Source organism: Misgurnus anguillicaudatus, chromosome 10 (assembly GCF_027580225.2).
Source record: "Misgurnus anguillicaudatus chromosome 10, ASM2758022v2, whole genome shotgun sequence".
NCBI lineage: Eukaryota > Metazoa > Chordata > Actinopteri > Cypriniformes > Cobitidae > Misgurnus > Misgurnus anguillicaudatus.
In genome coordinates this window covers 27749659-28038016 of record NC_073346.2, presented here as the reverse complement: position 1 = coordinate 28038016, position 288358 = coordinate 27749659, and the positions used below count along the sequence as shown (strand labels likewise).

General features: G+C 37.1%; 13 protein-coding genes across 45 annotated transcripts in view; 4 read left to right on the top strand and 9 right to left on the bottom strand.

Annotated features, from left to right (window-relative positions):
- phactr4b (phosphatase and actin regulator 4b) overlaps positions 1 to 16576 on the top strand; it is a 52209-nt gene extending 35633 nt beyond the window's left edge. For 7 of the 8 annotated variants that reach the window (XM_073872298.1, XM_073872301.1, XM_073872299.1 and 4 more), the window contains 11 exons: positions 307 to 750; positions 3796 to 4194; positions 8778 to 8909; positions 10553 to 11063; positions 11145 to 11434; positions 11820 to 12000; positions 12170 to 12225; positions 12575 to 12641; positions 14743 to 14875; positions 15040 to 15116; positions 15221 to 16576. In XM_073872298.1, the coding sequence (XP_073728399.1) occupies positions 307 to 750; positions 3796 to 4194; positions 8778 to 8909; positions 10553 to 11063; positions 11145 to 11434; positions 11820 to 12000; positions 12170 to 12225; positions 12575 to 12641; positions 14743 to 14875; positions 15040 to 15116; positions 15221 to 15236 (2306 nt within the window). In that variant the 3' untranslated portion in view covers positions 15237 to 16576. The remainder of the gene's footprint in view (positions 1 to 306; positions 751 to 3795; positions 4195 to 8777; positions 8910 to 10552; positions 11064 to 11144; positions 11435 to 11819; positions 12001 to 12169; positions 12226 to 12574; positions 12642 to 14742; positions 14876 to 15039; positions 15117 to 15220) is intronic. The other variant, XM_073872303.1, reaches the window with a different exon arrangement.
- A 3026-nt stretch (positions 16577 to 19602) lies between these two features.
- Positions 19603 to 31774, top strand: rcc1 (regulator of chromosome condensation 1). 3 transcript variants are annotated; one of them, XR_008645839.2, is made up of 11 exons: positions 19603 to 19758; positions 20605 to 20714; positions 22360 to 22553; positions 22654 to 22833; positions 28401 to 28497; positions 28583 to 28705; positions 28966 to 29112; positions 29197 to 29316; positions 29501 to 29653; positions 30842 to 31447; positions 31626 to 31774. XR_008645839.2 is itself a non-coding variant. In XM_055211262.2 (10 exons), exons 2-10 carry the CDS (start codon positions 20636 to 20638, stop codon positions 31015 to 31017), a joined length of 1263 nt encoding a protein of 420 aa, XP_055067237.2. In that variant the 5' UTR covers positions 19603 to 19758; positions 20605 to 20635; the 3' UTR covers positions 31018 to 31621. The 3 variants fall into 3 exon arrangements, 2 of the variants coding, with proteins under 2 accessions (XP_055067237.2, XP_055067236.2); XM_055211262.2 differs by lacking the exon at positions 31626 to 31774 and having other exon boundaries at positions 22366 to 22553; positions 30842 to 31621; XM_055211261.2 differs by lacking the exon at positions 31626 to 31774 and having other exon boundaries at positions 30842 to 31621.
- Positions 31775 to 41154: 9380 nt separating this feature from the next.
- Positions 41155 to 49304, bottom strand: oprd1b (opioid receptor, delta 1b). The gene is made up of 3 exons (XM_055211886.2): positions 48798 to 49304; positions 44456 to 44811; positions 41155 to 42677 (listed from the first exon to the last, which is right to left on the bottom strand). Exons 1-3 carry the CDS (start codon positions 49022 to 49024, stop codon positions 42148 to 42150), a joined length of 1113 nt encoding a protein of 370 aa, XP_055067861.1. The 5' UTR covers positions 49025 to 49304; the 3' UTR covers positions 41155 to 42147.
- A 14792-nt stretch (positions 49305 to 64096) lies between these two features.
- On the bottom strand, positions 64097 to 78399 carry tcea3 (transcription elongation factor A (SII), 3). Of its 19 annotated transcripts, XM_055210549.2 has the most exons (23): positions 78158 to 78399; positions 77201 to 77263; positions 76396 to 76501; positions 75969 to 76068; positions 75633 to 75791; positions 75452 to 75547; positions 74930 to 75019; positions 72875 to 72958; positions 72625 to 72732; positions 72083 to 72196; positions 71800 to 71889; positions 71540 to 71644; positions 71411 to 71461; positions 71060 to 71119; positions 70823 to 70888; positions 70634 to 70705; positions 68814 to 68873; positions 68397 to 68557; positions 68194 to 68249; positions 67910 to 68065; positions 67535 to 67681; positions 64914 to 64985; positions 64097 to 64817 (listed from the first exon to the last, which is right to left on the bottom strand). In XM_055210549.2, the coding sequence occupies exons 1-23, from the start codon at positions 78224 to 78226 to the stop codon at positions 64809 to 64811; spliced, it is 2094 nt and encodes a 697-aa protein (XP_055066524.2). In that variant the 5' UTR covers positions 78227 to 78399; the 3' UTR covers positions 64097 to 64808. The 19 variants fall into 19 exon arrangements, with proteins under 19 accessions (XP_055066524.2, XP_055066526.2, XP_073728391.1 ...); XM_055210551.2 differs by lacking the exon at positions 68814 to 68873; XM_073872290.1 differs by lacking the exon at positions 71060 to 71119.
- Positions 78400 to 85510: 7111 nt separating this feature from the next.
- Positions 85511 to 157974, bottom strand: zdhhc18a (zDHHC palmitoyltransferase 18a). Of its 4 annotated transcripts, none has more exons than XM_073872286.1 (10): positions 157108 to 157974; positions 156733 to 156892; positions 156442 to 156592; positions 156114 to 156251; positions 151387 to 151438; positions 149426 to 149528; positions 149164 to 149273; positions 145838 to 145940; positions 143167 to 143213; positions 85511 to 85568 (listed from the first exon to the last, which is right to left on the bottom strand). In XM_073872286.1, the coding sequence occupies exons 1-10, from the start codon at positions 157344 to 157346 to the stop codon at positions 85526 to 85528; spliced, it is 1146 nt and encodes a 381-aa protein (XP_073728387.1). In that variant the 5' UTR covers positions 157347 to 157974; the 3' UTR covers positions 85511 to 85525. The 4 variants fall into 4 exon arrangements, with proteins under 4 accessions (XP_073728387.1, XP_073728388.1, XP_073728386.1 ...); XM_073872287.1 differs by lacking the exon at positions 85511 to 85568 and adding an exon at positions 141015 to 142207 and having other exon boundaries at positions 157108 to 157972; XM_073872288.1 differs by lacking the exons at positions 85511 to 85568; positions 143167 to 143213 and adding exons at positions 144271 to 144411; positions 145117 to 145187 and having other exon boundaries at positions 157108 to 157964.
- tent5ba (terminal nucleotidyltransferase 5ba) lies at positions 109825 to 118810 on the bottom strand. Its single transcript, XM_055210548.2, has 2 exons — positions 118415 to 118810; positions 109825 to 111490 (listed from the first exon to the last, which is right to left on the bottom strand). The coding sequence occupies exons 1-2, from the start codon at positions 118568 to 118570 to the stop codon at positions 110465 to 110467; spliced, it is 1182 nt and encodes a 393-aa protein (XP_055066523.1). The 5' UTR covers positions 118571 to 118810; the 3' UTR covers positions 109825 to 110464.
- Positions 157975 to 158711: 737 nt separating the features above from the next.
- pigv (phosphatidylinositol glycan anchor biosynthesis, class V) lies at positions 158712 to 161192 on the bottom strand. Of its 2 annotated transcripts, none has more exons than XM_055210541.2 (3): positions 160556 to 161192; positions 159145 to 160299; positions 158712 to 159056 (listed from the first exon to the last, which is right to left on the bottom strand). In XM_055210541.2, exons 1-3 carry the CDS (start codon positions 160643 to 160645, stop codon positions 158751 to 158753), a joined length of 1551 nt encoding a protein of 516 aa, XP_055066516.2. In that variant the 5' UTR covers positions 160646 to 161192; the 3' UTR covers positions 158712 to 158750. The 2 variants fall into 2 exon arrangements, with proteins under 2 accessions (XP_055066516.2, XP_055066517.2); XM_055210542.2 differs by having other exon boundaries at positions 161085 to 161137.
- An 845-nt stretch (positions 161193 to 162037) lies between these two features.
- Positions 162038 to 185241, bottom strand: arid1aa (AT-rich interaction domain 1Aa). Of its 2 annotated transcripts, none has more exons than XM_055210540.2 (20): positions 183827 to 185241; positions 177985 to 178182; positions 177108 to 177701; positions 176366 to 176476; positions 171817 to 172012; positions 170337 to 170426; positions 170055 to 170225; positions 168957 to 169281; positions 168703 to 168851; positions 168452 to 168555; positions 168149 to 168358; positions 167840 to 168044; positions 167470 to 167602; positions 167223 to 167383; positions 166886 to 167027; positions 166680 to 166802; positions 166484 to 166580; positions 165531 to 166362; positions 165291 to 165421; positions 162038 to 165207 (listed from the first exon to the last, which is right to left on the bottom strand). In XM_055210540.2, exons 1-20 carry the CDS (start codon positions 184730 to 184732, stop codon positions 163303 to 163305), a joined length of 6783 nt encoding a protein of 2260 aa, XP_055066515.2. In that variant the 5' UTR covers positions 184733 to 185241; the 3' UTR covers positions 162038 to 163302. The 2 variants fall into 2 exon arrangements, with proteins under 2 accessions (XP_055066515.2, XP_055066514.2); XM_055210539.2 differs by having other exon boundaries at positions 167223 to 167389; positions 183827 to 185240.
- Positions 185242 to 189863: 4622 nt separating this feature from the next.
- Positions 189864 to 191915, bottom strand: gpn2 (GPN-loop GTPase 2). Its single transcript, XM_055211890.2, has 6 exons — positions 191821 to 191915; positions 191061 to 191521; positions 190830 to 190986; positions 190565 to 190725; positions 190244 to 190374; positions 189864 to 189974 (listed from the first exon to the last, which is right to left on the bottom strand). The coding sequence occupies exons 2-6, from the start codon at positions 191475 to 191477 to the stop codon at positions 189902 to 189904; spliced, it is 939 nt and encodes a 312-aa protein (XP_055067865.2). The 5' UTR covers positions 191478 to 191521; positions 191821 to 191915; the 3' UTR covers positions 189864 to 189901.
- Positions 191916 to 192339: 424 nt separating this feature from the next.
- On the bottom strand, positions 192340 to 195019 carry snip1 (Smad nuclear interacting protein). The gene is made up of 4 exons (XM_055210537.2): positions 194719 to 195019; positions 194418 to 194547; positions 193332 to 193885; positions 192340 to 193192 (listed from the first exon to the last, which is right to left on the bottom strand). Exons 1-4 carry the CDS (start codon positions 194877 to 194879, stop codon positions 192931 to 192933), a joined length of 1107 nt encoding a protein of 368 aa, XP_055066512.1. The 5' UTR covers positions 194880 to 195019; the 3' UTR covers positions 192340 to 192930.
- Positions 195020 to 195785: 766 nt separating this feature from the next.
- Positions 195786 to 198111, top strand: dnali1 (dynein, axonemal, light intermediate chain 1). The gene is made up of 6 exons (XM_055210538.2): positions 195786 to 195998; positions 196275 to 196405; positions 196503 to 196672; positions 196750 to 196928; positions 197750 to 197914; positions 197995 to 198111. The coding sequence occupies exons 1-6, from the start codon at positions 195918 to 195920 to the stop codon at positions 198034 to 198036; spliced, it is 768 nt and encodes a 255-aa protein (XP_055066513.1). The 5' UTR covers positions 195786 to 195917; the 3' UTR covers positions 198037 to 198111.
- Positions 198109 to 209944, bottom strand: gnl2 (G protein nucleolar 2). Its single transcript, XM_055210536.2, has 16 exons — positions 209759 to 209944; positions 209112 to 209196; positions 208890 to 208984; positions 208606 to 208745; positions 203800 to 203984; positions 203512 to 203578; positions 203259 to 203417; positions 203005 to 203118; positions 201892 to 202020; positions 200659 to 200763; positions 200410 to 200568; positions 200002 to 200109; positions 199162 to 199622; positions 198962 to 199032; positions 198662 to 198741; positions 198109 to 198561 (listed from the first exon to the last, which is right to left on the bottom strand). Exons 1-16 carry the CDS (start codon positions 209820 to 209822, stop codon positions 198427 to 198429), a joined length of 2157 nt encoding a protein of 718 aa, XP_055066511.2. The 5' UTR covers positions 209823 to 209944; the 3' UTR covers positions 198109 to 198426.
- Positions 209945 to 268596: 58652 nt separating this feature from the next.
- The window catches only part of rspo1 (R-spondin 1), a 24660-nt gene continuing 4898 nt past the window's right edge, over positions 268597 to 288358 (top strand). Inside the window, exons 1-4 of the mRNA XM_073872284.1 lie at positions 268597 to 269188; positions 275376 to 275567; positions 278536 to 278679; positions 281955 to 282164. Of these exons, the coding sequence (XP_073728385.1) occupies positions 269092 to 269188; positions 275376 to 275567; positions 278536 to 278679; positions 281955 to 282164 (643 nt within the window). The 5' untranslated portion in view covers positions 268597 to 269091. The remainder of the gene's footprint in view (positions 269189 to 275375; positions 275568 to 278535; positions 278680 to 281954; positions 282165 to 288358) is intronic.

Below are 288358 nucleotides of genomic sequence, written 5' to 3'. Positions count from 1 at the left end.
ACCCAGCAGCAAAAAGTTTTGAAAGTCATACCAGCTGCTTTGAAGGCCTATTTATATTAGAGTTGCCCTTGTAACCTCAATGAGATGTTTGAGGTGAAACAACCTTTATCAGAGCCACAGGCTTGTGTTGATCATTGTTTCTTCCTAACCTCATTTAAAAGGATTTCACAAGTCTGCACAACAATGCACACATTAGCAATGTGAACAGGTGTTAGGCTTTTATGTATTGTATCACAGTTTTGACCAATCACCATCTTGACTGCAGCGATTTCTAATGTAATTTTTGTAAACTTTATATTTTTACAGAAGCAGTTGAGGCTCATAGCCATAAGATGCCCTATGTGAAGAATGGTCACACTTTGCCTGTAGGAGGAGGTGGGGTTAGTGGAGGTCTGGAGCAAGTTCATTCACCCTCGGAATCAGAATTTAGGGTCAATCCTGTCTGGCTGCCACAACCTGATGACAGGAGGGGCCGTTCCCCTTCTGATGGGGATCATCGTGGGGCTTTGGGACCACGGGTCTCCAATCAAGACGAAAATAGGGAAGGCAGGAGAAGCGGCTGGGCTTCGGGGACAGAGGACTGGAAATCGAATATGGCTTGGCAAGGAGGACGATTACACCCTGATATGGATAAAAGACCGGGGCTAATGAAAGCCCCATCTGAGGATGGGCGCAGGACTCGCCCCGATTCGGACTGGAAGCCGACACTTCCCCGGCATTCATCAGTTGAGGATGGAAGAGGGCGGCGAGGTGTGTAGTTTCTTTGTTTCTCTGTTTATGGCTCTGTTTATTAATGCCGCTTTTCCATTGCATAGTACCCCACGGTTTGGTTTGGATCGGCTTACTTTTGGGGGCTTTTTCACTGGGTACTCAATACTTTTTTAGTACCACCTCGGTTGGGGTTCCAAGCGAACTGAGCTGATACTAAAACGTGACGTGAAAACACTGTAGATCACTGATTGATCGGCGAAAGTCGTGACGAGCATTATGCTAAATGCAAGATTAGCTTTACCTTCATGCTAGCCTGCGCTGGCTCGAGCTAACCTGTCGTCATCTGTGCTTTGTTGTAAGTTCCCAAACTCCCTTTTAGCGATGAAAAGCATCCACATGTTGAGAATCAGGAACACCCTACTTGCGGTTTGTGGCGGCACATTCGTGATACTAACGTTGCATGCACAGCATTTTGCAACTTAAATCAGGCGCAGCGCATCGACTGACGGCACGGGTGTTTGTACAAAAACTGTCATGTGAGACAGAGGTAGTGATAAACGTGATGTGCAAACATTTATTGGTGGTGTTCAATTTTGATTTTGTGGCAGACTGAGAAATAAATGAATTTATGGGAAACACTGCATTCCATTGACGCTCTCACGTGTATGATTTCACAGCAGTAGGCTGCGCAAATATAACGACATGCCTATAATCCCTCCCACTCTGAAGTGTTACTAAATTCGATGGAAATGCTAACCAAGCCAAAATTAAGTGACCTGACCCGAACTAAATTGTGGGGTACTATGCAATGGAAAAACGCCATAATATCTTCATAAGTGGTCAGGTGAGACACATTACTGTTTACACCTGGTAGTAACCTCCTAAATGCAACTCAAGAGACATTTTGGGTCACTCTTCCTGTCTTTTTGCCATACTTTTGTCATTTTCTGTTCTGTTGGACCATATGGAGACAGTGTGCCTGTGTTCCCATGGGTCCTGCTCCAGCTAAGGTTCTTATTTAGGAAGTGAGCACAGCTAAGCTGAATTCTCTTGCTCTTTTCTAATTAATAAACCGCTGTCACCTCAATCCTCCTCAAAGTGAACATTATCATTTAGTCCCAAACCCTTCCTTCGGAGACCGATTTGTCCTTCCACTAGGACTGATCTGATTTAGATTATTCAGGCTCTATTTCAATATACTCCCCTGCATTTTATAACAAGATGAGCAAATGAATATTTTTTTAGAGTCTTTTACTCATAGATCCACTTTATCTGTCTCTCTCTTCCACCTGGAATTAATATACTTACCAGAAATACCACTGAATTTAAAACATAAGCATTGAGGATTTTGTGGGAATGGAGCAGCTGATGGACAGATTAAAGAAAGCTTTCCGACGTACTAGACTTTTACTTCATCAGACGGCTAAGATGGATCCTTTAAACCGTCTGCTGAACAATCAGATTTCTTTACTCATTTGAATGCATAACACATATTCACAGCAGTCAGATCAAAAATTTAATCTATGATAAAATCTTGATTTTAGTGGACCAGAACTGATATGAAAAGCAATGGTTGTGATAAAATTGTACTAAATCTTATATATGGTCACTGTGGACAGTAAAAAAGAAGTATAGTTTGTTTTTATGTATATGTGAATGTACGTGCACAGTACAAAGCCAGTGTATTTGACTCCTACGTGTACATAGACTTTCGACTCATGCACATTGCGACAAAATGCAATGCCTGTCCTGGCCTATATACATTATCTTGACCATTCTCTCCTGACCTACGTGTACAAAGTATGAGCGGTTACCAAATCCGGCGGTGTGCACGCACTATTCTGATGATGAAATTTGCACATTTGCATACACTATGTGGACGCTAGCATATGCGTTTAAACTGAACTATACTTCTAGCTTAAAGGGATAGTTCACCAAAAAATAAAAAATTCTTTAATTTTTTGATCTAAATCTGTATGAATTTATTTTTCTGATCAACACAAAAGAAGATTATTTTGATAAATGATGGTAGTCACACAGTTGACAGTATCCATTGACTTCCATAGTAGGAAAAACAAATACAATGGAAGTCAATGGTTACAAATTGTGTCCTTACTATCGTTTATCAAAATATCATCTTATGCTGCGTTTACACCAGCCGTGGTAGAGGCGTCAATGTGAAGACACGTTGACGCGCGTCTGGATGTCTCGCGTCGCGAATGAGGCATTTATCGCGGGAGTGTATACGGGATTCCGCCTCATTTGCGTGTCTCGTTTGCGCAAATGGCGCGAATTGAGCGTCTGCCATTGTAGGCGCGAATGGTGCTTTTTGTGCATTTTGCGTTTGACACGAATTTGCGGCTGACGCCCGAGGTGAAAAATTTGAGACAGGAATAAAAAGGACCTCGCTTGGAAGAGTGTCAGTGGGGACGTTGGGCAACCTGGTAAGTTGTAAATACACATTTCACTTTTGAGTCACGTGGCGTTTATCGACCCGTGGCATCCCCGCCGTTTTTAAACTATTAAACAGACAACCGCATAGAACTTGCCCCTCCCACAAGAAGCAGATTTCGCCTCTGACGCGCCTCAAATGCTTGCTTTTTCCACGCGTCTACTTCGCTCTAGATTGGCAAATGCATTTAAAATGTTCAAGCGGCAAACTAGACGCAGTAGACGCAATTTTGACACCTTAAATGCGGCTGGTGTGAACGCAGCAGCATACCTTATACAGGTTTAGAATAACATAAGGATGCGAAAATAATGACAGAATTTTTGGGTGAACTATCCCTTTAGGGAATCCTGGAAGTCGAGATCAATTTTGGAAGCACCTGTTATGTTATGGACATGTACATCAAATACTTCTAAGATACTACTTTTCTCAGAGATTAGACTTGCAATTTATATTATGTTATTGCTAATATGTATTATTACTATTAATAACAGTAGACTTTTTTTACTTTTATTATCATTATACCATTATGTCTTTCTATGTCATGCTCTTACACCATATTTTAGCGGTGTGTTTTTTTACACGTTAAAAAGACTTTGCCATATAATTGAATATATATATTTTTCCCTATATAGAGTCTGACAGCAACCAGTATGTTCCTAACTCTGAGGCTCAAAGGGACACGCTCCGGGAGCCCCTGCCTCCCAAACAATCCGTAATGCCCCCAAAGTGGCTGTTGACCTCCCCCCAGGAACCCGGTGTCAACAGCTTGCCTCGCACCCCTGTCCACAACCACGCTGCTGCTTTCTCCTCTTCCTCAGCCTCCTCCAACTCGTCCTCCTCCTCGGCTGTCAGCACAACCGGAAAAACTCTACGAAATGTCTCTTCGGCTGGCGTCAGCACGCAGGGTGTCGTTCCCCTCACCACCTCCTCAGCGCCGTCCTCTATGAGCAACGCCCCGGTTCAACCTCCCAAACATCCCCCTCTCCCTCCACCCAAGCCAATCAACCGTACCAACAACCCTGGCATGTTAGGTAAGTGATCACAAACATGTCATGCGGGATATAATATGACCTCTATAAAAGTCAATGTAGTTACCAGAAACCATTCATCCACGTCCTCGTGCCAGCTCTAATGTAGAAGCCTTGTGGTTAATCATAGAGTCGCAGGCATTTACACAAGAACAGCCCAAATATACAGACCACACTAACCATCTGTTTACATACAGGAGGATTTTTAAAGGTGAAGCGTGTCATTTTTGACAAGCAGAACTGCAAAAAGCATAGTTTCCGAGAAAGTGTCGGACATTCCATCATTATTTACTGAAAACAGATGTTAACATTGTGTGTAAATGGGGTCATTGTGTCTATAACAGTTTTTTTTAGTCACTGAGGCAACACTGATCTTTTACACCTCCTCGTATTATTCATATCTAGACAAGCCATTGAGTATGTCAGTCATTTTTCTGAACTGCAGTGCTTTATGCGTGTTGTTTTTTATTTATTAGAACTGTACCTCGTTTTAATCATTGTCTTGTACAGCAGAAAGCAGGCAGTAGCTCTATTGCATGATAAAAGTAGATATATCGTACAAATATCAGTTTCGTTCTATTTGTCTTGAGCCCTTTCACACACAGATTACGGAAAATACATGGGAAATTAATCCGGGATTTGTCCGGCGATCGTTTTATTTTGGTTTATTCACAATGCCAATGATTTTCCGGAATCTGTGCGTGCCGATAACGTCTGAACCGGGTGTGCCTCATAAGTCTTGAAAAGTGAAGCCTCTGGCTCTTTGATCACCCACTGGTGGGTGGCTGCAGTACAAGTCATAAACCCCGCCCTCTTCATTCAAAGGAATGGGACTCTGCTCTAAATAAATAAATTATTTACACTTCCAATAAAAGTTTCCGAAAGATGGTTTTGGTCCTTTCAAGTAGTTGTTATCACACTGATATATGTTCAAGTGTTCATTTTTGTGATCATTTTAATTTTAGCTAGTAGTTTGATGCTATAGAAATGGGGCGTGTCGTTATGATTGGCGTGGTTGAATTGGTCGTGCGAGCGTTTTGGCGGAAGTTTGATACCGCGGCTCTGCCTCTGGCTCCACGGACGATTCCTTCTGCGCATGCCTTGGCTCCAAACTGACGGTTTTACGTAACATGGCGGCGCCATGGTCGGACATTTTGGGCTTCAATGTATTACAATGGAGGGAGGCGACGTCGCGTCGTCCATCTTTTTTACAGTCTATGGTCTGAACGGTAACGTCTTGTTGCGATGACACGTGCGGCACTACAGCACACCCCTTACTACATTGTTTCTGCCTTTTGTTCTCACAGGACGCATTCCGTAAATGTTACAGCAATGTTACTAAGTCCCCTTTACGGGAGCACTGTCTACTCTCGTCTTTAGGAAAAAAACAGTTTTATTTTCCACAAGGTATTTGTTCCAGAGATCAGTTTAGTCGTTAGCCAGACCAGTAAACAAGCAGAGACTGGAAGTTAAAGGTCCTGTTCTTCCTGTGTTTTTGAAGCTTTGATTGTGTTTACGGTGCCCAATATAACTTGTGTTCATGATTCATGTGTTAAAAAAATTCAGTATTTTGCACACAATTTACTTATCTGTATATCACTGTTTTCACTGTCCTAAAAACAGGCTGATGTCTTCCTTGTTCTGTAAAGTCCCTCCTTCAGAAATACGTAACGAGTTCTGATTGTGTAGCTGGTTTAGTGTGTTGTGATTGGACCGCAGCTTAGCTTAGCTGGCGACTGGTGTATTCCTGTGGGTGGAGATTAGTCAAAAACTCTTAATATTGACGTAATTTTTCCGGAAGTAAAGGGCTGTAGTCCAAACCGTCCGTTCTCTGTAGTCTTTGGAAAGTGAATTGTGTTAAAGAAAATATATCGCTTGGCATTGAACTTTGAGCTTTATAATTTTGCAGGCATTATTTAACAACCTCACACAACCAACTAAACCTCAGGTCAGACGCGTCGACATGCATGCATCCGAAAAAAAACGTCTATATACAACACAGTTTTCCTGTATTTTTAATCTATTAACTTGCTGAATTTGTCAGCTCCTCAGTTCCTACAACCTTATGGGATAGAAAAGTGTCCATTTGTGCATATTTTAAAGGGGTGGTTCAATGGTATTTCTAGCATTCTGACTTATTAACACTGTATAAGAGTTGTTTCCTCATGCTAAACATGCGTGTTACAGAGTGTGTGTTATTTCTGTGCCGAATGCACTTCGCCAGGGTTCGTACAAGTTTCGGAAAGTTTTTTCCAAATACGGGTCCAGCTGACGTTTCAGGGGTTTCTATACGTATCACTTATTTTTATGGGCAGTTCCCCCGGAAAACCCCACCCACCCGTCAATCAGCGGGAGACGCTAGAACTTACAAACATCACATTACGCGACAGCTTTAATTTCAACAATGGTATGAATGAAGAAGTGTGTTTTGTGGATGTAAGGAGAAGAAAGACAGCCTTATGGAAACAATGGATATAGTTTATTATCAGGGGTAGCAGCGGAGTTTTGCGTGTGTGTTTGATGCGCTGGATTTCATTGAAAAGTCTCAACCGGGTCATGAGTTGCATGCAGTAAGTAAGACCTTGTGTTATGTTGGAAATAGGCGCGTGCATATTATATAAATGAGACAAACATTTAGTGAATCACAAGTTAAACAGTGTTGTATAGTGTAGCATGACTCGTACTCGCTCCTCCCGCGGTAGTAACTCCTCCTTAATTTTTAATACGTTATCGGAAAGATTCGGTAAAGCTAATCTTTCTTTTATAAATCTGATTAAACTAAAGACTATTCAGAGATATAAAGGATGTAATACTACTCTGGTATTCCAGATTAACATCAGAAATGCAGAAACAGCGTGTGTAATGTGAGCTTTAAAATCATGGGGGAAATTTCTGACATCCTCTTTTTGCACACTGAGGTTTCGGACAATACTGTACAGTTCACATGCTTTTAGCATATACTCTAGTATAGAAGTAGGCGATTCCAGACAAATGGCTTGATTTTAGATTTTTTTTAAAGGTTGGAGGTAAACTCTGGAGTACAGTGGCACTTCAGGAACCCTATACAACATGTTTATTTCATGCTGTTGCTAATCATGGATGATTGTTGAGTCAGCTGCCCACATAACATCTCAAAACACCTCTGTAACAAGAGGCGATGTCACAGCTATTGACTTGTTGCTGAAATCTTATCACTTAGAAATGGAATAGAGGTGATTTATTGAGATTGCATGTGACAGTTCACGCTTAATATTTATCACTTTAGGCAGCGGCATGTTTTGCCCAATCATCGCTGAGGGTAAACAAAAGTTCACTTTTTATACTTGTGCGTTGTACTTCTGGAGCAAAAGCTATCCTTCCACCAGTAGCTCCCGGTTATGTAAATGCGTTAACACCTATGGAATAATGGTTAAGTGGGTCATTAACTTTAGTCATAAAGTAGAATATAATTTATTCATCATAGAATATCTAGATGTTGTGTCTGCTTAACACGATATTAAATATGTGTTCCGAGTTTGTTGTGTTATTAACCACTCAAATTTAAAGAGCACCTATTTCATTGCTAAAAAACAACATTATTTTGTGAATTTGATATAATACATTGTGGTCGCGTGGTTTATGGTTAAAAAACATATTATTTTCCACATACTATACATTTTTGTAGCTCCAGATTTCACTCTCTTTCTGAAATGCACGGATTTGAAAATCTCTGTCCTGATTGGCCAGCTAATCTGTATGTTGTGATTGGCCTGTGTCATGCCATACTCACGTCATCGTTTACTTTGGAAATATGTACCTTTTGCATATCGTTAACATGTATTAATACACATGTACACACCAAAGGAACGTGAATCGGACAATAGGTGCTCTTTAAATGCTAAAAACACGACAAGTAAATAAAATAAGTTATCAAAATTTTGGAAAAATAAGCTGGATTATCTGCTCTGAAACGTTGGGGTAAACACTGAAACCACGCCCACTCGTGGGAATCCTGCCAGCTCGGGATTAAGCAGTTGATTCGCTTATGCTAATGTACTCTAGTGCTATAGTGTTATGGGCGTGGCTATGTTCGGAGGCTTCGGGGCATCATCGAGCCATTATTTCAGGCCCGCCCCCAAAAAATCTTCAACTCTGAAATGGTGAAGAACTGCTTAACGATCCGACTCTACAATTCAGTACTACATAGTTCACAGTCCGTGTATCAACAATAAGGTTTAAATTGATTTTACATGGACTTTAACATTAAATGTCATCATATCTTTGCATTCAAATGCCAAATTGGTCAGGTAAAGCTGAATTGATCCTGCAACAATCATGCTTACATCAGCATTCTCAAGTTATGTGTGGAGTCTGTTTTTAAGATGTGGTTGTGTATATATCTCAGCCAAATGTGGATCTGGATGTATCTAGAGCTTTATCTGCTTCTATAGTACATCCATGTAAAAACTCGTTGTGTGCAGTTTCTTCATTGCGCACATCCATGTGACATTTACAGTCATTTAGAGGAATAAGTCGTCTGTGCTTTGTAAAAGTATTGTTCTTGTGAGGTTTGACGTCCAGGAGCTGTGTTTTTTGTCCCCCGTCAGCCTCCACCCTGCAGGGGGGTGATGGCAGCGAGTTCCCTCTATACTGGTCCTGTTGGAAGCGTGAAGGCGACTATGACGTCTACCTGTCACTGCCTGTATACCTCTGCCGGCGGGCAGGAGGCATGCGCACAGGTAAACGTCAAGGCCAGGCCTGTCGCCAAGGCTGCCGGTGTCTTTTACGTCCATCGCCTGCCACTCTTTGTGCCCGCCTCATCTTCCTCACCTCCAGTGTAGCATGTCTTTAGCATCGCCTGAGAGTGTGACCTAATGCGGCCTTGCTTGCTTTATTTCTTGTCTGTTCTCTACCTTTTCTTCCTAAATTTCTCAAATGCACCCTCGCTGCATGTTTCTGGCACTGAAGCTGTCGCAGTTAGCACATTGGCACACTATTAACAGGTGCTTAAACCGCTAACTCACCCCCTGTGAAATTCAGCTGATCGTAGTCACCGCTGAAGGAAATGCCCTATCGTGCCAAAGCAGATGTTGCACAACAATAGATGTTTTGTATAAGCCAACAGTTGCTCAACAGACAGCTGTGAGATCAGGGGGGAAATAAATCCAATCCACCCCATTAGGTGCAGAATGGCTACAGCTTTAGGGAAAACTCATGCATTTGATTTGTAAAGCGCCAACCAATCTCTTTACCTAAAGGTAGCGCAACAGGGCTTAGCATGTTTAAACATGCAATTTGCTTCTTTAGCTTTATTTATGCTGCTTGTACATAATGTTTGGCTGCTTTACCTCATTAAACGTACATTATCTTCATGGCAGATCTGTGTAGAGATCATGTGATACGGTCTTCTAAATGCATTAATTTAGCAGTCACATGACTTTTTGTCAATAAACTTGTTGCTTGCTTTTAGTGTTTTTTTTATAGTTTGAGCTAGTTGATGTTTAGTAACACGTTACGTATCTTGAGACTTAATTATTTTAAATGTGACCTTCTGTATTAAAAGGTATAGATCACCCTAAATAAAAATGTATGTTGCAAAAGGAGGTGTTGTTAATGACTGACAATCTTTTTAAGTGAACTTTCCCTTATATTGGTACTAAGTAATAATAATATATAAATCTGTAAAATCTATGCACGAAACAAAATTTGTTTGGAAAAACAAAAAAAGTTACATACTTGTACAATAATAACACATTAGTTACTTAATACTTTAAAGGGGACATATCATGAAAATCAGACTTTTTCCATGTTTAAGTGCTATAATTGGGTCCCGTTGCTTGTATCAACCTAGAAAATTTTAAAAAGATCAACCCAGTAACTTAGTTTTTGTAAACCATTCTCTGCAAGCATGTGAAAAAATATGTCATTAAAATCTGGCTCCCCTTGTGATGTCAGAAGGGAATAATACCGCCCCTTAATCTGCACTATCCAACTACAGCCATGTTATATAGTGCAGAGATCAGCTCATTTGCATTTAACAGGACACACCCATTTTTGCTCACACCTACAAAGTGGCAATTTTAACATGCTATAATAAATTATCTATATATAGTATATTGAGCTAGAACTTTACATATGTACCGTGGGGACACCAAATAATTTTTTTTACATCTTAAAAAAGTCTTGTGAAATGTCCCCTTTAATATTAGTACTAATTTGTTAGTTTTATTAGCATTTCATGTTTCCAAACAAATTCAATTTTCATTTATAGCTTCGTAAATATTTTATAATGTATAGATTTAAATGTTTTAAATGTACACACAAACATTTTTTTTTTAGAATAACTTACCCTTATCATGTTTTAATGCATAATATTTTATAGCTGAACTATCACAAGGAGGTACCAGCCTATTACCAGTCAAGCCCTCGCCCCCCATGCCCCCGAAGAGAACAACACCCGTCACCAAACGCAATGCAGAGGACTCTCCCCTCACCATCTCCTCTCTTCCCTCCATTCTGTCCGAGGACATGAGGGCCAACATCCCTGGGGGCTACCAGCTGCCTCCACCTCCCCCTTCCCCACCCCTCCCCACGCACATCCCCCCTTCCCCTCCACGGGCACACACCCATCATCTTCTCCACCAGCACTCTTACCCGTACCCCCTACCACAACCTCTACCCGTCCACTTTGACCCCCCAAGCCCACCGGAGGAACCACCTGTTCGCCAAGCCCCTGTTCCCTTGCACATCATGATCCAGAGGGCGCTGAGCAGCCCGGGACCCGCCCTCCCACACCCAGACAGTTCCCAGCGAGCCCACTCGTTGTTGTTCGAGACGCCACCGGAGTACCAGGGCAGCAGGCCACTGCCAGTCACCATTCAGCCTCTCAAACTGTAAGTGTAATTTGATTGGCTTTGAGACATCATAGACGAGTCTTATATGTGTCGAAATTAACCGTATTTTAATCTGCTCAGCGATGATGATGACTATTCAGATGATGATGATGATGAAGAGGAGGAGGATGATGAAGATGAACGTTCTCGTGATCACCTGCCATCTCCGCAGTCACAACCAGAACTCGAGCCACGTAGCCGCAGGTGTCTGGTGGGGGATCCGAGCGTCAGCATCATCCCTGAAGGAAACACTAGCAGCGAGGAAGAGGATGATGAGGAAGATCATCAACCAGGGGAGAGCGACTCGGACGGGCCAGTGCTCTACAAGGATGATGAGTCAGATGAAGATGATGAAGATGACAGTCCACCAAGTATGTCAAATGCTATTTTCCAACAATAGTAGACCACGCTTGTCACCTGTTTTTTTACTTCCGTCAAGTAGACTCACCCATAGTGAATCTCATTGGTCCAAAAAAACAATCCTACGCCAAAGTATGTTTTGATTGGCTGTGATTGATTCTCGTTGATTGTGTCATTTGTGCTTTAGGAATAGCTCTCCTAAAGCTCAGCTTATATGAAATGTTATTCGATCCATTATTCACACATAAAATACATTTGTGTATGTGCATTTACAGTAGGCTTTCTCCCCGCCTGTGTTTATATCATGATATCATGATATAAAATTGTACGATCGGACATCTGCTCGTGTAATCGAGAGCCAGAGCTCATGAATTCATTTGTATGTGCTCACCGCAGGTGCCCTGGCCAGCAGGGTAAAGAGGAAGGACACATTGGCACTGAAGTTGAGCAGTCGGCCCTGTGCTCCAGACAGACAGGCTCCGGAGAGGCAGGCCAGAGGGGAGCACACGAGTCTGTCGTGGCAGAGCAAAGAACAGTGGGAGGCCATCCGCACACAGATTGGTACCGCACTCACACGGTAATGACCCTTACAGCCATACGCACTTAATCCCAAATAAACAGATGCTATAAGAACTCAGCATGTAGGCCTTTTAACATATGATAGTAGACTGAATTTGAATTTAAAATCGATGTTATATCACATTTACAATCTTATAATGATAATAAATTTGTATTTTTTTCTGTAGACGACTGAGCCAAAGACCCACTGCTGAGGAGTTGGAACAGAGGAACATTCTCCAACGTAAATTGCCTAATTTTAGTGATTTTATTGTGATTTGATTTTCCCTCCCGGTCCGCTCTTGGTTCTCGCTTCATTTGTTTCACTATTATTTCTCTGTTACTTATTTATTCTTGTTCATTGACTCGTTCCCTCTGTGTATTAATGAATATGAAACGCGTATTTCATCTGTAGGCTACTGGTTAACTTGCCAGAAGGGATCAATGATAATTTTACTCACTAATATAAGCTTGTGTTATTCCAGCTATACAAATGGGATATAAATCCAGACTGCTTTGTCCATTTTTATTGCATTTCATTTTAAAATTTGCATTTGAATCAGCCTAATTGCTGTTATTTATGATGTTTCTAGCTAAAAATGAAGCAGACAGACAAGCAGAAGTCAGAGAGATCAAGCGCAGACTCACCAGAAAGCTGAGATTTAAGTTTACATTTCAATGGATTGCCAGTACAGGGTTCCTACAGGGTTTGAAAAAAGTATGGAATTTGATTTGAGTAATTTCCAGGTCTGAAAAGAATGGGAAAGTAAAGCAAAATATGGAAAACTATTTAAGTTTCCAGACTATTGTCCTTATTTGTTTTTCTAAATATAAAATTAAGAATTTCTAAATGTGTATAATAAATAAATATATATAATATATACAATCATTTTTTTCATGGCGTTTGGATCAGTCTGCCAGCACTGCCAAAAGATCGTTTTTACACTTGATCTTATTAGTTTAAAATGACATGAGGGTAAGTAAATGATAGAAATTTGATTTTTGGGTAAATTAATAACTCTTTAAAAAATGTACTGATTTTCATCAATTGACTGATTTAGCATTTTGTTTGTTAAGGTCACCAAAGGCAATATTTCAATATAGAATTTCTAAATATTTTATTTATAATTATCCTATTGTTTATACAGTCTTTTCAAGTTTGCTTTACCTAACAGCCAATTAAGCATTGTCATTTGACTTTAGCTTTATTTTCAGATTTTCTGATTAATTGTACATAAACATCCATTCTGTTTCTGTAGAGGTTAACAGTTATTTAAATTAACCAAATTACAAATATGAGTAACATAACACTGTTTTGGCATTGCAGTTTTAATAAAATGCTGGGCTTTGAACTTGACTGGATTAGGTGGTAATTGACTTGTACAAGCAACAGTAGCTACAATTTTTTTTTTAATTTACAATTTAACATGATAGCCTACATAGAGGTTTTGACTCAGAGTGTAACATACTTGTTGGTGCCGATAGCATTCCATGTAGCGTCGCCATGTAGTGCTGTTGTGCTTCGGGAGTCCTGTCCCATCCCGCTCACTTCCTGTCTAGCTACTTTCCTATCCTAATAAAAGGCAAAAACACCAATACTAAATGTTTATAATGTTTCATTCTTGTTAGCATTTAAATTTTAAAAAATTTATCAGAATAAGTTAAATATGGTCGGAAAAATCTGTAGGGAAGTCTGGAATTTGGAGTCTGGAAAAGTATGGAATTTTGAAATGAAAATTGTGTAGGAACCCTGAATTGTTAAAAGGATAGTTTACTTAAAAAATTTAATTCTGTCATCATTTACTCACTCTCGTGTTGTTTCAAACCTGTATACATTTCTTTGTTCTCATGAACACAAATGAAGATATTTTGAGGAATGTTCATAATAAACCGGTTTATGGGCCCCATTCACATTCATATTATTATTTTTTCCTACTATGAAAGTGAATGGGGCCCACAAATAGTTTGGTTACAAACATTCCTCAAAATATCTTCCTTTGTGTTCATCAGAACAAAGAATTCCATACAACAACATGAGAGTGAGTAAATGATGACATTTTTGGGTGAACTATCCCTTTAAGGTTAATTTTAAAAGAAATGTGAAGATTATTCCTAACTGTAGTTAGAGGAACAATATGTAATTTTCACCACTAGAGGTCGCTATACAAAACATGAAGGAGCATGGATTGATGGGAGATGTAGTTTTTACCTCCACTGCTGATTGTAAATCGGTTCAATGGACTCAAAAAAATCATGTTCGTGGATGATGTAATGAACTGGTTTTATAACCGTTATGTAATATGTAATCCAACAAAGTGGCTTGATAGAATCAACAATAGAGTGGTGTGCTAGATACTACAATAATTCTTACACATGCGACACTGTGCAGATCAAAAAGCGTGTGACATCTTGTGATAGTACTGCTTTTGGATCCCTCTCGTGATAGTATAATGTCATACGCTAATCGGTCTGCAGAGCGCTCCATGAAATCAAACACATCTATGATTTCTTTCGCAGTAAAGCAGAAACCTAGGATAATGTGTACATGACGGCATTGGAAGTCAAATTCTCTCATTTCAAATATTGTTGAAAACATTTGGGATAATATTAGTATACATATTTAATATGTAAGTTTTAGTTTTTTAATGCAGACATCTTGCATATTGTGCCTTTAAATCTAACGTGGCAAGAAAAAGCTCCATACTGTATAGCATTTCTCACTTTACAAATGGTCTGTCTTTGTTGTTATCCCTCAGCTGAGTCAACGGCCAACCGTGGCTGAACTGCAGGCCCGAAAAATCTTGCGTTTTCATGAGTATGTGGAGGTCACAAGCGCCCAGGACTATGACCGTCGTGCTGATAAGCCATGGACCAAACTTACTCCTGCAGACAAGGTAAAACTGCAAAACTACATGTTTGACTTCATTTACAAAGATCGTATTTTGTATTTGGTATAAATTTTTACAAATAATGTATTAGTACAATAGTTGGTAGTACAGTAGAATTAACACCTTTTCATCTGATGTTCTATTTAAACCAACTATAAACTGTATTTTAGGCTGCTATTCGTAAAGAGCTCAATGAGTTTAAGAGCTCTGAAATGGAAGTGCATGAGGACAGCAGAATTTACACAAGGTAAATTTGTTACTTACAGATAAAAATGATTATTTTTCTCATACCATTTCTCGTAGCAAAGCATCTATTTGTTTTGTCTTGATTTTGTACTTTATCGTTACTAGATTCCATCGTCCTTAATGTCAGATTTGAACTGGAAAATGAAGCACTTAAATGCCGGTGGAACTTGGGGAAGAACCATTCTGATGAGGAGCGCTTCCTTACGGATTGCTTTTAATATTACTGAATGTACTCGGATGCACTTGGTGCATTCAAATAAGATCAACAAAATGCAACTGCTTCCTAGTTCTCTACCCACCGACTATACATTCAGGTTGGGAGGAAGGACCTCTGGGGGACAGATGCTGTATTTCCCCTAGACTTTGGGGGACCCACGTGCCAATACAGAGAGACGATGAAGGACTCATAGAGGATGCGTGAAGTGTTACCTGTGCCAATGGTAGACGTTACTCTGCTCTCATTGGCTGATACGTCACTTTTTTTTGTCTGTTCTCTGAACGACTCTTTTGTGCTGTTACTTCATAGGACAAATTTTAATTCCTTTCAGGGAAGTGTAACAAAGTTAAAAATAATAGTAATAATAATGATGTGACAATAATAAATACAGTAATACTACAGTAAGTGTTAGTTACTGAGCTTAGCAGGAAGCGTGGACAGCAGAACTGCAAGTCTGGACGTTATTGTGTATTTGTATATGTTTGTATAGGCTGCTGTTATTTTCTCCTAGACTGAAGTTTTCAAAAAAATGTTTAATGTTAGAAACTTTAAGGTTTTATTTTAATTTTATGGCCGTCTATATTCAAGACATAGTTGCAGATTTTCCACATACTTTTTGTTCCTCAAATATATGAGCTGTTATATAAACATTGCATATCACACTATTGATCTACAGTAAAACTGCAATGTATGGTCATGTACACATTTCTTTTAAGTAAATATGAGGTCAAGCCATTTCAATTTGAAAGTGCCCAAATCGTGTTTATTTCTACATAAGAAGGATTTTCTGAATATTTATTCTAAACATTTTAGGGAAGAATTTAGAGCGGGCATGCACTGACATCGCTTTTCTTACGTGTGGCTGACAGGGTTGTTACTGCGGCAGGAACTCCTTTAATTTTTGCAATTTTAGTATTGTTTTTGGCCAGTAGGATATTAGAAATTGCTCTGCTGTACAGATCCATTCTGTAGATGAAACTGACTCTTTGTGTATATCTTGTCTTCCTTTTATTTTGAAAAGTATTTTAAATATATTGAAACTCATATAGGTTACTATTTTTTTAAGCACAAAATTATTAGTGTATTATTCAACACTACAACGATGGGAGCAGAATGTACCTGTTCCGTGTTAATGTAGTGTTGTCTGTTCATGCTTTTTAATTATATGTGAACTTTTAGAAAATGACAGTAAATTTGCTTTTTAGATGTAAACACCTAAATCTAAATTAAAATGCTTACCAATATTTTGTCAAGGTTCTGCTTGAATTTTTGTTTACAAATGCATTATGACATTTACAGTATTACTGATTCAGATAAAAAAATAATATAATAATAAGAAATGTATAAATTGTATATAAAGTACTGTGCAAAAGTCTTAGGCCACCATGCTACCATTAGATTTGTTGTTTTTGCAATTGTATAGTGATCATATATAATTATTTCTCGGTTTATTTATTAGAATACAACCAGAAAATGCAGGAAATGTGATAAAAACTGTATAAAAATGTAAACTGATGTGTCAAGTATTTAGGGTAAACTCCCCTTCCACTTGAGCAATAGCAGGAAACTGCAGGATCTCTTAAAGGTGCAGTGTGTAAATTTTAGCGACATCTAGTGGTGAGGTTCCAAGTTGCAACCAAAACCTCAGTTCACAGCTCACCCCTTGCTTTTGAAATGCATAGAGAAGCTACGATAGCCACCACCAGACAAACATGTCATGATTGGAGACAATGTAATAAAAAAGTTTGTCCATTAAGAGCTTCTGTAGAAACATGGTGGCACAAAATGACGACTTCCATGTAAGGGGACCCTCTGTGTATGTAGATAAAAACGTCTCATTCTAAAGTAATAAAAACATAACGGTTCATTATGAAAGGTCTTTATACATCCCTGATAATATAGTTTTGTATATTATTTTGCATTTCTGTCAAGAGATCCTTCTAAAAATTACACACTGCACTTTTAAACCTAAATGAAATTAAATCCTAAATTTCAGAAAAAAAGCTCAAGATGTGTTTTGTGCCAAGAGAGGTCACACTAAATACTGACTGATTCCTGAAGAAGACATTTAAAGTTCTTCATAAAATTGTTTTGTTTTTAATTTTGTGTACATATTTCCTGTATTTTCTGTTTGTATCTTAAAAAGAGTGAAAAATAAATATGGATGGACATTAAAACTTTGCTAAAACAAGTAAGCTGGTGAAGGTGGCCTAAGACTTTTGCACAGTACTGTATATAAAATAATCAAGCAAACTCATCAAGCTAATCTTTAAAACATTATAGTTGCTTTGCTATCATCAAAAATGTCTTTACACCAAATAACTGGATAAAGTTATTGGATTTTTAATGGGATGCTAATAACAAAATTAGAACTATAGATAGTATGAAGGAATTACAGAAGTTAGCACAAAAATGTATATGACATGAGGAGTTGTTCTGCAGATGCTTTAATCCAAAATGAATTACGAATTCACAAAAAAGACATTTAATCTGAGTTATACTTTCAATTTAGTCTGTTTTTAAGTGACTTTGCATAAAGTGTCAGCTAAATACCACGAGTACATCTTTAAACATATATAGTATGTGCCTTACTTTTGTCAACAAAATGATAACAACATATTGGGGCGGTTTTGCGGACAGGACTTATCCTAGTCCCAGACTAACATGCATGTTTGAGGTGCCTTAATTTAAAAACCCCTTGCACTGACATATCTTCAGATTGTTTTGTCTCAAGATGCACACCAGAAATGTTTTTGTAAGGTTTGTAAAAACTACTTAATATAACCAAGTCCTGGATTAATCTAAACCCTGTCCAGGAAACCACCTCATTATTTCTTTTATTTAAAAATATATTTTATTTATGCATTACTTAATAATGAAGAAAAAGCAGACAATAAGAGCACAGAATAGGAAATTCTTGATTAAAAATCATTTAGGGGTAGATCTCAAGAAGCTGCAGTTAATTAAAGGTTTAAAGTACTGTTTTACCAAATCTAAGCAAATTGTGACTACATTAAAGATGCTGAAATAGTCTTATGTGTTGTAAATAATTCCCATATTTACATTTGTGTTATTTCATAGTTTTGATGAGTAGCTAGATTTAATACTGTTGTTTAAAAAATGTGTAAAAAAAATAATATGGAACCTGAACTATAAACAATAGTCCAGGTCTATCAGTTTCTAGCAACTCAAGCCACAATCCCCCTGGTGCCCCCACACTTCTTTATTAATGTGTATTTATTCACAAGATGAGGCACCACACAGGAGTATAGAGATATAAGTTAAGGCTGTATAATATATGTGGATAGGGATTATATCCTTCTTTTGACTATGAGGAATTCAGATGCTTTTTTATTATTATTTAGGAACAAATACTTATACATGGCACTCAAATTTGTTATACAGTACAAAAAAAAGCAAGGCGCACAAATTTTAGAAAATAAATTACATAAATAAAAAGTACTACAGAAACAAAAGGGGGTCAATCATTTTCTAGAATGTCAAAGTCTTTTATCAGTCCAGCAAATTTACAAGCCTGTTTGCTTTTCATATAATATAAAGAAGGAAGGTAGCTTTCAAGAAATTATTTTTTTAACACAAGTAGGGTTTGATTTTGGTACATTTGTGAATAAAGAATTTACCTAAAATTAACATTGTGTTAACAAAAAATTCAGCTCTACTGTCAGTTAACAACATTCCAAATATATGGTCTCTAGAAAAAGCAGGCAGTGACTGTATTTTGGTTTCCAGCCAGAAGGACATGTTTTCCCAAAAAATATTTGAATGAATACAGTAAAAGAAAAGATGGTCAGTTGTCTCTAAATCACTTTGGCAAAAAGTACAAATATTATGGTCAAAATTAAATCTCGGTCTTAAGAATTCACCTGAAGGGGGGCACCGTTACATATTTTAAAGTGAATTTCCTTTGCTTTAGGAACTACTGGGAACTTTATATGTTGAACTCGTAATTTCTGTACAATAAACAACTTATAAACCTGTAATACATTATTACGGTAAAAATTCCCAGTATACAATTTTGAATTAAAAGAAGATCGAATGAGTTTATTGGAAATCATTGCAATTAGATAATGACTATCAAAAAAAAGAGATGGGAGTTCACATGTGTTATCTAGCTCTACGCCGAAAGAGTTTCGCACCAAACAAATAAAATTCCTTGGAATAGAGGAATTCAGACGCCGGAAGAGCTCAATCCTCACTCATATCCGGTTGATTAAAGGTGCACTTCTTATAGTATACGGTAGGTGGCGGTAATACTCCTAAAGAATGAATGGACATATAAAGCATAAGAAGAAGAAGAAGGGCAGAGACACGCGTGCGTTACACTGCATACAGGAGTTAAGGGTGTTCACTAACCTTTCCGACAACTAAAACACGCGTTGGTTATATGTTAAGCTGTTTACTCACGGTAAGTTATTAAATAAAACCGTTTGTATATACGTACAATGAGTTGATTGCAAGTAATTACGTGTAAACGTAGACCTTTAGAAATGTTTGCAGTTGCTTTCGTCATTTACTGCTAAATATCGCATTAAAATTGTGTTTGTGTATGTGCGAACTGTTTCCGGTAGTTTTCCAAATACATAATCATCAAATTTAATGGTAAATGGTGACGTTGTGTAGCATTTTACTCCATTGTGTCATTTGGTAAGGTTAGAGCTCTAAAACTTTAAGCGGGTTCTTGAAGACTTTGACCTCGGAATAAAGCATGGCTGCATACGATCTGATCTCATTTTTTTTATATGCAAGTTACAGAGTAAATGGGCACATCTGTTGTGACTGTAAGCTTATGTTTGGGAGATAAATCGCCATCAAACATTTGCTGCTGTCAGTCATTGGCCGTAAGTCAGCGCCAGAAAACAGCGGCGGTGTCTCGGATACAGTATGCTGCCTACGTAGAGCACAATTTTGAGCCGCATCCGGGATTTTCAGTCAGCGCGCGTAAAGTGCATTTGGTGTCCAAAGATGTTGTCTGGGTAGGCAGCTCTCTAGGGTTTGAAACACAGCCGATATTTTTATCAGATCAATTATAAGTCGCGCTGTATATCAGAGTTATTTTCTGATTATCCTAAACGTCTGTTTCATTGCGACTTTATTGGAGATTTTAACGTCATTCAAAGACTAATAGTGACTCGTGAAACCAAATATAAGTAATTTAGGCCTATTGTAAGGTTAGGCCTTAAATGCAGTTTAGATTGAGTGATTCGATTAGTAAAACAACTGTTTAGTTGTTTGATAACACTACTTTATTCAGATTGTAGATTTGCCAAGATTTTGGAGTCACCATGCCACCCAAGAAAACTGTGAAGAGAGCAGTTACAGTTCCAGAGCCAGAGGACTCTATTGCTGACAAAAAACGAAAAAGTAAGTCATCTATTCTCAGTTGTGCTTTTTTAAGCATATGGCTTATTTATATCAAAAACATGACATCATGGTGAGTTAATATTACTTTAACAAATATGGACATCTTAAGGCCTGTTCAAATAAAGAAATATAGTGATTGCTATAATCTTTCAAAAATTCACGCCACGTAGAAAGCTTTTACATGATGAACAATAAAATAATGATCAATCAAAATCCATTTAAATTTAAAGGCGGGTTGCATGATTTTTAAAAACACTTTGGAAAAGGGAGTCGGGGAGAGTACCAAAAAAACACTTGTAGCATAGCCGGCTGTCTCAGAAGTTGTGATAACGACACCGCTCTTCGTGATTGGTCACGATGACAACGATCACGTGAGTTTAATCCAACCTTCAGTTCCACTAATAAACATTATAAATGAATGTTTTTATAACCGGTAAAATACGTTAATATGCATAAATGTTATATTGTGTCGTGAAATAAAATAAAAATGAAAATATCAAACTCTATTGGTATTGTAATAATATAGGCTTGTTTCCTGTGATTTTCTGGCATACAGTATAAACGGCAGTTAAAATATTAGATATAAAATGTTTCTGGTTGCAACTTTTTATTAAAAGGTTTGTTTTTAACAAATTCACCATCTAATTCAAATCATTCGCAAAAAAAGGAAATACAGCGCATGAGTCACTGCGGCAAGCAGCAGGTGTCCGGCTTGACGGCTCCGTCTAAAGTTCCTCCCTCGACTGCAAGCGGCAAACCTCGGCGATCGGTTTGCACAGCGCCGGGTGATCTTGAACACACCTAATGGCTTTCAGAGATCATGCACCATGCCTTTAAAGGGCTTAAAGGTCCACTGTGTAGAGTTGTAGCTTCATCTAGTTGTGAGATTGTGAATTGAAACCAACGGCTCAGTCCAAGCTCATTCGTTTTTTTCGAACCGCATAGAGAAGCTACGGTACCTGCCACAGGACAAACATGTCAGTCGAACTGTGCGTTCACACCACCACCGGCGAGAGCTGCACATTGGCCGGAAGTCATTTATTTTCAATCAGCTCAACTTTATGATAATGAGCCATGACGTGGTTCGGCGGCAACCAATCGGAAGGCTTTCTATAGCGACGTTGGCAGGGCGGCCAGAGCTTTTTTTGACGCTCTCTCGCCGGCGTGAACGTACAGTAAGACGGGTGTGGAATCCTGGTCCTGGAGGGCTACTGTCCTGCAGAGTTTAATTCCCCATCCCTGGTCTAAGACAATATAGTAACAAAATGCATTTTAAAGAAGAGTTTGTCCATTTAATGCTACTGTAGAAACATATTGGTGCGAAATGGCAACTTCCATGTAAAGGGACCTGCAGTGTATGTAGATAAAAACGGCTCAGTCTAAGGTAATAAAACAATACAGTTCATTTTGTAAGGTCTTCATACACCACTGATAATATAGATATGTGTATTATATTGCATGTCTGATCCTTCTAAAAGTTACACAATGCACCTTTAAAATGTAAAACTGCAGCATGCCAGCTTAGATTAACATAATGTTATCATTTCGTTGGTGTGGATGCTAATATAGTTATTGTTTGTGTTAACAAGCCTTTTAAGCAAGCAAAAGTTTTTCTTCAATATTTATCTGATGTTAATGCTTCTAGTTGTAGTTTCTCACAGCAGTCATGGCCAGGAGAAGGGTCTGGTTCTTGTTCTTGGCCAGGGTGATGTTGGACAGCTCGGTCTGGGAGAGGATGTGCTTGAGAGGAAGAAGCCGGCGCTGGTAACTCTTCCTGAGGGAATCATACAGGCAGAGGCTGGAGGCATGCACACCGTTTGTCTCAGCGACAAAGGAAATGTAAGCAGAGCACATATAACATACAAACAAATCACACTGTATGTCTCAAGCTGTAAAATCTAAGAAAAAGTCTTTTATAACTTTTGTTATTCTTGCATAGATTTATACGTTCGGCTGTAATGATGAGGGTGCGCTGGGCCGCGACACATCAGAGGAAGGATCAGAGACGGTGCCGGGAAAGGTGGACCTTGGAGAGAAAGTTGTGCAGGTTTCCGCAGGTGACAGCCACACTGCTGCTCTCACAGAAGAGGGAACCGTCTACGTCTGGGGCTCTTTTAGAGTAAGTGTGAATCATTATATTTACTTTTGTCACTTTTATGCAAAGTGACTTACAAGGTATGCATTTTAAAGGAACATGCCGACTTTTTGGGACTTTAGCTTATTCACCGTATCCCCCAGAGTTAGATAAGTCCATAAATTCCCTATCCATCTTGTAACTCTGTCTGACGCACCTACCGCTAGCCTAGCTTAGCACAAAGACTAAAAGTTAATGGCTCCAGCTAGCATGCTGCTCCCAATAAGTGACAAAATAACGCTAACATTTTCCTATGTATATGTTGTAATTTGTATAGTCATAGTGTGTAAAAATAACAAGATCATATGAGACACAGCCATCTTTTAACTGTATTCATACTGGTCTCGTACACACTGCAAACTTTCTGGGGTGACAACCGCATTTAAATGCAGGAGTGAATCCCCTAAATGTTCGTTACGTGTCTGTACGGAACAAGACTCACTCCCGAAAATGCGATGATTGACACAGAGATAACCATAGCAACGCTCTGCCGTCTTGCGTGCTTGCCACTCACAGCTTTTACCAAAATAATTTAACAGCGTTATGTTTTGCAATAAACCTCCATCTTGGCATTGTGTATTGTACGCTTTTGTGAGGCTGCTCCACAGCATGCTGTCTAGTAGTGTTGCCAGGTCCTCGTCTTTTTTGTATGTACATACCGTTTTGGCACGTAACCGTTTATGGCTTTTGGCTCAGGAAGCGATCAAGTTTTGGGTGTTATTAAAGTGTGAAGATGCTGGTCCAAATATTTTGATCTTTGAGGTAAAGCATTTGGGTTTATTATTGGATTTTTCTTTTTTAATGCAAAATCTAGCAACACTAGGCAGCAAACGTTTGTGCCTCTGTCATTTTCTGCTCCACGCATACAGAAGAATTTTTCTCCTTCTAGGCATGTATTTTTTCAGAAGAGAGACCTGTCATGATGCATGATGCACGTTTAAACACTTTATTAACTACTAGTGGTTCAGTTCTGCATTTGGCGGGAGTTAATACAGAACAGGATTAAGCATTAAAAGTTGAAGTGACAACCGAATTAATATGCAGTATGTACGGGACCACTGGGAACTATGTTTTCAAAAGGCGAAGCACTGCTACTTGTGCGGAGCGATTAGCACAACATTTGCGTGACTTCTCTGCTCCTCACCACGGTGCTTCTCAGGTGCTCTAAGCAAATTATTTGTACACGCTGTGACTATACAAAGCGTAACATATAAATAGGAAATAATTGTTGGTGTTATTTTGTCACTTATTGGGAGCATTATGCTAGCTTGAGCCATTTACTTCCAGTCTTTGTGCTAAGCTAGGTTAGCAATGGGTGAGTCAGACAGAGTTACGGCATGCATGGAGATGAAAAAGGTATGTATGGATTTATCTAACTCTGGGGATACGGTGAATGAGCTAAAATCCCCCAAAAGTTGGCGTGTTCCTTTAATATTATGTGTGTTCCCTGAGATTGAACTGACAACTTTTTGTGCTGCTAATGCAATGCTCTACCACTTAGCTATAGGATTGTAATGGGATTGCGCAGGGGTAGCAACTTAGTTGGTGGCAATGGGAAATTGCATTGCAACCAACAAAGGTGCTAACTTAGTTAGCAACGATGCTTTTAGGAAACGCACCTCTGATCAGTTGTTAACTCATAATGCAAAAAGTCGCTATTAAAGGGGCAGTTTACACTTGGTATTAGGGTTGGGCGATGTCCCCATAAATTGGCAGTTGACGATGGTTACGTAAACCATCGCGATGGACGATGATATCGTTAGGTGGGGGTATTTTATTTTTTCGTTATTATTCGTTATTATATAATTATTATTCGTTATTTCACTTTATTACTTCCACTTAAGAAGAGTTGTGCACTTTTTATTTTAATATATATTTTACATAAATACTATTCTGTACTTAAAATCTATAATTTTGTTATTTTACTATCCCAACTAATGTCTCTTTCCTATAGGTTGCACATCAGGGTAAAAAGTAGATTTAATCCACTGAAGAAGAGTTGTGCACTTTTAAGCACTTTTTAATCTCTTTACATAAATATTTTTTTCTATTTAAAAGCTATAATTTCGTTATTTTACTAACCCAACGACTCCGCGCTTTCCAAATTTTGCACGTAAATATCTGTGCATATGTGCCACCAGTACTCCGTCAGAGAGCGGGTCTTCAGCACCGCGGGGAGCAGCCAGCACTTCAATCCGCAGCTTATTAAAACTAGACAAAGTGAACAGGGCCAGACACATCGAAATTTAAACATGGTCTGTGTATGTAAATCCCGCGTTTCGGTCGCAGTGTTGTTCCCGTTTTCTTGTTCTTGACGTTCGCTGAATTCTGGGTTTATATCCTAATCTGCCGCTTCAGTGCAGTATAGCCTCAATGTAACAATGAGCACGATCTCCCGAGACACTACAATAGGCTACTAATAAATGATTAATATGGGCTGTTTTCTTGTACAAAATTAATTATTTTAAGATAAATGTACAACATGTAAAAAGACAAGATTCTAGCAATGTCAAGATTAGGGATGGGCATTTTCCAGTAACTTACTATTACTTTTAATATTTTATTTTTCGAATATTTAAGCTCTTAAAGAAGGAATATTCGTTTATTTAAATTATGTTAATTAAGACATGCGTGTTTTGTATTTTTCATTTTGTCATAATTTCACAGAAGGCTTATAATTTAGAAAAAGAAATATCCACAACAAGCTAAACTTATATTCTGTATGTATATATATATGTATGTATTTTTAAGTTGAAAACATTGTATATATATATATATATGTTATTTTTTTTAAAATTCTTCTTAAAAAATATCCTACAGAAAAAAATGCGTTAAAACTTAATGCGGAGCGAAGTCTAGTCAAATCCTTAGTTTCAAGTCGGTCGTTAGTATTAATTCATTACTGTTTGATCTAACATACATTATAGGGATGGGCAATATAAACGATATGCAATATAAACGATAGAAAATTGGCATACGATAGAGATTTTAAATCTATTGCACTATCGCGATAATGCGTGTTGATGACACAATGTACCCGCGAACTTAAGAGCCACGAGCTGCAGCCGAATAAACATGGATGAAAGCGTCAGTGAAACAGAGGAACTCGTGAAAAAGAACGATGCAACATCTATTTTTTGGATTTAAGCCATAAGTTACATAAGTTAACTGCTGCTCCACACGCGAAATTGGCATTATGGTAATATACAATAATATATATGCTGTAGAGTGTGTCAGGCAAAAGTTCCAGCTAAGAGAGGTAACAAGACTAATCTGGCCATAACAGTTTACTTTTACTTACATTTTAGCAGTTTGGCTTTTGAAAGGGTCTATATAACCTGTTCTGAAACGTGTCTATTGAAAGTATTATATCGCAATACATATCGCTATCGCAAGAGGCTGCAATGTATAACGCAATATGGATTTAAGGCCATATCGCCCATCCCTAATACATTATATTATACAAAATATTATACACTAACCCCAAATCTAAGCGAAGTTTGAGGACTTGCGAAGTTTAAAGTTTGAGGACTTGACAAAGTAGGCTATCATCATTTAAACAGACTCAAAACACCAAGAGCCCGGAGCAAATGAAAAAACACATCTACATAACCGACTGCTCAGTCGCCATATAAATATCTTCTCAGTTTAGTTTACCATGTATTTTTGAATAAAGAAAACCGTATTTATCCTACCTGCTTCGGTGAAAGCCCGTTCTTCTGACTAGATACAATAATGCCGGTGCTGCGGAGAAAACTCTTCCTGATGGTGGTTATCCGATAAAAACAACAGACGGTTTTAACAAGATTGAATATCTGTATTTAACATTATTTTACAAATACCTTACGCGACTCGATACCTTATTGTTGACTGTGCAAAGTTACTAACGTTAGCTTAATTCAACAACATTTCACAAAGACGGTGCTTTGCTTTAAACTGCCATGTGCAGTTATCCGGTTCATTTTCAAAAGAGCACCGCATATAATAAATGTTCTCCGTTTCATTTCGTTCTCCGTGTCGGTCTCCTTATTAACAAAATAAAGTAGACTTTATAACAGAAAGCTTACAAATCTCTCATGATGTGTTGATTCGGGCGGCGGAGAAGCACGTTTGAGCCCTCACGTAAGCCAGTGGCCAAATACGGCGCGGCGCGGACAAACCCGGAGATAAAAGGAAAAACGTAAATTCGTCTGCAATCTGCATTGCCAAACAATCAGAAATACATACAAATTAATGTTCATGTATATTTTACATTTAAGTCTGTAAAAGACAGTATAGATGAAGTGAAAAAAGCATTAAATAAGTTGTTACCCTTTGGTGGCACATTAAAAACAAACATTCGAATAGCATTTTTTAAATTCGAATTATTATTGCCATTGGAATATTCGAATATCCGTGCCCATCCCTAGTCAAGATCAAATGCCTGACAGGATATTTTCACAGACTAACACACGTCTCGGGCATAGACTACAGTATTTAAAATAGCATATATGCATTAGTTATATTTTCTATTTAATTTATAGAGCAATTCACGCAAAGATATTAGGTTAACTATAGTCTATATAGAAGAGAGTAAGTGTATGTCGACTCGCAGCGGAGTGGGGAGGGGGCGTGGCATCACGATGGTGTCTCTCCATCGTGATGTCAGTCAACCATCACGATGGACGATGATATCGTCTATCGGCACAACCCTACTTGGTATTAAGATGTGTTTTCATCGATCGGATCACAAGTGCACAAGATAGACGCATTATGTTTACACCTGGTATTTAAATCTGTCTCTTTTGTCCACTTTCGACCGCTTCTGTCCTGAATACAGTGAAGGGGTGGTCTGTGAGACGGTGGGCGAGTCTCTCTGCTGTCATTCAAATGCGAGCCGGAGTAATTATGAGTTTATATGGACGGGAACTAATATGTCGGAGTCCACTGCTTGTTTAGCAAGTAAACATTCTGCACAGTGTTTTGTATGTGTATATGTTAGAGCTTTCTCTGAATTTTCAGCGAAATTAATGAAATAGCATCGCGCAACTTTCACATGCTTTCAAAACTAAACTACGGAGATCACCCGCAGTAGTTTTATCAATGAAATGCTAAAAATAGCGCTGTTCTCTGCGAGTTTGCCCCAGAAGTCAGAAAAGACGTAAAACTAGTACCTCAGATTAGATAAATGGGCGGAGAGAAGGTGGTCGCGTGTGGCTGTTTGAACACATTCAACCACATGTGCGTTTAAACTACAAAAGCAATCTGATCGAAAGGGTTTTCGACTACCTCTGAATGTGGTTGAACGTGGAAGAGCTCAAACCGTTTTGAACACGTTTACTGGCATTAACGTCGTCCACCGGTGATCCGATCGATGAAAACGCATGTTAATGCCAAGTGTAAACAGCCTCAAAGAGTTTGTCTAAACAAGGTAGCCAATATTGGGTGTGTCTACTTCTGACTATAAAAGCTAAATTGAATGTACCAAGAATTTTTTTGCTGCCTGTTTGAACCAATGTTTCTTATGCTATAGCTAAGCGGATGAGCTGGTTAACCTATGTGATCTGTTATAGGATAATAATGGTGTCATTGGACTTCTGGAACCCATGAAAAAATGCACATTGCCTGTCAAAGTCCCTTTGGACAAGCCTGTGGTTAAAATCGCTTCAGGTGGGTCAAAGAAATTCATGTCATGCTTGTGGTTTAGTAGACATTGTTTGTAAATATTTTAATAATGGTGTTTTGGATTGATTAGGAAATGATCATTTGGCGATGCTGACTTTGAATGGAGAGCTGTACACCTCAGGATGTGGAGAACAAGGACAGTTGGGCCGAGTAGCTGAGCACTTTGCTAACAGGGGAGGTCGGAAGGGATTGAGTATGTATCACCACCATGTTAATCAGTTTGTACTTGCATATGAAGAAATTAACATGGTACATTTACTAGGGTTGTAACCTTTTATTTATTTTTGTTACCAACGTTTATAGAAGTCTGTGTTTTGTATAGACCAATATTTTTTTGACATCCCTCAAATCTTTTTTGCTTATGAATAGAAATCTAGTATTTAAAGCCCATATTTTGTTTTAAAATGAGTATTTGTAATGTGTATATATTTTTTATATATGTTTTTCCCTCAGTGAGGCTTCTTGAGCCACAAATGGTTATCACGAGGCCACGGGGCAAGATTGTCTTTACGGATGTCTTTTGTGGAGCATACTTTACCTTTGCTGTGTCTAAAGAGGGTCATGTCTATGGATTTGGCCTGTCAAATTATCACCAGCTCGGTAAACTTGGTCACTTATTTGCGTAGACATTTATATGCTTGCTGTTCTTTTTTCTTAGTGTTTCGTCGTTGTTGTTTTCCACAGGCACTAAAAGCACAAACACTTGCTTTGTCCCTGTCAAACTCACTGCCTTCAAAAACTCCACCACCTCTTGGGTGGGTCTCTCTGGGGGACAACACCACACTCTGTGTGTTAGTTCTGAAGGTAATAAATCTAAGAAGCAAAATGGAGAATACTGAAGGGTTACCTCAAAAATAAAAAATTAAAGATCATTCACTCGCTCCTGAATGATGTCTTTGGTTCTAATTGACAATGTATTTTTGGGTGCACTGTAGGTGTCTTACCTTTGCAGGGATACTGAATGTGGTGCTAATGTCTTTATTTACAGGACAAGTGTACAGTCTTGGCCGGGCAGAGTACGGCCGTCTGGGCCTGGGGAAGGATGCCACAGAGAAAAGTGAGCCCACACCGGTCACTGGGATCAGCGATGCTCAGGTGGTTGCCTGTGGTGCCTCCGTAAGCTTCGCTGTCACAAAACAAGGTATAAATACACATTCTGCCTATACATTTTTCAAAAGCACTTATCTGCAATGTTTGCTGGGTTAATGGCTAGCATGGGTTAGCATGTTAATTACGTATATCCATAAATACATATATGGTTAAGCTTCTTTTATTGAAATAGTAGTCAAGTTGAAAATAAACATGCGCACGTAAAGTAGACACTATGGATGTTCATATTGACTGGTTAACCACTAACCGAAGGTAAGAATTTAGTTTCCTGGGCATTTTGCTATTATTGCGCTTTTCCATCGCATAGTACCCCACGGTTTGGTTTGGGTCAGGTCGGGTCAGCTCACCTCACTTGGTTAGCTTTTCCATCGAGTTTAGTAACACTTTGGAGTGGGAGAGATTATAGGCGTGTTATTATATTTGCACTGCCTACTGCTGTGACATCATACAAGTGAGAGCGTCGGTGTACATTTCCATACATTTATTAATTTCTCAGTCCGCCACAAAATTAAAATTGACCCGTGTTTGCACGTCGCGTTTATCGCTACCTTTGTTTCACTTGACAGTTTCTGTACAAACACCTGTGGCGTCAGTCGACATGCTTTGCTGAGCCTCATTTAAGTTGCATTTAAGCATATATGTGGACATGCGCGTCGCTAATGTGTCGCCACAGATTGTTATGGTGTTCCTGATTCTCAACCTGTGGATGTTTTTCATCGCTAAAATAGAGTTTGGGAACTTAGCAGAGCACAGATGACAACATGTTTGCTCGAGTGCAAGCTAGCACCTAAGGTAAATCTTTTACATTATAGCAATGCCGCTGGTAGTGACGATTCTCTCAGACCAATCAGTGATCTACTGTGTTTTCGCGTCACGTTTTGGTATCAGCTCGGGTCGCTTGGAACTCCGACCGAGGTGGTTCTAAAAGAGTATCGGGTATTACGTACTGCACCCAGTGGAAACAAAAGTAAGCTGACCCAAACCGTGGGGTACTATGCAATGGAAAAGCGCCATTAGATTCGTTTAAAGGGTCTGAGTTTTGTTCCTTAAAAGAGCAAGTGTGAAAACTACTGTTGCTTGCTGTCACAAATTCATGTTAACCCCTTTTGCATTAAGTAAATGAAATTATTCAAAATGTTTTGCCAGTCAAAAGTGGTTTATTTGGTATTAATTCTGCAAACTGACTTCAAGCACACTAACATCGACATCTGTTTGTCAGGCTCTGTGTTTGCCTGGGGTATGGGCACCAACATGCAGTTGGGTACAGGAGAAGAGGACGATGAGTGGACCCCTGTGGAAATGACTGGCAAACAACTGGAGAACCGTGTAGTCTTATCCGTGTCCAGTGGGGGGCAGCACACAGTCTTGTTGGTGAAAGACAAACAGGAAAGCTGATGTTTATCTCCTTGACTAGAAAAGCTGAGCCAAACTACTGTATCAGTGGTATCTATAACCTATAGCTTGATCAGGAACTGGGGAGTCTGGGGTTTGTAATACTTCCAATGCTGAGCTAAGCCAGCTAATGAGGGAGGATGGTTGGTTATAAAGAGGGTAGGATGAAAATCATCTAATTAAACCTTTTATTCCACCTAATGGGGAACCCAAACATTCACTGTCTATGGTCTGGTAGATCATGATGAAACGGGAGACCATTTTTATGGACTTTGCTTTGCTTTATTTTCTTAATTCATTTTTAACAAGGATCTTTAGTATGCTTCCTGGAGACTGCCTGTTGTTGAGTGTTGTATGCATGTATAAAATGTTTTTTAGATGAGTTCCTAATACTGTTTTTTTTAAATTCCACATTTTGGTCTAAGCAATAAAGGTTACAAAAGCAGGTGTGATCTACAACACACACAATTTTTGGGAAAACACATTTAGTATTGCTGTATTTTTGTGGCGTTAAACTATTTCTTAAAATCTTAAATTGAAAAATGATTGTATCCCTGCATTGCTGGTCCTGTGGACAACTAATAAAAAACCTCGAGTCTTTTCCGAATCAGACTTATTCTTACCATTATTTTAATGGTTTCTATACCTGAACCTTTTTTGATTTGTCTTCTGTTATTGTGTATTTCTATAGATTTTTCTTACTCTACAACTTTTAGTGGAAATCTTCCTTTTTTTGCTATTAAAAGTTATTTCGTTTACAGTCTGACTCTACAGTTTGTTGACATGAGCATGAAAAAATCTTCAACACTTAATTTATGTAATTTGAATCAATCTATAACCTTTCATTTAAAGTTTCCTTAAACTAGAAATTTGAACTAATAAATCTAACATCACTTTAAAATAATACAGCATTTTAATTAAAAACATATCTTTGGTAGTTGTTCCCCTTAATATATAACTTGCGCAGTATATGACTTGTATAGCAAATCCATTAGGTGGCAGTGCTGGTATATTAAGTATTTCCAATGCTCTTGTATAGCTCTGTGGTAAGCCATTGCATGTTCATAGCACAGAAGTCATGGAGTTCAAACCAGATGTACAGCTTGCTTCAAATGTACAGCTTGTTCAAATCCTTTATAATTTCCTATAAATCCAAGCTGTTTTTCTCCATGTGATCAAAGTAAACTGGGGGTCTCATGCTGCAAAAAAGTTTTATTCATCTCCAAGTCTACCAACTAGATTTCATATATGGACCTGACCAACATTTAAGTGCTCATTGGTGTGCTGATTTAAACAGATCATGATTGCTGTATAAAATCAAGTATGTGTCAAATTTCTACCTCCAAAAGTATTTGTAAATTGTTAAATTCGCCATGAAACTAAAATAAAAGTGGTCATTTGTTTTGTTGTAATGTGGTAATTTTTACAAGTGACTTATCTGTGCGCTTCATTATTTAAAAAAAAATGAATGTGCCCTCATAATCTTTATGTGACCCTGAACGGGAACAGTTAGAGTCAGAAACGGAGATGGCAGACCAGAGCTTGACATTTTTGCGATCATAAAAGCGCCTGAAAGAGATCAAGCCTCAGCCAAGTAAGAAAAAGTAACTTGAAAGTAATGTAAGCATTACTTTCCATGAAAAGTAACTAAGTAACGCAATTCATTTTTGGGGGAGTAACTTAATATTGTAATGCATTACTTTTAAAAAATAAATTTCCCCAACACTGAAGACAACAACCCAACTTAAAACGATCCAATCAGATCTCGATGGACAAAATTTAAATCCAGCCCTGCCTTATTCCATTTCAGAAGCCGGTTTCACTCGGATATACATCACCACGATGAAAATTAGGCGATCGAAAATTCAGTTTCATGGCGCCTTTAATGTTAATTGCAAATGTAAAAAAAAAAAATCTGTTCCAGGTTAATAAAATCGTCACTCTCGAAACCCGTTTTATGCTGCCTTTATGCTGCGTGCTATCTTAATGATCATAAGTAGGCCTGTAAGTTTTTAATGTAAAAATTGCACATAACGACCTCTTTAAAATTGGTGGATGGGAGAAGGATTTCTGCTTTGGCAGGTATGATTTATTAGTTTTATCAGAAACAGCGTCCTTGTCTTGTCGTTCATATTCCACCTGTTTTACAGACAAGGCCTAAGGCTAGTCCTAGATTAAAACACAGCTGTCTCAAACAAAAACCTGCAAAAACAGATTTTAAAATATGCCAGTGCCATTGATTTGTCTCAAGATACACACCAGTAACAATCTTTTTCTAAGGCATGTTTATAAATGATGGTTAAACTAGTTTAACTTTAAATTTAACTAAGGCTTTAGCTAAGCTTTGTGTGTGAAACTAGGCCATTGTGTTAAAATTACATTTTCCAAAGGCCAAGGATGGATTACTGCCCGGGCCAACAGGGCGAGTGTCCAGAGGCCCTTGACTACCATGAGCCTTGGGCTTCAAGCTTGCGTCATCCAGTTTGGTACAGAAAACCCAACGACGATGAAGAAAATTTTTTATTTATGTTTAATATATGGGTCCTTTACCCTTTACAAGGCCTGTTAGACAAGGCTGTTTGTCTTTGAGGGCTCCCGGGCACTCCTGTTACTACTGCACCCAACAAAAATGCTTAGTATCCTTAAGTACTGACCATATATTTTAAATATAACAATATTTGAAATGTATAAAAGTTAGGCTAGTTTTTTTATTTTATTTCATTTCATTTTTCCTTTTTGTGGTGGAGCTAGTGAACATTGTACAAATTTGTAAGTGCAAAATTGTACCATTTTACAGAGCCACTATTTGGGCCCAGATGACGGGTTTTAACGCCAGCCCGACGTTGGGTTTTGGCATCAGTCAGACGTTGGGTTTTGACGTCAGACCGATGTTGAAAGATAGTGAAAGTTTTGACAGGGCAAGTACAAATTTGAACCACTTTACAGACCCACTATTGGAGCCCAGATGAAGGGTTTTGACGTCAGCCCGATGTTGGGTTTTGGCGTCAGTCAGACGTTGGGTTTTGACGTCAGATTGATGTTGAAAGCTAGTGAAAATGTTTAACATGGCAAGTACAAATTTGAACCACTTTACAGAGCCACTATTGGGGCCCAGATGGCGGGTTTTGACGTCAGCCCGATGTTGGGTTTTGGCGTCAGTCAGACGTTGGGTTTTGACGTCAGATTGATGTTGAAAGCTAGTGAAAATTTTTAACATGGCAAGTACAAATTTTAACCACTTTACAGAGCCACTATTGGGGCCCAGATGTCGGGTTTTGACGTCAGCCCAATGTTGGGTTTTGGCGTCAGTCAGACGTTGGGTTTTGACGTCAGCCCGATGTTGGGTTTTGACTTCAGTCAGACGTTGGATTTTGACATCAGCCCGATGTTGGGTTTTGACGTCAGCCCGATGTTGGGTTTTGGCGTCAGTCAGATGTTGGGTTTTGACGTCAGCCCGATGTTGGGTTTTGACGTCAGCCCGATGTTGGGTTTTGGCGTCAGTCAGACGTTGGGTTTTGACGTCAGCCCGATGTTGGGTTTTGACGTCAGCCCGATGTTGGGTTTTGGCGTCAGTCAGAAGTTGGGTTTTGACGTCAGTCCGATGTTTGGTTTTGACGTCAGCCCGATGTTGGGTTTTGGCGTCAGTCAGACGTTGGGTTTTGACGTCAGACCGATGTTGAAAGCTAGTGAAAATTTTGACAGGGCAAGTACAAATTTGTCCTGCCTCACAAAGATTAATTAATATTTACAGTGCTACTATTGGGGCCCATTTTTATAATCTCACCCAACGTGTTGTTTTGACGTTAGTCCACAGTTAAGCTTTGACTTCCACCTGACATTGTGTTTTGAAGGCAACCCGAAGTTGGGTTATGTCCTTAACCACTTTTTATTTCTAATCGTAAACCGAACATCTGCTCGGACATAAGGCCTTGACGTCAGGCAGCTGTGTTTTGACGCCAAACCGATTTTCATTTACAACCGAAACGGAACGTCTGCCAGATGTTACAGCCTAACGTTTGGCCGCTTTGGCCTTTTTCACCTCTTCCTTTGAAATACAGACATTTCTGGTCATCCACATTCTTTTCAAACTGAAACACAAAGATTTTTTATTAGAACAAAATCTGGATATTCCACAACTGACAATTCACTGAAAATAATAAATACAGATTTGCAGTGCTAACATTGAGGCTCATCATCTTCATGATCTTGCCTATCTACAACACCACGAGCTGGCCTTGGGTTTTAGTGACAATAACATTTTGGAATTTGGTGCTTTGTATATATCGCAACTGTCCAAAACTTGTAGATTGTGTTCATATCATCATTTTTTTTCTGTTGAGAGGTAATTTATCCATGGCTTACACCAGACGGAAAATTGACCGGCTTGTGCTGCCTCTCTGGAGAGCCCATGTGTAAACTTGGTCACGTCAACAACAATTGTGGGAAACAATCAATTGATTAGGCCAATTAGCCCATGTGTCAGACTGACTATTTGCATAATAACTGTTTACACTTTAAGGAGTTTAACAGCCAATGAGACAAAAGAGTGATTCGTTTATAACAGAATATTGATTTATGTGAACTATTGATCCATTTTTAAGTTGACCGCCACCATAAATTTCTACTAAATGGTAGGATATACGAAATATAATCTGATGCTTATGTAATTCATACCATGTCCTAAATTCTAGAAGTACTTGAAACTGAAAATGGTTTGTTCGCTGTTGATAAAAATTTGCAGATCAAAGCGCCACTTCAGAGTGCATGAAGGGGAAATGGTATTGTGCTCTTGGGCGATCTTTATGCTACAGCCCACGGTGAGTCACGCTGAGAGACTTTGAGGGATATTTCAGTTAAAAAGCTCTCCAAGGCTCATTTTCTCTGCAAGCTTTGAAATGCTAACAGCCTCTTGTGCAAGCACTTAATTGACCACTGTCTTTTAGTGTTGTCATCAATGTTTTTTGATGCCCGGTGTGAAACAGCTTGTGGTAACTTCATTGGGAAGTGGGCACTTGCTTCTTGTGAGAACTATCATTTTTTAATGCTAGGAAATATTAAATATGTGTCTCTTACTGTAGCTCGGTTGCAGAGCATTGCGTTAGCAACTCAAAGTTTATGGGTTCGATACCCAGGGAACACATGCTGATAAAAAATGTATGGCTTGAATGCAATGCAAGTGGCTTTGGATTAAAGAATATAGGCAAATGCATAAATATAAGTGTTTGACGTGCATCGTTTTAATATAACTAAATGTGGTTAGAAGAAGCAAAACTCATTTTCTGTTTAAGAAGGTCAAGAAAATCATTTAATTTGTACCATTGGCAATAGTAAGTGGTGTCACTATTTCTAATAGTGATGTTTTTCTAATCTTTCAAGTGGGAACATGTTTTAACATTTTGTGAAATGTACATCAAATGTTTCAAATTTTTGCATGTTTGTCTTTAACCCACCAGAATTTGTTGTATAGCAGGTCAGCTTGTTGGGTAAACAGCCTCATGTTACCATGGAAACTAAAAAGGAGCAAACCTTAAAGGGAGATACTGGCTATGTGTGTATGCTTTTCAACATACTTGCCTTTCATTATAAGGTGTTTGTTTTAAAGGACTCACACTTTTGTTGAAAATAATTATTTTTCCAGAAGAAATGGGTAAATGTCAATGCAGGCTATGAGATTTACTTCAGTATTATAACTCGAGTGTAAAATCAGCATAACTTTATATATGCTAATCAAAATGCCTTTTATTTCCAAGAAATACATGAAAAACCACTTAATTTGACCTGTAATTTCGGATCTAATCCAAATAATGATTTTGCATTGTAAATTATTTTGAATTAAACATTCTGCCAATTGCATTAATGTAAATAATGCTATTTTACCATTTTTCACAGTTATTGTTATCCACTAAGCATTTAACTTGCTGAGCGGTTCACTCTGATTTAACTCTGCTATCTCACAGCATGTTAATAGCAAGTCGTATGCTATTGATACGGCTGTGTCATATATTGATTCCCTAATCAAACTAGCTGGCAATCGGGTCTCTTGCCATTGTGCTGTGATGCATCTTTCCACCCACTCTAACAGCCATGTAACAGCAGTGCTCCCTGATCCAATGTTTATGCCATTATATAAGAGACATTCCAAACCATCATGAGGAACCAAAACACATTTACTGACCATAATGATGTTGCTTGATGTGCAGGCAATTTGTATGATTGTGTCTATTGGCATATTTAGTGCAAAGAAACAGTGAGCGTTTTATTAACTATTATTTCTGTTTGTTTTCCATTTTGCCAAATAAAACCTTAATTTATTAAACTACATAGGAAACATGTGCTAGTTCCTAATACTTCTGCAGCAATACAGACACTTTGGGGTGGTCTCCCAGACAGGACTTATCCTAGTCCAGGGCCCTCATTTAAAAAGTATGCACAGATTTGATCGTAAAATTTGCATACGCAAAAATCCACAACAAAATCCATATTATGTCGTTGACGTGGAAAAGTGTTTTGCGCCACATTGCAGGTTTTTGAAAATATAAGCTATTCTTGCTGCTCAAAAAGCATTTAAAGTTATAGGACCACATATTAAAAAGCCGCACCTCGACCAGGAAGAGCTTAATAATTTTAGATCAATCTCAAATCTCCCTTTACTTTCTAAAATATTAGAAAAAGTAGTAGAAAGCCAACTATGCACATTCTTAGTCAATAATCATACGTATGAAAAGTTCCAATCAGGATTCAAGCCCCACTGTAGCACAGAGACAGCACTTAATATATGATCGATCTCAATTCTTATATTACTAGACCTTAGTGCAGCCTTTGACACAATAGATCACACAATTTTACTCAATAGACTAGAAAACTATGTTGGCATCAGTGGTCAGGCCTGGTTTAGATTATATTAAACCAACCGCTATCACTTTGTTTATGTAAATGAGGAAAAGTCATGTCACTCTCCGGTTAAATATGGCGTACCACAGGGATCAGTTCTGGACCCTATTCTGTTCTCTATCCCTGTATATGTTGCCTCTAGGAGACATTATCAGGAAACAAACTTTACATCTCCTCACATCCTAATGAAACCCACCAGTTTTCTAAGCTAACAGACTGTATTAGTGATATCAGTGACTGGACGGCAAATAACTTCCTTATGCAATACTCCAATAAGACAGCGATACTTATTATTGAACCGAATCACTACAAACAAATCGTGTCAGATTACAAGTTGCCCATAGACAGTCAATCTTCCACAGTCAAGAACCTAGGTGTGATGTTCGATAGCGATCTATTTTTCGATAGTCATATCTCCAACGTCTGCGGCACAGCATTCTTGCATCTTAGAAAAATCACAAAAATACGCCATATGTTGTCTGCATCAGATGCAGAGAAGCTTATTCATGCTTTTATGACCTCAAGAAGAGACTATTGTAACTCGTTACTCAGGGGATGTCAGGTAAACAAGCTTCAGCTGGTTCAAAACGCCGCTGCAAGAGTACTTACTCGATCTAAGAAATATGATAACATAAGCCCAATTTTGGCATCTTTGCACCGCCTTAAATGGCCTACCACTTTCCCATCTTTGAGAACTACTATACAATCCATCGAGTACACTGCGGTCGCAAAATTCTGATCATTATATCCGTAGAATGTCAAAAGTGTCTAAAGGTGGTCGATCCTTTTCCTACTTAGCCCCTAAGCTCTGGAATGATTTACCAAACAATGTTCGAGAATCAGACAGTTGATCAATTCAAATCTAAACTAAAGACATATCTTTTTAACACATCATTCACATAACTAATCCTGTAAATATACTTATGCCGGAATAGTTAGCTTGTCCGAAACAAAGCATTCACATAATTCGTCTGGATAATATACACATGCCACAATAGTTAGCTTGTCTGGAACCGAGCAGATATTCAACCACTACACTGTATGACACTTGCATTACATGCGAACGGCTCATATGCTAATAGGATTTTGTTTCTCTTTCCCTGTCTCGTTCTCGAACCCGAGGAGACTGAGACTAACAGGCCCAGTTCTTGCTGCCGTGAAGGTCATCACACCACCGATCTACTGGCCTTCCTTCAACGTGACATGCCCAGCCGCCCCCGTTTAATCTACCTATATATATATATATACACACACACACACACATATATATATATATATCAGCTATGTCTGGCTCTCTCTACAGGGTTTTATTCTTCATAGGACGTTTTTTTCTCCTATGAGTTTTTTTCAACCCCTCGTGAGTCATCTGACATTGGCTTAACTTAGAACTCACTTCTATTTGTTACATTATTACTACTCTTGCTAGTACGGTTTAACATTAGCCAGTGTACTCTGCTTCTATGTTGTCCACCAAATTTTCTGTTTTCTCCTGCTTTTATTGATGTAAAGCTGCTTTGAAACAATTAAACAATTATGAAAGGCACTATATAAAATTGAATTGAATTAAACATTGACAGGTGCTTTTATATATGTCAATGACATTAATTAGGCATTGTTTAAATGCACAGATTTTAAACTATTTAGCTGCGCACAATTTCAAGATAATTTTGGATTTATAGATTTCACTTTCAATACCCATCTTTTTTGTGCGCACGTTCAATTTATGAATCACAAGTATGAACTTTTACCGTTTATTTTTTGGGCCAATTTTGCCTTTATTGGATAGATAGTAATTAAGGAGACAACAGGAAAGTATAGGGTGAAGAGAGGGGTATGGGATTGGTAAAGGACCTCAGACGCCAGAAGTGCGTCTGCACCATGTGTCGGACCATTGTTCACTACACCATCGGCCCTGACACACACGTATGCACTTTTGATTGAGAGATGGTTGTAAGATAAAATTTAGGACATTTTCTACACAGCATTTTATAAATTGACTAAAATGCATGTTTAAGCATTTTATAAAAAAAAAACTTTTATAAAAAGTTTTCCAGTCTTCAACTGTCCAATTTTGGTGAGCTTGTGCAAATTGTAGCCTCTTTTTCCTATTTGTAGTGGAGATGAGTGGTACCCGGTGGTGTCTTCTGCTGTTGTAGCCCATCCGCCTCAAGGTTATGGCTTCACAAATGCTTTGCTGCATACCTCGGTTGTAACAAGTGGTTATTTCAGTTAAAGTTGCTCTTCTATCAGCTTGAATCAGTCGGCCCATTCTCCTCTGACCTCTAGCATCAACAAGGCATTTTCAATCACAAGACTGCCAAATACTGGATGTTTTCCCTTTTAACACCATTCTTTGTAAACCCTAGAAATGGGCAGATTGTGAAATACTCAGACCGGCTCGTCCGGCACCAACAACCATGCCACGCTCAAAATTGCTTAAATCACCTTTCTTTCCCATTCTGACATTCAATTTGGAGTTCAGGAGATTGTCATGACCAGGACCACACCCCTAAATGCATTGAACAGGTGTTCCTAATAATCCTTTAGGTGAGTGTATATAATTTTAAAGTGGTAGGCACAACCTGAATGTATATTGTGAAATTCTAAAAAATCTGTATTAGTCAGTGTCCTTGAAGCCATTATACAATAGCTTTTTGTGCCTGTTCTAGTGTTATAACTGTGTGCAGCGCTTGACAACAAGCACACTTACCTGCTGTTTTATAACAGGGGTATATAGGTTGAATATAACTGAAAAGGATCATGACATACTTGAGTTAAAGAACCTACAGTCTAATAATATAGTATATGTCTATTTCCAACAGTCTTTTCAAAGCATTCCCGTTTCATAATTGAACTAGTTTTATGCTTCAAACTGTGTCAGAAACTTTACTTAGTAAACTCCCTTTGGCAATATACAAACAGATGATGAATTCAGTCAAAAAACTGTTATTCTGCAATACTATTTTAATAAGTTTAGCTTTCACAATATAGACATTGACAGTTCAGATCATTTGCAATAACTGACTTGCAACTATAAAAAATAGCTCAATATGGAATATCTAACAGTTGCTGAAAAATACATCATACCGTTGTCACTGCAAAACAATACTCACTGTCGCTAACACAACTGCACAACTGTCTCGGCTGGAGAAAGTATGCAATAATCAAGAAGATGAGGCTAAACCTTTTTACAGCAAAACTGACATTTAGAACCAAACTTCAATATACAAAATTATTTGTTAAATGTCACTTTAATTATGAGATTTAAAAAAGCCAATAGATTGGTTCCATTTACAGATAATGTCAACGAAAGGCTAGAACTATTAGACAAAACACGTATAATAATTGAGTGAAAACCAAGTAATACTGTATGTACAAACCTCCCGGTGTTAAAATGTCTAACCATTTTCAGAAACCACACTGCTTTTCCACAGAAACCACAATGTGTATTTACTCTGGTCTTAAAAATCCATCACCACTAAAATGACGTATCATAATTATGTTACAATTCTTGTAACAGTTTTACCAGCCGTCCTAAGGGGTTTAACCCTGTAATCCCAATAATAGCCATATGCACATAAATTCATTTGAATTCTGAATGCAAATTGGTCCATACGCTTTGCGTTTCACAGCCATGCATTTCTCCTTGGGTTTAATGAAATCCTGTTGTTACAGAAAGAAAAACCTCTGTGCATTTTGCTGAATGTTCTGTGAAATGGCATGCTTGTCTCTTGAAATGAAAATATCCATCTTGCAGATTATTTTAATGTTTAGAAAACTCAATTTGTGCAGTCAGTCTTATAAGCCCAAATACAATCATGTTACATGTTTCCATATTTCCAATGAAAATGGAATTCACTTTCCACTTAAAAATCTGATTATGAGAATCCACTTTGATGGCTTAAACCACTAATGAATGCAGACTTCCTGTTGACCACGTAAAGCCGCATCTTTGATGTCCATCCAATGAATGTTTACAATCTTAATGGCCCAAACGTATCTCATTTCCTCAAATAGGAAATCATTTTGGAGCCATCCACTGATTTTTCCATTTGGTTAAATAGAGATTTAAAAGAATAACAACGATCCAAAAAAGACCAATTGCCTTCGATGTACGCTTGCTGTCGAGTTGTATCAACCTCTGGTGGTTTCCGGCAGAGCTTAGAACTCAGTGGTGGAAATCTGAGTGACCTCAGTCTGTGTCCTTTCTTGTATACTCGAAGGCATTTGGTCCAGGCCTAGTCAGGTGGGCCGCTTCATTGACTCTGTCCTGGCGCACACGGAGATGGGCTCTCTTGTGACGCTGCGTGCTCTGGAAAAGCTGCTCTGTTCCATGCGTGAACGAAAGGGGAGGCAGAAATCCCGGAAGCACCTTTTGAAGTTTTCATCTAAGAAGGCGTACAGGATGGGGTTGAGGCTGCTGTTCATGTAGCCCAGAGCGATGCAAAGATGCCAGCAGGCAAGCACAAACAGATTCTTCTGGTTAATCTCCACCACAGTCTTGACGATGATGAAGAGGTGAATGGGGGTCCAGCAAACGATGAAGGCTGCCACCACCACCAATACCATGCGGGTGATGCGGCGAAGGTTCCTGTCTTTCTCTTTAGAGCCTGAGAGCAAACGCACGCTCTTTAGACGAATGATCATCAGCCCGTAGCAGACGGTGATGACCAAGACGGGAATCACAAAGGCGAAAATGAAGACGCAGATCTTGGTCACAGTGTCCCAATACCAATCTGGGTCTGGGAATTTCAGCATGCAAAAGGTTTTTCCTGTGGTGAATACAGAGGTCAAGAGATTAACTAGAATTTTTGAAATAAAAATCTGATAAAAATATTGCTTTTCACCATTTGCATAATGCATTAACATAAAAAAACATCTATTTGTGGTCTTTAAGAAACTATAGACATATAGGAAAAACTTATTTGATTTTTCCTATAAAAAACTTTTGGGTGATTCTCACAAAATCCAGATTAAGAATGTGTCCAGCATCAGAATTTTAAAAAAGCCCTTAGCCAATTTTATTTTGCACATATAAGATAAAGGTCTGAACGTACTATAACTATAATTTTTAGAGGATTTAAAAAATATTTCCTATAGAATTATTTACAATTTTTAGATTATCATTATCAAACCTTATCATTACCGCAACATGATATTTCATTAAAGGAATAGTCTACTCATTTTCAATATTAAAATATGTTATTACCGTAACTAAGAATTGTTGATACATCTCTCTATCATCTGTGTGCATGCACGTAAGCGCTGGAGCGCGCTGCGACGCTTCGATAGCATTTAGCTTAGCCCCATTCATTCAATTGTACCATTTAGAGATAAAGTTAGAAGTGACCAAACACATCAACGTTTTTCCTATTTAAGACGAGTAGTTATACGAGCAAGTTTGGTGGTACAAAATAAAACGTAGCGCTTTTCTAAGCGGATTTAAAAGAGGAACTATATTTTATGGCGTAATAGCACTTTTGGGAGTCTTAAATAGGAAAAACGTTGATGTGTTTGGTCACTTCTAACTTTATCTCTAAATGGTACAATTGAATGAATGGGGCTAAGCTAAATGCTATCGAAGTGTCGCAGCGCGCTCCAGCGCTTACGTGCACGCACACAGATGATAGAGGGATGTATCAACAGTTCTTAGTTAAGGTAATAACATATTTTAATATTGAAAATGAGTAGACTATTCCTTTAAGTATATGCATTTACAAACTCATGTTTTGGTAATGAGAACTAAAAAGTTGTCTAGGTACTATGACAAACAAAATTTCAACTTTTATCTGGAGAGAAAAAAGTAACTTTTTACCTGGTAGCCATTTTGAGTGTCACAGTCAATTATGTCCCTTCCAACAATTTTTTTAATGTTAGTTCCTTGAAGGCTTAAACAAAGATTGAAAATTGTTGCGGAGGATGAGAAAATTGTCTTCCCTACTGAAAAATCCAGCTAAGACCAGCATAAGCTGGTGAGCTGGTTTTAGCTGGTCTCCAGCTTGGTTTTAGCTGGTTTTGCTGGTGTAGCAAGCTGGTCTAGCTGTGTTTTGGTCACATTTTAAGCTGGTCTAGCTGGACTTAGCTGGTCAGGCTGGAATACCAGCTGGCCCACCAGCATGACCAGCTTTGTCAGGCTGGGAGGACCAGCGTAAACCACCTTAAACCAGCTACCAGCTTACGCTGGTCTTAGCTGGATTTTTCAGTATGGTTGTGTTTATAGTATAACATGCACTGAAGCTTTTTATTTGTTCGATTTTTTAATTATAAATATTTTAATGTCAAAGAACCCAAATCCAGTCATGGACACATTGCGGTAATGAAAATTTTCCTCTTAAATGTGGAAAAAACAACAAAATTGGTTTGTATGATGTCATTTGAAATCATTTGCAAAATTGTACATAAAGAGATGTTTGTAACGTTATGCTTCTTATTTTGATAGTCTTACTTTGCATTTACTTTTTTAATCAAAATGTTTCATGACACCTCATAAGTCTTAATTTCGTGAGAATCACCCTTTTGTGTTAACCATGATTTTTTAACTTATCCCCACCTGTGTCAGTCTTTTTAGTGCCAGCCATGACCATTACTGGGATGCCAATAGCTGAGGACAGAATCCACACGCAAATGTTGATGATCTTTGCCTTGACTGGCGTACGAAAATCCAGAGCTTTCACTGGATGGCACACGGCGATATAACGGTCCACGCTCATCATCGTCAGCGTGAAAATACTGGTAAACATATTGTAGTAGTCGATAGCGATAACCACCTTACACAAGAGCTCCCCAAATGGCCAAGTACTCATTAAATATTTGGCACTCTGGAAGGGTAGCGTGCTGGTGGCCAAAGCGTCAGCCAAAGCAAGATTAAAGATGTAAATGTTGGTGGCTGTCTTCATCTTTGTGTACCTGTTGAAGAAAAGTAAGAGTTAGTCAGCATGCTTTCTTCTTTTAAATGTCAGCACCTGGGTTTGCAAGAAAGATATGAGCCACATGAATGCCGATGCAGATGAATGGGTTGTTTTGTAAGTGATTTGAAGCTGTTCTGGGATTTGGCCTTTTGATTATGAAGATCTCATACGATTGTTAAAGATCATGATCCACTTCATAAAGTGCAAAAAGAAGCATGTGTGGATTGAATAGACACGGGCACACTGTAAAAAACTAATATTTCATAATCAAAATGGTTAATCTGTTTAAATTCAAGACATATGTGAGCTTCGATATGAACGTATATATTCATTTTTATTACTATTTTCTGCCACAGCATCACCCTTAAACATCTCCAATACATTTTCTTTTGGTCAAATACGTGTACTTCACATGCCATGCAATGGGTTTTTCTTTGGCTACACGTAGGCTGATATTTCTTCAGCGGTTTACAGAGCCAGTAACAGATTTGTGTGATTTCTCAAGAAACCCATTTCGGTGATATCCAACAGGTAATAGGGAAATTTTATACATGGTATTTAAAAGTGCTTTTGACATAGACTTTCAAATGAAATCCAGTTAGTACTGTCTCATTGCAATTCCATCCTTTCGCATCGGCACGCTCTCTCATTATATTAAGATGCCTCAAGTGTCTCTCTGTGCTATCTTACAATAATCAGCTCATAATTTTCTGGGAGCACTCTCTGTTTTTCAAACCAGAAGTGAGCTGATAAGGCATTAAAGGATACAACAATGCAACCATAGTAACTAAAGAGATCATGGTACACCAATACTAAAGGCTTACGCTGTAATCCATTGATTATCATCTCAAAGCTTTAGTGATTTGTCTGGTGCCCACACGCCTTGAGGACTTGACATTTGAAGTCGCACCGAGTTGAAGAGAGTAAATTTCATATCCATTAGTGACACTGCAGTTTATTGTTCACTTTGTACAGTGTGGTGTGAGGAAGTAAACAATTATTATAAATCCCATTAGTTCTTAATATACTGTGTGCATAAGATGTTTTGTTGTGTGTAGTGTACATGTCTCACATTTGCATTTATAATTTTATACTAAAGAAATCATGAGGAACTCTTGGGTCATGTAAATTTTGCACTCCTGCCAGCCATTTTTCATGGCAGATTTTCATCAGGGAATATTTTGATGAAAAAATGCCTTTGAGAAATAAAATGGAGTTTCCAGGTATCATAAATGAGTGGCTCTAATTTGCTTTTAAATGGCTTGTGTTTACTAGAATAAAACCCATAAAAATACTTGATTTTTTTAACCTTGCCAATCCTTTATGAGGACCCATGTGTACAATTATCTATAAATGAAACGTTGGCGAAACTATTAATGATTTCTTCTTATTTCTAAGTATTTCTGCCTGCACAATATAAAGACTTACAGAAGTAGAAGTGTAAAAATACCCAAATGTGGAATAGCGTAATGAAAAGTCAAACCAGACATCACGTCTTTGATGAGCTCATTCATTCTTCTCCTCTTAGCTTTCACTCCTGAAGATTCATTACATAGTTTAAAAGGTGCCATGAATGGAGCAGAAAATGTAATCAAGCTGAATGAATCGAACTTAACTCTAAAGGAAACAAGGTTTATTTTTATATCAGTGGATTTAGGATTGCGTAAATACCTGTGAAATTGTATCTAACAGTCTTTTGATAGAATGGTTAACTTAACAACCAAGACCAAAACACACCAGCTGTCAACCTGCTATATAAAATTGTTGTTGAAAAGATATGTTAACCCTTGTGCATTGTTCAAATTCACTACCCTTTTGTGTTGAACTTGTTAGTGGACAAAAAAGGCCACTAAATTAAACGGCTGTAAAAATGTAAAAAAAAAGTAATTTTTTTGCATAAATCTGTTAATCAACCCTTAATCAAAACGAATGTTTTATATTTTTTTACAAATGTTTACAAAAATTCCATGATTTAAACACTTAAATTGCCAAGTTCTATTACATTTTATAAATAATAAGTTTTTGTTTTACATTTACTATTTAAGTACATTAACGTATACTTTTACTCAAGTAAAATTTTAATGTAATTAGGTATTAAATAAATTTTAATATGCAATATTAAAGAATACACAGTATGATTCTATGCTTTAGAATGTAGCGAAGTAAAGTTATTTCCAATACAAACACCCTAATAAAGCACAGATCCTTGAAAAATTTAACTAATGTAACTAAGTATTGTCCACTGTTATCAAGTCCAACTAAATTCAATTTAAGCTGATAATAGTCCGTTTTACTGGCATTTTTGCAGCAGCCGCTATGAAAACCAGCCATTTTGATGAAAGTTTGCCACTCAACAGTGCGAGTTCCGGCGTGGTCACGTGGAAAAGTGACGTCAATGCATACCCTCTATATAAAAATTGATTGTGGACTAGAATTTTTTCACCTTTTCCACATGTCAAAGATTAGTAAAAACATTGGCTTTAATGCATTTTTAGTTTTTGTGCAGCATCAGATTAAATTTTTTTCTCCCTCATTTATTTGTGTTTGTGGTTTGTGGCCACATTGACTTCCATTATAACAACATTTTTTGATTGCAGAGCCATGACACCTTATTATCATGCATTCTTGATTGTTGGTGGTTTTTCCTGCAAATTTTTACTGTTGATCACCATGTGGCACCATTAACCCCTTAGTAGGCCTGTGCAAAAACAGAGCTTAATTTCTGGTTTGTACATTGAGTTATATGAAGTATAAATCCAGTTCATAATCACATTTTATATTGAAAATCAGTAATTCTGTGTGTATTTTTCCCAAATCAGTGACACCACTTATGAACTTGGCAATTAAAGAGTTAAAATCATGGACTTTTTTGTAAACATTTGGTAGTTTTAATCAGTACTGAGATTCATTAACAGATTCATTCAAACACGAAAGGATAGTACATTTGCCCATGAAATATTGAGTTAAGCATTTTCTTAAAATATGTATAATTTTTGTCAACAAAAATCATTCCACTGCTAAAACACATAGAAAGTTGTGGCCAAATCAAGACTAAAAAACTAAACAAAAAATGGCCAATTTTTTCCCCAAAAACACATAAGTGTAAAGTATGGTTAGTATGGTTGTTGTGTGCAATACAGCAAAATAACAATCAAATAATAATAAAGTATAAAACTAGTGGTCTTAATTATATGGGCATACACTTTAAATATGATTTCTATACTTAAATATTCTTGTTCTTTATTAAATCATGACATCACATTGCAATTTTGCATTTGGCGGCCACAACTTGAAGTGCATTTAATCTTTACATCAATATTTGTGCTCCCTGAGATCAAACCCATGACCTTTTCGCTGATGACGCAATGCTTTGTCTAAGCTACAGGAAACTAGTCTTTCTAAATCATCTCACAATTTTGGAATGCGATCAGATTGTAACAGGTGCTTTTTGAGGTGGTTCACCCAAAGGTTAAAAATCTGTCATCATTTAACTTAATCATTTTGTGTGCCACAATGAAAGGCTTGGAACAACATACATGCAACTAAATGAAATTTTTATTTTTGGATAAACTATCATTTAAAAATGTGTGTTCATCCTCGAAACAAACAAACCAGCAGCTGTCTCACAGTTACACTGGCACATCAGTGGGTGACACTTTGTTTGTGCTGTATGTTGAGTGAAAGGTTGTCACTCTCAGTTAAACTCACTCATCTTCATCCTCTGCTTATATCTGCCTTTCATCTTCCACAACTTGATTTACAATATAAAATTGACAGATTTGTGAATTAACTAGCATTTATAAGTTAAAGGCTATTGCCTGACTTATAATGTCAACAACAGATTTTCAGGCAGTTTGACTGTTTTTAGTTCTCTTCGGGCTCCACTGCATTGTGCAAATATCACTAGAGAGTACACAAATTAACTTTGCTGAATATTGCAGCTAAAGTGCACATGTATTAAAACACTCTTTAAAACATGCTTACCGGACCACACCGTACATAACCAGCACGTTTCCGAACAGCCCCAGAACGCAGATAACAGAGTAAAGCGCGGTGATGCTGACAGCGATTGCGAGCGCAGCGCTGCCTCTACCCGGCATCTGCTCAGTGCCTTGGCTGAGGTTGGATAGAAGACCCGCTGGTTCCTCCATGAAGCTTGTGTTGGTCACAATCAAAGGGAAATCGCTGGCGGTAATGTTTGTAAACTCCATTTTGCGCCTCCTGTTTAATGTCAACGAGACTGTATATCTGTGATCTTAGTTTCAGTGTGTTTGCTATGAAAGCGGCACAACAGAACGGGTCTAGTCACGAAACCGTTGGTGAAGAGCGCGCGCTTCTTTTCTCGGGAGCGCACTCGAGTTCCGACTGCGCGCGCTGTTGTGCTGTCACGTACTTTCTCTGAAGTCAAATCCTAGTGGGATACATGGCAATATACTGCGCCCACAAAGGCGCACTGACTGGAATGTGTGCTAGATACATTCTGTAATTGATATTCCTGCATTTCAGTTGTTGTTTTTTAAACCGTCATTAAACCCTTAGATAGTGAGCAATTGGGAGATTTTTATTTAAATGTATTTTTCTGTCTGTTGTTGTCATGTCTGTCTGTCTCTTTGTGTCCATCTATTCATCAATCCATCTAATTACCTAGATTTGCCTAGCTATCACTAGGGTGGTACCCTTTCAAAAAGTACACCTTTGGAAATATTAGTGGCTCATAGAGGTATATAAGTAGGCATACCTACCATATCTTAACCTAAATTGTACACAGGGGCATTTGGTACCATTTTTTGATTATTTATCTGTATATGTCTATCATCTATCAGTCCATCCATTTGTCTATTTATGGCTACACACACCTAAAGGATTATTAGGAACACCATACTAATACTGTGTTTGACCCCCTTTCGCCTTCAGAACTTCCTTAATTCTACGTGGCATTGATTCAACAAGGTGCTGAAAGCATTCTTTAGAAATGTTGGCCCATATTGATAGGGTAGCATCTTGCAGTTGATGGAGATTTGTGGGATGCACATCCAGGGCACGAAGCTCCCGTTCCACCACATCCCAAAGATGCTCTATTGGGTTGAAATGGACTTTGGGGGCCATTTTAGTACAGTGAACTCATTGTCATGTTCAAGAAGCTAATTTGAAATTATTTGAGCTTTGTGACATGGTGCATTATCCTGCTGGAAGTAGCCATCTGAGGATGGGTACATGGTGGTCATAAAGGGATGGACATGGTCAGAAACAATGCTCAGGTAGGCCGTGGCATTTAAATAAATAAAATTGAATTTAAACAATGCCCAATTGGCACTAAGGGGCCTAAAGTGTGCCAAAAAAAAAACATCCCCCACACCATTACACCACCACCAGCCTGCACAGTGGTAGCAAGGCATGATGGATCCATGTTCTCATTCTGTTTACGTCAAATTCTGACTCTACCATCTGAATGTCTCAACAGAAATCGAGACTCATCAGACCAGGCAACATTTTTCCAGTCTTCAACTTTCCAATTTTGGTGAGCTTGTGCAAATTGTAGCCTCTTTTTCCTTTTTGTAGTGGAGATGAGTGGTACCCAGTGGGGTCTTCTGCTGTTGTTGCCCATCCGCCTCAAGATTGTGCGTGTTGTGGCTACACAAATGCTTTGCTGCATACCTCGGTTGTAACGAGTGGTTATTTCAGTCAAAGTTGCTCTTCTTTCAACTTGAATCAGTCGGCCCATTCTCCTCTGACCTCTAGCATCAACAAGGCATTTTCGCCCACAGGACTGCCGCATACTGTATTTTTTTCCCTTTTCACACCATTCTTTGTAATCCCTAGAAATGGTTGTGCATAAAAATCCCAGTAACTGAGCAGATTGTGAAATACTCACACCCGTCTGGCGACAACAACCATACCACGCTCAAAATAGCTTAAATCCCCTTTCTTTCCCATTCTGACATACAGTTTGGAGTTCAGGAGATTGTCTTGACCAGGACCACACCCCTAAATGCATTGAAGCAACTGCCATGTGATTGGTTGATTAGATAATTGCATTAATGAGAAATTGAACAGGTGTTCCTAATAATCCTTTAGGTGAGTGTATGTTCATCTGTCAGTCATCTATCTGTTCATCTGTCCATTCATCCATTAGTGCTGCCTCACGAAACAAAAACTTTTATTCTGCAAACGATTAGTCGCGACTAATCGTGAGGCAGCACTATCATCCATACATTCATTCGTTTATTTATTTGACTGTCACAGCATAAAAATACAAAATACATGTACATTATATTATGTCTATGATTTCTGTCTGTGTCTTGGTGTTCATCTATCCGTATGTCTGTCAGTAACAAGCTTTGTTAGTTATTTATACGTAACCAATTACAGACTACACTAATTATTTTGTGATTCACATAACTACTGTTAGCTCATTTCATTAACACCCAATTAATACTGCAATCATAATAGATGCAGAATATAAGGGATTTATAATGCCATTATCCTGCTGTCAGCAGATGAGTAACATCAGTTTGTAACAGTTATAATTGTGTGCTTTACAAGATGAATAAAGACTTTGACATGAAAATGCCCCATTAGCAGCAGGTCAGGTTCAATATCATGCTGGCATATTGAAATCCACAAGGAAATCAATAAAATTAATTAAGAATGAATCTTTAGGCTTATACCAGGCATGCTATTTCAGTGTTTGGCTGGTGTTTTGAGGTCTTTTTGACCTTAGTGAAGCAACAGAAACTGTGATTTTGTTAAGCAACCCCCTTTGGCATCATTTCCTGATAAAACTTGTGACCATCTGGATGCTTTGTGTTTAAATCAAAGAAACAAGCTGTTACTGCATGTTGTTTGGGTGTTTGTGAAGATACAGAGTTCATGACCTCGATCAATCTTCTTAAATTTTAAAATAATATATTTTAAACTTCTTGTGACTACCTGCAGTATCCTTAAACTATTTCTCCACTGAGGTCCCATTAGCGATGCAAGTTGCAGTTAAATTTTGGACCATAAACAATACCCCTCCGGGATATATTTTCAACACTCAACTCATTTTAATAACGTCAGATAGATCGAATGATCAGTTTAATGTGGAACTGAAGACATTATTTGCTTTTCATTGGCCTCTAATAGCAAAACAGTGCAACAAAACCCAAATCCCTGACAAAACATCCCTGGTGGCCCTAACAGCGCTTGATATTAAAGTTAAAAGCTTTGTATTTATTTAGGAAACTGTATTATTTTTCTAGAGACTGATAGAAAAATAGATAAACCAAACTTTTTATTTTACCCAGAAGTGACATTTTTAAAGGTGCTAGAACTAAATGTACTGCAAGACTCGTGATGGCTTTGGAACTGTAGAGTGCTACTCTGAAAAACAGCATTTGTGAATACCACACACAGTTCTTTTAAATGATAACCAGCAGCAGACACATAATGCACACTTCAGTTCACATCACTGGGGTGAACTCTTAACAGTAAAAACTAGAAAAATCTCTCTATGTCATTTATATGAAGCTTAGTCAGTTACTACAGCCAGCTGTTTAGATTTCAACTTGATTTTTTTGTCTAAAGGCCACATTAAATCTCTGTTGGTACCCAGCTGTCATTTCACTGTGTTTAGACCCGATATAGTCCGGCTATGAGTAACCCACTTCTAGCCAAAATAAACCTGAATTTGGTCAAGCGTTTGGTTTAATTTATTTATTTAATTTATTGTTTGGTTATGGTTAGACGCCTGTTAACTTTTCATTGACAGACCAAAGGTTGCCTTATTTTTGCCTTAATGTCTGGGCTGTGCTTGGACGGCTATTAGACATTTTTTCAAAAAGCAAAATTACCATTCATTTATTTAGGTACACATTTTAGACATTTATACTTATAAGGGTGGTTTCCTGGACAAGGTTAAAATTAATCTAGGACTAGGCTCTTGTTGTATTAGGATATTTAAGTAGTTTTTACAAACAATCCTTACAAAAAACAATTTTGGTGTGCATCTTGAGACAAAACAATGGCCCTGATATTTGTCAGTACATGGTGTTTTAAAATTAAAGGACAAGTTCGGTATTTTACACTTAAAGCCCTGTTTTCAGATTGTTTATGATAAAATAGAACGTTTTGACTGAAATTTCGACACATGCGGCTGCCCCGAGAATTTTCGGGTGTTTGTTGTATCACCTCCCACCTCTACAATAGCTGCACAGGTGCACCGGAACAATCCCTCCCAAAATGCACCAAACTCTCGCCCACAAAGACGTGAAACCCACCGAGTGGTCAGGGGTGTTAACTGATATGCTTACACAAAAATCGCTGCAAAAGATGCTTCCCAACAGGTGTTTTACCATTCGTTGTAAACTTATGGACCTATTTTTCCAAACGCCTCACACCTGTATATTCTTCCGCTGAGAGCTTGAATAATAGACACTCCAGCCCAGTTGGTGGCGATAATCCACCTTTGCCAATTGCAAGAAAACAAACAACATTCCCGGCGGCGGAGTAATACCGTACCTCACAGCACATCTAATACAAGTCAATGCAGTTGGACAAAACTTCGATAAAACCTGTTGGAAAGCGTCTTTTGCAGCGATTTTTGTGTGAGCATATCAGTGAACACCCCTGACCGCTCTGTGAGTTTCACGTCTTTGTAAAGGAAAGTTTAATGCATTTTAGGAAGGATTGTTCCAGTACACCTATAAAGCCATTATAGAGGTGGGAGGTGATACAAAGAAACACCCGAAAATTCTCGGGCCAGCATCATATGTCCAAATTTCAGTCAAAACCATTCTATTTCATCATAAACAATCTAAAAACAGGGCTTTAAGTGTAAAATACCGAACTTGTCTTTTAAGGCAACTCAAACATGCATCTTAGTCTGGTACCAGAATACGTCCTGTCCCGGAAACCGCCCCATAGATTGGATCAATCTATCTTTTTCTATCAATCTTTTATGGAAAACTGCACATTGATGTGTTTTTCATGTGATTTTACAGTGGATGTGTAAATTTGCAGTATATTTCGGTAATTTTACCATTTTTAAACTGTATTTCAAAAAAACGTGGAAAATATATCAAATAAAACGTTAAAATTCTGTCAAATAAAAAACATTTTTAGATAAAAAAATTATATCATCATTACATGTTTAAAGGGGCCATTGCATGAAAATCTGACTTTCAATGTTTAGGTGCTATAATTGGGTCCCCAGTGCTTCTATCAACCTAGAAAATGTGAAAAAGATCAACACAGTAACTTAGTTTTGCTAAACCATTCTCTACAAGCACATGAAAAAATAGGTTGTTGAAGTTTGGCTCTTCTTATGATGTCATAAAGAGCTCTTATTATAATAATACTGCCCCTTAATCTGCACTATCCAACCACAGCACTGCCATTTATTGCAGAGAGAAAGAGAGAGAGAGAAAATAATTGACAGCACAATTGAGTTTCAATTGCAACAAACCACCATCACTGTCAGTGTTTGCATTTCATCAAGTTCATTTGCATTTTAAAGAACACATTTTGGTATTTTGAGCTAAAACTTCACATATGTGCTCTAGGGACACCAAATATTTATTTGACATCTTAAAAAAGTCTTGTGACATGGCTCCTTTAAACTATCACAATCTAAATAAAGAGTGACATAAACAAATATCAGCATAATAAACAAACATCAGCATAATTCCTATAAAGCAGTATTTTTTGTGAAGTGAGAACATATTTTATCCTAACACACAGTTATTATGTTAGATATAAAATTCCTTTCGCAAAATGTATAAATCAATCATTTCCATCACTGTCAAGACTGAATGGATGATGACTAAATCATGTGCATGTTCACTGCTGGAAATTGTACACTATTAAATACACCAGTGAAAAGTCTGGTTAAAATGAGTATTTCTATTAGTCCAGGGGGTCAAAGTTTTATGAAACGACTGAAATTATATTTGACCTCTCTGGCATCACAATATGCGCCTTATGATCATAATGGATGCCAGGCCGTGAATTTCAGAGCGACTGCCAGCTTTGTTCCGAGCTGAGGCTATTTTCTTTAATGCCCCCCCGAAGGTCAAGCACATACGGACACCATTATAGTCGGCCAGCAGATATTTAAACGTTGTGAGCATCTGTTCTTACAGATGGCTCTTTATATTTGCCTTGATGAGAACGATTGAACCATTAACTTTAACAGATAAGTCCAAGTTACAACTGCCACAACAGCCCAGATTACAAAATATGATAGAAAACACCAGTACAGCTGATGTAACTGCAATAACATTTACAGTACCTGCATATTTTTCAGAGACAACAGGCTTGGTCGGACCACTAAGACTGATAAAGCCTTTTCAGATCCAAGAGACATATGCACCTATTAGACCATCTAATGGTAAGATTCTGCCAAACTGTGTTGGTGTAAATAATTTACTTGGTGTAAATAAACTCACTATATACTAAAACAAACATATGATTAAATAGTGGCAAACTTAAAGGAAAACAACACAGCTTTTCAATATTTTACTATGTTCTAACCTCAATTTAAATTAATTAATACATACCTATCTTATATCAATGCGTGCACTTAATCTTTGCAAAGTGCGTCATAAATGGGTTAGCATTTAGCCTAGCCCCATTCATTCCTTAGGATCCAAACAGGGATGAATTTAGAAGCCACCAAACACTTCCATTATTTCCCTATTTAAAGACTGTTACATGAGTAGTATGGTGGCACAAAATAAAACGTGGCGATTTTTAAGCGTATAAAAAATGAGGGCTATATTGTATGGCGGAAGAGCACTTAGTTTGCAGCACTTCGACCTCTGGCACAGTAATATCATCACTCCTGACTACTACCCCTCTCGCTCAAACTCAGGGAGAGGGGTAGTGATGATGTTACTGCGCACCGAGGTCGAAGTGCTGCAAACTTTGTGCCACTATACACTATACTTTGTATACACTATACTCATGTAACAGTCTTTAAATAGGGAAATCACGGAAGTGTTTGTGGCTTCTAAATTCATCCCTGTTTGGATCCTAAGGAATGAATGGGGCTAGCTAAATGCTAACACATTCACAAAGCCCTGTGCAAAAATTAAGTGCACGTATTGAAAAATGATAGATATGTATTAATTTGTTTAAGTTGAGGTAAGAACATAGTAAAATATTGAAAAACGGTGGTGTTTTCCTTTAAATGCAACTTTTTAAGGTTTATATGTTAAAATTGTATCTAAAATCCAATATAAACATTAAAATAAAAATTGTGTTTTCCTCTGAACGGTAACTTAATTTAAATGTGTAGTTGTGACACTTGAAGACTTGCCAAGATATAAAATCAATACATTAAATAAAAGTCTTGACTGTGGAATGAAGAATAATTTATAGCCTTCATAATAAATTGCTCAGGTATTCCATTACTAGATTTAGTTCTGAGGGAAATGCTTAATGCTTATATTGTTCTTAACATGGGAATACATTTGTAATACATATCTGTATTACCTGTAAACAAATCTGTAATACATTTGCAGATACGTATATCTATCACTGGTTTAATGCTAAGTGAGTTTAAAAGGCTGTATAATTTGTTTTCTGATTAATCATTCAGACCTCATTAAAGCCATTTACATGAGAAGTGCAGATATTACTTTTTAAAGGGACACTACACTTTTTTTGAAAATATTTTCCAGCTCCCCTTGAGTTAAACATTTGAGTTTTATCGTTTTGGAATCCATTCAGCTGATCTCCGGCTCTGGCAATACAACTTTAAGCCGAAAATAGTCCCCAGTTATTGAAAGTTACCAAGGGGACTATTTTCGGGCACTGCGTAATATCATTGCGCCTGTTGCAGCCATGTTAAGGCAGCAATGTCCTTGATTATTACGCCAGAATGAGAGTATAGTTCCTAGCCATATTGGCCTAAAAAATCACAACTTTTAATTTTCAGTCGGAAAAATTAAATAATTAACTCTAGGGGAGCTGGAAAATGAGCCTATTTTCAAAAAAAGTGGAGTGTCCCTTTAAGTTTTAAGTCTCATAATAAAGACCATGGAATTAATATAAATCATTAATATTAAAAAGATGAATGAACATCTATTCATTCATCCATTAATCTAGAAATATCTATCTATCTATCTATCTATCTATCTATCTATCTATCTATCTATCTACATCATTAATAATACGCAGATGAAGTAAAATAGTCATTCATTCATCCATCTATCGATGTAGAAATATAGATATTCATTAACGTGTAGTTGGTTAGATTATATAACACTCACATGTTTTGTGTTGAGATTTAGGTCTGTCCAGGTAAGTGTGCGTGACAAGACTGCTGTTTATATTAATTATCATTACTGTGCAAGACGGAAGAAGCCACAGATGCCATTAGCATCTAATCAGTCTTTCTGGCTCTTGGCATAAGTAGAACTGATGAATTCAGACCAGTGGGAAATCTATAGTGATATATCTAATTTCTATGTATTATTAACGTAAATACACGTTAAAAGGACATTTAAGCATTTTTTTTAATTACTTTTTGAAACCAAAGCCAACCAAATTAAAGTGCCTGCCCAACTGAGTGACTAAGTGGTTACGTAGTTTTTTCTGTCTTCCAAGAATAACATCTTTGAAAGAGTGTCTGTTGTAAACATTCTTTTCACAATTGCTGCTTACAAGGCCACAATGCATCTCATAAATATGCGTGCCAACTCCACGTTTTGTTCTTCTATTTTTAGTGGTTTAATTGGCTTTGGGGGCATAAACTGAATTTCCTTGGTGTTGACGTATAAGCTGTGGTAGAGTGTGATGGCTGTGTTTTGTTTGTTTTTGGTTGGTTCATTACAATGATGAGGAAACACAAGGAAAGATTTTATTGCTGTTGCTTCGTTAAACCTGTGCCAGAAAATGATGCATTACTGTAATATGTATGACGCTTTAAGAATATATGTGGTTATATAAGCCTGTTTATCCTAGTACAGTTACAGTACAGTATGTTAATAGGGAGACATTACTAATTGGTCGTCGATGATGCTTTACTAATGAGTCTGCGAGGGACAGAAAGGTTGGGAAACCCTGGATTAGATCATGGATGACTGGTGCATTAGATTGATGAGATCCAGCCTTCTGCCCACATATTGGCACAGCTTTTTTGGCAGCCATCAACACTTTGAGACTGAGAAATCTGTCTATCACCTTTCACTTCAAACCAGATTTGACCATCAAGACTCCCACAGTAGGGGTGAGATATATTGTTGTAGGAATATACTCATTTAAACGTGCTTCACAAAACATTTATATTTAAGCAATACTGGAAGGAAAAAATTAGCATAGCTCAAATACTGTTTATAAATTAATTTAAATTATTTAAAATTATGAATGGCAATGGTTTCTTTAGAATATATAAGCATGCAACATGTAAACAGTAAATAAAAAAACATTGTTATGCAACAAACATAATGATCAGCTATGGGGATGGGAACTCATTTTATAAATATTTATGAAATGTAAATGTCTTATTCAAGCAGTTGAGCACAATTTAGAATCCATACACACGGCCGCACACTGTCACGAGAACAGTTCATAAGAGCTTCAAGGACAAAAACCCTGCGTTTACCACAACACTCTTGTAATAACATTAATTGTCAGCTAGATTTCCAGATTTACTAAAGTAGAAAGTTTATATTGACGATATAGACGTCTGTGAGTTGTGTTTTGTTAAACCACTGAGCAATACAAAGAAAATGACTTGGTAACACTTTAAAATTAAGTTATATTTGTTAACAATTAATGCATTAGCTAACATGAATACTTCTACAGCATTTATTAATCTTGGTTCATGTTAGCATTTACTAATACATTTTTAAGCGTAACTGTTAATATTTATTAACGCACCATGAACTAATATAAATATCTGTATGGACATTAACTAACATTGACAAAGATTAATACATGTTAAAAACTATGTTTCATGTTAGTTAATGCATTTAATTATGTTTACTAAATCAACCTTATTTTAAAGTGTTACCAATAACATTGTCTATCGAAGCAAGCTGTAGTACTGAAATACTGGAAGTGTGGAAAAGAAAAATAACAGTGCAGATCAACAGGTGCCCACAGCTACAAATTGTCAAAAAAAAAATTTCAAACACAAGTGAAATTCATTTGAAATGGTCACAGCAGGAAAACATCTGAGTTTGTTTACTATCTATCTTCATACTGACCATTGCAACAATGTGATGTCTTATGTCTTTGTTTCATCTAGCAATATGCTTTTCAGAAAACTTCGATTTCCTCTTAGATTTAATTTTTTTAGACGTTCTTATTCAAAGGGAAATGGGGAAAAATCGTGACCAACATCAGCCTAGTGCTTCACTTTGTCTTATTTGTGCTTGTCTGCAATACTATGCCTACCTTTTAGTCGTACTACCATACGTATCCTTTCACATGTGATCAAAGAAACTCTGCAGATGCATCTTGAAGCTGTTGTAATGTGTTTTATGTAATAAAAGTTTAGAGATGAATAAGAGTGAGCCAATTATATGCCTGGAAACTCATTGTGGTTAACATGATCATCAAGATCTAGATGGTTGGTAATATCACGCCACATTTCCTTCAATTGTTTGGAGGAAATACTTGCCTGATTATTATAAATAGCACCTTGTAATTCAATGTTAGCGTCCTAAAACAGAAGTGTATTAATAATTAAAGAGCACCTATTTCATTAAAACAATGTTATTTTGTGTATTTGGTATAATACAATGTGTTCGCATGGTTTATGGTTAAAAAGACATTATTTTTCACATACTGTACATTTTTGTAGCTCCAGATTTCACTCTCTTCCTGAAACGCATTGGTTTGAAAAGCTCTGTGTCCTTGACAAGTTCGGTATTTTACACTTAAAGCCCTGTTTTCAGATTGTTTATGATGAAATAGAACGGTTTTGACTGAAATTTCGACATATGCGGCTTGCTCCGAGAATTTTCGGGTGTTTGTTGTTTCACCTCCCACCTCCACAATGGGTCGACAGGTGCACTGGAACAATCCCTCCCAAAATGCACCAAACTCTCGCCTACAAAGAAACTCACCGAGTGGTCAGGGGTGTTCACTGAAAAATCCCTGCAAAAGATGCTTTCCAACAGGTGTTGTAGCATTCGTTGTAAACTTGTGGACCTATTTTTCTAAACGCCTCACACCTGTATATTCTTCCGCTGAGAGCTTGAATAATAGACACTCCAACCCAGGTGGTGGCGCTAATCCGCCATTGCCAATTGCAAGAATACAAACAAAGTTCCCGGCGGGGAGTAATACCGTAACTCTCAGCACATCTAATACAAGTCAATGGAGTTGGACAAAAACTACTATAAAACCTGTTGGAAAGCATCTTTTGCAGCGATTTTTGTGTGAGCATATCAGTGAACACCCCTGACCACTCAGTGAGTTTCACGTCTTTGTAAACAAAAGTTTAATGCAGTTTAGGAAGGATTGTTCCTGTGCACCTATACACCCATTATAGACGGTTTCATCGGATGCACGTGATACACGTCTGGATCCGAACTTTACTTCCGGTTTCGTTTTTTTAATGGTCTGACTAGTTGCTAAACTGATCTCTTGAACAAATGACTCGTCGAAAATAACAAATGTTTTGGTTTCCTAATCTGTGTGTTGTTTTTTTGCTTGTTATATAAATAAACTACGTTTAAAGAACTTTGTTGTTATTTATTCTTAGCGGAGTTTACCGGAAGTTACATGCGGACTGCGACAGCGCTTGTTTATGTTGTTACTGCTGAAACGGTCTATAGAGGTGGGAGGTGATACAAGAAACACCCGAAAATTCTTGGGCCAGCATCATATGTCGAAATTTCAGTCAAAACCGTTCTATTTCATCATAAATAATCTGAAAAACGGGCTTTTATTGTAAAATACCGAACTTGTCCTTTAACCGGCTTTTTCACGGTTTTGTCCATGTGGCAATGTCTCCGCGTGTGAAAGATAAACGTCACACATGGAAGCGCAAAGTAACGCATAAAAGTCTCCGCTCGACTAAAGCAGTTGGCTGAGAAACTGCAAAAATAAAAGCTCATGCAACATTTACAGGTTCTGCAGACACCAGAATTAATACAACAGTATAGCTTAAAAGTGCAGTGTGTACATTTTAGCGGCATCTAGTGGTGAGGTTGCGAATTGCAACCAATGGCTTAGTCCACTGCTCACCCCTCGCTTTTGAAACACATAGAGAAGCTATGGTAGCCGACACCAGACAAATATGTCATCGTCGGAGACAACTTCGTATAAAAATGTGTCCGTTAAGGGCTTCTCCAGAAAAATGGCGGCCCAAAATGGCGACTTCCATGTAAGGGGACCCTCAGTTTATGTAGATAAAAAGGTCTCGTTCTAAGGTAATAAACACATAACGGTTCATTATGAAAGGTCTTTATACACCCCTGATAATATAGTTTTGTATATTATTTTGCATTTCTGTCAAGAGATAATTCTAAAAATGACACACTGCACCTTTAAGACAGATATCCTGTAGGCTTTTTGAACGACTATTATGTACTATAGGCGGTGACGTCACTACCTGCGAGAAACCTGACAAATCTCCAAGTCCCATGTAAATGCACTTGTCTGCATAGCCGGTTTATTGATTTGCATGTTTGCTTTAATAAGCAGATTTTTGCTAGTTATCTTATTCTTGCTTATTCTGTGCATGTTAACGCACTCACTGTAATGCTAACAGGAGTTAACTTACAGGCTGTGAGTCCGAAGCGGGAAGAATTATGATAATGTCGCTCTTGTCTACATCACCAATTCCAGGAAGAAAACTGTTGCCTACAATCTGTGTGTTCATTGTAGTCCAAGAAAAGAGATTTACGTTGGAGAGGTATGCACCTAGGCTACACACCAAAGGAAATGTAAAATTGTGAATCGGACCTCTTTAAAAAAATATATAAAAAATACTGGTTTGTACTTTACTTGTACTTTGCTGTTACCAGTTTCTTACGCGACTCATGGCTAGACACAGTACAGTACATATCAAACTCTAACAGCTTATTCCAATGATTTATAAAAGGGAAGTGATTTTGAATAGCCAGAATGTATTTATTCGCGAACTCGGATGCTTATCTGGGAACCATTTGCATAGAGAAGACTCAGGTAATCAGGTTTTAATATTTTATCAGGATGAGTGGGTAGTAAGAGCAATCTTTTAAAGTCACGATGGCTAAAGTCTAATGGAACACATTAGATGTTTGATAGAATGAGTCTCGGCCCTTTGATATCTTAAAAAAAAATGATCCAAGAGGTCCTAATGGATTCTCTCAGTAAAATGTAGTTGTCATGGGAACAGCTGACTCGCTTCATCCTCAGCGAGAGAGCAAGAGCTCTACACCTCTGATTGGTGCCATGTGCTGAAGGGATTTTTGGTGATTTTCATATAGGATTATTTCAATGCACACAATTGTAGAGCTGCTTATTTTTTAGGGATTATTTAGTCACAAATAGGATCCTGATATGGATATCTGCTAACAGCGACAAATTAACATAATCGCTGACCACGCAGTTCTTCAGCTGATTTGAAAGCAGTTTAGTTATGGGAAAAACATGTGCGGGGGTAAAAAAAAATCAATTTTCTTCCCATGCTCTCTGCCTGCTGATTTCCACACCGCCTGACGGTGAAATGTCAATTTGTTCCTACTTTTATTCTACACCTTGATTTTATTTAGTATTCAGGGTTTTTTACCTACCGGTTCCTACACCCATGGCTCTCTATGTTCAGCAAAGCTATAATATAGCTTCACTCGAGCTCAAAGCGTCGAAATGACTGAAGAGCTCTCGTACCTGCAGGGCATCCAATTATCTGCTGAAGCCTGGGAGAAATAACTTTCGCTTTCTGCAAAGCTGCACACACGAAGCAAGCACAGTTACCCCGCTGTCTCGATAGCATTTCCTTTCTCCCACAGGAAATGCTGTTAGCAGCCGAGCATCCATTTACAACCTTTATTTCTGTTCTCTTCTAATGAGTGGGCACCCTGGTAAACTGAGTAATGAAACATGAGTGAAGAAGATTCGGCACTAATAGGGATAATTTCGCTCTAGATTCATACTCCTCTTGATTTAAACATAGCGTATTGAGAATAGCAGAGAGCGGGGTACTTATTAAACCCAAATATAGTGACTGGGGCGTCATTAGCCGTTCTCGGATTGCGTCAGTAGGAAATGCCCTGAATAATGAGACGTGGGGTGGACTTTGACATAGCGATAAAACATTTCCCACAAGCGTCACTGAGGAAGACAGTCTTCATTTCCGTGAGAGTCAAAGGATAGATAAAATGCGTTTCTATTATAAAATGATAATGAGTGGTTTTAATTAGGCATTAATTGACTTACAAGTGTTTTGAACAGCCCAGCTGTTTTTGTTTTAGGAACAATTTGAATCCTAAATGCATGCTGTTAACTTGTTTTTAATTTATATATGCTAACTTAATCAAGAAGTCAATTTAACGGGGTAAATCTAGCAGTTTCATACCCCGGTGTTTCCTTTTCAATTTAGTGGGGATTTTATAGCACCCAGTACGAGTGGAGCTGTCCGTGGTGCTGCATCAACAGTGATGTTGGCTCTGATGTTCAAAAGCTGAGCCAAGACCTAAGATGATCAATATTGCAGAACAGTTCTGCATCCCGAAGCAATATTGCCTCTTGAAACAGTATTTCAATGGCCAGTCATCTTTCTTTGGGAGCTGATTATTTGTCAATGAGAAGTCAACACACCCTTTCCTCATGTATGTAAGGCAAATGAAAATGAATTACAAAAAGCCCCCAAAATTGCACTTTAATAATTTATGGACAGTCTTAAGATTTTAGATTTTATTTATATTATGTTGCATATATTTGTATATATTTATCATTATTTTTTAGTGAACTTTTTTAGTTTTCTTTGTCTTTTTGTCCTAATGTATGATTATTTCTTCTTTTGTTGGGTGAGGGAGCACCCTAAATTTCGTTGTACCTCAGTGCAATGACAATAAAGGCTATTCTATTCTATTCTATTGTAAAATACCAAAAACCCATATGTATGCATCTGTATAGACCCAACTAAAGCTATTGTCTGTGATTTACACAGAAATAATCTAAAGAACATTTTGTGAAATTATCACCTTGATATCTTTAATAATATTGACTGAGTGAGGTCATGTCAAAGATTAAAATCAATAAGTGAAATAAAATTTTGATGCTCCCAAACTCATAGATTATGAGACTTTAACCTGGATTTTACAAATAAGGTCACACATAATGAAAAAAATCAGTCAGTGTCACATTTCTTATTTTATTTGTACCAAGTCTTTGCAGTATTTCTCTACACAGCAATTGGGGGTTGTTTCCCAGACAGGGCTTATTCTAAAATGCATGTTTGAGCTGCCTTAATTTAAAAACATGTTTTTTTTATTTTAAAAATGTCATTGTTTTGCCTCAAGATGCACACCAGTATTGTTATTTGTAAGGTTTGTTTGTAAAAACAACTTAAATGTCCTAATTTAATTAAGGGCTAGTCGTGGATTCATCTCTAAACCCTGTCCGGGAAATCGCCCCATAATGTATCATCGTAATTAAAAAAAATTATTTGCTTTCACTATTGAGCTGCTACATCTGTCAGAGAACGATTGGAAATTCTGTTTCGTTTTAACATCTGACCCCTAGATTTTAAAAATCTGTGCAACAGACTGACTAATCAGTTTGATTAATTAAAATAAAATAAAAAAATGAAATGTAAAATATACTCTGGCATTTCATAAAATTGTATAAAAAGTGTTGAATTTACATTTTTAAGGAAATTAATCATTATTTTAATTATTAATATATAGCACCTTTGCTACGTGTTATACCTCTGTAAAAATTAAAGAACGAATTTACATATAATAAATTTAGGGCCTGGTAGAATGAAATATATTATTTTCTCTTACAGATGAAAAAAATAAAAGATGAGGAATCCATTATCGTCACTGACGTTTGGGTTCTGGTCAAACGTTAGCAGAACTAGAAAAAAATTCAAAGATATTGCGTTACTTGCATTGTATTAAATAAACCCAATATATAAAATCATAATGAACTAATAAATAGTTTTTTTCTGACCTTCCAGCGATTACCACATTCATTGCACAATACAAATGTGGTCATTGGTTCATCAGCACTTCGGGTCTGCACCTGTTGAAGCCCAAAATATTCTTTAGTATATTATCCCCCGGTTTCATAAACAAGGCTTAAGGCTAGTCCTAGACTAAAACACATGCTTGTGCTGTCTCAACTGAATATAACTTGCACTGACAGATCTTAAAATATGCCAGTGCTATTGATTTGTCTCAAGATACACACCACAGTAACATCTTTTTCTAAGGAATGTTTATAAAAGATCTTTACTCTTTCCCTGCCAGCATTTAAAAAAAAGTTGCCAGCCAGTGCCAGCATTTCAAAAGTTTAATGCCTTCCAGAAAACATTCTTCTTTAAATATATAAACATACAATACATAAATAAAAGTTTCATCCTACATTATTTGTTCTCTTTTTTCACCTCTCAAATATGAGTAGGTTTCTTCAAAAAGAACAAATTTTGAGCAAAAAGCTGAGATTGTGTTTTTGTGAAGGACTTTTGAAAGAGATCAGATTCAGATCGATGATCAAAACATACACAGAGTTTTTGTTAGTTTGTTGGGTAAGAGCGCCACCTGGTGGATAATAACGGAAATATGGATTGTGGGAAAAACTTGTCATTGGCAGGGAAAGAGTTAATTTGACAAAGGACTAGTCCTGGTTTTAGGTAAACCTCGACTGTAAAACCAGGCCTTAATGTCACTTTAAACTAATAAATATGCATAAAGTTCAGTTGGTCGAAAATGTATTTGATGCACTAACTAATAGGGGTGTAACAATACATCGATATGGATCGATACATCAATTTTATTTCTAACGATCTGATGCATCGATCCCACACGTAAAAAAAACTCTCCACATCCTCATTCCTCAATGTAACGTCCATCTATCCATTTCCACCAAAGCAAACATTTGTTTTTTTTCATCTGCTAGTGCCAGCAAGTGAATGCAATACAGCAACAAAATGGTTGTAGCAGCGAAAACACAACAAAAGAGACAAAAGACAAGCGTGTGATTAGCACTGCAGGTGATTGTCCATGCAAAACGCAGTGTCCTTTTCTCCTAAACATGTTGATCAGTTGATTTTTTATAAAGAAAAATCTCTCAAAAGAGACCACTTCAGAACTTGTTTGACTGTTAGATCTGATGTTGTGTGACAGATCAAATGCTTAAGTTTAACAGCTTTAGTTTTTATATGAATTTATTTTTCAATTTAATTTAATTTTTTCTAAAACTACCTCAGTGATTGTCACTTTTGTACATTTTGCCACAAAATACTCATTATTTATTTTTCTTTATTTATAAAAGTGTATTTTGTTAGTTTGTTGTTGTAAATGTTTCAATTGGCACAGGATTGTGCCATTTTCAAAGAGTGTAATTAAATGTTCATGTTATTTATTTTGGTTGCATTTGTAAGTAAAAATGTAACTGCTTAACCAGGCACATAATATAAAAATATCAATAAATTAATTGAATCGGAACGAATCCTAATCGCATCGAAGAAGCGTTTGATGTATCGGCAAAAATTGCATCGCTGGCGGCGAAAATCTATTCGAACCGTAATGAACTGGGCTGGGTTTCCCAAAAACATTGTAAGGCAAAATAGATCGTAAAAGTGATTGTACGAATCATCTTAGAATTACGGGCCATTTCCCAAAAGCTTCGTAACTTAAGTAGCACTTGAAAATCATCGTAGATCTACGAGTGCTCTGGAGCGATCGTTAATTCAGAAGTGCATTGTAAGACAACAGAATTACAAGGTCACCTGCAGGACAACCAGAAAATTGCACTCCTGCAATGACGATAATGTAATGTTTTAAATGTATATTTATTTATTGGGTTCTTCTTTGTTTATTTGTATAAATTACTTTAATATAAATTCAAATGAGAAATCAAATTTAAATGACTGAACAAAGAAGGAAAACGTATTTGGTACATTTTTTGTAAAAGTTGGTACTAGCAAACTGATAAATGGTTCCTACCAATTGCTGCTATAATTCATCTACAGTAAAAAAAAAAATGTTTTGAAGGGAAATGGCATTTGATTAAAGAAACCAAATAAAGATTTACGGTACAATGCAATAATCCCTAATAATAAATAAACATAGATAATAAAAAACAAATAATAATAATAATCTAAACTATAATATAAAATGCAGAAGGCATTTCGCAGTGGGATGAGTCCTAACTAAATACGGAAAAGAATATTTCATTATGCACAAATTATTAAAACATTTATAAAGTCATTGAACAATAATGAAAAATATTATAAAAAAATATAAGTGCACATCGGCTGAAGATCATTAGCCTAAACAAGCTTCTGCTACAAACGGATAGCGACTCGTAAGTAGAGTCCAATTTACACCCCTACTAACTAAAGGTTTTTCAAAGGCTCGCCAAAAGATACAAACGGAAAAGGCTATAACTAACAGTACTAGTATTAAAGCCATAGCTTGTCCAAAAATAAAATTTACCCCCCTCAAGTAATCCGAGATACATAAGTCCAATATCTTTCAGACAAACACATTTTTAGTTAATTTAGAAAATGTCCTAGCTCTTTCAAGTTTTATAACGATTGAAAATGGGGTACACGTTTACTGACGCACCTGGTTGTAGGTGCAGTTTTTCTTCCTGCACTTGCCACATTGCAGCAGGTCAGTGGTGGTTCCACCAGTCTTGGCCATCTGATGTTCACGAATGGCCTCCTGGGTCAACACGTTCCTCAACTGCTTCAGTTCATCACTGGCCATCTCCTACGACAGCAAGAATATAGTGTTACATACAGAAAAAATGCTTTCTGGCCAGCAGGCAGCTGTTTTGCTAACACTAAGGCCAATTTTTAAACTTTTATAATAGTACAATCAAAGACAAAGTACTGCATGAATACACTGTCGAGAAAGCTTTAGCTAAACAACACACCCATCTTTTGAATTACCTATGTGTGCAAGTTTAAAAATGTTGAAAACTACACACTGTCCTACCTCAGCAGACATGGTGGCTATGCGTCTCAAATCGATGGCGCCAGCCAAGACGTTTTTACGCAGATTGGGATTCTTGGGATCCTTTAGGTTGCTTATGCGGCTGCGGATTCTGTTTTTGTATTTCATATCTGCAGCTTTTATCTCCTGGTAGACATGTAGGAGAGGAAAGCTAAGGAAATCTCAACTTCAAACAATATTTTGAAAAGGACACTTAGGCACGTAGGCTGGAAACCACTAAGAATGACAATGCACCTTTAGAAAAAATTTTTTTTTGAAAGGATATGATCCTCGATTTCTGCTGCCATGGTTTCGCAGTTTGCACCATAGTCTTTGTAGTCATCTGAGAAGAAAGGACAGAATCATTTTCTGTAATATACTGTTAGCATTGTGCTGGCGTTGACAGCATCATTACAATATACTGTACTGTACATTCACTATGTCTAGTGTACGCGTGGGTGTCAAGTGTCAAGTCGTTTTTTTTGCATACCATCTGTACGCAGAGCGGCAGCCAGCATTTCAATGCATTTGTCCCTGATGGAATCCCCAGTCTGTAGACGAGGTGACAGAGGACCTCCACTTGAACTGAACGATGGGGACAGGGGGCTTGTGGGTGTCGTTGGTGTCTTCGGGGTCTCTGGTTTACTCTTGCTGTATAGGAAAAAGTAAGCAAAAGTCCTTATTTCACCACCTAACTTTCATTTGTCCACTGGGTAGGGTTACAAATCCACCTTTGTGCTACAGCTTATTACAACATAGATTAAAGCAGGCAGAAATTTATGCATTTTGATACTTTCCAACACCACAGAGCTTAATGATGCCATTGGCAAAAACACCCTTAGGAGAAACAAAACCATATGGTGTTTTGGTACCAGCGTAATGAGTCTACAGTAAATATAGTTCCTGCCTTTCACCAGATTTCTTGGCCTGAGGTGAACTGCCAGACTTCGAGCTAGTTGAGTCTCTCCTAGAGGAATAAAAGATTTGAGTTTATAGCAAACGTTTTATGATGAAAACTACATTAATGTAAATGTCTGAGTGAAAGGATTAAAAGGTTTGGGGGTAGACATATGTGACCCAGTCTGTGATTTACTGTTTTCTACATAAAATCATCCTACATAATGTAAAGAACGTTCTGTGATACTATAGGGGAGAGCGGGGCACAAACTAATGCTTTTTGGCTTTAGCTCTATCATTAAATTTTTTTTAAGTTGGATTGATACATTTTTAACAAAATCAACATACACATCTCTGCTACAAATGAACACTTTAAGTTTGTTTGTGGGACCTACCGTTATCGTACAATTACACAAAAAGTGACAGAAGTGCAAATGTTACAACTTACCCCATAGGTGGGGTTTGTTGTAGCACCTGCTAGAAAATGTTGTTTAAACACAAATAATTAAATACAATTCTGTTTATATACTAAAGGTAAATAGTGTTTATATATCTGCCTATAAAAGATAGATAACCACACATTCATCCATCAATGATCATTCATCTAACCATTACTGTATTATGCATCAATGCATATAAGTAGATTTTTTGGAAAGGGCCACACAATTAAGACAAAAAATCATAATGGTCAGTTATTTCCCATGTTATTGTATTGACAGTTATCATTTTGATGAATAGTATTTACATTGTTTTCATTTCATTATCATTGTATACTGGAGGCTTAGTTGTAACGCTGTGTTACAATTAACCCCGCTGTGTAAAAAAATTTTCAATCCCAGCAATCAGTTACTAGGAGCTGCTGACATGTTTCAAATTGGTGTTATGTTTTATGTAACATGACGTGATTAAAATAATATATGATTGGATTTGGTGACTTACACATCCAATTCAGAAAAAAAAAGAAATTTACTTTTACGCCTCCAAAACCCCATTTTTCAATTTCTTATCCAAAACGCATCAAAACTTTTCACAAATTTACAAGACCAAAAGCGCAGATTGCTCGGCCCTGTATAAATATGTAAAGTAGGTGCGTTAAACATTTGATTCTTACCGTTTTGGAATCCATTCAGCTGATCTCCGGGTTTGGCGCTACCACTTTTAACATAGCTTAGCACAATCTATTGAATCTGATTAGACCATTAGCATTGCGCTAAAGATAACCAGGGAGTTTCTGTATTTTTCTATTTAAAACTTTACTCTTTTGTAGTTACATTGTGTACTAAGACAGACAGAAACTTAAAAGCTGTGATTTTCTAGGCAGATATGGCTAGGAATTATAATGAATGAGAATGAGAGTATAGTTCCTAGCCATATCTGCCTAGAAACTGGCAGACTTTTAATTTGCACGATGCTAATGGTCTAATCAGATTCAATGGATTGTGCTAAGCTATGCTAAAAGTGCTAGCACCAGACACGGAAACCAGCTGAATTGATTCCAAAATGGTAAGAATCAAATGTTTAACTCTAGGGGAGCTGGAAAATGAGCATATTTTCAAAAAAAAGTGGAGTGTCCCTTTAAACAACTGATGTTTCTATACACAGAGCTCAAATTCATTGCGTTTTACTGTTGATGACAGGATATATCAGCCATCACTATCGGCTGTATCACTATCAATAGTGTGAAAAATTGCTTTTATCACCGATACCGATTATCTCTAACTGAAATGAAAATGTAATGCTCTTAATTTCATATTACTTGAATTATGAGACTTCAATCTGAATTTCACAGACAGGGTCACATACAGTATATTATATTACTATAGTCAGTACCTCTCTAATTTAGGTTCACTGAATTGGCGTTTCAAAAGATGATGGTTTGACTTGGAGTCAGTCGAGTCCTTACTGCAGTAAAAGAGCCAAACATGTCAAACCTTCATAAAAGGTCTGTTCATCAGTAGTGTTAAGGGTAAAAATAAATAGAAATCACACTGCGCATTTTTATTTAGCACTAAAACAGACCTGTCTCTCCGTCCATCCAAGCTGAGTTTCCTGGCAGGCTGCTTATAGGAATCTGTTGATTCTTTCCTAGAAATGAAAACAGAAAAAAAGATAAAAAGCATCCATTTGTATAGATTTAATGGATGCGAGGAAAGCATGAGCTTTGCACCACCATCCTCAAAAGACAAAACAAAAATAATCCAATAAGCTGTTGCTGCCCTCTGTCTTCCTTCAATTGCAAAACACATCTATCCTAACCTCTCAATCTTGATCTTCACAGATGGCCTTTTGAGAGGTTTACTGTCTCTTGGGTCTTTTCTGTAAGAGAAGCATCGTCGCAGCATTACGGGATGCAAACATTTGTCATCTTCACCGCAGGGCACGAAGACAGTCATTTGCCAAAAGTAATTAAGCTACGTTTATGCCTTGATACGTTCACCCCAAGCAATTTACAAGTTAATCAATCCATGCATACCCTAGGAATCAAACCCACACGCTAAAATGAGGAACAATCATAGTAGCATTATGTTAATTCACAACACTGCACTTTTTTAGTTTTATGTAAGCACTATGCAACGATTGCAACCAAGTATTTCTCATGCGTCACACCTGTCTTTATCGTGCTCAGAGGGCCGCTGCTTCAACTCTGATGCGTCTTTTCTATGGTGAAACATTATGTAATTAAGGAACAACAATGCACAGACACATTAATATCGACATGTTTTCTAGTTCCCTAACCTGTCTCTCTCTTTGTCTTTCTTCATGTCTAAAGTGGGGCGTTTTGCAGCAGGATGAAGATGCAGAGGAACTGGAGGGAGAGGAGCGTTAGGATCCGTCTCTTTTCTAAGCAAAGAAAGCCACGAGTTAAGTATGAGCAGAAACTCCTACCGAATAAATTAGTTTTTTTTTTTTTGGAGCATCTCACAAATGTGGCTCAGTGTGCTGCCAAGCTCAGGTACAAAATAACAGGTTTGTTTAGTATTACACCGAGCCCTGACCTCTCTTTCTTCGTCTCTTGTTTCTGAGGGGGATGAAGATGAAATGGTAAGGGAGGAAGAGGGCCATTCGGATCAGGAGCTTTGTTCGTCCTAGGCAATAAATATGCAATGTGGTATTACATAGAGAACAAAGCCACACGCTATACTCTCATGGTCAAGCTGGTTCTAGTTACAAATTCATTTTCCAACAACAAAACACTTTACATAACAATCTCCACTCTCTATTATAATATATTACATTGTGTACAAAAAACATTTAGCTGCTAACTGACAACACTCTAACCTTTCTTTGGGTGATTCTACTGATGGACGTTTGAGAGGAAGAGGAGGAGGAGGAGAATGCTGAGATGCAGAATGATGAAGAGCAGATGAAGGAAAAGTTTCAAGTGCATCTTTCCTGTAAATATAAATATGCATTGGTGACCGATGGTGCTGCTAAATATTTACTATCATTGCTAAAGGAATCTTTGTCTTTTGCATGTCCTAAATGTTGTAATTGAACTGTTTACATGGCTGTCTGGTACATGCGATTAATTATTAATGTTGTAATATTGTTGAAGTGTGTCTTAGATTGATTGTTTTCTACATAATCTATTTTTTTAGCAGAAGCCTTGAGATAATCTATACATGAGATAAATAATTCAAACTCAATCAATATTTCATGCCCGTTTTTCCTTAAACTGTAATAAGCAGGATGATGGACAGCCAGCCAATCATTACCACAGTACAAACCCTTTGTATCTTAATCACCCTGTCTGGGTTTTTTGTGATTACTGGTTGGCTGTATGTTATCTTTGACACTTTCTCATTAGTGTATTCCCTGACCTCTCTTTCTTCACCTCTGATGAACGCTTAGGGATGGGAATAGGAGGAGGATGAGGAGGTTGAAGATGAGGAGGATGCGGATGGTGAAGAGGATTAGGAGCATCTCTCCTGTACAAAGAAAACGTCTCATTGATCATGAAGTGGGTTGATAATTTGATAATGAGAGATGATGGAGAGATCAACTGCTAATTCAAACGATGTTGCTGATATGAAAGCAGGCATGCATGCGATGCTGTTGCAGTAATCTAACCTCTCTTTCTTTCCATCTGTGATGGGACGTTTGGGAAGATGAGATTGAAGAGAACGAGAATGTAAAGAGCCCACTGGGTCTTTTCTGTACAGGAAATGCAAAGATTCACAAGCAGCATTTATTACTCCAGATCTACAGTACATTCCAATGGTTACTGGCATGGTACCATTTAAAAAGGTCCTAATATGTACCATTTAGCTACAGATTTGGTACCGTTATGTACCTTTGAGGTACTAATATGCACCCTTTAGGTTTAAAGGTGTACTTTGTAAAAGGGTACTGGCCTAGTGACAGCTTTTGTACCTATTTTTGAGAGTGTATCTGATATGAAAGATAATCAACATAAAAAATTTTTAGCAAAACTTGAATTTTTGCACTAAAAATTATTGGTTGGATTTTGAAAAACAGGCCTTTAATACCTATATAGAAAAACATCTGAATGAGCAGGGCTATTCCTTTGCTGAGAAACTAGCAACACCTACTGGTTAAAGGAATAGTTTACTGAAAAATGAAAATTCTGTCATTATTTACTGACTTTTTTAAGATGTCAAATAAATCTTTGGTGTCCCCAGAGTATGTATGTGAAGTTCTAGCTAAAATACCATATAGATAATTTATTATAGCATGTTAAAATTGCCACTTTGTAGGTGTGAATGAAAATGTGCCGTTTTTGGGTGTGTCCCTTTAACTCTTTCCCCGCCATTGACGAGTTAACTCGTCAATTAAGAGAAAACGCTTCCCTGCCAATGATGATGAGTATTTCCGGCTTTCCACAATACCTCTATTATCCACCCACCAGGTGGCTTCTGCAACTTATAAAACCTGGAAGTATCGCCCTAGGGCAAACAGCTGTATGTCCGTGTAAGTTTTGAGGATCGCTCTGAGTCTGACCTCTATCAAAAGTCCTTCACAAAAATGGAATTATCTCAGCTTTTTGCTCAAAATTTTGTGTTTTTGAAGAAGCTTACCCATATTTGAGAGGTGATAAAAAGAAAACAAATGAAGGTAGGATGAAACAGAGGGTCTGGTCTTTCATATGATATATTGTATGTTTATATATTTTGAGAAGAACATTTTCTGGAAGGCATTAAACTTTAGTGAAAATCGTAAAATATGCTGGCGCTGGTTGGCAACTTTTTAAAAAACGCTGGCGGGGAAAGAGTTAAATGCAAATGAGCTGATCTCTGAACTAAATGGCAGTATTGTGGTTGGATAGTGCAGATTAAGGGGCAGTATTATCCCCTTCTGACATCACAAGGGGAGCCAAATGTCAATTACCTATTTTTTTACATGCTTGCAGAGAATGGTTAACCAAAGCAAATTTACTGGGTTATTCTTTTTCCCATTTTTTAGGATGATACATGTACTGGGGATCCACATATAGCACTTAAACAAGGAAAAGTCAGATTTTCATGATATGTCCCCTTTAAGTTGTTGTAAGCCTACATTTCTTTGTTCTGCTAAACACAGATAATGATACTAAAAAAATATATGAAGCACCTTTTACTTCCATCATATTATTTTTTCAGTTATAGAAGTCATTTGTGCCACAAATCTGCTTGGTTACAAACATTCTTATATATAATAAACCTTTACATAAACATATTTTCCTTTGTGTTCAGCAGAACAAATACATTTAAAGTTTAAAGTTTAGAACAACCTGAGGGTGAGTAAATGATGGCAGAATGTTCATTTTTCGATGAATTTTAAGACTTAAATAGTCTTGTGGGCATTGGTGAAAAATGAAGGTCATTTTGGAGGTGGATCAGGTTATTAAATAGATTTTTTTCACCGGAAAATTAAAAATTGCTGTTTATTTACTCACCCCTGGGTCATCGGACATGTCTGTTAGATTTTTTCTTCAACTTTTTATTTTTGGGGGAACTATCCCTATAAATGTAAACAATTTTTTTGTTCTTTTGCAATAATGTGCATTTATGAATCATGAATAATTTATGAACCAAATTTTAAAAATTAAATGTGATTTCATGTTGACGTTAACCAATCAGCAAAACGTTTATGTCCAAGCATACAAAATGACAAACAGGCTCTGACCTCTCTTTCTTTACATCTGTGGATGAGCGTCTTAGAGGAGGGTGAAAATTGAGAGAAGCAGGAGGGAAAAAATCAACAGGAGCGTCTTTCCTAAACAAAAGTGAAAGTTTAACAAGTTGTATGCCAGCATACAGGAACCACACTGACAATAAAGGTTACTTAAAGATAACCATGCTAAACAGACAAACTTTGACTCCTTGTTCTAGCTGATCACATGAGATAAACCAGCATTTATTATATGCCACGGTTATGACTGGAGAGCTTTCATGCATAAAGTAATATTTAATTGTATTTAAAAATTACTAAGTAAACCTATAAAGAGAGCAATAACCAACTGAGTGTAAAACCAAGCATGCAAACATCACCTGTTAATGTAAAATTTCAGAAGAAACAAACAACCATATTGAAACACTTAGACATTCAACCTAATAATATGGTTGCATGATTTCTTGTGTGATGCAAGCGCCTCTTCCTGACCACATTCACTTCAAAACAGCAGATGACTCAAGCACAAACCCTAACCTCTCCCTCTTCACTTCCACAGCTGGAGGACACTTAGGGGGCAGAGTCGAATGCGTCAGCGGGGACGGGACAAGATCACTGTTCAATGCCTCTTTCCTAAACAAAATGCAAAAAGCTCCTCAATCTCTGGCACTGTTTTGAAGGGTTGAAGTACAAGGTATCCAGCGGAGAGGCATCTCACCTCTCACGCTCTGTTTTATTGTTTAAAGACTGTTTGTCTTTTTTGTGGATGTTATTCTGTCGATCTTTCCTAAGCTGGGCATCTTGTTTCTCTCCTCTGTGCTTGTCTTCGAGTTTCTGGTTTAAGTCTGTTTTAATTTCGGTTGTTGACCTTCGTGGACTGACGAGATAAACAGGTTATACCCCATGATGGAAAGCACAAGCCTTTGCTTACTTTGGCTTCTGTGTATTTTATTGTTTGTATAATAGTCCTTAGTCTTATCTGTTTCCAGAAGCTTTAAATTGCACTTTACAAAATGTCTGAAATGGAAGACCTCCATGTCATCAATAAACATACCTTATCTCTCTCTCAGGAGAAGTCCTGTTGGGTGACCCTGGCTTGGGCGGATGATTACCATTGTTCACCTCATTTGGTTTTTCAGACTTTTGAGCTGATTCTGATATAAAATAAAGGGAAAAAACTGAATCAGGTTTTCCTCATCCTACAGTATGTATGTTTTATAACCTAATGCTATCCTTATAAGCACTTTCATGTATTCAAATTAGACAGCTGCTGGTCTTGACAGGTACAGTACATCATTTATGTTTAAAACAGATTTTCTTTAATCTTTTGACAGCATAGAAAAGCTAAACCTTAATTTCAAAGGCACACTGTTTTGTATTAAATATTTATATGCACATAACACAATATGTGCAATATGAAGCATTTTAAATAAGATTTGGTCTAAATTTGATCTGGTACAAAAACAAACAACTGCTCCCACCTAAAAGTTTCTTCCAGTTTTTTATAAGAATCTTTGCCAAGTTGATAACATCTTCATCTGTGCAATGTTTTCTTATTCCATTCACAGACATCCCAATTCTTGTATCCTGTAAACAAGTAAACATCTTTAAAGTTAGCTCAACAAATGCCAGAGATATAAAATATAATAATCGTATGAACTTATGTACTTACACCAACAGATAATTAAATAATTTGGAACTGTTGTATTATATTTTAGAAATAATTTTTTGCATTTTAAACTGCTTTTCAAGCTTGATTAAATTGCATTAAACTGTAATGTTGAATACATTCTACAATTGTACAGACAATTATATTTATAAATCATTTGGAAATACTAATGTACAACTTTCCTAATGTACAATTTTCATGCATTTTATAAATTTCCTGTTTTCTATCATGTCTTTTTGACTTATTTCTTTTATTTTTTTACGTCTCTACTGTACTATTTGTTCTAATATGTATTTTCTGTAAATCTGTAATAATTCAAATTGTGAAACACACTATAGTAATAAATCCAAAGTGAATTGAAGCAATTTTAAACATTTATATAATGCTTAAAGAGGCATTTAGCTCTGAAAAGCTGTTTTCAATTACATTTAAGTGCACAGTACATTTATTCATTTATCAGATGCTATTATCTACTTACAAACAAGTGACTTGCAAATAAGGGGGAATGGTTTGTCTTGCAATGCTGCATTTCATTGTGCCATCCAACCTTGAAATGTGGTTGTTTTGCAGCTATGGGATCAATAAAGTAAGTCTATAAATTGATATAGCAGACATACCTGAAGTAGCTTCAGTGTCATGTTGAAACTTTTCAGTTCCCTCAGAAGATCCAGAGCCCCATCCTAAACAGACAGCAGGGATACATAGAATAATATACACAAATATGAAACATAATTTGACAACATGTTAAGTTATTTCATTGGAAAAATTAAGTTTTTACTTGAAAAATGTTTTTGAAATGCATGGTTCTGCAGCCAATATGATTGCAGAACAGATGGGAACTCAATTAAAACTTTTTAAAAAGCATTTTAGGATGATGAAATGCTAAAAGTACATTTATGCAGATTATAGGCAAATGTGACTACACTAAAGATGTCAAAATATAAAAAAGTTTTAGATTTTTTTTAGTTACAAAATAATTCTCATAGTTACATTCATGTGTGTTATTATTTCATAATTTTGATGAATTTATTATTATTCTAAAATGTGCAAAAAATATAAATAAAAGGAATCAATAATCCTACACTTTTGTGGTGAACATTGTAATGCATGAATAAACGAAGTTCTGTGCACATGCGCGTAGGAAAAAAACAGACACGCCTCCACGACCTTGTGCCATTTACTACGAGGAAACGCATACGAGCTTTTATAATATTATTCAAAATCTGTAATGCATAAACATGCCTGCAAACCCTCAATTTATTATATCGCTCGTTTGTTCTTCCTATCTGCCAAATATAAAATACTTTTAAGTGTAAATGTGCGCAACGTTCAGCCTAACACCTGTCCTGTCACATATGCTTCTCTGCAGTCCTACCTTACACATACTATCACTTTCACAACATTAAAGTGCGCGCTGCTGCACGCCTGTAACTGAACGTATATTTAACCTGCCATAAATGCACACAAGTAAAACAAACCTCTCAAAACGTCACAAACAAGCAACACGTGTAAAATTTGCACTGAAAACAAACAAACATACAAACAAACAGTGTAAAACTTTGCGTCAATCTCACCATGTTATTTCTAGACACCATCTTGTCCAGCTTTTTAGCGATCCGCAACAGATCCTGCTCTCGCGACATCGTGTAATCATTAATTACAATGTAAGAACAAATGAGATTATGTTTATAACAAGTTTATTTCATGTATTGTTTAATACGATATCGAAATGTACGAAGTTTTGTTCCCACGCATAAGTTGTACGTGCACGGTCAGTTGAGTCGAGGGGGCGGGGCCTTCAAAACAGTCGGAGCTGTCAATCAAAACCTTCTAGATTTATAACACTGCCTAAATATAGATGTTAACACAGGACGATGAAGGTTCGGGGTGAATTTTAGCAGGATTAAGATTAACGGAGCACCTAATGTATTATGTGTCAATTTACACTGGTTACAAATGTAGCACATTAGCATATACAAATAATAATTCATGTTTTAAAATGTTTAATATTTAATGCAACTTTTCAAGTTAGGCTACTACTCATAAACAAGTCAAAACAGATCGTTGTGTGAGGAAAAGTTTTAGATTGCACATTTAAAACTTGAGCAGCAGATGTCAGCACTGTGTCAGGTATGCTTTACCATTGCATCTGTTGTGGGAAAGCACAATTCACTCTTTTGAGTTGTAATTTCTGTATTCATTTTAATACAGTTTTTCTCAATTGCTTTGGCTCAATTCTCAAATGAAAATTTTATTTTCCAAAACAATAAGATCAGATCTCTAAACAATTAGCTTATTGTTCACATCAGATTGTAATTTCTTATTGATTTGAGCAAATTGCAAATGCTTTGGCACATGTGTGCAAACAATAAGTACAATCGTCTGCAGTTTGCCCAACAACTAATTGCATATGGCTTGTTGATCAAAACTGATGAGTCAATTCTCACTTAAACTGTCAAACTCTTCACAACTTCTCAATCATTTGTCATTGTGTACGCCATCACATTCAAAACGATCCATTCACTTATCAAAAACTACTAAACATGCATGTACATTCCATAAATATCTGACATTGATATTGTTTGTAATGTCTGCTTCATTGGAGATTTTTTCCCTGGTGCATGGCAATGGAAAACATAAGATGTGATGTGGATCTTTGGCCTGACCAACAAGAGCGACAGGATGTCCAACAAGAGCGACAGGATGTTCAACAAGAATAATTAGTTTTTCATTGAGGTTATTTTGTAGTTATTTTCTATTATATTTTTTTGTAACATAGGAAATATGAAATGTACAGCAATTGGACAAGCAAGATTTCAGTTTAAATGTAATACACATACAAAAATAAATGGAGTGAATAAATAGAAATGTTCATTTACTTTTATTCTATGTACTGTTGACTCTTCTCAATTATTACGATTTTTACGAAACCTTATTTTCTATGGTGGACTTTCATGGTGAAAAAACAACTAAACATTTTGACCAGTGTTGCTCACACGATGACAAAAATACTTTATATTTTGGTGCCCTTGGCCAAATTACTGACAAGATAACTAGGTTTTGAAGCATGAATAAAATGTTTTGGGTGTGTAACTTCATTTTGCAGACATGCAATTAAGTTCTGAAGTTCCAGCAAACAGTTGTGACATTTGCACTCACAGTTTAGAGAATAATAAGACTGTTGCGAAAAATGTGCCAAAGCAATTGAGAAAAACTGTAAAAATGGTTTGCGACTAGTCACTACTTCAAAAACTAACTTTCTCGAATGCTCAGGTGTAAACTGTGACTAACTACAGAATGTAAACTGACCTGCCATGGTATGAAAGGTGTAACCCATGGTATGATCATTGCAAGTGGAGAGACTTTAAAACAAGGCCAGCTATGCTTAAAGGAACATCTTTGGATTATTTATAACCTAATGTTATGACCTCCTTGTGTAAAATTGAACTGAAAGCATGCTTACTGTAATACACTACAATGGATGTCCACCTTTTCGGTTCCCCTTTACAAACTTAGTTAGGGACCAGTCAAAATCCCTTTAATGGTAAATGACAGAATGCCACAAATGTTTGTCATACATATTTAGTTTAAATAAACGTGAATTTTCGAAAGCTTTATTTGGCTTTATATTTGGTCAGACAGCATAGAGTGAGGTCTTGCTGTGACAGCATAGTGTGAGGTCTTGCTGTGGCCAAATGTTCAAACCATGTTCAAAAACCTATAAAATGACGCTTTTGAAGCCATACTGGATGACCTCAGATGACACTTAAGGGTGAGGTGTAAAGCCATTTCATGCATTTGGACGTATTAACACTGTTTAAGAGTTGGATTCCTTATGCTAAACAAAAAGCAGTTGGACTTATCCTTAGCCAGGGTTCGCTCAAGTTTTGTTAAGTTGTGTTTTGTTTCACATAAAGTAATAATCTTGCTTTATGTTTATGGGCAATTTCAGTGCAGGAAGTACAGTGGAAGTCCTTATATGGGCACTTTAACCGGAATAGCACCAACCAATAGCTGACACGAAAGCTATAGTCACCAAAGAAGTGTGTTTTTGTGGGAAGTTAAAGCTTGTTCAGCTTCCCAAAGAACCGAGCCTTGAAACAATGGATAAAGTTTGTTTATCTGGAGTAACAGTGGAGTTGTGCGTGTGTGTTTGTTTAACGCTGGATTTTGTTGAAATAGGTTCATCCCAACGGGGTCATGAGTCGCAGGCGGTAAGTAAAACTGCATTAAATGTCTGTGTTTTGTTGGCAATTGACCGGCAAGTGTGTATAATATAAACGACACTAACATTAAGTGAATCATAAGTTATTCAGAGATAGTGGGATAATGTTTTGTTTGTGTTGCTTGCTCTTCACTCACTCCACCCGCGGTACACCTCCAGGATCTGGTTTATTCGGAAAGAATCAGTACAACTGATTGGTCTTTTATAAATCTATAGGTACTCAAGATAGCTTGTGTGTATGTGCTAAACTGTAAATTTGTACACAAATATTTATAATAGCATTCTACACTTCATACATCACTTCCTCTTGTTGTAAGCACGTTCTTCTCGTCTTCTTGTGCCGGCTTCACCCTAAATACCCTCTGTTCTCAAGTTCCTATGGTTGCATAAATTATATAAAATTATCAACATACATTTAAAATGTGCTGAATTACAGCAGATTTCTGGGAAAGCAATCTATCATTACCCTCTGCGAGCACCCCACATCAGTGAGCGACTAAAACCAGTTCTCAACAGTGGCAGACAGACAGCAAGTCAAACTTGCCTAGAAGGTTTGGTGTCCAAACCACAAGGAAAAAGGGAAGAGGAGAAAAAAAATGAAGAGTCTTGAAAAATGGGTTTCCTTTTGATGACCTCCCGCTTCAATTTTATGACAAAATAATGAGTCCACCAGCTACCAAAGTACCCACCTACAGTGTCTTCTCAGGCAGTTTGTGGTGTCTTTACCAATTATAGACACAAGACGCCGGACTACGGCAATTATGGAGAGTCTGAGATGACATCAGACCAGAAAATGAATGATTTCACCGTGCCTCAGTTTTTTTAGGCGCAGAGAGTCTCTGTAATAACATGCAAAGATTCAAGGCTGGATTGCCATGGCATGCACACCAGCCTCTGGTTAAGGGTGTATTTATAAAAGCTCAGCTATAGAACGTTCCTCTTTTTTCCTCTTGGTTCACTTGGATAGTTTTGACAATGTCTGTGTGGCCACTTTTTCAAAAGGAACCGAGGATATTGGGCACTCATGCCATGAGAAGAACAAGCTCTTTGTGTCCGGTCAAAACCACAAAGGTGCGTTGGTCCTGATAACTCACAACAGACACCTATAATTATATGATTTACACCAATGCTGCAATCAATGCTGTAAAACTCAGAATTTAATTCTAACAGATATCGTCGTGCCAGGTCTAAAAAGGAACATAGTATTATGACATGACACTTGCAATTGACTAGACTAGCCTGTGTGATACCACAAACACTTAACTCTATAACAGGGTGGTTATAGAGAGAAGTGTGTTAGTGTGTAAATCCCCTCTTACTCTCATTTCCTTTCTAGCTGTCATTAATCCATTTATTAGAACATTCAAATCCCCTTACAAAGGTTACACTTTTCCTGCTATACCAAATTTAAACTAGTTTCACTTATTTTTTGTTTTTATCTTTTAGATCTGTAGGAGTAGATTAACATTACGGTTCAGTGTCTCGCATATTTGTGTTAAAGGGGACATTTCACAAGACTTTTTTAAGATGTCAAATAAGTCTTTGTTGTCCCCAGAGTACGTATGTGAAGTTCTAGCTCAAAATACCATATAGATAATTTATTATAGCATGTTAAAATTGCCACTTTGTAAGTGTGAGTAAAAATGTGGCATTTTGGGTGTGTCGTTTAAAATGCAAATGAGCTGATTTCTGCACTGAATGGCAGTGCCGTGGTTGGATAGTGCAGATTAAGGGGCGGTATTATCCTCTTCTGACATCACAAGGGGAGCCAAATTTTAATGAGCTATTTTTCACATGCTTGCAGAGAATGGTTTAACAAAACTTAAGTTACTGGGTTGTTCTTTTTCACATTTTCTAGGTTGATAGAAGCACTGGGGACCCATAGCAATTAAACCTGAATTACAAAAGCACAATGAGTATACTTTCATAAATTATAAATGTATTTTCTTGGTTTCAATACTAACTTAATGAGACACTGGTCCCCGAAAATAGTCCTCTTAGTAACTTTCAATAGCAGGGGACTATTTTCGGGCGCTGCGTAATATCACTACGCCTGCTGCAGCCATGTTACAGCAGCAAAGTCCTTGATTATTATGCCAGAATGAGAGTATAGTTCCTAGCCATATCTGCCAAATTGCAACTTTTAATTTTCCGTCGGTTTACACAATGTAATTACAGAAGTGTCAAGTTTTAAATAGGAAAAATATTGAAACTCTTTGGTTATTTTTTTGCGCAATGCTGAGAGCAGCGGAGAGCAGCTGAATGGATTCCAAAAAGGTAAAAATCAAATGTTTAACTTTAGAGGGGCTGGAAAATGGGCATATTTTCAAAAAAGTGGTGTGTCCATTTAAAATTAAAGCAACAACAAATACTTTAGTTTTTGATACACAGTAAATTTTAAAAACTAGAAATCTGTACACATTGTTTCACCCCATTGTTGGATAAAATATGGACAAACTCAAACACTGGGCTAAATTAACGCATAAATATCCACATCTGAGCTATACATCAATTAAACCAACCTAGCACACACAAAAATGCAGGGGCAGTACCCTTTAAAAATGTCCTACTATACATAACATACCATTTAGGTACAGATATTTAAATACATTTGGTACCAGAATGTACTTTTAAGGTAATATATGCACTCTTTGGTACCAATATGTACCATGTACTATTAGGGTGGCCATTCGTGCCAGTTCCGCCGGACACGTCCCGAACATGTTTTCGGGTTCGTTCTCCGGAAGTCACGTTGGTCGACCACATACGTCATCAAGGTTTAATATTTCGGGTTTAATTTCAGAAAAGCAACCGCTACATATCAAGGTACGAATGAAACTACAATGATTGTATGTCTTAAAAGAAATAAATCGTAACTTTCTAATGTATTTTAACTGAAATGTGAGAACCTCGATGACGTATGCGGTCGAGCAACGCGACATCCGGAGAACGAACCCGAAAACATGTTCGGGACGTGTCCGGCGGAACTGGCACAAATGGCCACCCTATGTACTAATTTGAACTCTTTAGGCCCAAAAGTGTACTTTCTGAAAGGTAACCGCCCCAGTGACAGCTAGAGACCATTTTTCGAAACAAAAAAAAAAATCTGACAGTGTAGGTAAATAAAAACCCAGCGGCTGTTTATGTCCGTATTTTTCGCATTCATGGATTCAACAACCCATTGTTTTAAACTAGAGAGTACTTAACAAGTGTCAGTTTTATCATGCATTCCTATTCATTTTAGACGAACAAATACAGTTTCAAATCTCCAAATCAGGTTTGGGCCAGTGAGATTAGCTCACCAAACAGTTTAAAGTCCTTGTAAAGTCCTTATATTAAATGTGCCATGAGTTTGTCACACCACAAACTTGCCGGGTGGCACAAGTGCGTCATCGAGCCAACATTTTAAACCTGGCTAAAAAATCCTGAAATGCTGAAAAACTGTTTAACGATCGTACTCTGCAATTCAGTATTACATAGTTTACAGTCTTTGTGCCGTGTTTTAGCAATAGATTCATAATGTGTTTAGAAACGATTTTCAAGATTGACTTTACAGGGACTTTAATGACCAATAGTTCACAGAAATCTGTCAGCTCAGCCTTTTTCGACAGAGACGTTAAAGCTCTGTCTGTCTCTCTCTCTGCGTTTACATCAGCATATTTGGGAATGGAAGATAAACACAGACCCCTAATGCAAGTGGTGAGTTTTCCACTAACCAAAAAGAAGTCATTCCTTAATCTTTGATGTATGGGTTTGTTTAGACCAGTGCGACCCGCCATTCAAAAACCATAGCAACGCACGAGACTAAATGTGCCACTAGGAACCAGACGCAGTTTTTAGGAATACTGAGTGTTTTAATCTCCATATGAAATCACAGTGATCAACCACACACACTTCACTAACTTAACTCATTGTCAAAATCAGATTAGCTCACTTTAGCTGCCCCTTTCCTCTAAGCCTAAGCACTAATCTATTATCATGAGACACATCCTCCCATAGACTTAATTTTCTGTTTAATAGCTTCTTGTTTAACATTACTTAATACCTGGACGCTTGGTTTGGAGAGTTTGGGGGAGATCCATGGTGATTGGCAAACGCTTGTTGTAAACAGCTTTTAGAGGCTTACTGTTAGGGAGTACAAAATACTTGTCAGAGTATAAACATGGTACCTACCACATACCATGCTAGACGTTACTGAAATAAACTCTTATTAAAGACTATATAAATGTCAAACATACCATCGAAAAGAACAAAACCAGTTGCAAATAATAATGATGACAGTGACCCAGGAATAACATCCTAACTGCTTTCAACATTTCTTTATTGTCTACAGAGGATTTATAGATACCTCATGATTCATGCAGAAGCAGGGGTCTCCCATCCAAAATCTCTAATGGAAAATCCTCGTAACAGCTCTACAGTCGATCCCCAGTCAGAAGGAAAAAGGCAGTTTAAAAGGGGGGTACGGGGTGATGTCACTAGGGAGAGGACCAAAATGGGTGATGTCATGAGAGTTGAACAGACATTTGGCAGGGTAGCTAGCATAGCCCACCAGGGAGACGCGGCCTATGTTGACCTCAGCTCTTTAAAGAAGGTTTTGTGTGCTTCCTCCTTCAGCGGCCCAGGAGGTCAGGGTTTGAGAAAGACAAGGTCACGTGACTCACCTCCATGGTCAATTTGCGGAGGGTGTTTTCCAAATCAGACCACGCAGAGACCACTAATCACAGAAGCAGAAAACTCTTTTGTTGAATGAGTGTTCCCTATGAGACAAAAAAATAATACCATGTTAATAGTTTAGTTCATTTGTCATCCTGACAGCACTGTAATAAAGATTTGTGATGAAAATGCTATAAACTATCAACAAGGTTTGGGTTCAAAACTAAGAGCATCAAAAAATCAAAGAGTGAACAAAGTAACATAAGAAACTGACTGTAATAAATTGATTCATATTTTGACAGGCTGATGGTTTAAAGTCTTGATTTTAAAAGGGATGTTTTTGAAGCACACCTGATGAGTAATAACTTGGCTATTGTAGCAGTTAAATCTGGTAAATTAGTTTTGGGATAAAAGACCAACATCGCTCAATGGATGCCACAGGGCTGAAGTTGGAACCAGTAGGCTAATTTACTGTAATAAATGGAAATTTTCTTAAAGGGTTTCTGGAACATGGTTTTAAGTTAGACACAGTGTAGTTGTCACGCATATACCATATGCAGGAACATGGAGCACAGTCATGGCATACACAAACAATACATAGACAAGAACCAACAAACAGTGAGGCGAATGGCAGAGTATATTTTGGGTGCACCCCAATTCGGGGGCTGTGTCCTTCGAATGCTGTATTTGAAGGCCTATGACGTCACCGGGCCGCAAAGAAGCCTGTCCTAATTCAAAGGCTCCGTCACATGCAGCCGCCAAATGTTGCCTTCGTTTCCCCTGAAACCAAGGATTCATTGATGGATCCTTCACAGCCTTGGCTATCCCAAGAGTCAATGCGCGCCTGTGACGTCTGGGTATTTTGATATAAACATTCAGGACTGTAGTTAAAACCTGTTAATTGGCACTGTCCCGTGAGCGGGATATTTTTCATGTAAATGTTAATCTATCACGACAAACTATATATTGTTGGGAAGGTCTAAGAATGTAGTTTTCGTGTTTCAAAACTTTTTAGCGGTAATAATAATGCAGTGACTGTAGTTTATTAATTTGTGATGAGTATGCAGCAAACCTCACAGCAAACCAACACAAACCTATTTTATTATAATATTTTTTTATGTATAAAATAATACTATATTTCATGTTTTTTATTTATTACAATAAATTTAAACTATAACAATTTTTTCTTATTTCATATTTTTACCTCCAGACACTTCCGTAAAAAACCTTAAAGTGTCTTCTTTAAAATAAAACCAAAATCAGGCTTCTAGACAAAAAACAGTGTTATATTAATTTAAAGGGGTACATTACATTCCCCCCCACACTCAAAAAGGGCTGTGCCAGGTAAAGGGTTAAACAAAAGTGTATATTTTGGCAATTAAAGGGCATTGTCACTATTTTATTCTTATAAATTATGTTTTAGTGTGAAATGTAAATTAATATTGTTGCTGCTATATTGTGCGTTTTGCGTTTTACTTTTGTATATTTCTAAGGCTGGTAAATTTTAGGCAGTTTTAATCTGCATCAATGTATCATATTTTCTAAAATAAAATACCTGGCTCCATATTTATTTTCAAATGTCTAAACGGTCTCCATTAATTTATATATATGTACACTAGATGTCGCAGTTCATTGGACTGAATGCGTCACATAGAGCCGCCATCTTGAACCAGGGGAGCCCCGCTTCAGCGTCATTGTAGGCAATGGTGTAACGAAAATAAAATCACCATAAATCGTCATGAATGTGATTTTCTTGGTTTTCTTTTGGTATTTTGGGACAGACTCGAGCGTCATGCCGGAAATAAGAAGAGAAGTTGCCCATCAGTGTGAACTCCTCCCATCCATCGTCTGATTGCTCTTTCGCAAGGACTTCTGGGTTGGTAAAGTGCGCGAAGCCTGCTACAGTGCGGCCTCCACCGAAGACCGCATCAAGGGTGCAAAGGGGGCGCTGATGAGCACACTTTGAAGCGTAAAAATGACAGATGGGACATCCTATGGACTCGCAGACTTTGCGAGCACGCACAATTTAAGACCACGAGACTGAATGTCCACATGAAGTGCACCATTTGGGACAGAGCCATAGTGTACAGGTGATGACAATGATGAATGATGGCTGACGGGGTGTAAAGGATTATGGGAACTGAAGTCTGGAAAGTAAGGGCAGATAATAGGGATTGTGACAGTAATAATCTAATAATAAAAACAGATAATGACCATGATGTTTACTTTCATAAATGGAATACTTAAATAAATGGAAGGAGTGAGACAGGTCTATAGTTGTCTGTGAGACAGGGATTGAGTGTGGCTTTTTAAGCAGTGGCATGACCAGTGCCTGTTTAAACGTGAATGGAAATGTACCGGTGACCATGGAGGTGTTGATGATACGTGTGAGTGTCGGTGCGAGTGTGTCCGAAATGGCCTGTAAGAGATGGGTGGAAATTGGGTCGAGATGACAGGTGGTGAGGTTGGTGGAGAGAAGTTTAGAAACTTCAGTGTTGGTCAGCTGAGAGAAAGAGGAGAAACGAATGTGAGGTGTAGTGTGCTCTGATGTTAGTGGTTTGGAAAATTGGTTGCTGATGGAAGACATTTTGTTAGTGAAAAAGTTAACAAAGTCATCAGTTGAAAATGAGGAAGTGGGTGGAGCGGTAGGGGGCAAAGCAGAGAATTAAAAGTTTTACAGTTTTTTTCGATTGCTAAACGACAGTGGGCACAACTGGAGCTACATGTGCAAAACTCTAACTACAGTCTGCAATACCAAAAGTCACCTGAGCTAAACTGTACATATCACCTGCAAAACTCACTTCAAGCAACACAACTCTAAACACATGCCTCAAAACAGCTCAGTGCAGCCAAACACAATACACAACCCTCAATGAGATAACACACACTGTCACTCACAACACACTGAGAGGAAAAACACTAACATCAAACACCAATACACAAAATACAAACTTTTTATCTTTACAGATTGAACAATTTCAGTGACTTCATACAAAGTAGTTTTCTTCAAAGAATTATTTATTTGTTGATTGATTTATCACATGATTTATTGAAATTTTTAGAACAGAACAATTCTTTAAGGTAAATGAAAATTAGCAGTTTGCTTCAATAGTCTGTAGTCATTTGTGGAATTACAGTAATGAGAAAAAAAGGTAGAAATTAAAAGTACATACTGTAATTCAAACAAATAAATGAGGGGCTAATCCTGCCTCGCTATAGCATCAGGCCACTACCTGCCACCCTGCCCCCTCGCTCGAACTGATTTTGCCAAGTGGTTGATGTCCTCAGGGCAACATTATGTTGACCCTGGAACAACATTTCAATCAACCAATCAGATTTCAGAAATAAGATTATAGTTTGTTTTACGTAAATTTAAGCTTACAACCAAGATTAGCTGTTTCTAGACCATTGTTTTTTACTTATCATGTCCCTCTGATTTTAGGGTTTGGTTATGGTTAGGGTTGGGGTTTGGGGTAGGTTTAGGTTTTATTTAGAAAAATGTTGTCCTTGGGTCAACACAATATGTTGCCCTGAGGACATCAACCACTTGGCAAAATCAGGAGAGCCCTTCTGCTTCCACAAACCCGTCATTTCCAAAATTTGTCTTTCTGAGCTATACCCATCATAATTTTATATATATATATATATGAAATTGGAATTTATATTTATATGAAATTACAATCAGCAATGTTTGAAAGGAAATCAATTCTGTTTTGAATGTGTGGCTCACAGTTTTGACAGCAGTGTGTTAGCATTTGAACAAAGTGCTGTAAATACACAGTGTTGTGCAGGTTGTGGTTAAAGTCATGGGATAAGTGTGTAGAGTTTTGAAAACTGTGTTTAACCAATGAAAAACGATCTAGAGTTTGGTCCACATGAACTGCTGCTGTGCTGACTGTAGTTAGAGTTTTGCACATGTGACTCCAGTTGTGCCCACTGTCGTTTAGCAATCGAAAAAAACTGTAAATAGCTGCTTAGTGTTGGGAGCGTTACTTTTCTTTGCGGTGAAGTATGATGTCTTATCGGTGGTGGCACTAACTGAAAAAGAGGACAGAAGTGACTGGTAGTAACAGAGGTTAACTTCATTCATATACACGTATCAGGGTTCCCACGGGTCCTTGAAATCCTTGAAAGTTTGTGAATCTGGAGGAAAAAATTCAAGGCCCTGGGAAGTTTTTGAAAATATACATACATAGAGACAGGTCATTGGAAGTGCCTGAATCTATTTTATGCCAGAAGTTTTCTGGAAAAAATCCATATTATTCCCTGCGTAGTGTAGGATAATATCATAAAAATTCTAGACTTTTTAAGCACACATGCTAAACTGTTTGCTTTAAATGCTTATATCTTCTGTATGCCAATGTTGATTAATACCAAAATGCTTTTGTGTTGTGTTTGACACATGAAAACGTCTCGGGTTACGTATGTAACTGTTGTTCCCTGAGAAGGGAACGAGACGCTGCGTCTCCCTTGCCATACTTCCTGCTTCCCTGTAACGCCGTCTTGGGCAATATTTCAGATAGCGATATAATTCCTGGCTCCTGCGTCACCCTGTCTTTGTCGTTAAGCCTCACCATTGGTTGAATTTGATATACACATTCAGACGCACTTGGAGGCATCCCCAGTGTCACTGCAGTGATGCAGCACGAGTTCCCTTGAAACGGAACTGTAACAATGTATCTTAAAAGGTAAAGGGGATCGCACACCGGCCGCGCAGCTCAGCGCCGCGCAGCGCCGCGCCGTTCTAAAAAAATCAAACACATTGTTTTCTATGAGTAAACGCACACCGGCGCCGCCACGTGGCGCCTGTCCGCGTCACCCAGCTGTGACTCAAGGGGATTGCACACCGGCCGCCCAGCTCAGCTTTATGATTCATTAACGATTAACATTGGCTACTAACGTATATTTTACATTTTGAAGTAGACGCTATCTGACGAAGCTTGCTCTATTTAATGTGCACTTCCGGTTACAATACCTCCGAGTTGTCCTAGGCGCGACACTGAGCTGCGCGGCCGGTGTGTGATCCCCTTCAGGAAGTTGCTCAAATCCCTGTCGCGCCACACAGCGCCACTCACATAGTTTAACATTAAATAAATCATATTTGTCCCAAATCATTAACGATTAACATTGGCTGCTAACATATTTGTCATTTTGCAGTAGACGCTATCTGATGAAGCTCGCGCTATTTAATGTGCACTTCCGGTTTACGATACCTCCGAGTTGTTCTAGAAGCGACTCGACGTGGCGCGACGCTGAGCTGCACGGCCGGTGTGCGACCCCCTTAACACAATTTAACCTTACTCTCACTTGAAATGTGTCCCCCAATTTAGTCCTTGATTTTGAGGGTATTGGGCCTGGACAGTCCTTGAAAGGTCCTTGAATTTAAAGTTAACTAAGGTGTGGGAACCCTGACGTATATGCCTATTTAATTTACCTTAATTTCTAACTAAATGCTTGATGTAAAACATCATCTCTGTAATGTGGAACACAGTATGGGCTTAATAAGAAAAAAGAGAAAGTAAACACACAGTAACAGAGGGTGATTAGAGATGCAGGGATGCGGAAGGAAAGGAAGATGAATCTGATCCGATCAAATTACCCTGGCAAGCCTATGAGCTGAGGAATCTAGGGTGCTGTGTTGCATCATCACTTTGAGTCTGTTGGATAACAGCAAGCTGTCTAAATATTACTTGGTGGGTTTATCCGCTCTCAACAACATGCAGCTTTCACAGAGCATCTGCAATGTGTGAAACTCTACTAGCTTACTGCTTACTTTGCATTACCATTTTTAAAAGTATACAAATAATATGCATTATGCAAATATTTGTTATGCATTTGGCACATGCTTTTATTAAGTGCAATGCATACCATCTATACATTTTTTAACCAGTGTGTGTCCACAGTGTGCTCTACAAGCTGAGCTAAATGATTCATTTTTATTCGAACATAATTATGCTTTATTAAGATCAGCAAAATAATTAATCATTAAAAATACATATTTTAATCTAGTCTTGTGAAAATCCCTTAAGTAGGCAGGTCAAAGAATGTGATTAAAAATCACGGCTGATATTATTTCTACTACATTCATCACACTTAAAATTGAATGTCAGGTTGAGCACATTGCATTGAGGGATACACACTGTCAGAAGTGATATATGTACCTCTGCTGTTACTGTTTTTTTTTTAATATGTTCCATTAGCTATACATATACGTATACATTTGGTACCAATATTTATCTCTGAGGTACTTATATAAACTCTATAGGTCCAAAGCTATATACTTTTTGGAGGGGTGACAGCTGGGTACTTTGCCTATTTTTTGACAGCAGTGCAGTATTATTCAATATACATTCTGATTTATATATTAAAATGAGCTCATATGCTCAGTCATTACCTTCTGCTAAACTATATATCTGTCACATAGCAAAGCTTCAATGGTGCTCTCCATCAGCAGCCAACTAATAAAAATATCAGACTCTCTTTACTGCTATCCGATAAAAGATTTATCCAACTTCTAAAGGATTTCTCATGTGCACCCACATATCAAAAAGCCACACATCGCTGTGTCTGGTCTCCACACATGCATCTGTTTGCAATGCCAAAATCCTTTGGACTAGCGGTTCACACTGCTTTTTTTGCACCTGTAAATGTGCTGTAATGTATCTCCTCAATACCTTCCCTTGATGTTTTCTTTGGCCCCAGGCACCTCAATATTGGAAATTGCTACTGTGTGTATGTACAGGTCACACTTGTGTGCCATGAAACCATATTTCAGATAGCAAAAGAGAAGACCTGTCTAAGAGCATTTGGATATGGCTCACAGTGACAGTACCGCTTTTCTGCTTCTCTCATTCATGCTACTACATCCAGCCTCAGGCATGGAAAATCCTGACAGCAGCCAGAGAAAATATTCCAGCAGACAAACTCAACTATTTGCCGAAGCATAAATTTCAGTCAGTGTGCCGGGAGGAAAAGCAGAGAAGTTGTAAAAAGTACATTGTAATTAAGATATGACCGGGTCAAAGACATAATTTACTGGATGCCCTGGTATGTAAAAACGTTTTATCAGGTGCGAATAGTTCAGAGCACCTCCTCTTTAAAGATATCGACAAACAGCAGGATAAACTCAAAAAATGACTCTTTTGAAGTCATTGTACTGTTTATGCGAGTTTCTTGCCAAGAGTTGGTTGATACATACTGTATCTTGAGTTTGTAATCACGCTGAACAGCTAAATATCCAAACAGTCAGTGGCACACGATCAAAAGCCTTTTCATCTTTATCTAAACCTAACAAATATGAGACGGTTTAAAAATGCGAGACCTCAAATAAAGAAAATCTGGAGTACTCACATTTAGGTTTTTTATAGGTAGTGCACTTGTTGTCATAAACTTCATTTAATTATATTGATCACAAATTTGTGTTTTTCTTAAGGAGTAGAATATCTATTAACAACAGACCTTTTGTTGTCCCACCAAGTAGCCCCTCATTGTAAGCCGAGACCCTTTATTCAATACGAAACCTGTTTTTCTCATCACAGGCAGGCTGTCGACCATTATGACCGTGCCTTCTGTTTATACAGAAAATTATTAAAAGGGGGCTGACAGCAATCAGCACCAAATTTGTTAATACGCATTTGGCCGTATTTTAAGCGTATTTTGGCACAAGTATAAAACTAAGATTACTGTACGCTTCACGAAAATGTCAAACATTTAGGCTTGCATGTGACAGGGAAGATTAGTGTGCAAGATATGGTTTCAAAGGAGGAACTATTTACCTCAAAGTTATCCTAAAATATCTACCCCACCCACCTACGCGTGTCAGTCACCAATTCTCTTTGGTTTTCTCTAGTTTCCTTCACACATAGAGCTTTTGTGTGTCTCATACAGGATCTGAGCATGGACACGGGAAGTTCAAACCAACCGGGGGATTGTGGGTGGACATGATGTCACAGTAGAGTTAGTGTGGATGATGCAGACGGACAGAGGAGTGAATGAGTACACAGAAAGATGGATTATGATCCGAACGTTGACTCGGAGATAACAGTTGATTTCGGCCGAAATATAATACACTTACCACTGTTAACTGTGGATGAGGTGTCAAGACTTTTAAGGGTGATATGGTTCATGTAGGGGTCATTAAATAATAAAATAAACATGCTTTATATTTGATTGTTTTGATCAGTGCAAGCTTTGAATGACTCAGTCTGTATAAACACAAATCTCTAAGTCTGTCCTTTATTTATCAATGTATAATCTGTTGACTTACTATTGGTAGTCTCTGAATATTGATATTGAAGAAACACAGTTTTTTTCTATTGCAATATTGAAAAAGTTACACACTTTAGCAGCAAAAATTAACTAAAGTTTAGTTTCGCGTGCCCATGTGAAACTATCGCGTGCTCACGTGAGACTTTCGCGTGCGCACATTAAACTATCACGTGCGCACGTGAAACTTTTGCTTTCACATGCTCACGCGATAGTTTAACGTGAGCACATGAAACAATTTTCTATTGCAATATTGAAAAAGTTACACACTTTAGCAGAATAATACGGTGCCCCAAAGGGGACATGGAGCAAAAATGTAATAAAGTTTAGCTTCGTTTGCGCACATGAAAATATCAAGTGCGCACGTGAAACTTTCGCACACGAAACAATTTTTCTATTGCAATATTGAAAAAGTTACACACTTTAGCAGAATAATATGGAGCCCCAAAGGGGACATGGAGCAAAAATTTAATAAAGTTTAGCTTCGTTTGCGCACATGAAACTTGCAAACGTGGAACTTTCGCTTTCACGTGCGCATGCGATAGTTTCACGTGAGCACGCAAAACTAAACTTTAAAAAAATTCTTCACATTAAGGTTTTGCGTGAGCACATGAAAATTTCACGTGAGCACATGAAACGTACCGGTACTAAACGTTCAATTTTTTTACTCCAATGTCACCTTAGGGGCTCGGTAGTACTACGCTTGATGAAGTTCACAGAATTTATTTGTGCTATTCATTTTAAAAATCCTCAAAAGTAATGTGTGATGACAGTGCTCAAACAGTAACTCCTCATAAGTTGTTATCACATACCTCAGGATGGAAATATTCTGCAATAGTGACCTTGGGAATTTAGCTCAGATTTCAGCCAAACAAAACATCATCCAAACAAAACATAAATTAAAGAAAAACTGACTTTTATATTAAAACAAAAAGATAAGTACAGCATTGCATGGAATGTTGCAACCAGACCATGCACAAAAAAACTTAGCAAAGAACCATAAAAATATACACATATTATTTCTCATGGAAAGAAAACATACATTATGGCCATCCATTTAACTTAACCTATATTTTACTCATAAGTAAGTTTAAATGAAATCTCTTTGCACCTCTATGTGCAGTATTGTGCTACGGACACTGGAGGATAAATAAACATCGTAGTTTGTTTAGCGAGAGTCCACAGTCATGCTAAAAAATAGTTTGTGTGCTCAATAACAGCCCTCGATACCACAAAGTAGAAACTTTGAAAGCAGTGGAACTGCAGGAACGATTCGGATGCCATTGGGGTGCTTGTATATTTTTTCAACCCCAATCTAAGACGCTACTTCCCAGCAAACCTCTTTGGCAGCTTCTGAGAATCAAGGAAACGGGATCTCCACAGAGTTCCTCTGAAGCCAACTCCAAATCACAGCCCACTTACTGAGGCTTTGCCTTTAATGAGTGATGTCTTTTGGTAATTACTGTATGTGCTTTAGGTCATCCAGCTACACAAAAATGACCCAGAAAAACAAAAACAAGCATAATTTACTCTAACTTACACTGTAAACATGTTATGGATGCATAAAAAAGTCTGACATTTTGATAAAGTTAGAGTCATTTCTCTATATCAAACTCACTTTAGAGAAGTCATTGCACTCAGCGGTCATGTTTGCTTTTTCATTCATACAATATCTACTTGAACGAGCTAAGACATATCTTAAAAAACAACATATTTATTATAGTGGTTCTCAATTCTGGTCCTGGGACACCACAGCTCTGCACATTTTGTATGTCTCTCTTATCTGACAGACTCAATTCAATACAATGAGATCTTTGCTAATGATGATTTGAATCAGCTGTGTTAAATAAGAAAGACATACAAAATGTGTGGGGCTGCAGGAACAGAATTGAGAACCACTAAACCTGGCATCAACTGTACCATAACCTTTGTTTTGGGGGCTCAAATAACACCTTATTTCGAGGTTGTTTCAGCGAATGCATATGCACACAGGTAAGCAAGCACCTCATGTGATTCTGTCTTTATTGAATGATGATTGGTTCTTATAAATGGAAGGCTGGACATCTGTCACCAGAAAGGCCATATTCAGTGTTGCATTTTCCACTATTCATAGTAAAAGCAGTGATCAATCTTGTCATATCCAATATCTCTGCCACAAGCTGATCTCACAGAATGTCGTGTTGTAGTCACAAAAAAATGTATTAATTTATTTGTGTCCATTGCGCGAAATTCATATTTTTTACATGCCTTGAGGACGAATGTTTTTTCATGTCACTCACATACATTTTTATAAATAGTTTTTTGTGTCCGTTGCACGACTTTCTTTTTCATTTTATGTGTTGTTTTCTCATTGTTTTTACTTTTTTTCTTACCATTGTCGGTTGGGGTTAGAATCAATCACTTTCTATGGGCTATGGTTTCAGCCATTCATTGAAGCTTGCATTCTCACCGTATTTTTTCAAAATGTCTGAGAGTCGCAAGAGAAAAAGTGTTTGTAAAGAAGAGAAAGGCCTCTGAAGAAAGAAACAAGACCAGAGTGTTTTTGTGAGAATATTTCACACAGGTTGGGCTTCCCACTGTCGCGAAGTTTCTACTCGACAGGTAAAGTTTGGCATGCTATTTGGAGAAATCCATTTAGTTAATTTAATTTATATTTTTACAAATATAATTACAACTTATTTGTGTGTTATTTTATGAAATCCTGCTGAAGTAACCGTTTTATAAAAGCAATAACCCCCGCGAAGCAGTGGGTTACCAGTGCATTTTATAACAGCAAAGGGGCATTGTTAGGCACGACGCGAAGCGGAGCTATAAAATACACTGGTAACCCAATACTTATTGGGGCTTATTGCTTTAGTAAGCTATGATTAGCGATGCTAGCCCTGGCACAAATCACGAACCGCGCAGACACGGTAAACATCTCAATGTATGAGCCATGTCGGCAGACACTTGTAAACAGAGCGTGTATGAGAAGAACTAGGCTTGTGTCTGCTCTCTCGTGCACACGTTAATAGGCATTCCCTATCGGGAACAGGTAGTGTTGCGCATATGCATTTTTTTTTTAAAAAGTGAAGGGGCAGTTCTTTTCAAAAATTCCGGAAATTCTTCCGCTATACCTTTAATCAAATTTTTCTTGATTATAACACAACTTTCCGTGAGATCATGTTGCTCTGACAACACTCTTTACACAGTCTCTTTATCAGAGAATAGCCAGTCTTTAACAATTGATGATTGGCTCTTTTAATGGGAAGGTGGGACGTTTGCTAGAGCGGTCATATTGAGCATTATATTTGTCCCCATTCATAGTAAAGGTAATGCAACATATTGCATGCATTTATACACTAGTCAACATTTGAAGTGCATCAAAACCTTTCATAAAATGTTATACATGAATTTTAAACAATACCCATTTTTGTCATAGGACAACTTCAATTAACTTTTTTGATCCACTTCAAATGTTGACTAGTGTATATTATCTTTGTTGCATATACTTACAAAATATTTTGCTCTGATTACTAAAGCAAAGACATCTTTCATAATAGCCCAAAAGCAGAATGCAAATATAATTTAGGACAATGAGCAAACTATGAATGAAGTAATGTACTACAGACAGTGCACTGAAAGGCGTATGGAGTTACTTTCCAACGAACAGAATAAACTGAAAGGAAAAAGAAGGAGAGAAAGAAACATGAAGAAATGGTCAGCAATATAACTATAACAAACCCAAAAGAAAGTTTAAAACCGTCTTGACAAACAAAGCGAAACGTGCAAGTGAAACGCTGAATGATTTTTCTATTTCTGATTGATTTAGAATGACATTTATTTTGATTCCGAGGTTTGCACGTAAGCCTCAGAGTTCGAGCGTTCCCATAAAATGGTTTTATTGTGAAAAGGGCGGATGTTGTTGAATTATGTGTGCTTTGAAACAATTTAATGTGGGCTTACAGCGTTGCTATTTATAGAAGGCGAGCTTTGGAGTGCGTTCCCGAGGTTGTGTTTATTTTGTTTCGCAGGAAGGGTAGAAACATTCTCCACCAGAAGTTTCATAAAGTCTTTCGCCTAAAATCAGCCGAAAGAAACCTAAGACAATGGGACTCTGTTGCAGAGACAGTGGGATGCTCTGTGACCTTGACCGTGATCTCCGCTCCCCGTGCTGGGAACAGAGAACGTCTGAGATCATAGCCCCACAGATAGCCTCGCATGTCCCTCAACACACCACAGGCTTCGATCCGCAGCCCGCGATAACATCCGAGGCTAATTCCTCCCGCAGACTTCACATGAGAACCACGTGTGGGGCGCGACGACTACCAACGGAGCATCTCTCAAACCAAACGCCCCACCTGAGAACATCTGGCCTTGGGTTGAACAGCACACGGCGTTCATCTGGCCTTGAGAAGCTGGGAGTGGAAAGAGTGAGTATTCTCATACTGTAAATACGGACGGTCTCAGAGAGCTCGGTGTTTGCTCAAAGCATCATCTGCAGTGGTGTATACTAACTCAGCTGTCTGGATTCTGTCGAGCTACATTTTCCAGAGCTAAAGATGACTGCAACTAATGCAATGCACCAAATACCAGCTCTTACTGTTATATTGACCCATGCTATGTGTCACCATCCTTCTATAATCTTTTCCAAAAGGAGAGAGACACCAAAACTCTTGCTGTTATGACAGCGAGCTCATTCAGTCTAAATAGATGCGTTCTGTTTATATTAAGCTCTGTTTCTCAGGATGTTAACCTGGATGGCAAATAACCGGTTGGTTTTATCCTCTAAGAAGAGGTGTTTGTAGCTGCCAAGTGCTTGAAGGCTGCCCATGAATGCCATAAAGTGTTAAAAATACAACAGTGGACCTTTCACACAAAATGTGTGTTCATGCAAATTAGTAAACACAAAAACATTTACATTCACGCATTTGGCCTAAAGGGACTCTTAGTGCATTCAATCTATACATATTTTATTGGTGCATCAAACTCACAATCTTTGGTTGCTAACACAATGCTTTGCTTTACAGGAACGAAGAATTCAGACGTTTCCTGCTGGAGTGAATTCAACAGACTTATTTGTACTAAGTTACACTAACAAATAAAGTTAAATGCTTCCTGTGGAACTGAATTCAAAACTCTACATATACTTGATTGTAAAACTATGCTTTTTTGTTGCACATGCAGAATGAATGAGCACTGGCCCTTGGCTCCTAACGGCCCATTTTCTGCCAGCACGTTCCTGACTGCATGGTGTCCGCTCAGGCCTACAGTAGCATCTAAGCCAGGCCTGTGTTTGGTTTGGGAGTGCGGAAGTGCGGTGGGGCAGTAGAGTTCGGTCTGGGCGACACTTCCCTCCCCCGTGCAAAAACTCCGAAGGCCTGTGGCCCAGACACTACTGCCATTCAGCTGCCCCGCGTGCTGGGGATAAAGTTGGGATTGTTTGTCAGCGCGCTGCAATGCGAGGAATGTAGAGCTCCTATTCCCCTCTGGGAAAGGCACATCGTTGGGTGGACATTCTGTCCTTTTCTCTCTCTCTCTCTCCGTTTTCTAAATCTCACTCAGTCACCAATTTTCCTAAGGAACGATTCGTTTACCAGTCCAGCAGTAGTCTCAATCGTAGCGGTTGTGACTGAAGTGGAATAACAGATCGGATCTCCCTGGTGAGCTATTCTGAGTCCTAGCAACACTGAGCTTAGAGGCCCACAACCCCCTTCGCATGAGGATTCCATATCCACAGTCCAGCCCGCTGGCATTTCCTCACACACTCCATCATTCCCTGTGACATCACGCTCCTGTCACACGCTCGCTCAATTTCCTCCTTGTATAAACTTCATAACGCCACCAACATTACGAAGCCCAGACAAGGCCTGTAGTCCTTAATGAATATGTTCCTGAAGTCAGTGAAAGGCCTCTGCTGAGATTTTAAAGCTTCCTTTGATGTTTATTCCTCCACAAATGAGCCCACAGATCTGAAGTGAGAGGCTAATGTGGGGAGAACTTTCTCTTTAACTTCTTTAAGGACCATGCAGCCAGAGATGGTGCCTGTTAGTCCCGTGATCAAGAGCGGTAGTTGCATGTGTTAGCCTTTAACTGCCACAGAATGAGGTCACTTTATGACAGTCGTTGGCACTGCCAGAACGGTTTAATTAAAAACACCTACTGTTGTCTGACGACATCTGGTCTTCTGGACAGCTGTGCGCTCACATGATTTTAGTAAGCTACCACTGGCACAATCTCTCTGTCAAGTATTCGAGGATTGCAGGACATAACATTTACATTCAAGCATTTAGTGGACGCTTATCCACTATCCTTATCCGAAGCAACTTACAAAAGTGAGGATAAACAATAGAGCGATTCATCTTAGATTAAACCAGGTGTTTACTTTAGTTTAGGTCATGGCTGTTTCACTTTTTTTTGGAGAATAATTTGAGGATTTTGCTATTTGTCGTCTCTTAGGTCGGTTTTCTACATTTCTGGGTTTTGAGGTTAGCAATGCTATCACTCTTTAAATTAAAAAGATTTAAAATAGCAATAAAGGTGTTACGACAATTCTTCATAGCGATGCCACACTGTAAAAAGTTGGTGCATCTTCAATAATGTTAACTTAAACTTAAAAAACGTTAACTTAAACTTTTCACCCAAAGTTAAACTAAAGTGAATTTTTAAGTAGAACAAACATAAAAATAGGAGGTTACCAATTGAAGTAATTTTTTGTTTTTAGTTTATCCAACTTTTCATTTTTTACAGAGCAATTTTTTTTTACCTTTATATAAAAAACTTTCTCCACTAGAATTAGTGGTGGCCGGTGACTTCTTTTCTGAGGGGCGCAAATTCAGTAATATGTTTGGAGTGTCATGTGTGTGGTTCATCATGTTAAAATATGTATTTGGTGCGTCATGTGCACCCTGCTGAGGAAACAGTGGAACCATTACAGAAAATTCTAATGATTTTATTGGTTTTATTGGGAATTTTATTGGTTCTAATGGAATATGGTCCAAAATAAACTACAGTGTGTTGGTTTTTGTTGGTCTCTAATGGTATGTATTGGTTCTATGTATTGGTTCTATGGAATATGGCCCATAACATACTACAGTGTAGTGGTTTAAATGGTAAAAGCTAATGGTTCCTATTGGTATTTTAATGGAAACCATTAGAGTTTTCTGTAATGGTTTTGTTGTTTTTTTCAACAGGGCACCTATGTGCATCATGCGTCATGTCAAAATATGTGCCTGTGGCACATGCATCAAAGAGTTTATGACCGTGGCGGCTCGTGACTGCTCTTCCGAGGGGCAGTGTCATGTGTGTTGCTGTTGTTTTCAAAATATGTGTTTATTGCGTCATGTGAACCATGTGCATCACGTGTTTTGTCAAAATAAGTGTCTGCTGCACACGCATCAAAACCGTTTATGATAAAAGAGACGCTCACGTTCACAAAATACACGCAAGACCCTCCCTTAACACTAAACTCTGATTTCGCATGAGATTATGCGAGTATCTGGCAAACTCAAGCATCTCTTTTATCATTAACCGTTTGGACGCGTCTGCAGCAGGCACATAGTTTGACAAGACACGTGATGCACACAGGTTCACACGACATGCCGAACACATAAATTGAAATTACGAACCACCCACATGGCGGGCTACATACATGTTGTGATAAACTTCGCATCGTGCGCCCTTGAAGAAAAACATCATCGACCGCCACTGGTTTATAATATAAGAAACGCACGCACATATTCACAAAATACTCACTTAACACTAAAATCACATGAGATTAAGCGAGAATTGGCAAACGTGAGCATCTCTTTTATCATAAACCCCTTCTAAGCATCTGTAGCAGGCACGTATTTTGACATGACGCGTGATGCACATAGGTTCTCATGATTCGTCGAATGCATTTTTGCCATGAAGAGCCACAAAGTGCCCTTGAAAAAGCATAGGTTAAACCAACCCCAAAAATTTTTGAGTGTATAGTGCAAACTTGCCAAATTTGGATGGGAACACAAATGATAAGATAACCTAGAAAAAGTATGACACTCATAAATAGGCTGTGCAAGTGTAAAATTGCTTAATTGGAAAAGAAACACATCTAAAATAAAATTAAATTGCTTTTCAGAATCATTATTTAACGTAAAGTAAAATCTAACATAAAAAGTTTTATATTACTTATTTACATATTTATAACAGTATGCTTTCATTTTAAAAAGACGAGCCACAAACAGAGCGATGGGAAATTGTGTCAGTGTGTGTCCAAAATGTTCGAGCCGCTGACGTAGAGTCTATATTTATTTGTCCCGGAGGTTTCTTCAGTGAGCTTGCTATGATCTAATAGCAGTGGCTCAGCAGATAGACTCGCTGTGCTGACTGTGAGAGTTTTAGAAGTTGTTGGGCAGCTCTGCCGGAGGCTTCATCGCCTGTGCTTTACGACCCGAGTCAAGCCCTGCCAGACCAAATCTGCTGGAGCGAGTAAATAGTCTATCGAGAGCTTTCCTCCCTCATCGATTTACTCTTACACTTTCATTACGCAGACCACAAATGCAAAAACACACATGCAGATCACCAGACCCCCTGTGAACGTTAAATCTTACAAAACATATACTTAATAAAATATACATTTGACAAAATGTATCCAAGTCATACCGTACTGTACATCAAAGTGAGATTTAACTGCTGTAATAAGTCCTATAAGAATGAATAAGAAACACTCAAAATTGTACATTTGTAAGACACAAACCTATAGACATTTGAACTATCAATGACAAAAACAGTGGGTTCTGAATAAGGGATAGTTCACCCAAAAAATAAATATTTTGTCATCATTTACTCGCCCTAAACCTGTAGGAGTTTTTTATTGTGATGAACACAGGGGAGGATGTTTTGGTGGATGATGGTAGGCACACGGTTGACGGTACCCATTGAATTCCATATTTGTTTATCCTACTATGGAAGTCAGTGGTTACGGTCGGCTGTGTGCGCATCATCATTTGTCAACAGTATTTTCTTTTGTGTTCATCAGAAGATGGAAATTCATACGGGTTTAGAACAACATGAGGATGAGAAAATTATGACATCATTTTCATTTTGGGTGAACTACCCATTTAAAGGGGACATATCATGAAAATATGACTTTTTCCATGTTTAAGTGCTATAATTGTGCCTCTATTAACTGTAAAATGTAAAAAAAAGATCAACCCAGTAACTTTGGTACACCATTATCTGCAAGCATGTGAAAAATAGCTAATTGAAATTTGGCTCTCCTTGTGATGTCAGAAGGGGATAATACCGCCCCTTAATCTGCAATATCCAACCACGGCACTGCCATTTAGTGCAGAGATCAACTCATTTGCATTTAAAAGGACATACTCAAAAATGGCACATTTTTGCTCACACCTACAAAGTGGCAATTTTAACATTGAGCTAGAACCTCACATACGTACTCTGGGGACACCAAAGATTTATTTGACATCTTTAAAGAGTCTTGTGAAATGACCGCTTTAAAATAGAAAAGCTACATTTTGTAGCTCTTAGGAACAAGCAGGGTATTCCTAAACTGGAGTCTAAAAGCACATTATAATAAGTGACCTACTATCTGTACATATATCTTCAAGTTACAACTTCATTGCATTCCTTATAACAATATGACACCAATATTTGGTTTCTGTCTATTGAAATGAGGCTCGCCCTGTTTGTTTTCCCATGGTTCCCTCTGGCCTGATTAAAATGAGGCACCATGTGATAACTTTCCCTTTATTCCTTTAGGCCGTAGTGCATGTGTTACACAATTCAGTCACAGCGCCTAAGGTTTCTCTGACACTTTTTCATTATAGGAGTGATGCAGACCTAAAAGCATTGAGGAAATACTTGTAATGAATAGTTTTTCCTACAACTGACCTCCTACAGCCATTGTTCTGAATGTTTCAGTCATGTTTTCATTTGAATTCCTCATTTGAGGATGGTTCTGGTGCTTGGCACTTTGGGTCTCGTTTCTGGTTTGTTTTGGATGAACTACAGTGATGGACACTGAAATTTTGACAATGGGTTGTGTCTTAACTTTTTGACTCGTTTAGAAGCGTCTCTTGACTGCTTCAGAATGGAAGTCAATGACCATGCACAAACATGTCATTAAACAACACTTAACGTTCATTTTCAAAACTGTGCCACTCACCGAGTGGTTCGTGGTGTTCGTTGATGATTAAAAACAAGTTGTGTAGCGAAATACAGTTTCTGTTGTGTTTTATTTGGCATTTTGTAAGACTCAAATATATACGCGGTTGTGAGGTATCTGAAAAAATAGATCCACTATAGCAAATAACACGGATTGAAATCATATATTGCGCCGATATATTTGTTTTTAATCATTAACGAACACCACAAACCACTCGGTGAGTAGCAAAGTTTTGAAAATGAACGTTAAGTGTTGTTTTAATGACATTTTGTGCATGGCCATTGACTTCCATTCTGAAGCAGTCAAGAGACGCTTCTAAACGAGTCAAAAAGTCAAGACACAACCCACCGTCAAAACTACAGTGTCCATCACTGTAGTTCATCCAAAACAAACCAGAAACGAGACCCAAAGTGTTAAATACCGGAATTATCCTTTAAGGAGGTTAAGCTTTATTTGTGTCGTACACCATCAACATCATCCATGTCAGACTGTTATCCAAGATATAATACTGTATAAATGCCTCATTAAATGACATTAAGTCATTGTATGTGTGTGTCACAAGCCTTTAAAATCAACATTTTATTTTCAGCTCTTACAAAAATGAACACATAAACCTATAATGAGCTGCGCTGTCAAAATAAAGATCTACAATATTATGAATAGGCCTGACTGTGTTTAATTGAAATTAAATTCAAAGTAATGTCCATCTAATTCCAATGTCACAGCCTGTCACGTTGATGAACACCATTAGTATAATTATCCAAATATTAAGCATTGCACTTGTCTAGCTTTGCGCTGTCTGTCCAGTATTCTTGCTCTAAGTGATTCATCAATGAAGACAGGGATCGCCATTGTTCCAGAGGAAACAAGACAGACCAGTATGATTCATGGATGATATTGGCATGGAGAGGAGCGAAATATTTCCCAGACCTACCAAAATATTAAACATCATATTTATATTTCCATGAAAGTTTTTCCTTTTATACACAAGGCACACACTTTTGTGCAATTACAAATTTCTCTGTGTGGAATAAACGGCTCCTTAGCCAAAGTCCTGGAGAATAACATTGCACAGACACCACATCGCCATTTTGTACAATGAAATTATATTGTCGTATGAGCACATTTTGCAAGCTACTATATTGAGTTACCAGTTTTAGGTTCCGCATACATATTGCGAACACGGCTCTATTATTTTTTTAATATTATTTAAGTTAAATGTAAAACACTGGTTTTGTTTGATGCAGTTATATGTCTATGTTTTGGTAACTTAATAAAACTTTTCAGATAAACAAAGGAGATTACAGCCAGGTGTAAATGACATCACAGACTCAATAAATGTCATATCTTGTCGTTTCTTGTTCAAACCAACACGTCTCGCTGAATTAAAAAGCATTACCTCATCCTAAGTAAAGCCACTGGTAAGTTTTAGCAATGACACTGTTTGCATTGGGAAGGACATTGAGCACTGTTTACCAACAGCTGTGTTTCATTAGAGTTTGTAGAGTTCCTAAAGTTTATTTATATTATCTGTAATGTTTTATAAAGACAAACACAAGGGAATGAGTGGAATATTATTCCCTAATTATTTCTCCTTAGACACTACACTACAGAGCAGGCCAAAAACTGGTGAAAGCTGGTTTAATTTCTCTCTGCTGACATTGTACTATGAAATATTATTTTCATTCAACACGTGTTTATGACCTTAGTGGAGAAATACTAAACACAGAGCCTTTAGACTAAATCAAAGTTCTAGGAAAATGACTTACTGGAGGATTTATGTTGTCAGGACAGCATTTACACTTTAAACTTTTAGTCAGAGAGATGAAATACTGAGCCAATTACACCGTGTTACTGTTGCTCAACTGATAAAGCCTGGTGCTAGCAACACAGAGGTCATGGATTCAGTTTCCTCGGAAAGCATGAACAGTAAGCTGCTTGAAATAAAAGTAAGTCACCAAACCCACAGGTGGGACCATTCAAGCGGAGGTCAGATCGCAGTTTTCAATGACCCCAGTTTCACAACCGCACCTTTTCGAAACTAAAAGTATTGTCTTATCATCCAGACGTGAAACTTTACAGAGTCGGAAACTTTAAAACATGTTTTCATGAAATGAAAGTAAGATTTTAATTTCACTGCTGTAACGAGTTAAACAGGTTCTTAAAGCTAAACATATTCACGTTGTGCATGTACACTTCATTAATTTGCGCGAAAGGAAAATGTATTTGTTGTTCAACAAGCCTTAAATGGACGTGTTTAAAACAACACAATCTTGTTTTTTGAGGAAACACACTAAATGCGTTGTCCCAAACAAGACACATATCTGTGTTATGATTGGAACAATACATTTTGTGTCGTTTTTATTTATTTTAGCACAAAATGACACATAGGGGTGGTTTCCCAGACAGGGACTAGCTTAAGCCAGGACTAGGTCTTAGTTTAATTAGGAAATATAACTAGTTTTAACAAACATGCTTTACTGAAAACATTACTTGTGTGCATTTTGAAGCAAAATAAAGGGAACTTATGTATTTTAAGATATGTTAGTGCAAGTTGTTTTTTTTTAGTTTGGAGAGCTCTTACATTTATTTTAGTCTAGGACTAGTCTAATCCCTGTCCGGGAAACCACCCCATAATGTGTTAAAATGACACATAGGTTTAACAGACAAAGCTTAGCTAAAGCCAGAACTAGGTCTTAGTTAAATAAAGATGTTTAGCCATTGTTTATAAACATGGCTTAGAAAGATACTGGTGTGCATCTTGAGACAAATCAATGGCACTGGCATATTTTAAGATATCTGTCATTGCAAGTAATTCTCAGTTAAGACAGCTCAAACATGTGTTTTAATCTAGAAGCCTTAAGCCTTGTCTGTGAAACCAACAGGTGATTCTCGCGAAATTAGACTTTTGAGGTGTCATGAAACATTTTGATAAAAAAGATAAATGCTATCAAAATAAGAAGCATACAGTTACTCTTCATGTACTATTTTGCACATGATTTCAAATGACATCATACAAACCAATTTTGTTGTTTTTTTCCAGATTTAAGGGGAAAGTTTTCATTACCGCAACGTATCCATGACTGGATTTGAGTTATTTGACATGGAAAATTTAATTAAAAAATCTAAAAAATTGCATGTTATCTATAAACATTTACAGTAAAGAAAACATATTTGTTCAGACAATAATAAGGAATATAAATGTGTCCAATACCAATTTTCTCATCCTCCGCAACAATTTTCAATCATTGTTTAAGCCCTCAACGAACTAAAATTTCAAAAAAAATGTTGGAAGGGACATAATTGACTGTGACACTCAATATGGCTACCAGGTAAGCAGTTCTTATTTTTCTCTCCATAAAAGAGTTAAAATTTTGTTTGTAATAGTACCTAGACAACTTTTTAGTTCTCATTACCGAAACATAAGTTTGTAAAATGCATATTTTTAATGTAATATCATGTTGCGGTAATGATAATTTTTGATAATGATAATCTAAAAAATTTTAATAATTCTTCAAGAAATATTTTTAATAATTTTAAATTTTAAATAATGCTTATACTGAGTATTGTAAAAATGGCTTTAAGGGCTTCTAAATTCTTATAAATTTGGATTAATGTGATAAAAAACATAACACAAAATTAACACATCCTTTTTTAGAGTGTTCCAATGACATGGTGCCAAAATACTCAAACCAATGAATCTGAAGTAAATACAAACAGGGACATGTTTATTAGTGAAACACCTGCTCTAATGTTTATGTTCATCGGTCAAACCTAAAAAAACTTCAGAAAAGTGTATTTTCTGCAAAAATTAATATGCAGGACCTATGGACCTTTTGCGAGTAGACGTCACAGTTACGTCACTGCAAGATGTGCATGCAATGTGATGGCAAAATCACAGTGGAAATGAATTAGACACGAGTGAAACGAGGCAAAATAACTCACTAGAAAATGTCTTGTTGTGCTGTTGAATGTCAGAATAGGAGTGGCAAAAAAAGATGGCCTTCATTTTTATAGAATACTGTTGTTGAAGACACCATTTGAAGATAAACGTGTTTATGGTTGCAATAAGCCCTTAAACGGACAGAGTGGAGTAATGAAATCATCTGGAAATCTTTTAATAATTAGAATAGAAAATAATTAGAGAAGATATCAGGTGTTCTGTCGAAGTCTGTTCCCTCTATGTGTTTCTTACAACGATTTCATCACGTTACGTTTATAATTTATTTTGAAAAAAAAAAAAGAAAACAGAAAAATGATGAAATATTTAATAAATGGTATTATATGGAATACATGATAGTATTGCTTTTATATGTACATTAGCAAAGCATACTGTCAAAATAATTGCTTTACCAATACAGAACAATACATTTACATTCCATATATGCACACATATCAGTAGCCAAGCCATTTAAACTTTTAATTTACCTAAAAAATAAACGTAACGTAATGAAAACGCCAAGAAACTTTACACTAAAGGGAAATATAGGGGAATCAGACTTCGACAGAACACTGGATCCATAGAAATCACAGTTTAACGCTAAATCACTTTACATCGATACTGCAGGGCTGTCACTTACTGCTACCAGTTTGGGCTCCGCCCACAAAAATGTCTTCTCTGTTTGCAAACACGCAAATGGTCTATAGCAGTGTTATCAATAATACAAATTTTAACTCATAAATCAATAACCACCATCACTTCTCTAATTGAAAAGACCTTGTCAAATTAGCGCAATATGAACCTATAGATGGTTTTTAATTCAAGGAGAAGCTGATACTGACCCAAAAAGATGCCAATGGTGAAACATTTTTTAGTAGTGCTGGGCAAAAGATTTATTGCGATTAATCGCATACAAAATAAAAGTCATTTTTTGCATAATATATGTATGTGTACTGTGTGTAATTATTATGTATATTTAACCACATACATATATTCATTTCAGAATTTTTATTTATATATTTTTATTTATTTATATATCATATGGAATATTGGAAAATATAAATAAATATATATACATATGTAAATGTTTTTAAATACATACATGAATGTGTGTGTATTTACATATACATAATAATTACACACAGCATACACTTGTATATTATGCTAAAAATCACTTTTATTTTGTATGCGATTAATCTTTGCCCAGCACAAATTTTTAGTAAGATTCAAATTATTCTACAACTTTCTTAACGCAAAATTAGCATTAAGTAATGCTGTATTAAATTCACAAGAAACTACTTGAATTTTAAGTTTATACTGACAAGTCCGTTAAGTATTAGTGAGATAATGAGTAATAAATATATATATTTTTGAAATTTCACATCCCTAAATCGACCGCCTTGTTTTGCAGTACAAGATCCCTGATGTTTACAAAAAACAATGTCACGGATATGGTATTATTAAAAGAAATAGGATTCTATCTCCAGGGGCAGCATGGGTGGGTAAACAAAAAAGCTTTTGTCTGTTACCTTTAGTGTCAGAGTTAAAAGAGGGGCCATTGTGCTTTAGAAAGGATCCCTATGGTTCATGTCCTGGAACTGTAATAGATCCATTTCCTTAGATTAAGAGATTCAGATCACAGTGTTACACCTGTTATTTCACAACCTCTCCATTTTATGATTAGACGTGCTTGGTTGATATGAAAAACTACATTATTTTACATGAACTATCAATGAACAGTACTTCTATAGCATTTATTAGTCCAAGTACGTACATTTCGACATTTAATATTACATTTATGTATCTTTTTTTATTAGATTAATAAATGCTTTAAAATGTGTCATCATTGTTAGTTTACACTTTAACTATAGATTTATAACTAGGCTATATGCTTTAATAGGCTACTATAAATGCAACAAATTATTTTTAAAAAAAAACACGTCTTTTAGTATTTGTATTGGATCATGAGTGCTTCAAAAGGGTAAAAGAGGTCTAGAACACATAAAAATGAGTTGTGTGCTTTTTAATCACATGGAAATGCATGCCTTCATCCCTGAAAATAGAGATTTACAATTAACTAGAAGAGAAAAAAAACTTTTGTAGAGAACACAGGTCTCATTTTTCTGTACAATGTTTTTAGGCACTTGGAATTACAACAGCAAACATTCCTTTCTTAAAGACGAAAATAAAATATCTTTGGTCCTTTAAACAACCAAGAAGCAGAGGTTGTTTGAAACCACCGTCTTGCAAAAAGAGAAATACATATTTAGCTTCATGTCTTTCCCCCAGCAGCCTTCACTCCCCATTTACACGACTTCTGAGTGTTTAAACGAATCTATAATGCACTCGAAAAACGGAAAATGCTCAATCCCAAGACAATATTTCTGCTACATGTAAAAAGAGATTGACAAACCCTCATTCGCTCTGCAAGTTACGATTGTAAAGATTGGCTCAAATCAGACATACAGCAGTGAACAGTCATTTTATACACGTTATGTCACATTTAGCAAAACAATACATTTTGCTATTGTTTAAAGAGCTCCAAAGTCCATTTCTGTTTTTTAACAGTGACTATGGTATTCACTTGCTTGCATATCGACCTCACCGCATGGGAAGTTGATTTTAATCTCTAGAAGAGGTACTGTGGGTCAGTTACAGGGCAGCCACGTCGGATACGAATTACTGCACGTGTGCACCAGCGGCTGTACTCGAGCTATGTAGTAGTTACTGAAGTTGATGTCTCGCACGTAGGGAGCCGGCTGGTAATAGCACGTGACGTTGGTGACCGTAGGGATGGCGTTTTGTTCAGCCAGCACCCTGAGCGCAAGCATCGAGATAAGATTTAGTGTCTGTCGCCTTTCGTGTCCCATTAAACAAACCGTACTTTCGTTGACCACGTGGTACAACGTGACCAAACAGTCGTAACGTTTGTGTTCCATTCCGGTGAAGTGATTTTGCAGGTAAGCCTCCAGCTTTCTCTGCTGCTCAACTATGTCTGGAAAGTCAATGAAGAACCGAGAGCACATGTACCGCTGGAGCGACTTCATCTCCGATTCGGACGTCGGACGAAAACCTCGCACCAACAGGTGGCAATATTTTAAGAGTCCACCTCCCCGGATTTCTTCTGGGTTCCGCGTGGCGAGGATCTTGTTGCATAAATGGCCGAGAGCTTCTTTGAAGTCCCCATACATGCTTTCTCCCACTACTGACGGGTGGAAGCTCTCGGACATGGGCGTCTCTGAACAACGGTCAAACATAAGTAGAGAGTCCAAATGTATCTGGAAAGAATCCACGCTGAATTCAAACTGGCGCCTCAAAGAGTCCACGAATTTGAGTTCCACGTTCTTCCCCGTGTTGTTGGAAAGCGAGATGAGACTCCAGCGGTCGGTGTCATTGCAGACCTTTACCAACTTCTGTACATATGCCTCCTTCAAAGTAAGCGCAGAGATCCTCTCCTTGCTGACGCCCTCGGGTAGGAAGTCCAGCAGGCTGTCGAGAACCACATCCTTCACCACCCGGAAGGCTTGGTCGTCCGACAGCGAAAGTCTAAATATCAGGTCCAAATCCTTGTACCCAAGTCCCGTGTCCTGGTGAAGAACGTGACTGGCAGCTGAGCCGTTTAACCTTACATCCTCAACATTGATGCCTCGCTCCCCCAAACGTGCTCGAACCACCTATGGAAATAGATCAAGTTTAGATATATGAAAAGTGAATGCACAAAACCAGTATCAAATGCTTTAATCAGTGCACACAAGACTTAACAAACATAAGACATGAGGTAAAGCATGAAAAATCTAAAATTATTTAGGTAGACTTGATTCCAAACTTGCTCACCAAAACAACGTTGAAAATCAAAAAATGAGTTACGCAATACTTTAAAAGAGCTTCAAAAGGCATGCAACAGAGCAGACCTGTTGCTACAATTATATCACACCTGAGACAGCATGTTCTGGTTAGTCATGTTAAAAATAAAAAGTTAATTATCCTCTGGGCTTGATGCATTTTTTTTTTTAATTAGACATCACTGTACCCATGCATGTGCACTTAAACATAACATTATAAATATTAGCTTGAAAAACCTGTCTGATGTTATGTCAGAATGGCTTGACCTTTCCTCTACCATACATCACCATTGTTCCCAGTATAGACCTATTCATGCATAGAGTTGAACTAGACGATAGCAAACTGTAAAGATCAGAGTTGTTCTGTTTATCTGGAATATATGCATTGCGGAGGTTGACACGTGTTCACCAAGATGTCAATACATCCAGATAGACTTTGTGAAGAACATTGTGTACAGTTCTTTGTTGTCATATAATGGACCATACACTCTTAAAAACAAAGTTTCTAAAGGGTTCTTCACAGTGATGCCATAGAAGAACCACATGTTTCTTATCTTATCATATCTGTAGAAGTTTTTGAAGGGTTTTTATGGAACCATAAAGTAAAAAATGGTTCTTTTATGGCATCATTTAGCACCTTTATTTTTAAGGGTGTATGCCAAACTGCTTACTGAAGAAAACATGAAACAACATGTTATAACTCTTAAATGCGCATAATGAGCACATTTATATGCTTCTTGTATAGTTTTACAACCATTAGAAGATTAAAATGTGCTTAAGGGTCAATGATAAAAAAGAAAAAAATCCTAGTCCTAAATAATGTGTTTAGACAAGTTTGCTTTGTTGATACATTTTCTTCATTTCACATACAGTTTTTTGACTTCCCCATTCCCCTACAAATGTCAGGTGGTACAACCAAATGACTATATCACTTCCTAATGACATCACCTCACTTTTTCAACTAATTCACATACTGGGATGCCTTTATTAACTTTTCCCAGTGCCACCAAGTTTATAAACATAGTTTTCAATTACAATTAAAAGGTGTTTGATTATGAAATATAGTTTTCCTTGTTTTACATTGGTTGTTCCACCTGACACAGAAAGTGTACCATTTTACCCATTACATGAATGTAGCTATTTTTTGTATTAAATCTACTGTACAAACCTTTTCAATCTGCCAAAACGACACTTGGAATCCTTTAAATGATACAGTATCATGTTTATTATTACTACTTGTTCACTTCTTAGTTCAAAGCCTATATTTGTGGTTTTACCAGTGTGATATTTAAGAAACATCCAAATTAGGGATGCATAACGATTAATCGCAATCAATCTATAGCAAGGCAAAAGCCCCTGTTTTCATCATATATGTGTGTGTACTGTGTATAATAACTTTGTATAAATAAATGCACACACATTCATGTATATATTTAAAAAACAATTACATGTGTATATACATTTGAATATGTATGAATATTTTATATTATATATAAATATAAATACTTAATATATAAATATCTTTTTTTCTTAAAATTATACATGCATGTGTGCATATTTAATATATACATAATTATTATACACAGTTCACACACATATATGATGCAAACAAAAACTTTTATTCTGCTATAGATTAATCGCGATTAATCGCTATGCATCTCTAATCCAAATTGTTAGACCAAAGTTTTTCAATTATGGCAACAAATTTGTTTATATGAAATAAAATAGTGCCACTGGCTTTTTTGATTTTTTATATTTTAAATACCATTTTAATAGACTTAATTTGTTCATTTGTTTGAACAGTTACACCAGCTGCTATTTTACAAGTTTAAGAAACTAAAACATAAATTAATATTTATAATTACTGAAAATGTATTAAAACTAAATATATTTTAGAGAATAAAGTGACACTTGTCATAAATCTATATATCAAGTTATTTAAAAAGGAAACAATTCTACACAAAAATATGCGTGTCACGTCATTGACCCTTAAATCACACTTTCTTTGAACTCAAGTAACCTCCGTTTTCCATAGGTCTGTCGGATTAGTGTCAATCAGTACAACTACTCTCCCTCTCTCTCCTGTCAATCAAATCATTATCTTTCTATTTTTACATAAAAGGTCAGACTGTATCAACTGACCCAGTGCAAGCAGAAAAACAACATACAACGTGTACATCTATTATAGCCAAGGAACCTGAAGAAAGACGATTTAGTCTGGTATGTCTATGTCTGCTTTCGCCCTTAGGGAACGAAAAGTGAATCCAATATTTTTGGCAACTTAATTCCCAAGACAAGATATGCTCCACTTAAAAAAGGGTGTGTAGAGCTGCACAGCTAATGGCAATGAAAACAAAATCACAATATGATGGTGTCCAATTATTAAACCACAAAAGAGTATGATTTAATTTAATATATACCTGTAAAATCTGCTGCACGAGTTAAATATAAGCTTTAGCAGCTCGGTTTTATTTATGAACATGTTCAGAGCTTGCGTGAACCTCATGATTAACGTTTTTTTTTAAATAAAGATGCTTAAAAGATTTTTTTACAGAGATGCAAAAGAGGAACGAAAGAAACACTTTATTTTTATTATCATCTAAAGAACTATTTGTAAATCAGAAAGTTTCCCTTTAATGTATTGTGAAGCACCTTTATTTTTATAAGTGCACAGCATATTAATTTCTATTTAAGCTTTAAAAGGTTCTGAGATTGGTTGACTTACTGTACTACAGTACATACACTAAAATGTATTAATACACCGATTAATTTTTTACAATTTTATGTTTAACAATTATTTTATTTGTAATATATCAATTTAACAGTTCCTGCATGGCTACCGTTTTAAAAGGTTTAGCCCCAACCATAATTAGACACACCTGAACCAGCAATTCAAGCTCTTTGAGATTATATTGAAAATTACAAGCAGGTGTGTTTCATTAGAGCTCAAGCTAAACTCTGCAGGACGCCAGCCATGCAGGAGCAAAAAAAATTATTTCCCTTTTTAACACCCTGCACCCTTCTACAGCTATTTTCATGATGACAGCCAGGTTCAGATGTTCAAAAGTAAAACTAAATAAAATGTAATACAATACACATCTAATCGATTGTAAAGAAACAATTACACGCTTGAGGCTCTAACCGGCTCTAACTCTAAAATAATAATTTGTTAGTTTTATTTTAACATAATAGAATAAAAGACAACCAAAGAGATTTAATATTAACAAGATGCATCACTGGTATTGATACGAATGGGGGAGATTGCAATAATCAATGCGGCTGCTCTAGTCCCACCATTCAGTAAAGAGAATAAATCGTCAACCGTTATATGACAGGTCTAAGCGTTGCAAACATGGAGGTGCAGATTTTAAGTCAACTTTGAGACTTTGAGTCCCAAATAGACTAAAATTAATTTGTCTTCAGGAACACTTTGACATGAGGTATTTAGTCACCAAATCAGAGAGCCTTCCATTGAAATCTGAACTCAGGTCATCACATGAAATGCATTTTAAAATGCATGTTACTAACCGGTGTAAACATCAATCTTCATCACCTGACGGATTTTAACACCAGGTGTAAACAGGGCCATCGAGGGGAAACCTGCTCTAAATTGCCATGCTAAGTCACATTCTCAATTGCACTCAAATGCTAAGTTTTATGGTCCAATTGTACATCACAGTCAAAAGCTCAATGTGCAACCATGTTATTCTTTGATTGTGAAAACAGCCACAAAGTCCATGTGATTAGATGGTGCCTTGGGAATAATGAGATTGGAGTTAAGGAAAACGAGAAAGAGTAAATGGGCAGCCATTATTTTTCAACTTTGGGATATCATGTGGAGGTTGACTAATAAAACATCAAAGTTGGTTTTTACAGGTTTGTCATAAAAGATAATAGGCTTCACAATATCTCACCCTGAAACTTAATCTCTTCCAGCAGATGCGGTATTATGAAACACAGAGACTGTCAAAAGCTTGACCATTGATTACTGTCCAGCAACCTATCCTCCAACCCTATACGCTTGTTTTGGTTATTTGTCTATTTCCCCAAATACGACCAACAGATGCATTTACTAAAATAGGATATGAAATTATGTTTTCGGCTATAATTTTGGTATGATGACATGCATTGAGGTATGATTGTCAATTTGAATAGCCAGGATTTATATTACACATTCAGGCATTCAGGGGAAATATCATACCGATTTATTTATTATATGATATAAAACACAGCATAGCAAACAGTCTTTTTTTTTCAAAAAGTAACTAAAGAGCACGTACTGTCCGATTTCCTTTGGTGTGTAAGTGTGTATTCGTTTGTGTTAACGATATGCACAAGGTACATACCCCAAAGTAAACAATGACGCGAGTTATCATCTCCAACGTAAATCTCTTTTCTTGGACTATAACAAACACACCGATTGTAGGCAACAGTTTACTTCCTGGGATTTGTGATGTAGACAAGACCGACATTATCCAAATTCTTCCCGCTTGGACTCACAGCCTGTAAGTTAACACCTGTTAGCAACCGAATCTTTCAAACATGGTAAGGAGCGTCGCGTTTCCGGCTGACGTCAAATGTATTCAGGCCAATCACAACGTACAGATTAGCTGGCCAATCAGGGAGCTTTTCAAATCTGGAGCTACAAAAATGTACGGTATGTGAAATATAATGTGTTTTTTAACCATAAACCACGCAAACACATTGTATTATACCAAATATACAAATTAACGTTGTTTTTAGCAATGAAATAGGTGCTCTTTAAAATATTCCAAGTGTATCAAGGTTAAACAATGAATTTATATGAAGAAATTTATGACAATCCGCTGTAAATATCATATTCGGTGTAAATTGCCACCAGAAGATGTGATGATACTTCATCTTTGATTGTGAAATAGCACTTTCTCTTGTGTGTCTCGTGACCAATCATAACGTAAACTAAGAATGTAAAGCGCTATTGGCTGTCATGTTTGAATGTGATCTGACTGAGTGTGCATGCATTCATGGATTATTTTAATATATTAAGTGATCGTATGGCTTCAGTTCGCAAGGTTTGCAACGCAAATTGCTTATAATACGTTTATACTGTTGTTTTTCGGGAATTCATGCAAAAAATACATGTGACTATAATTTTACTCGCGTGTTGTGTTTTATATGGTTGATTAGATGCTCTAAAATATCTTTAAAACCATACATGTTTATGCAACTATTTGCACATTTACAAATGCAAAAAATTAAACGCATCTAAGGCAAAAAACTTCAAAACGTATCCTTAGGTTGTATACCTTTGTAAAGGGGCCTAATCACTTACACACGTACCTAGATGTCGTAATATGATGCTTGCACAAACTAACTATTAGGTCGTTATTTTTGGGGGACAGGTCTTCCAGAACTGGACATTAGGTTCAAGAGAGCAGAAAATATTACATTCCACAACACAGTCTAGTCTTTTATAAGATCTATAGCACATGATCTATTATGAAACTACATATGCAAACATTTACAGTATTTGAAAATATGTCAAGGATCCTGCAACAGACCATTGAGTACTTCTCGTTCACTGCTGTATGGTCTCAAACTGCTGCCAGATGGAGCTGTTTATGTACATGAAATGCTTAATCTTTCAGACGATAAGCTTTCAGGAGTATTTTCCATATAGCACGTCAAACAAAACCTTTCTTAATGGGTGAGATGGGGTGGGAAAAGATCAGTACTTGCATGAGTTAATCCAGACTCACACTGCATGTGTATGAGAACAAGTAATCTTTTCATTTTGAGGAAGGGGTCATGGATTCTGGTTATCACTGGACTGTTGGGAATCAAGCAGGGTAACATTGCATGGGATTAATGAGTCAGACTCAGTGCACAGCAATCGTGAGAATGTCCAAGTCATTAAAACGTGGCTTATGTTTGCTAAGTGCACACGTTTCTGCTGAAGGGTCAAAATCTGTTGTCAAGCCAAAATGTAATAGTAAAGCCACTTTCATATTTGGAAACAATCATTCCCAAAGAAGTCGAATAATATTACTACCTTAACCTAATTAATTAATTAAACAAAATTATTTGGTATTTGAAAATTACAATAAAAGTTGGCCATGAAGTGCCAAGTCTAGAAACCCTTAGGAAAATTAGCTTTGGATTTATTGTAGTAAAGTGTAGTTAAAACTATAGTTTTAGTGAATTGATTGCTATTTGTATAACCACAGTTTTACTACAAATACCGTGGTTAAACTATGGCTAGCTTACTGTTACAAAACCATGGTTAATTTGTGGTTACAATGGTTTAACTACAAAATAAAACCAAAAGCCATGTGTACTGAAGTTAAACTATGATATTTTTGTAAGGGTACATTTGAAAATAATCAAAATTTTCATATGTGGGTCTTGAAAGGGACCCATAAAAAAATCTTCAATAGTTGTTTGTAATCGGACACTTCTTTAATAATGTAAGTTAGCCAAATGCGACCATTAATTGGGGTCGCTTTGCCATGAAGAGGCAAGTCTTGAAATCGCAAAAATAATTAAGTTAGATAAAAAAATCCAAATAGCAATAAAGTAAAAGCATGAGAGACGCAAGAGTTCAGTATGGGTACAGTTAAACAAATAGGCTAGTCATTATTCAATTTATTACACAATTATAAAATATATTAAAAACAAAAGAGTGAAACAGACATGAAGCCTACTATCATACAAATAAAAGTGACTAAATGTTAAAGTGTGCAGGAAGATTTTTGAAAGATGTGCTTTCATAATTACCTGAACGATCTGACGCGGCTGTACTGAAAGAGTCGGGAAGTTTCCACGTCCGTGAACGGGAACCGTCTCGCCGAGAATAGAGTCCAAACGTTGCACCTGCTCCCAAGATAACACGCAAACCCTACCACACTGCTCTGACACATCACCGGAGGACATGGCGATGGAAAGAACAACCGAGCTTTGGACAAAATACACAAAAACTTCCGAAAGATATTGCTGGCCTTCAAACACTGGGGATGACGATCCTAAGTAAATCTGTTATTTTTGCAGAAGCTCTTTTTGTCGACTATAAACCTCAAAACGGTTCTTGAAGGGATCCAGCTGCGCTCGCACTTCACTATTCCAAATCCGCGTGCACCCAACAGCAATGCCACAAGAGTTACAGTATGATAGGAAACGAACTGACTGGATGCTCTTATTTCGATGAGATTTGCATACGGGCTCATTTATTGGTTGAACGTTTGCTCATAAATTATTCATGACGCTTGTCGGAAACGAACTGACTGCCTGGATGCGCTTATTTCGATGAAATTTGCATACGGGTTCATTTATTGGTTGAATGTTTGCTCATAAATTATTTATGACGCTTTTCGGAAGACACACGCCCAGTTCATTGGCCAGCAGCAGAGTTGGACACGCCCACTCCATTAAAGGTCTCCGTTCTTAGCCTGAAGACATTGTAAACGTCGCGAGTTTATTTTAATTAATCAATTTATTTAAATAAAACAAATATTTTAATTAAACGCTATTGAACAGACGCTCTTTTGAACAGGAGTCTTACCCTATCAGTTTGAAAGAAAATATTTTAATAGTAGGCTACAAAACCATTTTGTGCAAATAGTCAATGAGCTATAATACATTACAGTTGATTCTCTAAATATTAACATATTAAGCCTGTTTACTCTCTCTTTCATTCAAACCTCGTTTGCCATATAGATAAACAATTATTTAAATAATTTTTTAATATAATTCAGAAATATCTAAAGCACTCATATTGCTGCCATATTGATGCACATCAATCACTTTTAGTATGCTATAAGTTATTTTATAATATCTAGTCATTGCACTCAGAAAACAGGTCCTAATATACCATTTAGGTCCAGATATGCATAGATTTGATACCAATATGTACCTTAGAGGTACTAATAAGCACTCCTTAGTACCAATATGTACCTAGGGAAAAACATTAAGTTTAGTGTTTTGGGTTTAGTTGTGATGTAGGCTATTTACTCATGCATTATTTATGCACATTGGCTTCCAAAGTAAGAATATTACCTCAGAAATAGCCTAGGGAACTTTCTGGTCTGATTTCCCTTATACAACATAACTTTAGCTTTAAATTTTAAACTGGTTACAGGCCAAAAAATTAATTATTTATTTCCAAACTTAAATTATCAATTAGAGGTTTAAGAATGGCATTCAGTAAATTATAGCTATACAGTATTGTTAAAACATATAACATGCTTGCTCTCCAGTAAGGACCCAAAACACAGATGAAAATACAAAAAATATATCCTAGATAGAAGCCCTGTGGAAGCATCTGATAATAGGGGTGTTTAAAAATGTATCCGATGCTAACCAAATCACATTTGCAGATCTAACTGAATGCAGCAAGAACTGTCAAACTGTAAATACTGTATTACCACAAGCTTATTACAACTAGGAATTGGATTGTGCAAAATTTCAATACATTTACTTTTCATTTAAGCATTTATGAGACACTTTTATCCAAAGCCACCTATACAGTACATTCAATGTATAGATTTTACCAGTACATGTGGTCCCTGGGATTAAAAGCCACAACCTTTGCAATGCTAATGCAATTCTGTACCAACTGAGCTACAGGAACACGCATTAATGTATTGCTTCTCCTCATTTGTAAGTCGCTTGGATAAAAGCATCTGCTAAATGACTAGCTATAAATGTAAATGTATGAAAAATATCAATTTCCAACTGCATAACACGAACAGTCTATTTATGTTGACTGTGTGTGTGAAAGACATCCAAGCATCTATTCTGATGTATTTGGCTGAATAAAGAATGAAAAGACGGGCTGCAAACGTATGATTCTCTACAACGTGGCATTTATGCGCTTCGTGGGATGACTCACAGCTTGCAAGCTGCTAAGCAGTCTTGGGGGCAACAACGGTGGGGATTAGTCATACTAGATTCGTGTGTATGTGATCAGACGGTTGAACTGCGTACCTTTTCAATAGGGGAGGTCCTGACGGCGAGTGATGTCAATTTTCGTTCCCCTAGTAACAGCATCCCCCCATCACCAGGCAGCATGGAAGAGGGAGCCCTCATCTGTGTTCTGAGCAGCTGGTGATACGAGATACCTGCGTCATTGGCCTAAAAATAACTTGCCTTGAGGTAAGAAGGCATTGTTGGAAACAACTCCGGGGCTGTAATGATTTATAAAGGGAGCAAAACATTAAAATGGGGGTAGAACAAGGAAACGGGGACAGAGTAAAAAAATTGTATAGTTAGTATTTATGCACTGCAAAAAATGATTTTCAAGAAAAAAATTCTTAGTATTTTTGTCTTGTTTTCAGTAAAAAATATCTAAAAATTCTTAAATTAAGATGCTATTTCTTGATGAGCAAAACAACCCAAGCAAATAATAAAAAATATTACATTAAAGTGATTTTGTGCATAAAACAAGCAAAAAAATGCCAATGGGGTAAGCAAATTTTTCTTGAAGATCAAGAAGTTCAAGTATACAAACCCAACTCTAACCCTAACGCCAGGCGACATTTAAAAAAATAAATCAGAAAAATAGTATAAACCAATATATAAAGTGACATCAAATCTAACCCTAAAACGAAGCGACAATGGGTTAAAAATAGGAAAAAGCAGTTGAGTAACCAATACGTGATAATCACATGAAAACACGAAATTTCGTGATAATAGCATGAAAAAAGAATAAAAAAACAAACGTGACTATATCAAGAAATTTTGTGAGACTGGGTAGTGATTGCAGTACCAGTTTTAGCCACAAGTTTTGTGATTGCAATACCAGTTTTGGCCACAATCCTACATACTGTTCCTTTAAACTAAATATTTTCAAGAGTCAATTTCTGTGTACATACTCTACTCAAAAATGAATACTGTGTTAATCAGGGTTTCTTAAAACAGCATAAAAGTAATAAAACTATACACATTTATTGAATTTGACTTATTACTTCTTTCCTAGCCACTCATTTGGCCTCTCCTATCCGATATTCACTTATCCATTATTACTGGCCCGTTGGACAAGAGCAGACGAGCAAAGGTGATGTCAACTGTGCAACCCATTTTCAGGTTGTACTGTAAACGAATGCAATGCTATTTGTCAACAGTGAGAAAGGTGGGGCAGACTCACACCCTATAAAGAGTTCATTCGATCCATTTATTTTGTTTGTTTGTAATCCATCTCTTGCAGAGTTCTGCCTCTATTGGATGTCCGAGGCTTGTGAGTGCAGATTATTTGGCAACACCCTGTATAAATTTAACAGTAAACTTAACCAAGAAAACAGAGGATTACCAAACTTACACATAAAGTAATAAAATGCGTTATACGGCACTGGTTCTCAACTCCAGATCTGTTGACCAACAGCTTGTTATTTCTGTAACAGGTCAGTCAGACAAATTAAGATCACACCGAAGCGATTGCTGCATGGTTGTAATAAATAGAAAATGACAAACATGGCAACGCTTTTGCCTCTGTGTGACCTTTGCTATATCAGGCGGAAAGTTCATGTGTAACCAAAAGAATGAACAGCTTCTTTAGGATGACAGAAACCCTAGAGAATGTCACAAGACTGACATCTCGAAGCAAAGTAAGGCCACAAATTACAATGACTAAGTTGGGTTTGACATAATAATCATGAGCACACAGAATTTGGCGTCACACCTTGTGAATAGAAAAGACAAAGCAGATCAGCAACAATTATGACATAACACTGTCACGGGCAGAGCTCAGCACATTGTTATCCATCAATTCACTTTCAATAAAGAAAAACTGGACTTCCTTATGTTTTTGTTGTGTCACAATACATTGTCTGGAGGTCAAAGAGTCAATGTGAGATAGAGTTATGTATGTTTTTTGTTCTGTGTCTTTAAATAGTGCTATAGAAAATGTTAAATGTGATGCGTTAATACATGTCCCAGTCTAACATCTTTTTTCTTTTGCGATTAAATTGATCCTAATATCATAATTCGGTTATGAGACCTTAATCTGGATTTCACAAACAGGCTCACATATTACTAATTACTAACAAATACATATCTCAAAAAGTACAGTACCTCGGCATGACAACAACACTGTTTGTATAGCTTTGGTGATATAGGGCATTTTTACTACTGCTGGCTCCTGTCAATGTTTGATGAGATCCACAAGTTCTTATCTGGAAGTCTGTGCAACTTCTGGAATTGTGTTATGTAAGCTGAACAGTATCTATACTTCAAAAAACGGATTCTCGCTGACTGAAGGACTTTATAGGGTGCTATTTTAATCAAAAGGTTAACAGTCATTTTAACACTGTAACAGGAGAGTAGTGTATTTTATCTCATGTGGTCACAATTAATTGACCGACAACCGCAGTACATTATTGTATTCGTTTTGTTCACTTGTGTGTGGTACACACGGTCATAACACACAAAACCCTAACTCTCTATGAAACCAAACAGACAAAGGCAGCCCAACCCTGTAAAATCTATAAACTATACAGTCTTTCTAACACACAGCTCTTTAAAGTGGCCTCCCTTTGTGATTAATAGCTTATACTGGAATGTTTGTTTAAGATTTGCGTCATGGACAACCAGGTGTGCTACCTGAATATTTTCCTTAATTATGAAAGATTATATATTATTTTGAGTAATTAACTCTGGCTGTCTACAAAATGTTTAGAAAAACAAGTTTAGCTAAATATTTATGTCAGATTATGTGAGACATATAGATGAGAGGTGGATGCTCTCTTGCTCTTTTAAGAACAAGGGTCAAATTTACTGCCTGGCCTCTTGTTGCGCAAGGACAATTAAATTTGTATGTCGCAGGGGAAACTGAACGTGTGGGCGGATATTCATAGATGGAAAACTTGCTGGAGCAAACAATAGTCACTTTTTAAGGTCTTAAAAGTGTATTTTTTTCACAAGCAAGTCATATTTTGGACGGTGTTATATAATATAGCTTAGACATACGGAAGTATCAAATTAAGATCACGTAACTGCGTACATGTATCAAATGCATACAAACACTGTATCTGTCAAGTCAAATCAAGTCAGATTTATTAATATAGCATCTTTTACAATGTTTTATTGCTTCAAAACCGTTTATCAAGAAGGAAATTATTATATATAGTATATATAAAAATATATGTATTATTACATCTTATTATCCTTATAAATAGATTATAATCTAATAAAATCGTATATACTTTTTCACTAAGTATCATTTGTATAAAAATGTAATAATTTATTATAATTACATATGGAATTTGCATAATACCATCAACAGCAGTGTAATGCAGGGTTCACACCAGACACGGTAGAGGCGGTAAGCATGTGATTTACATGTTAAGTCAAAATGCAAAGACGGATTAGGTATCCTGCGGTGCGGTATGCGCGGTAGGTGTGGCGCGAACTGAGCGTTGCTGCGGGGAACGGCAAGTTAAAAAATCGAAACTTTGTGGGATTTCCGAGCAGCGTTAACCAATCAGGACCTTGCTGTAGTAGTGACGTGATTACAGGAAGCGAGCGGAGTCTCAGCGGAGTTGCAGAAGCCCTTCCTCCCATGATGCGATTACGCGAATGTCCTGAATGACTAGAATTTCACGCACGTCTTTTAAGCACGAATTATGCAAATAAACTCAAATATCCAACTATGTGTGAATAGCACATTTTTGCCGCCTCTACCGAGGCTGGTGTAAATGGACCTTAATGCAGGGTTAACACCAGACACGATAAAGGTGGCAAGCGCGAGTGATTTACATGGTAAGTCAATGCAAAGACGCATGGCGCGGATGGCGCGTTCCGCGCAAATTGAGCATTGCCGCGGGAAATGCGCAAGTTGAAAAATCTGAACTTTTGCAGATTTCCGCGCCGCGTTAACCAATCAGAACCTTGCTGTAGTAGTGAAGTGATTACAAGAAGCGAGCGGAGTCTCAGCGGAGTCACAGAAGCCCCTCCCATGACGGAAATTTCTGCGTGAATGTCATGAATTACTAGAATTTCACGTGCACAATTACCTGCGAAAAGCACATTTCTACCGCGGCTGGTGTGAATGCACCATAAAAGTGAAATTCTAACCCACAAATGATACAAACATTCCTCAAAATAACTTCCGTTGTGTCCATCAGAACGAAGAAATGTATACAGATTTGTAACAACACGAAAATGAGTAAAAGATGACAGAGTTTTTATTTTTGGGTGAACTATCCCTTTTTGTGTACCCAAGCACAGCACACCTTCAGTATTGAAACTGTGACATCTTTAAAGAGCACCTATTGTCAGATTCATGATTTTAAACATCCTTTGCAAACCAACGTAAATCTCTTTTCTTGGAACACAACAAAGACACGGATTGTAGGCAACAGTTTACTTCCTGGGATTGGTGATGTAGACAAGACAGACATTATCATAATTCCTCCCGTTCGGACTCACAGCCTGTAAGTTAACTCCTGTTAGCATTGCATTGTGAGCAAATCTTTCAAACATGGTAAGGAGCGTCACATTTCCTGCTGACGTCAGAGTTATTTAATCACCATGTACAGATTATCTGGCCAATCAGGGACACAGAGCTTTTCAAATCCATTAGTTTTGTACAAAATCAGTGCGTTTCAGGAAGAGAGGGAAATCAGGGGCTACAAAAATGTACGGTATGTGGAAAATAATGTGTTATTGAACCATAAACCATCAAACACATTGTATTATACCAAATATGCAAAATAATGTTGTTTTTAGCAACAAAATAGGGGCTCTTTAAAATTGTAGACTGACCATTACAAGAAAAGCTATATATACACAAAACACTAAGATAAGTTAAAGTCTGCAGTCTCCCAGTAAGCAAGCCAACAGGAAGAGCGTCAAAAAACCAAAACTTCACTTGTGGAGATAAAACCTTTGTCATCTATAACAGATATTTTCAGTATAACATACAAAAAAGTAAAAATATTTGGAATACAGAGTTTGATGCAGGAAATCTCTAGAGAATGATATAAAGGGGAATATGCATTCAAACCCACTTGTGCATCTGATCTCTTAAAAAGCGAGTGATGTACCTAAGAATTTATTCAGGGTCTCCCTGGAATGGAACATCCCAGATCAACACGAGAACCCCGGCCATAAAATGAACTATTTCAGGAGTTACGCAACAACCCATCATCTGTAATCTTATATTTCTGCTGGGTCCCTGTGGCCCGCCTACCTCCTCAGCAGAAGCGAAACAAGAGAAGCGTTGGTGAATACTAAAGACCAGAACTTTCCCCCTCACCACCAAAGGAAAAACCTCCGTCAGCTGTTACTTCCATTGGGGCTTCAATGTAAACTATATTGTGCTGTTAAAAATAAAACATCGTTATAGTAAAATAGGGTGTTTGAGCAAATGCAAATGCTCTGTACAAGTTTATCAATCCAAAACCGTATCTGGAAACATTTTATGCATTGCTGGCATCTCTAAATATTGCGTATAAGAGTGGTTCACTGCCAAAGACTGAAAATGTGATCTCTACACAACTGTGACTTGATCACATGATCACATGTGCCCCCGATCAACAGCAACTCCTTCTAGACTGTTCCAGTTGATTAATAAAATGTGTTTAAAGATTGTTGGTGCAATTACAGCCATAAAGTCATCAAAGACTACAGCTGCAAATCCTATTAGATACCTGAATTTGCATGGAGAAATGCCGGGCTGAAACTGAATTGAACTCATAAATTCAACAACCCCTGCAGTAGAAAGCAGAAATCTTGCTTCCTAGAATTCTGCTTGCATACATGAAAGCATATCTAAAAGTTAAATAACAAATAGTTGAACACTTTGGATAATCGAAGGATTAGGTAGTAAATGTTAAACAAAGAAAGTGGATTATGAAAACATGGTGCAATCCTCAAACCCGTGTCTATCTTGAGCACATGCTGTAACCGCTTGCGAATATTTTAGGGATGCTGAAGACGGTCCCACACATTCAAGGTTTCTCCTGATTATACATCAGAGAGCACATCCATCTTTATACAGCTGCCACTCTTCCTGTTGAAAGCAAAAAGATGACACTGCCAACATTTTTCTTAGTCCATAATGACAACTCGTGGCCTTCCAATGAAAACAGCGAGATACTATGATTTAAAGAACTTGGTTCCATTTTTAGTGGCCACAACTAAAAAAGCAGCATTAACAGATCCAAGACAAACCATGATGAGCTACAATAGTTGCTCAAAACTAAAGGTGGCTCAGTTGAGATTTTATGTAACGCCACGCGAGCTCTTCAAACAAACACCAATTATGTGTTTTTTGGAAATGGGAATGTTAGTGCATAAGAGATCAGTTTGAGTAGCATTGTGCAAACGATTCCCATAATGTTCATGACTTAAATCAATTCAAGAATACTATACTGTAGTATTATCATGAGTCTTTCACTTTTTGTTATGTTTAGTTAGTGATAATGGCTGCTCAGCTATGAGCCTGTCTGTGTCTCTGTCCAAGTTAAAGGAACCTTCCACTTTTTAAAAAAATATGCTCATTTTCCAGCTCCCCTTGAGTTAAACATTTGATTCTTACCGTTTTGAAATCCATTCAGCCAACCTCCGGGTCTGGCACTAGCACTTTTAGCATAGCTTAGCACAATCCATTGAATCTGATTAGACCATTAGCATTGTGCTAAAAAATAACTAAAGAGTTTTGATATTTTTCTTTTTTAAAACTTGACTCTTCTGTAGTTACATCGTGTACTTACTGTAGTTACATTGATTACTTTCAATGGCAGGGGACTATTTTCGGGCAGTGCGTAATATCACTTCGCCTGCTGCAGCCATGTTACGGCAGCAAAGTCCTTGATTATTACACCAGAACGAGAGTATAGTTCCTAGCCATATCTGCCTAGAAAATCGTAACTTTTATTTCCGTCGGTCTTAGTACACGATGTAACTACAAAAGAGTCAAGTTTTAAATAGGAAAAATATCGAAACTATTTTTTGACGCGATGCTAATGGTCTAATCAGATTCTATGGATTGTGCTAAGCTATGCCTACCCAGTCTCATGTAGATGCGTATAAATAGCACGAAGTGTAAAAATCGTGCAATACATACGGCAAATTCCACTTTGGCGTGCATATGATACGCCAGTCCTTCCCATTCACTTAAACGGTGCATCTTTTTGTCGTTTTATTTATTGCTTTCTCAATTTTTTTAACCATTTTCGCTTGGGTTTAGGGTTAGATTTTAGATTTGCTTAATGAGGTTATTTAATTTACAGGTTTCTACATGTTTTTGTCCATATTTAAGCCATGGTCGCTTGGAGTTGGGGTTAGAGTTGGGGTTTGGGTTAGGATGTCATTTTTATACATCAAAAAGTTGTTCTAACCCTAAACCCAAGCGAAAATGGTAAAAAAAAGCAAAAAAATTGAGAAACCAATAAATAAAACGACAAAAAAAGATGCACCGTTTAAGTGAATGGGAAGGACTTGCGTATCATATGCACGCCAAAGTGGAATTTGGCATATGTATTGCACGATTTTTACACTTTTTACACGTGCTATTTATACGCAACTCCGTGAGACTGGGTTCGCTATGCTAAACGTGCTAGCGCCAGACCCGGAGATCTGTTGAATGGATTCCAAAACGGTAAAAATCAAATGCTTAACTCTGGGGGAGCTGGAAAATGTGCATATTTTCAAGTGGTATGTCCCTTTAAAGACTCAATCTAATTGTGAGATTAGGAGCATCAAAGTTTGATTTTTACCATTGATTTCACGGTCACACTTTATTTTGTGGCATCACTGTTACATTGTAATTATACATTTAAGTACTAAGTAATAATCATTAACAACATGTACTTACTATAGGGTTGGGGTTAGGATTAGGGTTTGGTTTAGGGTTAGTTGCATGTAATTATGAATAATTAACTGTAAATACTATAATAATTACACGTAGCATGTGTAACAAAGACACCGTAAAATAAAGTGTTACCGATTTCACTTTAATTTCAATCTTTGACATGTCTTTACTGTCAATATTAAAAAATGTCAAGGTTACATTTTTACAGAATGTTATTTCCATACATAGGATGATTTGATGTAGAAAAACAGTAATCACAAAAAATGACTGTGACTGACTCAGAATCTGTTTACTATGCCATGATGTCAGTTTATGAGCCCAGTAGACATGCATGCATCTCTGTTGCCATATCAACCATGGTTTTCAATGAATCAGACATCATGCATTGATACAAATAGCATATGAGAATGCATATGTTTGACTCATATAGTCACTCATATTGCTCATATAGTAGCCTACCCACAGGGATTCAGCAATTATTTTACTAGTACAATAATACAGCAATTATTTAACAAGCTAGGTTGACTCTGCTGCTAGCCAGTTACTTTACACTTATGACAATCTATGATATAAGGTGTGTTACATAACTTATTTTGTCAGCTGATAAACACATTTATTAGCCACTGTAAATAGATGCTATCAACAGATTTTATGGCATTCCTCCTAAATCTAAGAGAGAACCAGACAAACAAATACGTCATAAGGCAGTTCAGTGGACATCATATCATACATGAGCACTTATAGAAATTGACCTTTGAACAGTGATTTTATGGGGATTTTGCAGGGTTTTATGATGATGAGCAGATTGTTTTGAACGTTAAAAGGTGCTTGTTTAATGGTCACTTGGGTTTTAACATGTAACACATCATTCTTCTATACAGAACTTGCACAAATGTTAACGATTTTATTTACGCTTGCTATGCCGGAAAATTAAGGGAAAGATATTTGACAAATAAATGTTTTAGTTTGCGATCCAACTACGTTGAGGCCCACCCACCTGCCTATCCAGTAAAGCCTATTAGTTATCCGAATGAGTAAATTATGTTGCAATTATCACTATACTTGACCTATCAAATAAATATTTTTTTTTTATTCTTGTTTGCTATTATAATAAGGAATAAGTTAATTTTGTAAATAGTAGTGCAATAAATAGCGCATTTCAAACAGCCTCCTCGCCGCTCCTACACCCCACATCATAGAAATGAACACCCGGTTTAAGGCTGACACGTAAGGAATAATGAGAGCTGCGCTGCTTCATTGTCTGAGAAAGGAGGTCACGAAGACCTTCGGTGAGAAGACTTTACAGCTTGATGGTGCACCCTATAACATCACCGTTGAGGATTCTGAATATGAGGTGTTGGTTTAGCAGCTAAAAAAAGAAAAGTCTTTGCAGATAACATTTGCGCCCACTTTTGCGCCCATGAGCCTTTGTCTGAAAACGAGGTGTGTTCAGGCGCATTGTTGGTGCGTTGCTATTTTGAGGCAAATAAAATAGACTACGCCACTGACCAACTAAAACCTGCTCTAAAGTCAATGGAGCAATATTGCTTTTGTTATTTAATGAGCACGTTAGTAATATGCGCATATAACGGCGCATTCACAGGGGGCGTAAGCGTTAACGCTTCCCATTCACTTTTAATGGGTGACGTCATGCGTTGCCGAACTAAATTGTGGATCCGTCGGCGCCGCGTCAGTGCCGTTGCTCGCGGCAGAAGTTGAACATTTCTCAACTTTTCAAGCGGCAATGCGTGCGTCAGCCAACTAGATCGTCTTATGCAAATTACCTAGACAGAGCCAGCCAATTACGTTTATGGAAGAATGGAGCATGTGTAGTGGCCACTGTGATTGGCTGTTGGCCACGCTTCAGACAAGCCTTCCGTTAAGCGTTAACGCTTACGCCCCGTGTGAATGCGCCGTAAACGGGACGAAAATGCGCATTTGCTTATCACATGGCTGCGCAGCAGCACACAAACGTTTAAAATATGAAAATCAAAGGATTAAAATGTTTAAATTAGGGCTGGGAATTTAACATAAAAAATAACGCGTTAAAATTTTTTAGTGCATTTTAATCTTATTTTTGCACCGCGGAACATTTCTCATTGGATTCTGAGATTTCGGCAGACCGATTATACTGGAGCACCAACTAGCGTTCATGACTTCAGACAACAACAAACCACAGTGAACATGAACGAAGAAGCTGATGAGATCGCTTTGGTTGGCCCCGTGGATGGGAAATTGTTTTTATAAAAAACGAACGGATGGAAGCGCCGATAAGAGCATGGTTGTGTGTAAGCTATGCAACAAGGAATTCACATATCACCGCAGCACATCGAGCCTCAAGTATCATCTCAATGCAAAACATATAGCAGCTAGCGTGGACATTAGCCCGACTCATAGTACAACGACTTGGTTGAACAAAAATAAACAATATTTTGTTGCTTAAGCTTATGTATTCAGTCATTATTCATGGTATACTAAAATCCATGTGAAAAAATTACTTCTTAATGTTCTCAGGTCAAATATTTATGTGATTAAAATGTGATTATTTCGATTCATTAATTACAAAGCCTCTAATTAATTAGATTAATTTTTTTAATCGAGCCCCGGCCCTAGTTTAAATATTTAAAAAGATTATTATTGAATGTCTTGGACATAAATGAGGACCGATTATGAGACGTAAGAAGGCGTAAAAAGCTGCTTCACCTGTAGCCTGGTAAGTAATTAAATGTTTTGCTTTAAACAAATGCAAATATTGCATTTATTTAGAATTTTTTAATGCTACCCCACAGATTTATTATATATTATGACTTTGTACCTGTGGATATGATGAGATGAGAACCGTTTTTATGTTATGCTTAAATTTCAAAACACCCATGGCGCTGTTCTAGTGCTGAAATGGCGCGTTTATAAATGATTTATCTCCTGTTTGTTACAAATAAACTATTCAAAGTACAAACCTTTTCTTGCATATTTGTAAATTATTATTTGAGATTACACTGATCATGTAGGCTATCCATACATTTACAACAATTAAAAGCCCGCTATTTTTACTTCCTTGACTGAAAGTAAATGACTTTTAAAGCTTTAAATGAAGAATTTCGTTGCAAACCGAGACAACTCCGTTTTTAACATTTTTGTCAAATTATTATTATGTTATCATGTTATTATTTTGTTTCATAGTGCTACTTAGCTGTATTTTTTTAAGTTATTAAGGTTTAAATCAAAACAAACCAACTGCAGTTGAATTGATAATAATTGGAATGCACAGCCAAAAAACAAGATTTCTGGGGAAAAAAACGGAGTTAGCTCGTTTTGCAACGAAACTCTTCAAATACCAACAAATTATGCTACTATTTAAAGTATTTTTAAAGTACAAAGCTTTTCTTGCATATTTGTAAAATATTCTTTAAGATAACACTGATCATCGGGGCTATCAAAACATCTACAGCAATTAAAAGCCTGCTATTTTTACTTCCATGACTGAAAGAAAATGACTTTTAACGGTTTTAATACCAAAAAATAACGATTTCATTACAAATAAAAACAACGCAATTTTTTAATATCAATCTTAAACTGGTGGTCTTCATCCTCTGCTTAGTTTTTTAGTTTAAAAATTCTGCCAAAATATGGAATCGGGATGGTGCCAGCGCAACTGGCTTTTAAAGGGGATGAGAGATAAGACTCTTATGGGTTTATTGCACATTGCGGTTAGATTGTTAAAATAACTGGGTTATTTTAACCCAAATAATGGGTTGTTTTAACCCAACTGCTGGGTTGTTTCAACATGGTTGATTAACAATAACCCATCAGTTGGGTTAAAACAACCCATTATTTGGGTCATTTTAACCCAGAAATGTGTTCTGTCCTATAGTTACCCAGCCCTGGGTTAAATATTTTTTAGAGTGTGTGTTTGTATATTTTGATAACAGATGCATTTTCGGTTAAGGCCCACCTGATTTTCTTTGGGCCCACCCACATTGTGAATCCTGGCTATGCTAGTGCGTTGAGGAATGAACCTTTTCAAACCAGAGATGAAAAGGTAGCATATCAGCAAGAGCCGAGACTCTGATAACATCTGACCTCCTAATAAAATAAAGACTTTTCACTGCACGTATTCAAGCCTTTACTGAGAGCACTTTTCAGTTTTATACAAAGACTCTTGAGGCACTTTGTCCTTTAAAAAAGACTTATCTGTTTTGCAAAATTGCCAAAAAAACTTTATAATCTCATTAACAGTCATTATCATTTACCACAATCACTCCATGGTTAAAGAATACTAGACGCTATTAAGAAAGAGCCATTAAAAAAGATACAGCGCAATTCTATTCAGGATTTTATTACTATATTATGATTATAATATATTCATTTATGGACACTTAGGGGTGGTTTCCCAGACAGGGAAATTATTTTAAGACAGGACTAGGTCTTAATTTAATTTGGAAATATAACTAGTTTTAACAAACATGCCTTCCTATAAACATTACTTATGTGCATTTTTAGGCAAAACAAAGGGCACTGATGTATTTTAAGATAAGTCAGTGCAAGTTGTTTTCAGTTTGGACAGCTCTTACATTTATTTTATTCTAGGACTAGTCTAGTCCCGGTCTGGGAAACCACCTCTCTGAACAGATGTCTTCCCACATAGGGTTCGCATAGGGCTCATCAGGACCATAAGGAGAAAATAATAATATTTTATTATATATTAGTTTTATAGATAAGAAAATCTATATGTGACCTTGCCTGTGAATTCCTTGCAAATATCTCATAGGGGCGGTTTCCCAGACAAGGCTTAAAGCCCGGAATACACTGCAGGATTTTTGCACTCCTATACGAAAATTACCTTATCACACTGTGTGACATGGATCATTTAAACTTGGGTAGGACAAGCATGTAGACTGTATGATGATGACATGGAGGCGTCGATGGCTGTGTCACGCGTTAGCGCAACTTCACCAGCATGCGCTAGTGGTAAACAAATATGCAGGTCTTAGCAGCAAACACACTGTACGCTGATCATGCTGAATTTCTGACACTGTCAGAAAACTATCGTAGGCCATCTATGGACAACAATTTGCTCTGACATATCTTAAAATACACTCACCTAAAGGATTATTAGGAACACCTGTTCAATTTCTAATGAATGAAATTATCTAATCAACCAATCACATGGCAGTTTCTTCAATGCATTTTGGGGTGTGGTCCTGGTCAAGACAATCTCCTGAACTCCAAACTGAATGTCAGTATGGGAAAGAAAGGTGATTTAACCAATTTTGAGCGTGACATGGTTGTTGGTGCCAGACGGGTGTGAGTATTTCACAATCTGCCCAGTTACAAGGATTTTCACGCACAACCATTTCTAGGGTTTACAAAGAATAGTGTGAAAAGGGAAAAACATCCAATATGCGGCGAACGCCTTGTTGATGCTAGAGGTCAGAGGAGAATGGGCCGACTGATTCAAGTTGATAGAAGAGCAACTTTGACTGAAATAACCACTCATTACAACCGAGGTATGCAGCAAAGCATTTGTGAAGCCACAACACGCACAACCTTGAGGCGGATGGGCTACAACAGCAGAAGGCCACACCAGGTACCACTCATCTTCACTACAAATAGGAAAAAGAGGCTACAATTTGCATGAGCTCACCAAAATCGGACAGTTGAAGACTGGAAAAATGTTGCCTGCTTTAATTACAGCAGGATAATGCACCATGTCATAAAGCTCGAATCATTTCAAATTGGTTTCTTGAACATGACAATGAGTTCACTGTACTAAAATGGCCCCCACAGTCACCAGATCTCAACCCAACAGAGCATCTTTGGGATGTGGTGGAAGGGGAGCTTCGTGCCCTGGATGTGTATCCCACAAATCTTCATCCTTGTTGAATCAATGCCATGTATAATTAAGGCAGTTCTGAAGGCGAAAGGGGGTCAAACACAGTATTAGTATGGTGTTCCTTATAATCCTTTAGGTGAACTTATATCAATGTTGTGTCTTTATCTAGGAAACAATAAATCACAAAAAAGGACTTTAGCTGTTTTTTTTTTTTTATAGGGATGGTCATGTATATCCAAATTACAAATATGCGACATTAGGACATTTTGATGTAGATGAACTAAAATTCTGATTGGACGTTTCGTGTGTTCAAAGCCAAAATTAAACAACAAACATCTGAATAATGTCCAGTAATTGGGAGTGCGTCATTGGTGATGAGTAAAGTTGTTGAGTAAAGTTGTAGATAAGTCAAGACCACTGAAGGACAAGCCAAAATCAAATATTTGATGTATGTATTGATGCTGTTTTCTGTTACAAAACAGTTCAACTCATAGTTCTTACAAATTACAGGATTTGTGCCTCTATTGCTTTAAAAAAAGAAAAGTAATAGCGCACCAAACTGTACCAACGTCACTGAAAGTGTCACATCTAACAGTAATACCACTGCATAACAAAATGCTATGTTCAAATCAGGAGAGACAGCCGGGTCACAACCGTTCGTGTAATTATTTGACTTAAAACCAAAGAGAAACCTTCACCCTTGGACAGTGCACAGGGCCCCACGTATAGTTCATAATGTGTGGGTGGTCCACAAGAACGTAAAGGTGGAAAGCGTTTGAACTTGAAGCGTAAAATGAGTAACTAAACCTACAATAAAAAGCAAATGTTAGCCTTATGTCCTTGGACATACATGCTTGCATGACCCATGATGCCATCCAGTTGCAATGTCTCCTGCAACATGAGAATCTATACAAAAAGTGTAAATAAATGCAACTCGCTGTCTATTAGCCAGCTTTGTCTAATCCGTTACCTGCCAGGCTACTGATCCAATTACAAGTGAAGGGCGATTTGGGGAAGCTCTGAGTTACAAATCTGTTACAAGTATTGCCCTCTACACCGCGGCTTACCTTTGTCCCACATTCGTGCCACATTCATTAGTGCATGCAGCTGATTGAGTAAATACTTTTCCAACCTCCTGTAGGGATGCATAAAATGTGCAGTAAATGAAATCTGGGGAGGGGGTAGACGCTAGGAGGAGTAATGTAAGTTTTACAGTATGTTGCTTAGGGCTTATCTGTATAAGAGGTTGTATGTGTATTTCCTTTCACTGTGATTTGATTGTAGAGATTATACTGCACGCATCTGTTTCTATGAATGATTTGATAAGGAATACAGCGGCTGTGAGGAAATACCATTAACCTATACATTCCCTTTTAATCCTCTCCATGTGCGTGAATTGGGTGCTCTCCGGGCGTTATTGACACATGAACACGCTGAAACGTGAACTGCGACGATACTTGATCGCTAGATTAATGGTATTTCCCTTTTGGCATTGTTTATGAAAACCAATACAAATTCTTTTGCAAAAACATGCCATGCTATCAATATCCTGCTAAATTTGAGATCCTGGGAAGTGTAAGTGTTCAGTGCCTTAAGGCAAAGTCTTTTAGTGTCTGGCCACTACTTCGTAAATCATGTTTTATGCTGAGATTTGTTCTTATTCTTCTTAAGGTGGTTATATCACAATTCACAGCCAGTTCAAAATGATCAACTGCTACAGAAACAGTATAGTATGGTCCAAACTTCAACTTTTAGATAAATGCATAAACTCACATTCACACATTATCAATGGCTTCACATACATAAAAAAGAGAAGGAAGAACGTTACATTTCCCAATTTTTGTCATCAATGGTCAAAAAATGGTCCCAAGCTGTCACTTATGCAGTAACCTTTTAAAGGTAGTATGTAGCATGTAGGTACAAATATGTATACATTTGGTAGTGTTAATATGTAACTTTGAGGTACTAATATGCTACCAGTACTAATATTAGCTTTTTAGGTGCAATGGTGTACTTTTTGTACCGCCCCAGTGACAGGGACCATTTCTTCTGACGTGTGTTTTTAGTATGAAGGAAAACAGTACGTTTGAGATCAACACGAGGGTAAGTAAATAATTACATCATTTTTATTTTTGGGCAAACTATTCTTTTATCCACTAAATCCACCTTAAACTCCAGCACTGACATCAACAGCCTTTGCAACACTTTACGCTCTGGCATTTCCTTAAGCTTGTAATTTATGATAGATGTCACAATATTGGCTTGGCTTGATCGCATGTGACTGGGTGATAGTTGGCGTATTTCACTTTTTGTTTGCATAATTTCAACTTTTTGAGACGTGATTAGCTCTGCTATCAATCTACAACACTTCTACGCAACCCTGCATCCCAGGCTACTGTAAATTAAAAACTATAAACTTTATGATCTACAGTCTTCTTCAGTGTACACAGACTGTTACTGCAGCAAAGAGCTTCTATTTACTAGATATGGGAAGAAGGAATTTTCATCTTAAAGGTACAGCTGCCTGTTTTTCAAAGGAACATAGAGGGTGGAACGTGGTCATGAAAAATGAAATTATGACTAAATTATTTTATTTATTTTTTTTTTTTACAAAAACCTTTATTATTCAATATACAGACGTGGAAACAAATTAAGTATTACAGGTATGTGTTTAAAGGATCAGTTAATTTTCTTCCAGATAAAATCCAGATAATTTACTCACCACCATGTCATCCAAAATGTTGATGTCTTTCTTTGTTCAGTCGAAAATAAATTATGTTTTTTGAGGAAAACATTCCAGGATTTTTCTTATTTTAATGGACTTTAATGGACTCCAACACTTAACAGTTTTAATGCAGTTTCAAATTGCAGTTTCAAAGGACTCTAAACGATCTCAAACAAGGCATAAAGGTTCTTATTTTTGACTAGAAAAATAAAAAATATGTAAAAAAAATCACGTAATTGCGTAATGATGTCGAAAGGTCACGTGTTACATATATGAAACGCACATTTGCGGTCCATTTTAAACAATAAACTGACACAAAGACATTAATTAGTATCATTCCACAATCACATACAACAACGTCTGAACGGTCCTCTTTCTCCACACTTGTAAACACTGGGGCGTAGTTTCGATACGTCATATGTGACTACTTAACGTGATGACGTATTACGTGAGATCGCGCTGGCGCGTCACAGGACCTGAGGAAGACGAGAAGTTGTGGTTTAAAAGTGTTTTTTTTTTTCTTTCCAAAAATGTCGTTTTGCTGGATGGGACCCTTATGCCTCGTTTGGGATTGTTTAGAGTCCTTTGAGGCTCCTTTGAAGGAGCTGTTGGGTGTTGGGGTCCATTAAAGTCCATTAAAATGAGAAAAATCCTGGAATGTATTCCTTAGGAAACAATTTCTTCTTGACTGAACAAAGAAAGACATCAACATTTTGGATGACATGGTAGTGAGTAAATTATCTGGATTTTTTTATTTTAAAAATTGACTATTCCTTTAAGTAAAATTATCATTTTTATTTCATTCTGTGAACTACCGACAACAATTCTGCAAAATCACAATATTTTTATCCGCATTTATTATTCAGTTATTTATTGAAATGGGGAAACATGATCAAAATAACAAAAAAATGCTGTGTTTTCTGATCTTCAATATAGAAAACAAGTTCAAATTCTTTTCTTAAAAACAAAATACTACTGTATTTACATGTATTTTAGTAAAAATTCAGAAAATTTAATGTTTTAGATAAACCCTGTTTTTTAGTCACATCTTTCATGGGTCTTTTCATGCTCTCAGTCTATTATGTTTGCTGTTGGGTTACTGTTGTTTGTCACTCCCGAGGTTTGCTTTTGTTGAAATTCAACAAACACTAGACCGAAATGGTCACAACACATCTAGAAATTATGATTAAACTCAAAACTGGATTGGTCTCTTACTTTTTTCTACGCCTGTACACTGTTTTCAAGTGAAAAGTTAAATAATAAAAAAAGTACTTCAATTGGTAACATCTAAAAATTTAAGTTGTTAAAAAAGTTGAAAGTTACATTTTTAGTTGTTACCAAATGAAGTATTTTTTTTAAGTTGATCCAACGTTTCAGTTTTTGCAGTGTAAGTAGACATTAGAAAAAAATAATATGCACCTATTTGTTTCTTCTGTACGTGGACCCCATTTACTTCCATAGTATTATTTTTCCTACTATGGAAGTAAGTGGGTGATTCTCACAAAATCCTTGTAATGTGTCCAGCATCAGATTTTTTGAAAAAGCTCTTGAAGCCATTTTTTTTCCGGTTTGAACTTACTATAACCATTATTTTTAGAGAATTTAAAAAATATTTCCTATAGAATTATTTAAATTTTTAGATTATCATTATCAAAAATTAACATTACAGCAACATGATATTACATTAAATATATGCATTTACAAACTCATATTTCAGTAATGAGAACTAAAAAGTCGTCTAGAAACTATATAACTTTTATCTGGAGATAAAAAACCAAGAACTGCTTACTTGGTAGCCATCTTGAGTGTCACAGTCAATAATGTCCCTTCCAAAAAAAAATTTATTTCTGAAAATGTTAGTTCATTGAGGGCTTAAACAATGATTGAAAATTGTTGCGGAGGATGAGAAAATTGGTCTTGGACACATTTATATTCCTTATTATTGTCTCTACATTTACCAATGATCACCAAATACTACATGTTTTTTTACTGTAAATGTTTATAGTATAACATGCACTGAAGCTTTTTAGTTTTTTAGATTTTTTAATTATAAATATTTCCATGTCAAAGAACCCAAATTCAGTCATGCACACGTTGCGGTAATGAAAACGTTCCCCTTAAATGTGGAAAACAACAAAGTTGGTTTGTATGATGTCATTTGAAATCATGTGCAAAATACTACATGAAGAGATGTTTGTAACTGTATGCTTCTTATTACGATAGCATTTACTTTTTTATCAAAATGTTTCATGACACCTCATAAGTCTATTTTCACAAGAATCACATCGAATGGGGTCCACAAATGGTTTGGTTACAAACATTGTTCAAAATATCTTCCTTTGTGTTCATCAGAACACAGAAATTTATGCAGAATCAAGTTGAATTTGCTTTAGTTATGTCAACTATTATACGTTATATCAACTCAACACTACTCATAAATTTAAAAGTCATTTAAACTGTATTAAGTTGGTTAAACTTAAAAAATTAAGTGCAAACAGATTTTTTACAGTGTGATATAAGGTATTAAAGTTGTCTCTGAGGCAGCACCCTTTAAAAAAAATGCACCTTTGTACCTTAACAGTAAGTATCTGAAAAGAACATATTTGGATATTTTTAAACGGTACTGCCCCAATGACAGCATTTCAACATTTTTCTGACAGTGTAGAAAATCCAAATGATTTCCAATGTCGGAGCCGATGGCGTAGTGGGCAGCGCTCCAACATGTGGTGCTTTCGCACTTTCGACGACCCGAGTTCGATTCCATACCCCTGTCACTGTCAAATCAAAGGCAAAATGGCCAAAAAAGATTTCCAATAAAATTTAATTTGGGCACATGTAAAATGCAAACACTTAGAATTCAGAAATCTTAAATCTTCACAAGCCATGTCTAAATCAATACAGACCTGCTTTACTGGCTCACAAAGAATCAAAAGACAGAGGGCGGCATAAACTCGGGTCTTTGAAGAGCTGCACCTCCAAACCTTTGAATATAGGTGAAGCCTTTTTGAACTTCACCCACTGTCCATCTGAAGAGCATTATGGTTTTTCCCTATACATCACTGGGTTTGACAGCTGCGATAAAATACTGCCCTTTTCACCTGACCTGAACGGAGCCTTTGTAGTATGGACTATGGAATACCATCACGAGGTGAAGCATTAAAGCACTGGTCATTGAGTTCTTAACCATGACTCATCATTCCATGACATCCGATGTATGAAATTATAAGCAATTCAAAAAAATACGTATTCTGTATATAAAAACGTATATATTCCATATAAAAAGTGCATCGTCTGCTAATTCAAAATGCATATTGGAACAATTAGACCAAACTGACAGGTTTATTTTTTTAGAAGAAACAATTTTATTAAAGAGGTGAAAACAAACATTACAATTCATGGAAAATGGATACAGAGGCTCTAAGTCAGATAACTTGACGTGTAAATGGTTTTCTGACATGTGGCACTGTTAATATTAGACCCAGATGGTGAGAAATTGCCTTCATATTTGTCTAGGCCAGTAAATCTATCCTGCTATTAAAGCTAACGTAAAACAACATGAAATGTATCATGGGGTGAGCTTTTGAAGTCGGGTTGAAATGAAATTCCAAGGAATATGTAACGTGAATATATTAAATATATTATGAATATGAACAAAAATCCATTATTCATAAGAGATTAGTACAGATTCTGAGAGAAATGTTCTGTATGTAAGTGCATGGTGCTTGCAAAACCCTTTACCACAATGCACGGTTGTCGTAAAAACAGCAACTTGTAATCTTTTCTTGCCCTTACAAAGTGGTCAGTAAGGGTCTGGAGACAGCAGTGATGCTATCCACCATACGCTGTGTTTCTTAACTCGCATGCTTTGACTCTATCTTGTAAATGGAAATAGTGGATGTGGACAAATAAGAACACACCTTTTGTATGTCTCTGCAAGCAAGGATTTTTTCTTATTTATAACAAGACTCTGACAGATTCCACAAAGCATATCTGAAAATAACAAAACCGCAAATCACATTACATGATCATTTTAATCTTTCAGTAGGTGCGCAGCACCCACCCACATTCCTTTAAATGTAAATAGCAAGCTACTCATAATGCATTGCAAAAAGCAGAGATTCAAACTATTGTTCATATCACTCTCCCCTATCATTCCAACATTTTTTCATAATTTGCTCTGAAAAGAAATTTGTCAGGCTAGAATTGTTCACAGTAAGAAAAAGAGGATGTAAAAACCTCACTTGTGCATTTCCTTAATTTTCATTTGCAATTCAGTTACATAAAACCAGAAAAAAAAGTGTTAGCCTGAGGGCCCGGTGGTACAGCAAAAATGATAAATTCGAGTAAAGTTTGCAATGTGCACGCACAGGGAACCAGTTCTGACATGTCCAAAATAGCTCAAGTATTATAAATGAGAAATTTTGATCAGGCTATAGCTCCAAAATCAATGTCCTGATGTAATGCGTACAAAAGAGGTGGAAAACTGTGCCATCTACTGTTTAGAATAAATAAGTGCCGGTCTATATAAAAAAAAAATAATAGTACATGACATACAATTGTGTTATAATTAAATTAGTCATTATTATTGATTCATTTAATTATTATTACTAATAGATATACCAAAAACAACATTGTTTTGACCACAATAAGATAAGTGAAAAAGACATTTATTACTTCATGGACTTTGACATACACCCTTGATATGAAAAAGATAAATACAACATTTTAAGAAGTATGTATACTTGAAATATCCCACCAACACATCTGGCAGTGATAAACTCGAATAAAATGTGCAAGACATTGCTGTCAAATGACTCGTGTATTAAATGGCTTTCATCATTCTGATGTAAATAACTTCACTAGTTATCCGTTAATCTCAAGGCAAAAGGTTTCGGTTACAACAGTTATTCTCTCAACAACACTTTAGTAACAATCTTTAACCAACCAATGAAAAGTCAAAAATACTCAAACGGTTTCACCTGCGTGGGTCTTCGGTGGTTATGTACACATAGCTATCCACACACATTGGTTGATAATTATGCCACTATTTTAAAAATAGACAGAATTATTGGCTTCAAATTACTACGAGAGGTTAAACTAAGTTAACTTCTAATGTTTGCAGGACTAGTTAAAGTATTCGTTCTGTACTCATGGGCACTATACGGAGTTGGGACCTTTCCGTCTTATTGATTTAAGCAATCTCGCCTACAATAAAAAAAGATGTAAAAAACGATAGATTACATATGTCTAAAACAGTGGTTCTCAAATTTTTTCCGAGTGTGGCCCCCTTTGTGTACTGTGCATTCTTTTGCGGCCCCCCAAAGAAAATTTATGACAAAAAAACTGTTCTAAAATTTAACATTTGAATTAAGCAAAACATTAAAAATTATACAAAGTAGTGCTGTTGGTTAGTAGCCTTATTTTTTTAGGTTTAATTACACAGAATTCATGATAAATTAATGTATTTTATAAAATGACATAAAACTGGGGCCCCCCGTTTGAGAACCACTGACTAAAAATCATTGAAATCTACCAAGAAAATTGTCATTGAATGTGTTTTGATAAAAGAAGTAAAAAAAAAATGGTCATAAACTGTCACTGCAGCAGTACCCTTTTGTCCTAATATATACAAATTATAGGGACTGAACATTTGGTACCAATATGCACATCTTAAATACGAATATGAACTCTTTAGCAGCAAAGGTGTAGTTTTTAGAAGGGTACACTGTAAAAAATATGCTGTAATTTTGCAGCTGGTTGCCAGTAACTTACTGTAGAAGATAAATACTGAAAATATTTCATGTTCATTTAACTTTGAATAAACTGTTGCCACTAAATAACATAAATGTAAAATCTACAGTAAGTTACTGGCATTTAGTTGCCAGTAATACCCAGTAATACTGTAATTTCTACAGAATTTTTTTACAGTGTAGCTACCACCCAGTGACAGCGTGGATCATATTTACCACTTTTTTTAACAGTATATAAACATCTAAACCACGAACACAGCCATAGATTTCTGATACCTTAATTAATATGAATCTACATAATTTCTACACGCATTCTCCATTTCCTGTCATTTCTCCCTTGTGGCGTTTCACTTTCTCCATACTACTTTAAAGTAGGCAAATTATCCAACAAAATATCTGATATAACACACTCACCCTAATGTCATTCCAATCCCGCACGACTGACTGCCTTCTGTTGAACACTAAAGGAAACATCACACAGAATGTTGAGACTGAGTCATCATTAACTTTCATTATAATGGAAATCACAGCTGTAACTTTATTTAAAATATTGTCTCATGTGCTCCACGGGAGTAAATTAAGTCATGGAGGTTTGGAAAAACATATGCATGAGTAAATGACTGAACACTCGCTTTTGGATGAACTCCCTTTAAATTTGCATCAGGGATAACACTTAACTTAAACGGCCAAAAAAATTAAAAGGAAAAAACTAAAAAGAAATACACAAGCAGTTAATACAGCTTAACATGATACGCCTTGAAATCATATTACCCAGACTAACAGTAACAGCGTACAATACACAAATGATATTAACACTTTAATCCTAAACTCTCCATACACCGTCACAAAAAGCTCTATCTACTTGTTTGTACAAATACTTTATTACACACCATAAAAATGCACAAAAAGCACACTGTGCCTCATGACTAAAACGCAAGGCTTTTCGTTAGACCAAAATTGAGCATATTATTGCATTAGGTCTAAGCAAAGATGGCGAAAGGCTGAAAATGGCTCAGGGTTTTGTAAAACACTGATTATTTGATTTGAATTTGTGCAAGACAGAAAACAAAGCATCTTCTGAAAGACGTTCGCTTTTCTTTCCATCCAAACAGTGTAGGCTGATTGGTCTTTACACGAACTTGAGCCTCGTCTGCTATGCAAAAATAAAAAAACTACAATACAAAGTCTTGCACAGGCCTATTCTCATCTGTTGATATAGATAGAATATTTCCTGAGAGGATCCTGAGAATCGCAACAGTTCTTTAAAACACCGTGATGCTGTAAGTAACAGAAAAGTAAATATATTTGCTGGTGGCAGATGCACTGCGCTCAGTGCAGTGGAATAAAGCCCACGTCTGGAGCGTCGCTTAGTATAAGTGGACTGTCATTAAAGGTGTATGAGGGGCTTGGTTGAGGCAACATGGATTTATTGGTGTGAAGAGCAGCCCGTTTGCTCCCTCTTTGGGGGCAGGACATGTCTATGGGACGTCGGGGCTGGCGGCCAGTGAAGCCGGCGGGGGGAGATACAGTGATGGAGATGGTACGGAGTACACTTTCTTGATGCACCGGGATGGTTTTGAGTGTTCCCGGAGCACAGGTGCTCTGGATCACGGAGGAATGCGCCACGGATTCTATAAACTCCTTTGTGCCTTGTGTGCACTGTGAAGAGAAGGCAAAAAATGAGTCAGATCCAAAAGAAGATTACAACTATAAATATATTTTTGTGGTACTTCAAAGCATTTATGTTAGATGACACAGCAATAAAACACAGAGCATGAGAAGCTGGCAAGAGAGGAGGAAAAGAAAGTAGGTTAGTTGAATAAATCGTATAATACTGAGATGATGTAGTATGAATGGGTTAATGGAATGGGGAAATCTCATTCCCTCAGGATGATATAGCATGTGTTAAGGATCTCCATGGATGAGAAGTGAATGAAGACTTTTTAAAAATGAGGATGAACATTCATCACCACAGATGGACGAGCGGAACATCTGTCCGCGATAAGTACAGCGCAATGAGCATTATCTCTAAAGCCCACGACCCCAGTCAACAGAAACCTCAGAGAATGGTTGACAACGACGAGATAAGCATGGAAAAGTCATGATGATATGGTAATTAGGAAACAATGACATAATGTCGGAAAAACTAATGACCATTACAAGATGAGGCAAAAACAGATGTCAGCTAACACACTCAACTCACCAGGAGCAAAATGGGAACAGTGAGCAGAAAACGAACCATTTCCTCAACTCATGATTGTGGTTTCAAGCAAAGAAATGAAAGTTTAAATGAAAAGCAGAATGAAGCCCAACGGAGCCATAAGGGGGCTACGGCATGCAAGCAGTCCTGTGACGCACCCTTACCATCAAACTTCACAGAGATGAAGGGGCCTTCAGGCAGTGCATGAGAGCGCAAACTCCTGACAGTTCTCCTCCTGTGTGAGGTTTATATCTTAAAACATCAGCGCTTGATACAAGTACATCACAAATAAAACACAATGATAGGATTGAAACTGGGATTTTAATATGCGTTTAATTTTGAAAGTGAAAATTTCATATTTTTTAAACACTATCTCTGTGTGTGAGGCATGAATACTCTGCATGCTCCCTCTAGCTTTGTGATTGACACGTTTGAATGTATGCACGCAGGAACACAAACATTTAAAAAAAAAAAATCAGTGTTTAAATAAAAACTTCCCAAAACCAGACTAACAAACAATCTCTCAATGATTCGTCTTAACAATGTACAACAAAACTGTAATGAGTGAATAACACACACACACACACACACACACACACACACAACAAAACTGTGTAATTGAGAAGTTAACTTCAGTCATAATCATTTGTCAACAAATACTGCTCTTGATAGTAACACAATTTTCAAACTTATGATACAAATTTAAAGTATCACTTTGCAAAAAACATTGAAATAAATAAAATGAAAAAGAAATTCAATCGAATAAACCAAAATGAAAAATGTTTTGCATTGTATGATGGTTTAATAATCATCTTGTTATGCTAATAGTATTTTTCGAAAGCCAAAACGCTGTATCCTCTATAGTCCAGTGGGTGGCGTTCTTACCATGTTTGTGTCATTTTTGGCCTTGAAAGGAGGCAGTTCAGTATCAGAGGTGACTGTCTGAGGTGTGTCGTCAGAAGGCACAAAGCCTCTTCTGTCAATCAGGCTGCAGAACAAGGTAACAGGAAAAATGAGATATTCTGGATTAAATGAAGCTCATTTAGTAGCATTTTTTGCACAATGCTTATCATCACCAAATGATAAAAAAAAGGTAACATGCTTAAAGGGATAGGCCAGCCAAATATCAAAATTACCCCATGATTTACCCCGAGATGCATATGTCCATCATCTTTCAGACGAGCATATTTGGAGTTATTTTAGTAAATGTCCTTGTTCTTTTAAGCTTTATAAATGGTTAAAAAACAGGGATTAGAGAACAACTTCTAACTTTAAACCTCAAGTAATGCATTCATCCTTTTACAAAGGTAATCCACAGGCGCTTTTCCATTGCATAGTACCCCACGGTTTGGTTTGGATCAGTTTACTTTTGTGAGCTTTTCCACTGGGTGCAGTACGTAGTACCTGATACTTTTTTTTGTACCACCTCGGTTGGGGTTTCAAGCAACCCGCGCTGATACCAAAACGTGACGTGATCTACAGTGTATCACTGATTGGTCTGAGAGAATCATCACTACCAGCGTCATCGCTATAATGTAAAAAATTAGCTTTACCTTAGTGCTAGCTTGCATTGTCTTGAACAAACATGTTGTCATCTATGCTCTGCTATAAGTTCCCAAACTTCCTTTTAGCGATGAAAAACATACACAGGTTGAGAATCAGGAACACCATACCAATTTTTCCAGCCTTGCAGTTTGTGGCAGCAAATTCGCGACGCTCACGTTCTTATATATGCAACTTCAATGAGGCTTAGCGGAGCGCGTCGACCGACGCCACAGGTGTTTGTACAGAAACTGTCATGTGAGACAGAGTTGGTGATAAACACGATGTGCAAACATCTATTTGTGGTGGTCAATTTTAATTTTGTGGCGTACTGAAAAATAAATGAATGTATAGGAATGTATAACAACGCTCTCACTTGTATGATGTCACTGCAGTAGGCAGCGCAAATATAACGACACGCCTATAATCCCTCCCACTGCGAAGTGTTACTGAACTCGATGGAAAAGCTAACCAAGCCAAACTGAGGTGAGCTGACCCGACCCAAACCAAACCGTGGGGTACTATGCAATGGAAAAGCGCCACAATAGGTTAATAAAGGTCTTCTGCATGTGATCAATGCAATTGTTTACGAAAAATATTCGTATACATAAACCATAACAACTAGCTTCCAGTAAAGATGAGTTTTAGTGTAGTAAGGTTGGTTGCCATGGGTACGTTACGCAGTGACTCTCGTGAATCGTGGGAGTCTAAGATTGCATCGTTACCGGAAGCTAGTTATTGTATTTTATAAAGTTTATAATATGGATATTTATCTTACAGTATCACATGGATTACCTGGAAAAAACCTTTAATAACCCCTTGGAGTCGTGTGGATTACTTTTGTAGGATGGATGCACTTTTTTGGCCTTTTGAAGTTGTTCCCTGTTCCCTCCCATTACAAGCTTGAAAAAGCAAGGACATTTACTAAAATAACTTAAAACGTGTTCGTCTGAAAGATGATGGACATGTGTTTCTCAGATTGCTTGAGGGTGAGTACATCATGGGATAATTTTCATATTTGGCTAAAGTATCGCTTTAAGTGAATGAATGTGGCCAGTTTATAAACCTTAGATGTCAAACTGCAGTCTTTTGAGGGCCACGTACACTTCAACAGACCTGCCTGTGATGTTTTAGTAATCCTAAAAATCTTTTTCAGATGGTTGAGTATGATGTACTGGATAAGTGTTAGAGCTAAAACATGCAGAAAGATGGCCCTATTACTGCAGTTGACACCATCATAGTAACAAACTTGCTAATATATTACCAATAGTTGGATACAATATTAGTATGGGGAACAATCTGACACGCAAAGCTGGTAAATAATTTCATTACACCTGGTTGTTAAGTCTGACGTCACGCACCGTTTCCGGGTGCTAACGCTCACAGATGTCAGAGAAATAACAAAAAATCATGGCTATAATACACTCGTATCAATGAAAAACTACCAAAAACACCCGCTCCTAATTTTTATCATCATAACAAAATCCGAGATGACCAGACATGGATTTATGGACGTGGATTTTTATGAATTATTAATATATTGCCGTCTTTGATTCTGGGAGCCTGAGAGACTGCAGTTTACACGTGAGTTTATAAAATTTTCGCTTAAATGACAAGTTCGGTATTTTACACTTAAAGCCCTGTTTTCAGATTGTTTATGATGAAATAAAACGTTTTTGACTGAAATTTGGACATATGATGCTGGGCCGAGAATTTTCGGGTGTTTCTTGTATCACCTCCCACCTCTTTAATGGCTGTATAGGTGCACTGGAACACCGAGTGGTCAGGGGTATTCACTTGTATGCTCACACAAAAATCGCTGCAAAAAATGCTTTCCAACAGGTTTTATCATAATTTTTGTCCAACTCCATTGACTTGTATTAGATATGCTGTGAGGTATGGTATTACTCCGCGCTGGGAACCTTGTTTATGTTCTTGCAATTGGCACTGGTGGATTATCGCCACCAACTGGGCTGGAGTGTCTACTATTCAAGCTCTCAACGGAAGAATATACGGGTGTGAGGCGTTTGGAAAAATAGGTCCACAAGTTTACAACGAATGGTAATGAACTTTACTTCCGGTTTTGTTTTTTTTAATGGTCTGACTAGTTGCTAAACTGATCTCTTGAACAAATGCCTCGTCGAAAACAACAAATGTTTTGGTTTCCTAGGTAATCTATGTGTTGTTGTTTTTTGCTTGTTATATAAATAAACTACGTTTAAAGAACATTGTTGTTATTTATTTTTAGCGGAGTTTACCGGAAATTACGTGCGGACCGCGATAGCCACTTGTTTATGTTGTTAATGCTGAAACGGTCTATAGAGGTGGGAGGTGATACAATAAACACCCGAAAATTCCCAGGCCAGCATCATATGTCCAAATTTCAGTCAAAACAGTTCTATTTCATCATAAACAATCTGAAAACAGGGCTTTAAGTGTACAATACTGAACTTGTCCTTTAAATGTGTGATATGAATAAATAGTGCACACAATCGGCTGTTTAAATAATATCCTCTATTGAAATGAGTGGAGGTTTGGACCCGGAAACAGTATCCCTTACGTCATTACTTAACAACCAGATATGTTTATATTTGACTGCTAAACTCAATATTAAGTTAATCACATAAACTGGCTTTTGAATAGAAGATGTCTGCACATGCAATACTGACCTAGGTGGCAAAGGGCCACAAAGCACTACACAGCAATTAGTGAAGATGTTGTTATAGCTGTAAGGATTTCCCGATTCTTCCCCTCTTTTACTGGACCAAGAGCCTTTGATCTGCAACCATTAAAACAAAAAGTCTGTTGTTCATTTTAACTGTATAAAACTTAACATGATACATTTTTGATGAAATCACAGACTATACTACTGTAATTAATTATGAGGTTTTTATGCTTTTACACTGTTGACTTAATAATGATGATATTTACATCTTCGTTGGTCGTCAGATTGGATGCCACCAGATAAGTATGGAAACCTGACAGACCCAGAATGGACCAGATGGAGAAGAAGCAAATGACTAGTTCAGCAACAGTGCAGGTGGGGTTAAGGGTGCAAATCAGCTGTAAATATATGTTAGCATACAATAAAGAAACAATAGTAACAGTACAATTTTGAGTCAAGAGTCATCTGGCAAATTTTATCCCAGCAAACAGTCGTTTCAACCAACTAAATGAACCAAAAGTATTTTTCTGATGTCACGCAGCCAGGTTAATAAACTTTATAAAATTGCTGACTTTGAGGTGTTTGTAGTGGTCATTTGTGGACTCAAGCTACTTTGTTAAGAAACACTATATGCCTGCAGACATGCATTCTTCTACAAAGCGATAAATACAAACATTCAAGACAGCAAAGGCATCGAGCAGTTTTGTTTAGACAAACAGTGAGGTTTTTTACTACAGGTAACCCTGGACTATATAACACAAACACAGTAGGCCGCCATTGTTGTTATGTTTATACTCCTGCATGTCTACAGACTGAATTAACATACACATGGCGTCACTGTTATCACAAAACACACTTTTTTTGAGGACTCCAAAATGCCATTGTCATGTAAGGACTTCAACATAGTCCCAGAGGGGTGGTCTGTGGGCAAGACCCTCTTCTTTTTTAACAGAAGAAGGAAATGCCGGGATTAAATTGATTAAACTTATATTATGTTATGAGGCCATTTGACAGACATGTCAAACAACCAATCACATTTTGTTTCGTCTAGCACCACGTTTCGACTTTTTGACTCCACCAACTCCCTCAAGCAAAACTCTGGACGTCTTTTAGAGATCTATGCCTTGATCTTTGCATATTTTTGAGAATCCAATGTTTAGCTGATCATGATAACTGCTCATTATTACTCAAGTAAACACAACTGCTGCTCTTCCTTGATCCAACTCTTTGTTTCCCGGAGGACCGAAAATAATCGCGACACTCTCGTCTTCCGGAAATCCGGTATAATTTAACAAATCAGAAGATGACTTTGATATTCCTGAAGTTTTTCCAGTTAAGTGTGCCATATGCATCAGACGTTTAGCCAGTGGCGGCTCGTGACTGCTCATCCGAGGGGCCCCAATTCAGAATATGTGTTCGTGTTCGAGTGTCATGTGTGTTGCTTGCGTTTTCAAAATATGCGTTTGTTGCGTCATGTGAACCATGTGCATCACGTGTTCTGCCAAAACAAGTGCCTGCCGCACACGCGTGAAAACCGTTCGTGTCAAAAGAGACGTTCACGTTCACAAAATACACGGTAAACTAACAGTAATTAACAGTAAACTCTGATTACGCATGAGATTATGCGAGTATATGGCAAACGCGACAGTCTCTTTTATCACAAACCCTTTAGACGCGTCTGCAGCAGGCACTTACCCCGACAAGACACGTGATGCACATAGGACCACTCGACACGCAGAACACATATTTTGAAAAATAGAACCACACACATGACGGGCTACATACATGTGACGAACTTTGTACTCGGTACTATGTACATTACATTAGATTAAATCAATAGGCAGAGAGTAGAAGATGCACACCTGTAATGTTGTTGTAAGGTGTGTTTGTAAACTCTACATAAATTCCAGTCCTAATGTAACCAAGTACCGGCTTAATCTAAACCCTGTCCGGAAAACTGCCCCAAAAACTTTAGTTGAAAACGTTGTATTAACAGTCCTTTAAAATGCTGTACCTCAAGAAAACTTTTGGCAAGCTGACAAGGCAGCAGGGTGTGGTGAGCTGATTACAGATGAAAAGGATTAGAACAAAGGCAAATCCTATAGCAATGGGTCTGTAAACAGATAGTGAACACTTTTAGTCTTGCTTTTGTGTGTTTTCAGGGATGGGTGGTGTAGAAAACAAGCATGTAAAGGAAAAGAGACATGAATAAAGCAGAAAAGGATATCTGGCTGGACTCTTTTGTATTGCCTGGATGATACCGTTCTCACGATTTGATCCTGTTGACAAAAATGACACAACAGTAAACACAGCTGCCAGAAAAGTGTACATAGAAATCTTGAAAACTTTTTAAACATTTCTAAGAAAGTCATTTAAAACATTAAAAAAAGTACTGCTGTCTTTCCATGAGCTCATTCATGCCTGTATATCTAAAAGCAGTTTCAGTGACGCACAAATACTGCCGGTTTTTGCTTCGAGATCATATTTATAGGTTTTCTAGATTCTCAACCATTGTTATTCATAAGTTTGAATGCAAATTTCCCCCACTAACAACTTGTTAAAACGCAATTTACGCAATAAGAATTGGTATTAAGATCCATTTTGCAGCAATTTGGTCACAGACAGACACCTAACAAGTACAGGAGTTAATGAAGTCCAAAATGTTTTGTAATCATGTCACTTTATCTACATTCAAAGGTATTAAAAAAAAACACAGGACCACTCTACACGTCTTGTGTAAATTTTAAATTGATATAATTTGTTGTGGACAACAAAGAGTTGCCATGTACATTAAACTTTGTGGGTCACATGTGACATTAAAGTGCGGTGTTATGCTATTTAGCTTTTTTAATGAAATGCAAAAAAAAAAAAAACACACAAATACAAATACAAACCAAAATGTGTTAGATTTTTGGTTTAGCTAATCAGAACACTTTGTCTAGTAATCATTCTGCATGCTGACAGGGCAGCACAAATATGGGTAGCAGGGAGGTCAAGCATGTGTGAATACCACTTTCACACCATCTTATACAAGCATAAACTCAAAAATTCACTGATTGGGTGTATTAAAAATGTTCCGTTTGAGATGATCTGTAATTAATATGAGATGTAAAGTCAAAGCTTCTCTGTGTGCATGTGTAGGGCCCTCTCCTTGGGATCCTATAGAGGGTATGCACATGACGTCATCTTCAGTGAAAGTGATTACGGTTATGCCCACTGAGTGGCAAAAGACAGAGCGGCATAAATGAGTGTACAGTGTGAAATCAGCCGAAAACACAGGGAAAAGCGTCTAAATGGGAAACAGCTGTTGTGCACTTGACTGTACTAACAGATTAACAAGAATTCAGAGCTACCGTTTTACAGACTGCCAAAAAACACCGAAAGGAGAAGTAAATTGATCGTTCATGCCAACGTCCACAGACCACAGGTGGGTTGACAAGTTGCCAGGGTCACTATCAAGCAGAGGTTTTACTTTCTACTTAAAAGTATTTTTTTCAAGTATTTTTATTTTAGTACACAATTTTAACGTAATTAGGTATTACATAAATTTTTTTATATGCAATATACGCATTTTATATGCATACACAGTATGATTATATGCTTTAGAATGTAGTGAAGTAAAATTTTCCCCAATATAAACACCCTAATGGTTGGAAAATGTAACTAATGTAACAAAGTATGTCCACCTCTGCTATCAAGTCCAACTAAATTCAATTTAAGCTGATAATAGTCAGTTTTACTGGCATTTTCACAGCAGTCGCTATTAAAACCAGCCATTTCGTTGAACGTTTGCCACTCAACAGGGCGAGTTCCGGCATGGTCACATGGAAAATCGACGTCAATGCATACCCTCTATTACTAGTGGTAACAGTCGCATTAGAAACCCGTTCATCTCAACTAATCATTTGTGATCAGATCAACTGAGAAAAATCAAAATATAACGTGTAAAAAAGGTCACAATCAAAAACTGGAGTGATCTGTGTGATGCAGCAATTTAAAAGAAAAAACAGCTATTAAAAAAAACGCACTTCATCTGCAAACACTTAAAGGGCCCATATTTTGTGGCTAAAAGCACATTACTTTGTGTATTTGGTGTAATACAATGTGTTGTAAATAAAACCTTACCGCTGGTTTCTTAATGTTTACTCAATCGGAAGGCCAAACAAAGTAGTTTGCCTTTCGCAGGAGAAAACACAGCGTCTACTCGACATGGAGGAAGCAACAATACTACAGCACGATTGAAAGTTTCACCCTCCATCTTTGCGTGTACATTAGGGCGATGTTATGCAAACGTTCAAACCAGTATGACGTCTAACTCCATGGGCGTGTTTTAATGGATGATTGGATGAGGCTTCACTTTTAAAGGGGACATTTCACAAGACTTTAAGATGTCAAATAAATCTTTGGTGTCCCCAGAGTACATATGTGAAGTTTAAGCTCAAAATACCATATAGATCATTTATTATGGCATATTAAAATTGCCACTTTGTAGGTGTGAGCAAAAATTTTCTGTTTTAGGTGTGTCCTTTCATATACAAATGAGCTGATCTCTGCACTAAATGGCAGTGCCGTTGTTGGATAGCGCAGATTAAGGGATGGTATTATCCCCTTCTGACATCACAAGGGGAGCCAAATTTCAATGAGCTACTTTTACATGCTTGCAGGGAATGGTTTACCAAAACTAAGTTACTGGGGATTTTTTTCACATTTTCTCGATTGATAGAAGCACTGTGAACCCAATTATAGAACTTAAACATGGAAAGTCAGATTTTCATGATATGTCCCCTTTAAAAAGAAGATCTCTTTGGATTTAAAACTTTTAATTTTCGCAACTTTACAGATCTTTTATGTGCACAGACATCATTTAACACTCTAAAAACAAAGGGAAACATGAAATCGGGTCATATGACTCCTTTAAATGGAGCATGTTGAACAGCAATTGTTAAAGAGTAACTAAACCCTAAACTAGGGCTGTCAAAATGGCTGAACAAGTACATTCGAAATTCGTCCTTGAAAAATAATAAAATTCGAATTATATTCGAATTATAAAGAGCTACTTTATCTTGGAGAAAATACTCCTAAAAGCCCACAAGAGGGCGCAGCACAAAGCCCCAATAATATAAACAAATCATGCACAGCATATTTTTGGTTAAAACGAATGTTATAAACACTAATAAATTAAAGATAATTTCTTAAATTCATATGCAAAGGAACAAAAGTGCACATAGATATCTGGAAGTGCAAAATGCCTCAACAGCCAGCGTGTATAGGCTATTAACACAAACATAGTCAAGAAACTATCCATGTATACATTTACAAATTATTTTATGTACCGTACATTAATTAAATTTAAAAAGAAAATTACAGAGCCTCAGTTAATACAGAACACAACAGTGTCTTAATGAAATCAAAATTAACCAGTATATTTGTGCACCTGTAAATGTACAAAACGAATGCCATACATAGACAATGCATATTAATATAGGCCATTTTATATAATATATAAGTAGATAAATGTACGTGTTTCTAATAAAGTATGAAAACGAATGAATCTTTATTTAAGCCAAAATAAGTGGGAAAGATCATTAGTCATTTAAATTTTGTCAAGCTTAAACGCGATTCACAACAACTGATATTATATTTTGAATGTTCCTTGGTTGAAAATATGTAGAAATATAAGCGAGTAATAAAGTACAGAACAGAAATGTTTAACTTACGTGCAGAGCGAAGCCGTTAATAAAGCAGACTCTCCGTAATTAGAAACGTACTGAAACAGTCGAGTTGGCAGATGATCATCATGTTTATATTTCACGCAGATAATGTTGATGAAAAACTTGCATATCAAATGTCCAGGTGAAAGTCAAGTTTCCAGTCAGTCATAAAAATAAAGCCACCGCGGCGCTACATTGCAACTCTCTCATATGCGTTGTGGACTCTGTAGATGCACATATGGTTTTAATGTTGCTAAACAAGCAGCTGCATTATGGCACTTTCGTGTTGATCAGTTATTTTAAACTTTAAAACTGCATTTAGAACCAGACGACACTAATTCTGTCATCTCAGCTAGTTTCACTTTGCGGTTGAATTCCAGTTGATGCTTCAAAAACCAAAGAAGCATCACACAGCCCTTTTAATACGTATTCTGTCCGACTCGTAATCCCCACTGTCTTTTCTTGCTATTTTTCAAATGAATAACGCTGGCTTGCTCCGCATAGTTGGCTGAGCCGCTAACGCTCTGTATAACAATCCGCGTCAGTTACGTCATCATAACGTTGCGTGAGCTTCCTGACACAGATAAATTCGAATGCAAAGTTTTACGTTCGAATATGCATATTTTTTTTACATTCGACGAATATTCGAAATTCGAATTTAAATTTGACAGCCCTACCCTAAACCAACTTTTTTTAGTTAATGATCTGTAAGAATGATGCTTTATTAGTGCTGTTCATTGATTTTATTAAGTTTTTAGACATTTGGATATAAAGTGTATTCAATACTACAATATATGGTGTAAAAATGTCTGAGTGCTGCCCTCTTCAGGTTGAACGGTGGCTACTGCAGTTGAATTTTCCTATTGGATGTTGGGTCCAAAAAGTAACTTGTGACGTAAGCAGGTTCAAACTCACCACGCCCTTGTTACGATCTCACCACGAGCTTAGTTCGTCCCCTCTATCTCCGTTGGGATCTGCCCACATTTCTTGCATTTTTCAAATATTAACAGTGGGCGGAGTCAGGCTCTTACCAGGGGTTTAGTTACGCTTTAAATGTATTATTTGCTGAAACTTTGTAACTTTCTTTAGCCCTTCTTTTATTATTGCCTCTTTAAGATCACTTCATTGTTTTCCTAATTTTTGTCAGTGTGGATTAAAGCATCAGCTAAAAGCTCAAAGGTAAATGTAACAAGTAAAAAAGGGACTTATTGTGGTGTAGAAAGCATTGTGTAAACAAACTTACGCAGTGTGAGGTGAGTGATCACGCAGCCAAAGATGAAGGATGTCAGAAAGGACAGTGACACTATGAAGGTGTAAAAAAAACGATAGTTGCGCTTCCCAACACAGTTTCCCACCCAAGGACAGTGGTGGTCAAATCGCTCTGCAAGGGGAACAGAGAGTGGACATTTCATCAACAGTGTCACTTGCAGGAAATGACTGTGCGTTTCCATATAATCAGTCATTTAGGAAGTGATCTGTTTTAAGTTGATTACATCATCACAGCAGCCACAATATGGTATGCAGCCTTTAAATGCAGAAATGCTTTGTTACATATGGAGATGTTGTCTTACCCACACAGTTGTCACACAGACTGCAATGGGATGTCCGGGGCGGACGAAACATCTTGCAAGTGAAACAGTACTTCAGTTTGACCATCTGGTCATTTATAAGAATCTCTTTCGTGCGAGGAGGTGGACGATATGTTGATGATCCAGAATTATCTAAAAACAAAATACACATAAAAAGTAAGTTAAATGTATACACAGCCAAGAAATAATATATGAACATACTGCCTTAACATTTTAACTATACTGCAAAATGATCTGTCCATACACCAAAATTTTTCCAAACAGTGCCTTATCGATTTGTCTCTCAAGGTCTGCAGCCTCATCTGGCAAAGCCCTTGGTAATATCCCTGGATCTATAAAACTGGTTTGAAGGAGGGCGATAACCACAAATACAAATAACACCCCACCAATGACTGGAATTAAGATGGTAAGGTTCTCCACCAGATAGGGGCAACTGTAATAAAACAGACACAAAGTGAAAAACATGCACAAACCTAACACCATAAATGACAGTAAACTTGTGTGTTTGTCAAAACAAGAGTCAATTTTGTTAATAACCATGTGTACTAACTGAAAAGCAACTGTTACAGAGCTACATGAACTGGTGGAGATGTCTCTACTGTGAACACTGCTGTGTTTGTGTGTGTTTACAGTACACAGTGTACTCACTCGAATGTAAAAAATAAGCCACTGGTGATAAAAATAAGGCCGATGGTCAGAGGAAGCACACCGCATTGCCTCCCCATCATAAGACGTCCATCACAATAAAACCGATTTTTTCCAGGGAAAACTTCCCATTTCCTTCGAAGGCGCTGGGAGCCTTTTCTCCCACAGGACAGGGTGGAGGTCCGGGTGGTAGATGCTTTCAGTGCCCGGGGGTCTATTTGTTGGTACTCACAGTTGTTCATTGTAAGAAACCGTAATCGACAGCAATTAATGAAGAAGACTGTCGCTCCTAATTCAATACAGTTTAAGCTAACTTGTTAGAAGCAAAATCGTAAAATAAGGTAGCCCGGCTCGGGGTGGTAAAATGTCAACTATTTAAAGGACACACAGCTACCAAAACAAGTTAGCTCCAGAGTCTCTCAATGCATTAGTTTGCCCCAAAATATCCACTTTGGGGAATATACCGACGAATTCATTATATTTTCATGACGTCGTGAGGTGTTCAAGCATTATAAAATATGAATCGTCGTGATAAGCTAACACCGAAGTCAAAAAGCTAAGCTAATACGATTGATGTTCCTCACGCGCTGCTCAACCGTCTTTCGAACGACTTCTCACGTAACCCAACCGCCCGTCTTCCTTGGATATTTATTGATCCAACCGTAACGAATATGTCCTGAATATAAATTGCCTTATTTTGTTGTGAATGCTGATTTCACACCCCGTTGATCGACGGTTGCAACACAATAATGTTTACCACAGTGAAATCACTTCCTTAGCAGCGGATTACCTGAGAAAAACGACCAATAAGTTAAAAGGAGAGCGTCACCTTAGTTGACCAATTAAATCAGTTTTTGAAATGCTATGCTCCGCCTATTGTTCGGCTCATGTTCAACACGCGGCATGCGCAGACTGTTCGGCATATGACATCAAAGTATCGCGAGAGTGATTCGAAAGCTAGTATGAATAGGCTTCTTCGACTTCCTGCGTCGCCGAAAGAACCGACAACCGGATGACGTCAAAGTTCCGCGAGAGAGATTCGCGACATCGTACAGAGTAGTTTGCTTTTAAATCGCTCTCGCGGAACTTTGACGTCGTCTGGCTGTCGGTTCTTGCAGCGCAGCATGAAGTCGAACATGCCTATCAGCTTTGCATTGTGCTGAATTATTTTTATGTCTTTCGGAACAAACGGCTGTTCAGGATGTAGAAAGGACCACGTATGGGTATGAACTGACATGAAAAACGAAAACATTTGGAAATATACAATATCATACAGCAATTGTAAACTATCACTTTCACACAGCACTTATTACAAGTTGGGCCCACAAGATGGTGATATAAACAAATAAACTAAGACATAGGTTGACTGAGGTGAACTTCTCGGCTTAACTGTAACATAATAATCTAACAAAAAGCATAATACTCAAGCACAGAAATCGTTGCATTGAATTAGCAAAAATCAAAGTTTTTGCCACATCAGCAAATATTTGGTTTGATAGTGGTAAAAGAAAAAATATTTAAATAGGGTCAAACAAGGATATTTAATACTTCATAGGAATAGCAGCTGCCTCAATATTTGTCAACAAGTATAGTATTATTTAAATACATTGGAATGTAACTCACTTTAATTTGGTACAGCAAAGATATTAAGTCCAGGGAAGGAAGTTACAGTGTAGAGCCAGACCTAAAAACCAATACGATATAAAATACCCCAGGATGCAGCGTGTACATAGGGAGCAAGTGTTCCAGTGCATCAAAAGGTAAACAATTTGATTATTTTTACACATCCAGTCACAAATCGTTACGCCATGTTTTAAGTGATCCTTGTGCTGTTGTCTTTGGTCAGAATTGAACAGAGTCTCAACTTGCAGTAGAGGTTCATACTGAAAAAGCAGATGTGCACTGATCCAAAACAATACAGGTGAGGAGGACGCAAGAAATCTTGTCAACACCTGAGATGACAATAAAAAAAACATGTTGAAATGATGTTTAAGTGCATTTGTCCTATTAAAAAAGCCATGTCAATTTTAAGTTTCTTACCTGAACATGCATGCAGAATACTCCAAACAGAAGCAAGACAGAACTGTGCACAACATAAACAAAGACTCTTGGATTATAAAAAACTTGTGTCTTTTTGCCTTTTCTTTTGTCTCCCAACCCCAGATGCATACAGAACGCCGGGTTAGCCATTATGTATGTATACGAGGCAGCAAATCCCAGAGTAGCAACAGGCAGTGCTAGGATGAAGTTGGGTATTTGCTTTAATTGGAAGTATCGAAGGAATCCTACATCCCAATAAACATCTTGGATGTAGGAATACAATAGTGGAATTCTCCACTGGCACCAGCTCGGTGTTGGAGATGATGCGTCAGGCACACGGTATCCTTTATCTTGTGCCAGATTAAGCAGAACAGGAGGAACCTGCTTATGAGTAACAGTTGGATGGCAGAATGTTTGGTAGCCATAAAACTGAAACAGACAAAACGGTAATGCCACAAGAGCTACATAAACTGATCCTGTCAGCAAAAACTGAATAAGTGCCCAGGCATACTGACAATATCTACTGCTTCCTGTAGTTCCTTTGCTTATAGTCCGGATATGTGCAAAACCCCTTTGCAGGATGAGATACAACAGAAATCCAGCATTCACAAGCCCGTTGGCACGAACACCAGTAGCAAATCCCAGCAGAAGACAAGCTCCAGGAGTGAACCCTTTCTCTAGAAACCAGAGGCCTGCGAAGGTCAGACCTGCAAAAAAGGTCTCGGAGTAGCCAGCTACCATAAAAACGTTGGCTGGTGTGAGACAGTACATTAGGGCTGTGATGAGGGCATATTTTCTGTCTTGTAGCACCAAACGAGTGAGTTTGTATAGTGCCACAGCACTCAGGACAAAAACAATGCTGTTACCTATAGCTACTGCCACAAGTAAACGTCCATGCATTGTGAGCAATCCACAGAGAGGCCAAAGCACAATATTTGCCAGTAATCGCAGGAATAGAGGAAACAGAGGAAAGAATGCAAAGTTGTGTTCATATAAATAGCCTCGTTCTGCAATGAAAAGAAAATGCTCGGCATCCCAGTGACTAAGACCACCAAGCAATGTTTCAATGGCCGGATCAAGAAGGAGAGGGGTTTCTGTCCTTGGTGGACTGAAGGCATCTGCCACATGGTCCGGAACAGCCACATTTAGTACAGCCTTCAAAAACACAAACATACAATATTTTCATATAAAGAATCCTAATTAATTTTGTGCAAAAAAAAAAAAAAGTTTACAATCACGTACTGTAGGCACGCTTATCTCTATACCAAATCAATATAGTTATACATTTCATATTGAACTCTACTTTTCTGGAAAAGCAGATATTTTTATCAATACTTCATGCGTAATTTTATTATAACAATTCATCCGTCATCCATAAGCCATAACCCACTTATGGATGACGGATACTTACCTGTAAAGAAAGAGAAAGCAGTCGGGTGAAGGTGGCAAACCTTACAACTGTCCATGTGTCTTGATTTATAAAATAGTTTGAAGTCGGCATATTTTGATAAAAACTTAAAATATAGCGAAATGCGTAATTACATCAATATGATCTTGCGTTTCAGATAACTGTTAACTCGGATTTAGAATATTTCCCACATCAAACCCGGAAATAGTTAAGTAAACAAAGGTATTTTGTCATTAAAACAGTACCGTTTGATTTTGTATTGTAATTTTGTAACATCAAAACATTTAACGTGTGTAACATTAAAAAGCGCCGTTCCGAATATAATTTACGGGTTGAGGTGGGAAATATCCTAAATCCGAGTTGTCTGAAACGTAGCATTGGTGTAAACGAGTAGGCATGATTAGTAATCCATTATTGAAACAAATAGTCTACACACAGTTAAGGTCGCGATATGGTTTCATTACTGCAGATTTTAATAAACAAAATTGCGTTAGCAAACCAATATTAGAAGAACTGCATATCCACATTTTACTCATTTATCGCAGTGGTGCGGACGAATCAAGCGCTACACGAACTTCCGGGATGCTGTTCTGAAAATGTCAAAATAAAAGTCCCCCACCAGGTAAAGACTATGGGGAGGTTTCCCTGGCAGGGTTTAGATTAATCCAGTACTAGGCCTTATTTATATTAAGACATTTAGGATTTTTTTTAAGCATACCTTACAAAAAACACTACAGGTGTGCATCTGGAGATAAAACTATATGTTAAAATTAGTCAGGGCAAGGTTTTTTTTTTAATAAAAGCAGCTCAAACATTTATTTCAGGCGCAGTTTCCTGGACAGGGATTCGACTAGTCCTAGACTAAAATACATGTAAGAGCTGTCCAAACTGAAAAAAAATGGACTAACATATCTTAAAATACATCAGTGCCCTTTGTTTTGCCTGAAAATGCACACAAGTAATGGTTTTTAGTAAGGCATATTTGTTCAAACTAATTATATTTCCTAATTAAGGAAATTAAACTAAGGCCTAGTCCTGGTTTAAGATAATCTCTGTCCGAGAAACCACCCCTTAGTCTGTGACTAGGATAAACCCTGTCCGGGAAACGTCCCATATGTATATAAAAATATATATACTAAGCTATTTTTGATGTATTGTCCATTTCAACTGGACTGCCCTTAAGATATTTTCCCCACAAATATAGAAAATGATTATTTGTGTTTTGGTAATATTGCTTCAACTTTTTCTTTGGTCAACTGGATTATAGAATTATATCGTAATCCATTACTCTTTTCAACTGACTAGTCACTTGCACTAGAACTATATTGAACTAGAATATTAACCAATGTATTCAATATATTTTATTACATGTACAAACAGCAGCTGCAAAATGGCATGATTTGACTTAATATTGTTAAGCACTGAATTCTGCTAGGCCCACATCCTTAAACATAAATAAACATAATAAAAATAATCACAAACATCTTACCAAGATTTAATGTACATTTATTCTTACCACGTGGAACATATAGTATAAAGATTTCATAGTGAATAAATGATATTCATTGAGCCAAAAAGGGAAAAAAAACAAGGAATTTACATTAAGCTACATAGTCTGAAATACAAATATGCAGAATTCATATCACTGGAGAAAAAATATCTCAACTGTGTTTCTTCATCTAGAGTTATTTAGTTGTACCAGGAGATGAAATTAAAATATTTCAGTTGCTTGCAGCACTATGAAGGAACCGTGGAGGCCAAACGGTGGTTCAGTTTATATACCTAGGGATATCGATGCAATTAACCCAACTTGAGTGTCCGTTCTCATTCTTGATAGATAAAAAGGGGTAAGAAGCAATAGTGTGAAAGACAGAGGGAGAAAGAGAGAAAAGGGGGTGTAAATGTACAACATCTTATATACAGTACAGCCAGAGCTGCATCTCAAGTTGAAAACCAGTCCTAGGATGTGATTTCATTATAGGGGTCAATTCATACAATCAAGGGTTAAAGAGAAGAGGTCAGGGTGTTGTACGTTCATGATACTTTGGGGAGTATTCTCTTCACCAGCAAACTAATGTTTAAAAACACTTTAAAAACCGAGCCAACATTGTCCCGTGTGGAACAGTGCAGTATGTTTGTAGTATTAGTTGTAGTAACAGTTTCAGAGTACTGTACAGAAAATGATAACTCATTTCTGCTGTACACACTTCCAAGTAAGGTTGACTGTGTGTAGCATCAAAATACAACCACCAAACAATGAAGGGTTCACCCGCCTATTTAGACTCCAAATGTGAACAAGAGCTGTGTATTATTTGCACCCTCTTGGGAAGGACAAAGGAACAGTTAACCCCAAAACTCACTGTAAACAAGACAGTAACTTTGGTAAATAGTTTGTTTTTAAGCTATTAATTTTATTCATTTATTTATTTTATTATAAAAAGTACTTTCCCCTCAGACAGGACACAAAAGTTGGGATCCCTGTCCGTGTCATCAAGTTGGCATCAGTGTTAAAGTTTGTGTCAGTGTGTTGAGGCTCTGGTTCATGATCCACAGCATATTCGTGACACCCTTCCCAAAGTGAGACGCAGAGAAAAGGGGGGCCAGTGGGTGTAATATGAAAGGGCTTGCATAAATAAAAAAAACGAAACAGTCATTTTCCTCTGCTTTCAGTCCCCACTCACCAAGGGGGAGGGCAGGCAAGGGGGAAGTATGAAAACCAGAGAAGGTGGAGCCATAGCTCCGCACAGCTGTCATGACTGGCCTATCAAAAAGAGTACATCACAGATGACGTGGGACACCATAGAGTTCATAAGGGGAGAGACAGAAAGGTCCAGTAGCCGTGATTCATAGAGCGTAAACTCAGAGTGGTTCTCCTCCACCTTCGCGAAAGCAAGCAGAGCCCGAGCAGCTCGCCTCATCATGTCCACACTTGTCGGCTCGAAGTGTGTTCCCTGCATGTGCATTAGGGAACCTTGGCTCTGTTGAAACTGTGTAGCCGCTAAGCTGTCCTCCAAGAAGCCCAAAAGATTCCCTACACTCCCTTTCTGTACCGCAATGGCACGGGCTGCCATGCTGTCACCCTGTGCAAGATTGGCTAGCAACACGACTGCCATCTCCCGGCAGACAGGCACCTTTCGTTCTCCGACTAGTCGTACAAGGTTCCCGAACAACTTTTCTAATCTACTAAAAGGTGCCGTTGCCAGAATGAGGTCCACATTGTTGTCCTGAATGCTGAGCTTACAGAGGGTCTCCAGGACTAGTCTCTGAGGGGACAATGAACCGTTAAGCCCGAGACTAGGGAAGGGGTCTTGGGCTTCAGCTGAAGGACAAACAGCCCAATGGAGCAAGCCATCCAACAGTGGCAGGCAGATGCTCTCAGTGTAGACAGAGAAATCAAGCTGGCCTGAGATGTTGGCAAGAGTAACCAAGCAATTTTCCCGCAGCAGTTCCAGACAGTCCCACCACCACTCGTCTTTCTTCTTGCCAACGCTTTCATCCACCTCCTCTTCTTTCTCATAAGTTAAAGGGGCCTGCTTGCGTTCTGGATGCCGATGGTGGAGAAGCAAAAGGCGACCCAGTAGTAGCAGCAACCCTGGATGCTTTGACATCTCCAGGTCGTTGCCTGGAACGAATGAGAGGCTGCGGACAATGTTGGAGACACACATGCAGCGACGAGAGAGAGAATCTTGCCAGTCAGAAAGTGTGACAAGTGGAGCTTCATCCTTGCTGTGTGGCTCATCTTCTAAGATGGCGATGGTGCGCTGACCCAGTAACGATGGACTTGAAGGTGCAGGCCTGATGTTCTCTGGAGTTGTCGTCTCTGATCCTTGCTTCTCTTGATCTTTCTCTACATTTGATTTCCCCTCAGATTCTAAGCAGTCAGCAGGCCTTTCGTCAATCGTATCTGAAATTCCATTAGTCACCTTTTCAGTAGTTGACTGTTCAGAAGGTTGTCGATCCACTTCCTTCCTGTGCTCTTCACTAGATGACGGTGAAGGTGCCTGGCTATCCTTCGGCACTCCTTTCTTTTTGTCCGAGGCCTGGACAGGAAGAAACCGTTTTCGTAGTTGTGACAGGTCCATCTTGCTTTCAAAGTGTGTCTGGATGTGTTCTGTTGTATCACCTCCACCAATACTCCAGTGCAGTAGGCCACTATCAAATTCCTGCAACCGGCCAAGTTTATTCGAGCAGTCCACCACAAAAGGATCATTTTTTCTTACAACCTTCAAAGGAAGCTTATCAAACTTGCTAGCCTGCTTTGGCCTCTCCTGAGCCACCGCCACCTCGAGGGATGGTGGATCTGAAGTATTAGGTTCTCCGTCTATTGCTTGCCCATCTTCTTTCTTCACAGATTCTTCACAAGTCATGAGCTTGTCCTCCTGTTTAATTTGGAGAGGTTCTTGTGCAATGTGTTGTTCTTCCGGTTTTGACCTCTGTATTTCCTCTCCTTCTTCCTCCTCCCCCATTTGTCCGTCTTCCTCCATGCCCTCTATCAGTGTTTCGTCATCTACAGTATTTTCATCTTTTTTGAGCACACTAGGATCCAATAGAGCCCTTTGTCCTGGATCACCGACCTCATACTCCTTCAGGATGCCAAAGATCTCAATGAGGCAACGGCGGAAATACTCTACAATTAGTTCCAGGAAACCCGGGAGCTTTAAGAAAACGAATAACAGATTAGCATGTTAGCAACGTTCAATCATTGATGCAAAACTATATTTTTTGCACAATAACTTACCTGAATAAGGTTGAAATTTGAAATACTGTTGTCATCATACAACAGGATGTTGATGGTATCTAAAGCCCATGTGCTCTCAGCCAACAGTCCTGATTTTAGGGACATCATGACTCTCCATGCTTCTGGAGTGCCTATTACAGGAGCATAAAGTATAACTGAATTTCATATGTAAACCGTTTCAGGATGCATATGCACAATGTAAGAATATGCAGACATTCACTACAGTCAACAACCACTTACCAATCTCTTTCATGGTAAGACGTCTGCGTGATTTGAGAACGGGTTGTGTGGCCTCTAGGGAGCCTGGAGGGAAGGGCAGGTCTCTTCTCATTAGTGGAGGCTGTACTGGGGGAGGTACAATGTGAGATGCAGGGACTGGAGGTCCAGCCTTTTGCATTTTGATATTGGGAGGCATGTAGGGTGATTTGCTGGGCGAAGTCCTGCTTTCCATGGGCCGGGGCATGGGAGTGGGGCTTGACACCTGTGGAATGTGGTTCTGCATGGTTTGGGGAGACTGGTAGTTGGACTGCAAAGGTCTAGTCATTGGTGGGCCTGCACCACCAGGGCCATACGGGGGCTGTCGTGGGCCAGGCCACTGCCCATCGTGATTCATGCGTGGCTCGGATGACATCATCTCTTCAGATCGGTTCATTGAATGGTATGCAGGGCCCTGTCCGGGACCGGTAGGAGGTCCCTGACGGTTGGGGTAACTACCATAGCCCATATCACCTCGGCCCTGCCACATGCCACCTTGAGGACCATCAGGGCCGGACTGCATTGGACTGCCCATCATTTGAGGCGGCATGGAACCCTGGGAGTTAGGGCCTGTCCCTGGTTGCATCCGATCCCTTCCAAAGGGGAAAGGGTACTGATTCTGAGGACCAGGTGGACGGTGCTCTGAGCCAGGATAAGAACTGTTATATTGGTTAAACATCTCTTGCTGACCAGTTGAGGGACCACTAGGGGGAGCCTGTGACGGTGGCTGTTGTGCATTGTATGGTCCACTGAACATCTCACCATCATGATGCCGTTTAGCTGGTGGGTAGGCTCCATCACCTGGCCTTTTGTAGTTCTAAACGCAAATTACATTTAAAATACATGAATAGTCTTTAATTCAAATTTATTCATTACAACAAAGCCTAATTGAAAAACATGAAATCGTTTCATTAACAGGAACTAAAAGAGTCTCCTACCGATTGTTGCTGTGGGTACATTCCAGGCTGCTGATTCGGATAAGAGCCACCAGGAGGCGCACCCTGCCCAGGATACTGATTAGCATACGGTTCATGCCTTCACAGAACATGTGACACAAAATAATGCATGTTTTATACAACAAAATAAAATAAAGTTTAGACACAACAGAGCGACATAAATGATTAGTGGACTGACCGCTGTTGCTGTGGAGGGTATCGATTTGGTGAATACATCCCAGATTCAGCATTAGCAGGCAGAATGTTTGGCTGTGGCACTCCAGGCCCCATGCTGGCTTCTGGGCCTATCCCTGACTCTGGCCTAAACAGTTTCAATAGAAACATTAACCTAACTGAAAACCTAGGAAAAATCTAGAAATATAAAACATAGGTTCAGTATAATACCTTCTGTCATAACCAGGACCATATGGATACTGGTGCCTCTGACCCATAGGCATGTTTCCCATAGGGCCTGGTGGTCCCCTGTTGAACTGATCACCGAGACCGCTGTTGGGTCCCTGTCCACCAGGTATAAACTGCTCTCCAACTAGAACCACAAACACATATCTCAACACCTTGTGTATATAATAAAATAGGTCATAAAGCCATATGCAATAAAACTACAACAACAGGTACGGTTTACAATATACACCGTAGTGGAAATTTGATTTGATCAATTTTTGTCGAATCTAACAAATTTAGCACCACATATATCTAATACATCAAAAAACAGGAAATGTACCTTTACGCATGCCACTGAAGTGGTCTTTACTGGGTTCGTAGGGTCCCATTCGACCAGGCATCTCTGGAGTGCTCATGCCCGACTGGTAGCCGGAGTTGGGTGTCATAGTGTTTCTCCGAGAAAAGGCTGGGTCATCAGCAAAAGGATCCTGCAGGTTCACACTGCTCCTAAGAAACAGGGCAGGTAAGGAGTGGTTCACAGCCAAATCAAACTGAAAACGAAAGCGAATAACACCACCAAAACTCACCTGCCACTTTGCATTGGGGGCATTTGGCTGTGTGGGGTAGAGGCAGGAGTGGGAGGCTTTAGGTCTCCGCTTTCCGCCATGGAGCTACTGGTGGACTGCGGAGTCTGCGGCCCCTGGAGAGAGCCAGAACCAGCTGTTTCATGCAAAAAGGTTGAGATGGGGGAAAAGTAATATATTAATATGCAGATGCTTGACACTAGTAGTAAAAAATGTCTTCATTAAACAATAAAAATAGAGTAAGCCTGATAAAGATTAGGTAAAATTAATCTACCCGACTATAATTTGGAATTGCAAGACAACAAGTGGTGTACATTTTAAATTGCCATGGACTTGGCATTGTAACTTAAGGGTCAAAGATAGCAGCACTTACCTGGGGAGGGAGGCTGAATTTTGGCCTGGTTCTTTTTGGTCTCTCCAGAAATAATGTCAGGTGGTGGGTCCTCTCCACGCTCAATCTTACATTCAAAAGCATATAGACACTGGATGTACTGCTTTTTCAGAGAGCTGGCTGCACTGCTGGAGGTCCCTACATTCAGATTTGTGGCCAGCTCCCTCCATTTTTTGTTCTTATTTACCTGCAATTACACACAGTTAAATATAAGCAAAGATCCTTGAGAGAAAATGGGGTGCAATAACAACAATAAACAAAAATGAACATTATTCACACATTTCCTCTTACCTGTGTAAGACCTCCAATCTCCTTGACGCACATGTAGAGGCGGAAGAGATCAAGGGGCTTGCGTCCCACAGCTGGTAGGTTACTCATGCCCAAAGCTTTCTCCTCAATGAAAGCCAGGTAACGGTCCACCCACATCTTTCTTTCTGGCTCTGGGCCAAGCTCATACAATCGAGTGATCTTCTCATTGGTTGTCGTGGAGGAATTTGACTTCTGAGCAGATAAGATTTTTTTGGAAGGCGTTACATATGAAGCACAGAAAACTGAAGTTTAGACTTTATTTCTCTTTCATAATTTTAAGCAAACCTTGGATTTTGATTCTGTCTTAGGTGTCCCCTCAGCTTTATTATTTATTTTTTGTGTCTGGCTTAGTTTTCCATCCATCCCAAAATCCGGACCAGGAGACATGCCTAAGAGAAAAACAGATACTTCATCTGATATTCTGAAATAGCAAGATATTGGTTTATGAAAACTATAATGTCGTATTTCGTCTGTTCTGAACAAAAAAATTTATTACATTTGTATACAATTACAGTTAAGTCTGTTTTCTAGCTTACCACTAGTATTGTTGGCCATGTTACCACCCATGGGGAAGGAAGGACCCTGGGTGTTCATCATCCCTGGCATGTTGTTCATGGACGGTCCATATGGAGGACCTGAACCCATCATACCCGGACCAGGAGACATATTGGGGTATCCCGGTAGTCTGTGAAGGAAGAAACAACATTTAACCTCAAGCTGGCTCACTGGTCAAATTTAAATGAATGCTAGACAGTGATGATGTTGTGCAAGGTCTATTCCAGTTGTGTACCTGTTGTGTATGGAGTTTGCTGGTCCGTGCTGCATTGCTGCAGCGTCCTGTGGCTTTCTGTTAAGGCCTGGGGGTGGGCACATCCCCGATCCTACTTGAGGCGGCATGTTGCCCATATTAGGGCCCACATTGGGACTCATGTTGGGACCCATGTTCGGGCCATAAGGACGTGCACCCATCTGGCCATGAGGCATCCTAGCAGAAGGCATGCCAGGATACATTGGCCCTCCTCCTTGTCCAGACATAGGGTTCATGGCTCCACCCATGCCAGGACCTGAGTAACTGGCATTAGGCATGCCACTGTAACCAGGTTGCCTAGGGAAACCTAAAGAGGAAGATGGCAATTTGTAATATGATACAAAGTTTGTTTGGAAACATTGTCAAGGCCACCGAAACAATGCTTGCACTGTTTTTTACATTTATACAATACGTTGAATTGCAAAGCAACCCTACAAAAGCTATATTACTAAAATAAACTATTAATAATGGCTATCATGTTTATTTAAATAGTATTTCACACACGGTGCCTATTTTGTGAAGGGGATTAAAGGAGAATATGAAGAGTATGAATCTCAACAATCTGAATTGGAACCATTCACCATGTTTTACACATATCCACCAAGTTTTATTTTCAAATTTTTCAATTTTTTAAAGCAAAAAGTCTACAATTTACTTCTGGCCATCGTCAATAAGCATCAGCCAAATGTTGTGGAGTATGGACGCCTCATTGCTGGGTTTGAAAAGGAGACTTTCAGGCTTTTGAGCGTTTTAGCAGCTTGCAGTTCTGCTCTAACCCACAGTCACTGTAGCAGCCCAACTGACGTGAGCCATGCTACGTCAACTCCCTTTTTTACTGGAGCTAAAAATAGACCCACTGTGATCTACTGGTCGCATAAAGAAAGACAGAGTAAGAGTGAGGAGGATTTGAAGGGACAGCAAAAAGAAAGAGTTGGTGTTGAAAGACCTTTAATAAAACACTTGAATACAGAATGAACCTACAAACTGCGTCACTCTTTCTAGACAGGACATTGATTTAATATGCATCACAATAGTGTTTCTCGAAAACTACTTGTAGACCGTTACAATCAAAACACGTACCTTGCGGCCCATACTGACCACCCTGAGGCCCGTAGTTGCCCATAGAGTTGTTTTGCTGAAAAGGAACCATCCCAGCATGCACCTGGCCTCCAGAAGACTGACGAGGCGACAAAGCAGATCCAGATTGTGGAGAACCGTAGGGTGCCATCTGAGGGTTTCTCTGAATATATGCTGTGAAAATAATAAAATTAATGTTACAATATAACAAAAGACGGAGAGCATGTTGATGGAGACCAAGGATTTGTATTGTTGTAATATAAAAAATATTTTAGCCCGAGTTACCTCTGTCTTGGGCCATGCCAGGCATGTTCATCGAAGGGTGCATGATCCCGTCAGACTGTCCACTTGAAGGACGGGGAGGCATCTGGTTCCCTTTAAATATAAAAAAGCACAGATTTTATTGTAATAATCAATAATTGTCATAGTATTGATCTCCCTTAAAAAAAAAAAAAAAAAACTATGTTAACTTTATGGGGCAGTTTCCCAGACAGGGCTTAAGCCCAAGTTATAGTCATGTGTAAGGTCTAGGCTGTAATCTGTGTGAAGCTCTGCGTAGCCTGACATGCACCTCGCAAAAATTTTAACAGCGCGTCAGTTCTACGCGGACCGAAAGCGCTGTGATTGGTTGACTAGAACCCCACCCATCAGGTAAAAAAAACTGTCTTTTGGATAGGGATGTCAATTTATTGCAATTCTCATATTCGATGAACGTTTAAATTAACGATCAATCAATTAAATACTTGTTAAATATAATAGTGCAATAAGCCTTTACTGCAGTGGCATAGGCTACAGCCAATGACATAAAAGTGTGTGTAAAAATGCAAGCTTCCTCACGTGAAATAAAAGATTTTATTTTGTCTGAATAACATGCTAGTGGGATTGTAAAATGAGTCCATATAGTTGGTGTTTTAAAAAAAAAAGTCTTTGCTTTCAGTATCCTAACCGTATGCATTTTCTGTATCGGACCCTATCAGATCCACTGCGGATGCCATTTCGTTGCGTTAGCAGCCAGCCTCGTCTCGCATGATGTTAAAAAGCCCAGGTGTGTGTTTGGCATTGAGCATCATTGTGATCATGGCTAACTTAACTTCTACAGCTTGTTTTCACCAGCTGTATGTACTTTGCACAGGCGCCGCGCACACATGCTTGCTTTTTCGACAATCGCTAAGTTTTATCGATTTAATTCTTAAATCGAAGACTGATTAATTGTTAGCATCCCTAGTCATGGGTATGTCTGTTTGCGGAGGTAAGAACAAAAATTGGCCAATTTGAGGAGTGATTTAACTTAAACTGCAACTAACGTCGCTGGTTTTTTTACTTCCATCACTGCTGGTCTTCTCAAAACATACACATCAAGCTGCTGCTGCTTCTTCGTTTGTGGGTTTTCTGGCCGGGCTGCTGCTTCTTTGGTGGTTGAGCTGCTTTGTGGTTACACGCATGGTTACTGCCTACCAGCGCTCTGCATGCGTTTTTGCACGTTGACGCAGACGACGACGGCGAAGTATATATGAACCACTAGTAGCCTACGCACAATTCTAATGAGCCCTTTATCATAGTCCCAAACTAAAATGCATGTTTGAGCTGCCTTAATTTAAAAACACACTTCTTAACATATATCACTGTTATATCTCAAGATGCACACCGGCATTGTTTTTATGAGGTTTGTTAAAACTACTTAAAATGTCCTAATATTGAAGGCCTAGTCATGACTTTATCTAAACCCTGTCTGGGAACTGCCCCTAAATTAAGGTTTACTATATACCTGGCATTGTGGCAGGGGACAAAGGGCCAGAGCGAGATGCAGGCGAGCCCACTGGGGGAGACGTGTGGGGGGAGAAGGGTGACTGTGCAGGATTACTCTGTTCTCCTTGACTGCTGGATACCCCAGATGTGCTGACTCCAGGGCTCAAAGTGCCCTCTGTACCAGTAGGCAGGTCATCAATAGAGCCAGAGAGATCCTTTTTAGAGAGAAAGATTGACATTGGGTCAGATGTAAAATATTCAAAGCATGATAAAATGTCAAAAAAATTTTACCTTAAAATGGTAGTGCTTGTATTATTGGTTACTTTAATGTATTAAATTTAATTTTTACTTTTGCAAAGCAACATTCTCAATGGCTTCATCTCTATTCAACCACCATTTTCTCTTCAGTGGGTAACATCCAGCTTTTACAGAATTAAAAAAAATGCCTTTGAGAAATCACATACGGTCCAATGAATATCTGTGACCCTGTCTGTGAAACCCAAGATAAAGTCTTATAATCGAATTATGAGATTAGGAGCATCACAGTTTGATTTCAATCTTTGGCATGACCTTACTCAGTCAATAGTGAAGAAATACATTTGAAGGTTATATTTTCACAGAATGCTCTTTAATTTTATATAGAAAAATTTAAAATCACAAAAAATGACTTTAGCAGGGTGTTTTACACATGGGGTCAAATTTTTAGACCAAAAAAGCATGATTAATCAAATAAGCAGGATGTATGTTGTAGTAAAAATTTGCCCTAAAATTAATACTCGCACAAAAAAAACCCGTAAGAATTCATATTCTGAAAATCATCAAATCAGCACTACAATTGCAAATGTGATTTTACAGCAAAAACTTTTGACTCCCCCAGCGACAGCTTCATCCACGCAACAGTGAACTCTGGCACACTTTTTTCTGGGACACACACTTACGCTCAAGTGCTCTCATACACATACAATCACACCGCCAAAGGCTGCTGGCCTTATTTATCTCATCTGGGAGGGAAAAAAGTGAGATCACAGCGTCCCTGAAGTTGCCATGGCTACAGCAGACGGCAGCACGTGTGCTGAGTCAGCACAGCTGGATGTCTCTCCATGTGTCCTTTTAAACACAGTCTGGCAGGTCACAACACACTCAAACGTAATTAAATCTTGCAGACGGAGGAGCAAAAATCACACGGCGAGGATGCAGAGGTACTGAATGAACCGACAACACTAAGATTTTAGGTTACAAGTAATAGCATGTTAGGGATAATATGGGAGTCACGTAAATATTTTCTCAAAATGACCATACACACACAGCAAAATCAGTAGTGTTAAAATGTACACTTTTGGTGTATATATAGGGTACCACCAGGTACATGTATTCTTTATATAAAGATATGGTCATTATATGGCACATTTAACTACTGAATGCTATGACTGGCCAATCAGAAATAAGTTTTCTAGATAGCCGTTGAACAAAAACAGCACAGTAAGTTCAATATGGCAGCACATTGATAACGTAGAATGTCATTGGTTGTCGCTTGTCTCATGATTAATTTGTCACGAGACATGCGAGAACAAATTAGATATTGGCGTTACTGATGTGTTGCTATGGATGATACATGGTGCATTGATCAGTTAATAAGCTCAAAACATCAATCCTTTTACTTCAGACGACACGTATTAACCCACTTTAAGCCATTTTGATTATTTCATGATAGATGTACTTGCTTTCTGGAGCTTTGCCATGATGACCACCGTTTAACAAAATAACATGACAGCATTTCAGTATAAAATTTTTGTCTTCAACTGATAAAACAAAGTCACATGCATCTGGGTTGGTATAAGGCTGAGAGCATTTTCATATTTTGGTAACATGTTCCTTAAAACTGCATAACGATTAATCGCGACTAATCGGCACACAGATAATGCAGCTTTCATATAGGACGTGGTGTGCGCTCGCCGCTGGGTTCAGCACAGCCAATTGATTTGTGCTCTGATGTAGGGCTGTCACGATTATGAAATTTGGCTTACGGTTAATTGTCTAATAAATTTTCATGGTTATGACGATTAATTGCCTGTTTTAGAACTTTGGCGATTATGATGATTAATTGTCTTGTTTTATTGCTTTGACATTTTATTCTTATACATTTTTTGTTTGTTCATGAAATAATTTTCACACATTGTTGTGATTATTTAAATTAAATCTTAAATTAAATGTTTGTAGTGGCTGCAAAAAAAATCAATTCCTTACAGATCCTTAAGAATAGCAATTAAATTAAATTTGACAATGCTTTGGAAATGTAAGTGTTACCTGGCAGTTCGTACTGCTTATCAAAGTTTTGCAGGAATTGTTTAAAGGGCGTGTTGCAGGTTAACCACCACTGTCGATTAATGGGTACATAAATCACTCAAAATATGTATATCATTTTTAAAATGTCTCAAAAATGGTCCTAAAGACAACTTTTTTTTACGTTTTTGGTATTATTGGGTTTTTTACGCAATTCGGCGATGACGTCACGTTGGGGAGAAGTGGAGAAAGCCTCAGCCAGAGCCATAGAGATTGCTGTTTAATACTTACATATATAATTTAGAAATCATACATCGTAGGAAATATATAATGTGGTATATAACCTAACCCTATATACTGCAAAGTTACCATGCTAATTATTATTTATGATATATGTGGAGATAAATAAAACTTCGCAAATCTGCTGATTTTATCCATTCATGTCCTGACCACCAGGCAAGAGATTTTTAAACATCCTTAATCCACACTTACAAGTCTATCAAATAATTAGGGATGCACCGATAGGATTTTTTTGGGCCGATACCGATTCCGATTTAAACAGACGACTTCTGGCCGATACCGATGCCGATACCGATATTAAACACTTGTATACAATACTATACAGTTGGCCTATTAGCTAGTTTATTTCTGCATTAAATTATTTTTACTGAACATGGATTGGATCGAATTAACATTTAACTGACCAACATAATAAGAGAGGCACAAATTAAGCTAAAACAAATATAATAAGACAGCATGACAATCTTCGAAAGGTGGTTTTTGCTATTCAGCATTTATTTTATTAACAACATCAATTCATTTTTTAAATATAATGGATTTCTTTATGCAGTTAATTAATAAACAATCGGTATCGGCCTTTCTCGTGCTATTGCCGATATGCCGATGGTTTCAAATTCATCAAAAATCGGCCGATAAATATCGGTGGCCGATACATCGGTGCATCACTACAAATAATATCTCAAATATATTGTTTTGTGAAATAAAAGGATGCTTGTTATATTGTTTATGCGATCATAACGAATCATACGATCATTTTATATGCAGAAGCAGCGGTCAGCAGCTGCAGCACACTCGGATCCGACAGCATACATACTGTAATAAACAGGCGTTCGGCAGCTTTTCAAATCACGACAGGCTATGCCATTTGAGGAGGAACCGCTCATTGATCACCGTATTTTTATAAATCCTGTACATGGTTGGACCTGCCAAACGGGTTGAGGACTCTTATATACTTTGTTGATCAGAGAGGCTGCACAGTTTGACCAGCGGGCTGCGGGAACCGGCCGCACATCACGCCACCAGACGGTGTTGCTAATATAACTCGAAATGTTCAACTATTAAAAGACCAGCCCAGCGGGAAAGTCTGTCTGTCTGGCTGCCTGTCTGTCCATCTTTCTATCCATCTTTCCATCCATCTTTCTATCCATCCATCCATCTATCTATCTATAATCTGCGCTATCAGTACTTTACTCGTCTCTCTATAGTCACTCTCAATGCTCTCAAGGCGGGTTTGGTAAATTCTCTCCCCAGCGTGACGTAATACAGTGCGTTGTGGGGGAAAGGAGAATCATTGCAAACCGCTGTACTTTATATTCCGTTTTGTGATACCCAACAACATAAAATACAATGAATAACAGTTTAAATGTTTATTATCAACAAGCAAATTGCACTAATTTGTTGAAAAATTTAACCTGCAACACACCCTTTAAATACACTGTCAGTTAACGAGCATCATCTGCTACCATCTCGTTTATACAGGCTCTGCAGCTCCCCCTTGTGTTTTTTAAAGAGATGTGCAATCATTGCAGTGATCTGAAATCATCACGATGAGGTCAAACAATTGTGATGAGACAATTATTTAATCATTGTGACAGCCCTACTCTGATGGCCAGACCAAAGTAGGCGGGGTTTTAAATGAATTACTACAGTTTTTATATTTGCGTTAAATAGTGGATAAGGAATACTATTTTGAAGTTCGACAGCGGCGTGAGCGCAAGCTGCGCTCCGCTGCGCTTTGCTCAACGCAACAAACTATGCGGCGCAAGCCATTGAAATGAATGGGTTTCACAGCGCACACCGCGTCCTATGTGAAAGCCGCATAATGCTGAATTAACATCCTCTAGAATCAGCCCAGCAGAAGCACCACAATAATAACACGGTTTAAAACCAAAAGTCAACTTTATAAAATATGCATTATGCACAATTAAATAGTCAAACACAGCCTGTGCAAGATGAGGAAAAAGTAAAAAATGAGAAATCTGACTTACTGGTAGACTTGAGGGTCTGCCCTGGATGTCCTCTGTACTTCCCTTTGATGCCAGAGGCTGAGTGGAGGGAGGTGCACTGGACTGGGAGCTAAAAGACTCTTGGGAAATCTCCTGTTGGGAAAAAGTATATACTCTATAGGCACTAAAATCAAGGTGCACGCTGTACAATTTTGCCCTACAAGTCCAACTTCAGGAACTGAAAACTATTTTTTCGTCACAGGACAAATGTTGTAGTATGATTAGATGTTGATCGACTGCCATGGTTTTAAAATAAGATCTCATTAGGATTATTTTGTACAATTTGACCTGTCACTAAAGACAGTAAAAACCATACGGCTTATAGACGTTATTTGGCTTACAAGAGTTGCATGTTGGCACCTACAGTCTCGCTGTCAGTACATTACTTCAGGTTTAATTGTTTTCGTACCTAAAAATAGCACATTCGGTTTTTACTGCCCAATAAGAGTCTTTTAAAAGTGATGGCACTGTTATATTAAACGCATTCAAGACTTCAAATGAATGCAAACTTTAAAACGGCAAGCAAAAATCCAATTTAGTTCAAACACAGCCGGTGAACAAACGTTTGCACTGCAGCAACTGTAAATACGAACAGTTACACAAACATTAATAAATATGGGTTGCAAAAAGCACCAAACATCGCTCAAGGACACAATGATGACAGTCATTTAAACATCATGCCAGACTCACTCATTAAGCACCAATTTAATTTATTATAAAATACCTGAGGAGGAGGAGGAAAACGCTGAAATGGCGATTGCTGCTGCTGCTGTTGTTGTTGTTGTGGGGGATTTTGGGAGTACGTCGTGGGCTGTGCCTGCGACATCTGTCCGTGTCCAGCGGGCTGCTGAGATGCAGGTGTGGACGTCTGCGGTGGCTGCTGTGATGATGGCTGCTGGGAGCCTTGGCCGGGTGGGTAGCTGGGCTGGGTCTGGGATGCAGGAGGGGCCTGCGAGTTCCCCTGCTGTGGAGGCTGAGACTGAGGCACCTGTTGCTGTGGATAGGGGGACTGAGCAGACTGGGGTGTCGCAGAGGTCTGCGAGTACGTGGACTGGGCCTGGCCGGGTATTTGCGCCTGGGGCTGCTGGGGCATGTGGGGATGCTGGTACGGGGCACCGGCCTGTCCGTGTGGACCAGATGGTTGGGGGGTGTGAGGTTGCTGTGAATAAGGTCCTTGACCTCCTGGTTGGCCAGCAGAAGGCTGGGGATATGGTGACTGCTGCTGGCCTGAGAGAGGACCCTGGCCATGCTGGCCATAATACGGCTGTTGCCCCTGCTGCCCATAGGCCCCTGGTCCCTGTTGTCCATACGATGGCATCTGCGTAAACAAGCAGAATGGCACTAAAGATCATTGCACCCGACTCTGTCTTACTGGTTCTATGACATATGGATAAACATGCAAACGAGGAAACAAAAACTTCCTTTAATCAAAATGTTGTGTACATATTAAAATTGTGACTACGAGTTTATTGCTAATGAACAGATGGATTTTATTTGTGATGCGCTGTGACTTAATGATCCTTTTTCTTACATATAACACCGCATGCAAACAGACGTCATGTAAAGAATTCTTCCTTCAAAGCTTTTTGAAAACCACTGACCTGTTGGCTGTACTGCATACGCCCCTGCATGCCTATAGGGTATCTTTGAGGGCCAGCGGGCCCATAACCCTGGCCTGGGTAAGGAGGACCCTGCTGGGGCCCTGGAGGTGGTCCCTGATGGGGCTGCTGTGAATAAGGACCACCTGACCCATATGGCTGAGCTCGCATTTTCCCCATCTGATCCATAGAGCCTGGAGTCTATAAAACAAGAGGGACATAAGAGTTGAGTAACAGCAACTCATAAATAATGACAGGAAAAGAACAGCAAGGACAGAAAAAAAATGCAGGAGACCACAGGAGAAGTGAGAGAGTACAGCCAGAGGGGAAACGATAGTGGAAAATGAAAAAAAAAGACAGCAGAAATGCTCTGCCTCCGATTCCCACGGTTATTAACCTGACTGTTACCTTGCTCAGGCTTAGTTAAGGAAGTCAACAGTGCTATATATAACTCGTTGCAAATGGAGGGCAGTCTGCCGAATTTTTAACACATCCCAGCTGTAGCTCCGCTTGAGTCACGGCCAAGCCAGCTTTTCCTTTTTTCGTAAAAAGACGGCAAACTTGGCACTGAATGAATGACACACGGCTTAATGGCATGAGGCGAGAGGTCCAGCATGACTTGCAATGAGATGAGAGCTAGTGTAAAGAACCAGGATGAAGGGTCAGGTTGTAAATATAGGAGTTGGAATATCAATGGGTTTTTAGATAGTATTGGGGATAAAACATGTGGACAAACATAGACAACAAAATGCTACAAGTGGTCTTCATTTTCATTTTAGAAGCCAAACTATGATACGCACCAGTGACGACAATTTTACTGCATGCACGGGAAGATATTTAAAATACTGAAAAATTACGTGTCTGTAAACATTTATTTGTACTTATTACACAAAGTGTATGTTATAAATTTACCGAAAATAGACAATCTTAAGGAGAGTAGCAGGTATTATACAGCAGTACATTTTGAGAACATGTCAACTCAATACAAGTTAAGGCAGTAAAATAAGCTTATCAACGTTTTTAAAAAGTATTAAAAAAACATTTCACACAATCGTTGATGCTGCCGAAGTTTGTGTGGCTCATTAAACTTCATAGCATAATGCTTAGGTTCATTTTGGCAATGAGGAATACTAAAACAATATTTTGTGTTATGCCAGTAACCTTTCTTGGGGCCATGCTGTTTTAAGTTGAATATCACTATTGGACACGTCTTTTAACAATTTCGGACATCGAGTGGCACCCAACAATGCACCGGTGTGAAACCTGCATCCTGTGTTGAGGTCTGACCTACAAAACACAATATCTAAAATAGTAAAGTACATATTTTATATGTATATATTGTGTAAAAACATTAAGATTTATTATTATAAAAATAACTACACTTTAATAAATGTAAATAAATTACTTGGCAATAAATGTGACGTCAGTACATGTAAAACTTAAATACTATAATTATTTTGCTGTTGCTTTAACCTAAATTATTCCTCCGATGTTTACTTTCTAAGACATTACATTGTATATTAACTTCAGAAGGAAAATCATGAGAAACATTAAAGGATTAGTCCATTTACTTAAAAAAATCCAGATAGTTTACTCACTACCATGTCCTCCAAAATGTTGATTTCGTTCTTTGTTCAGTCGAGAAGAAATTATGTTTTTTGAGGAAAACATTCCAGGATTTTTCTCATTTTAATGGACTTTAATGGACCCCAACACTTAACAGTTTTAATGCAGTTTAAAAGAGTTTCAAACACTCTAAACGATCCTTAGAAAAATAAAAAATATGCACTTTTAAACCACAGCTTCTCATCTATCTCCGGTCATGTGACGTGCCAGCGCGACCTCACGCAATACGTCATCACGTCAAGAGGTCATGGATGACGCATGCGAAACTACGCCCCAGTGATAAGAAGTGTGGAGAAAGAGGACCGTTCCGATTTTGTTGTATGTCCAATGATACTAATTAATGGCTTTGTGTCAGTTTATTGTTTAAAATGGTCCGCAAATGTGCGTTTCATATATGTAACACATGACCTTTCCACGACATTACGCAATAACGTGAGGTCGCGCTGGCGCGTCACAGGACCGGAGATAGACGGAAGTTGTGGCTTAAAAGTGTGTTTTTTTTATTTTTCTTGTCAAAAATGACAATCGTTTCGCTAGATAAGACCCTTATGCCTCGCTTGGGATCGTTTAGAGTCCTTTGAAACTCCGTTGAAACTGCAATTTTAAATGGTTACGTGTTGGGGTCCAATAAAGTTAAATTGAGAAAAATCCTGGAATGTTCTCCTCAAAAAACGTAATTTCTTCTCGACTGAACAAAGAAAGACATCAACATTTTGGATAACATGGGGGTGAGTAAACCATCTGGACTTTTTTTTTTTTTTTGAGAAAATTGACTAATCCTTTAACATTCAAACAAATAATTAGATTTATGATCAAGTGCTACGTTTAAAAAAAAGTCTTGTTAAATGAAATCACATAGCTTTTCTTTCAATTGTCATCCAATTACCCAGAACACACAAAACAGACGTTGGTTTCACAATACCAAATGACGCAATGTTTGTTCAAGTTCAGCTACATTAATACACTAATATGAAATGTATATGATGTTGATATGTTACAATGCCACATTTACAGTTTCACCCCTTTGGCTACAAAAAGGAAATGGACAAAAATTAAACACAAGCAGCAGCCTGCAGCACTTTTAAATGACCTTTTCTTTTACTCCATTTGTCACATTTAACACATTTCAAAACAATAGCATTTTATATAGTGAAATCCAGGCAGTAAGAAATAGATAACAAAACAACAAGCCTTCATCACTGGCCTGTGCCTTGTTCACAGATGGGCAGTGAGTCAAACACAACACAATGTGAAAAATAACAAAACAAAAAAAGTACACCATGTCACTGTATCGGATTTGCCCCAGTAAATCATTATTTAGATGCCCGTTTTAAATTTGGCTCGAATTCAAACCTTGAAATAAGGACCAGTCTGGCACGTGTTTTAAGTATGAAATGACTGGGGGCAAGTTGCTCTTGACATTTTTCAAGTGTCCGATTGGAAAAATAAAATAAATAAAGGCAGCACATGGCTAATCTGCATAAGATAAAGCGAGGGCTCCCTTGGCAGGATAGTCGGCTGGACGGGCGCTCTGATTGGACATGGGGGATGGGGTGGACACCAGAACACTTTTACAGATCCACTGAAAGCAGACAGGAGTGCTTTCAAAGATTTAAGTGAAGCATAATCATAACCTCGGTTTCTTTAGGGTTTATATTCTCAGATCTTATTACTAATTTAAGGAAATAAATAACATTAATTTCCAACAAACAATTTCCAAGATGGTTAGAGATCTTGCTTATCTCCTCAAATGGCTCAAACACACAAAATCAACAATGTCACCTTTATTTATAAAAACTTCAGATTACAAGGAAACATTTAGTGTTTTGTCAAAACATGACGCAGGCAATCAAATTTTATGTTTGGATGTGGAAAATGAACACTTTAGATGCAGTAATCTGTTCTGTGATACTGGTGCCTGTTTTAGGTTGTTGAATGGTGTAGCACCATTCAACGAAAAGCACATTAATTTTACTAAATTTACTTTTTCACAGGTTCTCACTTCCACTCTTGTGCAGTGGGAAGAAACGCAGTACTACAGAGCAGAATAATATCACAATACATCACACCGTTTCCATTCAAAAAGTGCTAAAGTACTGTGGGGAAAAATAAAAGCTTGTGAAAAAGCAAGATTCCAAGATTTGACAGTTCACACAAAAACAAAACTAAAGGACCTAAATATAACGTTGTATCTTGAACAATCAAGATTTGATAAGGCCCGTATTGACAAGAGTAGCTTGCAGAGACTGACTAAGAAGGCGGCAATGAGCATCATCATACTTTATAAAAGTGGGTACAACTATGGAGAATTCACAATGTTTTCTTGTTCAGAATCCAAGAAACTATTTTAGTCTCTCAAATAATATAAATTAGGGCTGGGCAGTATATCAAGCTTTGGTAATATATCTGTATTTTTTCCCAGCGGGATATGGGATGAGATAATACTGTCTATATCGGTATGGATTGATATGACTCTCCTTCCTTGCAACAGAAGCTTTGCCAGACATGTACACTGAGGTCAAACATAAGCTTTCCAAGCAGCTCGGATGTTGTGTAGCTGTATATTTTTATTTTCATTGTACGCCGTGTCAATACAAGTAAACGATACATTTCGCACAAGACTTTGACTTGCATTAATATGTATTTCACTCAATAGAATATACCAGGATATTTATATACCACCATTCAGCACAAAATTACTGAGATATGATTTTAGGTCAACATCGCAAGGCCTTATATAAATGTTAAATGGGGAATAAAATAGGGATGCACTGATACAAAACTTCTCTGCTGATACTTATATTTGATTACTTTTAATGACATTCACCAATACTGATAGATACAAATAGTTCTGCTTTTTACTCATTTCAAATAATGTCATGACGAAATCCTAGAAGTGCAGAGCGTACAAACTGCAATTTTGCTGTCATTGTGACCCAATTCAAGATACACACACACACACACACACACACACACAGTACTGTATATAATCTGCCCTGTTCTTAACCAATCAGACGATCTTCGAAAATTGAAGAAGAAGAAAAAACGTATCTGCCGATACCAATTAGGGGCTGATAGTTCGGTGCATCCCTAGAATAAAATGTATAATAATTGATAGTAGACACACTATCATCTGTATCAATTAGGACCAGCTCATCTTCCCTTTGAATTTGATAAAATTATGTTTAATTATATCACAAGCATCAAGATTAAAATACAAACCTGCATAAAGCATACTCCGTCTTATTGTTGCAGTTAAAAAACTGCATATTGTAAAACAAAATTTCTCCCAACAGAAGCATGTGGTCGTATAATTCTTCCAAAATGCATGAATAACAAGAACACTCAACTATGCAAACAGAGAGGCAGACAACATGAAGCAATGAGCATGTGTTTCAATGTTACATCATGTGTAATTATAAATGGCCAAGAGCACAGGATGCAGAGCCAATCAGATCTCAGCTTGCATGTCAACCCAAGACCAACTGTCTCGTGCCTTTGACAGGAGGATTTTACCTCCACAATTCAAATCCCACTGCAAACCAATCTGCACTTACTCAAAATCTCTGGGCTAGTGTTTACAAACGGCTCGACATTCAATTCAGTCCACAGTTTAAAACCTGAGCTTTTTCTCAGCAGATGCACTAGTAAGATTGGATTAAAGGCTGATGAAATGCATTTCGGGAAAAAATATGGCGAATTATTAGACGATACAAATGTGACAAGAACGTGATGTCTTTACGCGACACGGTTTTCCATCATAAAATATTCGCTAATTTTATGCTAATTACGCCTTAATTAATTTCACAATTAATTTAGACCTGTATATTGAATGTCTTATAGTTTGACAAAATAGTAAATAAACCAAAACCTTTATATAAGAGAAACAGCTAAATTCCTTTAACCCTCCTTGGTGGAAAAGCGTATTTAGCTCATTCTGCTTTTTCACTATTATTAAACCACTTGGGGATCTGTCTTAAACTTATTTGACCAACAGTATTTAGATGAAGCCAACCATAAATGCAGGTTTTAATCAAGTTTAATCATTTTAAGCAAAAATATAGGCTGTTAGACGAGCTGCTTGGAAAAACCAAGGAGGCAGCCATTTTATAGACTCTCTTGCTCAGACAATAGCAGGCACAGTGCATTTCAGCCACTCACATGACTTAAGCTAGGGGGAAATATGAGGATTTTACATGTACTAGAACTGTAATTTTACCTGGTTTCTACCCATAGCCTGCCCGGTACTTCCAGGACTCATGGGCGGCGGGTGATGGGTCCTTTGTTGCCAACCCGGATGGCCCCCACCGTACTGCCCACTGCTGCCCATATCTGCTGGTCCCTTAGCACCATCCTGGCTGTTGTATTCGCTCGGTGTGTAGTTTGGGTAGCCCCTGGCACCACTCGGGGAGGTCAGGAGTTGGTTGAGGGTCGGGGTAGATGTTGGCTGTGGATTTCCCATGTTATACCTCTGATTATTGTAAGATGCAGCCATAGATCCTCCCGCTGCTGGCTGCTGTTGCTTGGCTGACTGCCCCCCTACCGCCTGAGCTTGAGGAGCGCTGCGCGGAGAGTTCATGCCGTAGCCCTGCCCCGGGTACGGGCTTCGGTTCCCGTACGGACTGTAGTTGTTGAACTGGTGGTTAGGGAAGCCGTGTTCATGAGAGTTGGGCTGATACGGGTCCATCATGTTGCTCGACAGCGCGCCTGGCCCCGCTGCAGCTGCCATGCCAGGGCTTTGTTGTCCGCCATGTTGATGAAAAGCCCGGCCGTACTGCTGACTGTAGCCATAGGAAGGTGGCGGAAACCCGGGTGCATGGTGATGTACCATACCGGGGTGGTTATTTCCTTCAGGTCCGGTGGTATCATTTTGATTATTGTTCACCCTCGACGGATTCCCGTTCCCGTTCTTCATCTCAGACTCCCCTCCTCCCCCAGCATTTCCAACATCGGCCCGGTCCTGCAGTTCCCCGCGACCCGGTGATCCGCTTTCTAATCCCGGCTCCTTATTTTCCTGCTGCTTCTCCCCCGGTACCGACTCCTCCTTTGGGTCTCGATCCGGTTTTTTTAGTTCGGAAGGCGGACTGGTGTTGAGAGAGGTAGCGCTGGCGACCTGAGCGGCCATGATACCCCCCTCTCCCTCTCGGCGAGTCGGTCACAATCAAACGCTGAACATTGAATGTAAATACAATAGTTTTACAACAATTTACCCGTGTCCCGACTCATCCCCACCCCTCACGCCGGACCGAATCCGGACTCCACCGTCGGCTCCGTTTTTTAGACTCTCTAGCACCCTAAATTGAGTTCCCGGGGAATGAAATTTAACCGACACGGAATTTGTGGGGGGTTCTGTTGCAGAAGTAGACTACAGCCGCGGAACGGATCACACCAGCACGAGGCTCAGCTACATACAGCCATTTTACCGACGTGCGCTGAGACCGGTAAAACATGGGCTGGACTTTCTTCACAATACGGAATGGATTCGGGGACGAGGGGGGCTGGGTAGGGGGTGTTAAATTGACGTTGCATAACGACAAGGTTGAAAACAGCCCTCGAAAAGATTTTGTTGATTAAACTAGCTACAGTAAGCCGAATATAATCGTATAACTAGTCATCATAGGGAATGTATTAGTTGCATGTGAAGTAACCTGGGATAGGCTTGCCCTGCAGCTTGCTGTACTGGTTTTAGAGAGGTACTGCCTGTGCTGTGAAAACAAAGTCACAAACGCACACACCTACTTTATTTACTTTCAAGCCTAAAAGCACACCGATAAATACAAATATGGAAAGACAGCATGCTGTACATAAATCTAACAGAACAGGCCAGCAGTTTGAAGAATTGCCCTTCAGGCTCACAAAGTAATTTTACTGTTGGTAGAGGTGCATGAGAAACTGATGTTTAGGGGGTTGTGCTGATTAAAATGCGTTAGGAAAATAAGAGAAGGGAGGGTTGGTGGTGGGTTGAGCTAGTTTGCAAGCAGGAAGTGAAAATGAAACGAGAGGGAGGGAGAGAGAGAGAGCGCAAGAAGAAAATCAGATAAACCACACAAAGTGGTTGAAAGGCAGAATACATTATCATCACAAAATAAGCCCCTCTATTTATACTGTGGTTCAGTTTGGAATCCAAAAAGAGATAGAGCAAGAATCTCTAGGGGGAAAATATCATTTTAGGAGAATAACAAGCCGTCTCTCGTTCTCTGCTCTCCCCACCCCCTCTCTCCCTGCCTGCCTCTCGCTGTCGCTCGCTCTCTCTCTCTCTCTCTCTCTCTCTGTGTCGAGCTGAAGCTCTGCTGGTTGCAAAAGCAGCACAACTCTGCTTTGGTATCTCAGTGTGGGGGAAGGGCAGAACAGCACACAGCACAGGCTTAATGCAATGCAGAGCCTCTAGCATTGCTAACCAACTCTAGTGAAGTAGGGAGATCCCCTCTGACACTTTTTAAGATCATACTTGTGAGAATTTGAAATAGATTTATCTTGTTTGAAATGTATACAGAGAATGTGGAAATAAGACAAAGAATGTATGGGGAGGATGAACAATTGTTGTAATGTTGATCTCAGATCTTTTATCTTTTCTTTAGAAGTCATTTGTAACAATTGTATAAAGCTGTCTGTTTTTCTCTATATTTAGATAAACAGAAAGACATTGACATCTTTTACATGTACATTTAGCAAACACTTTTATCTAAAAGTAACTAGAGGGATAAGCATATAATTTGAGTAGTATGAAATATTTTAAAGCATAAAATCGTAAATATAACATGATGTAATTTTAAAACCAAAAAGCAGAGAAAGAGAAAGGCATGGATGTAAAACAAATTCCAGAAGAGTTTCTATTATCAGAGCACTTCATTTAAGTTTATAGTGAATTTATAGATAATAAGTTATTCAATTAATATAATCACATTACTTTATTTTCTTTACATTTGTAAATCAATCATTAAATTTACACACACACACACACACACACACACACACACACACACATATATATAAAATACAAGTATTTTTTGCATAACATATGAGTTTGTGCTGTAATTATTATGTATATATAAATACACACACATTAATGTGTGTATTTAAGAAACATTTACATGTGTATATATATATATATATATATATATATATATATATATATATATATATATATATATATATATATATATATATATATATTCTATAAATTATTATATAAATAAAAAAACGATATTTAAATAAAAAAAATCTTAAATGTATATATAAGTATGTGTGTGTGTTTAAATATACATAATATTTACATATATATAGAGCATTTCAAAAGATGTAAACAACACAGGTCCAGAAACACTTCCTGTTTCAATTTGTGACTGTTTTTTATTTTATTTTACATATATCATTATCTTTAAGATTTCAATTACTGACTAATAACCTTTTCATTGCCATTAAAGTACAATTACTGAACCCAAACATAAGAGCCTGATAAAAATGCTCATTTACAAGAAAACATGTCAGATGCACTTAGAGGCTTTTGCATCTGAGCTCTTCATATTACAGTTACTTATACATTTATACTTACATTTTTTTCATCTGAGCATGTAGCTAGCTAAAGAAAATAAGGAATGAAAACTCCAATGAATCCAATAAACTGTGATTTTTTTTAACATTATTTTATGACGAGACTCTCCATTGTCTCTCTCCCAGTATGTAAAATAAAACATCTACAATTGTTTGTCAACAGTTGTAATGAAGCAGAGTCTGACGTATGCCACATTTTCTGTGTAAACAAAACCATGTGTATTCAAAACCCTTTCATGACCCTCACTATGCCAATAAGCCACATGTATACACTGCTGGTAAAGGGAGGAAACTGCTCAGCAGAGGCCTTCATTCAATCAGTGTTTCATTCAATCCCTTGTTCTCAGACACACCCCCACATGGGAATCTATAAAGTAGCAAGAGCAGACACAAGGAAGTTGGTTCTCGGCCAGCAGGTTGCTGGGCAGCCGTCACACACACAAAATTACTCTCTGAAGTGTGCTAGGGAAGGAAGTACCACTCCAGAGAGCCATAGGAAACCATAACCGATACATAACCATGCATGTGTTAAACGCACACTCTTCCGTTTTATGAAGGTGCCTTTAAAATCTTACTATTGCCCTTATATTGTGGGACTCTATGAAACAGTTTGCTGTGTGACTTTTGCATACATAATGTATTACCTATTTGAAGTTTTGGGGAATTTTACAGGTCCACATATTAATGTCCTTTCTGGGGAAGATTCATAATTATTTGAAAGGATCCATTTTATTGAAATTTAACACATTTTACCTATTAATACAGTCTTGGATTTTTGAGAATAGGATTGTTCCTTTCAACTAAAAGGTTTCAGCTTTAATGTCTGTAACTAGTAAAGAAAAAGACATTCAAGTATCGACACTAGTATTCTTTGTATAATAAAATCACTGACCTAAATAAAAAGCTAATCATATTTACTGAATATGGAAACTGTAAATTATATTTCTTGTGCACATTTTTTGGACAATCTCTTTAAGTGCAATAGCCACAATTCCTTTCTCTCACACTGAATATAACTAGTTCCCTCATAACCCTAAAAATTGCTGAGAGCAAATACAGTTTATGTCAAGCTTGCTTACTCTCAACCCTGTAAAGCAGAAACAGATTTCACATTGCAAACTCCATTCCCTGTCTGCCTCCTGTTTTTACCCTGCGGATAGTACTAAAACGTGGACTGGATAATAAAACCGTTGATCGTTACACAGGCTAAACAGACACATAATGCACAAAGATATAGTTTTGTTTATGCACTGATCTAAAGTTTATTGTGATATTTACATTTTTCTTATTATTTCATGAAAGAATACATCAATATTTATAGTTATATTTCACATGTAGGTGTCCCTTAAAGACATAATAGTATGAATATGAATATAAGCGTACAATTTCTATATTCACCCATATGGGCAGACAACAAGGAAATGACCATGACATATACTTATCATATCATAACAAGGACACTGTCTATCACTTTAATTTTAACATGTCGTACCAAAACACACAACATGTATTTTTTGTAAAAACAAAGCATCTATTAGATTACTTTTATACTTTTAATATTAAGCCATCTGACGGACACAGGAGTTTTTAAATGTCAGGCAATGGGCATCATCCATGATCATTTCCGTGATCCCTACCGGGTTTTCCACGACTCTCAACCAAAGTGCGCTAACAGTCGAATCACTTCTTTTTGGTTCCCGGAATACTTCCGTGGCTCGCACAAGTATGTGTTACGGTTACCGTTTTGAATATTAATACTTGTCGGGTACGGTAACAATTTTCTGTACAAGCTTAAGTGGCTAGGTCGTTTTTACTCGACATTGGCAAGGAAAAACATGACCACAAACATAAGTTTAACAATCACTAGGAACTATCTAACATAGTTGTCATGTCTCCTTCTCGTGTACAATGCATTCCTGTGTTCTTCCGCGAGTGAGAAGGCCTTTTCAAGGTCCAGACTACACATTACGAGAAAGGTGTCCCGGCTCGATCAAGGTTCTCTGCTGTAAGTTTAAAAAACACTTACCGTGTGTTAAAAGAACGTATTAGGGATCCTACCCAAATGAATAATAAAATTACGTCCTTATTAACGTGTTTGGAGAGTCTATAAAAACTGAAAGCCAACAACATTCGCTAATTACAATCAAAAATAATCATTGTATTACAAAAATTTTGTATTTGACGTGTTATATGAATAAAAAGCATGATATGTGGTCACAGACAAACATTTAGATACTGCAGTTTTCATAGACGCAATAACAAACGAGTAAATGCTGACTACAATGCGGTGAGCATTGGTAACCAATACGGTAGTGACATCTAGTGGTTTTCTTGTAAAAAAAAAACATTGTTTAACTATTTGAATTGGTAATATTATGAGGAAAAACTTTGTGTGCTTTTCTGCTCCAATCCCTGTATCACTTTAGCTTACCTTTGAAACATATTACCTTTTTTATAATAAATTGCTATAATGTTCCTAATTTCTATAACAATGCGATATCAGATATCTAGCAGATATGAAGTAAAGTTTAACAGCATTTTGTCTCAATTATCCACTGCTCTAACGTTTAAAGACAATCAATAGTAATTTATTCAATAATTAATAATCTATTCAGTAATCAATAATCTAATCAATAGTACAACAACATATGTGTTAACTGTTTGGTTGAATTGTGTAAATGTGAGCAATTTAATCAAGACAGACATTTGTTTTTACAAACTATTTTAATCAATATAAAAAGTGTCACAAGTCCATAATTTCATCTTCCACCGTTTTCTCAGTGCCTTCCACGTATCTCTCCTGTACTCCAAGAGTACTGTAAATAAATTGTTAAGGTCAATAAATACATAAGTTACAAGCAAAAAAAACCCACAACTTAGAAAGTCTGTTTAGAAGATTTAAAGAGTTATCCCTGAAAAAAAGAAGAAAAAAAAGAATAACAAATTTGTGTATTGTAGCAAAATTCTAAAATGTTAAAATTAAATAAACAACATTTTTGTTCATATTTAAACAGAGAAATACAAAGCATTACACAGCTGCTGAAGTTAATAGGAATTTTAATGTGGCAAACAATAATAAGGATACGTGCTGAACTGGAAGTCCGCCCCAACAGCAGCAGACATCATGGCCTGCAGGTTCCTCTCCTCCAGGTCCCCAAAACAATAACCATTGGCCTTGTCTACAGTTCGCAAAACCTGCATCATGCTTTCCTTGTCCTATTGTAAAACAACAAGTCAAAAGTTATGTCCATGGTCCACATACAGTATGTCTTATACCAAATCCTTAGACATTTTAAGGAATGGTTAACACCATAATGTCAATTCTCTCATAATTTATTCAATGAGTTTTCATTATGGGGTAAACTATCCTTTACAACGCTAACACATCAAAGAGATGAGCACTAACCTGAACATTAAGAGGTACAAAAGACACCAGGCTGTAGTCCTGGATCACTTCAGCCAACTTCTTATTCAGTTGATGAAACTTCTTGAAGAAAGGGTCTAAAGCGAGATGCTCCACCAAATACGACAGGTCAAGAACCTCAGTGTAGAAGTCCAAATTAAATGCTTTGAAAAGAGTTAAATGCAGATATATCAAATTAGTTTGCAACACATCTTCTATGCACGCATCCATATCTCTTTTTATTAAAGCCTGGACTGAATCATCTTACCAAGTTTGCCATACTGCTCAATGAGGTCTATTTTTGAAAGCACGTTGACATGTGGCAATTCCACATGCAGCATGGTGGACAGTGATGTACAGAGCACAGAGATGAATTTGGCTGGATCGGCACAGTAATGGGAATCCACCAGGTGCACTGCAGTCAGCTGCCAACATCAGATGAAGTGAGACAGGAGATACATTTACAATGTAAGAAAAAAGTACAAGACCATATTCTTACCCTGAAATTCCACTTAGACAGCTGTGCAAATATGTTCTTCACCGAATTATTATGAGTGTAAAGTTCAACCTGACCTGGACAGTCAAAGAGGAAATAGCTGTCTTGATGGTGTCTTAGCTTGTCCTCTAACCAGTCCAAATTGGCCTCTAAATATTCCATACAATAAATGAGGCCACCATTGGGGCCAAGTTTAAGACCGTCCATCACATCATCAAGTGTGACCAGTTCAGATATGTCCACTGCACATGGGTATGGTAGCCCTTCATTAGCAGGGTCCAGGTTAACAATGACCACCTTGCGCCCGAGGTGACTCATGAACTCCTGCATGCCCCGACAATAGGTGGTTTTACCTGAACCAGGTGGACCAATTACAACCTGGCCGAAACGTAGGGGTGATTTTGAAGGAAGTGATGACATTATGACGAACACTGTGGATACGTACAAATTTGGCTAACTTACATCTAAAAAGAAAGACCATGTATTAGAAAAGACCAAACATTTGAGTGTAATTTAAATAATGTGATCTTTACAGTTTAGTTTAGATATTTATTTCAATCTTATTTCGCCTTAAATGTAAATATTGCAGGCAGTTATTTTGTAGTGGCGCAAATTTGCGCGGTATGATACTGTACGTCACATGTAAACATTAGCAAATTTAAACCACTACAAAAACACAGGCATGCGAAACTTCATGTATACTGTTCAGCCGAAATCGCTTTTCATGTATTATGACAAAAACGCATAACATATAAGCTCAAACCTCTGAAACCAAATGAAATATATCCAGGCAAAACGAAACGTGATTAAACCGGATGTCGGGGATTTCAAAATAAAAGACACTGGCTTGACGCTTTCTTCATCAAAATATAAATAATAAAATATTTAATAATAAATATTTATTGTTATTATTATTAATAATAATGCAATTAATAAAATATCTGCCTTATTGGCTTTACAAAGTAAATGACATACGGGAGAAACATTGTATGCCCATTTACAGCAGTTTATATTGGACAAAAGTTTTTTTTCAATCAATTAAATGTAGGGATGCACCATAATATTGGACTATAATCTGTATCGACATATAAAAGCATTTATAACTCTCACCTTTATACAAATTTTGTGTAATATCGTAAAAAAGTTTTTTTTTTCAAAAATATCGTACTAATTCACTTCTTGCATAGTAATTCACGTTGCTGTATGTACAAAGTGACTTTTACAACTGTATGTATCAGCTGCAGATCTCACTTAGAATATGTAGTCAAAGAAAAAACACTCATTATGATCCATCTTTATTTTTAACAATACAAAACATTAAGGTACTGTGAGAGAATAGAAAATATCTAAAGATGGCATCTAAAGTATAACAATATACAGACTTGTTATATACAGACAATATACAGACAGTCTGTTTCATCTGAACAATCACAATTATGCTTGTTTGCTTTGTGAGTGCTGGTAAATTGATTTGACTAACAAGGAAACTACTAATGTATAAACGTAACTAAAACTCATAAAACAAGCACTCACATCAAATACAGGCAATATATTTACAGTAACCATATTTGGACATACTGTTCACGAACTCAGGAGTATCCAAAATATATCTTTTAAGAAATCGAATAACTAGTTGAGGCATCGAGCACTTGTTTTGCAGTACGACACTTTACACAGTTCGACAGAAAACTGTCTTGACGATACAAAACCTATCCACCTGAGAATTTAATTATACAGACACATTGGGCAGGACGAAGCACAGCTGTTTCATTGTCCTAAAAGAAATTATAAATCAGTTAGCGGTTCATGTCCAACCTGGTCCTTTTGAGGATCCCAGAATAAAATGGATACTTTGGTAAATGCTGGGTAAGAACTACTCATCGAGGCCTTCATCTTCCTCATCTTCATCCTCTCTCTTAGCATCAACCTCAGCTGTGTCAGAAAACTCATGAAGGAGCACATACTCTCTACTGCTAAAGCCAAATTTCAGCACATCTTTTTCTTTGAGCTCATAGTAACGCTGGGGGTCCATCCGCTGGTTGTTCAGATAGGTGCCATTACCAGAGCCCAGATCAATGATGTATGGCTTGACTCTTCTGCCTGAGGTGCCATCTGCCCGTGTGAACTCCACTAATCTGGAAAAAAGGTTTAAAAGAAATGAACATTTAGCATTTTCTGGTCCACAAAAAAGTCTCACAGGTTTGAAACATGACTCTTATTTTGCTTTTTCAATATATTTAAAAAATGAACCATGGTGCACATTGCCTTTCTGACCTGTACTGTAACACAGCATGCTGTTTGGAACAAGAAGGGTGGTCGATAGGAATGTCTGCTATTTTCCTTTGTCGTCCAAGTAGATATGCACTCTGTCTGTGGATATACATGACTGGCAGCGGCTCATCATTTTTAAAGGGGTACAAGCGCCACCTTCTTTTAGGGATACGTGCCTCAGGCGGCTCATTATACTTGATCACCACCCCCCTGAATGTATTGGTATCTTCCACCAAGGCACCTGATAGTTCAAAGTTTGGCATATCTTTCTCAACAGCCGGGGCAGAATCAGGGTCACCAGCTGCCTCATCCCCGCTGCCCCCTTGAGCCTCTCGTCTGAGGCGATTCTCTCGCCGGCGTTCATTATGTTGGTCCCTCTCAGCTTGCTGTTGCTGTTGTATGTGGGCATCTCTTTTTCTTCCCCTATGTCTCTCTTGTTCTCGGTCTCGCTCTCTTTGCCGCGGCCGCTCTTCTTCTCTTTTTACCCTGCGATCATTTGAATCATCCCTTCTCTCGCGATGCCTGTGACTTTCGGCTGCTCTGTGATCCTCTTGTTCCTAAAACAAAAATCCTATTAATATGATTTACCGTTAGCCTACTTATTTTACATATTTAAATACACCAACTTTAAGATTGAACATGTGATAAAATAGTAAACCCTGTCAAATAACATTCCAACGGCTTCCATTAAAAACCATTAATGTAGTGCATTTTGGGCTTTATTCCAGTATGGCTTAATGGTATTATTGGTTCCCATCTCACCAAAACAACCTGACACATTACCAGTAAAGCTTCCATAAAAACAATACAATACAATTTATATAACCGTAAGATCCCTTGGCCATTACACCCATCCATTGTGATGATTTCTATTGTTTATTAAAGTAGGAAAACCAATTTGATTATTAAACCTGTTGTGAAATTTAAACTATAAAAAAATAAATGATTCAAAAACTAATAAACAACTAGTAAAGTAACAGAACCCATTTTATCTCAATTATTACAATCCTATGCCATACTTTATAAAAAATGATACACTTATACAGATTATTTTATATATTTATTATGATCTCGTCTAATGAGACTCACCCGCTTTATCCTTACGTCAGTTCCGCGGTGAGGGCTTCTACTTCTGCGGGGTCGAGGTGACCTCTCCTGCTGTCTGCCTGATGAACGGTCTCTTCTCGCTGGAGATCTTTCCTTTCTTCTGACAGGCGATCTACAGTCAAGCAAACATCCCACGTGAAACCATTGAGTACAAACAAACAAAATAACTTGTTGATCCCTCTCCCCGCACATTTCAAACTTTTAACAACAAACTACAGGAGCGATGGCTTTATTTCGCTGACCTGTTATACGGATAACCATGGCTGTCAGGTATAAAGCTCACCTGCTGTTTCGTCTTCTCGGTGGGGGACTGCTGCTGCCGCGGCTGGATCCTGAAGCGGATCGGCGTGACCGCGGAGGCCGCACGGGACTCTCTTGTTCTTGCTTGATTTTCATTTTTACATCCCGGGCAGGAGATTCTCTGTGTCGTCTCCTGTTATCCATTACGACGTGTGCTTGGTAATAAACTTCATAAAGTATAACAGTCGTTCACAGAAAACGAGACCATGAAAACACAATCACACCGCATTTACGAAACTTCCATGTGCACTTCCGGTTTGTAGCTTGCCGCTAAGAAATATGTCCCCCTTTAAAATGCACAAGACACTTTGGTTCCGGTGTTCTGTCCTTTACATTTTGTGTAATGTTTCTTGTAGCGTTTTCAACACGTTACGTAATTTTTTTTAGATTAAAAAAGTTTAAATGGCCTGGCTACTGAAATGTGTGCATGTATGTAATGTATATATCAAGGCATTCGTTAGTTTCACTGAACTAGTCATTACAGTTACAGTACAGTACCATCTGACCTCGATAACTTAATGAATATTTGTAATTTATTGTATTGTAATTTAAGCATTTTTATGAAAACATAAACAAGGCTTTTAAAATTATGCTTGGTCATTTAAACTTTTATTTTGAATTATTATTCAATGATCACACGATTAATAATAGGATGCCCACCAAGATTATTAAACAAGATACTAAACTCACAAATTTGAGTTTAATATTATATCCAGGATAACCTGAAATATGTGATACTAAATAATTGCAGTGCATTGCCACCTGGTGGCGGGATCTGTTTTCGAACTGCTTCTAGCATTGTTTGATCAAAATAAAATATTTCTTATGAATTTAATTTGTGTTATGTGGCAACATATCCTGAAAAACAAACAACAACAAAAAAACCTTAAACAGTTTGAGCAGTGAGCACTAATATCTTAAACTTGAAATAATTACGACAATTTACTATTTGATCAGTAATATTAGCAACATTTGACTGTAAACTACGACAATAATAAAAAACTGATGCAGTTCTGAACGGGTTTAGTCTGCTAAAGGTATTCAAATGGTTGACGCAGAGAGGTTGTCATAGCAACCGTAAACATTAAACCGAAACGTACGCAGCAATACGAGAATAGCTTGCCAAGCTTTTAACCAAAGCGTAACATTTTTAACATTTCTGTACAATTTAACATTTTTATCATGATTCCTCCTTCCGACTCCCTGCTGAAGTATGAGTCTCCAGTGTTAGTGAGCAAAAACACCGAAAGGAAATCCCCAAAGGTAAGCACGTTCTTAAAAATACCTGTTAAATAATGTACTAGTCCACCTCTTAAGAAGTAATGTTAATATTCATGATGTAAGTGTTTCCGTAGCTCAACTGAGTTTGGATTCGATCCCATACTGATACTGACTATATTTTGTAATGCACTGTAACGCTTTAAATAAAATCGTAATGTAAAATGTGTAATGTAAATGTGTTAAACTGCATCTTTCAAAGCTTTAATAACAAAATACACAAACAAAACATTTTCACAAGCTCTCTCATTTCTACTCAAGAGTCGCCCTTTAAAAGTAAGTCCTCAACAGACGTCAGTCAGTGGCCCTGTCCCACCTCCACCTAAACCCAAGAGTCCAGATGCCAGCCATCAGCAAACAGAAGAGATCTTGAATGCTATTCTACCACCTAGGTATAGGTCAACTTACTAATACTTAACCATATGACTACCATAGTTCAGCTGCACAGGATGTCACCCTTTTTAAATGTTGTAAATAATTCTGTTATAGGGAATATATAGAGGACGGCCAATTATGGGTACAGGCGGTGTCCAGCGCACCATGCACTCGTGCAGACGTCATTAATTTGCAAGAAGAGCTGTACAAAAAACTACAGCAGCGCCAGGCTAGGGAGACAGGCATATGCCCTGTCCGCCGTGATCTCTACTCTCAATGCTTTGGTAAGAATGCACATAAACCAAGTGATCAGTAATACAAAATGGCTCTTGAAGTTGACAGCTGTCTATTTTGCTTTTAGATGAGCTGATCAGGCAGGTCACAATAAACTGTGCCGAGCGGGGACTTCTGCTGTTGCAAGTCCGAGATGAGATCCGCATGACCATTGCTGCCTATCAAACATTGTACGAGAGCAGCGTGGCCTTTGGCATGAGGAAAGCTCTTCAGGGCGAGCAAGGAAAGTTGGACATGGAGAACAAGGTACTGTTTGTAGTTCAGGGTTCTCACACCTTATTTAACCTCAAATTCAATGACCTTTCAAGGACTTTCCAGGTCCAATACCCTCAAATTCAAGGACTAAATGTAGGAATACATTTCAAGTTAGAGCAAGGTTACATCGTGTTACCTTTTAAGATACATTGTTACAGTTCACTTTCAAGGGAACTCGCGCTGCGTCAATGCGGTGACACTTTGGGGGATTCTTCCAGGGGTAAGTGCGTCTGAATGTGTGTATCAAATTCAACCAATGGTGAGGCTTAATGACAAAGACAGGGTGACGTGGGGGCTAGGAAGTACATCGCTATCTGAAATATTGCCAAAGACGGCGTTACAGGGACGCAGGAAGTATGGCAAGGGAGACGCAGCGTGTTACATACGTAACCCGAGACGTTTTTATGTGTCAAACACATCTATGCAAAAAAGCATTTTGGTATGAATCAACATTCGCATACAGAATATATAAGCATTTAAAGCGAACAGTTTAGCACGTGTGCTTGAAAAGTCTAGAATTTTTATGATATTATCCTACACTACACAGGAAATAATATGGATTTTTTTTTTTCAGAAAACTTCTTGCATAAAATAGATTCAAGCACTTTTAATGACCTGTATCTATGTATGTATATTTTCAAAAACTTCCCAGGGCCTTAATTTCCCCCAGATTCACAAACTTTCAAGGACCCGTGGGAACCCTGTAGTTATAACAAATGGACTTTACTAATACATGTATAACAAGACCTGCCAGGTGGTCTACATTAAATTAAGATTTAGTGCCAAGTGAAATTCTTAAAACTTTTTGCTAGATATTGGAGTTGGAGAGTGAAAAGCGAGATTTCGAGAGGCAGGTGAGCGAGCAGGTGGCTAAATGTGAGGCTATTGAGAGACATGAAACCGAGCGGAGGGAAATTGAGGAAAAGCAGCATGCAGAAGAGGTCCAGTTCCTCAAAAGAGCCAATCAGCAACTTAAGGTAAATAGCTGGTGAAGAATAACATCACGTTGTTACAAAAGCTTTGTTTCAACTAAATGCTCTTCATGTCTTTGTATTAGGCACAGTTGGAGAGTATAATTACCCTGAAGAACAAACCATGAATTATTAAAACAGCTACAAATAAAAGTCAGTTTTAAATGTTCTACTTCAATAAATAAAAAACTTGTGAAACATTACTTGTTTAGTATTTATTTTTTTCTCCATACAAAGGAGAACAGATATAAATACATGGGTACATGATCCATATTTCACTATGGCTGAATCAAGACATTCTTTGAAGCTAAATGCATTAAAAAATGCACAGTGCTGAAATGAATTGTCAGTCTGCAGTCATAATGTTCTAAGGATGGTCACAGTATGAACAAAGTGCAGATCAACTAGAACTTCACCTTTATACAAATCACTGTGATTCCAATCCAGATGTTTCAAAATTAGCCACCGACCCAACTATGGGTGATGGGAATGAATAGTGATGGGTTTTTGACCTGGTCTTATCTCTTAGCCCGTTTGGCTCTTGCACCATCCTGGGGCATTTTTCGGTTTTTATTTTTGTTCTTGACATTGTGCGTGTCATAATAACGGACTCCAGTTTTCTTCGTTCTCTGGGCACGCTCCATTCTTCGTTTCTGTTGGAAGTAAAAGTTCAAGTGAGAAATTGAAAAATGTGGACTGTGGAGCTCATATTTATTTGGGAAGTCTGGATAGAGCATGGAAAACAATGCATACTTCTTTGGATGTGAGTTTGGTAGACGTTGAAAGCTCCTCATCTTCCAAAGCTTTCCTCTTTTTGCCCAACTGCGTCACAGCTGGAAAACAATACAAAGAAGGGTTACATTATGCCCACCTGTAATCATTGACCAATCAGAATTAATTGATTATTGTTAAATATACATGATCAAGAACAGTGTACTAAAATGGTGCCATTTTTGTCTCATTTTAGTTGCAGGTCTGAATAAAAAAGGATTATTTGGCATTAACTTGGATTGGTTGTGTATGTAGTCCATCATTAGTTTTAATATGACTTACCTTTCTGTTGCGCACGATTTTGCTTTGCCTTGGTTGCAGTAAACACCTCTTCAGAAAGGCCTTTAGGAATTCTGATAAAAAACATCAAAACAACACATTACAAAGTGGGAAGTGCAACCTGAATTAGCTAAAAAAAAAACCTTAGTTAATGCCTATGTGAAGAAAGGTAAGCATTAATATGAATATTAGGAAACACAAACCGTAAGGTAGAAAAGCGCTTCGACTTGGCACGATCAAGAAATTGTTTCAATTTGGCGATCTTATCATCCAGCTCTTTATTCACTTCTCGTGTGCTCTTGCTCTCCGTCTTGTCTGGCGATACGACCACTGATGATTCTTCCGGTTCCTCTTCATTGTCATTTTCCACGTGTTCCTCTTCTTCCTCCTCTTCCTCATCTTCTGATCCAGAGGGATCAAAAATATCCGGCATTTCAACAGGCACAAGATCTTCTTCGCTGAACTCTGGGGCCACGTTTATTTTGCCAAAGTTCTGCTTGACGCTGACAAAGATCTTCTGCATCTCTTCATGTTTTTGTTTCAGCTGTTGATCGTCTTGTTTGCTAGATGACGCCCCCTCCAAATTCTCCACTTCAAGTCTGTTTTCAAACTCTTCCTCCGCTGTTTCCATCTCAGGGATTTCTAGCGGTGGCTGTGTTTTGCTCTGAGAGAAAAGATTAAATGTCAGTGTGGTGAAAATGTTTATAAAATGCATTACAGTCTAAGTCTTTGCCAGTATAAAGATTTACAAATTTTGAAATGTAATATTTTTAATCAATGTGGCCAACAATAAGGTTTTGATTTGTTCCATGTAATCCTATACACGTTACAGGAAGCTGGAGGATTTAGACTCGGAGAGCACATATATAAACAATGAATAAACAACAGAAAGTTTTCAAGGAAACAAGACGTTAAAGGGAATCCATCTCTAAATGTTTCATTACAGTTTCTAACACTGACCCATTTGATTCGGTTAAAAGATCCAAACTTTCTAGGAATGTTTGTAACACTTGTATAGGGATTAAAAACAAATGTCTATTTACCTCCTCATCCATCTCGCACCCAGGGGGCTTCACAAAAAAGGGGATCCGTCCCCTTTGCCAATCATTCAAAACCATTTTAGCGACTGTACTCAGGTCAGGCTCTCCACCCTGTAATACAGCACAAAATACTAATCAGAGAGATGTTTGATGTTTAGAGATTAAAATAAAAAGATAAAGCTAACAGTCCAGACCTTTAAATTTCCAAAAAATGAAGTATTAGGTGGTTTTGGTACAGAGAAATCAGAAACTGGCTATTCTAGTGTATAAGTTTTTCCACAGGCTCAAAGTAAGCAAACTGTCACAACCCAATTCAATCTGACACCCCAGAGACAACACTAAACAAATATGCCAAGAGAACTTTGGGCTAACAGTTCATCTTATCAGATGCACTTTACAATGGTGCCAGACCTTAAGCAGTTTTCCGGTGCGAAAAGCAAGCTTTTCCAGGAAATCTTCGGCGGAGCTCCAGGATGGAATACGGTATGTCTTCTGAATGTACTCGGCTTTCGCCCTCTCCAGCACCGCTCCGATGTGATCCTCTGGGCTTCGGATCTTCTCCACTTGGACCTAAGATGCAAAAAGATTCAAAGTGATGAGATAAAACCATTGGGAATACCAAATGAGAACAGTTCGCTTGGACAATCGAAGCCATCTTACCACTCCCTTCAGTACGATGTCAGACTCACTATCGTCGGAGGGGTAGACAACGCCAGGGCAGTCGATCAGGAATATGCGTCTCATTAGTGTGATATATTGCCAGACCTTGGAAAGTAATAAAGAACAATCAGAAACCGCAAGGCTGAAACATTTCAACAAAACAAACTGGAATCCATTCAGCCGATCTCCGGGTCTGGCGGTACCACTTTTAGCATAATCCATTGAATCGGATTAGACCATTAGCATCTAGCTCAAAAATAACCAAAGAGTTTCGATACCCTTCCTATTTAAAACTTGACTCTTGTGACCAAGACCGACGGAAGACCAAAAGTTGCAACTTTCAAGGCAGACACGGCTAGTAACTACACTCTCATTCTGGCATTATATAATCAAGGACTTTGCCGCCGCAACATGGCCGCAGGAGGCGCAATGATATCACGCAGCAGCCTAAAATAGTCCCCTTATTAACTTTCAATAGCAGGGGAATATTTTCGGGCAGTGCGTAATATCACTACGCCTGCTGCAGCCATGTTACAGCAGCAAAGTCCTTGATTATTACGCCAGAATGAGAGTATAGTTCCTAGCCATATCTGCCTAGAAAATCACAACTTTTAATTCTCTGTCGATCCTAGTACACAATGTAACTACAGAAGAGTGAAGTTTTAAATAGAAAAAATATCGAAACTCTTCGATTATTTTTTAGCGCGGTGCAAATGGTCTAATCAGATTCAATGGATTGTGCTAAGCTATGCTAAAAGTGGTAGTGCGAGATCCGAAGATCAGCTGGGTGGATTCCAAAACGGTAAAAGTCGAATGTTTGCCTCTAGGGGAGCTGGAAAATGAGTATATTTAAAAAAAAGTGGAGTGTCCCTTTAATCTCAACCATTTAAAGGTGCAGTGTGAGACTTTTAGCAGTATCTAGCGGTAAGACTGTGAATTGTAACTAAAGTTTCAGTCCACAGCTCACCCCTCCCTTTCAAAACGCATAGTGAATCCACAGCAGCCGCCACATGACAAACATGTCATCTACTGAGACAACATAGTGACAAAACGCGCTCAATAGGACAGTTTGTTCGTTTAGGGCTATTGTAGAAACATGGCGTCGACTTCCATGTAAGGGGACCGGCGATGTATGTAGATAAAAACGGGTCATTCTAAGGTACTAAAACAATACAGTTCATTTTGTATGGTCTTTATACACCACTAATAATATAGTTGTTCCTCAAATCTTACCTTAGTTTCACCAGCAATGGGTGCCACGTTGCAGACTTTTTTGGAGCGTAGGGTATTGATAACAGAGCTCTTTCCAACGTTGGGGTAACCAATGAACCCAACACTGATCTGCTTTTTGTCTGAATGGAGCTGAACAAATATCAACAGGAAGATGTTAAGAAAAGTCATTTGGAAAATATTTGTTTAATTAAAACACAAAACACTTTCATGATATCCAGGTTAGGAAGAAGCTCATTTTGGATCAACCTTTCCACCTATAGTTTGCAGACAGTCCCAAGTTGATACTTTCAAAGCCCCTTAAAAGTCATTACACACAGATTTACACCAATCAGCCATAACATTGTATGACCACCTGCTTAATTTTGTGTGGGTTCCCCTTTTGCCACCAAAACAGCCCTGACCCTTTGAGGCATGGACTCCACTAGACCTTTCTATCAGAACCAGCATTCATTTTATTTTAGGAATTTCAGCTACAGTAGCTATTGGATCGAAGCCTTTTCTCCCCACGTACATCAATATGCCATGACCGCCCATGACCCTGTGGCCGGTTCACCGCTTTTCCTTACTTGGACCACTTTTGATAGGTAGTGACCACCCCACAGGAGCCGCAGTTTTGGAGATGCTCCCATCCAGTCGTCTAGAAAAATCACAATCCCATTTTTCCTGCTTCTAACACATCAACTATGAGGACAAGTGTTTGATCTGCTTAGGCAGGTGGTCATAATGTTATATTATTATAATGCAGTCATGGTAACGAGAAGATTATTTTTCGGTTTTATTTTTACTCATATAGTGTCTTGTCATATAACCTTCAACTAAATTGATGCTTTTTTAAGTTTACAATCCTTTTAAGTCTTTCCAAGATATTGTTTACAGCTGTGTTCCCGAAAATAGGCCAGAGGCAGATGTGAAGACGGGAGTGGGGGGGCACAATAGGTGGTGGGATGTATCTGGTTCCTGGCCAACAATCTGCTGCCATTACAGATCAGATATAAGACTGGTCGTAAGCAAAGATATAGTGTAGACCGTTGTGCATCTAAACCTGCCATCATGTGTTTCCAAGACATGCTGTGTAGTAAACATAAAAGTGTACTAAAAACAATGAAGTCTTACCTTGCCAAACTGCCTCAGGAGCTGGATAAGCGAGCCCTTGCCGAAGGAGTTGGTAAGGCTTGCGTGAAAAGCCAGAGTGGGATATTCCTGAGACAGCAACGCGACCCAGCGTTTCTAAACATACACACACATGCAAATGTCAAATGTGTTAAAAAAAAATTCTATAAATGTGTTGCAAAATGATTAATCGAAATATAAAAAATGATGTAATGTTTACAAGATAATTCAAATTTTGATCTGTTTTTGTTTCCTACCGTGACCCATGTGGGAATGAGGTCACACTTATTGAGCACAAATATGAGATGCTTCCAGGGTTTCTCTTTCTTCATGTAGGATTCAATACTCTGAGACCGTGTGCCCATAGGGTCCCGAGCATCCAGCACCTGAATAACAACATCTGAGGAGTCGATAACCTGTGGAAAGAAATATTCAGTTTAGGAAATGACAGTATTCTGGTTTCCAGTATATTTTTTAGCAAGTATGGTGTTAGGTAATAGTCAAAGCTACCTTATACAGCTCCCCCCAGATCCGCTTTGACTGGCCCTTTTTGAAGATTTCTTCCTGAGCCTCATCCCTGCAGTGTCAAAATGTAAGACAATACTAGTGTTTCCAAACTACAATATTACATTTGTTAATATATCACACCGTGTCATTATTAGGAAAGTCTGAATTAAAATGTGGTGTTAGTTTTGTAAAAATATTTATTCGGTTTCACATTCGATTACTCTTAACTACAAAGCGACATCTCCAACTCTCTAAAAAAATATTTTTAACTAGAGCCATTTTGTTCCTCACCTGACTCCACTGTCCTCAGTCACCAAATCCCGATCTTTCTCAGCGCTGTAGCTCTGAGAGGAGACTTCAGCCTGCTCAGCAAAGTCCTTTAACTCTCCCACTGACAAGTTAGGCCTTTTTCTTTGCGCCTTTGGCCCAAATGTGGTCTCAAAAGTCTCTGTGTCCAGAATGTGCACCTTGGAGTTCTAAAAATATATTTAAAAGAACCAGAAATATTATTGTTATACTTATTATTTATTAAATGTCACGAGAGCTTTTATATGCCCACTTCACTAATATCTGATATATGAAGGCCTTGTAAGTGTTTTGACATCTCTCTAGAGCTCAGTTATCAGAGGAAAGACATGATTCATGACAGATCATAAGTGTACTTAATGGCATGATTTATGACCGGCTTCTGTGTGTTAAATATTTTTGTGCCCGGTAGGTAGGTTTGGATGACATTGCCAAAATGTAAGAGCTCTTGAATTTTTTCAGTCATTTAGCAACACTTAAAATATATCTACATATTTGTTTATGACTTAACCCTTTGAAGGTCTGCATAACCATTTGGTAGAGCTTGCTTTGAGTAAGCACATTTTGTCAAAAACCAAATCTATTTTTTTGGGTATCAGATACAGTAGTGAATCAAATATTTTAAAATTGATAAGCTGACATGTCATTTAGCTATTTGTTATTTACATTATATAATTTCGTTTTGGATGTTTAGGATTTACCATGCAGCTGCTTCACAAAAAGTTAAAACATTTGAAAACTTCAATGTAAAGTCTATAAATCGACAATAATATACAAATATACACGATTACGTCACAATATCAAAGTGAATAATCATCAATTTTGATTTTGGTCATAATTGAGCAGCCCTCATGTGCATTATTACAATGTTGCTAAATTTTATATTTTCAGCGAAATCATATATTATATATTAAATATTAATTATAATATATTATTTAATATATTTCCAATAACATCTAAAAGAAATGCATCTTTAAGAAAGCATGCATAACTGTTTAAATGCACTTTCATGTATTATTAACACCGTTTAAGAGTTGGACCCTCACGCTAAACATAGAAAAAGAGTCAAAAAAGCAGTTGGACGTATGCCAGAGTATTTCTGTGTCGAATGCGCTTCGTCAGGTTTCGTACAAGTTCCAGAAAGTTTTTTCGAACATGAAAGATTTATAAGGAACAATCTTGCTTTATTTATTTTATGGGCAATTTCAGTGCAGGAAGTACAGTGGAAGCCCATATATGGGCATGCACACAGCAACCAAGAACTGATACGAAATTAACGTCATGAAAGAACTGTGTTTTTCTTTATGAGGAATATTTGAAGAGTTTCGTTGCAAAACGAGATAACCACCGTTTTTTTAATTGTTCAGAAATCTCGTTTTTTGGTTGAGCATTCCAATTAATTTCAATGCAACTGCAGTTGGTTTGTTTTGATTCATAACTTAAAAAATACAGCTAAGTAGCACCATAAAACAAAATAATAACATGATAACATAAAAATAAACATGTTTTGACAAAAATGTAAAAAAATGGATTTATCTCGTTTTGCAACGAAACTCTTCATTAAAGCTTGTTCAGGTTTCGCGCGTGTGTTATAGTTGTGAAAGTGCATTTAAAGCGTCATGAAACACTAACCAACACTTTTTTTTAGATGTTAACAAAGTTATTTGTATTGCACATCATAGAAGACAATGCTAGTATCTGTTCATTTTAACATTAGGAGAAAACGAGTACATTTATAGCTTTTTTGTGATATTTTTGTCTTCTGGGTTTAAACTCCATATCATGTAAACGTCACGGGCTGTGATGTGGCAAATTACTGTAGTACATCATAACCGTCAGTGTCTCATTATTATTTATAAGATAGCGTGTTCTTAGCCAATGATAATCACACATGGATACTAGTGCTGCCTCACGATTAGTCGCGACTAATGGTTTGCAGAATAAAAGTTTTTGTTTACATAATAAAAGTGTGTGTACTGTGTATAATAATTATGTTTATATAAACACACACACATATAAATGTATAATTAAGAAAAAAAAATATTTATATAATAAATATTTATATTTATATATAATATAGATTATATATAAATATAAACATGTATATACACATGCAAATGTTTCTTAATTATATACATGCATGTGTGTGTGTATTTATACATAATTATTATACACAATACACCCACATTATGTAAACAAAAACTTTTATTCTGCAAATGATTAGTCGCGACTAATCGTGAGGCAGCACTTATGGATACGGTTCTGAAGTAAATGTGTAAAATATTATATTCAGTATAATTATTTCTGAAATACTGCTAATCTTAGTAAATCTAAGCTTAAATCAGTTGCCCCGCCCACTCATCGCCATTCTTCTCACAGCATCCACGCCCATTTAAGTAGCATTTTTTTAAATGATAGTGAGGTAGACTGGACCTGAAACAGCAGGGTTTTATGACGCTTCAATGTAAACGACACAAATATGTAGTGAATCATAAGCTGGATTCAGAGATAGTGGAATAATGTTTTGTGTGTGTTGCTTGTCCGTGACTTGCTCCACCCGCGGTACGCATTGAGGGGGTCGGGTTTACTCAGAAAGAATCGGTAGATCTGATCTGTCTTCTGATAAGATTCTTTGGATATATGAAGGATTTAATAATACTCCATAGGTACTCAAGATTATCATAAGTTAAACAGAAACAGCGTGTTATGTGAGCTTTAAGAGTAAATAAAAAACACAGAAGAAATAACCTCTCCTCAAAATACAGACAAAACAAAACGGTTCCTAATTTGATCGTTTGAGTTGTCTCTAATAAGACAAAAATCAAGCAAAACATCAGCTAGAATCAGCAAATTTCATTCAGTTAAGATCTATAACTGTTCCAGGCCAAATTGCAATTTCTAAATTACCTTTAAAAAACTAACAAAAAAAGAAGCCATACCACTGCTGTAATAGAGGGTGGAATAAAACAAGGAATTTACAGATCTTGTCAAAAGCGGTAACATTTCTCGTAAGAAATCCTACTTCTGGTAAGATTAAATTTACTCCGAAGAAATGCTGTGGATAATGATAAACAATCTGATTTGAGGCTAACCACCACTTCACAACATGTTCAAAATATTTCTGAGAAGAGCAAAAACGTAAGTGCACACACACATGCACAAAGCTGCTGATACTGGGCCAGTGAAGTTACACCACTCGCTGGACAAGATGTTGCTAACTAATCATAAAAAGAAATATAAACAACATATAAACAATTAACATCGTCTCGTCCAGTAGTTTTCTGCACCCAGAGCAGAAAATCAAACAAAAATGGGAGCGTGTCACAGTGCTGAGAGGCTATAGTGGTACATTCGCTTCACGTAGTCCTAAAAGCTTTTGCTCACACATGGAACGGTTTAGATGAAGAAAACTTTTCAATCGAATCAACATTTGCTCAAGGAACACGAGGAACTGAGCATAACATTGCACTTTATTTCGAGAACATTGCTATGTCCTGTTGTTTAAGACTGGCAGCCTACAGAAATTTAGGTGCCAATATGCAATATCTCTTTTAGTAAAGTGTCTATCCCCATGCTGACCTCGTGAAGAACAACTCACAATGATGCAAACGAACAAAGCCGATCTTTAAAACAGGGTGACGCAATGGTTAGTTATATGCCACCTGCTCTAGGACCAGCTTCAAGGATTGTCAAATAGGATAAAACATGAGCCATATTAAAGTGCGCACTTAAAAAAGTATTATATCTTGTATGTTTTTTCTTAAAGGGATAGGATAAAAAATTCTGTCATCATTTCTTAAAGGAATAGTCTACTCATTTTCAATATTAAACTATGTTATTACCTTAACTAAGAATTGTTGATACATCCCTCTATCATCTGTGTGCGTGCACGTAATCGCTGGAGCGCGCAGCGACGCTTCGATAGCATTTGGGTTAGCCCCATTCATTCAATGGTACCATTTAGAGATAAAGTTAGAAGTGACCAAACACATCAATGTTTTTCCTATTTAAGACGAGTAGTTATACGAGCAAGTTTGGTGGTACAAAATAAAACGTAGCGCTTTTCTAAGCGGATTTAAAAGAGGAACTATATTTTATGGCGTAATAGCACTTTTGGGAGTACTTCGACTCGCCTGAAAAGTCCACTTCCCTTCTCACTCTCATAATGGGAGAGGGAGGGTGTTACTGCGCCGAGTCGAAGTACTCCCAAAAGTGCTATTTCGCCATAAAATGTAGCTCCTCTTTTAAATCCGCTTAGAAAAGCGCTACGTTTTATTTTGTACAACCAAACTAGCTCGCACAACCACTCGTCCTAAATAGGAAAAACGCTGAAGTGCTTGGACACTCCCAACTCCATCTCTGATTGGTACAACCGAATGAATGGGGCCAAGCTAAATGCCATCGAAGCGTTGCAGCACGCTCCAGCACTTACGTGCACGCACACAGATGATAGAGGGATGTATCAACAATTCTTGGTTAAGGTAATAACATATTTTAATATTGAAAATGAGTAGACTATTCCTTTAACCCTTATTTTGTTCTAAACACGTATGAATTTTGACAAAATATTATATTATCCATTGACTTTAATAGTAGAAAAAAAGTGTGTTAATAAACCTTTATAAGTTTAGAACAACATGCGAGTGAAAAACGATGACAGAATTAGAATTTTTGGGTGAACTATCACTTTAAAATAATTTCTATAGCTATATTCATGGCAAGAACGGGTTATCCTATACAAACAGGTACAGTATCTTATCTATATGAATCTATTGGTGTTAGTATACTCACATGTGCTTTAATTCGGTCATGCAGCAAGGACATTGGTAACTTGCTCTGTCTCATCACTACTCGGTAGGGATCTTTCTTCACTGCATTCATCTCATCCTGGAATTTCTGCAAGGATGACTGCTTGATAACACGTGTATTGGCTAGATAGGGAGTGCATTAGAAAAGCATAAAAATGACATTATTCTATATGAAAAGAACGGTCTCTGCTCTGTAATCGTACCTTAAGTCTGGTCAATATTCAAACAAACACATTAAAACTCAAAGCTGAAATGCAATGGTCTTACCAAACCACTTGATGTTGGGTTCAACTCTGGCCACGGTCCCCGGAGCAACTGTGCTTTGGTACTGCAAGGGCTTTATTACCTTACCTCGATTATTGCTGTGGCATATGAATAGAAAAAACATGCATGACTCAAATAATTTAATTCTGAATAAGTAGTTCAAATATTTCTATAGTTTACTACTGCTTTTAATGGTAAAATAAAGTAAGATTCGATTACTGTTACCATCTCTGTTTCTGTCTGTACATATTTAAGCGTTTGATGGTGGCACGGTCCCTCATGTTGTTACCTCCAGCTCCCTTAACCCGGTCTGTAGAATAGACAATGTTAAAAGGTACAGTTCATTTTCATTTATTAAAAAATGCATAGGCTATTATTAGTTATTCACCTTTGACTGATTAACATAAGCATCCTTTGTATCAGTCAGTCTTAAACATTTTGTAACATGAGTAGCAATACCACATGACATATAAACACTGCTGTCGATATCATAAATCAGTCAGTTATAAAACATACGGATCGTATTTTTCAAGGAATGAATAAAAACTTGTAAATGTATTTAAAATACACACATCCACTAAAAAAACTAAGAAATAAGTTAATATAGATAATACAGCGGGTTGAAACTTTGACATTTGGTCTTTACAGCAGACAACAGCCTCTGATGGGACTTTGACATTGTTGACAGAAGAGTTTAACGTTACATAAAACAACGTTTGTAGTTACACAATATTCATACTATAACGCAGCACAGCGCGCAACAGTGAATACATAACTAAAGACATTTGTAACAAGTTATACGAATTGAAGTGAAGGCTAATGCTAAAATTCTGTAGCAGTTCACAGCTAACCAGCGGTTTATCTGATCTTACCGGGGTTGGAGCTGGAGTTCGAGGGGTTTATGGAGCTCTTCCCTTTGAATTTTGGCTTAACCATTGTGACAGATCGCTTTAGAGCCCTTCCAGTACTCCAAAACACAGAACTATAGCGGGGTATTAGTCCACTACAGACTTCCACGTGCTACAGTAAACTATTGAAACCCGGAAGTACGTCATCAACAAAGCGACATCTATTTTCGCTTCACTGAGAATGAAATACTTTTTTTGATAGACAGAAGGTGGTTGTTGATAATTTTGTTTTTTCTTTGCATCATATTTTATTTCGAGTACCTCAAGGCTGTTGTGTTAATACTTTTTTGCTTAATAACATTGTAATATTAGCAAAATATTTCATTCATAAATGTAGATTCTTTAAACCCCCCACTACTTATTGTATTTAAAAATTACTTAAAATGTTTTCCAAAGCCCTTAATAAGATAAAAGGTCAGAGTGCTATAAAGCTGATTTACTTATTGACATCATTTAATTTATTGTGATATGGCCGCTAATATTTATCTTTATCTTTATTTATTTATTTATTTAAGTTAATGTAAATTATAATTTCAGATTTCTATTTATTTATTTTTTTCAAATTTTTCTTGTGTTGAGCCTGTAATACTTATCTACACTGTGAATGTATATTTGCCTTTGTTGTTTATATACTTTTGTATTCAATAAAGTAAAGGAAATACTTTTTCTAATCAGTCTCGTTTAATGTCTTATAAGATATTTGTCTACTATATATATATATACCAAATATTTGTTATATACTTTATATTTGTTCTCTCCGGCTATCAAAACATAAAATATTACATTTTAATATTTTTAAATTTTAATATTTTAATATTAATCAAAGCAGTAACACTACACTGAAAAAAGTGAAAGTTGGATCTAATTAAAAATTACTTTAATTGGTAACACTATAAAAAGGTAGTTTTTTAAACTAAAAATTTACTTCGAATAAATTGAGGTGAAAAAAACTTCACACCAATTGCTAACACCTAAAAATACAGTTATTTAAATGAATTTGTATTGATGTTTTATGTGAATGTACGGTATAAAAAATAACATACACCCTTTATGTAACATTAAAGCTTACTCTCATATTAAAATCTTAATGATTTTAAACAGGGTCCATATCACAATTAAACATTACTTATAAATAACGTTCAAATTACCCATTATTTATTCATATTTTTATAATCCACACTTTATACATCACGACCAGTGTTGTAAATTATTTTTATTGAAATCAAAAACACAATAAATTAAAATCCTGTTTTGTGAATCAAATCACTTACTCTGACTCTCAACTCCCACTTTGCTAACTTATGGGTAAAGACGCTAATAATAACTGGACCTGGCAACACTGATCCTGACTTGGATCTATTTATAAAGGCCATATGTTTTCAATAAAAGGTTACTACATATTTTTTGTAGATATACCACTGTAGTTAAAGTAGCCTGCCATGTAAATACTGTAAATAATGTAAATGAATATGGTAAACTGTGACATACATCAAAATTCCAAACACAGCATGCTACAACTTCACCATATACCCAGAAGAGGGCATGCCTGCGTAGTAATTATTACTCAAGTAGCGTTATGATGTCTGTGGGCTAGCCTTGAACTTTAACCAGAGCATGTTTACTACAGATAATCAAGACTTTTGGACAAATAAATATAGGAAATTAAAACTCTTTAATTTGACATTGTAAAAAATCTGACTTGTTTTGATTAAATTAAAAGCTATTACGCATCTGTACTGCATTTTGTGCTTCATCAATATTGCAAAAGAAAACAAATTGTGAACAATAAACTGCACATATAGTTAAAAAAAGAATTAAAGGAACCATTACGCAGAAAAAATTGGACCGGTTTTCAGCTTAAACCAAAAATGTGTGTTGTGTTGACAGCCAATGTATTGTGTAAACTTAAAACCTGAAGAGAGCTAGTGTGTGGAATGCGTAGATAATGGCTTCTGGGGCAGCCCGAACAGTCAATGAGAACCAGGCATACCTTGTATAATACTCATATTCTGGTGAAATTCCTGTTGGTTATAGAAATCAGAAACAACATCATAGATTTTTATGTAATACTTTATATGTAAGATTTTATATGTATACTTTTTTGCAGATTTGCTTTGGTTTTGTTCTTCTGTAAACTTGTACACATATTTACACTAATCTTGAAGAAAATAGTCCAGGCTCTGGAATATTTGTCATTTTGTTCTCTCCAACTGTTCACTTCACTTTGTTAAAATTGAATGTGACAGCATGAAAAATGCATCGACCAATAGAGGTCAACCAAGAAAGAGAAAAGAACAATATAACTAAAAACACATAAATTATTTTCAGATATTATTTTTTCTCCAAATTTCTTTTATGTTCTGCTTGTCATAAACAAGAAGATGACATCATAAAAAGTACAGGCAAAATATGGCTCAAAATCATGATTTTCTTAGATTTCCTTTTTCTCAAAGGACCCTCTCTGAGAGTCTATTACATTTGAATTGAATTGCGGTTGTGTGTAATTTTGTTTGTAACCCGTTTATGAAATCGTAAGACGTTTTACTGATTTCTGAGATTGCTTGGCAAAAACCTCAACAACTTACCACAAAAATGCTTTTTAAATGGTTGGATTCGAGCAGCATTGAACAATCGTTTTGACATTGCTCTTTAAAACATATCAAAAATATTAAATGTTATTGGAATCTCATGCACTAAATAAATCAAAGCAGTAACATTACACTGAAAAAAAGTGAAAGCTGGATCTACTTGAAATTACTTTAATTGATAACACTTAAAAAAATTAGTTTTCAACTTATTTTCACTAAAAATGTTTAAGTTAATCTTTCACTTTTTACAAGAACAGAAGCCAAGATTGAATTAAACCTTGGTTACCAGCATATAGTAAGGTATTTTATCCGGTAAAGGGTAAGGCACGTATTTGCTTTTACAGAGCAATTCATCAGCAATTGAAAACGGTTGATCTGACAACTGGCGTCAGAAAGAGAGAAGTATTTCCATGCAGGACGGCTTGCTGATCTAATTCATTTTAGTCAAAGAAGGAAAAATTGCTTGTTTGATTTTTCCGTCAAGATTAGGTAAAGTTGCAGGGTCACGATATCCCTTAAGATATTCACTAATCTGTTCTCAACACTGCCAGTAAACTGCCCTGCAGCCACATGGGAAAAAGTAATGATGGAAGTACACTACACAGCTCTGTAGAGAACCTGCATAGCCCTTATCTTCTGTTTCTTTTAAATTTTAAAGTCTATAAGCTGTTTACTTGTAGACTCCACTGTGACAACTTACTTTGTGTAGTATTACAACACAAAACAATAGTAAAAAAAAAACATATCTTCCTTCCTGGGCAATAAACAGTGAATATGTTCAAAATGTGACGACTACTCCCCGGTCTCTCCAAGTCACGTTCTATGTGCACCAAAACATTTAAGCACAAACGCAAAGTGCGAAACATGTTAACAAATAAAGTTTGCTTGTCAGGGCCAGACAGCAAATAGAGATGATGGGCCAGACATTATTCAGTTGGACAGCTTCTGCAGTCAAGTAATAAAGAGGGATTATTATGAAAAAGCACCACAGATAAAAAACGAAACGCAACTGTGTCGTATAATTCATCTTTAGTGCAGAGAAAGTCCTTCAGCTCAGAAGTCTTTTCAAACGTCTCTCATGCCCTGAAGCCTCTTATTGCCTATACACTAAGCTAATTATATCACTGTCAATGGTAAATGATACAAGATCAAAGCTTTAACAAAAAATTATTTAAAGACGCTTACTCTTTGTAAAGAGCTAAATACCATCATTTATACTCGACAGCAAGGGGAAGTACAGATAAGCTGCATAAAGCAATTCATTTTTAGGTTAACCCTTGTATTGTGTTTGATTTTGTGATGATTTTGATGGAGTAGGTCAAATTGACCCAAATTAGAATCAATACAATTCCCTAAATACAACATTATGGAAAACAAGAAGGAATTAGATATGAACAGGACCATTTTATCAGTATTTGTCACACATTACAAACACTTAGTATCAAAAAGTATGTTTTTTTAATAATGCATTTAACCACAATTTTTTACATGCTTGTTTTAACAAATTTCCTAAACAGGCTCATTTTTGTTCTCGAGGCTCATTGTACTAACTACTAGTAATCACTGTTGACATGATGCACACATCTAATAAAAAAGGTCAAATTGACCAGCGTACATCAAAATAAAAAATATTATTTTCACTTTAAAACGCATAAGTGTATCCTAACTTTGCATGCATGTTCATGGCCCTAAATGAGAAAAAGTGACAAACACTGAAAACATATATTTCATTTTGGTCTGTAGGCTATAGTTACTTTGGAACAAAAATGTGGGTCAAATTGACCCGCGAACATAAAAAGCGTTACAAAATTATTTGCGTACACTTCAAAACATCTCAGCATATCCTACCTTTGCATGCATGTTCATGGCCATAAATGAGAAAAAGTCCCAAAATTTCAAGAATAAAATCACAGTTTAACTGCTTTTTTCTGACAGAACATAATATAACATAATCCGGTCACTATCAAGTCATGTAATCAATTGGCAAATGTTGCAACAAGTGCCAAAATTCTAATAGAAAAAAGACAAGATATTTTCTCTTTTAAAAAGCAATGTGAATATAACCTAACATAGCCAAACATAGCAAATCATTTACTTTATAGTTATTATTAAACCTTTTATGAGAATGGAAATCTCTGCTTGTAGCACTATGTACTTCAATAAAGGAAGTCATACACATTGAGGACAAGCATGTTTGAGAATAAATTGACACATTTCCTGCAGTTCCTTTCCAGATTCACATTAAAAAGGCTTTACACTATTAACAGGGAATAGCTAGAAGAGTACAGTCATTACATTATCAAAAATGTTTGTTTTATTAACATCTAATGACATCCATTGGTTTGATTTATACAGTCTTCTGAAATGGGTGGCCCAGATGACGACAATATCATAAAAGATCATTTACATCATTGATAATGTTAAGATTATCATAATATTTGGGAAAATCAGCAACCCTTACTTATTCCTGACTGTCTGGAAACTTGATAGAGACTAATTCAAATGACTTGTTAAACACAAGTTAAACACAATTAGTAAAAACATTTTTGCAAGATTGTAAACTTGGCTGGTAGTTACAGACCTCACAGGAAAAGTTATAAATATTACTTTCTAAATAAATGTGACCTTTAAATGTGTTCGACTGTAAAAAAAACACGCGGTTCTTAGAAACAGGAAGTACATTTCCTAGAATTTAGAAATACAGTCCTTTAAATCTTTTTTCTGTTTGTCAGAGTATGACACATAGTTTTGGCCAATGTTAACTAAAATGAAAGCTTCTGGTAAAACAACATTAGCCCAAATTTGAAATGATTTCGTATAAACAGTGCAATTAGGATGTTTTTCTCTCTCTCTTGTCTTTGGTCAAACTGTTATATGCTGTGACAGAAATCATAAACATTTTATTTTGCTGAAAACATCATTTCCTCTTTGTCACTACAAAAAACAGAAACAGAAGATGACTAAAGCACCATAACCCCTAAAACCTTTTTAAAGAAAAGGAAACAATACGTACAAACTTATTTGAGCAAATGTTCAGAATGCTCAATGCAAAGGAAGCTAGACCAGGACTGTGTGGCTTGTGTGTTTTTTATTTTTTTGAGGGGGGGATACATTCCACTAATGTGTTTTATCCTCTGTTAAATTATTTCTCCATTCGTTGGGTTCTTTACTCCTTGTTGACTCAGTTTTCACTCTACATAAATCACAGTAAGGCTTTATCTGATGGCAGGAGTTGATGGAGAGCACCAGAAGCACGCTCCTTAAAGCTGAAGTGTGTCGTTTTTTTCTTGGATGTTTAAAGCAATCATCAGCAGTTCATTCACTGCTAGTTCCACAAGAAATATCTTTTACTTAAAAACCAATTGATATTTATGAGGGCATATCTGCATGTAATGTACTATTTATTACTTATCTCTTTTGATCTTCTGGACTATTTCATGGTGGACACAATGAACTTTACTTTAATCCATTTTGGCTCTCTTATAGACACTGGGAGTCTTTAAACTGCGTGTCAGTACTGAATCTGTTCACAGATGAACAGCCAGAAGCTCTTTAACAGTCGGAATACAGTTTTTTATAGCTACATCAATCTGTAAACCTGCTAGTCTTTAGTATTACAAATAGATAGGAGCTCTGATTTGAGTCTCTGGTCAATTGCTGTCCAACTGGGATTCAATTAAGTGTTGCAGGATGTGTTTAATGTATAGAAATCTACCTGATCCATGCGTTTTATTTGATCAGATAAATATCTATAATGAAACATATGGGAGCATTTATTAAAGAAAAAGCACAACAAAACTATAAGCTCTCTAGAAATATCTAACTTTGGCCTGAACAGTCCTTTGGCAAATCGACAAACAAGAACTGTGAAACGGTTTTATACATCTGTCAGGGCTATGAGAGTCAAACAATTTGCATATTCTCTGAACAAGGTCACTTTCTTTGTCTTGAAACTGTTTTTATTACCCCTTGTACACCTGGCATTAAGATTTTTTGGATCCATCGCATACAGGTGAATGGAGTTGAAAAACTTTTTTGTACAAACACCACATACGGAGGTAGTCAGAAACACGTCACCACCTTGAATTTGTAGTGTAAATGTTAATAGATCTTGATGGCTCCTGGGCTACAGTGATAGGTCGTCCACTCACTTGTCAATCAACTGATTAAAAGAAAGGTGTTTAGAGTCCACATGAACTCAGAATTGACCCCTTCTAGTATTAGCATACTTTACTTTTGTGGTTAACAATTCGTTTTGTATGCAAGTAATTTTACAAAAAACTGTTTTTGTCATTTTAAATTAAAATCTGAAATTTCTCTCGAACAGCAGTCTTTTTCTGAAGACCTCAGTTTGATGATGCATCCTTTAACCCCTCCTCTCCAAGTGTAGTGTGCTGTCAGCTTCTTTCTATAAGAAAGTATTCATATTTTCCTATATCCAATCAAGTCCCAGTAAAAACAAAATTCACTTAGAAAAATTGCATATACTCTTAAAAATAAGGTTTTTTGTAGCGATAGACAACACATTCTCACTCCCAACTTGTCACATATATACGTTTTGATCAGTGTCCCATTGGTGTCACTTTTTAACTCACAAGGTACCCTCTGGCATAGTTGTTTTTTTGACGTGCAGGGTACTCAGGGTGCTTTCGATGAGAAATCTTTGCATCAGTACTTGACGAGCGTCATTATGAAAGGATATAATGGTGTATAAATTTGCCATTATTATTATGGCACATAATAAAAAACAATGCCAGCGTAAAGCTGATGAGGCGGTGAGACATTAAAGGAAACATTTCGCAAGACTTTTTTAAGATGTCAAATAAATTTTTGGTGTCCCCCGAGTATGTATGTGAAGTTTTAGCTCAATATACCCCATAGACAATTTATTTTAGCATGTTAACATTGCCACTTTGTAGGTGTGAGCAAAAATGTGCCGTTGTCCTTAAAAATGCAAATGAGCTGATCTCTGCACTAAATGGCAGTGCTGTGGTTGGATAGTGCAGATTAAGGGGTGGTATTACTATAATAAGATCCCCTTCTGACATCACAAGGGGAGCCAAATTTCAATTACCTATTTTTCCACATGCTTGCAGAGAGTGGTTTACCAAAACTAAGTTACTGGGTTGATCTTTTTCACATTTTAGGTTGATAGACACACTGGGGACCCAATAGGCCTTATGCCAGCTGCACTACTTCCTGAACTTCAGCCAGCTCCTTGTTTCCTGTCTGCCATTATTGGACAAACTGATTAATCCAGGTGTGTCTGATTATTGTTGTTGTGACTACTGAGGTCAGGCAAACCTGGGTTAATCAGTTTGTTTGTGACTACTGAGGTCAGGCACACCTGGTTTAATCAGTTTGTCCAATAATGGCAGACAGGAAACAAGGAGCTGGCTGAAGTTCAGGAAGTAGTGCAGCTGGGCATAAAGCCTATTATAGCACTTAAACATGGAAAAGTCAGATTTTCATGATATGTTCCCTTTAACAGGCATGGTGCAGATCACATGAAACTTTCTTCAAAGTTCAGTACTGAAACAACTAAGAATTTAGCTTGAAACATTATAGGTGTAATAGTATTGCAAAGTGCTTTTTAAAAATAAATAGTGCAACGTACTGCCGTAAATGTAGTTATGAAAACAAAGAACCTCCCCTTGAAATTCGAACACAAGTGGTTAGAGGAGACACATTTTGGATGGATCTTACTAGGTGTTACATGAGGCCATGTTTGTCTGAAACCACCTTAGGCGAGTAAACATAGGAGAACTGTAACTTGCAGTAGATGGCAAATGCATATAGTTTATATTTCAAGTACATTATTTGAATTAGAGTATTTGAATCACCACCTGATAAGAAAATATTTACATCAATGTTTTTTTTTCATCAAAATCCCAAGATAATCTGTAATACACCCATAATCTGCAGTTTCACGAAGGTCTATCGATGCCAGACAAAGTCTGTTTAAAGTCCAGCCAAACAAACAAACCTTTCCATCTCGAAAAGTCAGACAAGCTGTCATGAACTTCTAGTCTCTCCTTGCATCACGTTACTGCATCTGGTTTGCTGATGGTCTTTATTTGGGAAAGGAAGGTTATGCTTTGAATGATCAAGAATCAATTTCTAGATTATTGTGACTTTATAAATGTGACACCATCTGTGAATTAACATCTCATAATCTAATTATAAATTAGATTAGGAGCATAAAAGTTTGATTTTACATTGATTTCTATTATTGATATGGTTTAGTCAGTCAATATTAAAGATATCAAGGTTATATTTTCACAGAATTTTCTTTACTACACCACATAAGATGATGGGTTTTCACAGACTGGGTCACAAATAAACAATGAATTGAATTACATGGTATTTATTACATTTAAATTAAACAATGAATATAAGAAAATATGCATAAATCAATAAAATTTTTATTGATCACCTGTTAGCTTGTGAACGCACAAGCAAATTTATTTAAACTTTATCCAGTCATGTTTACATGAACCCAACAGAACCTGCTCACATGACAGGGCTCTGATCGACTCCACTGTTTATCTTTTGCCCTTTAATATAGATAGGGACAACAGTGCAGGCTATTTTGCTTTCAGTCATGTTCCCAGGCCACTGTTCTTTGTTGGCTACCTAGACTGTAATGTGTGACGCAGACCTATTTCTCCAGAGAAAGTTACTCAGTAAGGATCAAAAGAGGCCTTGCTACTATAATCCATGTTATCTGCTTGAAAACATAGTGTTTCCATTCTTTCACAAGGTTATACAAGAGCTTAAAAATAGCCTTGCTGAATTTTGAACGGTCAAACATTGAAATTATAAACCAATGATTATTGATTCTCAAACAACAAAAAATGTTTTAAATAGACTTTGCTTGTCTTTACTTAAACAATCAAGTTAACATCACTTAATATTTTCTGTTTTGAACACTGTAAAAAAATTCCGTAGAAATTTGCAGCTGGGTTGCCGGTAACTTGCTGTAGATTTGAATTTATGTTATTACTGGCAACATTTTGTTCAGGGTTGAATGAACATTAAGCATTTGCAGGTCTTTGTCTTTACAGAATAAAACTGGAAAAACAGCATTAAGCAAAACATTCTGGGAAACAAAATCTGAAGCTAAAAACAGAAAAAGTTTGATTTCTGGTTCCCAGAATGCTTTGCATGAGGCTGTTATTGTATAGTTTTATTCTGTAAAGATAAAGACTTGTTTATATTTAAAATTTATTCAACTTTGAACAAACTCTTGCCAGTAAATAACATAAATTTAAATCTACGGTAATTTACCGGCAACCCAGCTGCAATAACATTGTAATTTCTATGGCTTTTTTTACAGTGAAGCCAAAGCTTAAAAGGTTTAGTTGATTTAACTTTTAAGCTTACAAAATCCATTAAACTAAAACATTCAAGTAAAATGAACTTAAAATAATTCATGTTGTGAGGAATACCCATAATCCTTTGCGCCTGAATATTTTGATTATTTTCAGCTTTTTCATAGAATAAAAACTGATAAGAACTTTCACTACTCAAATATTTGTTAATAAAATGTCATATAGGTTCAAGCTCTTATATTATTGATGTTGTTTTGTTGTAAATGATAATTTTGTGAAGGCACCATTCAGTTGATCAATGTTTTCATACATGTTCAGAACATTTTATTGTATTTCTCACTACTGACAATCTTTCTGTGGAGAATCACCTTCATTCAATGATTGACTTATAGTCAGTCATTAATTTTGTGTTATAATACCATTTATAACATTAAAAAGTAATATAAAGTGATAAAACTAAAGCAACGGGTTTCCTCACAAATTTCTAACTAATCTGGTTAAAGAGTGCAGGAATATCGGAAGAAATTAAAACATTAAGTACATTAAACTTAAAATTAATTGTTATTTCAACCAGGCAAAATTAAAGTTTTTAGGGCAACAAATTTCCATACATTTTTTAAGTTCAATCAACCTGTATGGGCTTACAGATACATTTTAATCAATAAAGAAGCATAAGGTAATATTATTGTCAAAAGGCAGAGAACATGTTCATAGAAATAGTCGTTTGTCATTGTCAACAAGTTTGTGAAAAAAAATCATCGGACGCATGATGCGATACGCGTCTGGGCCGAACTTTACTTCCGGTTTCAGTTTTTTTAAGGGTCTGACTAGTTGCTAAACTTAACTCTTGAACAAATTCAAGAGTTCGAAAAACATTTTCAAAAATAATTTTTTTCTATGTTTTTCTTGGTTTTCTAAGTAATTATGTGTTGTTTATTTTTCTTGTTATATAAATAAACTACGTTTAAAGAATTTTGTTGTTATTTATTCCTAGCGGAGTTTACCGGAAGTTACATGTTGACCACTAAACCCGCTTGTTTATGTTGTTACTGCTAAAACCGTCTATCTATAAGAGTTTCAGAGAAGTCTTCCCCATAGCAACAGATTCCTTGTTGCCTTTGACCATGAAATCAAATGACTTCTGTCTTTTCTTTACTTTGCTTTTATATCTATGTCTGTTTGACATCAAGCTGACTGGAGTTGATTAGTGGTTGGGTTTGAATTTGTTTATTTAGAAAATGACCTTGAGATTTCAGCAGCTGTTTCCAAATTATACGTAGTGCAAATTAAAGTCTACGATTTGTCATGTTTTAAGCCCCAACGTCCATGTTTCTATGCCTTTCTGAATATACTTTTTAAAATGTATATTATGTGAAAAGTTGATATACTGCTCAAGTTAAGCTAAATGTGTGTAATTTCCCTTCCCAAATAAAATGCACGTAACATTAAAATGTATAGTGTTGAATATACATAATTGCTTTTCAATGTAAGCATCATAAAAAGTATTAAAATTAAATTTTTATACTAATAGTAACAAGTGGTCTCTGATCCATCTTTCTGTTCACTTAGCCATTGGCCTAAAATGACCCTTGGTATATTTCTATGTACAAAGCTTTAAATACAAAACTTTAAAATTATTATTCTGACCCCCCCCCCCAATAAAACATACCTCAAGCTTTTTTGAGGAATAGGGTGAAACTTGATAAACTAACGGGTGTCTTTTTATGAGCCAGCGTTTCAGGGTGGGCTTAAACTTCAATAAAGTAAGTCTGTGATGGATTCAGCCTTGTTCTATTATGTTTTGCTTAAGCCTGGAAAGAGTCTTCCAATAGGTCTTAGTGGTACAGTTCATTCATCCATCACACTCAATGTTTTCCTGGGGCGGAAATTTTCAGATCATGAGTTACAGATGCACTTCATATACATTGTGCTGATAGCCAGGTTTTTGTTGATCTGCTCTAATCCAGCGACACTACAGGGGCCCTTCGTAACCACAATCCAGTAATATAACAGACCATCTCTAAGGTGCCTCTGTTGCCTTCTAAGGTCACACACTTCTAAGGTTATTCAAACTGTTGTGTATTTTCTCCAGATACAGGACCTAATGTCTAACCTGCATCAACATTAGTCAAAACAGGAGGCCAAAGAAAAGAGATCTGTTTTTACATACGGGTCACTGTGACCTGACGTGTTTATCCAGCACTGTCACGGTCCCAAGGTGCTACTGTTTCAATTCATCTCTTGACCTTAGCCAAGGTGGTCATGGGAAAAGAGAAAACATTGTTTATGCCACCATGTAGGCCCCAAAATAGCATCAGCATTCATAAAAATTATGCGTCATGAAAGAAAGTCAAAGAGATTGTAACAAAAGGTTGAGTATGTGGAGACTAGCGTTGAGTATTATTTAAATTTTATTAATTCTGATACCGCATGTGTAGTATCTAAAATGACCTTTAGCCACGTTACGACTGATCTGACAAACCATTTGTTGTCTTTACAAGGATACCAGTCTTTTAATAGTAAAGTCTGCAAACGTATAGACAACAAAACGTTATGTCTAAGTGTACACTCGCCTAAAGGATTATTAGGAACACCTGTTCAATTTCTCATTAATGCAATTATCTAATCAACCAATCACATGGCAGTTGTTTTAATGCATTTAGGGGTGTGGTCCTGGTAAAGACAATCTCCTGAACTCCAAACTGAATGTCAGAATGGGAAAGAAAGGTGATTTAAGCCATTTTTAGTGTGGCATGTATTTCACAATCTGCTCAGTTACTGGGATTTTCATGCACAATCATTTCTAGTGTTTACAAAGAATGGTGTGAAAAGGGAAAAACATCCAGTATGCAGCAGTCCTGTGGGCGAAAATGTCTTGTTGATGCTAGAGATCAGAGGAGAATGATCCGACTGATTCAAGCTGATAGAAGAGCAACTTTGACTGAAATAACCACTCGTTACAACCGAGGTATGCAGCAAAGCATTTGTGAAGCCACAACACACACAACCTTGAGGCAGATGGGCTACAACAGCAGAAGACCCCCACCGGGTACCACTCATCTCCACTACAAATAAGAAAAATAGGCTACAATTTGCACAAGCTCACCAAAATTGGACAGTTAAAGACTGGAAAAATGTTGCCTGGTCTAATGAGTCTCGATTTCTGTTGAGACATTCAGATGGTCAGAATAGTCAGAATTTGGCGTAAACAGAATGAGAACATGGATCCATCATGCCTTGTTACCACTGTGCAGGCTGGTGATGGTGGTGTAATGGTGTGGGGGATGTTTTCTTTGCACACTTTAGGCCCCTTAGTGCCAGTTGGGCATCGTTTAAATGCCACAGCCTACCTGAGCATTGTATCTGACCATGTCCACATTCCTTTATGACCACCATGTACCCATCCTCTGATGGCTTCTTCCAGCAGAATAATGCACCATGTCACAAAGCTCGAATCATTTCGAATTGGTTTCTTGAACGTGACAATGAGTTCACTGTACTACAATGGCCCCCACAGTCACCAGATCTCAACCCAACAGAGCATCTTTGGGATGTGGTGGAATGGGAGCTTCATGACCTGGATGTGCATCCCACAAATCTCCATCAACTGCAATATGCTATCCTATCAATATGGGCCAACATTTCAAAAGAATGCTTTCAGCATCTTGTTGAATCAATGCCATGTAGACTTAAAGTAGTTCTGAAGGCGAAAGGGGTTCAAACACAGTATTAGTATGGTGTTCCTATTAATCCTTTAGGTGAGTGTAGATTTGGGCTGTGCAAATAAATTAAACAAATATGGTGTACCCACAAATGCTTTGTCATTTTGGTGGTAACAACTATGGTGTTACTACAGTAACCATAGTTTAACTATGCTATTTGTAGTAAATTATCATCCTCTTACTTGGCAAAATGTAATAACATTTTAAAGTGTAATCCATCAGAACTGGCGTTTCGGTTTCTTTAATTTAGAAAGTCTTGGCAAATCGCAGGTTGGGTCTTCAAAGATAACATGAAATAAAAGACCCGGGCTATCCTAAAATGCACACACAGCAATTGCAAAAAGGAAAATAAATTTTCATTTTATACTAAGGATTTGACTCCAGAATTGACCGATTTTCAATTCACAACCCTGGGGACAATTTTCATTTTTCAGAGAACTTTACATTGAACTTGTATGTAGGTTATTATGCAACATAACTCTCTGTTCTCATTTATAAAAGTGTGCTTATTGCCAAGCAAGCAATTTTGGCTAAAACAAGGCTAAATTTGGGCTGTCAATAAAAGTCTAAAAGACATAACATAGCACAAAAATAGACGCAAAAATGGCTTGTAACCAAATTCAAGGTTATTTAGGGTAGAAGTGGGTTACTCATAGCCAGACTAAATTGGGACTATAGTTAGCCGTCATTTCAACGTCTCGGTTTTTGCTGGGTATAAAAGTACATATAAAGAAATAGTACTTTTTAGTACATACCAGTCACCTAATAAAGCTGGAGTGAAACATAACTATGAATCAAATGTTTCCTGTATAAACTGGAAAAGGATGGTGAGCACTGAGAGTGCTCAGAGCAATTGAATTATGACACAGCAGTTTCTAAAGCAAATATTTTTTGCTCACCAAGGAGACATTCGACATAATATATTTTGTTTTATATCATTGATAATGTTAGCACACAACTGGCACCAAGAAGTGTTCATCATATGATATCTCCAATGCAATACTTCTAAGAACAAAAGAACAAAACATTTACAAAAGCAGAGGATCATCTACCAACTGAGAAATTAACTGATGTGCAAAGGCGGATACCACTAAAGAGGTATACAACATTTGTTTCCATAAACGACAAAAGAGTATATGAATAAGCATTCTGCATCTCGCATATTACAGCAATATCACATCGACAATAAGAGATAATGTATAGGCAGCCGGTTGTTATCGCAGAAATAATCTTGTATCACACTGAAAGGTCTTATTTAGCAATAACAACCAGATAATACATGGGTATTTAACTCATAAGTAGGGTAAGGAACATTAAATATTGATTTGAAATATTTAATTAAACCAATTTTAGACCTTCTGCGAGAAAAACCCATTTACTTTTGGTTTTACGATAAGACACAACATTCAAATGTCTTGAACAAACTATTTGGTTTAATCATTTGTAAATACAAATACATTATTATATACATATTTAATTTACCATGTGTGTTATAAGTTTTGAACAGTTGTTATCTTTAAATAACAAACCTGCAAATGTCGCGACAAATCTAAACAAAAATCTCAGCATGCCTGAGTGACAGAGACCGAACTGCTTGTCATATCGTCTTAACCTAAGATTCCTCACAATCTTTCCATTTCTGACGTTATAAACTACCTTCCGGTAGCGCCGCCATCTTAGACTCAGGAGAGAGTATTAGCGTAGTGTACGCACTTTTCTTAGTGACGTATGACAAATTCGGAGGGCGGGGGGACAGAGCAACAGCAGAGAAACTCTGTACGCTGCGTAAGCTCTCATCCTGAATGCGCATCACTCTAAGATGGCGGCGCTACCGGAAGGTAGTTTATAACGTTAATAACATTTTAAATATGGATATTTCTACAACAACACCGCACGGATTACCCACAGAAGACCTTTGTTTATCATCCTGGAGCCGTTTGGATTTAATTTGTGAAGGATGGACGCACTTTTTTGGACTTGAAGGTCGTGGACTATTGCTGGACTCCGTAACATTACATTTAATCAACAGAAAGATCTAAAATATTTTCTAAAATATCAGAAAATGTGTTTGTCTGAAAAACAATGGACATATGCAACTTGGACAGCTTGGGGGTGAGTAAATCATGGGTTTAATATCGTTTTTGGACGAACTATCCCTTTAACTTTTAGATGGGTCAGAATAACCCGCAGCAGCCAAGCTCAGTTTAAAATGCTCTTTATTCGCAGTTTTCAGAACGGACCTTGCCAGATATTCTCTAGCCGAGCAGTCATCTGCGCAGGCAGTTGCACTGCCAAGACTTTCTTGCTGCTGCATTACCTTCCATAAATTTAGTCTCTCATTTGGCTGGAACTGAGGTCATGTCTTTTTTGACCATCCAAGCTAGATGTGAAGAAAAGCAAACACATTTGACATGCTAAGGGTATTGGTAAAAAAGAAAAGATAAGCTTGCATCACCATAGCAAAGTCTTCTCTAAATCATAGAGGTTTGCCCAACGTTTGCAGCTTTCCAATGAAAATACATAGGCCTAAAGGTTTGCAGCTGAGTACTGTCAGACAAAGTCTCTTTATTACTGACTTCAAATTCTTTTAACACCATTTACCATTTTTAGTGTTAAAAACTGTATAAATCTGCATGTATTGGTGGAGAAAACATATCACCTCAACAAAATGATCTGCCCGCAATGAAACAAATCTCAAATTTATTCTATTCACAAAGTTTCTAAGTGTTATTACTCTTTTATCTCTGCTTCTTTGTGGATATTCAAAAGAGAGCAAAACATGTGCCCCTAACAGAGACTTTTAAAAGGACACGTCACTTTTTTGGAAAATATGCTCATTTTCCAGCTCCCCTAGAGTTAAACATTTGATTTTTACCGTTTTGAAATCCATTCAGCTGATCTCCGGGTCTGGCAGTACCACTTTTAGCATAGCTTAGCACAATCCATTGAATCTGATTAGACCATTAGCATCACGCTAAAAAATAACCAAACAGTTTTGATATTTATCCTATTTAAAACTTGACTCTTCTGTAGTTACATCCTGTACTAAGACCAACAGAAAATTAAAAGTTGCGATTTTCTAGGCAGATATGGCTAGGACTATACTCTTATTCTGGCATAATCATCAAGGACATTGCTGCTGTAGCATGACTGCAGGAGGCGCATTGATATTACGGAGCAGCTGAAAATAGTCCCCTTAGTAACTTTCAATAGCAGGGGACTATTTTCGGGCAATGTGTAATATCATTGCGCCTCCTTCTTCATCTATTTAAGTAAAATTATTCATGCAAATGTAAAAGCAAAACTCATTAAAGGAACAGTACGTAGGATTGTGGCCAAATCTGGTACTGCAATCACACAACTGGTGGCCAATACACAACATGACAACATAAACATCAGTTGAGGGCTGCAACTTCACTTTTTAAATGACAATATCCTGGCCGGACCACTGTTGTCAATGATAAAAGTATTTGAAATGAAAATGATGTCTAGTGACATATCAGGGCCATTTTATGATTAATTGATATAAATTTCTTACATACTGTTCCTTTAAGTAAAAAGGCAAAGCAATGTGCTCAGTGGCAGAGCATTGCGTTAGGTCATGGGTTCGATCCCATGGTAGGGTACACACATACTATGTATATAAAATGTATACACAATAAGCCACTTTGGATGTGTCTGCCAATGCATAAATACATCATAACATTAAATGGACAGTTCACCCAAAAATGAAAATTCTGTCATCATTTAGTCACTCTCATGCTGTTACAAACCTGCACACATTTCTTTGCTCTGATGAAAACAAAGGAAGATATTTTGAGAAATGTTTTTAACCAAACCATTTGTGGACTTCTTTTAGGCTACTTCCATATTATTTTTTCCTACTATGGATGTCAATGGGGTCCATGAACAGTTTGGTTACAAACATTTCTCAAAATATCTTCCTTGTGCTCATTAGAACAAAAAAAATGTATACAGGTTTGTAACAACATGAGAGTGAGTAAATGATGACAAAAAATTTCATTTTTGGGTGAACTATCCCTTTAAGGGATTAATATTTTCAATTTTAAAGAAACACATTTGATTCGCTCACTTTATTCACATTTAATTCACTTGTTCATTAATGTTGGTGACTAGAATGACAGTAGGTTTGTTGTATTTCCAAACTCTTTCTGAAAATGTCAGACATTTACAACATAGAAGTACAGCAGTGGCTTTCCAGTTTTTAAACCACTTCATTGTTCATAGTCTTATTTATGACTGCAAAGTGTCATGGGATTGATAAAAATAATTTCTTAAAAAAAGTACATCACATCTTTTGTTCTCTTTTAAAGATGAAGGAAATTCTGAGGTTCTTCCATGTTTCTGTCTTTTAAGGTGTGGCTGAAAAATAAGAGGTGTCTGGTGCCATAACTTCATGAGGTTGTTTTTCAACACCTGTGTTGAACATCATGTACGATTGTTTGACGTTTGAGGAGGCAGAAGGGTAAAGGCTGTCTGGCACAGCAATATTATGACAACTCCATAGAATAGGTACCGTTTGTCATATAAAATATGAGCGAGTTCAAAAATATAAGTGCATTGATATACTGTATACTCGATGTGTATGATGAGAACTAAGTATGCAATTTACTGCCACCTTACTTAGCCTGTGGTTCTCACATCTGGAAGGGATCAGGTGAAACCGTTGAAGAAAAAATTAAGAAGCCCTTTAAACACGGCAAAATATTTAAATTGAGTGAGCTGATACGACGTGTGAACTTTGCACGCTCCTGCTGGAGGAATGTAAGTTGTAAGAGCATCTGGTGCATAGGCCTGATTTCAAGCAGACATAATTCCAGAGCAATGCACAAAGAAAAGCAATGCTCTCAGGCCGTCATTCAACCTTAATATCATCAAGCTCTTTCGCCAAAAGACCTTTTCATCATATACCAGGTCTGTCATGAAGTGTTTTTAATTTATGAAAGTCCATTGGCTTGTTTAGACCCATTGGCAGCGTGCGGTATACAAGCATTTGTGTGCGTGTGTTTGGGGGTCACCTACCTTGTGGGGATCAGCCAGTACCCTTGACTGCTTAATAAATGTACAAAAAGAGATAAAAGCATAAAAAACTTTATAAAAATGCAAGAACGTGGAAAGGTTTGTGCAAAGGCTACCCTACTGAAAAATCCAGCTAAGACCATAAGCTTTTGAGCTGGTTTCAGCTGGTCTCCAGCTTGGTTTTGCTGGTGTAGGAGGCTGGTTTTGCTGGTGTAGCAAGCTGGTCTAGCTGTGTTTTGGTCACTTTTTAAGCTGGTCTAGCTGGACTTAGCTGGTCAGGCTGGAAGACCAGCTGGCCCACCAGCATGACCAGCTTTGTCAGGCTGCGAGGACCAGCGTAAACCACCTTAAACCAGATAAAACCAGCTACCAGCTTATGCTGGTCTTAGCTGGATTATTCAGTAGGGTATTTAGAAAAAGAGTTAGATGATGGAAAATATATTAACTCTACATGTGAGAAATCAAAGTGCCCAGTAGGCCTATTATAGAAAAGCAAATGTGCATGTATAAAGCGCAGGTGTTTGGTGTGTTTGTAACTCACAGGTATGACGGAGGTATGTTGAGGAATAATTTAATATTTATCTGAAACCACGAGTAATTAATATTTAAAAGTATTTTTAAATGCTTGTGTAAACCATAGACATACACTTCTCCTGCGATGTGTCAATGGCGCCACCATACTGGGGAGGGCATATTTAAAGGGGCCATATCATAAAAATCTGACTTTTTCCATGTTTAAGTGCTGAAATTGGGTCCCCAGTGCTTCTTTCAACCTAGAAAAGGTGAAAAAGATCAACCCAGTAACTTAGTTGTTGTAAACTATTCTCTGCAAGCATGTAAAAAATAGCTCATTGAAATCTGGCTCCCATTGTGATATCAGAAGGGGATAATACCGCCCCTTAATCTGCACTATCCAACCATGGCACTGCCATTTAGTACAGATATGAGCTCCTTTGCATTTTTTGCTCACACCTACAAAGTGGCAATTTTTACATGCTATAATAAATTATCTATATGGTATTTTAAGCTAAAACTTACTCAGGGGACACCAAATATTTATTTTACATCTTTAAAAGTCTTGTGAAACGGCTAATTTATAAGTGAATAGGGAGCTGCCGTTTATGTAAATAAAAGCAAAATAAATTTATTTATTTTTGGTCAATTTCAATAGTTTACGACTACGTGAATATGCTAATATTTATTTTATAGCCTAGTATTAAACTCCGGCATTTGGGGAAAAAAGTCTTCATGTGCTAAGCGCGTCAATTCTTGAAAAAGGGTTAGGGTATAAACTTTAAAAGTATAAACTTGAAAATGAGCATAATATGACTCAGAATAAAATGCATTTAAACCAAAATGCACAAATTCCACTTGTTTGATACTTTTGTTGTTTTGTAATGATTCACAGATCCTCATTTGTTTTTATTACATGAAAAAAGACTGGGCAGGATATTCATTCATGAAACAAATCATCATTTGTGTGCCAAAATGTGCCTGGAACGACATAAGAGTGAGTAAATAATAACAGATTATTTTTGGTAAACTTCTCTTTTAAAACGATAAACAGTTTCCTTAAATGATTAAGATTTGATTCATGCTTTTTGAGTTTCAGTTTAAAGGGATAGTTCCCCCAAAAATGAAAATTATGTCATTTATGACTCACCCTCATGTCGTTCCAAACTTGTAAGACCTCCGTTCATCTTCAGAACACAGTTTAAGATGTTTTATATTCAGTCCGAAAGCTTGTTGACCCCTCACTGGAAATCCACGGTACACTGTCCATGTCCAGAAAGGTAATAAAAACATCATCAAAGTAGTCCATGCGACATCAGTGGGCCAGTCAGAATGTGCTGAAGCATCGAAAACACATCTTGGCCCCAAAATAACATAAATTACAACTTTATTCAACATTGTCCTCTCTTCCGCATCTGTTGTAAAGCCCATGCGCGAGACTAAAGTGACGCGGATGACGTACAACGTGGCTGACGTGTTATCTGGTGCGCCCCAGCTGTTTGTTTACAGTCTAAGGGGTACGCATGCTGTAAGTTTGAAAAAAAAACCTTCACAAACATGTCTGAAAATAATACGTCATCCGCGTCGCTGCAGTCACGTGAATTTGGTCTCGTGTATGCGCTTCACAACAGACGCGGAAGGGAGGACAATGCTGAATAAAGTCGTAATTTTTGGACCAAAATGTGTTTTGATGTTTCATCACATTCTAACTGACCCACTGATGTGGCATGGACTGCTTTGATGATGTTTTTGTTGCCTTTCTGGACATGGACAGTGTATCGTGCATGGATTTTGAATGAAGGGTCAGCAAGCTCACTGAATATAAAACATTTTAAACTTCTTCCGAAGATGAACGGAGGTCTTGCGAGTTTGGAGCGACATGGGGGTGAGTCATTAATGGCATTATTTTCATTTTTGGGTGAACTATCCCTTTAACAATTAAAATTAAGCTATAAACGTAAAGTTAATTCATCATGATGCAAGCACTTCTCATATCTCAGTCAGATCTCAAGTGTCAGAAGAAACATTTGGTAAAGTCTGTTTCTATTCAATTTTTATTAAAGGGTTTACTTTATAAAATTACAAAATTTATATCAAACACAAATTGTGTTTACTACAAAGTGACAGACTAAGTAGGATCATGTGTATACATTTCCAATACACCAGAGTGTATGTTTAAGGTCAAAGATTACTCAGAAATTTCAATTCAATTCAATTCAATTTTATTTATATAGCGCTTTTCACAATTGGTGATTGTTTCAAAGCAGCTTTACATTAATAGAAGCAGTGGAAAGCACAGAAAAACGACAGATAGCACAACATAATACACGATAGCACAAGCAGCTAAATTTGCTGCGGCTATGAATCAATATTATAAGCGTGCGTATTGCTAATGTAACGTAAAGAAGAGGGTGCTAAGTTAAGCCCAAGAAGGCTGCCTCCCCGGGTTGAAAAACCCCCTAGGAGAAAAAAAACCCAGGCTCAGCCGAGGAAGTAAAAAAAAGTCATAGGAGGGAAAAACCCTTGGGAGATATATTTATATATACATTGAAACGATTAAGGAGATTAGGCAGAGGTTAAGCGGGTTCTGCCGGTGGTCGTTGGTCATGCATCAGCTGGGCATCACGTTAAAGGTCTGCCGGTGGGTCAGAGGTGTGCCGACTTTCACATTTACCGGAACTGGGTCTGTTTGTCTCATTGTCCTCGGAGACAAGGACGAGACATAAAGAAAGAAAAACAAAACCCAATTAGCTTAGGGGCCATTCATTTGTATACACATGTACATATACACAAACATATATCTATATATATATACACACATACACACACATGTACATATACGTATTGAAGATACAACGTCATCCCAGTGAAAGACTCTGCACAGTTTGGTTTAGGGAGAACAAGAAAAATGCACGGGACGGCGAATGTTTTGGAAATGGGTGCCGTGACACCCTTTTAAGGACTGAAGTCCCGCCCCCGACTAGTGGGCTTAACACCACAAATCTATACCCACCGAGCTTTATTGAAATCCGGACGAGCAAGGGAGTAAAGGGGAGACGGGGACGTGACTGCGCCAGCCATTTCCCTGATGCCTGTCTGGGCTTCACAGTACTCCCCTACTCGACTCAGAAACCTCAGGAGAAGGGCCGATCAAGTGATAACATAATGCCATACATAACTTTCAATCACTCCTCTGCGCTTGGCAATTAATGGCCCGATTCGGGGTTTTATTGGTCTAGTTTTGAAGTTTTGGCCTTGTATTGTGGTTTGTATGTGCACAGAGTAGCGTTTCTTTTCCTTATATGTAGCCTTTTCTATTTTATACGTGACATTTGTTTTTGAAAGTTTATGCCCGGCTCATGGTTTGCTGCACATATGTAAACGAGTAAGGAGAGATTAAACATTTTTCTTAAGAATATTAATAGCATTTACCATGCTTTGAAGTGTTGACGAAAATGAGGATTTAGTTTATTTATTAGGTTGATCAAGCTATCTATTGTGAGATGAGTACCATTAATAAAACAATTATGTGAATGCCTTGTTAAAGAGAAAAGTTTTAAGTCTAGATTTAAAGGTATCTATTGTGTCTGATTCTCGGACAACGGTTGGCAAATCATTCCAGAGCTTAGGGGCTAAGTAGGAAAAGGATCTTCCACCTTTAGACACTTTTGATATTTTAGGGATAACTAAGAGACCAGAATTTTGCGAACGCAGTGCACGTGATGGATTGTATTCTGATAGTAATTCTCTAAGATATGAGGGTGCTAGGCCATTTAAGGCTTTGTAGGTGATAAGTGATATTTTAAATTGTATGCGATAATTAACTGGTAGCCAGTGTAAAGATGCCAGAATTGGACTTATGTGGTCATACTTCTTAGATCGAGTAAGCAGTCTTGCAGAAGCGTTTTGAACTAGCTGCAGCTTGTTTACCTGATTTGAATGGCATCCCCCAAGTAGCGAGTTACAATAGTCTATTCTAGAGGTCATAAAAGCATGGATAAGCTTCTCTGCGTCAGATGTAGACAGCATATGGCGAATTTCTGAGATATTTCTAAGATGGAAGAATGCTGTGCGGCAGACGTTGCCGATATGACTATCGAAGGATAAGTTGCTGTCGAACATCACACCTAAGTACCTAACCGAGGAAGATGACACCGCAGTGCAGCCATCTATGTGCAACTTGTAATCTGACATATTATGTTTGTAGCGATTCGGTTCAATAATAAGCATCTCTGTCTTATTGGAGTTGAGCTTAAGAAAGTTATGTGCCATCCAGTCACTAACATTGCTAATGCAGTCTGTTAGCTTAGAAAACGTGTGGGTTTCGCTGGGATGTGAGGAGATGTAAAGCTGGGTATCATCCGCATAGCAGTGAAAACTTATGTTATGTTTCCTGATAATGTCTCCTAGGGGTAACATATATAACGAGAACAGGATAGGACCTAAAACTGCACTAAATCTTAATTTAGTGCAAAATAGAGATATTCCCCATATAATTTTACAACCTTTTTAAACCCAAATACATAAACTGAGGTAAAAAATGTGTCACAATAAATGCACCTCAACTTACAGTATATGATAAATGGAAGATGGCTCCCCAGTACTCAAATTTAGGGTGCTTTAAAACTAAACCTTTTCTAGTGTGCACTTTAAGGGGCGGTTTCCCGGACAGGGATTAGACTAGTCATAGACTTAAAGGGCGTTTTGCAGGTAAAATTTTTCAACGAATTTGTGCAATTTGCTTGTTGATAATAAACATTTAAACTGTTATCCATTGTATTTTATGTTGTTGGATATCACAAAACCCGAAAAAGTATGAAAAAGTACAGCAATTTGCAATGATTCTCCTTTCCCTCACAACGCACTGTATGACGTCACGCTGGGGAGAGAATTGACCAAAGCCGCCTTGAGAGCATTGAGAATGACTATAGAAAGACGAGTAAAGTACAGTTCTGATAGCGCAGATAATAGATAAATACATACATACATACATACATACATACATACATACATAGATAGATAGATACATACATACATAGATAGATAGATAGATAGATAAGATAGATAGACAGATAGATAGACAGACAGACAGATGGATAGGCTAGTATAGAGAGATAGGCAGACAGCCAGATAGCATAAGGTTAGCATATCTTCGTGTAGAAAGTAAACAAACAATTAACATACTCGTGCATGCTGGCTTGAGGGGGTCCATGATCCTGCCTGAAATGGGTGTAAATTATGCGATTTCAGCACAAACGGTTTTGGCAGCATGTCTCTAATCCTGGAAGGTGAGTGAAGCACGTCACGTCTGTTCGCGGGAACCAGCGACCCAAACGCACTCACTTTCTTACAGCCAGTAACGGAATGGCAATCGAGAGAGTCGGGACTTTCACGGGCCGATCTGATAATAGTTATACATTTCGAGTTATATTAGCAACCCCGTCTGGCGGCGTGATGTGCGCCGGTTCCCGCAGCCCGCTGGTCAAACTGTGCAGGCAGCCTCTCTGCTCAATAAAGTACATAAAAGTGCTCAACCTGTTCGGCAGGTCCAAACATGTACAGGATTTATAAAAATATGGTGATCAATGAGCGGTTCCTCCTCAAATGGCTTAGCCTGTCGTGATGTAAAAAGCCGCCGAACGGCTGTTTATTACAGTATGTGCGGTCGGATCCGAGTGTGCTGCAGCTGCTGACTGCTGCTGCATATAAAATGATCGTGTGATTCGTTATAATCGCATAAACAATATAACAAAGCATCCTTTTATTTCACAAAACAATATATTTGAGATATTATTTGATAGACTAGTAAGTGTGGATTAAGGATGTTTAAAAATCTCTAGCCTGGTGGTCAGGACATGAATGGATCAAATCAGCAGATTTGCGAAGTTTTATTTATCTCCACATATATCATAAATAATAATTATCATGGTAACTTTGCAGTATAACACATTATATATTTCCTACGATGTATATATGATTTCCAAATTATATACGTAAGTATTAAACAGCAATAAATGTCTCATCTATCTCTATGGCTCTGGCTGAGTCTTTCTCCACTTCTCCCCAACGTGACGTCATCTCAGAATTGCGTTAAAAAAACCGTTAATACCAAAACCGTAAAAAAAGTGGTCTTTAAGACCATTTTTGAGACAGTTTAAAAATTATACACATATCTTGAGTGATTTATGTACCCATTAATCGACAGTGGTGGTTAACCTGCAACATACACTTTAAACACTTTTAAGAGCTCTCCAAACAGAAAACAACTTGCACTGACATATCTTAAAATACATCAGTGCCCTTTGTTTTACCTCAAAATGCACACATGTAATGTTTTTAGTAAGGCATATTTGTTAAAACTAGTTATATTTCCTAGTTAAACTAAGGCCTAGTCCTGGATTAAGCTAATCCTGGTCCGGGAAACCGCCCCAAAGAGTTTGGTTATGCAATGAAGTAGATAAATGGGTAATTCGTTTTTGCATTACTCCACACAAAATATTGCAAGTTTACTCTATTAAAAAGTGTTTTACTAGCAATTTGCTAAATTTTAAGTATATACTAAAACAACGTTCAGTGAAAAATTTGGTAACATGACCCAAAAAGTTTTCCCTTACTGATGAAGAGTGCAAAACAACTGAAGTCCACATGTCAGAGGCTCTTAGAAAAATCTGTCAAGCTAAAGTTGAATGTTGCAGTCATTAGGTCGTTTTTAGATAAACAGCCTTTAAAAGACTTTTGTTAAGATATTTATAATATTTACTTAAAACTTTGGAATAAAAGGCTTTGTCAGGTGCTTTACTTGCTGACCATATGTCCCAGATATACACTGAAATCAAGAGACATGGCAGGCAAACATGTTGCTCCTTTATTGTGTGTTTTTTATTGATCTCACACTAAACATGTTGAAAGGTATATTTATGGAGCATGATTGTAAGAATTGTTTCAGATGGTTTTAATTCATCAGCTGGGTCATACATCTGTTCCTGCTTCAGACAGTGAAAAAATGCTTAACTTACAAAAAAATGTTTATTTTGGAGTACTATTTCAACAGCCTCTCCAGTCCTAACAAGTTGTCAGATATATCCAGTAACCAGATGTATTTGTGCATTTTACACATACTGACAACTTCAGTGAAAGGATAGTGTACAGTTGACTGGTACAGATCAAGTACTGTCCATAGCATTGTCGTTGGCACACAATAAAACTTTGCCTGGAACTGGTTTTGATCTATATCACACCGAGACCTCCAAAATAACCAAACACAACTCAAAAATCATCTGAAGAAGTTGCCAGTTAAAAAATCCACGCTTAAATTTGTAACCAGTTTTAAATGACGGAATAGCCAACCGCACAAGTTAAACATCAGAATGAGAACTGAGATCCACTGCAACCAAACCTCAGAGGTGTTTCTCAACATCATGTCTATATTTTATACCTATGAACTTGTTAGCCTCATAAAAAAAGCACAAAAGTTGATACTGGCAGGAAGGATTGAAAAATAGGGCATTTCCATTGATTAATACCTTCATCAGCTCCAAAACATCTGTGGAGAGGCATTATGAAAAATAATAAATTAATACTATAAAAAAATAAGTATGATGAGTCAGAAAGAGAGATGCTGGGTGTGGAAACCTTGTTTCATTTGTTAAGTGAAATCTTGTTACATTATTTAACATTTAATGTATCTCTTTGGGCCAATAAATATTATTTTGGACAATAGATCTGCAGTACTTACTCTGCTGAGTGAAAAGAGTTCAATGCTCATCCGTAACTAAAAAGTAAAGTAAAAATAGTCATGTGGATTATAAAACTTCATCAGTAGAGATGGAGGACTTTTGATTGTATTGACAGTAGTCAGCTATGTGATTTTGATTAGTTTACAATAGTAATAATGTGGGCAAATAATACCAAACAAAAGTAAAAAAGACAGAAACGGACAGTATAAGAACTAATGGAGAGTGATGTCACAAAATCTATCAAGACAAACACATTTCATCTGTCTTTGCTCTTTGACATACATTAAAAGTATCTGACTTGTTTAACAAACACAAGGGCATTGAATAACTCTAAGAAAGAAACAGACAGGTGTATTGTATTTTTGCCATGCATTTCATTTACATTTCAAATACACTTTTTTCCTAAAGTGAGTTACAGTGCATTTATCAATGCATTTGTTGCGCGCGATTAATATTTCTTTAAAAATGTTCTTATCTTATCATCATACATGATCAAGACTTTGTAAATTGTTACTTTGTTTCAAAGATTCTTGCGGGCCTGAGAAGGGAGATTGTTTTAATAACTACACATTTGGAAGCATTAAATTTAAGTGATTACAGCTTATTCCAAAGAAAACACATTTAGGAAATGTTACTCTAAAAGTCCTTGTTTCTTTGATTTTGTCCAAAAAACAGGATATAGCTTATAAGAAGCAAGTAAGTCAGATCATGAAAAAAGCGCTTTCTTTGCTAAATGAATTATTATTCTTTTCTATATTTGACTATAAAGAATCTAGGCTCTTTTTATAGCATTGATTTAAGCTCTTTTTAAAAACATTTTCCATTGATTAGGTTTTTAACGTTTCTTAATTTGCAGATCATTTTAGAAATGTCATGCTCACACTTGTATTTGCAAGCAATTGTTTCATGGCCAGACAGTGATGCAAGACATCCCATAAATCTGCCTTGAAATAGCACATTTGAGACCAATGCGTGTCGCATATTAGCTCAGCTGGCCATCGTCTTGTGGGAATCTGAGAGCCAGGAACACTATATGGCAGTGGTTTTCAAACTGGGGGCCGCGAGATGGTGCCAGGGGGCCCCAGTTTTATGACATTTTATGAAATACATTAATTTATCATGAATTCTGTGTAATTAAACCTAAAAAATAAGGCTACTAACCAAAAGCACTACTATTTCTGATTATTTCATGTCTTTTTTAATTAAAATTTTGAGTTTTAGAACAGTTTTTCGTCACAAATTTTCTTTGGGGGGCCGGAAGGAATGCACCGTACACAGGGGGGGCCGCAAGCTGAAAAAGTTTGGGAACCACTGCTATATGGCATGGCCACCCACGTGAAAATAAAATACTTTTCCATAATGTACTTAAAGTGCTCTATTTTCGCATACTAATTTTGTACTTAACATACTAAAAATTCCACTTTAGTGTACCTATTTGTACTATTTTGTAGAGTTGGGGTACTCGAACTTGGACTCAAGTCCGGACTCGAGTCCAATTTTGAATGAACTCGGACTTGTCACGCACTCAGGTGAATTTGTACTCGCACTTGACATGGACTTGGACATTTTGGACTCGGAAAATATCCCGAGTACAGTCGAGTCCGCTTCATGTGTAACAATAAAACCAGCATAAACTTGAGATGAGAAATTAATTAATGTCTCACTGTCTTGCATCACTGTCTTTGATGTGCAGACAAACACACAAATCACACACATCAATGCATGGCCAGCATGATGTCCTCAAAGTCAGCAATAATTTGTTTTGCTTATGAAAAATCATAGAGAATTTATTTGCAAGACATCTTGTAAAAAGAAGATACCTCTTTATCCCTTTCTTTTCTTTGAAATCATTTTTGATAGGAAACTACACTGTCAGAAATAAAGGTACAAAACTGTACCTTTTCTGTCACTGGGGCTGTACCCTAAGTTTCCGTTTGATACCTTTACAGGAATACAAAACAGAATACAATTTTGGGTAGATTACCGTACCTTAAGGACCTACATTGTTAGAAAAAAGTCAAAATATGTACCCTAGCTGTCAGGGGGAAGCACCCTTTAAAAAGGTAATTGTATGAACCATTAGGTACAGATATGTAAACATTTAGTACCAATATACCTTTGAGATACTAATATGTATTTTTGAGGTACTAAAGAGCTCTAAATGTGCAAATTTAGGTCAATTAACCTCCATAGTAATATATCCACAATTACAAAAGCAAAATTAATCAAAATCACTAAATTCTGGGATCCTTTTCAATAAGTCATCACTTTATTTTGTCCCATTGTTTTCCATTTTGCGGGTGGTAAAACTACTGCGCTTCGTTCAAATTCATTGAAATTTCGTTCACTGGTAGTTTAGCAATTAAACTAAATGTCTATTACAATTTCAAGAATGTTTTTACTCTGCACATCGCCTGAGGAAATCCGAAGTTGCGTTGAGGGGAATCAAACTGACATTGTCACGTACCTACAAAAGTGTATTGGATAAAGCTTGTGTCTGACCTGCAGCGATATCGTTCTGGTGAGTCCTCTGATTCTGACCTTGTTCTTTTACTACTCAGAGTCTAAAACAAGGAGGGCATATTAAGTGTTCATCGTTTTTTCATTTTAACCGAGCGGCTGGTTGCACGTTTCACACACAAACACACACCTCTCCAGATCCCGTTGACACTGACTGACAGCAGCAAAAGCAATGCATGCACTTTTAACTTGTAAACACAAGGGGGTATGGGTAATGTAGTCTCTGCTCTCGGTGAGACGAATTATAAGCGTACATTGTGAAGGGCACTCTGAAAAGCGCAGCCAAAGGATTAAATTAAACCTCTGATTTTTAAACAGATGCGCAAATGAGTGTTCTGGTATGCTAAAAGCACATTCTGGGCGCACGGAGAGGTGGTGGTACGCTCAAGAGCTATATTTGAAAGTGGCGGTACTGAGTAATGGCGCGTTCCGGCCCACTTAAAGCACTGGGAACCACTTATAGTAAATTTGAACCCATCTTTGTATGAAAAATGGTAACTAAAAAAAGAAATTTTTTTGTATGTTAAGTACAAATTAAGTGTGTGGAAAGCACTTTAAAAACATTATTGAAGTGTTAATCACTCTAAAAGAGTAAAATCTAGAGGCACAATCATGCAAAGTGTTTAATCAAAATGAATTTTTCAGATTAAGGTGACATTGTAAATCTGCAGAAAATCTTACATAACTAGACAACGCAATTCCCTATTTGTTCCCGGTTCTGAGTGCTAGGTTGCCTGGAATGTAGACTACTGCGATCTGGCATACTTTACTGGAAATGTACAATATACAGAGATCCAGACATCTGAATCAGCTCTTTTAAATACAGACACATCATCACATCTTTTCATTTTAAATCATAAGAGGTGTTCATTGTTAAAGCACTTCAGTTTAAATTACACAGAATGAAGATGTGTTTGCACTGAAAGGAAATGACTTTATCGGATCTCATGAAAGAAAACTTAAGACAACTGCATTATGTTTAGGATTTGTGTGAATCGGTGTCCAGGCAACCTTTAGATTAACAATGTACTGTATAGCCCTTTTTACAGAAAATACATCGCGCAATGTTACTAGATCCCCTTTACCGGAGCGATCCCAGAACATTTACAAGACATGTTTTTCTCCATGACAATTTTATGGACATTTTCTGGGATCAAAGTGCTGTGTGAATGGGGTTATTGTGAGATGAGATGCTGGCAAAAGGGTCTTAATAGAGAAACATTTCACAGGTTAAGATAATTTTTACTGGCATGTTTATTATAAGAATTTGTAATAACCCGAAAAACAGAAATAAACATAAGAAGAAAATCCACCAGATCAACTATAAAAAATTAGTTTAGACTTTGGCATTTTATTTGGTTGAAACATTATTTTTTAAATAAACTGTATATTGCTGTATAATGATTTTATTGTTTTTTTGGAAGGAATATCGGACATGTGGTAAAATATATAAACTCATAAAACACAGCTGCTTTTTCCTCTTTCAGGTAGGTAAAAAAAGTGCTCTCAAGTGCTTTTTTGAACTTGAGAAACAAAGAGTCTTTAGAAGAATTTCTGAAGTTTCCAACATATTAGGTCACCACCTCTTTGTGTGTCTCAATTTATGATCAATGGACTCTCAGTGAAACTGAATTGTTGTCTACACCTTGATCAGACTGGCACATGGTAACCTTAGCTATTGTTTTATGCTCCACCAACAAGTATAGATCATGATTTTGTATAAAAGCCAGGCAGTTTCGCAGCTTTATGGCTTCTGTTTTCAGGACCTTACTTTCACCTTATGTTGCCTGCCTGCATAACGGTGAAATGAGGGCAGAGGCTTTGAGTTCAAGTCGACCTCATACCAGGCATAAATTGTTCTGCTTGTTAGGGTACTATAGATATATCATTGTAGCTGACCTAAAACAAGTGCAAAATGAAACAAAAAAGCATAAGAGTTTCAAAGAAATAACACTGAGTGTGATTTATTCAACATGACCTCACGGCAAGTCTATAATAGTCACAAAAAAATTTGATACATTTATTTCGTGTCCATGGCACGAAATTCAGCTTTTTTAATTGAGCACGAATGTCTTTTTTGTGTCACTTAGTATAAAATTCAATAAGTAGTTTTTCGTGTCCGTGGCACACCTTTCTTTTTTGTGTCATTTTATGCATTGTTTTATGTATTTTTAAATCATTCCTGCATGTTGTGTTAGATTTGGGGTTTGGGTTAGGCTGTTCTTTTATGTATTGGTTAATTTTTTTCTTAGCTTTTAACACTTTTCTCGGCTGGAGTTGGGGTTAGAGTTTGGGTTAGAATGTCTAAAAATGTAACAGAAAAAGATTCTAACCTCTATCCTAAGCGACAATGGTAAGAAAATAGGAAAAAACAAAGGAAAATAATGCATAAAATTACAAGAAAAAGAAAGTCGTGGCACGGACACGAAAAACTATTTATAGAAATTTGTGTGAGTGACATGAAAAAGACATTCATGCTTTATCGTGGACATGGATAAATTAATCAAATATTTTGTTATTATAACATGACTTTGCATGAGATCAGTCTGGATTAATTCAACATGTTTTATTAGGCAACCTAGATGACTTTATTACCTTTATAGTGACACTTTAAAATGATGTACTATAAATGATGGAACAAAAATGGACCATAAAATGTTCGTTGAAGCATTGCATTTGGTGCGAATGCAATGATAAGATGTCCTACCTGCATATCAACCTGCATGTATTTGTATAACTGTGCACCCTGCTTTCGCATAAACAACAAGCTTATATCTTTTCCACCTTAAAGCAACACTATGTAGTTTCCATGTAAAAATGACTTACAGCTCCCCCATGTGGTTGAAAAGCGCAACAGTGCCTGGTATCAGACACTCTTCTGCAGACAGGGGGAGGGGCGGGGCTGTGTGCTCTACCCTCCACTGCCACTTTCAGAGTGTGCTTGTAGCAGCTAGGAGGCTGCTCAGGTTGCAGCAACAGTACAATTTGTCCAATTGAAAGTTGTTCTATCACTGAAATAATTTTAGAGACATTATTTAAAGGTAAAAAAAACTACATAGTGTTGCTTTAAATAAGTTGTTTCTATTATTATTATTATTATTGTAATATTATGTGCTTTGCAATGCAATTTTGTCTTTTGACAGTAAATGAGATGCAAGGGAATTCCATATTAAATATGTTACAGTAAACAATAATCAATTACAAAAAGGTCAAAATTGAATTCAGCGAGACTTAATACATCCATAATATTCCATAAAAAATACATCACTTTTAATAAAAGCAGCTGACTTGTTAGTGTGCTTCATTTACTCAAATATCTGTCATCATACAGGCATAAAACACTTTTGGAGTTACAAGAACAGATCATGTCTGCTCTTCTAAAACTTAAGTTATCTTAAAAGCTAAACTTTTTAAAGCCGAATACCTTCAAAACACTTCAGCCTCGGATCCAGAAAATAAAATGTACCCTCATTTAATTTAATGTTTTCGATCACATTCTGAAAGATAGTGTGATGTGTTGTAAGATTAAACCCTGACTTTCTTTTGAAATTTAAGAGCACATCACGTACACCTGTTTCAAATAGCCTGTGAGCAACCCAATGCGATATTTTCAGTTTCCTTCGGAGAGACCACAGCGAATAGTTTGTGAAATGGAAGAGAGATGATAGATTAGGTTGCACGATTACAAAAAGGACACTATGTTCCTGATCGATTACACACCCCATATAAAGGTGTTAATGGGATATGTGAATAATCTGTTAAATGTGTTTGTACTTACCAAAAGAAAATGTATAGTTTTCAAATATCAAATAAATCACTTTCAATTTATGTATTGCTGCTGGTCAAATGGGTGCCCTAAGCGGACTTTTACTGTGATGCCCCCTTTAGTAAAAAAAAAAAAAAAACAAGACCAACATCACACACAACTTTAGCATTTATGAGAATAGAACTTTATTAAAATGCTATTGTAATCATTTATAATTATTTTGACAGCAACACAGACTAAATTTATACAAATATGCTATAGCCTATACTTGCATCTGAACCTGCTAATGGACTTTAACTGAATCTAATGTGACTAAGCTAATCTTACATTACTGTATAAATCCAAGCAAATTATAGCGTCCCAAAACAGTAGGCGAATAGTACCCGGATGACCTACTACTTCCGGTGGGATCCTGAAGTGTTCATTTGATGGAGAGGAGTTTTTCAACGAAGAAGAAAACGTAGGGCCGTTGTTTTATAAAAAAATGTCCAAAAGTGATAACGCAGCTCTATTCAAATGCAAATACGTTTATGATATGTTTATATTAAACAGCTGTCCCTTGTGGTTAAACTGTGTTTAACGTCATTCCAGTAAGCAACGTATGTCACGTGATGTTTCAACATGGCGAATTTAGTACGTCCAAATTCATTCATACCCATATTCATACTATATAGAACATACTAATTCAGTACCTACTGTCAGAGTATGCAATTTCAGACCCAGCCTGTGTCTTCCCAGGGATAGCTGTCCATAAATTGTGACGTGTTTTACTGTGCAAACGGATGGCGTATGTTATCAAAGTATCGGGAGAGAAGACTTCTCTGCATGCTTTCTAATCGCTCTCACTGTACTTTTATGTTTTTCCGGATTGATTTGCACAGCGCCATCGAACACACATTTGATCATCTGCAGTCAGGTGGCCGGGGTGCGGCAGATGCAGGGATGGGGGTGCGTCATCTGCTTACTCACCGAAAAAATGCTGTATATAACATCATATAGTTTTTTATGTATGTTGCTGTGATTCATATTTATATAAGATGCAATTTTTTATTTTCTGAGCAACCGAGATGGAGGAGGGGAGTTGGTGCCCTACGCAAACTGCGTACTCTGCGTATATGGAGCGGCGGTACTGGCACCAAGATGCGGGCAGCATTACCTCTGATGTAATATTTATGAGCCTAAAGCTCTGTAGTGACAAGTGCAAAAGACAGATTTCAAGAAAGATGCTTGCAGTTTGGCAAGAAAGATGCTAAGCGCTGCCAGATCTTTTAAAATCTACAAGCTATCCATTTGCAGACAGTGAATACTTGACTAGGTTGAGCTATGTCTTATCAAATTACCTTTATGGAAGGACTTTAAGGATAATCTAAGGTCTTACAAGATGAAAAACCTACATGACATAATAGCAGATTTAACTTTTAATATTTGTACCCATAAAAATATAGTATAATTTAGAAGTAAAAATGATCTGCTTACTACTGTTAGCTTCTTTTTTACCAACACATTTTCTTTTGTCCTCTTGTATTTTTTATTTATTTGAATTTCTCTAGTGTTGCTTGGTTTCGTGTCTGTAAAGTTACATGCTTCTGCGACCTACACGTCATCCTGTTAACATTGCACTCAATGAAAGCATGATTATGACAGCATATAAACTTCCATCTGGTTGGTTAAAGGTAGCAACGGAGACACCACCTGCTGAGACGAGTCAAATAAATTTTGCTATGTAATCTTGTAGCCACTGGTATTTTTGCCTGGTCATATGAGTTACAATATGGTAAGCACATGTTGGCAGTTCTGGGCACATTGTTTTAGCATGATCAATCCTGCGTTTAAAGCAGTGGGAACGGTTTCAAAGAAAATACTTCCCATAAAATTCTTGAGTTCCACATACATTTGTTCGCATGGCAGCAAGTTTTTATTTGAATGTTTTTAGTCAATCCTGGTTGAGTTTTTGTGCACCAAGACAAATTCGCAATAAAACAGCTGTCTTTTAAACTTGTACGAATCCATTCATTACAAAATATCTGCTCAGCCATTAAAAAGTACTATAAACACTATAAAAATACTATAGTATTTTATACTAAAACAATGTTTTTATTGTAAACATCAATAGCAGACAGTGTTTATGTTAACATATCCTGTTCTCACAAGGTTACAAAATGTGACACTGTCTGTGAAATCCAGACTAAAGTTTTATAATGGAATTACGAGATTAAGAGCATCAAAGTTTTGATTTCAAATTGATTTCAATCTTTGACGTGGTCTTACTCTGTCAATATTAAAGATGTTAAGATTATATTTTATATATAGGCCTACATAATGTTCTACACAATAACTTGCTAAATTGTATGATATTATTATAATAATTATCATTTGTTACATTTACATTCATCTAAAGGATATTAGGAACACCTTACTAATACTCTGTTTAACCCCCTTTTGCCTTCAGAACTGCCTTAATTCTACGTGGCATTGATTCAAAAAGGTGCTGAAAGCATTCTTTAGAAATGTTGGCCCATATTGATAGGATAGCATCTTGCAGTTGATGGAGATTTGTGGGATGCACATCCAGGGCACGAAGCTCCTATTCCACCATATCTCAAAGATGCTATATTGGGTTGAGATCTGGTGACTGTGGGGGCCATTTTAGTACAGTGAACTCATTGTCATGTTCAAGAAACCAATTTGAAATTATTCGAGCTTTGTGACATGGTGCATTATCCTGCTGGAAGTAGCCATCAGAGGATGGGTACATGGTGGTCATAAAGGGATGTACATGGTCAGAAACAATGCTCAGGTAGGCCGTGATATTTAAACGATGCCCAATTGTCACTAAGGGGCCTAAAGTGTGCCAAGAAAACATCCCCCACACCATTACACCACCACCACCAGCCTGCACAGTGGTAACAAGGCATGATGGATCCATGTTCTCATTCTGTTTACGTCAAATTCTGACTCTACCATCTGAATGTCTCAACAGAAATCAAGACTCTTCAGACCAGGCAACATTTTTCCAGTCTATAGCTGTCAATTTTGGTGAGCTCATGGAAATTATAGCCAAATTGTAGTGGAGATGAGTGGTACCGGTGGGGTCTTCTGCTGTTTTGCCCATCTGCCTGAAGGTTGTGCGTGTTGTGGCTTCACAAATGTTTTGCTGCATACCTCGGTTGTAACGAGTGGTTATTTCAGTCAAAGTTGCTCTTCTATCAGCTTTACTCAGGTGGTCCATTCTCCTCTGACCTCTAGCATCAACAAGGCATTTTCGCCTACAGGACGGCAGCATACTGGATGTTTTCCCTTTTCACACCATTCTTTGTAAACCCTAGAAATGGTTATGCGTGTCTCTCTGCTATCTGCATCAACCTAAAATTCAGATTATGCATAACTTTTTTAAGTATTAAAATCATTCTTATTGCATTGTGATGTATGTTTTGCAATTTTTATTGTAATTTTTATATACCTTGCAGCCCTAGAATGTTTGCATCGATTTTATGAATAAAACACACTCTAAGAAAAGGATATGTTAAATTTTTACAATTTTTTTTGTGTTATGCTTTTGACATATTATGTGTCATTTTAACACATTATGTGTCATTTTGTGTAAAATAAAACACAAGTTGTGTTAAAAGTAACGCAAAATGTGTTGTTTCAATAATAACAGAGATTTGTGGATTCTGCGACAACGCATTTAGGGCCAGATTTATTAACTGCTTGCGCCAGCGAAAACTATAATTTTTTGATTAAATTACGACTGTTGGGATTTACTAAAGACGTGCAGTGGATCATTCGCTCTCAAAAGGTGTGGTTTAGTTATCTTTGCGACTGACCTTATTGCATATGCATTTTTAAGAGTTTTCTTTTCAGGCGCATTGAGATTTTTGGGAGGAGATTATTTAAATGATTTAGGATATGGATTAATATCCTGCAAATGCTGCAGACTTCAAGTGAACAACATGATGGCAAACAATGTATGAACTATGGAGGGATTAGGTTGTCTGCATCACACCCTGTTTATACACAGAAAATAATATTTTTGGCACAGTTCACTTTATTTAAATCATGCATTTTCAATAAACAAACTCATTGTAGCACGTTTCTAATTTGAACACAATTGCATTATGTTAAACTGACTTAGTAAATATTTTGTAAATATATCCAAAGAGCTATTTTTTTCTTTCAGTGTAGAGATGTTAAATCAGTTGATATTCATTTTATAGGATAATCCTGTATTGCCACATCTGTCTATCTATTGACACATTTAAAGTTGAATATTAAATTCCTGAGTTTATTGTGTTTTTGTCACCTATTTTGGTCTGATTTATGGCAACAATGAAAAGATCTCATGTGGAAATGACGAGAAAAAGAAAACCAAACAAATTAATGCCGGCTTATAAAATAAATTATTCCTTCCTTAATCAGTAACACATGCACATAAAGCGAATGTCAATGACTACCATATGCAGAAATCTATACAAGCACAATGTCACAAAGAGCATTGCAAGATGCAGATGCGCTTAGGAAAACAGAAGTTTCAGTTCACAGTTTGTTAGTAAAATGTAACCACATAAAGGATGGATGAGGCAAGCTTTTACAAGATCACAAGGAAAGAGTGATAACAGAGCAATGACCTACAACACTAATTATCATCACAAAAACACAGAAAGAATGTAATTGGTTTGCATTTGTGACTTTAAAGTCTTCATTCATTCAGCTGGGTCCTTTACTTGTACTGTAACAGCTTGTCTGTTTGGATAGATCTATACACCTGAAATCCCTTGTTGTGTTCTTCAAGCAACAAACACATTGCCAAGAAAACTATGTTTCCTGTATTACATTTTTAAGGGGTGATCCAGAGGAATTTGATAAACCATTGGTTAAGTGCAATAGACGGTTTCGTAGGACACACACACACACATTGTCGTGGTTATGCATCTGAACCAAAGTTAACGTCTGTATTTATTTATTGGTCTGGCTAGTGGTTAAACTGATTTTTGAAATAAATACCTTGTCGAAAATAAAATATTTTGTTTTGCTAAAGATGAGAGGAGACGGCGAGTATGGATCACAACTGTGTGAAGAGGTTTGGCAGCCATGCAAGAATTCAAGGACCTTTAGCTAACATTGTATACATTCATTTTACACAGTAACATTAGCTGAGTGTAATAGTTGATACGTGATGATATGATATATGTACAAAAGTAATTATTTTTCATTCTGTTATCAGAAAAAGCTACTGTAAAAGTACTCTGTTGTTATTTATTCTATGTAGAAGTCTAATTGACTAGACTAGAACGACTAGAAATGTTCATGTCATTATCTATTAACAGCACAGCATTGTGGTTTATTTCTGTAACTCTGAGTCTGGCCTATTCTTCATCCTGGATTGTTATATTTTTAAGTTTTCCTTTTTTTGAGCTGTGATGGATTTCAAGAACATCCACATGTTTTATTTTGACATTCACATCCTGTAACTCCGAACAGTCTGATGTTGGAGTCATAAACCTATCATTAAACCCCCAGGTCCCTTGTTAAACTGGACATTCAGTCTACCCCGGGGATAGTACAGCAGCCTTACTGCTGGCCAGTACACTTAAGCAAAAATTATTACCTTAATAAAGTATTTTTTATAATATTTGCATGCACAAGTATCTTGAATCTGACATTACAAAGACTGTCTGTCTCACTTTAACTTCACCGTTGGGAAATGTCTTGGCGGGCTGGGTGATGTGTGGCATTTTGAGATGGACCACAGTGATGCTGAATGTGTAAAATTGGGCTTTTAACGTTGTTCCAACTTATAAAATCACATTGTGGCTTAAAGTCCATGCAATTGTTTTCTCTATCCTTGCGTTCTTCAGTGCAATCTTCCTATACTTTTTGCTCCAAAAAATACCGCTATGGTGCATTATGCTATAGACCTCTGGAGATTGAATACAGCTGAATGTGTCTGCATTCACAGTACTGAGCTGTAAATTAAATAAATGATCATAGCAAAGCTTGTAAAATTCATTGTCCAAGAACACTGTTAATGGATATTCATGGTTAATGGCAGAAGATTGGAGCTTTTTTGATTTGGGATGGAAAGTGTGAAGAATCCTTCTGATATCTGCACCATGCTTGAGAGATTTCTTTCAGTTATCAGTTGGTTTTAAAGTTTGCATGTATAGAATGAAAAATGTCTTAATGAATTAACTGAATTTACCCTTTGCCCAATAATGTATTTAGACACATAAGCTACTCATAATGTTTTTTGCCACCCTTAAATGTATGATGGTCCTCAAATTAGATCTGTAGCTCACAATTTTGAACCTGGGAACTCATAGCAAAAAGGTGCAGTGTTTGAGTCCCCGAGGCTGGAAGGTTACAAAATATATGATAATAAGCATGGTATTTAAGCAAAGATTTACTCAAAAAGATGTCCAAGTAAAAAAAAACCTGGACGAGTCCCCAGTAGAAAACAAGCAAACATATCACGAAATGTAACAGATATGTATGCGCTTCAAAATAAGTATATTCACACACTTCTTAAACATTAGTTCAATATCCCTATACCAGGCATCTCCAACCTTTTTGTGAAACAATCTGGAGGAATACTTTTTGATATAGTCTACTCGAAACTGTTTTGTTTTACTTGTTGATTTTATTTTATTTTACTTGTTGATATATTTTAGTATTGTTTAAAATGTTAACATACGTAAATCAAGCCAAGCTAATATAAAAAAATTAATAAAAATATTAATAATAATAAGTTTTATTTATATAGCGCCTTTCCAGAGCTCAAGGACGCTTTACATCAAAAAAAAAAAAAAAAAATAATTAACAAGATGACAATGATAAGGGACACTGAAGTACAGGGTGGCATATAGAGACAAAGAGAAGTCCAAAAATACAAAACAGAAATTAAGAGACATAACATAACATTCAGGGAGATATTGGAATAAATACAGCTTAATCAAATCAGTAGGAATAGCATTCAGAAAACAGGTGGGATTTGAGTAATGATTTAAATTCAGTTATATTATTTACACTGCAGAGAGAGTGGGGAATAGAATTCCAAAGTTTGGGACATTAATATTAATTACAATTAATATTATATATATTATACTTATTAATAGAATGCGGGCACCACGTTGAAGACCACTGCCCTATAACATAAACGGGTAGTTCATTAGAAAATATTTTTTTTGTCATTAATTAATGACCCTCGTCTTCGAAACAGAAATTAAGATTTTTTATGAAATTCGAGAGCTTTCTGACACCCATAGACAGTAATGCACCTGAGACGGTCATACTCGTCATCTGTCACTGCTGGTGTCCCTCAAGGTTCTGTTCTGGGCCCTCTTTTATTTATCATTTATTATCTTTTATTTTCATTGCTATGCAGACGACACCCAGCTCTACTTATCATCCAAACCAAATTCTACTCTTCAGTCAACCTCTCCCAGATTGTCTAGAAGAGATTAAATCCGGGTATTCACACAATTTTCTCAAATTAAATACTGATAAAACAGAGGTTCTCCTTGTTGGCACAAAATCCAATTTGTCAAAATCTAATAGCTTCACAATTTCTATTGATAACTTTACAATATCTCCATCCTCTCAGGTTAAGAGTCTGGGTGTTGTCCTCAATAGCACTTTGTTTTTTGAAAACATAAATAATATTACTCGCTCTGCATACTTTCACCTACGGAACATCAGCCGTCTTCGTCCATTTCTCTGCCCCAATTCAACAGCCATTCTTGTTCACGCTTCAGTCACTTCACGCATTGATTACTGTAATTCTCTTCTATTTGGCTTACCTCACAAACTACTTCACAAACTTCAACTGGTCCAGAACTCAGCTGCCCGTATAATTACTAGAACCTCCTCCATTGAGCATATATCTCCCATTCTCTATCACTTACATTGGCTTCCTGTTAAATATCGGGTAGAGTATAAGATTCTGCTTCTCACTTTCAAAGCTCTTTATAATCTAGCACCCTTATATCTCTCTGAACTGCTTGACATCTACACCCCGAAGTGTACACTTCGATCTTCCTCTTCTGTCTCCCTTGTAGTACCTTCTGTTCGCTTAGTCACTATAGGGTCCAGCTGTGCCGCCCCTCATCTCTGGAACTCTCTTCCAAAATCCTTACAGTTACTTTTAAATCACGTCTTAAAACGTACCTATTTAAATTAGCTTTTTCTGATCAGTTTTAAATATTGTATGTTTTACTGTTGATGTTCTGTTGTATTGTCTTGAGTTGTTTTATGTCATTTTAACCATTGAGGACCAAAGCGTTTTTCAAACATTGTGGACTCCGCCTTTAAGGCACAAATAGGCAGTAAAGACATAAACTATTACATGGGACAACAGTGTAAAAAAATTGTTGTAGACATGCAGCAGTTTGCCATAACTTACTGTAGATTTATATTTATCTATATTTATTCTTTGAAAAGTTTTTCAAAGACAAATTAATATTAAACATGCATGTCTTTGTATATATTATACTATTACATTACTAATATTATAAAAGACAGCCTCATGCTAAGCACTCTGGAAACCAGAAATCCTAATCAACCTTTTTCATTTATTTTCTGATTTTGGTTCTCAGAAACGCTTATAGTTTATTCCTGTAAAAATAAATTCTTGTTAATGTTTAATGTTTATTTATCTTTAAACAAACTAATATAACATAAATTTAAATCTACAGTAAGTTACTAGAAAACTGCTGCCAGTAATACTGTAATTTCTACAGAAATTTTGAACAATGTACAGTGGTTCAATCTTTATTTATGAAGCTGCAAGAATACTTTATGTGCAGAAAAAAATAAAACAACAACTGTATTTGGCATTTTTTCCATGTCATAGCTGACGCTATATATCCACAAATGCTTCATTTTGGCATACTTTCACCCTTTAATGTGATATATAAAAATATGTCATATAATACACAGAACTTCCATTTGTCGTCTGCAGACGGTGACTCTGTGACATGCAGTATTACACACAGAGAGTAGAAAATGACACGGTCACATCTAAATCATTTCATATAGCCTGTTAATTTATTGAAGGCAAGGACAAATTGTCTAAGCCACATGATAATTGCTTTGGCTGTTTCGGAGTTCTGCTCTCTGTTTCTGAAGAAGAAGGGGTGTCTGAAGCAACAGCAAGCAGGCGCCTGGCCATAAACTTCTCGATTCCTTTCCAAATGAAAACCACAGGCCATAAATCCCATCGCAGTAAGTGCTGTATGTGTGGTGCGCTCGTCAATACGTTACAAGATAGAACTGACATCAAAGGTTGTAAAATTAGACTTATTGGCCCACCGTTGAAAAATATATCTTTTTATTTTTAAAGTTTGCAAGGAAAGGTGTGTCGATTCAAATAAATATCATTTCAGATAAAAAGTACAGTCTTCTGCAAATCTAATGGTTTTAAAAAGGCTTTATTGTCTTGAATGAGCCCACCACACCAGGAAGCCCCTTTCCCACCATCTCTTAAGAGGTTACGCTGTTTCCTTTCTTGCATCCACTGTGAAATCTTCGACAGTCTTTAAAGACAGTTATTATACCTCTCTATATGAGAAAGAGGCCACCATTGGTTTCTTTTTCTTCTGTAATTGTGGGAGTTCTGCTTTTCAACCAGCGCTGTATTGAAATCCTGGGGGGTGGATTATGGCAATAAGAGTTTTTATTAATTTCTAAAGGCTCAGTGATACAGTTTGCACTGTGAGAAAATGGCCTGGACAATAGAAGTCCTTCATCTCATGATGTCTGCAGGAGTCATTGCTGTGTGCTTCTTTACAAAGCACCAGTGAAGAGAAACAGATGCTGTATATCTGATACTTTAAAACAGCGTAAATCATTGCTACCTCAGAGTACATTTCTAAGAAGCTCAACGGTACCTATATTTGAAACCTTTTGAGAACAAATGCTAAAAGATCAGGTTTAAAGATGAACCTTTTAAGCTTCACGGCCGAAGAATAAAAACAATTAATCAGACAGAGACTCTGCCCATATCTGGACAAAACTATACTTGAAATAAGGAGTGGTATTTTGAATGTTCAATCATTGACAACGTTATGTCATAAACACATATACTTTAGAAGGTTAAAAATGACCATTATGGTCATATATTTATCTGTTTGTCTGTCAGTCTGTCCATCTGTCTGTCTTGACATTTTCAATCAAAAATGAAAATATAATTTCTCATAGAATGTATTTATTATCAATATATCGAACCATCTGTTTATATTTTCCAAAGCCCCTGATGACAGAGTCCAAACATCAGAAAAGTATCAGTCTTTACACATGTTTTCTGTTATAGACGAGGGAAATATGTGTTATGGATGTACACAAGTTTTTGGGAGTCAACATGTGAAAAGGTATTGGTATTTGGTAGACAAAATATTTTTATCTATTTAAAAAATAGAGATGTAAGCAACCAAATTTTGACATCTGAGATAATCAGTAGGGTTAAAACAATATATATCGGCCGACAGGGGCGTCATGCACAGTGTGCACAGCTCACAGAAATTTATGCATACACAGACAACAAATGAAATATTAGAGCTTTGTCTTTTCCATGGCACTTACATTTTTAACAATCTGAACACCCCTGCTTTCATGCTAAAACCTGAGTGTTGACTAACTTTCATATCAAATACTATTCAATCTGAATAATGACATATTGGTATCATATTTACATCTGAAACGGCATGTTTTATTTATTTAAGTTTTAATAAATTAATTGTTTAATTGTGTCATTAATGCATTTTGCACAACAACTGCATTGTCCTATAAAATTCATGTAATTTTAAATCCATTAAGTATATAAACAACGAAAATTACATAAGCTATAGCCACGTGATTGAGTTCAATGTTCAATAATGATTTAAAAAATGTGTAGATAAAATTATGGGCTCTATCTTACACCCGGTGCAATGCAGCGCAATGCACGACGAAAGTGTATTTTGCTAGTTTCCACCCTGCGCAATTATAATTTTCACGTTTAGCACTGCGTTGTTTGAATAGCAAATGCATTTGCGCCCCCTTTTGCGCCCATGGGCGTTCTGGTCTGAAAACGAGGTGTGTTCAGGCGCATTGTTGGCGCGTTGCTATTTTGAGGCCACTAAAATAGACTACGCCATTGACCAACAAAACCTAGAAGTCTAAAGTCAATGGCGCAATATGTTTTTTGTTATTTAAAGAGTGCATTAGCAATATGCGCCTATAAAGGAGATGACAACGCGGGTTTGCTTATCATATACATGAATGCGCAGCAGCACAAAAACGTTTTTAAATATGAAAGATTAAAGAATTGAATGTAAAAGATTATTATTGAGTCTCTTGGACTTAAATGAGGACCAATTATGAGACGTTAGAAGGCGCAAAGAGCTGCTTCACCTGCAGCCTGCTTAAAACAAATGCATCTGTTTTAAATGTTTTTTTTTTAAATGCTACCTGACGGATTTATTGTATATGATCTGTACCTGTGGATATGGTGAGATGAGAAACATTTTTAAGTACTGCTTAAAAAAACTGACGCTGTCCAAGTGCTGAAACGTGCAGAGAGCCGTTTGTAAATTCTTTATCTCCTGTTTGTATCAAATAAAGTATTTTTAGAGTACAAACCTTTTCTTACATACTTGTAAATTATATATATTTTTTTATTATATTGGATAGCCATAGATTTAAAGCAATTAAAAGCCTGCTTTTTTACTTCCATGACTAAAAGAAAACGGGTTTTAAAGGTTTTAATGAAAAAATAACAATTTCAATACAAGTGAAAACAACACAATTATTTAACATTAATCTTAAACTGGGGATCTTCTTCCTCCGCTTAGTTTTTCAGTTTACAAAGTCTGTCATCTAAATAGGGATTAGACATAGCGCCAGCGCAACAAGCTTTTAAAGGGGATGAGAGCTGAGACTCTCATTGGTTTATTGCACGTTATGCCCAAAATACTTCCATTACTCATTAAAAAAGGACCTACCCTTTTCGACCATGCGCTCGGCGCACAAACCATTTTTCCCGTCGTTAAACTAGCAAAAGTGGATTCGGGCACAGCGATTAGACGTTGTGCTGTGCGGTTTAGACAATGCGGTTAGATTGTTAAAATAGAGCCCTATTAGAGAAACGCATTATTGCATCAAATTTTACCTCATATGTGAGCATCTGTGATTCCGCGCCCCCGTGAACTCTGGCGAACTTTGGCGTTGTACCAAGATGAATCTAGAAATCTACTAATATAACGTTGAGAGTGTCACATTTTAAATCATTTTCTACACAGAGAGCAATTAAGTGCACATTACCATACTGGGGTTTGGAAATGTTGTGAGCGTTTCTTACATGTTTTAATTCCTCAGATAGCAAAATGCAACAGCAAAGAGCCTGTGAGCACGCTCATACGCTAATGACGTCTGCGACTGCGCTGTCTGCAGCACCTGCTGCCAGAATTAAGTAATGTAACAAAAGTGACAAGGATTCAGCACAGAATTGATAATATTGTGCATATTAAACAGATTAAAAGACAAATAACAGATTAATAGACGCTTGTTTGATTTTGAGGTTGCACATGCATGCAAAATCCATTTGGCTAAAAAAAAAAAGGGGGCCCTCAATTTAAATGAGCATGATGCCTCTATCGGCCGATGATGCTTGCTATGCTTCTCAATGAATTACGGTGAAATGCCACTACATCCAAAAGCCAGGGGGCGCTCTCGGGCAGAAACTCAATATGTGCTGTAGAAGAAGAACCATACATACCCAGGTATGACACGCAGCTCCATGAAATGGCTTAAGTATATGTTTATATTGCTGTTCTTCAAACCTTTCAAGTATTTTCATGATAATAAAGAATATGTATAATGATTATGTTTGACGAGTGTTGCTTTTTCAAATGCATGTTTTAAACGACTAACAGTGATTTCAGATCGATAAGGACTTACTGATCAAAAATCGTAGTACATGAAATAGCTGTGAATAATATCGGCTGTGCGATTCAGAATAGTTATCGGCCACGTATTATTTGTGTATATTGGTATATCGGTGCACCCCTAGTAAAAAGTTTAAAAACCTCTTTTACCTTTTTTATGTTCTCTCTCTCTCTCTCTCTCTTCATCTCTCACTCTATTTGTTTTTTATTCAATGTTTGGAATCAAATTGCATATTGAAACATTGAATTTCCTTGCGTAGCACATGTGGATCTGGTTCTTTGTGTTGTGTTAGATGTTTAGCTGAGTTTTATGATAATAGTGTTAGCAGATTTCAGACAAAAAGACAGAGAAGCTCAAATGCACTGGTTCATAAAGGTATCTGGTCAGAAAAATCTCATGGATTTCATGTTTATGGCCCCCTGTTGGTTTGTGGGGAAAGGGAAATGTTTTATGATTGATGTTTGCTTCATTCAGTATATGCAGTCAATTCAAAGTTCAATGTGTATAGCTGCTGTGAATGAACCGTAACATACTAAACATTTATCTCAGGGGTTACATCACACTATAAGGATTGTGTTTAGATTATGCAGCTATATCTGATTGTAATGTATTCTCAACCGTGTCATTGTAAAACACAGCTGCATATTAAAATACAGGTGAATGCCACAGCATGGGATCTTTCTTTCTTCCTATTAAACTTTGTGATTTTTGTTTCAAAGACCATCTTTTAATTTAAAATGAAATAATGATGAACTTTTGCTAATACCTATATTGCGACCAACTACAGATGCAAAAGAAAAAAAACATCCAGATGTTTAAAAATATCCAGACAAGCTCATTTTAAATTCCTTCCTTTATACACTAATCCGTCTTGGTATCGGTAACAATAAACAGACAGGAAATGACTCCAAATTACTTGCTCCCAAAATTAAAATGTCCTAATCCTTGTTTAAACTCACAGACTGCAAGACAGGAGGGAAGATATGCTGTGGGCTAACTTTGGTTGTTCAATGGAAACCTTTGATAAAAGCTCTACCCTTGAACTAGGAAAAGCTTTCGTATGATTCCATGTCATGCAAGATTGGTTTATATGAGGCCTGTTCTGGTGTAAACAATACATATTTTCTTTTATATTGGTAGCCCAGCCAAAACTCATAAGAAAACTCTCCTGCTCTTTATTAGACAATGGCACGCACTCTCAACTTTGTCTTAACAACAGGCAAGCAATGCAAGGATTACTCAAGGAATACTTCAGACGGAGCAATGGAGGGAATCTACAGTATGTGTGACGTAAAGATCATTGAGATAGATTGGCGGGTTGGCAAATTTGTTCATCTAAAAATGAAAATATCATCATCATTTACTCCTGTTATTTCAAACCTTTATTACTAGCTTTAATGTAACACAAAATGTAGCATCAAGCTCCAAAAAGGACAAAAAAGCACAATTCAAGCAAATAACAAAATAAAATAAAAAACTCACTGAAGAATTAATTTAAGCAACAATTCTTTACAAATTATTTATTTGTTGTGATTTTAAACTGTTCAGCATTCAAGAGTTTTAAGGGTTTAAGTAGACCTTATTTTTTTCTGCTGTTTTTAACACTGAGAAAATAACTCAATTATTCAAATGGATCAATGTTTTCAACACAGTGATTGAGTAGAAAAACAACCTTACATTTTTTAGAGCGAAAGAGAAGATTATTAAATGAAGAAAGATCTTGGTTTAGATTATTTTCATTGATTATCATTTGGTTTGGCAGTTAGGCACAACAAGCTGTCATCCTTTGTAGTATAGAAATTGCTACACTTTGTTAATTTGTACTAGCATTTTGTAGTATTAACTATAGTAAATTGATAAACTGTATAGAATTTAAAAATTACTATGGTGAGTTTAAAAAACACTATAATATCTGGAAAATGTACTACAGTTTACTATAGTAAATACTAAATATACTAGTTTATCATGTGGGTCCGACTGTTGCTTAGATCAGTGGCGGTTCTAGACAAATTTCACTAGGGGGGCCAAGGAGGGGCCAGTGTTTTACCAGAGGGGCACTTAAAAAATGGCAAGAAATTATATTTAAAGATTATAGGGGTGGTTACAGGAATTAGTTTAAGACAGGGCTATAGGCCTTAGTTTAATTAGGAAATATAACTAGTTTTAACAAACATGCCTAAGCACATTACTTATGCATTTTGAAGCAAAACAAAGGGCACTGATGTATTTTAAGATATGGCATTGCAAGTTTTTTTTAGTTTGGAAAGCTCTTACATTTATTTTAGTCTAGGACTAGTCTAATCCCTTTCCAGGAAACTGCCCCGTAAACTTTATTTTACTTTACAATCATATAAATATTTATTTAATAAAAGAGTGAGTGCAGGTGCAAAAGGGGAGCTGGGCACTTTTCTAAAGCCCCCCCAACCGAATATCATGCGATCCTACTCAATAAACTTTATGAAATGCAAACTTTTATAAAGACAAACGTTTGTTTTAGTTTACATATACACATTGCTAGACAGTTAGGGACCACAATCTAATCAATATTTAAAATAATATTTATTTTAAATTGTAAAATTTTTTATATGTAACATTTAATTTTATTCCTCCAACTTTATGCACGTATATGTAAGAGCATATTTACAGCGCTTTTTACAATGTGTAAACTTTAAAAAGTTAGCGAGATGTTGGTTTTGCCGGTTGTTGATGAGTAACAGCTGTGAATGATCACAACCCGCTTAAGCAGCCACGCCAGGAGAACAAGTGAACAGTGCCCCAATGTCAAGTGAGCTAGAGACCTTACCAGTGCCCAAACCTGCATACACATTCTCAACATCGGGAGATTGGGAACGAATTGAGACACTCGCCGAGCAGCACCCGCAGCCGGCTACAGTGATTGGGTGCGCCGCTCTAATTTGCCCGTGTAGAACGTTGCGTCGCATTAGTTCCGCTTTTGGCGCTCGCGTGTAAAATCAAAATAAATGTATACTTTTTTATTTGGTCAGCACGTGGGGGCCACAGGGGCGGCCAGGGACATGTTTACAGAGGCACGGGCCACCCTTGGCCTCCGTGTAGAACCGCCACTGGCTTAGATTACCGGGACACTGGTATATTCACTGAAAAAAATTATTCATTCAATTTACTAAATTTTTTTAAGGTAAGTGGTTGCAATCAATTTATTTAAGCTACATTTAAAGAAAAAAGATTAGTTAAGTAAAATAAAATAAAAAACTTTTGTGTAAATGTAGCTTAAATAAATTGATTGCAACCACTTACCTTAAAAAATTTAGTAAAATGAATGAATCATTTTTTCAGTGAATTTACAAAAAAAAAAATAAGGTAAGTGGTCGCAATCAATTTATTTAAGCTACATTTAAACAAAAGTTTTTTGTTTTGTTTCTCTTTGTTTAAATGTCGCTTAAATAAAATGATTGCCACCTTAAAAAAAATTATTAAATTGAATGAATCATTTTTTTCAGTGATATAGTACATTTACTTTATGCATTAAATTCGTCATAGCGTGAAAATTTGACTTTTTCCATGTTTAAGTGCTATAATTGGGTGCCCAGTGCTTCTATCAATCTAGAAAATATGATAAAGATCAACCCAGTACCTTAGTTTTGGTAACTATTCTGTGCAGGCATGTGAAAAATTAGGTCGTTCAGATTTCGTCTGTTTTGTGATGTAAGTGGCAACGCCATTTACAATAATACCGCCCCTTAATTGGCACTATCCAACCATGGCACTGCCATTTAGTGTAGAGAGAAAGAAAGACAGAAAAAGCACAATTGAGATTCAATTGCAACCATAGCCTGTAAAATATATGGACTTAGTGTCTGTGGCGTCACCCATTGGTTTGTGAAGATCGTTTTTGAAGCTTAAAGTAGGCGTTGCCTGCCGTCGCCATTTGGCCACGCGTCACCGTGAATCACTCGCGGAAACCAAAAAATGGGTAAAGAGCCGGGACGTGGGTGAAGTTGAGGTGGCAGGTTGCTGAAACCACACTCGCCTAGCTCGATTCTAGTGACAGCTGTGGCAGTTCACCCGTCACTCAAGTGGCCACGCCCTTAATTATGCAGAAGTTAAAGGCTTAATATAATTTAAACGGATGATTTACAAAAAAATTCACTCCACTGACAGTTGTCATGAAGGGCAAAATTAGCTATACAGACCAAAAACACTTTTCGTACCAGGCTGTAAACATATTATTTTCTACTGTAAAGTTGTCCATTTTAACATGGTGGTCTATGGGAATTGACTCCCTTTTGGAGCCAGCCTCCAGCAGCCAGTCGATGAATTGCAGTTTAAGTCATTTCCGTATTGACTTCATCAGAGAGATCGGAAGGTTGCCCCTCGATTGCAACAAACCGCATCATTGGGATGAGTGTTTGCATTTCATCAGCTCATTTGCATTTTACCTCTTTCACTGCCATTGACGAGTTAACTCTTCAATTAAGAGAAAACGCTTCCAATGACGAGTATTTCCGGCTTTATGCAGTACCGTTATTATCCACCAAGTGGCATTGCAACTTATAAAACCTGGAATTATCGCCCTAGGGCAAACGGCTGTATGTCCGTGTAAGTTTTGAGGATCACTCTGAATCTGATCTCTATCAAAAGTCCTTCACAAAAACGCAATTATTGCAAAAAATGTGGTGTTTTTGAGGAAACCTACACATATATGAGAAGTGATAAAAAGAGAACTCATAAAAGATAGATTAAATTTTTTTTGTTTGAAAGCAGAGTGTCTGTTCTTTCATTTGATATATTGTATGTTTATATATTTTAAGAAGAACATTTTCTGTAAGGCAATAAACTTTTGTGAAAATCATGAAAAATGCTGGCGCTGGCTGGCAACTTAAAAAAATTGCTGGCGGGGAAAGAGTTAAAGGACACACCCCAAAACAATTTTTGCTTAGGTCTACAAAGTGGCAATCTCAACATGTTATCTAATATCTGTGGGGTATTTTGAGCTAAAACTTTACATAAGCACTCAAGGGAAACAAAAGACTGACTTTAAATCTTAAAAAAAAAAACTCATCATATGACCCCTTTAACCTTCAAACCAACTTAAAGTGCATTCAAGTTATACACATATGTTTCAAACAACCGTTGGGTTATAAATAACTCTATTTTTAGTATGCAAAACAAACAAGCATTTGATTTAAAATAGCCCAACTGTTGGGTTTGTCCATATTTCAGCCAAAGTTACGAGAACGTTATGCTGTCTACTTATTTTGGGGCAATAATTTTATTAAAACATTAAATCATGTCTAAGAGATTGTCATGGCATCATGGGTTTATTTTAACAATTTAAGGATAGTTAATCATGTCCAATTTCCAAGTGTCCAAGTGTCTTGAAAATCTGAATATCTGACCAATCTTGAGATACTGTATAAAATTATGCTGAGTACATTTTGTCCTTAACATGTTTTCTATGTTTTAATGATAATGATGGTTGATAAACTCTATTATCATTTATACATTTGTCTAATTCTGCTTCCTAAACAGAAAAGTGTTCACAGTATAGTTTAAACTAAAGTCTTGAGTCTATCCCTAAACTTGGAGGGATATCCAAATGTTGATCTGCCAGTTTCTAAAATCCAGCTTTAAACATCATATTCTGTCTCTTGCCAAGTCTTAGGTAATCTGGCACCTGCGTTTTCTACTTAAAATCAGGCATACCGTATCGTTGAGCTACTGGTGCAGATGGAGAGGTGATGGCAGAGATATAAACAGGTGCATTTGGACAGCTGCATGCCCGGTGCCATAAAACAGATTTAACTGCACCATTGTCTGTTCTAGATAGATGTTATTTCAGTTATTTCAATGCTGTTGTGGTCTTTGCTCACGGATGCTGGCACGAAAATCATTTGAAGAGGAGGGCAGGGTTGTCCTGAGATCTCTGTTGTGTTCCTTAGATGGAAAGAGAATCTGCTGTTGATTTTCCTGTGATATGAAGATAATGTGCAGAATACTTTCATATGTTTTACTCGCTGCTAGGTGTGCTGAATCATACTCATAATCTTCCACTGGATTCGTATGTGCCGTTGAACACAAAATATATATGTTTTACCTACAAACTTGTCGTTGTAGCTATTTTAAAGTTGTCTTCGTTTTGTTTTTAATGTGTTTAAGGTGAATTGGTCTGTGTCTCTTTTGTGGGTTAATACTGTATATTTATCTTACATATGGAAACAATGTGCCATGAAAGCTCTTAATGTGCTATTAAACGCAAGCACTAATTCTTTGTTTCTGCATCATGATGTTTGACTGATGTTTGAGTCTTGTCCATTGGCTTTTATCACAAGCTGTTGGAGATGGATGTTGAACGTTTAAAAGTCTTTCCCCTGGGTTTCCTATAGCATATGACTTCCAGGGGTCTGGCTTGCGGTTTCATAACAGGCCAGACATCCACTCTGCTCTTACTCTCTTTTATTACATATCTGTTTACGGCCTGTTTACTGCTTTGACCTTTTCGTGGTTTTGCCTGAACTTGCTGCATAATACTACTTGCGTATGTTCTTTGAAATAAACTGGGATGCTGGCCTTTACAACATTGTTTGGGAAAAAGCACAATTTAGAAAGAAAGTAAAGAAATGAGTGTGTATATAATGAGAATGGCTAATATGTTCTCTTGGATGGTTTATAATAATTGTTTAACTTTCATTTTCCTTTCTCCTAAAAGGTCTTGTGAGAGACAGATAAATAATGAAATTAATAAAATAAATATGAATATACTAGAAGTATAAATCTGTATAACTAATGTAGACAGCTTAGCTCAGACGATTTAGTTTTAGAAATGTTTTAGATTTAGAGTTTGAGAAATCTTCTACTTCATATTGAAACCTTTAACCTTTGATTGAATGCTTTGGTGTCTGATCATTGTTTCAGACATTGTGGAGGTCAAGAAGTGATTGAAGTAGAAGTCTGTATTTGCTCTTTATCTAATCTCTAAAAACTGAGACTTTTTTCTAATGGGTGCATGGCTTTAATATAAGAGCACAAACATATAGGGGCGGTTTCCCGGACAGGGATTAGACTAGTCCTAGACTTTTAAGAGCTCTCTAAACTGAAAACAACTTGCACTTACATATCTTAAATACATCAGGGCCCTTTGTTTTACCTCAAAATGCACACAGGTAATGTTTTTAGTAAGGCATGTTTGTTAAAACTAGTTATATTTCCTAATTAAACTAAGGCTTAGTCCTGGATTAAGCTAATCCTGGTCCGGGAAACCGCCCCATACAGGTGACCTAAAGAAACTTTAAGGGATGGTCACTCAAATGCTGGGGATGTGCATCATGTCACACTTTTATGGGGGCTTATTTCGGAAATAAGAAAATAGTTTATTAAAACTTTGCTTCGATTAGATTTAATGGATGCAAATCATTATTCACTGTAAAAAACATGTTTCTAGGGGGGTACCCCTTTAAAAGTAAACTTTTACACCTAAAGAGTTCGTATTAGTTCCTCACAGGTACATATTGGTACCAAAGAGCTGTGTTGGAGGTAACGCATTACAAGTAATGTGCCTTACGTAATAATATTGCTTTTCTGAAGTAACTAGTAAAGTAACGCATTATTTTTTAAATGTACACATTAATATTTGAGTTACTTTTTAAAAAAGTAATGCGAGTTACTTTTTTGGTTTAATTAATTCAATTTAAAAAATATTTTCTAAATTAAACTATATGTAGTCACATTATGCACTTTCTGCGTACACGCCTGTGTGGGAACAGTTTGAGTCCGAAACTGAGATGGCAGACCTGAGCTCGACATTTTTGTGATGAAATATGCAATCTCTGAATGCAGAACATTTCGGTCATAAAAACAGCTGCAAGACCTGAAAAAGATCAAGCCTCAGCTAAAAAAAGCAACGCAAAAGCAACTATAAAGTAACGTAAGCATTACTTTCCATGAAAAGTAACTAAGTAATGCAATTAGTTACTTTTTGGGGAGTAACTTAATAGTGTAATGCATTACTTTTAAAAGTAACTTTCCCCAACACTGCCAAAAAGTGAATAAACGTACCTCAGAGGTACATACTGGTACCAACAAGTGCATAAAAGTACCTCAAAGGTACACATTGGTACCAAAGATGTACATTTCTCTACCTAAATGGTACTTATTAGGACCTTTTTAAAAGTTACCTACAGTAGTATCGCAGTGACAGCTTGGGACCACTTTTTGATGTTTTTTTCCGATTGGCTAAAACGAGGTAAGAATTCTGTTTTGTTTTTGCTATTTTTGTACCTTTGTACTTTCAAAAACCAGGGAACTTGTCACCTTTTGACGAAATTTGCCATTTTGGATCCAAAATAGGTCATTCTTGTGATTCGTCTAGTTCCGATGAGTTTTTGAATGAAATTATGAAAATAATGTCCAGCTTTTGTGGTAAAGATGTCAAATCACTAACCAGTTTGAGGTTCGTTGTATATGTATAGTCACCTTTATTTGTTTAAGCAGTCTGTGCAGATACACATACTCGCGCAGAAAAATTGTGCTTATAAGTTCACGTCTTATGTTCACCTCTTATTTACAGATTACAACAGGATTCTTGTCACAGAAACATGTAATAGCAAGGCAGTGGCAACACACATTATTAAGGTTTGTACAGGTCACAATGACATTCGGGCTGCAGCGTTCATGTGTTTCATAACATTACAAACCTGTAAAGCAATAAAATAGGGTCGTGCCTTTCGAAAAGTGTGTTTTCTTTGCCTATATCTGAAAACCTCTTAAGAACAAGTTTCTGCAAATCAACTTTGACTTTGTACATTTATCTAGAGATAAAGCAAACTGGATGAGAGATGCTGTGCACTGCGTTGCCAAGTCATTTTTACGAGTTCAGATTTGGGCTGCTTTTAAACTGTTTCAGCGACTTTATTTTTTAAAGATGAAAGGATTTCATTTATAAGTTATTGATTTTTGAGTGTAAATCATGCTTTTGGGCTAATGTCCTTTAGGCTGGTTTTGATACTCGAATCTGGCAACCCTGTGCGTTTACGCAGACGTTTGTTTCAGATTATATACAATCTATATTTAAACAAACATTTCAATCATATCGGATTAACTTCAGTCGAATTGACAAATTTGTGTGTATGTAAACATATGGTTAGATATAGTCAAATTTTGCAAAGTAAATGCATTGGGTAGTAAATGCATTATCTAACACAAACAAACAATAAACAATATAGTTTTTCAGCATTTATTAATTCTTGTTTATGTCAGTACAGTTATTCATGTTAGTTCATGGTGCAAAACTAATGTTAACAGTTTCAATTTTGATTAAAATATATTAGTAAATGCTAAGAATAATAAGATTTACAATGAATAAATAATTAATAAAAAGATTCAAATGAAAATAAAAAATAATAATTGATTTATTTACATGTATTTTTTTTTACCCCTGATGAGTTTGCACCCCTGGAATGTTCATATATTTTCCCTTTTAAATTTTACCTGACAAAAATAAGAACCCCCTTTAGGCTCTTGTGAAAATGTAAACATTTGTACAGGATCTTGTAATTTTGGAGAAATCCCCTTTCTGGTTCCAGGGTGATGGCATATCACAGCGTCAGGCTTGACACATCTCTCCTAATTTATATTGCTGATGAGTGCTTAGAACAGCAGGCACAGGGAGGTTTTGGCTCTGGCTAATAAATATGGAGGTGTCGACAACGTTTGACTATTATTCATAGTCTAAGATAAATAAACTGTGGGTAGAGAAGATGGCCTTAGGGACGCAGAATTCTGGTTAGAGAGAGAAGTGGTTTCAAGAAGATAACATCTCATTCCTTTATTTTGCAGAGAGCTTGTCTCCCTAACACTTGATGTGGACAGTAAATTTTATTTTATTTCAGTTTCTTATTTATTTACTTAAAAAATAGGAAATAATATTACTGTTTTATTTGAATCGCATCCACCATCTCTGTGTGTGGTTTGTTAAAGGTCCCGTTCTTTTTGTGTTTTTGAAGTTTTGATTGGGTTTACAGTGCGCAATATAACATGTGTTCATGTTTCACGTGTAAAAAAACACATTATTTTTCACACAATTTACTTATCAGTATAGCTCTGTAATCACTGTCCTCAAAACAGGCTGATGTCTTCCTTGTCCTATGAAGTCCCTCCTTCAGAAATACGTATCGAACACTAATTGTGTAGTTTGTTTAGTGTGTAGTGATTCGATAGCAGCTTAGCTTGCCTTTAGGTTAGCTGGCGACTGACGTATTCCTGTGGGCGGAGCTTAGTCAAAAACTGTTCTATTGACGTCTATTATAGCAACATTATACACTAACTAGGGTTTAAAAAATGGGATCAGTGAAGAATGTGACGTTTAAAGGAACAGTTCACTCCAATATTTTGCACATCTTCATGTCTTTCAGATCTCGAATGACATTCTGTGAAACGCAATGGTGACTACAGGTGTTAAACACGATTTTCAAGACAACTATTTTAGTGAGAAATTATTTAAATCATTACCGCAACATGATATTACATTAAATATATGCATTTACAAACTCTTGTTTTGGTAATGAGAACTAAAAAGTTGTCTAGTTACTATGACAAACTAAATTTTTACTTTTATCTAAAGACAAAAATAAGAACTGCTTACCTGGTAGCCATCTTGAGTGTCACAGTCAATTATGTCCCTTCCAACATTTTTTTTAAATGTTAGTTCCTTGAGGGCTTAAACAATGATTTTAAATTGTTGCAGAGGATGAGAAAATTGGTCTTGAACTACATTTACCAATGATCACCAAATACCACATGTTTCTTTACTCTACATTTTTAAAGTATAACATGCACTGAAGCTTTTTATTTTTTTATTTTTTAATTATAAATATTTCCATGTCAAAGAACCCAAATCCAGTCATGGACACTTTGCTGTAATGAAAATTTTCCCCTTAAATGTGAAAAAAAAATTGGTTTGTATGATGTCATTTGAAATCATGTGCAAAATACTACATGAAGAGATGTTTGTAACTGTATGCTTCTTATTTTGATACTCTACTTTGCATTTACTTTTTTATTAAAATGTTTCATGACACCTCACAAGTCTAATTTGGCAACAATCCCCATATGAGACAGCTTTCATGATGTTTTATTGTATTTTTGCCTTTATTACAGCTTGACAGACCATGTTCACAATACACTATTTTTGCACTTACCTTTTATCAACTTGGTTTAATAAGTAATTTCAACTTAGATTTTTTTGTTGCTGTAACTTATAAAATAAAGTTGAATTAGCTTAAGTTATTTTAACTATATATATATTATATTAAGTTGAATTTACTTGTAAAACCAAGTTGATTATACTTAAAATTCATTAATCATAATCTAAATTTTTTCACTGAATTATAGTCTTTGCTGTATCACTCAGTGCCCATAATGGAACCAAAAGATAATCTACATATTTTTAATATCACCATAACAAGGATCTTAAGTCAAGTGCAAACATTCATGGTATAATGGTAAAAATATGTGGATGATCTTTCGGTTAAAATTGAGTAAAAGTATAATTAACTGAAAAAATATTGTAAAGTAAAATTATGTTAAGCTTTTTGATTGGCTAATTTAGCTTTTAAATGACTACTGAACAATGGTCTAATTAACAATAGTTCACTTGCCTGTCATCAATGAAGAAAACTGTTTATAGATATGCCATTATTCATTTTTAAAGGGTGTTGTACTACATAAAATGAAATATGGATATGGATACGGAAATCATGATGCCTTCAAAGAAAAATGACGCAAGATCCAGCGGACCTGTGGCCAAATATGGCACTGCTTTCCTAATACTTCCAAACATGATGTCTGTCTTGCGTAAATCCGGAATGCTCATCCATGTCTGCTGGAATGTGATTAAGAATCACTTTATAAACATATCTCTTGTTCATAGAGAGAGGCATAACGTGACCTCTATCTTTTCGTTTCTTGTCCGATGCTTTCTGACAGATGCCGTAAACAAGTTTTTTCCTTTTGTTAGTTCTCACAACAAGGCATGAGAGTGCATTGACCAAGGTCATTGTGGAATTTATTTCATTTCGCCTTATTTTTTGTCAGAACCAGTTGGTAGCAGTATACTCCTCAGTCTTGTCAATCTCAATGTGGAATTACAGGTCAAATAAAACATTTTGTTTTCCTTCCAGGGAAAAAATAAACACGGAAGAATGTGTGGTTTAAGCCAGTACCAGTTTTGGGATGTTACTCCGACCATTGTGTCCACATTTACAATTCCTGACCACACTTTCATGAATCAGTTTAACAAATTTTAAGCACTGCAGTGTTGAACTTTGTTAAAAATGAGCAGTGATAGAGATGAAGCAGTGTGGTTTATGTACTGCATGACGCTATTTTCTTTCCACTATTTCCCGTTCTTTTCCTTGTCTTAATAGTTCACATATATGTATAGATCATTTTATGATATATTTTGTTTTGAAAGATCAGAAATTGCGTTTGAAGCATAAGAAAATTCCCCTGGGCATGATATTTGGACTTTACCTTGACATGCAGATGTAACAAAGTACCATTTTATATACATACACATTGTGCCTCTCTCCCCCTTTACCCTCTCCTGTCTATATCCAAACCCCTCCTCTCTCTCTCTCTCTCTCTCTCTTTCTCTCTCACTCACACACACACTCTCTCTCTCTTTCCCTCTGTCTGTCTTTCCAAAGCAGATCTTGGCACTGACATATGCATTGTCACGCGTAGGAGTGCAGAACCTCTCCATCTCTCTGGTTTTTCGACACTCCTCCTCCTCCTCTTTCCAGCATCCCTAATAAGACACATGCTCCTGGGCTGGGTTTCTCACTCATGTTCAGATCTCCTTGCCACGACTTTATCAAGCTTCTCTCCTTAGTTTTGTCTTCATGGGTTGAAGGGCTGTTTGCGTTGTCCACAAGTTCTCATCTGATCTCACCTCCTGATCTTCTCACCCAAACTTCATCGCTATCCTCCACTTCGTCTGGTTTATTCCACCGAAATGTTTGGACTTTTCGCAACGGCTGAGTCCTCCAGCGAAGAGCGCTGCAATCGGGTGTAGTCGACTTCATCTACAGCAATCCACCTGCTGCAGCGTGAAAGGGGTCCCCTTAGCTGTGATCTGTCTGCCTGCAGGGGGGACCCAGCGCGACTGGGCAGCAGGGACTATGCATTTGGGACTGGTGGTGCTGACAGTGGTGTTCCTCAGCTCCATGGGTCACGGTGATAACCTCAAGGTCTCCAAAGGAAGAAGACAGAGAAGAAGTGAGTTTGTTTTTTCTTCACGTTCTTTCACGTAAACTCTTTGTATTCACGTGGCATCATTATACTGTATGTCTGCCATGTGGTTCACTGTCCCAAATGACAGCATTAAACTTACATTTTGTTTATTTGTTATATTTGCGTTTGGAGCGCAACTCTCATGCCAGTTTTGACAGGAAATTATAGTGATTTTCTGGAACATCTTGACGGCTTTTTGTTGTAGTTTTAACATTTTTAAGAGGGCGTAAAGGAGCATGTCATGTTCCAGAACATTGCCAAATTAGAGTTTCTGGTTAAATACCAAATTGTAACACCTTTTCCTTGTAAATTTGCAGTTTAGAGCAGATCTAACCTTTAGTGTGTGACATTTTGAGTTTTATATATTGTAATTGTTACTGTATGTGCAATTGCATACGTTCTCTACTTTGTGTGCACAGTCCTGTGATCAGTGAGCACTGATGTTACATTGTGAGCATTGGTGTAAAATTTTAATAATTTATAAAAATATTTGTGCGACTAATATCAGTGCTTTGTACATAAAATTCAACCACTAAGATCCTATGTACCCACCCACTGGACCTAGGAGAAATAGGGACCCCCTTAAAAATTGTGTCATTTATATTCATGCTTGCGGCAGATGTTTTAATCCAAAGTGACTTATAGTACAATACAAAGTACATTTGATCATTATGTGTGTTCCCTGGATTTAATCCACAATCTTTTGCGCTGCTTATGCTTTGCTGTACCAGTTGAGCTACAGGAACGCTTTTTAATCGTCCAACAATTTAGGCAAAGACCCTAAATAGATCATTTGTGGTTTCAGAATAATATTAAGTTGATTTAAGGCTTATATCAATTTTGGATTTTAGAATCCATTTTTTTTTTTTTTTTTTTTTGAGGAGTTTGGTAGTTTTTATTTAAGACTGAGATTGAAGCACCCTCTAGATTGAAGCTCCCTCTAAAGGATATTATAGGTAATGACCAGAAATCAGAAAAGGTGATCTTTATCCTTGTTTTAAAAGATAAATTATTAAAATATTTTATATTTTGTTAAGGTGTGTAGTGCTCCAGAGGATGTTACTGGTAATGATCAGAAAAGGTGATATATATATATATATATATATATATATATATATATATATATATATATATATATATATATATATATATATATATATATTGTATACACATATTTTGTGATGAGACCATTACAACAGCAAGATAAAAAATGTGTGAGATGATTTTAATGTGCGGTTGCTCCACAATCAGTTTAAACCTCATGACCTCTCTGTAGATAATCTGTCTGGTTCATGTTCTTAGGAAATTTGTGTGATTTTATCAACTATATCAAAGCAAACGTCTTTGCCAGCTGCTGTTACACAAATGTGGATCAGAATTTAGTGCCTTTTGGCACTGTCCTGCCTTTAACCCCCCTTTCTCTTTCTTTCTCTCGCTCTAAAAATATCCTAACTGAACCCAACAAAAACATCTATATTTTCTTTTTTTAGTGTTTAGTTTTATATTATAAACTGTACTAAGCTGTTAGACATCTTTGTACATTTGCAAAAGTGAGGAAGGTAAAAGGAGGCATGCTTGCGTTTTTATGTTTTTGTATTCAGTTGAACTTGTAATCATGATTATTTTAGTGTAAAATAATGTGTTAAAGACACATCTTATCTTAATAGATTTAATTGGTTAACTAGATTTAACCTCCTGTTGAGATCTTGAAAATGTGTTGAATGAGATTAGATGGAGGGCAAGTGGAAATTTTCTTAAAGGGATAGTGTACCAAAAATTCTGTCAGTATTTACTTAACCCCACACTCGCAGAAATAATGATATAAAAGCTGTTACTGTGACATTACCCTTTAAAAAGGTCCTAATATGTACCATTAAGCTACAGATATGTATACATTTGGTACCAATATGTAACTTTGAGGTATACGGTAAGATGTACTTTTTGAAACGGTACCGGCCTAGTGACAGCTTTTGTACCTTTTTTTTTTCTAAAAGTCTGACTTAATTTTTTCTAAGAAACACAAAATGAGATGTTACGCAAAGTATTAGCGACTACTAGTCACCATTCACTATCATTGCATGAGCCAGCTATCCAGAGCTGGATGAAATGAATTGTAAAAAAGGTCTACTGTGACTTTAAATCCATTCTTATTGATGTCAAATAAGGCAAAGCACGACTACTATTTCATTTTAGGAAAACTCTGGACTCTGAGCTCATAAATAACATTTCGAGTTCTTGAGCAACATGAAGGCATTTAGGCTGAGTTATGTTGTATGCTAATATAATTTGGTGATGAAAGGTCTTATTTATTCCTCGCACATTTTGTAACTGTTCGCCTTAAGAGGAAAATCCAACAGGACCTGCCGCTGTCTGTTTTGTGCTTTGTAGTGCGTGTGGATGCTTTGCGTAAAGGCAGCCAGCTAACTGCCACTCGTTTGAAACATGCAAAATAGTCATTAACCATTCTTCATATTTGTTGTTTCTTTTTACAGGCGTTTTATTTGTTTCAGCTGTGAGAGATGCAAAAGGAATGCTGTGATCGTATAAAAATGTCCCTGCGTCTACAACACTAAACACTTCTGAAAACCTGTTTATTGACGTTGTTTTGGGGTTGGTGGTTTTTGTCAAGTACATCTCACCTGAAGTAAAGATTAAAAGGGCTAACGAAAGATCTGTAAGAATCAGTTTTGGGGTTGTTGAGCTTTTTTGCTGGTGCTTTTGTTGATGTAATAAATCTTTCGATTGGCTGTGTGGACCCACACATACAATTCTCTAAAGAGTCTTCAATATGAAAATTGGAAAAAGATGTATCATTTGCTTAATGTCTAGTGAAATATAAAAATCTTTTTACTTGTGAGGTATAAATCCTTTTAGGAGCAAAAGCCTCTAAATGCCACCTCTGTAAAAAATGAAATTTTATTAACTAAATGCTCTCGGCACGTATTATATCTTCATCATACTTTTGCTTTAAATTTGCTTAATTCCAGCTTCAGGCCATTCAGAAATACCGGTTTGTTGGAAGCATCAATTAAGAGAGAGATAAAAAATGCTAATTTACAAGAAAACATGTCAGATGCACTTAGAGGGTTTTGCATCTGAACACTGGTGAAACAAGGAACATGACATTTTTAAAATAAAATATATAATAAAATGTAATTTTGATTTTACAAACTTAAAATATTTTTCTATTGCATATTGCATTTTAAAGCAAGTTATCACATATCACATTTTTCTTCTATACCGTGTACTAGTAATAATATATGACAATAGTTGTTATTAGGTTACATCACTTACTGTAGGTGCAGCTTATTTACAGCAGGACTGATAATTTGACTCTTTTACTATCCCTCGGAGACAGGCCTTAAAGATTTACTTGTGAGAGTGTGTATTTAGCATGGACACATACATAGACCCATAAATTAAAGCAGATGACCGCCGTTTCGACTCCATTTGGCCTACCAGGAACAGGATATGTGCACTCTGACATGCTTTTGCAGTAATCGCTTATTTCTCCTTGGCCTCACAGGCTGAAATTTTTGGACCGTATAAGCAAGGCACGAAAGGTCGCAAGGGACGAGTGAGTTTTCTTAGATTTTGTAAGTGATTTTATTTTAATCATGCATTTTTATTTGAAGGAATCTGCACGAAATGAGCCCAGATTTAGATCGAAGCACTAGGGTTTTGTGTTACTTGCTTGGTGCTATAACACCACGATCACGTGTACTGCAAGAACTGTGCAGTGTCTCCCAAATGCTTAAATTTGTTTCATAAGCATGGCCTTTTTCCCTGACATGCAAGGTGACCCATAAGGAGTCTGTGTATGATTTTGAATGTGCATGGGTTTCCATTCTGGGTGACCAATTCAGAACACCCAAATTTCTTTCGATGAAATGATTTCCACATTAGTGTTTTAAATCAAACTTTGGCTGCGTTCATACGGTACCATAATACGGTTGTCAAACCCGTATTTGAGTCCTTAAGACGGTTCCGTTCACACGCAGTTCGGTTATTTACGGGTTTGACAACCGCATTCTATAACCGACTTCACACCCGTAACTTTACGGGTTTCACAACCGTATTTACTGAGAAACTGTGCCGTGTGAACGCAATCGCACTGGACAACCAGTTGTCTGTCACGTCATTCGTTGCTCTTGTGTTAAGATAACGTTACAGTGCATGAAAATGACTGCAAACTACGCTCCATAAGATTAATGTGATATTATATTACCTTCATAGACGCCACAGAACATATTACATTACGCATAAAATTGCGTGCAGCCAAGTAAGTGAGATATATAAAGTTTAAACTTTAAAAGTGGACGATTAATATAATGTTAAGTGTATAATAAAAGGGATATAAAAATTAGCTGTTTATTTACTCACCTTTTATCTTCAGTAGAGCAATAAAAAGGATATTTTGCAAAACAACCCATCTGTGATTCATATAATGCAAGCAAAAGATGCGTCAGTTTGAGAGGTCAAAAAGCAGATATATCCAATACAAAAGTAATCTCCATGACTCCTGGTGACATTTTTTGCTGCTTGTGAAGCAAATCGGTCGGTTTTTGCAGGATATTGAACGTTATTTACAACATTATTAGCGTCCATACAGAACTGTGGCAACATATAAAGTGCGCTTTTTACACTCCCGCTCTTTAGGTGGCGCTAAGAGGCTGGTTTTGCCTGCGGTTGGTAAACCATACTCTTTGCGCCACCTACAGAGGGGGAGCGTAAGCGCACTTCCTATTTGGCTGCGTTATGGTTTAAATAAAGTTCGATTTCTTGCAAAAATGGATCGATTTGCTTCATAAGTCATTATGATTACTTTTATATTGTATATATCTGCTTTGGTAAAACGTGCAGTTGCTGAAACTGATTTTATTATTCATTCATTTTGGAAATTAAAACTTTAATAAGGAACCACCCTGGTTTATTTTTCTCTGCACAATGGTAAGCGTTACACCAGCCAGCTGTTTTTGTTAATTACATAAATAAAGTTTTGCCCATTGCATAAATAATACTTTTTTTAAATATTTACGTCCATCACTATGGTTACAGGCGCCGCGTGTAACTATAGCATACAGGTTTGAGGTCGGTTGCTCGTTCATACAGGCAGTGTTCTATTTGTGTCTTTAATTTGATGTGTGAACAGGACACTTCCAGACCCACACCTGTAAGTAAATTCGGTTGTCACTCCCGAAATTTTGTCGTGTGAACGCACCCTAAGACTAGGGAGTAAATTAGCTGGACTTTGTGTAACAAGATAAAATCCTTAACATGTTTGTCACCCTGCAATCTACTGTTTCCGCCTTCCGATTGGTTGCCGCCGAGTTGCGTCATAGCTCATTACCATAAAGTTGAGCGGATTTCAACTCTCCTCGACACTCACGCCGTACATGACGTGCCGCGCAGCTGCTCGACGAAAATGAATGACTTCTGGCTACTTTGACGCTCTGGCCGGTGGGGGTATGAAGGCACAGTGACACTGACCGAAATTAAAAGTTATGATATGACTAGGACTATAGTCGGCAATGATATTACGCAGCAGTCGAAAATAGTCCCTTAATGTTTTCAATGGCAGGGGAGTATTTTCGGGCAGTGCATAATCTCACTACGCCTCCGGCAGCCCTGTTCCAGCAGCAAAGTCCTTGATTATTACGCCAGAATAAGAGTATAGATCCTAGCCATTTCTGCCTACAAAACCGCAGCTTTTAATTTTCTGTCAGTCTTAGTGCACAGTGTAACTACAGAAGAGTCAAGTTTTAAATATGAAAAGTATTGGAACTCTTTGGTTATTTTTTTGCGCGATGCCAATGGTCCAATCAGCCTCAATGGACCGTGCCAAGCCACGCCAAAAGCGGTAGCGCCAGACCCGGAGACCCGCCGAATAGACTCCAAAACGGCAAAAATCCAACGCTTAACTCCAGGGGAGCTGAAAAACCCGCATACTTAAAAAAGTGGAATGTCCCTTTAACAGACCTATATACAGTAGATAGTTGCCACGCCAGATTATGTTATGTTTTTGATGCCGACCCCAATATTTGACTCTGTTATTTCCTATGCAAGGCTCTTCACCTGTGACTGTTCTGGTGACCACTTTTGATAAAGAAATTGTAAGCAAAACACTACTAATGTCATACATACTGACTGTTTTTTTGCTTTGTTTCCATAGTAAGCACTGAAGTACCACCATCGTGCTCCAATGGCTGTGAACACTGCTCAGAGTTCAACGGATGTCTGAAATGTCGGCCACGGCTCTTTATCCTATTGGAGAGAAATGACATTCGTCAGATTGGCGTTTGCCTCGCTGCCTGTCCTGTTGGATATTTTGGCATTCGTAATCGGGAAATGAACAAATGTACACGTGAGTCTCAGCTCTTTTGCTGGAGGAATGTTATGATAAAATGGTAAATAAGTACAGATGGCATATATTGTTTCTGAACAACATTGAGGAAATGAAGTCATGAAATGACTACATCACTTTTAAGATGACCTGCCAGCCCAAATTAAAATTGTGTGCGTGCTTACAACATAGTTAATGGGATGGTTCATAAAATGAAACAAACATTACATATAGATTGTTGATGCTTAAGGGTGTAGATTTGGTTTAAACTTGAAGGGGGAGGGTTTTGAAAAGTCATCTGCACATATGTTTTCATTAATCTTTGGGTCAATTTTTGGGGGTGTTAACTCCCCATCTACACAATAACTAAACCCTTATTGATTCTGTTAAGTAATGGAGTGATGCTCGCTTTTTTTGGTAAAGTGAAGCAGAAAATTGTTAATTGCATAATTTGATGAATCAAATGCTAAAAAAGCACAGTCAGAGTCTAAAAAACAGACAATGCATGCAAATGCATGTGGGCACACTCATTGAATCCCCCAAGGTCTTTATTACCTTAAACATCAGTCATACAGGTTTTAACGTCAGCGAGGAAATGATAAAAAATTTTGATTATAAAACAACAATCATATTATTTTGCACATCCCCATTACTGTATTCCAATGGCTTTAAACAAGCAAAACCTGGAGATGCCAAACGCTAAGGCAGAGATCTGGTTTTGCTTACTTTGTGGGTGAAGCACATGAATGGGATAAAATACAAAGCAAAACATTGCTAATACAATGTTGTTTATCTGTTTTTGCATAGGAAGTCAATGTTATTGTTTAGCCTGATAAAAGAGTGTTTCAGCTCCAATCATATTTTTCTGCATTTCTACGCAAAGTCTGCGCAAAATCATGTTTTTTTAACAGGCCGCTTTTTTATTTTTAGTTAAACGGGGGTCTTTTCCCATCATGTGCGTGAGCATTTTTACTATTGTAAGAGGAAAGCAGAGAGCGATTCGGATAAAAATGGGAATGCCTCTCTCATAAACTGATTAGTGGCACGTTTTTTCTCTTGTTGTGGGAGGAAATTAATAGCTTTTTTTAGCCTTTCTAATTTCAACCTACCAGTGCTTTTCCAGTTGTAAATTGAAGGCGCTGCTCCTTTTTTGAGCATGTTCTGATAGCCAATTAGTGTGAACCACAGCTTGTAGTCATTAGTTTTTGTTATAGGAAGAAAATACTTTTGTTACCAAGATACGCTCTTGCATCACACCCCTTAATACCTCCCAGATGGTTTTGGTTAAAGTTTTTATCCTAAATAACTTTAAATTTGAACGTTGGCATCAAGGGAAGTGAGATATCAGTGTGTTTCACAACCCTTAAGAGCCTTCAATTCATTATTTCAGTATTTCACACTTTGAAATGACTCATACATTAAGAATGGGATAAATTGTACGGATCACTCCGACTGTCACGGGACCTATAATAGTGTCGTCTTTTCTCACCCCGATCAAACAGTAACACATTTAAATCGTTCTTATTTCAAGTGTATATGGCGTGTTTTGCTGGGCTCTCTGAAAAATGCATGTGCATGTGACCTCTCCCCCTTTCGGCCTCTGAGAAGCGCCCCTGCTGCAATTATTCAATCAGCTGTATGCATTTGATTCGTCTCCAGATCCCCATGATGTCTTGTTAACAACATTTGTCTTGCATTAAGGGTACATTTGTAAATGCTTGAGCGCAAAAGAATTTTCTCCAAACATTACTGATGTCAAATCTGGTTGTCAGGCATTTTAAGTAGTAATTGAGAGCAGGGATTAGGAGACAAAACACAGTTTCATTTATTGGCCTGGGTTTAGTGTGCTGCTACTCAGAGAAAGTCTTTATAAATTTAAGAATCTTATTAAAGCATTTGTTATGGCAGTTTAGTGGAGTCTGCTTTTGTGAAATGATTTGCTCTCTGTCTTATTTCAAGCTTCAGTTGGCAAGACTAGCAAAACCTCTGGGTTTTTATAACCTAGCAAGAAAATTATATCAATATTATATCAATATATAATATTTATAAATATATAATATTTATATAAACTAACATTTAGGGTCACTTATTATTTTCTTACATTTTTTATTTGGATATTTTATTTTGTCAGAATAATAGTAAACTTATTTAAACTGTGAAATGATGCAATTTAACTATATGAATTATGTTGTGATAAAAATAAAAAATAAAACTTTGAATGAAAGCATATAAATGTAAATGTGCTCTTGGCATTTTATCAAGCAGCTTCTTGAGGTCTCACCATGAGATGCTTTTAAACAGCATTGAAGGAGTTCCCATATTCTGTGCTCTTAATGGCTGATTTTTCTTCATTATTTAGTCCAATTATCCATATTAAAATGCTTTTAAAGAACATTTTTATTGAATTATAATAATAATAATAATGTTTGCACAAATATATCTTGCCTACAAAATTATCTCAAATATTTAAACTTTCAGATAAAAATATTTTTTGGATCATGAGAAAACATTTGAGTCAAGTGTCTCACTAAAGAAAGGCTTAAAATGAATACTGAATAATTAAATCCAACTTTTTAAATATTTGATAGAAATGGTTTAAACTGCTTAAATCCAGCCTGGTCTCACTGTTAATACGTAGTATTTACATGTAACTTTAAAAAACAAAAAACATATTTTTGTACATTTAAATAGATGCTGAAACGTACAATGTAGACATATTTACAACATTTAAACGTAGCATTATAACGTTTTTACAGCTAAAAAAGTAAAACATTTACATATCTTACTGTACATTCCATAAAGATTGGTGTATAATTTCCCTTTAACATTTTAGCGATAATGTTACCACATGGAAAAATAAGACAAGAAATTGAAGAATTATATATCTTATATAATAATATATAATAAATATATTATTAACTCACCTACAACAAAAAAGCTATTGCAGATGTGTTTTATAATCATTATAATTTTTCTCTGTTTATTTCAGAATGTAAAATAGAAAACTGTGAGGCGTGTTTTAGCCGAAATTTTTGCACAAAATGTAAGGAGGGCTTGTACTCGCACAGGGGCCGATGTCTCTCCAGCTGTCCTGATGGGTTCAGCACTGTCAATGGCACCATGGAGTGTGCAGGTGAGTGAGATCATTAATGTGAGTGAAGATATTATTTATTGTATTTATACTTTTAAAATGTCTATAATGAATGGATTCTTTTGTTTTACACATGTCAAAGAACTTTTAATTTTGAAGTATTTAACAATTCAGTATAAGTAATAATTGCATACAAAAAATTTGAAAAAGAGAATAAATGCAATGGAAACTACTTAACTCTTTCCCCGCCAGCGTAAAAAAATTGTCAGTCAGCGGCAGCATTTTTTATGATTTTCACAAAAGTTTAAATGATTTTTGAAAATGTTCTTCTTCAAATGAAAGAACAGACTCTCTGCTTTCAAACAAACAAACAAAAAAATGGAAAAAATAGTTTCATTCTATTTTCGTTCCTATTTTCGTTCAATCATATTTAGAACAATGATCAGGGCCGGGTTTCCCAAAAGCATCGTAAGGCTAAGTAGATCGTAAAAACGATCGTACGAATCATCTTAGAATTACGGGCTGTTTCCCAAAAGCTTCGTAACTTGAAAATTATCGTAGATCTACGAGTGGTCTGGAGTAATCGTTCATTCATAAGTGCATCGTAAGACAACAGAGTTACAAGGTCACCTACAGGACAACCAGCAAATTGCACTCCTGCAATGACGATAATGTAATGTTTTAAATATTTATTTATTTATTGGGTTCTTCTTTGTTTATTTTATGTTAAATATATAATATAATATATTTAAAATTCAAATGAGAAATCAAATTTAAATGACTAAACATAAATTAATAAAGAAGGAAAAGTATTTTGTACAAGTTGGTAAAAGTTTTTTGTATTTTGGTAAAAGTTGGTATAGCAAATTGATAAATGGTTCATACCGATTGCTGCTATAATTCATCTAAACATTGTTTTGAAGGGAAATGGCATCTAATTAAAGAAACCAAATAAATATTTACGGTACAATGCAATAATCCATAATAATAAATAAACATAGATAATAAACAACAAATAATAATAATAATCTAAACTATAATAGAAACACAGAAGGCATTTCGCAGTGGGACGAGTCCTAACTAAATACGGAAAAGAATATTTAATAAATTATTAAAACATTTAAAAGTCATTGAACAATAATAAAAATATATTATTAAAAATATTAGTGCACATCGGCTGAAGATCATTAGCCTAAACAAGCTTCTGCTACAAATTCGAGTCATTCTATTGGTGACATTTCAGCACTTGACAAATGGATAGCGACTCGAAAGTAGCACTTAAAACCCAGCTGCGAGCGATCGTTTCACGTGCATCTTTGGGAAACGCACGTAAATGAACAACGAACGTTTGTTAAGTAGCTCGTAGAAAGCGCTCTTAAGTGCTAAGTTCAATCGTCCGGTTGAAAGCTCAACCGGAGTTGGCTTTCATCCTATTGGACAGTTAAGCTAACATTACGACAAAGCATGTAAAATATATTTCGATTTTGTGCTTTAGTTTTTTAGATGTTGTTTCGGTTTGCTAGCCTTCGCTTTAGCGTGTGTTCACCCAGCCGTCGTCAATCGATGATGTAAAACTGCGGACGCGTTTGTTTGCGTGCATCCGATTTTTAAAAGTCTTTAAACTCGTACAGTTTGACATTGATGGAAACTGAGATTATACAGTGTGACATGGACCTAACTACGATATTGTTCGGACATTGTGTAAAGCAAAAATCCTAATTGACTATTTAAAATAGCACAGTGTATTCCGGGCTTTACTGTTATACTGAAATTGTTCAGTGTAGTTCACTAACCGTTTTCGTTATCTTACGATAAATTTGAAGAGTTTCGTTGCAAAACGAGATAAATCCATTTTTTTACATTTTTCTCAAAACATGTTTATTGTTATGTTATCATGTTATTATTTTGTTTTATGGTGCTACTTAGCTGTATTTTTTTAAGTTATGAAGGTTTAAATAAAAAAAAACCAACTGCAGTTGAATTGAAACTAATTGGAATGCACAACCAAAAAAACGAGATTTCTGAACAATTAAAAAAACGGTGGTTATTTCGTTTTGCAACGAAACTCTTCATTTACTTATGTAACACCACATTACATAGGCTAAAAGCAGTCAATTTAATGTTGCTGTGGGAGTTTACCTGAGTTTCCAGCATGTTGTGTGGTGCTTTCTCAGGTGTGTTGCATCTCAGTCTGGCCGTCGCTCATAAGTTCGAGAACGCGCTTGTAAATTTATTGGTCGCAATGTGAAACATCAGCGCTAGAGGCCGCTGAAAACTACATACAGCCTCTTTAAGTGTTTTATAAGTTGGGTAGAGCACCACCTAGTGGATAGTAGCAGAAATACAGATTGCCATAAAAACTTTTCAGGGAAGTGTCATTGGATGCGCTTTCTCTTTTGGCGGGGAAAGACTTTAAATCACATTTGGTTGCATTTAAAGGCAAGTAGGAAATTTTGATTTGTGTTTTGCTTTCATACTGTATACGTTTACAGTATATATTTCATGCCTTCATCATAATACATCCATACAAATCAGTTATGATGATGGAACAATGAAAATAGAGTCTAAAACGTTCTCTAATCGCTTGTATTTTTACTCCTCCAATTTCTGTTTTCCCTTTTCTGTGTTTTTTCAATTGCTGTTGAGGGGGAACATTAACGAAAAGGCCTGTTGGATGATAAGAGTTTTATTAAGCAGACAAACACAGCACTAATGACGTTTCTCTCAACACTGGCACTAGCTTCTCCAGGCTGCTTGGCTTTTATGTCCAAAGCTTTTACTTCTAGTGTGATGTTTTGCCAAAGCTTGTGATGGGTTACCTGCATCAAAGAGTCAATTCAACGTGTTGTGCATATTTCAGCCTGTGATTGTGTTTGGCAGACAAATGTCCAACCTTCTTGCCCCCACCCACACAAAAATGGATACCTAGAAAAGATTTAAGGGAGAAAAAAACAAGATACAAGTTGAAATTCTCTTTGTGTTCAATCTAATTGTAAGCCTGGAGCTTGACAGCTTGTCATTACAATGAAAAAAAATTGAGCCTACCTCATACAATCATAACACATGCTCTCTTTTTAGTGAAGATAATTAGAAAAATGTGAGTGATGTTGGACTGTTGCAGTCTGTGTCTCTGTTGTTAATTCTTTGGGGTTTCCTAATACAATTGCGTCTGCTTTGTTTGAAATAACATTTATCTCAGATCCTGTCCAGTGGAACAAAATGTTCAAACCCCAAACAATTTTTTTATCTGATATATAGTCGATTGTGTCGTTTGTTCATTCTAAAAAAAAATTTTTTTCTGCTTTTCTGTGTTGTAGTCCAATGTGATCTGAGCGAATGGACTCCTTGGGGCCCTTGTATGAAGAAGAACAAAACATGTGGCTTTAAAAAGGGTAACCAGACCCGTACCAGAGAGCCTTTACAGCTTCCAAGTCCTGCCACCTCCAGTGGGATTGTACCTCCCCTGGGCTGCATCCCAGAGATCCAGACTCAAAGATGTACCATGCAGAAAAAGATCCCTTGCAAAGGTAATTCAGAGAAAGATAAACAAACAAAAATGTTAGAAACAGACAGGATAGGAAATACTTTCCAAAAGGAATGCATAAAATCTAACCTCCGACTTTTACAGATTGCAGATTTGCTGTTTTATTGATCTTTTATCTTTTTTGGCATGAATACAATCAGGCTAATTCGATTCCATTTATTTACACTTTCTGACACAACAGAGTGTAAATAAATCCTTGTCTGTACCTAGTAAACAAACAGAAGCCCAGCTGGTTTGTAATCTTTTCGTCGCTGGCTATGGATCTGAGGGCAGGCTTTTGTTTGTTGCTTTTACTTACTGGAAAGTGAGGCTAACAACAATATGCTGTTTTGGCTCTTGAGAAGGAACAGAGTGTTCGCGGACATGAAGCGGACCGGTTGGCCGTAAGCTGTTCATAAAGTCTAAACATGTTGTTTTTTTCATGTGTTGTAATAGTCCCACATCAGTGTACCAACAACTGTAAGATCTACATTTAAGCCAGGGTAATAAAATGTGTTGATGGGTGTTGTACAGAAGTAAAAATGCAGAGAGAGAACAAGATATCACATTTATACAAATTCCCTTCCCATGCAATCACAATTAATAAAATATTCGATTTTAGTTAGATATTTGAAGAGTTTGGTTCCAAAACGCAATAAATCCATTTTGACTAATTTGGGTAAAAATGTGTTTTCTATACCAAGAAAGTTACAAGATGAAAGCCACTATTTTCTGTTACAAACGTTCACATAGCATCTTTAGGTTATAATAACATTAAAAATTCAAATCCATAATTAGATTTTTAAAGATTTATTATTAAAAAAATCTGCAAAGTGCAATATATCTGTTGAATCAATATATAAATGTGCATTCATCGTTGCCATGTTATATTCATAGTTGACTAGTGGTATACACTGATTAAAAAAAAAAATTAACATATGGCATTAATTAATTAAATAAAATGTAATTAATTAATCAAAACACTTACTTTGTCATATTAAGAACACAGTCAATAGTGCTGTCATCCTTGGGACATCGTCGCTGAACTTTTTTGACAGGGATCAGCTGTAAAATGTTTTGGTCCTGCTCGATTTTCGTTGACTTATAGTAAAACAATGAAAAGTTTTTCATGAGATCCCCTGGGGTCAATGTGTTAGCATGACAGAAGCTTGATGCTGTCGTGTGAGAACAAACAATCGCCTGAGTGTCTCTAACATAATTATTAGATTTTGGCTATGACGTTTCTTCACCGTCACAGAAAACCACCATAAGTTTATCAATGCCAACAAAATTACTATTTTGTTTTTGTTTGTTTATTGATCACGTAGTACAAAGTAGATGAGGAAAACTAGGATTCCGTGTGTATTCAAAGCGCCACAATTATTGTTTACAATGCGTAAAATGGTGTACTGTGATTGGTTAAGCGGATTTATTGCATTATGCAGAGAAGGAGGACTGGCGTTTGTCGCGGTTTGAAATAAGGGAGAAAAGATGACAGAATAACACGTCAGATATCAGATTTTTTAATACTGACCTGATACAATACTGATTTGGCGGTAACTAATTAAAAAAAAGACATTTATCGCGTTTTGGAATTTATACCCAATTTGTACTTCTGCGTCAAGTACTGCATACTCTATGCCCTAACAATGCATCAATTCTTTGCGCTTTGAATGGTCTGCTAAAACCCTGCTTGGATGCTTGGATCAAGTTGAGGAGCTGAGTAAAAAAGTTGATGTCCATTTGCTGCGATCACTGCTGATGCTTCTCCAGCAACATCTGTTTTTCTTCAGCTTTAGCCTTGATACTACAGACCTTTTGCGTGTTTGCAAACAGAGGTGATGTTTTTTGTGGGCCGAGCCCAACTGGTGGCAGAAACTGACAGCTCTGCAGTAGCGGTGTGAAGTGTTTTAGCGTTAAACTGATATTTTTATGGATCCGGTGTTCTGTCGAAGTCTGTTTCCCCTATATTTCTCTTAAGTGACACTAAATATTTCTTATAGCGTTTTCACACGTTACGTTTATTTTTTAGATAAATTAAGTGGCTTGGCTACTGATATGTGTGCATGTATGTAATGTATATGTATTGTTCTTTATTGGTAAATCAATTATTTTTACAGTATGAATCGCTAAGTAAAGTACCTATAAGAGCAATACTATCATGTATTCTATATAATAACATTTATTAAATATTTCTTTTTCAAATATTTTCCTGTTTTCTATTATATAGAGCCTACGTATTTGATCTAAAACTATTATAAAACTATTATGTTTAACATATAAATTAATATGTATAGGCCTGTTTATATATTAATAACACTTTACATTATGTGTGTGTGTGTTTTATTTATTAAGTATGTAAGCATCATAATTTTAGAACAATCAGGAAGAAGACAAGATTAAAGGTAAAAAGAAGTAATAGAAAACGGAAAAATTATTACATATTTAATAAATAGTGATATTATTTATATTATGAACTCATTCAAATCTTTAATCCTTCTAAATTAATTATAAACGTAACGTGATGAAAACGCTACAAGAAACACATCGAGGGAACAGACTTCAACAGAACACCGGACATCTTCTCTAATTATTTTCTATTCAAATTATTAAAAGATTTCCGTTTAAGGGCTTATTACATCCATAAACACCTACGTTTATCTTCAAATGGTGTCTTCGACGACGGTATACTATAAAAATGAAGGCCATCTTTTTTGCCATTCCTATTCTGACACTTAACAGCACAACAAGACATTTTCTAGTGAGTTATCTTGCTCGTTTCACTTGTATCTAATTCATTTCCACTGTTTCTCTGCCACCACATTGCGCACGCAGACGTAACTATAACGTCTACTCACAAAAGGTCTATTTGCAGTAACATGCGCGTCGACAGTAGGCAGATGACGACGCATAAGTATAAATGAAAACTGACATACAGCCTACAGCATATTTCGAGGCACTTCAGTGTGTCTTTAACTGCATCCTATGTTCTATAGCCCTTTCTTTTTTGAATGTTGACAAAAATCAGTATCTGAAAATTATGTCTCTTTCTATCTAAACACCCTCAGAGAGATCAAGTGCTTGTTGAGGAGAAGTAGACTACATACTGGATGAGGTGTGACAGCACCATTTGAGAAATGAAATGAAAGACAAATTTACTCTGTGTGACGCCTGTATTGTGGAAAGAATGTCCACCCGGAGTCCATAAGAATAATTAACAGTGAAATATTATAAACTACCTCATAAAAGTGCTATATCGCCTGCCAGATTTCTAAACTTAGAGTCCACTTCCAGTGAGCAGAGGGAGAAAAAACGTTGTTGAGTTAATAAGGCTGGACATATATGCAAAGTCTTGTTTGTAGTTCAATCGCAAAATATCATGCTCGCCCTAACTATGTTAAGATATTATCAGGTGACACAGAGTTCTGTTGGCCGGAGTGAAAACACAAAATGTTTGGAACCACACAAGCTTCAGCAAACCTAATAGAGTTTAATGTATCTCAGGTGTATTAGAACACATAGGTTATGGGTTGCATGACCCGAACGCTCTTTTCTCAGAGTGTGAATGTGCACCTAAACTAGTAAGGGTGTAAATGCATCTGCAAGATTTGGCAGAAAAGGCTGCAGTTAAAATCACAGGGGGCAGTGCTTGTATAACACTAGTGATTTACTGGTCTGCAAATCTCACGCTTTACGTTGTTTTTGCCAAGCTCTCCTTCTCTTCCCCTTCCTGTAGTTTAATAAATGTCTTTGCACGAAATACAAATACACACAGTGCGTAATTGCGGATGATGTTTAGGCAGCGCTGTAATTATTGGCGTCATAAATTAATAAATCTTCCCCAAGCGTTGTTAGCGCTTTATCACGGTTAACTAGCAAAGTATCCTGTATGCGGTTCCAAAATTGAAGGCTCTGCTTCCTCTGCTTTTTGGGATCATGTTTTTTGTGTTTAACTTCTGCACTTGACATAAGAATAATGGCATTTTTACACTTGAAACTTAATTTTTTTAAATGTAATTTTTGGGCTGCGGTAGAAAGCTTTAAAATGCTGCCTTCGGAGGCAAAATTCCAAGACAGGAAGGCATCAAGGCACGTCCAAATTCTGTGCGTGGGCATGCACGGGGATCTAAAAGCATGGTCTAAAGCGCACAGTCTAAAAGGGTGTGTCCGAATCCACTATTGCTAATTTAATGACGAAAAATGGTTTGTGCGCCTAGCACACAGTCTAAAAGGGTTATTCCTATTCTCGTAATGAATAATGGGTGTATTTTGGGCATAATGTGCAATTAACCAATCAGAGTCTCATCTCATGTCCCCTTTAAGAGAAAGTTGCGGGGTAGCATTTAAAAACATTTTAAAATAAGTGCAATATTTGCAAATATTGAAGCAAAATTGCAATATTAAAGAATTAAAGCAAAACATTCAATTACTTACCAGGTTACAGGTGAAGCAGCTCTTTACACCTTCTAACATTTCGTAACCGGTCATCAAGAGACTCTATAATATTTAAAAAAAAAATGAATCCTTTAATTTTTATACATTTTTAAAAATGTTTGTGTGCTGTCCATGTGTGTAAAAAGCAGAAATGCTCGTGACTGCTCATCCGCAAATTCAAAATGTGTGTTCGGAGTGTCATGTGAACCATGTGCATCACGTGTTTTGTCAAAATAAGTGCCTGCTGCACACATGTCAAAACCGTTTATGATAAAAGAGATGGTCACGTTCGCAAAAAACATACACAAGACACTCCCTTAACGCATGAAATTATGCTAGTATCTGGCAAGCGAGAGCATCTTTTATCATAAACCCTTTAAACGCATCTGCAGCAGGTACTTATTTTGACAAGACACGTGATGCACATAAGATCACTTGATGCGCAGAATACATATTTTGAAATTACGAACTGCACACATGACGAGCTACATACATGTTGTGACGAACTTTGCATCGTGCGCCATCGAAAAAAAGTCACTGGCCGCCACTGGCGTTGTCATCTTATTTATAGGCGCATATAACTAACGTGCTCTTTAAATAACAAAAACAATATTGCGCCATTATCTTTAGACCAGGTTTTAGTTGGTCAATGCCGTAGTCTATTTTTGTTGCCTCCAAATAGCAACGCACCAACAATGTGCCTGAACACACCTCGTTTTCAGACGAAAATGTTCATGTGCGCACAAATGGGTGCAAATGCATTTGATATTTAAACAATGTGACGCTAAACATGGAAATGATAACTGCGCCAGGTTGAAACTAGCAAAAAACACTTGCACTGCACTGCACTGCGCCGTGTGTATAATAGGCAGAATTTTTGCCACTAGAGATCATAAAACAGTAGCAATGGCGTAGCTTTCTGATGCTGTGAAGGAGGTGATTTTGGTCTGTATAGCTTAGTTTGCCCATCATGACAACTGTGAAGGGGTGAATGTTTTTGTAACTCATCCATTTAAAAAATATTAAGCCTTAAAGTTCTGCATTATTAAGGGCGTGGCCATCTGAGTGACAGGTGGAATGCTGCTGCTTTCATTTCCATCAAGCAGGGTGGGCATGGTTTAGCAACCAGGCACGTTAGCTCCACCAACGTTCCACCTCTTTGCCCATTTTCAGTTGGGAGCGACATGCAGTAATGCACTGTAGGATGGTGATGGTTGGCTCCGCCCACTTTGGGTTTCAAAAATACTCTTCAGAAACCTACCAGTGGCATCGCAAATGCTGCATCTGTTGTATTATAACTCTCTGTGAATCATTCATGTGATATAAAGTAATGTTTTTTGGTAGACGTTACTTGATCCATGGGTGTGATCTCTATAGTAGAAAGAGCTGCTGTTTTTACTTAACAGCTCTTGGCAAGTGTGTTGAATTAACTTAGGGAATGCTAACTATTGCTTATTTTGTTGTATATGAGTCCATTAAACTGTTAAGTGTTTGGAAGAGCACTGCCAAAGAAAGCTGTTATCATTTTTATATGTGTAGAGTCATCTACTTGACATGCCATTACAAGTCAAAAACCCATAAACATGAAACGACTTTCATGGGACTGTTTATTATTGACAGCCAATGGTTGAATAAAATAAGACCTCACATTCTGTTTTTACTTGCGCATTTTATGGAGATACAAACACAGCAGTTTGTGGTGGATTATTAGGGCTGTGAGATGAGCAGAGCCAATTTCAGGAGTCACAGAGTGAGTGTGTGTGC

Excerpts from the sequence above, each read along its gene's own strand:
- oprd1b (XM_055211886.2), bottom strand. The coding sequence starts at position 49,024 with ATGGAGTTTACAAACATTACCGCCAGCGATTTCCCTTTGATTGTGACC. Across the intron at positions 44,812-48,797 it reads GTTATGTACGGTGTGGTCCG|GTACACAAAGATGAAGACAG; the intron begins GTAAGCATGTTT and ends TTTCTTCAACAG. Across the intron at positions 42,678-44,455 it reads CACTAAAAAGACTGACACAG|GAAAAACCTTTTGCATGCTG; the intron begins GTGGGGATAAGT and ends TATTCACCACAG.
- zdhhc18a (XM_073872285.1), bottom strand. The coding sequence starts at position 157,346 with ATGAACAACTGTGAGTACCAACAAATAGACCCCCGGGCACTGAAAGCA. Across the intron at positions 149,274-149,425 it reads ATCTGACGACCAACGAAGAT|ATCAAAGGCTCTTGGTCCAG; the intron begins GTAAATATCATC and ends TAATGGTTGCAG. Across the intron at positions 144,412-145,837 it reads CCAAAAATGACACAAACATG|TGCACACAAGGCACAAAGGA; the intron begins GTAAGAACGCCA and ends TTCTCTTCACAG.
- tcea3 (XM_055210549.2), bottom strand. The coding sequence starts at position 78,226 with ATGTCGCGAGAGCAGGATCTGTTGCGGATCGCTAAAAAGCTGGACAAG. Across the intron at positions 72,959-74,929 it reads ACAGATGTAAAGAAAGAGAG|AAAAGACCCAGTGGGCTCTT; the intron begins GTCAGAGCCTGT and ends TTTCCTGTACAG. Across the intron at positions 71,120-71,410 it reads TCTGAGCACGATAAAGACAG|AAAAGACCCAAGAGACAGTA; the intron begins GTGTGACGCATG and ends CTTCTCTTACAG.
- rcc1 (XM_055211261.2), top strand. The coding sequence starts at position 20,636 with ATGCCACCCAAGAAAACTGTGAAGAGAGCAGTTACAGTTCCAGAGCCA. Across the intron at positions 28,498-28,582 it reads TGTGGTTAAAATCGCTTCAG|GAAATGATCATTTGGCGATG; the intron begins GTGGGTCAAAGA and ends TGGATTGATTAG. Across the intron at positions 29,113-29,196 it reads GTCAAATTATCACCAGCTCG|GCACTAAAAGCACAAACACT; the intron begins GTAAACTTGGTC and ends TGTTTTCCACAG.
- gpn2 (XM_055211890.2), bottom strand. The coding sequence starts at position 191,477 with ATGTCATCACTTCCTTCAAAATCACCCCTACGTTTCGGCCAGGTTGTA. Across the intron at positions 190,987-191,060 it reads TGTCTAAGTGGAATTTCAGG|CTGACTGCAGTGCACCTGGT; the intron begins GTAAGAATATGG and ends TGATGTTGGCAG. Across the intron at positions 190,375-190,564 it reads TTGTACCTCTTAATGTTCAG|GACAAGGAAAGCATGATGCA; the intron begins GTTAGTGCTCAT and ends GTTTTACAATAG.
- gnl2 (XM_055210536.2), bottom strand. The coding sequence starts at position 209,822 with ATGGTTAAGCCAAAATTCAAAGGGAAGAGCTCCATAAACCCCTCGAAC. Across the intron at positions 203,119-203,258 it reads TCATTCCCACATGGGTCACG|AAACGCTGGGTCGCGTTGCT; the intron begins GTAGGAAACAAA and ends GTGTATGTTTAG. Across the intron at positions 199,033-199,161 it reads AAGCGCTTTTCTACCTTACG|AATTCCTAAAGGCCTTTCTG; the intron begins GTTTGTGTTTCC and ends GTTTTTTATCAG.
- dnali1 (XM_055210538.2), top strand. The coding sequence starts at position 195,918 with ATGATTCCTCCTTCCGACTCCCTGCTGAAGTATGAGTCTCCAGTGTTA. Across the intron at positions 196,406-196,502 it reads AATGCTATTCTACCACCTAG|GGAATATATAGAGGACGGCC; the intron begins GTATAGGTCAAC and ends ATTCTGTTATAG. Across the intron at positions 196,929-197,749 it reads AGTTGGACATGGAGAACAAG|ATATTGGAGTTGGAGAGTGA; the intron begins GTACTGTTTGTA and ends ACTTTTTGCTAG.
- arid1aa (XM_055210539.2), bottom strand. The coding sequence starts at position 184,732 with ATGGCCGCTCAGGTCGCCAGCGCTACCTCTCTCAACACCAGTCCGCCT. Across the intron at positions 168,556-168,702 it reads CATGGCCAACAATACTAGTG|GCATGTCTCCTGGTCCGGAT; the intron begins GTAAGCTAGAAA and ends TTTTTCTCTTAG. Across the intron at positions 167,390-167,469 it reads CCCCCAATGCAAAGTGGCAG|GAGCAGTGTGAACCTGCAGG; the intron begins GTGAGTTTTGGT and ends CCTGTTTCTTAG.
- tent5ba (XM_055210548.2), bottom strand. The coding sequence starts at position 118,570 with ATGTCCTCCGGTGATGTGTCAGAGCAGTGTGGTAGGGTTTGCGTGTTA. Across the intron at positions 111,491-118,414 it reads AGCCGCGTCAGATCGTTCAG|GTGGTTCGAGCACGTTTGGG; the intron begins GTAATTATGAAA and ends CTATTTCCATAG.
- snip1 (XM_055210537.2), bottom strand. The coding sequence starts at position 194,879 with ATGGATAACAGGAGACGACACAGAGAATCTCCTGCCCGGGATGTAAAA. Across the intron at positions 194,548-194,718 it reads CCGAGAAGACGAAACAGCAG|ATCGCCTGTCAGAAGAAAGG; the intron begins GTGAGCTTTATA and ends GCTTGACTGTAG. Across the intron at positions 193,193-193,331 it reads CATGCTGTGTTACAGTACAG|ATTAGTGGAGTTCACACGGG; the intron begins GTCAGAAAGGCA and ends CCTTTTTTCCAG.
- pigv (XM_055210541.2), bottom strand. The coding sequence starts at position 160,645 with ATGCCGACTTCAAACTATTTTATAAATCAAGACACATGGACAGTTGTA. Across the intron at positions 160,300-160,555 it reads TGCTTTCTCTTTCTTTACAG|GCTGTACTAAATGTGGCTGT; the intron begins GTAAGTATCCGT and ends GTGTTTTTGAAG. Across the intron at positions 159,057-159,144 it reads TATTCTGCATGCATGTTCAG|GTGTTGACAAGATTTCTTGC; the intron begins GTAAGAAACTTA and ends TTGTCATCTCAG.